Source organism: Pinus tabuliformis, chromosome X (assembly GCF_031772625.1).
Source record: "Pinus tabuliformis cultivar Carrire ecotype Pingquan chromosome X, CPIR1, whole genome shotgun sequence".
Taxonomy (NCBI): Eukaryota; Viridiplantae; Streptophyta; class Pinopsida; order Pinales; family Pinaceae; genus Pinus; species Pinus tabuliformis.
In genome coordinates, this window is record NC_142308.1 from 10958304 (window position 1) to 11246661 (window position 288358).

The 288358-nt window shown below is 39.1% G+C and overlaps 1 protein-coding gene and 1 non-coding gene across 6 annotated transcripts; both read right to left on the reverse strand.

Moving 5' to 3' along the window:
- Window positions 1–30302: 30302 nt before the first annotated feature.
- On the reverse strand, window positions 30303–238856 carry DUO3 (Homeodomain-like superfamily protein). Of its 5 annotated transcripts, none has more exons than XM_089450125.1 (10): window positions 238636–238856; window positions 236246–238149; window positions 235749–236100; window positions 209691–209775; window positions 162282–162338; window positions 107796–107855; window positions 107501–107713; window positions 105474–107417; window positions 31351–31996; window positions 30303–31016 (listed from the first exon to the last, which is right to left on the reverse strand). In XM_089450125.1, the coding sequence occupies exons 2-10, from the start codon at window positions 237996–237998 to the stop codon at window positions 30913–30915; spliced, it is 5214 nt and encodes a 1737-aa protein (XP_089306251.1). In that variant the 5' UTR covers window positions 237999–238149; window positions 238636–238856; the 3' UTR covers window positions 30303–30912. The 5 variants fall into 5 exon arrangements, with proteins under 5 accessions (XP_089306251.1, XP_089306249.1, XP_089306250.1 ...); XM_089450123.1 differs by having other exon boundaries at window positions 236246–238190; XM_089450124.1 differs by having other exon boundaries at window positions 236246–238193.
- Window positions 238857–272150: 33294 nt separating this feature from the next.
- TRNAT-UGU (transfer RNA threonine (anticodon UGU)) lies at window positions 272151–272223 on the reverse strand. The gene has a single exon. It is a non-coding gene; the product is annotated as a tRNA-Thr (tRNA).
- Between the last annotated feature and the right edge of the window lie 16135 nt (window positions 272224–288358).

A 288358-nucleotide genomic window follows, 5' to 3' on the forward strand; every position in this document is an offset into this window, starting at 1 on the left:
TGGAACCCTAAGCCAGACGGTGGAACCTTGACAGATGGAACCCTGATGCAGGAGTGGAACCCTACCTACATATTTTTCGAGAAATAATATTTTAGAGAATCTTTTGATGCAAAATGTTTGAGGAATCCAAAAGATTTCTTATGGGGCCAAATTTGCAGGTGTCAGAATAAGGCCAAGTTTATACTCATTTTGACCATAATTTCACAAGGATTGCAATGGTGCAGCCAAATTTTGCATCTGGGTAGCAAAATTCAGGGGTCATGGTAGAAACCCGCATTCATCATTAATCGTTGGGCACAAAGTTCAAGACACAAATGCACCTATCAGAAGTAGGTCATGTTTATAGTCAAAAGTCTTAGGAATATGAGACAAATATACTAATGTTGTGATTTTTGTGATTTGAGTAGTTGAATTTCATTTCACTCCTTGGAATGGAGGTATAATGATGTATTTTTCCATGTACTTGTCTTTCTTTTGATGAGATGAATGGAGCGACCTCCCCAATATTAAAGCAGGGCCCATAAACCTAGTCCACACTGGATGAACTCCATTATCAAATGTTATAAACATTGTCTTTATGGTTTCTTTCATGTTGCTTCTTCTTTAAATATTTGTAAATATGGTTTTTACATGCTCTTTCATGCAATTCTGCTAACATCAACCAAAGAAAAGATCTTGGTTAATGTTGGTAAATCAGAGATTTCAGATCAAGTTTGGTAGTAGAGCAATCTTCTTGCTGATGTGAATTGCGAGTGTGTATGCTAACCAAGGCTAAAATATAAGAAGGAATTGTGAATGTCATCATGGGAAAAGGATTGAAGCGAACAAGGCTTCAAGGGTTGGAAGAAATTAATCATTATATTCAAGTAGAGAATGTAGAGTTTAGAAGGATTTTACAAGATGCAGAGGAGGAGAAGCGGAAATTGAGGCTCATGTTAGAACATGTTGTGGAGGTACAAATGGGAGAATGTTCCACTACAAAAGGGGGACATCGACAAAATTGAAGGTAAAAGAAACTCCTTATCATGATTTTATTTCTATTGAAAGCATTGAGATACCTATTTCAGAGACCGGCATGAAACTCCTCACCAAGATGGGGTATAAAGGAGGAGGACTTGGTATTAATGGCCAAAGAATTACTCAACCATTGGAGGTTGCAATAAGGCCTCAGTTTGCAGGACTGGGGTACATTGAAGGAGAATGTTCAAAGGAAACAAAAGAAAGGGATCCCTCAAACAAAGAATCTAAGTCATTTCCAAAACCATTTAGGAAAGAGGGTAGTGCATCACTTTCCAGGAATGATGCCTCCAAAAAGAGATCCAATTGAGGAACGTAGTCCAAATCTCCTTCTCAAAATTGCAACAAGGAAAAGTATAAAAGGTATGATCCCCACATGTATTCTAGTGTTCCTTTCAATTATAAGCAAAATGGAAATGCTAGGCAAACTTTATGGCGTACAGGGCCTTGTATGTTTTGTGGGCTAAACAATAATTGTGTTGCAATATGTTGGAAAAGGCAATGTTTGGCCAGACAAATCAGGCCAAGGGGTAATTATCCTCATCATAAAGAGTGCAAAAAGAGGAACTTTTGCAACCATTACAACAAGGGCAGACATCAGAGAGCTACGTGTTGGAAGCTCCATCCAGAGTTGCATCCCAATAAGGACCATAAAGCACCTGTGAAGGAACTAGTTAGTGAAGAAGTTCAACGATAAAGTCAACTATAAGAAAGCCCAATAGGCTGGTTAGGTGAGAGATGAGTAGCCTTCTTAAGTGGTTGAACATGGCCACCATTGTAAATCACATGTTGCAAAAATGTTTGTAAAAGTGATGAATGTATAACATCACTTGTATATGCAACATGGTGATATTTTGGCCTTTTAGTTGAATAACATGGGGTATGGTTTCTGATGTCAACATGACCATGAGTTTGTTATAAACTCTTGTCAAGTATGGATTTGTTTCGGTCTTTCAAGTTCGACATGTATTAGCAGCTACAAGTTTGTAGGTATGGATATAGGTGTTGGTTCATCATTCCAAGTTTTGTAGGAATTTATAGGGCAAGTTCCTCAGACAGAACACCAAAGGACACCGCTCACAAACAGATCATAGATCAATACACCAGTATTCTTGACATGGTTAAAACCCTCAAAGAGGGAAATAGTCCACGGCCTGAACCAATGTGGCCACTTCAGGCAATTTATTAATAAAAGAATGAAAATTTACATAAGCTTCTCTCATGAACGGTTACACTACAAATGACCCTCCATGCTTTTTAAATAGAGATCATGGACCAATCGGGTGTTAAGCCATGGATCAAGTGTCGGTAACACCGAGGAGAGAATGAACCGTTGGATCACTACATATCATCACCGTCAGATTGTAAGTTACAAAAGTACATAGTAAAGAAACACAGTTTACCTAACTCTACACTAGACCAAGTTATACTTAACTATTTCCTATGTGTCGAAATATCCTAACATCCCCCCTTAAGAACAACTTGGGATAGGATTGAAGGATGTACAAATATGACACAATAGGAGAAGGAAGGAGGAATTAGAGCCTATCCCCCCTTAGTGACAACTTCTTGAACTCCAACCATAAATCAAAGTTTAGTAAACTTCGCCTCTGTGAGAGCCTTTGTATAGATGCCTGAAACTTGGTCATCTGTTGAACAATATTGCACTTCAAGAACATGGTCATGAATGAGCTTTCCGATGAAGTGCATGTGCAGTTCAATGTGTTTTCTGCACTAATGTTGGACTGGATCTTTGCATAGTTGAATGGCACTTTGATTATCACACCAAAGTGTAGTCGAATGTTGTTGCTGAAAGCCAAAATCTGACAGGATCTAACAAAGCCACAAGGCTTCCTTACTAGCTTCTACGGCACCACGATACTCTGCTTCTGCTGAAGAAAGAGAAATGGCACTTTGTTTCTTGCAAGCCCATGTAATAGGTCCTGAACCAAGTGTGAACAGATAACCTGCAGTAGACTTCTAATCATCAGGGTCACCTGCCCAATCAGAATCAGTGAAACCAACCAATAGAGGAGATGCTTCTGCACTGTAATGAATCCCAAACTGAACTGCACCTCGAACATAACGAAGTATTCTTTTGGTTGCTTTCCAATGACTTTCATGTGGGTTTTGCATAAACCGAGCAATAAGGCCAACAGCAAAGGAAAGGTCAGGACGAGTATGGGTCAGATACAAAAGTTTTCCTACAAGTTGATGGTATAAGGTAGCATCAACTTCAGGGGAAGTACAAGTGACTGAAAGTTTGGCTCTAGACTGAAAGGGAAAAAGGGTCGGCTTACAGTCTTCCATGTGAAAATGGCATAGAAGATCACATGCATACTTGGACTGGGAAAGGGAAATACCTTCCTTGGATTGCAAGACTTGAAGACCAAGAAAACAATGCAAGTGTCCTAAGTCTATATTTCAAACTTGTTTTTAAGGCTGGACTTCACATGGTTTATAAGGTTGGGATCACTACTAGTAAGGATAAGATCATCAACATAAAGAACAAGAATGATAAGAGACTTTCCCACTTTCTTGGTGCAGACAATATTATCAGAATGACACCTAGAAAATCCAGTTTCTAAAAGACAGCTATCCATTTTGGAATACCAAGCCCAAGGGGCTTGCTTGAGACCATTAAGGGATTTCTTAAGCCAACATACAAGGCTAGAGTCTGTTTGTATAAAGCCAGTAGGTTGTTCCATATAGATTTCTTCATGCAAGTCCCCATGCAAGAAGGTAGATTTAACATCCATCTGATGGACTTCCCATTTGAAAGAGGCAGCAAGGTAAAGAACAAGGTGGATATAATTCATTTTGGAAATAAGGGAGAAGGTTTTAGTATAGTCAATGCCTTCAACTTGTGAAAAACCCTTAGCAACAAGACGAGCTTTATGTTTATCAACTTTTCCATCTAGTCCATACTTGGTTCTATAAACCCATTTGCCTTTAACAAGTTTTCGTCCCTTTGGAAGGGGAACAAGATCCCATGTATCATTTTCCAATAATGAACAATATTCTTCATTCATAGCTGCATCCCAATCTGGATGGCCTGAAGCTTCTGCAAAGGTGTCAGGATCATAATTAGCTTAAGCTTGAGCCAATAAAGAAGAGGCTCTATCGAACTGAGAACGTGTACGTCGCTGATCTGTAGGATCACTGACAAGAGCACCTGTTGCATCCCGAGTAGCATGAACCCATTTTGGAAGTTGAGGAGCTGAAATAGGATCCTGAGAAGGTGGGGGAGGATTTTCATCCTCACTGTCATCATCTGAAGAAGAAATATTTTCAGAAATAGAAGGGATAGAGAGAGGTGGCACATCCACCGAACTAGGCTCGTAGGCTGATATATTTTCAGAAAAATTTACATCTCTTCTAATGATAACATTTTTGGACTTAAGTGGAATAAGTCTGTATCTTTTGACATCTTCATAATATCCAACAAGAATACATTTTTCACTCTTAGGTTCTAAATCTTTATGTTTCTCATCTGGAATACATGAAAGTGACTTACATCTGGTTTAATTGAGCTCCATGCTTCTTCTGGAGTGATATTCTTTAAAACCTTAGTAGGAGTGCGATTTATTATGTAATTTGCACAGTTAATTGCTTCTGCCCAAAAATTAAGACTAAGTCCTTTAGATTGAAGCATACAATTAGCCATTTCCTTTAAGGTGCAATTCTTCCTTTCAACTACACCATTTTATTGTGGAGTATATGGAATAGTATGTTGCATTTGAATTCCATTCTCAATGCAAAAGTTGATGAATTTGTTGTTAACATATTCTCTGCCATTATCAGATCTTAGCTTAAGAATTTGATGTCCAGATTGTTTTTCAAAAAAGGCCTTAAAGGCTAAGAACATGTTAAATACTTCACTCTTGAGTTTTAAGAAGCATACCCAAGTGCGTCTGGAGAAATCATCAATGAAAGTTAAGAAATACTTGTAGCCAGAGAATGAAACAACTGGAAGTGGACCACATAAATCACTATGCACAAGCTGTAAAGGGGCTGAGGCGTGCCAAGAGGCACATTTTTCAAAACTATCTCGATGATGTTTTCCAAGTACACATCCGGAACAAACACCATCTCTGCAAGATACCATTGGAAGACCTGTCACCATATTTTCTTTACATAGATTCTGAAGAGAGCGATAGTTTAAGTGACCAAATTGCTCATGCCAAAGTTTGCTCACTTCATCATTATGAGCAACAAATATCGAGGGAAGATTTGATGACCCAAAGTTGTTAAACTTATACAACCTTGTAGAATCATCAGCAATGCCAGTAGCTAAAATTTGTCGAGGATCTCTTAGGTCCTTAATTACAACATCGTGAGGTGAAAATTCAATGATTTTACCTTCACCTGAATGAGTTATCTGATACACAGATAGAAGGTTGCAGGATAAGGTTGGAACACATAATACATCATTAAATTGACCGTTGTCTATATGAACAGTTCCAGTCCCTACAACAGTAAGAGATCTATCATCACCAACATATATATTTTTGGTGTTACAATCATTTAAAGAAGAAAACATGGCTTTGTTTTTTGCCATGTGATAAGAAGCTCCAGAATCAATGAACCACTCATAAGAATTAGAAGAAGAAGATACATTTAGTGCATATCTAGACCGATATGTTTGACACCACATGCAGAAAGTGCTATTCCTGAAGATGAAGTTGAAGTTGAGGAGTGCTCCAAATGGATGTTATGCTTCTTCATTGCTGCTTCCAAGGCTTCCATCTTCCTAAAGCATTTGGATTCTAAGTGGCCATCTCGATTACAAAAGTGGCAATGTTTATCAGTCTTCTTCCCTTTGTTTTTATTTGCCTTATCATTTTGTTGAAATGATTTTTAATTTTGAGACTGAAATTGCTTAAGCCCCTTGTTTGGTTTAGGACCATTCCTTTTAGGATACGGCTTCTTAGGATTCTTTGAATTTTGTTGTTGCTGGGAGGCTAAGGCTTTCTTAGAAGAGTTTCCAAGATCAAGAAGACCAAGGTGTAAGAGTTTTTCTTGTTCTCTTATTAAAGAATCACAAAAGGCATCAAAGGAAGGGGACTTGTAGTCTTGTCCTTGAGAAATGAAGGCTTCTCTTGTAGAATGGAAGGTGGAAACAAACATAGAGTAGGTTGGTCCCAACTTAGTAAGAATGGAATAGATAAGGTTACCATCTTCTTTCTTAACCTTAACACCTTCCAAGAGAAGTCTAAGGGTCTTGAACTTGGACAAAAAATCTTCAATGGAAGAAAAATTATTGGGGTCCAATGTAAGCAACTAATTTTCAAGTTGATGGGCTATAAGTTCATTTTTAATTCCAAAAACTTTAGTGATCTGTTTCATTGCTTCATTAGGAGTATCAAGTTCTGCGATATGGAATCTAAGGTCTGGAGAAATAGACATCCCTATCAACCACGTGGTTGATCTTGCCTATTTTCCTATTTGGCTGCCTTATCTTCATCTTTTGGTTTAGTTTCTTGGCCTGAGGCTATTCTGTAAAGACCTTTACTTCTAAGTAAATCCACAATGTAGGACCACCATTGGAAGTAGTTGGTGTTGTCAAGAATAACTTGGCATGGACTTCCATTTTAATAGAAATTGAAGCTATATATGCTAAAACTAAGTGTTCCAATGGAAAGATCTCGAAAAAGTAGGCTGATTAAAAAAAAACAGCTCTGAAAACGGCTTCTGGATGAAGAAGTTATGGCTTTTTGAAGAAAAGTTGTTGAAGATGTTGACGAAGTGCAGGAATGTGCGGAAATGAATGATAATGTTATATTTAAAAAAAATCCGCCCCCTTTCCAAACTTAATCTAATTAGCTCAACAAAGAGAAAGACTTGAACTCAAGACTTCTATTCTCATAAAGTAACTTTGGACCAAGTGAGCTAGTTTAAAAGGTTAGAAATTTTTTGAAAAGAGGAAGGGTTTTTTTTTTTGAAGTCACCGAAGGTTTGGGGTGCATGCTTACTTGAGAAAGCTCTTTTTTGCCTACAAAAAAAAAACCACAAAACCCAAAATGGACATACAAAAAAACAAACCTTGTGGTTTGAAGTTAGCTTTACCCGGAAACTAAAAATTTTCCTCAATGTTTCTGATTTTCCGAGATCACACTAAGGCGCGGTGGAAAAGAGCATATGCATGAGAAAAATCCTTCCTTTCTATTTCTGATTTGCCCAGATCACATAGAGTCACGAGGCAAAGAGCATACGCAGAAATGAAAGGTATAGATCCAATAATAAAAAAACAGAGAGCTAAATAAACCGAATTAAACCGAGAGAAAATAACTAAAAACTGCAAATAAACATTGTATACCTCCAGATCTTAAAAATGACGTAGTTAGGGCTACCGGAAACCTTTTCGCATCAAACGAAAGGGATTCCTCACTGGAACAGATGCTCCTAACACAATAGAGCAGTCCTCTCGGCCCAAAAGTAGTCAATAACAGTAGATCCAGGAAATGACAGTTGGATGCAGTTCTACCGGCTTCAGATTTGGATCACCAATGGATGCAGCCCTCAAATAGCTCTGATACCATGTAGGAATTTACAGGGTAAGTTCCTCATACAGAACACCAAAGGACACTGCTCACAAATAGATCACAGATCAATACACCAATATTCTTGACATGGTTAAAACCCTCAAAGAGGGAAACAGTCCACAAATTGAGCCAACACTGCCACTTTAGGCAATTTATTAATAAAAGAATGAAAATTTACATAAGCTTCTCTCATGAACGGTTACACTACAAATGACCCTCCATGCTCTTTAAATAAAGATCATGGACCAATCGGGTGTTAAGCCACGGATCAAGTGTCGGTAATACCGAGGAGAGAATGAACCGTCAGATCACTACATATCGTGACCATCGGATTGTAAGTTACAAAATTACATAGTAAAGAAACACATTTTACCTAACTCTACACTAGATCAAGTTATACTTAACTATTTCCTATGTGTCGGAATATCCTAAAAAGTTACGAAGTACAAAGGTGAAGGAAAGGGAAGGTGGCTTGTCAAAGGCATCTTTTATGCAAATCGAGAATGCAGATCATGTTTATGATTTTGGAGGACCAAAAGCTCCTCAGTGGGGAGGAATGATCCAGGTGGATCCCTAAAGGCCCAAAAATAAAATTCCTTATATCTCATTTAAACCATGAATAAATCAAAGAGCTCGTTGTCCTAATTCCAATGGCACAGATGACGCCTCAATCCAACTTCGTATGTGGGAGTTATGGCCAATCAAAGTTTTGGTCAAACTTGACCCACTGGCTAAATTTAGAAGAAAACTAGACAGATTTAGAGCTTCGACAACTTTGGTAGTTTGACCAAATATGGTGGACTTCGGCTAAGTTTAGTGAGACCACCAAATAAATTTAGCAGGGACTAAATTTGGCAGAGCTACCAAATCTAGTGGTATCCACCAAAGTAGATTGAAGGGCCAGTGGTGTGGGGCCACGTGGCCCATTGAAATGGTGCCCCGTGGCACTCACTTGGCGACCAAATTGGCCCCAAACGGCCAAAATTGGCTAATAGTTATCATAAAAGTATTGGTGAATCTTGTTGATTAACGGTCAAAACTTTATTTATGGTGGTAGTCTAAAATTAAACAACGATCTACGATGGGTTCCAACGACAAATTATAATTGGTAATAATTGTAACCAAATCCCCAACGGTTTCAAAAAGTTTTGGTGACGGTTATATGGTTACGACCGATCAGAATCGAATTGACCACACGGTTGACTCGTGTTCGTGCCTATGGATAAAACTGCCAAAACCCCAACTCACCATATAACAATCCACCAATAGTTAAAACATTATTCGACGGACCAACGAATTATTAGCGGTTGGTTTAAAACCATAAATGATGGTCGATACGTATTTGGAAATGATTGGTGGCTTTTTTCCAACCAACAACCAACAATTGTAATGATGGACAACAAACTCCAACGATCACGGCGGGGAACCAGTGGTATAATCAACGATAATGATATAATGACAATTATTAAATATGGTATTGGTTAACAATGTTGAAATGAAAAATTATAATTGTTAAAATAAACAGGTTTCCATGGTCAACTTCGACGGTTAATTGTTTTGACAGGTAGAACCCACACAATGTTTTGGTGGGATCATATACACATTTGTTCTATGTTTTAAAATGGATCGGCGGGAGGCCCAAACTCGTGACCTCTTACACATCAACAACCTAATATCCACCCATCAGTGGTCGCGCCAGGCAGGCGCTTTGTAATTACCGACAAGTTCCCTTATATTTAAACATTACTTGTTCATTCGATGGGAGGTCATTGGCATGGAACGTCGAGCGCACGCAGGAAGGCATGGAGCCTAGAACAATATGGAAGCCTGAGCTTGATAGTGGAACCTTGAAAAATGGAACCTTGATATAAGAGTGGAACCATTCCTGCACATTTTTCAAGAAAGGATATTCTAGAGAATCTTTTGATGCAAAATCTCTTAGGAATATAAAATATTTCATATGGGGTGCCCAAATTTGCAGTTGTTGGAATGAGGCAAATTTTATACTCATTTTAACCAGAATTTCACAAGGATTGCAATGGTGTAGTCATATTTTGCATATGGGCAACATAATTCAAGGGTCACGGCAGAAACTTGCCTTTATCATTAATCACTGGGTGCGAAGTTTGAGACAACAATGCATTTGTCAAAAGTATGGCATGTTCACAATCAAAAGTATCAAGAGGAAGAAACTAATCTACTGGTGTTGTAAATTGTTGCGATTTGAGTAGCTGAATTTCAAGTTACTCCTAGGAATGGAGGTATAATGATGTATTTTTCCATGTACTTGCCCTTTTTGATGAGATGAATGAAGCAACCTCCCCACTATTAAAGCAAGGTCTAGAGAAGTAGCCCATACTAGACGAACTTTGTTAAAAAACAATGTGAACATTGTCTATATGGTTTCTTTTATGTTTCTTATTCTTTAAATATTTGCACATATGGTTTTTACATGCTATTTCATGCAATTTTGCTAACATCAACAGAAGAAAAGATCTTGGTTTATGTCGGTAAATCATAGATCCCATATCACATAATATAAGTGACACTAAAAAATGAGATGTGCCTTCATCTTTCACTGTTACAAGTGACAACACTAGATCCTATCCAATCATAGAAAATGGAAGCCACTAAACCATATTGCTACTTCCACTCAACCTACACTGGCGTAAAAAATGAATTTATGGATCCTATTATTATTCCAAACTCATTCATTACTCATGATAATTCAACTAAGAGAAGCCTTCCTAAACAACCCTAAAAGCATGCAAGAGAAAGTAGCTTCTTTGGTTCTTCTAGTAGAACATGAACAAATGGGTCAGTTCTCCATTTGTCCATAGTTTTTGGAGTTGCCATGTAGAAGAAAGTCAATTGATTGATTTGAGACATTTATGTAGGAACATGTTTCTTCTCGATAGTATTTGTGCCTGGGCATGTGGTTACTTCGCAAAGAAGCCACTTGACTTAAGTGATTAAATTTTTTGAAGGGAATTTCTTAATATAGACCTCCTTATCTCTCTTTGTTGTGTAAAATTTTGATAGCAAGGTTGTATGTAACATTTGTCCATTTTAAATTTGTAGAGTTCTCACTATCGGATGCTACATTCAATTAGGTAATGGATTGATGATAATATAATATAAAACAACGCTAAATATCCTAAACATATTGGGTTTCTAATGATTTTTTTGGAATAATTCAACCTTTATAACATTTTGAACTTTTACTTTTGCTTTGTTTTTTAAACATCATTATGATTTCTTCAATTCTTACTTTTCTTAATTTGAAATTTACTAAAATGAGAAACCAAAATGCCTAGCAGAAATCTTGAAAAAAATAAAAATTTAAGGATAAAAACATATGGATATTTACATGTCATGAAATTTCCATGAAGTTCTTTAGAAAGGACCATTAATGGGTGACCCAATGATTTCACTCTCCAAATTCCTTGGTGCAAAGGAGTTTTTAATTTTGGCACAATGATAAAGGACCTAGCTAAAAATTGCTAAATTATTATGCTTGTCTAGTTCTTATTTATTTTTGTCCTATTTGAAAACAAAATCCCCTTGAGAAAATGCTCACTCCATATCTTTTTTATTAAAAAAGGATTTCATCTTTTGTTGATAAATATGAATCCTTTCTTTTATTAGTTCTCTCTACTTTGAACATGAATTGATTGGTCGATTCTCATTTATATCTCATTGGGCTCTTCCTAGTTTTACCATACCAATTTCATCACAAGCACTCTCGATTGACTAGGCAAAATTACATTAGTTCCACAAACTAGCTAAAAAGGAGAAGCACCAATAGATGTTTTAGCACTTTGTAGACCCACAAAGCCTTTAGGCTAGTTTCTATGGTTGAATCCTAAAGAATATACCTTGGTATTATGATAGTTTCATTTGTTCATTCTATGAACCATGTGAGGAAAAAAATATCTGTTTCCAATCCATCCTAGAACTCCAAGGACTTGCCATTGGAATTTTCAACACAATTGAAAAAGTCATGTGAATAAAAGTAGTGGGGCAATTTGCTACAACAATATCATGCATTCAAACACAACATAACTTACAAGAAGGATCTGTTACATGTAGTGAGGCATTGCATAAAACTTAATTGTTTGATAATAATTTGATCACGATGGTACTAGATCTACGAGTTGTCATATAAAGCACACAATAACCCTAGCTCTTTTTCATGTGGTCAATGATTATGTTAATTCCCAAAGAGGATGGTATACAAAATTGTATGTGAATTATCAACTTCATAATAGAATCACCATTTAAAGCCAATATCCCCTCTTGTATGTCAACAATCTAATGGACTTCCTACTAGAGAAATTTTTTCTAGTAAGATTAATATGATGTTCGATTATCAATAAATTCATATAAGTGATAAAATACATGGAGGATTACCTTCAAATTTCCAAGGATTGTTTGAATGGTTGGTGATGTCGTTTTGTCTTATAATGTCCCTACAAATTTCATGAGAAAGCGCTAAGACCATAACTTGACTCACTTGTGATCATATATCTAGATAACATTTTTATGTTCAATAAGAGTCAAGGGAAGATCATTTGCACCTTTTTGACCAAGTCTTAACAATAGTGTGCATAGAAAATCCATTGGTAAATTAAAGTGTAGATTTGGGCAACAAGAAATTGTTCATTTTGGATTTTCCATTAACCAAGAGGGAGAGAGCATCAATTTGATGAAATTCCAATGACAATTAACTCACAATTTCCAAAAGAACATACATGAGAAACAAAATCTCAAGGGAATGATGAACTACTTGCACAAATTCCTTATGACTTTTTCCATGCCACACGTAGTGCATTGAATCACAACCATGTCCAATTTAGGTGGGAAGTTGTGCAAAGTATTTGAAGATTTTAACCTTTATGGTAAGAAAATTTGCATAGATTCTTCATAAATTAGAAAAGTAAACAATGGCATTCACATAGTACTCATAAATTTACCTTGAAAACCATTAACCAAGAAAACCAACAAATATTTAGAGCTACACCTCTAACTCTTTCTCTCTCTCTCTCGCTCCCTCTCTCTTTTCTAACTTCACCATTTACAATATATTATATTAGATTTTGTGGCATCCAAAACCATAATCCTTTAACCCATATTATATTACAATCCTAATTCCTTCACCAAAATTAGCACTTGTGATGTTATTCACTTGGTACAAAGATGATTGTGGACCATGACCATAAACCTTTCTAGTTCATTTGAACATATAGCAAGATAAAAAATGCACATCACATGAAGTGGATTATTGCAACAATTTGACACTATATCATTGAATAAAAACAAACAAACTCATATATATTGACACTCCCAACAAAAATATAATGGTGTTTCTACAATTTCAACAAAATGGATTCAATAAATTATAGGAAGCCTACTTACAATGTCCAAACAAGGATTAGGTCCACTATCATTGTGATTCCAATTAAATAGAAACTTTATTTATCTAAATGTCAACTCCAACACTTAAATCAACTAGACCTATGCCCATTGAAGCTTTGTAAACATATGTATTCAAGAAACATCCCATTTGCAATCACAAATCAAGCATGAATATTAGCACTCCCTTGACTTCGTTTCTCCCAGAGGTAAACATAATACCTCTTCTTCTATATGTAAATGGCTACAAGTGATTGGTAAAACACATGCTAGGAGATTCTCTAGATGCATATGTCTTAGTGTATAATACTTGCATTAGTTAAGCAATGGCTATTGTTATCGCTATAGCTTATTGCGGTAGCTTAAGCAAGAGAAAGCACAATGATCTGAAAGTGAGATCTAAGACAATAATAAGGTATTACAGACTTATGTGCATGGATTTGTCTATGTCATTTTATGCAATGGATCGATAAGATTGCGAAATGCACAGACAATGAAGCAGTAAACAAAAAAAACATAATAGGCAACACATGACACAACAAATTTAATGAGGAGTTCACCCAATACTCCTAGGCTACATCTCCTGGTCCAACCTTTAGTGGTAGCCTATCTTATTATGTCTTCAAGCAGAGTTCTTTTTACAACAGTGAGCTCAATTTGAGCCTCACACACAACATAATACAATAACAAGAGTTTTACTTGAACCTCTCAAGTTTCCCTGAGTACACAGACTCCCTTAATGCTCTTTGTCTCTGTCCCAACTCTATCTCGGCATTTGCCTGCAATGCTGCCTCCTTTTTTCTTCGCTCTTTGTCTATGGCTTTAAAGCCAAAGCTGCACTGCCTGTTCGTTTTAGATTCTCGTCTCTCGATCTCCCCGGTCTTTGTTCGGTTCGAATCCCTCTTCTAGAGTTATACAATCATTTCTTAATGCATAGAGAGGAGGTGGCCACCTATTCTGTAACGTAAGAGTGCCTCGGGCCTCTGCAACTCCTGAAATAGCCGCGCTCTATTAAACACAGTGAAATGTATTTTAACGGAGAAAATCCGCCAAAACTCAATGTATCGGACTTCAAACTTTCATAATTGCGCCTTATTCTCCCATCAGGTCCGCCTATTGGTCGCTGTCACTTATCACAATGGCTCTGTCCCTTTGTGTTTTGTAAATATATTAAAACTGCGAAAATGCATTAGAAATGGCTTTTCTCCAGACTTGAAACTACATATAATAGCCTTAAGGTACCCTTTCGAGTCCAGCTTATCACATCGGCGCTTTCTCCTTTGCATTTCGTTTAACAAACGAAACTACGAAAATACATTAAAAATGGTGTTTGACGGATCTCAAGATCCATACAATATGGCTTATAGTATTATCGAGCTCGGTCCATCGAGTCACATATATACATATATACATAACCCCCACTCCTTGGTATTTTGCCGATTGCGATTTGGCGATGCAACGTGGGCCGTCGATTTGCGCGCTTGATCGACAGTCCTTGTTGACCCCACCAGTCGCCAGCGCATCTCCTATGAGGTTCCCGCCGATCACTGTCGCAAGTCTTATGTGGATCCCGCCGATACCCGCCAAAGGCCACCGCCGATTGCGATCCGTTGCTCAGATCTGGATCGTTGATCGGCCAGATCTAACGGCTACTGTGCACTACTTTGTTCTGCCTCTGATACTCTATTTTTTCACTGATTTCACAGGTTTTTGCCTCCCGATAGTATTCTGAAAGGCTTCGTTATGTGATTTTATTTGGTCTTTGGCATGATTTTTTGAGTTTTTGAAGACAAATAGAGTGTTTCTTAGATCCATTTGGATCACGCCTTCCCACTGAAAATGCTTTTGGACCACCAAAAGTTGGATTTCAAGCATTGTTTAAGTGAGGATACAACTGCCTCACTTCCCTAATCTCTATCCATTTTGAACTATTGGGTTTTGAACCTTTGAGTCCAATTCTAAGGTACTCCATGTCCCCTCTGCGCGTAGTCCTCACCTTCATGTCCATAACTGTATCTTCCTGCAGCTCGTTGAGGTATTCAGGCAACAGATCATCAATGGAAGGCAATTGACTTTGCTCTTCGAGATCTTCAATTAAAGAAGGTTCAAACAGTCTTAAATTTTCTGCATTTACCACTGAATAGATGTGCATGTATGCTGGCAAATCAAGGTGGAAAACATTCTCACCAATTTTCTCAAGTACCTTAAAAGGCCCATACCTTATTGGCTTCAGCTTCTTTCCTTCACCTTGCATTATGTCCTTACTGATATACAACCAGACTTGATCACCAACTTGGAAGCTATGCTCCACCCAGTGTTTATCATGCCTTGCCTTGTATTTGGCGTAGCTCTTTTCCAGCTATTTCTGGATTGCCTGGTGAATTTCTTGGATCTGTTCAATGAATCTAGTTGCTTTGTCCACATCACTGTGTCCAACAATTGCCATGTCTTTTCCAAAGACAAAATCCAAGGGAGACCTTGGTATGAAACCAAAACAGGTCAAAATGAGATCTCTGTGTAGAAGAATGTTTAGCACGGTTGTAAGCATGTTGCACATAACATAAGTGTTCATCCCAAAGCTTGGGATGCTTGCTGCAATAACCCCTGAGCAACTGGATCACTGTCCTGTTGACTACCTCTGTTTGGCCATCTGTCTGTGGCTGAAAGGTTGTGCTTTTCTTCGGTCTAGTGTCCATCAATTCCCACAGGCTTGACCAAAACTTCCCAAAAAATTGGGAGTCTCGATCAGATACTATGGAAGTGGGTAACCCAAAATGCACCCAGACATGCTGAAAGAACAATTTCGTTGTTTGTTCAGTTGTAATATGCTTATTACAAGGTATTAAAATACACATTTTGCTGAACCTGTCCACAATAACATATAAATAGTCATGTCCCTTTTTAGATTTTGGCAATCCCCCAACAAAGTCCATGCAAACACTTTCCCAAGGACGGGAAGGAACTAGTAGTGGAGTGTACAAGCCTAGTTTTCTATTGTTGGGCTTGCTTTTAGCACACATGGTACACCCTCTTACATATCTAGAAACGGTTTCATTCATTTTTGGCCAATAGCAGTATCTTTGCAGCTGTGCAACTGTTTTACTTACACCACAATGACCTGATATCAGAGAAGTATGTTCCTCCCTAATTATGTTAATTCTCTCTATTTGTGGAATGCATAGCTTTCACAAATGATACAAGAGTCTGTCCTTAACATAGTAATCCAATTCTTCTACCTTTTTGGCATTGCTTAAAGCTGCATATACATCTTTAAAGTCTACATCTTGAGCATATTGTTCAATGTAGCTTTCATGCATTACTGAGTTATGCTTAAGTATAGTAGATGCATTTATGATTGGTCTGGACAACATATCTGCAACTTTATTGTGTATGCCCTTTTTATATCTGATGACTAAATGAAACTGTTGTAGGAAACCCATCCACTTATAGTGTCTTGATTGTTGCAATTTAGTTTGTGAGTGCAAGCACTGAAGTGGCTGATGATCAGTATGTATTATTGTTTCTTTGCCCATTAAATAATGTTTCCACTTTTTCACACTCTAGACTAATGCATACAATTCTTTATCATATGTAGGATAATTAACTACTACAAAATTAAAAGTCTCAGAATGGTAGCATATGGGTTTACCATGTTGCATCAACACTGCTCCCATGGCATAATCACTGGCATCTGTTTTGATATCAAATGGTTGTTGAAGATTTGGCAATGCTAGTACTGGTGCTGTACTGATTTTTTCTTTCAAGGTGTCGAAGGTTTTCTGCTATTTGCCTCCCCACTGAAACACCTTGTTCAATCCTATCAAAGCATGTAAGGGAGCTGCAATTAAGGAAAAGTTAGCAATAAACTTTCTCCAATATTATGTTGCCCCATGAAGCTTCTAACTTCTGTAGCAGACTTGGGTTTAGGCCAGTTTACAATGACTGCAAACTTAGAGGGATCTATCTTCAGTTCACCACCCCCTACAATATGACCCAAATAATTCAAAGATGTTTTACCAAATTCACACTTTGATAATTTAACATAGAGATTTTCTTTTTTCAAAACATCTAGAGTCTGCTTTACATGCTTCAAATGTTCTTCCCATGTTTTACTGAAAACAAGAATGTCATCCAAATATACAATCATAAAAGCATCAATAAAAGACCTGAGTACATCATTCATAACTCTCATGAAAGTCGCAAGAGCATTAGTTAAGCCAAAAGGCATAACTAGCCATTCATACAGCCCTTGCTTTGTTTTGAAAGCAGTTTTCCATGCATCTTGCTCTGCTACTTTGACCTAATGGTAACCACTACGTAGGTCCAACTTGGAAAAGTAAACAGCCTCTTTCAGCTGATCCAATAGATCATCAATGCGAGGAAGGGGATAACGATTCTTGATTGTTATTTTATTCAGTGCTTGGTAATCAATGCACATCCTCCACGAACCATCTTTCTTCCTGACCAACACGATTGGAGATCCGCATGGTGATATGCTTGGTCTTATGAACCCGTTCTCGAGCAACTCCTATACCTACTTCTTGATTTCTGCATTCTCTAAAGTGGATAACCTGTGCATTCCGATGTTAGGCAATGGAGAATCTTGTTGCAAATTAATATCATGTACAATTTCCCTTTTTGGTGGCGGACCTTTAGGTTCTTGAAATAAGATATCATATTCTGAAAAAAATCTTTCTAAATCAGCTTCTTGTTTAGCATCACAGCCCTCAAATACATTGGTTTTTTCAGGTTTCTTTTCCTTTACAACCATCAATAAAAATTGTTTGCATGAATTTACAATCCTTTTCATCTGCCCTGAGTTTATGAGAGTATAATTATTTTTGAGTTTGTGAGCTCTTACAATATATTCTATTCCATCTTTAACAAGTTGATACTTATTTTCAGCTCTATAGAAAATGGCTTTTCTATCATACAAGTAAGGACTTCCTAAAACAATTCCACATATATCCAAGGGAATTACATCTAACTCAACCTCATCTACAAATGTTGAACCAATGGCAAACCTAAGTTTACATTGTCTAGTCACTTGTAGCTTTGCTTTATCACATAACCAACCCAATGGATATGGCTTCTTGTGTGGTGTGGTTAGTAATCCCAGCTTATTTACAATTTCTTTAGAAATTAAGTTTACTTGTGAGCCACCATCAAACAAAGTATCAATCTTTTGATGCTTGGAAATAACTCTAATATGAAAAAGCTCATGTCTTCTCCTCTCATTTTCTTCACTATCAATAGTTTGGGCAAAATTACTAGTAGATGCTTCAGAATTTTTACCTTGTATACCTGTGGCTGTGATGGTTGTTTCATCACCTGAGTCTAACCCCAAATCTTTCTGAATAGCAGCAACAACCTTCTTCTTCTTGCCATCGAACTTCTTGGGTTTCAGCTCTGAATGCAAAGACCAACAATGTTCATCATCATGTCCATCCTTCTTGCAGTGAGTGCATGAAGGTTTGGCCTTTTGTAAAGCATTTGCCTTCCTCTCTTTCCATTTATGCTTCCTCTTCTCCTTGTTCTTGCTTGCAGTGGGTTTTGATGATCCCCCAATCTCTAGGTTCACATTCTTTCCTCTAGTCTCTAGATGGGTAGCTTGAATTGATACCTCATCTATGCTAGTAGGGTTAAACATGATAATGGTGTGCCTCAAATAACTATGCACACCACCTATATACTTCAACAAAGTTTCAGGTGAGTCTAAAGAAACGCCTAGAATCAAAGCTCTTTTTCTAAATTCTTGGGTGTAGCTTTGTACACTTTGCCCTTTTAATTGGCGAAGAGTTTTCCAGCTCATCATAGCTTGATGCATATAAGCTAGTGGATAGAATTGTTTTTTAACTGCAGACTCTAAACAGAAACAATTTTACCATGCTTCTTCAAGTCAGCTTGTGTCCTGCCTTCCCACCATACCAAGGCAGTTCCTCCAAGGCGTAGGTTGGCCAGCTGAATTTTACTCCTCTCTGAATCAATGCTCTGCACCCTACAATACACATCAATCTGTCTAATCCAGTTATCTAGCTTCTCTGCATTTAACCCTCCATCATATATTGGAAAATCAAATTTAACATCTAATTTAATCAAAGATGTTTTCTTCTTTTTATTTTCAGGGCTATCAGGAGGTGTGGATAGAGGAGCCTCTTTTCCTTTCCCTTTTCCTTCAGAATGGCCATCTAGAAGAGATTCTTCTATTCCCTTGTCTTGTTTGGAGGTTGAAGAATCTTTACTTCAACCCTTCTTAAATTCTCTGCATGTTTCTTCTACCATGGCTCTCATGGTCATGAAACTGTCCATGAACTAAGAGTTTGATTCCAAGGGATTTTCTTCACCCATTTTCCTCCTAGGATAGACTCTACCAATTTCTGGGTTAGTTTCAACCAGTTATCCTTCTCCTAATTTAAGCTTTGACCTAGTTATCATTCACAAACAGTCCAGCACAAGCTTGTCTAACCTTAGCAACCTAAAGCTCTGATACCACTTGATCTAAAAGTGAGATCTAAGACAATAATAAGGTATTACAGACTTATGTGCATGGATTTGTCTATGTCATTTTATGCAATGGATCAATAATATTGCGAAATGCACAGACAATGAAGCAGTAAACAAAGAAACATAATAGGCAACACATGACACAACAAATTTAATGAGGAGTTCACCCAATACTCCTGGGCTACATCTCCTGGTCCAGCCTTCAGTGGTAGCCTCTCTATTATGTCTTCAAGCAGAGTTATTTTTACAACAGTGAGCTCAATTTGAGCCTCACACACAACAGAATACAATAACAAGAGCTTTACTTGAACCTCTCAAGTTTTCTCTGAGTACACAGACTCTCTCAATGCTCTCTGTCTCTATCCCAACTCTATCTCGGCGTTTGCCTGCAATGCTGCCTCCCTTTTTCTTCGCTCTCCGTCTATGGCTTTAAAGCCAAAGTTGCGCTGCCTGTTCATTTCAAATTCTCGTCTCTCGGTCTCCCTGGCCTTTGTCCACTTCGAATCCCTCTTCCAGCGTTATACAATCATTGCTTAACACATAGAGAGGAGGTGACCACCTATTGTGTAACGTAAGAGTGCCTCGGACATCTGCAACTCCTGAAACAGCTGCGCTCTGTTAAACACAGTGAAATGTATTTTAACGGAGAAAATCCGTCAAAACTCAATGTATTAGACTTCAAACTTTCATAACTGCGCCCTATTCTCCCATCGGGTCGGCCTATTGGTCGCTATCACTTATCGCAATGGCTCTGTGCCTTTGTGTTTCGTAAATATATTAAAACTGTGAAAATGCATTAGAAATGGCTTTCCTCCGAACTTGAAACTATATATAATAGCCTTAAGGTACCCTTTTGGGTCTGGCTTATCGCATCGGCGCTTTCTCCTTCGCATTTCGTTTAACAAACGAAACTACGAAAATACATTAAAAATGGTGTTTGACAGATCTCAAGATCCATACAATATGGCTTATAGTATTATCGGGTCCGGTCCATCGGGTCACATATATACATATATACATAACCCCTGCTCCTTTGTATTTTTCCGATTGCGATTTGGCGATGCAACGTGGGCCGTCGATTTGCGCGCTTGATCGATGGTCCTTGTTGACCCCGCCAGTCGCCATCGCATCTCCTATGAGGTTCCCTCTGATTGCCATCGCAAGTCTTATGTGGATCCCGCCGATACCCGCCGAAGGCCACCGCCAATTGTGATCCGCTGCTCAAATCTGGATTGTTGATTGGCCAGATCTGACGGCTACTGTGCATTACTTTGTTCCGCCTCCGATACTCTATTTTTTCACTGATTTCACGGGTTTTTGCCTCCCGATAGTATTCTGAAAGGCTTCCTTATGCGATTTTCTTTGGTCTTTGGCATGATTTTTTGAGTTTTTGAAGATAGACAGAGTGTTTCTTGGATCCATTTGGATCACACAATTACTCTTTGATAAGGTATAAGTGCATTTTGCAATATCGTGATTAACATATTCAACCATCACAACACAAATGGTCAAATTAGGTTATTAAATCTTGGCATTGCCCAGTTGTTGAAAATCTTCAATCATCAACCTTTGCAAATTTGTGATATCAATACACCTCAAATGAAATGAAATTATAATTGAATAATGCATGGTGCAACATGCACTTCACCTAGAAGTTGAGAGAGCGGGGATCAGGGTGAATGGAACCCTAGCCACTCTGGATCCCTACTTTGTGCCTTCTCATCCATGTAGCCAGTGGTCTCTTCCTTGTTCATTGGCAGGCATCACTGGTTTTTTTGCAGGTTCTCTTCTGTGCAATGTTTTGCGGTGTTCTTTGGGCTTCTTGTTGGGGTTTGGTTGCTATCATCATCTATCCCTATGTTGCCGCTTTGTTTCGTCGGGTCCTAGAATTGTTGCCAACTACCTGCTAGGCTTTGTTACCTGTCTTTGTCGTCCAATGGTTTTGCCTACTTCCACCCTGGTTGTGGGTGCAAGTTTTGGCACCTTGGTTGGTTTTCCTTTGAGCTTTGCAACTCATTTTCATGCAGCTCGTCATTGGGCTTGGTTAATGTGTCGTCACTCTGCATTTCCACCACCAATTCTGTTTTTGAGGGCCATTGGTGATGGTTCCCTCTCGGTTGTTGTCATGGGGTTTCGTTTATGCTTCATTGTCTATTTAAATTTGTGTGGAGGCCCGGTTTTGGGCGTTTCCTGTGAAGCTCACAGGGTGGCTTGTGCCCAGTATTAGTTTTTTTGTTGGGGTTTCAACCTCCTTTGTTAGGGTTTTTGTGGTGTGGGTTTCTTGCCCTATGCATGTTTTTATGATTAGCCATGAGGCGTTAAATGCTTGAATGTGTTCAACATATGTAAAATGTAACTTTTATCCTCTTTCAGATGAATAAAATTATGGGTTTCTTTTTTGAGGGAAAAAAACATGTACTTCACCTTTTCAAGTGTCCCTTGGATTCTTGTCCCAATATCCATTAGATATTCAAGGTCATATTCCCAAGGAAACATCAACAAAGGAGGTTTTTGCACATGAGGGTGTAATCATGTTCATTGACCACATTAAGGAAACCCATGATAGAGTTTGAGAAGCTTTATAGAATAGTAAACAAAAGGGCAAAGATAAGCATGATCAACTTTGTGTAGATCATCAGTATCACATAGAATACGATATGAATTTATCTTCAAAAGGAGTGCTTCAAGGAGAAAGGGAAGAATCTTAGGTTGCTTAAATATAGACCATAAACAAATATCAAGGAAAATGGAGAAGGTTAGATTGGATCTACTAGTATGTATGAGAATTCATCTAATTTTCAAAGTGAATTCTATGAACCTCCATGAGCAACATAAGTTGGCTGGAATGAAGAGTAATACACTAAAATTTCAAAGAGCTTGTTGCCAAAGTAGACATAAAGATGAAAGAAAATATAATTTCATAGTGGTGGTCATACAAGGAACCCTTAAACTCTATTAGATCAAACAACAAAGGTAGTAGCCCTAAGCAAGCAAGTGGTACACCTTAAAGCAAATCTAGAGGAATCCCCTTCACATCATAGGGAAATTTTTGAAGATGAACTACTCCTAAACAAAAAGATTTGTTCCTAAAGGAGCTTTGAGATCGATAAACCTATGGTAATTGGGCTCAATATGAAGAAGATTATTTTGAGATCGATAAACCTATGGTAATTGGGCTCAATATGAAGAAGATTATTTATCAAGATTTTTTTCAATATCACCTCAAATATGTTGTTGTATTAGAGGCGTAGAATAAAATAGTGCATGCATCATAGACCACACATTATAATGATCACACACCTAGCATAGATTAAAGTGACAAACACTATTCCAGGAACATGCTAAATTATTGTGATGGACAACAATACTACAACCTAGTCAAAAGGAAGCATCAACAACATTTTTTTATGTGCCGAGAGGAGGTGAGATATGGCGAACGCAACAACAACCTCAATTGTTATGAGGAGAGGTCACAACTTTTTGGCTCCATCAAATATCGCTCTCCGTTGTCCAGATGATGCAGAAATACGCGTAGGCGAGTATCATTACAACATGTGGGATGATTCTCTCATACAATCGCTTTCCATGCCTTACGGGATCTCACTAGAAACGCTAGAAAGGAGCTGTGTATCTGAGAAGACAGGATTTTCTTTGCAAAGACACAACACAAGCTATACGGTGACCCTAGATGCAGAACTAATTCACCTTTTTGCAGATCTAGACTCATCAGTCGTAGATCAACATCCGCTTTGGTCAGATCTGTAGTTATCTTTGTTGATTCATGGCACCCTGCATAGATCACTCTACCAACTCCCAGATCTAGTGTTCCAAGTTGAAAATCGGCCTCCAATTTGGCAAGATCCGGATTTCTCCCTTCTGTTTTGAACGGTTCCACAACGATTAGTCTTCTCTTAGGATGAACACAATGGGGGGATTTCCTTGATGGACCATACAACAAGGGTCTCTGATAGTTGTTTCGATTTTGATCTGGATGATGACCTGCATGATTATCATGAATGGGTGATGGATCTGAGAACCAAGACAACTTTTCAAATTTTTATTAAAAACCCAGATGGAAAATCAATTATATTCTGGGTTTGCGCCGCATAGAGCGTCAATCAACTGAAGCAAAATATCCTGCATATTCTGGGAATTTCAGTGCCCCTACAAAGTCTGACCTGCGGAAGAAAGTCCATGCAAGATGAACTGAGATTACAAGAATACAACATTCTTCCATCATCCACCGTCGTATTAAATCTGAGGCTTCGAGGAGACTCACCTGGACCAAGCTATCAAAAGGGAGCAGGGGGAGTATCCGGATCTAGTCCTCCCAAAGGAACATAATGGAATCAAGGACCAATAAATAGAGGACTTTCTTTCAAAGATACCCTCAAAGGAAAATCTGGAGCATCGGCAGTACCAGATCAGACACACAATATACCCATCCCCTATATTGTGGAAAAATTGAATCAAATACCAGCCATGGCTGTAGATCTATCCTAAATAAATGATCGATGCACAACCTATGAATCTCGAGCACTTATATGAAGATTCAACAATTTTCGGCCAAAACCAGTGGAACTTTTCCACTGGATCTTCACAACTTGGACAATAAATTGCGAGATTCACCTTTGCTCCAAGGGTTTTTTCATAGTAAAGTTTGCATCATCAGAGGAACGTGAATATATATTATGAGAGGGCCCGTGGTACTGGAGATCTACGAGACTTTTTTCCACCCCATGGTTCCCAAATTTCGATGCCATTACTATGGTGGTATCAAGAATGTCGGTTTGGGTTAGATTACACAATCTCCCCATACATTTTTGGCACCATAAAGTGCTTCAAGACATTGGGAACCTCTTAGGAAGATACATAAAGACAAACACACAAAGAGTTGAAGAACACATCTACACTTTTGCCATAAAAGGTGGATCTCAGCGAAGGACTACTAGATCGTATCCTCTTGACACATAATAAAAAGTGTTGGACACAATTTTTAAATTTTGAGAACATGACTTTTAGATGTCGAATTTGCTGATAGACCGGACATCTTCAAAACTCATGTCCGATACTAAGAAAGTGCCTCGAAGAAAGAAGAAATCAGGGAAGCAACCCAAGGGATGGAAATTCCCACATCAATTATCTGAAGAAGAAGAGGATGATGAAGAATTGGAGCCCCCTACCATTGAAGAAGCTCAGAACCCGCAAGATAATGTCGAAAAGAAAGGAATTAATCATGATGTTTCAAGGACCCCAGCACACGCATCATGATGGGAGATCATCCCTAAAGAAAAGGAGCTAGGGGGCTCTAAATGTCATTATGTATCTGAAAGTTTGGATTCAGATAAGGAAAACCCAAGAGTGATATAAGGGTCCCAACTAGCACTTATCCCAACCACTCCATCACAAGGAGAATGGTGAAAGGTAGAAAAGAAGAAATGGAGAAAAGGTTGATTTTTTTTCCATTTCGAAGAAGTTTTTCTTTTTGTATATGTGAACACCTAGCACAATTCAACTTAGCTATTTAGAAAATTCATATTTTATTATTATTAAACTGATAGAAGATTATTACAATTTGTGGGAGGCCCTTAGCTTTATACTGCCTTGAGTGTCTTTTTGTGAATGGCCTAATAACTACCAATTAACTATTTTTTTATATAACATTTCCTTCCTCCCAAAAAATGCTTTGTCCTCAAAGCATACGTAATGACGAATGTTGTTGACGAAATGCTTCAGTCTCCCAAGAAGCTTCTTATTTTGGTAAGTCCTTCCACTTGATCAAGTATTCCTTGATTATACGAGATCGAAGCTTCTTTTCCCTAGTGGATATGATACCTTCTGGTTCTAAAATGACCCTTCCTTCATCATTTAAGGATGGAAGCATTGTTTGTACTGATTGATGGTCACCCAATGCCCTTTTAAGGCAGAATACATGGAAGACGTTGTGAACACGACTTTTATCAGGAAGACTTAAACTATATGCAACTTGGATGATATTTTTATTGATCTGGTATGGTCCATAGAACTTTCATGCTAATTTATTTTTTCCTTTTTTTTCAAGGACAAATGTTTGTATGGCTGGAGCTTGACAAATACCCATTCTCCAACTTCAAATTCTCTCTCGGTTCTGTTTCAGTCAACTTGTTGCTTCATTTGGTTTCTTGCATTATTTAATTATTTTTTTAGGGTTTGGACGATTTTTTGGGTTTCTTCTAGTTGGTTTTTAACAGCTGGTAGATTTGTCTAGACGGTAGCATGATCCTTCCATTTTAGAGGTTCGTACCCATACAAAGCTTGGAATGGAGTCATTTTTGCTGACGTATGATAAGTAGAATTATACCACCATTCAACGGGATGCAACCACTGAACCCACTTATTTTGTTTTTCTGTAGCGTAACAACGTAGGTAGGCTTCCAAACATTTATTGACAAACTCTGTTTGTTCATCTGTTTGACGGTGGTAAGCGGAACTCATATTTAGGTAGGTTCTTATATGGTTGAACAATTCATTCCATAAATTACCCTTAAATTTGGCATCTCTATCACTCACAATGACCTTGGTGAGTCTGTCGACTACTACAAAAATCTTATCCTTGCCATCAGATACAGGTAATCCCTCAATAAAGTCCATTGATATTTCTTCCCATTTCTAGTTTAGAACATTTAAGGGGTGAAGTAATCTAGGTGTCATAATATTTTCACTTTTATTTCTTTGACATTTGTCACATTCTGCTACATATTTCTGAATATCGCGACTCTTACTTTTTGAGATGATCCCACATTTTAAAAGGTCTTGGATTAATCTCTCAATTTCAGTCTTTTGGTGATGCGGATATCGATATGGTTTGATGTTGACAAGGTTTGATCCTACTTTGACTTCTATTGTATGCTCGATTTCCCTGATAGGTGGCATTTTCATGGGTAGGTCTTGGAATACTTCTTCGTGCTCCTTAATTAGTTCTTGTACTTCTAGTGACTCTTCGTTGATCACTTTTGCAGATAACATTTCTAATTGGTGACATTTTACTACATAGGCTAGTGCTCGTTCTCGAATCATTTTCATCATTTGGGATGACGACACGATTTGGTTTTCTGGTGCTTGGAATTCGTACTTGTACCTCCACCCTTCCCATTTAAAGCTTATAAACTTCTTTTGATGGTTGGCAGAGTAAGTGCCTAGAGTTTGTAGCCATTGGATACCTAAGACCACATCTACTCCTCCTAATGGTACAGTGTAGAACGGAGATTCTAAATTAAAGTCTTGAATCTACAATTTGACCTTATGGCATTTCCCTACCTTTTCAATCTTTTTACCATCGGCTACCATCACCTTCCTGTTGGGCATGGCAAATGTGAAAATGTTGAGTCTCTTTGCCATGGTTGAGTCTAAAAAATTATGGCTGTTACCGGTGTCGATGAGAACCATTACATTGTTCTTCTTTATATGTCCTTTTAATTTTAAAGTTTGGGGTTGTCATATACCTGTCATAGCCGATAATTACACTTGCAAAATGCTTTCGTCATCTAATTCTGGAGAGAATTCTGGGGCATCTTCTATTCCTTCTATTCCTTCTATGTTTGATTCATCATTGTTTGAATCATTAGTTGCTTCACAATTATATAGGTTCTTTGTCTCTTTTCCTTTAGCACACCAATGTTTAGGGTCCCACTTTTCGATAGAGCGTTTGCACTTGCTTTCTTTCATCCTTTGCATTTCCACGTTAGACTTTTCGCCTTCACAAAGATGTGGTGGAACATATTTCGTATTATCTGTATTCACAAAGTGAGGAATTCTTCGTCTTGAATATACTTTTTCTGGCTTTGACCACAGTATCTTTTCAAATTTCTTTTCAACAACATTTTCTTTTTGTCTTGCTACTTCTATTGACGTAATGTCATGAAGCTCAAGTTCTACTTGTAGATGAGTTTTAAGTTTGGAGATATATGATTGGATTAGACGAGATTCTGATAACCCAGGTACTTGTGTTGCTAAGGTCTCCCATTCTCGAGTGTATTCATCCACATCTCCTTTTTGTCACAATCTGATAAGTGTTGAAAAGAACTATTCTTCCTTGACACCTTGGAATCTTTTAAAGAACGCATCCTTAAATTTTCTCCAACTGATAGCGAGTGTCGTCTTCTTCCACCACATATACCAATTATATGCTTCGCCTTCCATTTTCATGGAAGCGTGCCTAATATTTTCATCATCATTGTCAATATCATAAATCTCGAAATATTCTTTTGCTTTATTGAGCCACACAACGCTGCATTTTCATTATCGTCGAACTCGGGTAGCTCGATTTTTTCTCTTTGTTGATACGTCGCTAACGGTGGAGTGAAAATAGGGTATTGATTGGTGAATGAATTCCAAACTTTCTTATTTTGAAAATTCGCGTTACTATTTTCTTGATGGTGCGTAAATGATTTTTTTGGAGACTTGCTTTTTTCATGAGAATCTATTGAATTTGTTGAATCTGATGAATTGTGTTGTTGATTACCTCCATCATCCTTGAATATTTGTTCAAGTGTAATCTTCATCATGTCACAAATAACGATCAACATTGTCATTGTCTGATTATGATTCTTTTTAGAATTGATATGGTTCTACTCGAGTTGTTGTTCTATCTGATTTGTCGTATCCTGAAGCTTCTTGATGTTGTCGAAATGTCGGGTAAAATTACTTTCAAGATCGACTATTTTTTGGTTAAAATCATTTGAATGGCTAGTAATCATATTCTCGAGATCAATCAATTTTTTGTTGAAATCAGTCATTGTCATCGACAAAATTGAACGGGTTTGTGGGGGTGTATATCTGTCTGCCAACTTAAACTTTCTTCCTCAATTTGAACACAGGGAGAGCGGAAAGGAAGGCGTTAACAGAGAGAGGGAATGATGGCAGGGACGAGGTGGCAACAGACTGGTGACAACAGCTGGTATGCGGCAATGAAGTGGTGAATCGATTGAACTGGATGTCACAGACAACCACTGAGGCAGTGTGGCACGATATAGAAGCAAGAAGGCAATGATCTACTTGCTATGATAGCAGATGGCACAATTAAACTCAGTGATTCAACAAATTCATATTTTATTATTATTAAACAGATAAAAGATGATTACAATTTGTGGAAGGCCCCCGACTTTATACTGCCTTGGGTGCCTCTTTGTGAATGGGCATGATCTTCGATCATGTCCTTTGCCTAATAATTACTAATTAACTAATTTTTTATATAACAACATTAGTTTCGACTAACATGATTGAATACATTGCAACCATCTACAACATGTAATTTTGTTTTCATTAATACAATTACGATTTTTCATGGGGAAAAAATTATTTGTTACAACCTAGTCGTGTGAAGTAATTTAATCACATTAATATTATGTCATGCAACTTGACACACTAAACTCATTAAGAATGCCACAATAAATCAATACATGATGCCTTGACACAATTGGACAACTCATTAGATTAGTATATAAAATGTTAAGAGCCACAATTAATCACATTTGATAACACCCTCCTTTTTCTTGAAAGATTGTCAATTAATCTAATATATAACATGAACAAAGGACAACTAAATCAATAATATTTCTATAACTAATTTATTAAATTTTAGATTGGCATATAGAATGTTAATAGCCACAATTAATCACATTTGATAACACACTTACCTCTTTTTCTTGAAGGATTGTAAATTAATATAATATATAATATGAAAAAAGAGAACTAAATTAATATTCTTTCCATAACTAATTTATCAAGTTTTTTTGTTATGGTAAAAAATTTAATTAGTTAATTACTTAAATTGTTTACTTGAAGCTTTATATTATTCACATTCCTTGTACAGTTTATTTAATTAATACAATTACAAGGTTAATTAATTATCTGAACATTTGTGCCCAATTTTTTGAATACATATATGATTTTATTTAAACTATCAAGGTTTATCTATCATATCATAAATTAGTACTAACATTTAAATGTTACATTACTTTTGCTAATAAAATATTAACTACTTTTATAAATATAGCATATTATACTACAGAATATTGTCAATAGAATATCAATATTTAATAAATAAAAAATATTTATTAAATCAATTTATTAAAATTTAATTATAAACTAAAATAAAATAAAAAAATAATATTATTTATTTACCTGCATCGTAAGAATAATAATATGCAAAATCCCAAAAGTAATACCAGAAATTTACTTTTTGGGGGCCAATACCACAAACATAAGCACTATTTTTGAAATTATTCATAACAAAAGTTTATGATTCTTTGTAGGTTGAGATGCACATTAAAGATATGGTGAGAAATAAATACTTACAAACTGTAACAAGGGGTAAGTTTGTATTATGCACTTTACAATGTGCTTGTCACTAGTTTGAACTTCATGGTATATTAATATTAGAACTAAAATTTGTACAGCTGCAAAATACAAATATTTATGTTATTAATATTATAATTCATATATCTGCAAAATATAAACAACTATGTTAGAAGACAATGTCTACGTTCATAGAGCACGATAAAATTCACTTTATTAAACAAGAAATTTACCCGCATTCAATTGATTTCATGAAAGATTAAATTTAGATTAAAAAAAATGACCACTCCTTTATCTCAAAATTCGAATATAAGACAATTAGACTTTTAACTCAAAATTCTAATAGGAGACAATTAGACTTTTATCTCAAAATTCTAATAGGAGACAATTAGATTTTATACATAAGAGATTTATATTTTTAATAGCAGATTAAAGTTAATCTTATATTAGAAAAAATTGAGTATGACTCAGATTCTGGAAATCGAATTTACCAAATCTGGCGAATTTATTTTAGATTTTATACAAAAGAGATTTATATTTTTAATAGCAGATTAAAGTTAATCTTACATTAGAAAACTTTGAGTATGACTCAGATTCTGGAAATCGAATTTACCAAATCTGGCGAATTTATTTCAGCGCTAGAGAATCCGCTAATATCGATTTTTTTCCAAATAAAATTCGCCCAATGTGATGACTGCATACAACTCTGTTATCCAGAAAGTTTAAATGAGAACCCTAACAAAAGTAACAGCAAATGTAATGCTCCGTGGGATCGTAGGATGCAGCCACAGTCTTGGGAATAATTTGATTTACCTCAACATGCTCAACCATACAGATACTTCTGCATACACTACAAACCTGACATTTATTTGGAAAAAGTGATAACAGATGAGCAAATTGCTACTCAAACAGAGGGTGATGTCAGGAAGTGATGAACATAAAAATATGGATGTAACATTTGCATCCATAAACATAAACAAAATTTTGTATATCATAAAACATATATAAATTGATGACATCTTTCCCCGAGGTGTTTACACGGATGTGGAATACAATATATTACAGGAAATCCGACGAGGTGGTGAAAATCCATAGTTCAGGAAGCTTGAGATTCTTTTTCCTGGTCTGTTGGACATTGATGGATTCCGCTGAGAACTTCAGCTGCTTCAAATGCAGTTTCGTCTGCCTCTGCAGAAATACCTGTTTGTGTTAGTTCAACTTTATAGTGAGCAGTATCTCTCAAATGCACTGCAAAAACAATGCCCACATACTAGAAACACCCTTACACTCGTTTACCCATAGTAAGCTAAGGAAACTGGTTTGCTTCTTTACCAATACAATGCTCAAATTTTCGACCTCTAAATTGATTTAAATAACAGCATGAGTTGTACTGTTCTGTGGCAAATTGGGGATCTGAAGTCCCTAAGGGGTGGCGAAATGGTTGTGACATGTGGCCAGCTTGCCTGGTATGTATTCATTTTCCCAAGGCAAAACAGTTAACATTGGAGGGCAGTAGTTCAAAGGAAAATAATACCTTTGGTAGACTTGAAAGTAGAATCTTTCTTGTCAAACGCTCTAGCTTCATTCTCCTGTTTACCAACCTCGGAGTGGTGTAGTCCTGAACCGTTTGCATCTGATACCAATTGGTTTTCACATGCATTGGAAACACTGCCGGCAACAGCATTAATTCGTTGTGAATTCTGTCCAAAGCATTTCACATTTCTTCCCCTCTGCAAATGCTTTGCGGGACTTCGGTGAGACGAGTCTTCAGTAGGAAATTCTACAGCATTTAAATTACATTCCTGTGCATCCGCAGAAACAGAATTTGTGTATATACCATTGGTCTCCTGTGTCTCTTTTGCTCTCCTTTTATTCCTTCTGCAACCAAACGGTACAGTTTCATGGTGACTCCTGCTAACCCTTTGATTGGACTTTTGCTTTTTTGGTTTTGACCTGTTGCCAACAGAATCATCTGCAGAAGCCTGACATTGTAATTTTTTTGACCTGTTTCTGACCAAGTTCTGTCCTTTGCTTACAAATGCTGCAGCAGATACAGATAATAGATCCTTACTAGCACCGGCAATTCCATTGGAAACAGTATTTTCCACCCTGCACTCTTCCTCAGTTTCATCACCTTCGGAAATAATTTCCTCTTCCTCAAATTCAATACAGTGCTCTTCCTGTTCAAAACGAATCAATAATCAAATGCAATTAGGTAAATAACCATTCCATAAAATATAAATAAATCTAATGCATGAAGTTTAAGGAATGCATCCACAACTTATCTTTCTTGGCCACCCTCTTTTGGATGGTCTTTGGCAAGTTAACCATAGGTTGGGGGAATCTTGTCTCTTATGGATGGAATGGAAAGTGAAAATTGTTTAATGGAAAATGTTAAGTTTCGAAGGGAAGCTACCCAACCTGATTTCTCAGTGGTTCCTAGTGGGTCTAGCTTAGTGGCACACAAATCCAAAAGTAATTATGTCCCGGATGGTTTAAAATAGTAAAAAAGTAACACCCTTACCAAGTTAAAAGTGATAAAATATCCATCTAATGCTGACATCTACACAATGTGATGGAACCTTAGCATCAATTTTAGATGACGAGGTTAAGCAATGAAACCATATCAACCAACAATTGAAGCAGCATGAGATATCTTCTAGGACATCTGAGATCAGTGGCATGGGAAGTGATGCACCACTGTGAATGACTGATGAGCACAAGAATGTAACTGATGAATGGAAAATTGCAGGTCCAGACTGGTAAGAAAATCTCATCCAGGCAGCAACAAATCACAGGATGCATTTCTCTAGGGGGTTTGCCTAAAGGACAACAGACAGCAGGGAGAATAACCTATATCTGTTTAGAGGACAGCCAGTGAAAGCCCTAGTACATTACTACATAGTAGTGACAGCCAGAGTGGAACATCTACACTAAAGGGCTCTACCATTGTTACGGGAGATGATCACTGGTTTTACAGAATTCGGTATAATGCACGATGGTGTGTCTAAGGGATGTGTGCTTGGCAAGCAAGCCAAGGCAACATTTCCTACTAATGAGACCAAGTCCAAGGGTGTGTTCAATTTGGTGCATTCTGACCCCTGTGTTCCTATGTCAGTGGGGTCTATCTTTGGGTGTAGTTATTTTGTGACATTCATAGATGACTATTTTAAGGGGACATGGATTTACTTCCTGAAGGCCAAGGATGAGGTCTTCGGTCAGTTTCAAGAGTTCAAAGCTCTTGTGGACACCACACTAGGAAAAAGATCAAGGTCCTGAGATTAGACAATGGGGGTGAGTATATCTCCAACGATTTTAAGGATTTTTGAAAGGAAACAGGAATCAAGAAAGGGCTAATAGTACCCTAAAATTTGCAGCTGAATGAAGTGGCAGAGAGGAAGATAAAGAGTATAGTTGGAGCAGACAAGGCCATTATCCTTGATGAGGATCTACCTATGTTCTTGTGGGCGGAGACATGATGTACTACAGTTGTATACTTGCATAACAAGAGACCTCGCATGGAAATGGAGGACATGACTCCTAAGGAGGCTTTTACAGGAGTGAAACCAGAGGTGAGTCATTTATGCATCTTCAATAGTCTAGTGTATGTCCACATTCCTTCAAAGAAGACTAAAATAGAGTTTTCATCAAAGAGGGGCACTTTTGTTGGATACAGTGAGACTTCAAAGGCCTACAAAGTCAACATTCCAGTATAGAGGAAGATAGTGGTCAGGAATAATGCTAAATTCGAGGAGGGTAGGCCTTTAGGAGGTCCATTGCTACAAACCCAGTTGTGGTAGAAGAACAAGAGCGAGAGGTTCCAAAGGTTGAGCAATGACTAGTAGCACTAGCAGTAAGGGCATAGCCTTCAAATTAGGAGGAGCTAGATGCTCCTTCGAGCTTTACCAGAAAGAGGCCAAGATGGGCCAAGCAGGCCCTGAGGGATGCAAAAGAGCATGTAGAGGCTCCTAGCAAGACCTTGAGGGAGAGTAGACCACCTACCATATTTCCCAGTTTGGCTTTGACGAGCAACATCAATGAGTTTGAGCCTTCTACCTTTCAGGAGGCAGTAAACCAACAGGTTTGGAGGGATGCCATGGTGGAAGAGTATAGTTCCATCATGAAGAATGATGTTTGGGAGATAGTATTGATACCTGAGGGGAAGTCAGTGGTCACTTCTCGATGAATCTATAAGATCAAACAAAGAGCAAATGGCAGCTTCGAGAAGTAGAAAGCGAGGTTTGTGGTGAGACAGTTCTCCCAGAAGAAGGGAGTAGAGTACGAGGAGACATTTGCTCCTGTCGCTAAATATGCATCTATCAAAGTAGTCATTTCTATTGCTTGGAACATGGAGTGGAGGATACATCAAATGTATGTGAAGACTGTCATCCTCAATGGGGTAATTAAGGAAGAGGTGTATATTAAACAACCTCATAGCTTTGAGGTGCATGGGAGGGGGTTCCATGTATGCATATTGAAGGCCTTATACAAACTCAAGCATGCACCTTGCGCATGGTACTCCAAGATTGATGGGTACCAACCTGGATTGGGCTTCACTAAGAGTGAGGTGGACTCCAACTTGTACTATGTATTGTTGATGGTGAGTCACTCATCTTGGTGTTATATGTTGATGATCTCTTTCTCACAGGTTCAGAAAGGCTCATAAGGATGTGTAAGGAGGACATTGATTTGGAGTTCGAGATGAAGGACACTGGTTTGATGCATTACTTCTTGGGATTAGAGGTGCGGCAACAACCAGGAGAGATTTGTTGTAATTTCTAAGTCTAACACATCAGAAATTCCTACTGCATTATCTGGTTTATTTCACCTACTTGTTTTATTCCTTAACAAGTTATTTATCCATATAAATAATGAACATAAACACAAATGCAGTCTCAACTCATATACAGATCAACTGAAATAATAGACAAACATACAAGAGACACCGTTATCTTTGGACAATCGTCCCCAAGAAAAACCCAATGCGGGAAAACCGAGGCAACAGTTCTGAGGGTTTTATTATTATGCAAATTTCTTGAGTACAACTAGGGTGCCAACTAGCTCACCCAACAAAGATTTCTACACAACAGTAATACCTCTTCTCGAAAGCAGACATTCAGCTACTCAGCACTAGTCTGCCCCACGAAAATCCTTCTGGTGCTTCTCCACGGCTTTGCGTCAGCCCTGCTAGCCTTTGCGTAGCTCTGGAACCCCCTGCATCAGCCCTCTGCCTCTCTATGTCAGCTCTCTCGCCTTCTGCATCACCCATGCAGGCCCCTCAGCCTCTGCGTAGCTCCTATTGCCTCAGCGTAGCTTCCTCAGTCACTGCGCTGGCCCTCTGGCACTATCTCTACCTCTCTGCCATGTACTCACTGCCCCTCGCTGTGACTCGAATCACTTGTTCGAATTTTCTCAGCAAATCCCGCTCTAAGAAATCGAACTGACTGATCAATCTTGGTGTATCTCCCACTGACCCTCAAGCCTCCTCTTATACTTTTCCTGTTGAGTCTTCAACGACCAAGATTAAGTCTCTAACCCAGTTTTATCTTAATACCCATTAATATTTTAATTTTCCTAAGTTTAGATATTAAAAATATTAATTATTTTAATATCTCTCTAACCGGGGGGAATTTCTCCAAACCATTTCTGGGTCTTGGAGATCTCATGTGCTTTAGCCTCTCCACTAATTTTCATGGCTAGAGCACATCTGACGCTACCACAAATCAACACTCCCTCTTAGCGAAGAATGTGCTCTAGTAATGCTCCACCACTAAACATCACACCGATCCTCTGCACCAATACCTGTGCTAATGCTGGGCCTACTACCCTACATCCACTGCACTGTTGCTTCCTATACTGTTGCCCATGGCTCTGCCACTGTCACTGCTACATCTGTACTACAGCTCCCTCTCAACATGCTGCCCATAGCACTATTACTACTAACTGTTGCACTGCAACTCAGTTACCGAGAAGTAAATAACTGATCTACCCAACTACTGACATCCTTGTCAGTCCAGAAACCTCCTAATATTGAAGTTACCTTTGTTGCTATCATGTGCTCCCTCTACTGCCTCTGTGCTGCTACAAACACCTATGTGCCTCTCGCACTGCTGCAACCATCTTTGTGCGTCTCTGCACTGTTGCAACCACCTCTGTGCCTCTTGCACTGCTACAAACCCACTACGTTGCTACAACCCCACTGCGCTGCTACAGACCTCTGCACTCTAGCACTGCATTGTTGCTTCATCACATCTTGCTTCTACCGACATCTGTCATCCTGCTACTGTCATTCGGGGCTCCTGTAGCCGAATATGATCCAAGAGTTTGGGTACCTCAAGGATCCTGCCCCTCATCTTCTGTAGTCTTCTTGACTACAACTCGATGTCACCCCACATCTTCTCTAGAGGTGCATGAGCACTCATGGCACAGTCGTCATCCGTCTCGACTTCTTTCTCCGCCTTAGCCGGAGCGCCTTGGAAACAGAAGCCTCTCCCTTATTCTTCTTCCTGGGACACTAGGTTGCATAATGAACCAACTCCCCACAATGTAAGCACTTCACCTTGGAGATGTCCTTCCTCCCCTGTTGTCCCGCAGATGCCAGAGCTGCATCCTCCTCCTCCTCTTTCTTGATTCGACCCCCTTTGCTGCTACTCCCCGCCTTGGTCAACCGTCCGATCTCTTCTTGGCGAAGAGCTGCGCACATCTCTTCCCATCCTGGAAGATTAGCTCTGCCCAAAATACTTTGGACAAATGTCTCCCAATCCTCGGAGACTGCATTCAGGGCAGTCCTCACCATGAACCCCTGATCCGGCATGGCCCCTATGGAAGTAAGTTGGTCCTGAATCTCTTGCAACCTGTTGAGGTATAGATCTATCTATTCCCCGTTTTGCATATGATATGACCACAATTGATTCTCCAATAGCATCTCCCGTTGCATGGAAGTGCCTTGATACAATGTTGTCAAAGTATCCCACATCTCCTTTGTCGTGTTCTTCTCGGCAATATGTGGTACAACATGATCCTTGACCCCATCAAGGATTATGCATTTTGCCTTCGCCATTGCATCCTCATACTTCTCATTATCAGCTAGGTCTACTGGGACAGCCATAGTTCTCAAGGTGAAGTCCCTGATGCGATGTCTATCCAGAACAAACAAGATCCTGGCCTTCCAAATGACAAAGTTGGAGGCCCTGTCCAACTTGTCCTGATCCCTCAGTCTGTTCATTGCCATCTCCGCTCCTCTTCTGGACTCCCTCTGAGTCTCGAATTCTGTCCTAGAAGTTCTCTCCTAGACTCCTTCTGAGTCTCAACTTCCCTCTTGGAAATCTTCTCACCAACTATCGGCCCGCTCCTCTCCGATCCTCTTTGCAACTACAACTCGGATTTGGATTTCTTGGCTAGAAATCCACCAAGGCAGCAACTCCCTCTACCTTGGTTCTGTCCCGTTAGGTACTATTCTGCGTCGACAACAACAGCACCCCACTAGCTTCGTAATCCACAATCTGCCCACAACTCCCTCTGCCCCAACCACTGAAGAAACTGAGCCTTCCATCTTTGCGCAATTCCAGCAAAGGCTGAATCACTCCTCTAGCCAACTGCGTCAAGCCTACCTCACTAAGTAGGGTGACATGGCTCTTCGTGAGCCTCTTCTGCCTCTACGTTGGCCCTCTCTCTGGCTCGAAATGATGATGCAAGCTCTCTGCATCACTCCTTTGCTGCTTTCTGCTTAGGAGCAGCGCTGTCTCTCAGGACAGCTACTACTACTGCAAATACTTATGATTATGCTAGTGCCTTCAGTCCTCCTGTGATTTGCAACGCTCTGATACTATTATGTAAACAATTAGTTAGTATTTAATTTTAGGTTTATTATTTAATTTTAAGTTTAATTAGACGAAAGGGCATGATCATAAGATCATGCCCTTTCCCCAAAGGGTGCCCATGGCGGTATATAAGCCAGGAACCCCCATTGTAAACATTCATCATCTATCAATTCATTTATTAATAAAATATTTATATATATATTTATGTTTATCAAGAAGTTTTCGCTTCATCTGGTATCAGAGCCAACACGAACTGGTGACACCCACAAGTTCTGTTGGCCATCAGGCCCTATGGGCTTTTTCAGAAAATAGCAGTGCGTGTGGATTATTCATGTCTGCCTGGAGTGTGTTGTTACAGGCTTGAGACAGCCGCAGAAGACTGCTACCATCATTAAGATCGAACCCTCTACGGTAACCTGCGGCAAGTTCTGCGTAACCTACGGTAAGACGCTGAACCCTGCGGTAGTTCTGCATAACCTGTAGGAGCTTGACGGTGTATCTGCTCGAAGGTCGACGGTCAAACGTGATGGTTCAGAACTGTCCATGCGTGTTAATTAAATAAATTATTACACATCATTAAAAAGATTTTGTTCTCCCACCGTCAAACGTTGTGTCCATTGGTCAAACGGTGTGACATCAATACGTGGGTCTATATATAATTGTTGGTTTGATATATATACCATAAATCAAACTAAATTAATATAATCTAATTAATTAAAATTATTTAAAAAAAATAATTAATTTTAAAATTTTAAGCTGGCAGATAAATACACGCCCCCACAAACTCGCTCAATGTCGACAATGACAATGGCGGATTTCCAAAAAAAATTGTTGGACGCGGAGCATAAGATAAATAACAACCACGACGAGGTCAATAAAAGATTAGATGGTTTCGAGATCAAGCTTAAGGGGTAGGCTAACAATATAAAAAAACTTCAAGATACGACAGATCGAATAGAAATAAAGATGGAAAATAATGGTGTCCAAACAGAAGTAGATCTCAAAGAGTCCTTAACATTGCTAAAACTTCTGCGTAAAAAGATGAATTGTACACCCGCACAACTACTACAAGAAAATGAAGAGAATCAAGAGCACAACTCATCAGATTCAACAAAGTCAACAGACTCTCATGAAAAAGCTGAATCCCCAAAAAAATCAACGACACCCCACCAAGAAATGAGTAACGCAATTCTTACAAACAAGCAACTTTGGGATACCTTTACCAATCAACACCCCTTTTTCGCTCAACCATTAGCGACATACCAGCGAAGGGCAAAAGTCGAGATGCCTAAATTCGATGGAAACGAAAAAAACAATGTTGCATGGATAAATAAAGCAGAAGAATACTTTGAGATATATGACATCAATGATGATGACGAAAAGCTCAAGCACGCATCCATGAAAATGGAAGGGGAAGCGTATAATTGGTATATGTGGTGGAAAAAGACAACACACGTCATTAGCTGGAGAAAATTTAAGGATGCATTCTTTAAAAGATTCCAAGGTGTAAAGGAAAAAGAGTTCTTTTCAAAACTCATCAAATTACGACAAAAAAGAAGTGTGGACGAATACACTCAAGAATGGGAGACCTTAGTAACACGAGTACCTGGGTTATTAGAATCTCGTCTAATTCAATCATACGTTTCGAGACTCCAAACCCATTTACAAGTAGAACTTGAGATGCATGACATTACATCAATAGAAGTACCGAAACAAAAAGCAAAAACAACCCAAAAAAAATTCGAACCAATATTTTGGTCAAAAGCGGAAAAAGCATATTCAAGACGAAGAATACCCCAGTTTGTGGACTCAAATAATACAAGATATGTTCCACCACATCGTCGTGAAGATGAAAAATCTAATGTGGAAATGCAAAGGATAAAAGAGGGTAAATGCAAACGTTGTGGTGAGAAGTGGGACCCCAAACATAGATGTGCTAAAGGAAAAGAACCAAAGAACATATATAATTGTGAAGCAACCAAAGATTCAAATAGTGAAGACTCTGACATAGAAGAAATAGAAGATGCCCCAGAATTCTCACCAGAATTAGATGAGGGAAGTATTCCGCAAGTGTCATTATCAGCTATGACAAGTATATCACAACCTCAGACCTTAAAGTTAAAAGGACATATAAAGAAGAACAACGTAGTGGTTCTCATCGACTCTGGGGAAATGCCATAAGGTCAAATTGCAGATTCAAGACTTTAATTTAGAGTATCCGTTCTTCACGATACCGTTAGGAGGAGTAGATGTAGTCTTAGGTATCCAATGGCTCGAACTTTAGGTACTTATGCCGCCAACCACCAAGTAAAATTTATAAAATTCAAATGGGGAGGTCAGAAGTACAAATTGCACGGATTCCAAGCACCAGATAATCAAATTGTATCATCATCTTAGATGATGAAGATGATTCAAAAAGGAGCACTCGCTTATGTAGTACAATGTCATCAATTAGAAATATTATCTGCAAATATGACCAGTGAAGAGTCGCTAGAGATACAAGATCTAATTCGGAAGCATGAAAAAGTATTTCAAGACCCACCTATGAAGATGCCGCCTAATAGGGAAATTGAGCATACAATAGAAGTCAAGGCAGGATCAAACCCTGTCAACATCAAGCCATACCAATATCCACATCACCAAAAAACGGAAATCGAGAGATTAATCCAAGACCTTTTAAAGTGTGGGACTTTGATCATCTTGGAATATTTGATCAAGTGGAAGGACTTACCCAAAGAAGACGCTTCTTGGGAGAATAAAGCATTTTGTCAACAACATCCGTCGTTACGTATGCTTTGAGGACAAAGCATTCTTTCGAGAGGAAGGCAATGTTATGTAAAAAATTAGTTAGTATTTAATTTTAGGTTTAATTAGACGAAAAGGCACGATCATAAGATCATGCCCTTTCCCCAAAGGGTGCCCATGGCAGTATATAAGCCAGGAACCCCCATTGTAAACATTCATCATCTGTCAATTCATTTATTAATAAAATATTTATATATATATTTTTGTTTATCAAGAAGTTTTCGCTTCAGATACCATGTTGTAATTTATAAGTCTGACACATCAGAATTCCTACTGCATTATATGGTTTATTTCACCTACTTGTTTTATTCCTTAACAAGTTATTTATCCATATAAACACTGAACATAAACACAAATGCAGTCTCAACTCATATACAGATCATCAATTGAAATAATAGACAAACACACAAGGGACACCGTTATTTTTGGACAACGAAATGCAAAAAATCCAGTGCAGCAATTCTGAGGGTTTTATTATTATGCAGATTTCTTGAGTACAACTAGGGTGTCAAGCTGGCTCATCCAACAGAGATTTCTACACGGTAGTAATACCTCTTCTCGGAAGCAGATATTCAGCGTCTCAACACTAGTCTGCCCCACGAAAATCCTTTCGGCGCTTCTCCAAGGCTCTGCGTCAGCCCTGCTAGCCTCTGCGTAGCTCTGGAACCCCCTACGTCAGTGCTCTGCCTCTCTGCGTCATCTCTCTGGCCTTCCACGTCACCCACACAGGCCCCTCAACCTCTGCGCAGTCTCTCGCTGCCTCTGCGTGGCCTCCTCAGTCACTATGTTGGCCCTCTGGCACTCTCTATACCTCTGTGCTATGTACTCACTGCCCCTCGCTACAACTCAGATCACTTGTTCGAATTTTCTCAGCAAACCCCGCTCCAGAAAATCGAACTGACTGATCAATCTTGGTGTGTCTCCAACTGACTCTCAAGCCTCCTCTTATACTTTTCTTGTTGAATCTTCAACGGCCGAGATTAAGTCTCTAATCAACGGCTAAGATTAGATTTGGCTTGATCCATGTCATTTAGAACATTCTCACCCAGTTTTATATTAATACCCATTAATATTTTAATTTTCCTAAGTTTAGACTTAGGAACCCCATTAAAAATATTAATTATTTTAATATCTCTCTAATCGGGTGGAATTTCCCCAAACCAATTCTAGGCCTTGGAGATCTCATGTGCTTTAGCCTCTCCACCAATTTTCATGGCTAGAGCACCTCCAATGCTACCACAAATCAACAAGATTTTCCTTGGGCAGGGCAAGTATGCAGTTGAGATTCTGAAACGATTCAAGATGGAGGATTGCAAGTCAATGTCTACACCTATGATCACCAACTTGATGAAGCTAAATGCTTCTAAGGGTGATTTGGTGGATTCCACCTTGTACAAACAATTGATTGAGTCCTTTATGTATCTGATCAATAATAGGCAGGATATATATTTTGTTGTGAACACACTCAACCAGTTCATGGTGGAGCCAAGGAGGGTTCATTAGATGGCAGAAAAGCATATGGTTAGTTATCTTCGTGGTACAGTGGAGTATGGACTGAGGTATGTTAGTGGAGTGGAGTTGCAGGGCTACACAAATTCAAACTAGGAAGGGAGTGCAATGGGCAGGAAGAGAAACTCAAGTTGTTGTTTCAGGTTGGGATCAACAATGATCTCATGGTATAGCAGGAAGCAACACTTAGTGGCACTCAACTCAGCATAGGCCAAGTGCATGGCAGCAAGTTTGATGAGTTGTGAGGCCATATAGCTTTGCAAGATGCTCACAAGATTATTTGGTCTTGATATGGGGCTCACAGTGATTCACTATGACAATCAGAACTACATGTCTCTCTAAGAATCTAGTGTTCCCTGATGGGTCCAAGCATATAGAGATCAAAACCCACTTCATTAGCGACAGTGTCCAGAAAGGTGTTGTGACATTGTAGTACATCTCCACAGAGGAGTAGGTAGCAAATATTCTCACAAAGCCTCTAGTGAAGAGGAAGTTTGTGTTTTATAGACACAAGCTAGGGGTGGTGGAGAATCCCTTCCTTGCTAGGTGGAAGTGTTGATTCTGTATCCTCATATGGCCTTCTACATTGGCTTGGTGTCTTAGCATGTAGAAGATATTTGATTACCTCTTTAGGTGCTTGCTCGGTTGAGTAAGTGATTTTATTGATTTCTTTCCTAAGATTAAATTGGGAAAAGTACAATAATTAATTTAATTACTTATTGTGGATTATTAGGCCAAAGTTCTAAAAATAAATGATAAAATTAGTTAAGTGACTTGGATAGAATCTCAACCATTGATCTCAAGTGAGGCTTCGGATTTAATCCTAGTCATTGATCACTTACGAGATTAAAGTTAGAGATTTTGGCTTAATAAAATTATAAAATAAACCTAAGGGAGAGGTGGAGACACATAATGTTGAGGAAGCGATTTTCTCAAGAGCGAGAGGCTCGATTAAACTAAAGAGAAGTGAGAAGAATTGCATCAGGGAATTTCGAGAGAAAAAATTCATGGAAGCCAAAGCTAGGAGAGAGAGTGGCCAAATCAATTGAAGAGGAGCATCGAAATATCCAAAGACTGAATTTCTCAAGTGCGCAAGGGTCATACGAGAGAAAAAAGGGGCAGAATTGCTGGTGAGGGCGGCTAAATTTTCCAGAGGTCAAGTTTCTTTAGTATTGCCGATTTACAGGGGCCAATTTCCTTGAAGCCAATTTGTAGGGCCAAGTTCCAAGTTCCCAGCAGTTGTATTTTTCTGTATATTCTCTGTGGGTCTAAGCCCAAATTTTTCCTGGGAAATTTAATATGAAGGAAATTTGTGTCGGGCACAAATTTGTTGTTGTAGTGTGATTGATTTCCCATTTTATTTCCACTGCATTTTATTTTCTGAGTTAATATACCAGTGTGTTTATTTTATCAGCGATTTCAGAAATATTTGAGATAAATATTTTCTGGGTTTTTAATAAATTGTTGAAGTAAAATAAATCAGATCTGGTATAAAAGAATTAACACAGAAGCTCAGCCTAAAAAGAAAAATCTCCTCTAGGAGATTCCTGTAGCAGATCTAAGCAATTCCATAGACATTAGGAAGAACAGGGATAATCAATGAGATCCAAACTATTTGAGAGTTAATTCAGATTGTTTCGCCCAGGTCACTTACCACAGGAAGCACAACAGCCTGTAATAAATTTATTTCAGACCCTTTCGGAGTGATCTATTCTAAAAAGGGGATTATTAATGACAAGTTGTGTCATGTATTAGTATAAATTATTCTTATTTGGAATTTGACGGGCCGACTTGAAAGGGTGATTTGTGTATTCCAGACTCAGAGCTGACCTGTTCAACTTGTGAACCACCTTGTCCACATGGATGTTTTGAGAAGGTTATGAAGGAAAGGGTTCAATGTGTGTTTAAGTTGATACTGAGGACCTAACCCTTATCGACGGATATGCTTCATGAATGGAGCCCATTCATCCATCAGTGGATGTCAATCTGTCACATGTGAGGGAAAACTTGGATATTGCTTGGTCAAAGAAATAAGCCCCTAGGAGAAAGTTTGAACTTCAAGGGCTCGTGTCTACTTGCATGATGGCATGGAAGCTAGAATATGGTCATTGAAGTCTATTGGCCCACAGTGAAGACTATGTTTACTGATTGTGTCCCCCTTGTCTTTCCCCTCTTGTGACTGGAGTCATAACCTCTTGTTCCTTGGCCTTCCTCTTCTACAGCCTGTGATGTATTTTATTAACATTCTTTACACAATAACAAGTCACAATTGTCCAACTTACAGCCATTCATCATGTACAAATATACATTACCGGTTTGGGGATTAAACTGGGATATCACCTTTCTAGTCAAAAAAATGAATAAAATTGATGCTTCTCCAAGTTTTACTTTCCACGAAAACAATCTTACTAGTCAACTTGAAATTCACTTAGTCGACATAAAATACACTTGGTCTATTATATAAAATCCTTCTTGTCCACACTATGAGATTTTGAAAGCTTGTTGTTTAAAAAATTCCAACTTCAACATCCTTGATGGAGCATAAAAACTTCTTGATAAACAGAAATATATATAGAAATATTTTATTAATTAATGAATTGACAGATGATGATTGATTACAATGGGGTTTCTGGCTTATATACCGCCATGGCACCCTTTGGGAAAGGGCATGATCTTATGATCGTGCCCTTTCGTCTAACTAAATCTAAAATTAACTAATTTTTTACATAACATTGCCTTCCTCTCGAAAGAATGCTTTGTCCTCAAAGCATACGCAACGACGGATGTTGTTGACAAAATGCTTCATTCTCCCAAGAAGCGTCTTCTTCGGTAAGTCCTTCCACTTGATTATATATTCCAAGATGATCAAGGTCCCACATTTTAAAAGGTCTTGGATTAATCTTGCAATTTCCGTTTTTTGGTGATGTGGATATCGATATGGCTTGATGTTGACGGGGTCTGATCTTGCCTTGACTTCTATTGTATGCTCAATTCCCTATTAGGCGGCATCTTCATAGGTAGGTCTTGAATTACTTTTTCATGATTTCGGATTAGATCTTGTATCTCTGGTGACTCTTCACTGGCCATATTTGCAGATAACATTTCTAACTGGTGACATTGTACTACATAAGCGGGTGCTCCTTTTCGACTCATCTTCATCATCTGAGATGATGATACAACTTGATTTTCTGGTGCTTGGAACCCGTGTAGTTTGTACTTCTGACCACCCCATTTGAATTTTATAAATTGTACTTGATGGTTGGCGGCATAAGTACCTAAAGTTCGTAGCCATTGGATACCTAAGACTACATCTACTCCTCCTAACGGTACTGTGAAGAACGGAGACTCTAGATTAAAGTCTTGAATCTGCAAATTGACCTTATGGCATTTCCCCACCTTTTCAATCTTCTTACCGTTAGCTACCATCACTTTCATGTTTGGTAAGGGAAATGAAAAGATATTGAGTCTCTTTGCCACGGTTGCATCTAAAAAATTGTGTGTGCTTCCAGAGTCGATGAGAACCACTACGTTGTTCTTCTTTATGTGTCCTTTTAACTTTAAGGTCTGAGGTTGTGATATACCTGTCATAGCTGATAATGACACTTGCGGAATACTTCCGTCATCTAATTCTGGTGAGAATTCTGGGGCATCTTATGTTTCTTCTATGTCATAATCTTCACTGTTTGAACCATTGGTTGCTTCACAATTATATAGGTTCTTTGGTTCTTTTCCTTTAGCACATCTATGTTTGGGGTCCCACTTCTCACCACAACGTTTACATTTACCCTCTTTTATCCTTTGCATTTCCACATTAGATTTTTCATCTTCACGACGATGTGGTGGAACATATCTTGTATTATTTGAGTCCATATACTGGGTTCGTCTTGAATATGTTTTTTCCACTTTTGACCAAAATATTGGTTCGAATTTCTTTTCAGCTGTTTTTGCTTTTTGTCTTGCTACTTCTATTGATGTAATGTCATGCATCTCAAGTTCTGCTTGTAAATGGGATTTGAGTCCCGAGATGTATGACTGAATTAGACGAGATTCTGATAACCCAGGTACTCGTGTTACCAAGGTCTCCCATTCTTGAGTGTATTCGTCCACACTTCCTTTTTGTCGTAATTTGATGAGTTTTGAAAAGAACTCTTCTTCCTTTACATCTTGGAATCTTTTAAAGAATGCATCTTTAAATTTCCTCCAACTAATGACGTGTGTTGTCTTTTTCCACCACATATACCAGTTATATGCTTCTCCTTCCATTTCATGGATGCATCCCTAAGCTTTTCGTCATCGTCATTGATGTCATATATCTCAAAGTATTCTTCTGCTTTATTTATCCATGCAACATTGTTTTTTTCGTTTCCATCGAATTTAGGCATCTCGACTTTTGCCCTTCGCTGGTATGTTGCTAATGGTTAAGCGAAAAAAGGGTGTTGATTGGTAAAGTTATCCCAGAGTTGCTTGTTTGTAAAGGCTGTGTTACTCACTTCTTGGTGGGGTGTCGCTGATTTTCTTGGGGTTTCAACTTTTTCATGAGAGTCTGTTGACTTTGTTGAATCTGATGAGATGTGTTCTTGATTCTCTTCATTTTCTTTTAGTAGTTGTTCGGGTGTACAATTCGACCTTTTACACAGAAGCTTCAGCATTGTTAAGGCATCTCTGATGTTTACTTCTGTTTGGACATGTTGATTTTCCATCTTTATTTCTATTCGATTTGTTGTATCACGAAGATTTTTGATTTCGTCAGCTTGCTCCCCAAGCTTGATCTGGAATTCATTTAATCTTTTACTGACCTCATCGTGGTTGTTATTTATCTTATGCTCCGCGTCCAACAATTTTTTTTGGAAATCCGCCATTGTCATTGTCGACATTGAGCGAGTTTGTGGAGGCGTGTATTTATCTGCCAGCTTAAATTTTTATTTTTTTTTGGTAATTAAATAAATTTAATTAATTAAATTAAATTTTATATATATATATATATATATAACTTTTAATTAATTAAATTAACTTTTTATATATATATATAATTTTTAATTAATTAAATTAATTATTATATATAATATATAATATAATATAATATATATATATATATATATATATATATATATATATATATATATGTGTATTTTATGGACAGTCCGTATTACTCGATAATTATTGTAATGATCGAATGGACAGCCACGTCCCTATGGAAATGTCAACCGTTTGACTCTTCAAACCCTTCGTTTTTTTTTGTTCGCGTTATTATCCCTGTCCCCTTCAGCGTTATCACCGCAGGGAGAAGAAAATTGACAGTTCAGCGTATCCGCAGCATAATGGAACCGCAGAACCCAGCGCAAGGGAGCCGAGAATTTCAGCGTAGGTTCATCGTATCAGCAGAGTCCACGCAATGGAACCCAGGAAAAAATGACGCAGGCGTCTTGTTGATTCAGTGTGTCACTTCCCTGGTTCTGCTGATGTTTCAGCGTGTCACTCAAGGTGAAATACGCACAGTGAGAGCAGTTCAGGCGGGACGTGCGTAGACAGGGTGTCGGCAGTGAATATGGCAGCGGACAGAATAGTGATACGTACAATGACAGCAGTGGATGGATGCATGAACCAGCACAGGCTAGAGGATTCGACCACTCTGATACCAATGGAGCATAAAAACTTCTTGATAAACAGAAATATATATAGAAATATTTTATTAATAAATGAATTGATAGATGATGATCGATTACAATGGGTTTCTGGCTTATATACCGCCATGGCACCCTTTGGGAAAGGGCATGATCTTATGATCGTGCCTTGTCGTCTAACTAAACCTAAAATTAAACAATAAACCTAAAATTAACTAATTTTTTACATAACACTTTATTTACTCAAACTGGCAACTATAAGTGAGAAACAACAAAAGTTGGGGCGGGAGAAGGTTATATTGAGAAAAAAAAGGAATGGTGAGGGTGGTTGGACCCGTTCCTTGCTTCAAAGAAAAGAAAAATACATGTCCTATTATTATTCTGCACTTTTATTAGGGCAAACCTTCATAGGGGGCATCCCACAGTACCCTCGATTACTGGGAGAATCCCATTTCTTCAAGGGACCTCTCCAATGAAGTCCCAAACTACCCAAGGCATACATGTGGTAACAATGAACATTCCCAATGAAGTGCCCAAAAACAGGGAGCACGGGTAGAGCAAGAAATACATGGAACAAGTCCCTGAGGAACATTGTGAATTTCTCCTAGTATAATAGTTCTCTAATCTATTGAACTGTGTATATGCATATTGTTGTCCATGTACAAAAGGTTGAGTCGGATGTCACACATTTGCAACAGCTTTTAGGCTACTGAGGGGTCCAACTTGCACCATGAAAAGGGAAACGTCTCCTGGAATCCTAACATCAAGATGGACGGTGTTGAGTTTTAAAGAGTTCTCCAATCTGATAATTATTTCTTATGATTCTTTCTTATTCAGATCTCATCTTACATTCATTATGCATCATAAAATAATTACACAGAGAACTTCAACAATAACAATATGTCAGGAAATCATAAAGAGACAGCCACACAAGAACACATTATTTTACCTTGGGAAAACCCACATGGGGAAAAACCCAGCAACCTTTTCAATAGATAAATCTTCAATTCAACAGAGATACATCTTAGTCAATAACTAGGTCAAACCTGGTCCATGGTCCATCCTCCTAGTCAAGTCAATCTGACCCAAGAAAATATGCTCTGTTCTTGCCTCAGAAATGCTGCTCTGCTAGCCCTCATAGATGACACTTTGTTGGCTCAGAACATGCCCTTCACTGGCCTCAAAGATGACCTTCTTTACTGCCTCAGATTAGGCCCTTCGCTGGCTGCCTCAGACCTCTGCTCTCCTCGGACTTTGCTGCCTCCGATTGCCCTTCATATGTCTCAGATAGACTCTTCGCTGGCCTCAGATGTACTTCGCATGCCTCAGAACTTTAGGCTCTCTTGCCTCAGACAGATGCGAGCTTCAATGCTGGCCTTAAAAGAGGTCGAATTGCCTCTTATTTATAGGCTCTGCTGGTCCTAATGGGTGTTTCCTTCACCTGAGCTGACTTGAACATTTGAGGGGCCAACTTGACTAGGAGGGGGCCGACTTCATCTATTTGGAACCTAAAAATTCAACTTTTTACAATTTTAAATTTCTCTCTTTTTCAATTGACATGAAGAACATGTCTTCCAATATTTTTCTTTTGTTTCTATCATGAAGAACATGCTTACAAATACATTAATGGCTCAAATATACATTATGAAGACTGACCATAGTTACAAAAATCAACAGATGGCCCCATCATGATGCCGGTCGAGCAATACACATGCTCACAAAGCACAACCATAGTTGGCCTGCCTCAGCCATGCATCATACCACCATAGTTGGCCCACCTCCGCCATGCATCAAAATAATAACTATCCCACACTTGCTCTTTCTATCTCAGAAGCAAAAAAAATTATGGTGCTTGACCATTGTCAAAAGATGGGAGACAATCTTTCCAAACCCTCCACTTGCTGCAGATGGTTGTGGACCTGATCCTACGGATTGTGATGACCCCTCACATTGTGTTGGGCTCATCTTGACTATTGACCTAAGCTATCAGCCTCATTATGTGTGCCTTTTGGCATGCAAGTTAGCTGGCTAGACTATGATTTTTCTGTTGCACTCACACATGAACTTGTATTTTTTCTTTTGTATGTCCAAGTGGCAATTTTGAGTAGATGGGGGACTTCAATAGTGAGCCTACCATGTTTTGACTTAGCTACTGGTGGCTGCATAGCATCCCACCTTCTTTGTATAAAAATGCCTGTCATGTGCATTTTTTCATTTATATTGATAGTCAAAGACAAACTGGTTTATCTCTCAACTCCTATAATGGTGTTTTACAAGGATCTAAGGAATTTATGATTTTAAAAAATATACCTGGGACAGGAAACCAGCAGACCTTGCATATTTCATGTGGTTGTCAAACATTGAGGTCACCAGTTATCCAATTAAGATACTTTGGTTAAGGATTAGTTATAGAACCCTGAGGATCAATCTATATTGCACAATTTTTCAAGGATGAATAAGACAAGGAAACTTTATTAATATCCAACAAAAAACCACAAAAGCAGGTCAAAAACGATTAAAGAGGTACATCCAATGTCAGTACAAAGTGGAAGTACCAAAGCATCTCCTAGAACAATACTAAAAGCAGAAATATAATAATCTAAGATCATAGAACTGGCTATAGAATCTGCTTGGCCTCTAGCTAAATAAAAAGAGCTAAAAGAGAGAGCATAACATAATGTGCTGAAGACTGAGGATCAGGAAATCCCAGTACCAAGCAAAAGAGAGGTCATCAAAGCTTGCTGATTGTGGGAAGAGAGGACAAGTTACAAAGATGGTAGGGGACATATATATAAGCCTAAAATAGTCAATTGGCTGTATCTAGGGTGATTGGGAGAAATGATTGTTATCCTCCTCAACCAGGTTCAATTCCCACAAATGACAAGATAAGCTTTGTTGTAATCTAAGTCACCAAGTTTGTGTTCGTGTTCGAGTTCGGCGACCTTGAAATTTGAATAAAGTTCGGCACCTGAAATTTTGTTGATAAAGTTCAGCACAAAATTCAACATATAGAAATTTGAAAAAAGAATGTATATATATATATAAAAAAATATCAATTTAAAGTCAAATTCAAAGTCCATAATGCACACTAACGAATTTCAAAACGAATTTTAATGAATTTCAAACGAATTTGAACGAATTTCAAAACGAATTTGAATGATTTTCAACGATTAAATTCACCTTGAAATTCGAATTTGTTTCAAGTTCGAGTTTGCCATTTTGTTTGGCGGACTTGAACGAATAAATTCGAATTCGTTTGAAGTTCGTCAAATTTCGAATTTTTTCGTTCAAATTCGCCGAACCCGGTGACTATGGTTGTAATGGCTTTGAAGCTTGTTGTTGAGTCCTAGCAGTCCCTTGAGGAGCGAAACATGTACATTCCTCATACAGAATATAAAGATATTTCTCATGGGAAAAAATAATAAAACCCTAAAATAATGAAAATGTTCAATATTAAATGTTTTTTGTGAACTTGTATATTTAAGCATTCCAGTTTATGTTTTTGCATTACAACAGGCATCTTCTATAGCAATTATACCACATAACCATATATATATATATATATATATATGGCAAAATCTATTTCATCTGAGCAATTTGGTTTTTTGGAAGGTAGACAAATCCATGAAGCCATTGGGCTGGCACAAGAAGGGTTGCATTATATATATAAGCCTAAAATAGTCAATTAGGTTTATCTCAGGTGGTTGGGAGGAATGATTGTTATCCTCCTCAACCAAGTTTAGTTCCCACAAATGACATGATGAGCTTTGTTTTAATGGCTTTGAGCCTTGTTGTTTATATGAGCAAGCCCTTGAGGGCCAAAATATGTGTATTCCTCATATGCAATATAAAGATATTTCTCATGGAAAAAGAAATTATAAAATCTTAGGATCAACACAAATTCAAAGCTCTTCACATTACAGGAGGTGGAGAATGGAATTAAGAAGCTAAAAACAGGAAAGGCAAAGGACTTGGTTGAACTTCAAGCAGAGTATCTAAAATGGGGAATGAACGATCTTGCACCGCACATCATGGAAATATTCAACAACATCATTCAGCAAGGATTCCCAAGAGACTGGACAACTAGCCTAGCAATACCCCTTTTTAAAAGTGGAGACATTAATAATCCATCCAACTATAGAACAATTATGATCAATCCTTTGTTTGCAAAGCTTTTCAGCAGCATGGTAGAAGATAGAACTAGTAAGTGGGTAGAAGTAAAAGAAAAGAGGGCAAGAGGACAAGCGGGTTTTAGGCCGAAACATTCTACAGTGGATCATGGCATCACGTTGAGACACATTGTTGAAAAGGTTTGGGAGGACAAAGAAGAAGTATTCCGCTGCTTTGTTGACTTCAAAAAAGCATTTGACACAGTCCCCAGGGATAAGTTGTGGCGTAGAATGGAAGAACTTGAAATTCATGTGCATTATAGAGCCGTTGTCCATAGACTTTATGAAGAAGTGAAAGTCAAAATTAGAACCTCAACAGGTATTTCAGAAATCTTTAGAAGTGACATTGGAGTCGAGCAAGGTTGCCCTCTATCCCCTACTTTTTTTGGTCTATATATTAATACATTGGAAGAGTGGCTAAATCTCCAAGGTGGAGATGGTGTTTGGTTGGGGGAGTTTGTGATAAAGCTTCTTTTATATGCTGATGATATTGTATTGATTTCTAAATCGGCCCATGGATTGCAAATGCACTTATATGCCCTTGAGCATTTTTGTAGAGCAGTGGGGATGCAAGTCAATACTAGCAAGACCAAAATAATGACTTTTTTCTAATAAAAGGAAGCAGAACCAACATACTTTCTTCTTTGAAGACAACATTCTTGAAGAAGCAAATGAGTACAAGTACCTTGGGATTGATTTCAACAACAAACTCAATTGGGAGGACTGCAGAAATAAGAGAATTTTAGGAGGGTGGAAAGCATTATATGCTCTTCAAAACAGATGTAGAGAGGCAGAGTTATGGGATTGGAAAACGATTAAAGTGCTTTTTGGACTCCTAGTTTGTCCAGTGATGCTATATGGGTGTGAATTGTGGGCTAGCAGCACTCTCATCTCAAAATGGAAACAAATTGAGAAAATCCAAAAACACTTGATCATGAGCATGTTCAAAATAAAAAGTTCAGTACCTTACGAGATAATGTTGAGTGCAACAAGAGCAACTCCCATTGAAACAATTGCTATGGTGTGGCTCATAAGATATCTAAAAAGAATTGAGCAAATGAGAGTAGGTGGACGGCCTATTGTTATCTTCAATGAAGGCATGAGTGAAAGAAAGAAAACATGGATGAAACAAAACTACACATGGATGCAAAAATGGAATATCTACCTCAATGCCCATCCCACAAATAGCAAGGATCTAAGGATTTTGTTATGGAGAAGATTCGTAAAAAGGTATGGGGAAAGAGTTGGGTAGAAAGAAGAAATATTACATTGAGGAATTCAACCCTACATGTGATCTACAACAAAAAGAGTTCATTGGAGCTAGCATTTTGTGGAGGGAAAAGGTTCTTATTGCTCAATTAATGACCAACTCACATCAACTTCGGTGTGAAACAGGACGGTGGAAAAGGCCTAAAGAAGCTTGGAAAGAACGGATGTGTGCATTTTGCACGTCTGGGGCTGTGGAATCGGAAAAACATTTCATTTTGGAATGTGATGCATTCAAAGACATCAGAGAAAGTTATGAGAACATGTTAGCAACAGTTTCTTGGCATTGTCTTTTTAGCGAGGGGATTGTTGGAAGGTTGCGTCAGCTCATCATCAATTTGAATCGGAAAATGATTGAATTGCAAAAAGCGAAAACAGGGAACTAATGGTCTCATAGACTATTTTTAGTCTCGTGGACCTTAAAATATCATTTCATTTCATTTTTTTTTTATATATGCTATTTCATCTAAGCAATTTGGTTTTCTTCAATATTAAATATTTTTTGTGAACTTGTATATTTGGGTAGTCCCACTCATGTTTTTGCACAACAGGAATCCTCTACTATTCTTATGCATTGTTGTTATCATTGCACCCTCTTATCCTCATTCTTGAGTCTAAGCCAAAAAAAATCCCTAGACGTTGATGCAGCTAAAAGAAAGATAAACGCATAAAATGGCCCAATGAAAGAAAAAGAAAGTTGAAGTGAAAAATATGGCTAGGACATTAATTAGCATGTGGGAAAAGGACTAGCATGAGTTCTACCCCCTCATTAGCCATCACTCAGTTCCTTGAGCACTTGATGCTCCATCACATAATAAAGGAATTCTTGCATATCCCAACTTTGAAGTTACTACCATTATCAAAAACACCTATGGATTGAAGTGTTGACCTAGGACATGTCACATCCACTTAGGGGATGGAAACACCTAATAAGGTTGACCATCTAGCCATCCCTAACATAAGTAGGGAACACTTTTACGAGACTTGTTCTAGTTAAATATTTGAAGGTGATCTTAGTTTGAAGTGTTATTAGGCCCTTGACAATTAAGTGTGGTCCAATATGATGCATCTATGATCATTGTCGCTAATGATTGGTGGCTTTTACTTGAGTGAGATAACGACTCGTATAGAAATATACCTAGCCACAAGAGCAAATGTCTCCTCATAGTCTATTCCCTCCTAAGAGAAACCCTTCACCACAAACCTTGCCTTGTATTTCTCAATGTTGCCATCTACACTGTGCTTGATCTTGAATATCCAATGTGATCCAACCACAACGTTATTTTTTGGTGTAGGCACAACCTCCCACACATCGTTCTACATGATTGAGGAATACTCCTCAACCATAGGATCTCGCCACACCTATTGTTGTGCGGCCTCCTAATAGCTGGAAGGCTCACTATATACTAATTCACCAACTATTTCCATGTAGCTAGTGTACCTATATGGTTGTCTCCACTGCCTATTGCCTGTCCTAGGAGTTGCCACAAACTCCTGAGCATCCCAAGTGTTTGTTGAACCTCATGGTTCCTCCTGTCAACTATAGAGGATGGAATGTCAACCTTTGCATCCTCTTCATGCATCTCTCAAATTTGCTACCTCTGTTGTTCCATACTCTGTGAACTCTCAAGAACCCCTGCACCTGAACTTGTGCTCGTACCGGTTGTTAAAATTTGGGTACCAGAGGACAAGTGGCTCCCTAAGGCTTTGATCTTTGGCCTAGGGAAAAGTGCCCAAATTTATTTTTTACTTTTCTCCTAAAGTGACTTTATAAGTGGTAAAGTTACATTCTAATTTAAAAGTGACTTCATAAGTGGTAAAGTTACATTCTCATTTAAAAGTGACTTTATTAAAGTCAATGAAGAATTAGAAAGTGCAAAAGTGACTATGGAAATAAAAACACTAAGTGGATCTTTATTTAAGTGGGTGAGTTAAAAAATAGAAAGTGAGAATTAAATGCACATTTATTCTTATCCCTAGATCTAAATGAATCTCAGCGATTAGATCTTAGGGTAACCCAAAAAGTCATTTAGAGAATAAAAGGAGAAGAGAAGAGGAAAAGATAAATTCATTCTTTCATGAACATTTGAGAGAAAGAAAAGAGAGAGCAAGGAGAAAAATTTTGAGTAGTGAAGAAGTAAAGGAGAGCAGCAAGAAGACATTTCAGCAAATCTGGACAGCAACATTTATTAGCACACATCCCAAGGCAAAATTGTACAGTAAGAGAAAGGCACAGAAATCGAGGAAGAGGGGCAACACAGAAATTGAGGAAGAGGAACAACAGCAAGGGCACGAATTTCGAGGCAGCCATACTGCTGAAATGCATATTGTCCATACAACAAATTCTAGGCACATTTTTCAAGGTAGGCATACAACATTTAATGATGTTTTATTGCTGAAAAAAAATTATTTTCGCTGTTTGTTGATTGGCATGATTTTCGAGGTGGAGTTCAAGCACGAAAATCGAGATAAGTTGTAATTTGTGGTTGCTGGAATTTGTAGTGTGTATTTCAGTTTCTTTGTAAAAGCATTTTCAGAAATAAAGAAGAGCTCTCAAACTGATTTTCCCCACAAGTTGTAGGGAATTTTTCCAGGGTCACATTGACAAAAAATCACTGTGTTATTTTCTATGTGGCTATCATAATTCTGTTGTGTTTTATTTCTGCAATTTCAACAGCTGTGAAATCTCTAAATTTGTGTTTTCAGAAAAATATTGTCATTTCCAAATTTTAGAATTTTTATCATGCTTGGATTTAAAACTAAATGCATGGAGTGATAAGGAAAACTGATAACCAGAGTGGGGGTTCAAATTTCTTCATGGTATCAAAGCTTGGTTCGTTGAAAAGTGAAGTTTGGGACAACAAAGTGAAATTACAGCACGTTGATTTTTACACAGAAAACAGAAACCTTTACCACAGATTTGAAAATTTCAATTTGGTAGGACAATGAAACATGTCTTTGGTTTTGAGAGTTGAAGACAGGTTGGATGGGCAGAACAACTACAGTGCACAGAAGGAGAGAATCCAAAGTATCATTGAGGAAGCAGAAGTCTGGCGCATTATGGTAAATACCACACAGAACTCAATAGCAGTTCCTGCTGACCCTGTACAGTTGGCAGAGTTTAACAAAAAGAATGCTAAGGCAAAAAGATTGATTCTATAAGGAATCAAAGATCATGTCATTCCTCATGTGAGAGGAAAGACTTATGCACATGAGATGTGGACAGCCTTGACCAGTCTTTACCAGAGTTCAAATGAAAACAGAAAAATGGTCCTAAAGGAGAAACTAAAGGCCATTATAAAATGGCTAAGACTGATAGTGCTACAACATACCTCACAAAGATCACTTCAGTGAGAGATGAGTTGGCAGTCGTAGGTGAGATCATTGCACCCGCTGAGTTGGTGAGAATTGCTTTGAATGGTCTTCCCAAGACTTGGGAGAATTTTGTGGATAGCTTTGTTGCATGGGAAAACCTTCCCAATTGGGAGAGGTTGTGGGATGATTGCATTTAGAATGAGATCAGAAAGAACCATCTTGGGGTAGCCAAACAGGCGGAGGAGGATGACAATGTGGCATATTGTTAGCAAGAGGCAAGAAGGGCAGAGCGAAGAAGCAAACTTCCAACAGTGGAGGCAAAAGCAAAGGTAAAGGCAAGCAACAGAACAAGGAGAAGGACTATTCCAAAGTCAAATGTTGGAATTGTCAAAAGTTGGGACACTATGCTGTTGTGTGTCTGGAGAAGAAAAACAAGAAAGGGAAAGACAAACCCATGACAGCTTCTGCAAAGATAGGGAGCTTCTCAGAGAGATTTGATCGGGAGCTTGGGTTCATAACTTGTGAGGCCACTAGTGCAGGATCACCTACCATACAGGTTTAGAGGGAGTGTGCATTCCTCGCTACTAGCAGAGCATCTTCTAGCATTTGGTATGTTGACAGTGGCGCTTCCCACCACATGACAGGAGTCAGAGAGTACTTCTCAGAGCTTTCAGAGGGTGACACTAATATGGACATAGTACTTGGTAATGATAGCATTGTTAGAGCAGTCGGTGTGGGGACATTGACATTTGATAGAGGACCCAAACCTCCCTTGAAAGTGTCAAATGTTCTATATGTGCCTGGAATGAAGAAGAACCTGATATCCATCTCAGCACTTGAGGATAGAGGGTATGATGTGTTGTTCAGGAGAGGGCATGTGCTTATTTATCCTAGGGGAACTCCAGCTTCTTCAGCTAGAGAGATTGGTGTGCGCCATGCCAAGGTGTACAAGTTCTCATTCCAACCCCTGATGGCATTGAGTAGCAGCACCCGAGACAGGACCGACAACAGATCTAGCAGTTCAAAGTTGTGTGAGATTTGGCACCGCAAGATGGAGCACATGTATCATGGGGCCTTGAGTACATTGCGGGAGATCACCACTGGTGTGCCAGATTTCAGTTATGATCACCTTGATGTATGCAAAGGATGTGCCATGGGGAAGTTTGCCAGATCCCCTTTTCCTAGCAGTGACAACAGAGCAACTCGGATCCTTGACTTGATACATACCAATGTGAGTGTTCAGATGTCTCATGTATCATTGAGTGGCTATGAGTACTATGTTTTATTCATTGATGACCACTCCAGGAAGGCCTGGATTTATTTCTTGAAGACCAAGAGTGAGGTCTTCAAGCGATTTCAAGAGTTCAAAGCTCTTGTGGAGACCTAGACAGGTAGGACGATCAAGGTCCTCAGGTCGGACAATGGAGGGGAGTATACCCTTGGTGAGTTTGTTGATTTTTGTGCTAAGGCAGGCATTAGAAGGGAGTTCATAGTTCCTTACAACCCCCACAGAATGGGGTTGCAGAGAGGAAGAACAGATCCATTGCAGGGGCTGCCAAAGCCATGCTTCATGATCAGGGTTACCTTTATTTTTGTGGGCAGAGGCCTACAACACTGTTGTGTACTTGCAGAACAGGAGTCCACATCATACCTTGGGGAATGTGACTCCGGAGGAGGCTTTTTCTGGGAAGAAGCCTGATGTTAGGCACTTTTGTATCTTTGGGTGCCTTACATATTCCTATGTCCCCAAGGAGAACAGGACCAAGCTAGAGCCCACTACAGACAAGGGCATCTTTGTGGGTTATAGCGAGACCTCAAAAGATTATTGGATTTATATTCCTGCACAGAGGAAAGTGGTTGTCAGGAGGGATGTGAAGTTCGAGGAGGAGAGAGCTTTCAGGAGGTCACGAGAGTTAGAGTATCCAGAGTCACCAGACCCTCAAGAGCATTTGAGTCAGTCACAGGGATCCAGTGGTCAGGGATCAGGAGGTACATCGATTACAGCGTCAGGTCCATCAGTGAGTAGTGGCTCTTAGAGTCAGGTGGGTGGTTCTTTGGGCATCATGCAGGGCAATCCACAGAGCAGTTCACAGGGTAGTCCACTAATGGACAGTTCGCACGGTACTTCAGCGTCTACAGGCATAGATTCAGGCATGAGGTCAGTTGGCAGGCCTTCAAGAGTTCAGGCTTCTGATGATGATGAGGATTCTTTCACTCCGGTGGGAGAAGTATGCTCAGGGAAGAGGAAGCCCAAGTGGCTTCAAGATACCTTGTGCGAGGCCACATCAGTTGCTAGGCCAAAGAGACAGGTTAGAGAGAGTAAACCACCTGAGCGGTTCTGTAGTTACATGGCATTGGTAACAAGCATTGTTGACTCTGAGCCTTTTAGTTATGAGGAGGCAGCTAGCCGGCAGGTCTGGAGAGAGGCCATGATGGAGGAGTATTCTTCTATTATGAAGAACAATGTTTGGGAGGTAGTGCCGAGGCCTGAAGGTAAATCAATTCTTACTCCTAGATGGCTCTACAAGATAAAGCATACTGCAGATGGCAGCATCGAGAAGTTCAAGGCTCGATTTGTGGCAAGAGAGTTCTCACAGGTAGAGGGAGTTGACTATGAGGAGACCTTCGCTCCCGTAGCTCGGTATACATCTATTTGCTCCATTATATCGATTGCAGCAAAGATGGGTTGTAAGATCCACCAAATGAATGTGAAGACCGCATTTCTCAATGGCTTCATTCAGGAGGAGGTTTATATTGACCAACCACAGGGCTTTGAGGTGCATAGGAAGGAGTCCCATGTATGCAAATTGAGAAAGGCACTCTATGGCCTGAAGAAAGCTCCTAGAGTTTGGTACTCGAGGATTGATACATACTTGCAGCAGCTGGGTTTCAAAAAGAGTGAGGCTAATCCGAACCTATACTTCATTGTGGTGGGTGAGGAGCCTCTCATTCTGGTGTTGTATGTTAATGACTTGATCATAACTGGTGCAGAGAGACTCATTGAGGGCTGCAAGAGAGATCTTGCTTTAGAGTTTGAGATGAAGGATATCGGCTTGATGCATTATTTTCTGGGATTGGAGGTGTGGCAGGGGGAGGGGCATTTCTTCTTGGGACAAGGGAAGTACATTGTGGATATTCTTAGCAGATTTCACATGGAGGACTGCAAACCCATGTCTACACCTATGATCACTAACTGGAAGAAGCTTCACACTTCTGATTTCGAGTTGGTGGATCCTACTCTATATAGACAACTGATTGGTCGTTTGATGTATTTGGTCAACACTCGACCAGATATATGTTTTGCAGATAACACTATGAGTCAGTTCATGTGTGAGCCTAGGAGAATCCACTGGGTGGCAGCAAAACACATTCTTCGTTACTTGCAAGGGGCTGTGGATTTTGGTCTGGATTATAGACAAGGTGATGGAGTAAGACTGGCAGGGTACACGGATTCAAATTGGGCAGATTGTGCTTCAGATAGGAAGAGTACTTCCTGGTGGTGTTTTGGGTTGGGTTCAGCAGTTGTGTTGTGGATCAGCCGGAAACAACTGTCAGTTGCATTGAGATCAGCTGAGGCAAAGTATATGGCTGCTAATTTGGCTAGTTGTGAGGCCATATGGCTTTGCAAGATGTTGTTTGGTCTATTTGGTTAGTCATTGAGACCTTCAGTAATTTACTGTGATAATCAGAGTTGCATAAAACTCACGGAGAATCCAGTTTTTCATGACATGTCAAAGCATATTGAGATCAAGTATCACTTCATTAGAGACTATGTCCAAAAGGGAGTTGTCAAGCTTGAATACATTTCCACAAATGAGCAGGTAGCAGACATTTTCACCAAAGCCTTACCACGGCGCAACCATGTCTACTTCAGAGGCAAGATGGGGGTGGTGAGGAACACTTTCCTCGGTAAGAGAGAGTGTTAAAATTTGGGTACCAGAGGACAAGTGGTTCCCTAAGGCTTTGATCTTTTGCCTAGGGAAAAGTGTCCAAATTTATTTTTTACTTTTCTCCTAAAGTGACTTTATAAGTGGTAAAGTCAATTTAATTTAAAAGAGACTTTATAAGTGGCAAAGTTACATTCTAATTTAAAAGTGACTTTATAAGTGGTAAAGTTACATTCTAATTTAAAGATGACTTTATTAAAGTCAATGAAGAATTAGAAAGTGAAAAAGTGACTATAGAAATAAAAAGGCTAAGTGGGTCTTTATTTAAGTGGGTGAGTTAAAAAATAGAAAGTGAGAATTAAATGCACATTTATTCTCATCCCTAGATCTAAATGAATCTCAGCCATTAGATCTTAAGGTAACCCAAAAGGTCATTTAGAGAATAAAAGGAGAAGAGGAGGAAAAGATAAATTTATTCTTTCATGAGCATTTGAGAGAGAAAAGAGAGAGCACGGAGAAAAATTTTGACTAGTGAGGAAGTGAAGGAAAGCAGCAAGAAGACATTTCAGCAAATCTGGACAGCAGCGTTTATTGGCACACATCCCAAGGCAAAACCGTACAGTAGGAGAAAGGCACAGAAATCAAGAAAGAGGGACAGCACAAAAATTGAGGAAGAGGAACAACAGCAAGGGCACGAATTTCGAGGCAGTCATACTGCTAAAATCTGTATTGTCTGTACAACTTCTGGGCACATTTTTTGAGGTAGGCATACAGCATTTAATGCTATTATATTGCTATAAAAAATTTTGTTTTGGTTGTTTGCTGATTGGCACGATTTTCGAGGTGGAGTTCAAGCACGAAAATCGAGATAAGTTGTAATTTATGGTTGCTGGAATTTTTAGTGTATATTTCAGTTTCTCTGTAAAAGCATTTTCAAAAATAAAGAAGAGCTCTCAAACTGATTTTCTCCAAGAGTTGTAGGGGTTTTTCCAAGGTCACATTGACCAAAAATCACAGTGTTATTTTATGTGTGTGGCTATCATAATTTTGTTGTGTTTTATTTCTGCAATTTCAACAGTTGTGAAATCTCTAAATTTGTGTTTTCAGAAAATAGTCATTTCCAGATTTTAGAATTTTTATCATGCTTGGATTTAACACTAAATGCATGGAGTGACAAGGAAAACTGATAACTGGAGTGGGGGTTGAAATTTCTTCACCGGTAACTGTACTCGTACTTTGTTGCCCCTAATCCTGTTGCTCAACTCTCAAAGCTTTTATCTGCTACTCCTTGATCATCTGTTGTTGGCAAATCTCTAGACCTCTTGTATGCCTTGTCCTCCATGAATCGGACATCTCTCCAAGCAATAATCTCCCCAAACCCTAGAATGAATATCCAATATGCCTTTGAGGGCTCATTGTACCCCACAAAGTACCCCCTTTCTGCAGTTTGATCTAACTTGGAACGCGTCTCACCTGGAATGTGATAATACACTACGCTGCCAAATACCCTGAAGTGGATGACATTTGGCTTCTTCCCTGTGAATGCCTCCTCTAGTGTCAACTTTCCTAATGCTCTATGTGGAACCCTGTTCTGAATGTAGATTGTCGTATTGCATGCCTCTGCCCATAATTAACGTGGCATATCCTGGTCATACAGCATATTCCTCGTTGCCTCCGATATAGAAATATTCTTCCTCCTAGCAACCCCATTCTGTTGCAAGTTGTAAGGATCCATCCATTCTCTCTTGATTCCTGCCTTGGTACAAAACTCCCAGAACTCCTTTCCTATGTACTCACCTCCATTGTCGGACCGAAGAATCTTCACCTTCCTACCTATCGCATTCTCCACTAGAGTTTTAAACTCCTGAAAGTGACTGAAGACCTCATCCTTGGTCTTTAAGAAGTATATTCAAGTCTTCCTAGAGAAATCATCCTTAAAAATAACGAAGTACTCGTATCCCTTAAGAGACTTCATCAACGTTGGTCCACATATATTTGAATGCACTAGATCAAGAACACCATTAGATCTAGTGTCACTCCTTTGAAAAGTTGCTTTCACAAACTTCCCCAACACACAACCCATGCATACAGCATCATGCTGTGTGCTCACCTTCGGAACACCTGTCACTGTCTCACAAAGCAATCTAAGTGCTCCATGATGTATATGGCCCATCCTCCTATGCCATAGCTTCCCTTGATCTCTAGGATTATTGTTGCTCACCAGTGCCTTAGGAGTATTCATCTACAACCTATAAAGTCATTTGCACCTAACTTTAATCGCTATGGGTGATTTCCAATCCTTGTGCCTAATCAACACCTGTGCCCCTCTAAAGAGTACATCGTACCCCTTATCCTGAAGGATAGATACAGAAATCAAATTCATGCCCAAGCCTGGCACATGTAACACATCTTGAATAGGAATTGGCTTGACATTCTCCTTCTGAAATAGAACAGTCTCTCTTGCAATTGGATTGCACTTGGATGTTGATTTGGGGTAGCATCGGATGTGCTCTATCCATGAAATTTGGTGGAGAGGCTGGGGCACATGAGATCTCCAATACCCAGAAAGGGTTTGAGCAGATTCTAAACAATTCAGAAGATATAATATTTTAATGGAGTCCCTAAGTTTAAACTTAAGGAAAATAAAATACTAATGTGGATTAATATGAAACTGTGTTAGAATGGTCCAAAAGACATGGATCAAGCAAGATCTAATCTTAGCCGTTGACTAGTGACTTAATCTCGGCCGTTGATATGTCAACAGGAAAAGTATAAGAGGAGGCTTGAGGGTCACTTGGAGAATACACCAGAGTGATCAGTCATTTTATTCTCTAGAGCGGGGTTTGCTAAGAGAGATAGAATTAGTGATCGGGAGTTGCCGCTGAGGGGCATTGAGTACAGAGAGACAGAGAGGCAGAGATCGTGCTGGAAGAGTAGCAAGTAGCCAGAGAGAGTGACGCAGTAGCCGCCAGGGCTCACGCGTTACACAGAGGCAGCCAGGAGTTGCACCGAGCCTCAGAGAGGCTAGCGTTGCTGACGCAGAGGGCCAGAAGGCTGATGCAGGGCCTCCTAAGGCTGACGCAAACCCATTCAGGGTGATGCAGGGCCAGCGCTAAGCAAAGAGGGGCTGATGCAGTCCAAAAAGGGCAAACGCTGGGGTTTCTGGGGCAAATTGTAGCTGAGGAGCTGCCGGAAGGATTATCCGGGGTTTCAGCCAGGAAATTTATCATAAACTGAGAGGTATTACTGCCAAGGAAATTCTTTGTTGGGTAGGCCAATTTCGGCACCCAGATTGTACTTTGATATTGCTTAATAAGAAAACCCTCAGATAGCTGCATCGGTTTTCCCACATTGAGTTTTTCCGGGGACATTGGTCCAAAAATAACGATGTCATTTGGTGTGATTGTTTCTGTTTCTTTCAGTTATTGCTCTGTAATATGTTGAGCATGCACTCGTGTTTCTTTTCAGTATTTACATTGTAAATAACTTGTTAATGGAACAAGTAGGTAGGAATAAAACAGATAAAGTGCATGGAAGGTTTCTAACTAAGTAGACTTAGAAACTTCAACATGGTATCAGAACGTGATTGCAGATCACAGGAAGACTGAGGACATTAGCTGAGCAAAGCAATAGCAGCAGAAAACAGTTTTCCCGAGGTGACAAAAGTTGTTTCTAGCAGAGCAGCAACAAGAGAAGGGTGACGCAGTGCCTGCGTCATCAAGGGTGAGTCGGGAAGAGGCAGCGCAGAGGCTAAGGAAGGCATAGGGTGACTCACGCAAAGCCACACAGAAGCTGGGAGAGCTGACGCAATTGGCTGAGGAGGTCGGGTTGCTGGTGTCGAGATTGCGCAGAGCCTAGAAGCTCTCACCTTCAGGTTGCTGGGGTTTAGAAGGTTGTGGGAATATTGCAGAGCGGAGCTGGTGAGGTACTGTAGTCAGAACAGTACCTGACAGAGCAAGGCCAAGAGGAGGGAGTTGCTACCGAGGGCTTCTAGCTGAGGAACCCGGATTAGTGGTGCAGTTGCACAAGGAAATCAGAGCAGGGGGCATCTCGACAGCAGCAGAATGATTTCCAGGAGGGAAATCAAGACTCAGAGGGAGTCCAGAAGAGAGCTTCCAGACGGGAAGTAGAGACTCGGAGGAGTCGAACAGAGAACTTCCAGGAGGGAAGTAGAACAGCATCATGGCACTACACGGAGTAAGAGACCAGGATAGACTGGACAGAGCGTCGAACTTCGCAGTCTGGAAAGCCAAAATCTTATCTGTACTTGACAGAAATTGTGTCAAGAACTTCACCTTGAAGGTTATAGCTATCCAGGCAATGGCGAGGGCCAAGAGCATCATCCTTGACAAGGTCAAGGACCATGTAGTACCACACATTGCCGAGAAGGAAATGGCATATGAGATGTTGTAGGCCCTCAAGAAATTGTACCAGCATACTTCTATGCAGAGAAGAATGTTACTTGAGAATCAGTTGAGGTTCGTATCAGATGAAGAAGGGAGAGCCGATTGACACCTTCCTCAGAGGACTAAATGAGATCCGAGATCAGTTGACTGCTATAGAAGCCACGCTGGATCAGGAATTGATGGTGAGGACAGCCCTGAATGCAGTGTCAGAAGACTGGGAGGTATTTGTCCAGAGTATACTGGGCAGAGGGACACTTCCACCATGGGATGAGATGTGGGTTGCTCTTCGCCAAGAAGAGATCAAACAACAGTCAAAGACTAGTAGCAGCAGCAAGGGGATCAAAGTCAAGCAAGAGGAGGAAGATGTTGCTCTAGCATCTGAGGGAAAGCAGGAAGAGCGGAAGAAGAAGGATCTCTCCAAGATCAAGTGCTTCCACTATGGGGAGTTGGGTCATTATGCGACCCAGTGTCCAACGAAGAAGAGTAAGGGAGAGTCTTTCGAGACCAAGGAAGCACCAGCAAGGGCAGAGAAGGAAGTTTTGATAAACGATGACTGTGCCATGAGTGCACATGCGCCACTTGAGCGGAAGTGGGGAGACATCGAGCTGTAGTCAAGTGGACTACAAACGATGAGGGGCGGGATCCTTGAGGTACCCAGCCTCTTGGATTAGACATTGCTGCAGGAGCCCCAAAGAGGAGTAGCAGGACTGGCTGATGTGGGTAGAGACGGATGCGGATGGAGCGGTAGAGAGAGCTACAGTGCAGGAGTCCCAAGACAGCATGAGTCTAGCAGGCTGCAGCAGTGCGAGAGGCACAGGAGTGTTGCACCAGTGCAGGATGGCACAGAGAGGTGTACAACGGTGCAAGATGCAAGGAGTTGTTACAACAGCACAGAGGTTAGAGAGGGAGCACTTGTCAGCAGCAGAGGGAGCTTCAGCATCGGTGGGTGTCTCTAGCCCAACAGGGAGATCAGATTGGGAGATCAGTTACTTACTTCTCAGTAACTGAGTTACGGTGCACTAGTGGGCAACACGATGCAGCATGATGAGAGGAGGTGCAGTGCGGATGCAGTGCTGGGAGAAAGGACCAGCAACAGCACAGATGCAGAGGAAGTTGTCGTACATATGCAACAGTGGTAGTGGTAGAACCATGGGCAGCAGTACAGGATGCAGCAGTGCAGAGGATGTTGGGCAGGAAGGCCTAGCATCAGCACAGGTACCGATGCCAGATGATCAAAGTAATACTCAGTGAGGAGTATTGCTAGAGCACAATCCTCGCTAAGAGGGAGTGTTGATTTGGGGTAGCATTGGATGTGCTCTAGCCACGAAATTTGGTGGAGAGGTTGGGGCACATGAGATCTCGAATACCCAGAAAGGGTTTGGGCATATTCTAAATAGTTCAGGAGATATTAAAATAATTAATATTTTAATGGAGTCCCCAAGTCTTTTTAAACACACACATGGTAGCGAGATAATCTGAAGGATAAAACATGAGAGTACATTTTTATTAACAAGAGATATACATTTATAGTACATAGTTTGACCGTTGGGTTCCACATCCCAAGGTCTCTTGGACTCCTTTTGTCTATTTGGCTTCCACACTAACCCATTGAGAATTAGGTGTCCAACATTCCCCCCTTAATCCGAAGGGTTATGTATGAGTCCAATAAGAGAGCTATAATACAAAATGTGCAAAAATGCATGGCAGCACTAGGCTAAATGTGCTCTCTGAAATGTTGGTATAAAGGGCGGTGGTTTAGGGATGACCACCAACACTAGAACCTATGTTGCAGGAAACGTAGGGCAAGGGGGCGTTTTCGTACGGAAACGAGTACGAAACGCTGAAATGCGTGTGGTACGGCCCTGAAATGCGTTTCAGGCTGTACGACTCACGTTTCAGCTTTTTACTTGTGTTCTTTAATTTGTTTTCTAATTTATGTTTAGGTTATCCTAGTGACTTCTAGTTGCTTCTAGATGCCTGTCTAAAGTTATAAAAGTGAACTTTTGCCCTAGTGTTGATATGTAGTTCATCAGGAAGTTTGAGGCATATGCAATTCATGGTAATGTTAAATTCTTAAAGTAAAAGTGATCATTTTAATTAAATTTTTAACATTACCATGAAATGACTCAGGATGTTTGAGAGTGGTTTCGCCCTCATTGGATTTCATATGGAGAAAGTAGAATTTTAGATCTCACTCAAAATCCAGTAGACTTATCTGTTTTTCAGGATTCAGGATTTGGGGATTGCAATGTTTCCATTGGATTTTATCATGTACTAGGGTATGGAACTTGTATTTAATCAAGAGAACCAAGCCCTCTATGCAGGGGAGACTCCCAATAATGAAGAGCATGTAGGGTACTAGGGTATGAAACTTGTATTTAATCAAGAGCACTAAGGTCATTCGACTATGTAGGAGGAGACTCCTAATCAAGCACGAGACAAGAAATTAGAAATTTCTCGTGGCTGATTTTGGATATTTCTATTTTCATTATGTGATCATTCATGAGTAAATGTGATGTAAATTTAGAGACTTATAGTTTATGCATTGACAATTGACAATTTTATCATAATGTAATAAATTAGAATGTATCATATATGCTTTATGATTGCACATATTTCTTAAATGTCCATATATATATATATATATATATATATATATATGTATTCGTGTTTCCCCGTTTCCAAAATTTGGGGAGGTCGTGTTTCGTATCGCTTCCCGTTTCAGAAACTCGTACCCGTTTCCCCGTTTCGTGCAACCTAGACTGGAACGCTTAGTGCAGTTCCCGGAACTCTTCCAAAACTGGCAAGAAGCTGAAGTCTTCTGCGAGAGGAAGTGCTCATATTGTTTTGAAGAGGGAAACCTTCAACCATGAAAGTGAGGTCTCACCCCGCATAAAAGGGAGAACTTCAACCTGGAAAGGGAAGTCTCAACCTGTGATGGTTTAAGGATGACCAACAACTCTGGAATGCTTAATGCAATTCCTGGAACTCTTCCAAAACTGGCAAGAAGATGAAGTCTTCTGCTAGAGGAAGTGTCCCAGATTACCAACTGAAGGCATGCTCAGGGGCATCTTTGTTTCTGGCTACAACTCTGAAACTAGTGTGGCAGGTTGTGGCTCAGGCTCGCTTGATGTGACTTTGAAGCTTGTAGATGACCATCATTCCCCCCCTATCAGGTACAAGGTGAGATGATGGAGAAAACTCAACTGCAAGACTGTTCAATATTCTGGAACAAGTTTTGACATGTGATTGGAATATCTTCTTGGTTGTTGATGCCCGTTGCCAAGAAGCGATCCATCCAAGATTAATCTTTGTTCTTGCAGGACGTTTATTTCTAAAGCATCTGTGTGAAGAATGGATGGTTTTATGACAATGCTTACATGGATGAAGATCAAAACAGTGATCTTTCAAATGGCCAACTCAGTCACAGTGTTGGCATTTCACAATCTGTTGTTGTTGTTGTTGTGGAAGAGGGGCAGAATCTGGAACAGCTGGAGGTGAACTGTCATGAAGGAATCCAGCACTCTGAAACTGAATGGGCTTTGAGTAGTCTGGAATATGAAAGGACAAGTCCTTCTCATATCCAAGACCAGTTATGTGCTTGTTGTGGACAAGTTGTTCCCAAGGTCTGATGATGGGCTTGGGAAGTGCAGACTAAGTTTCTGCATTTGCATGTACAACTGCTACTTTATGGGAGTCTATTTCAATCTTCTGAATAGAAACAAGTTCAGAATGACTCCTCTATTTTAATTCTTCTTCTTGTAGCTGAGATTCGAGCTGCAAAAAATCAATTTTCTCTTGTGCATTTTGTAGACAGACCAGAATGTCTGTGAGAGAAACTTTGCTGATTTTTAATGTATCATGAGTGATAGACAATATCAGAGTTTTGAGGAAGTCTAATACTTCATTGATTCTGGCCATTTTCTTTCTTCAATGTCAGAATTACACCTTAAAAACTGATCACAACTACTACTCAATGCAAAAAAGTAATACCCACTAGCAATATCCTTTATAAATGTGCAGCAAATGATCAGTGTGCAACTAGCAAGCACCAATTACAATCCATATAAAAATAAGATGATGAAGCTACGTTACTGTTGAAGACCTTAAATTTGATGTTATGATGATATCACTGAAATTGTGTATTTGATAATGATCAATACAATATATGAGTTTTTGATATCACTGCACTTGAATGCTAAAACATTGTATCAAAGGTGAAGTGATTGTTCCAGCTACAGAGTTATAGTGTATTGCTACAAGAACACTATGACAAGGCTATGCTCAAATGCAACTGTGAAACCTTACTTACGGTACCAATACAACCTGATTATTCCTTAATTACTGTAACTAGACATCATCAATATATATGTGGCATCTCTGTTCTTGAGAAACCCTTGCCTTTTCATGGCATCAATACACAAAACCTTCACCAATCTGTCCTCAATCCTCTTGTCTTATTTAAGGAGAAGGGAATTAAATCTTTGAAAACAAAAACTACTACAAAACATACCTTGTTAGATTTAAGAGCATTTGATTTGACCAACTTCCATACAATATTGTTCTTTATACTGTCACTGTAATGAGTCAATTTTTGACTACTGCTTTAATGACAGTAAAGTTGGCCTCAACCAAGGTTGGCTTCATTTTGTTAGGCACTGTAACAAGTATATATATAGATCTTCTGAAACCTCCACTGTAACAATCTAGGTCTCAACAAACTCCGCACATTTCATAAATGAAGACATTCAAGTCTGCTAGATATTAGAGACTTTCAAGGCCGCAAGCCGCAGAGGTATTTTAACTTCAGTGGTAGGATATTCTTGAAGCGGCATATTCTTAAATGCAACATTAGATTTTCTGCAAGGGAAAAGCGACCCTCAATCCATCTAGATATGGCCGAAAGTGGATGACGAGACTTGCCTTCAGATAATAATTTTAAATTTCAAACTTCTTCAATCAAATCTTCGCTGGTCCAGGCTGCGCTGAATTCAAATTGTCATACTAGGCTTTACACTATTCTTCATTGGTCCTTCATCACAAGAATATGAGTGCAATAGTTCTATAACAAGAAGGCGTAAGAGTTCAAACCCTTTCAATAAGCTGGAAATTCATAGAAAATACAAGGTTTAGAGCTCCAAAAGACTTCATTCTTTTTCTACAGCAAGCACAAGAGATCTTGTAGTCTTGTAACAAGATTATGGTCCCACCAATATTCATCCATAGATGTTATCAATATTCAATGCACTAAATATAATAATATGCCCAACACATATATATACCACCGCTCCTTTGCAACGTTCAATGCATTTTTAACACTTCAACACTAGCATAACATATATATACCAGGACCGTCATATATTTTGTTGACCAAGCCACCGCCTTATACCATGTGAAAAGACACATCAAAGGAAGCAGGGTTTTCAACGACCATGGTATCCATGTTCCTATTTCAACATCCACTGAATTTGAGGCAATGGCAGAGTCTAGTTATGCAGCGTGTTGCAAAATCGCTCCCTGAGTTCTGGAGTATCCTTGGGCGTTCTGAGGGTATTGACAAGCCTTTGAAACATCGAACATAATCTGGTCCAAATCAAGTCAAAATAATACAAGCGCAGAGTCTCACGACAAATACAAGCGCAATGGTAAAAAAGTACCAGAACTTGGTTATGTCAGACAGATCTTCACAGCATCGAATCTCTTGCAAATCCAAGAAGATTTTTCAGCGGGCATTTATTTGTCTAGCATATTCCCAATCGACACTGAAATTTTCCATTACTTAGAACAAACGACGCATGAAATCTATACCTCTCGCAGACAGAGAAGATTGCAGCCTGTTGAGGCAAAATCAGTGGCTCGTGTTCCAAGAAAGTAGCAAACGTCGTGTTCCACTTGTTCCAAGAAAGCAGAAAGTCGTGCCGTGCCAAACCCATGAAGGAGACTTCCAAGCCAGCGGAAAATTACATAAACCGGCGCGTCAGACTTAAGTTTGTGCAAATGGTCCATTCATAAGGAAATATCGCAACTTTGAGGGACAAGCCAGATAAATTCGAAATTCCATGCTTGGAACAGATGAATACAAATCTTGATTTTGTCCGGACAGTCAATGTCGATATGGAAGGCCTAGCCCAGATTTGATTTGTCGACTTTCACATTCCACCCAGTTACAATTGAGCCAACAATCGATTTTCATCTTAGCATTGAGGCCAGCAACGATACATACCTTAGGACTGCGTGTGTTTTCTGCAGCATCAACCATATGAAGCTGGTGATCTCCACCATTCAATTGTGGGCTCACCCTCTTCTTCTCTACTGGCCCGCTATCAATGTCTAGCCTGTGAAAGGCACTCTAGCCTATGATAGTGTACACGCGTGGAATATACAACGAAGCAAAGGAGCAGCGCTCTGATTTATGCGGGGGATTATGAGTAGAAACGGTCATAGAAGAGCAGAGGAGCAACGCTCTGATTTATGCAGGTGATTATGAGTAAAAACGATCAAAGAAGAGCAGAGGAGCAATGCTCTGATTATATGCGGGTGATTATGAATAAGGGAATCTTTGGTTCGTATCCGGCAGGTCGGAATATATGGAATATGGCAGACAATGGTTATGCAGAGAGCGCAGAAAGGAAAATTATGCACAGCCCGGGTGAGCAGAGGGCGCAGAGAGAAAATATGGCAGAAAGACTGATATAAGGAGTTACAAAGGCAGGAATTCTAAAAATAGGACCTGCTCATAAAGACCATAAAACAAATGGCTCAAAGAAATTATGCAGGGCAGGAATACGCCTGCTCTAATACCATGTTAAACACACACATGGCAGCAAGAGAATCTGAAGGATAAAACATGAGAGTACATTTTTATTAACAAGAGATATACATTTATAGTGTTGACCTAGGTTGTCATTGATGTCAATATGGCAATATTCTGGATAGTAAAGGATGACATGAAGCCAAGGGGAAGCAAAATAGATTCATGAAGAGACAGAGCAAGAGAGGCATTCATATATGCAAGGAGGTCTTTGAAAGACACTGCCAAGCCAGAGGAGCCACATTGGACTGAGAGGAGCTGCAGGAGGAACCATATAGTAAGGAGGCATATCAGAGTCATCAGGAGCCATCGGAGGAGCAATGGATGCGTTTAACAGCAAACAAAGGATGCAGAGAGCCACATTGGACTGAGAGGAGCTGCAGGAGGAACCATATAGCAAGAAGGCATATCAGAGTCATCAAGAGCCATCGAAGGAGCAATGGATGCGTTTAACAGCAAACAAAGGACGCAGAGAGCCATCAGAGCAAACAGGAGCAGACAGAGCCACCAAAGGAGCAGATGGAGACGAGAGGAGCTAACAGAGCATGAAGCACCACCATCGAAGCCATAGAGGAAGCAGAAAGAGTTAGAGGAGCCAAGAGGAGCACACAAGAGGAGGCAAGAGGAGCCAAGTGAAAAAGGCAAAGTTTATATTGTATGAGCAGAATACATTATCGGAGGAGAAAACCCATATACATATGCTTTAACACTATCGGTGAACACTGTTGAAAAAGTTGGAGAAAAGTTGCTGAAACACCGATACTTGTCAAAAAATTGTTGATACACTAGTTTCGGCGTTGCTGAAACACCAATTTCGGCGTTGCTGAAACACCAATTTCGGCATTGCTGAAACACCTCCGCGACAACATTATATTTCGGCATTGTTGAAACACCTCCGCGACGACATTATATTTTCGTGACAACACATTAATCGAAGGTAAACATGAGGAAGATAAAGCAAATGGAGGAGGGAAGCCGGAAGGTCAAGCGAGTGTTGAGGAAGCCGAAGCTCAAGCGAGCGAGGAGGAAGCCAAAGAGTCATTGAGTAAGCAGAAACGAATAGACAAAGTCATGAGAATGTATAAAACAGTAAAAACAGAGTGTTGTTGCTGCTACTGTTATTGTTGTTGCTGCTGTTGTTGCTGCTGCTGTTATTGATGTTGCTGCTGTTGTTGCTGCTGTTGTTATTGCTGTTGCTGCTGTTGTTGCTGCTGCTGTTATTGCTGTTGCTGTTGTTGTTGCTGCTGCTGTTATTGCTGTTGCTGCTATTGCTGTTGCTGCTATTGTTGTTGTAGCTATTGTTGTTGTAGTTGTGGGTGTGGCAAAGAACCAGAATATGAGGTAGCAGAAGCAGCAGAGGTCGTTAAGAATTGTATGAAGTTGCTGGTGAACGTTGGTGAAGGCTGTTGCAGCTGCTGAAAGTTGCTGAAATACGCTGGAGGAAATAGAGGCCATGTGAGGGTCCAACAAAACAAAAAGAGGGTGCAGCAGAATAGAAAGAGGAATGAACGACCAACAAAACAGTAGGCAGTCGAAGGGGAGAAATAGCCAGCAGAGAAACAGTCATGCTGAAGCATTCACTGTGACAATGAGAACATAAGCTTGAACAGAAAATTGTTCTTTATACAGAGTTTAGTGCAGCTAACAGTAGACTGACTAAAGCTGTGAAAGACATTATCAGAGAGCAAAATGGCTATTGGAGACTATGTGTGGGCAGTGTGCAGAGTTGTAAAGACTCATTCATAAGAAGATTGGTTGTCAGTGATGTTGTAGCATGGAGACTACAATGAAGCTGTAAACAAACAAAACTCAGTAGAGAAGAGTTCTAAGAGCAGAATATTATTACCAAAAGTGTCTTGACAAGATTGGATTGGAGTCCTTGGGGCTGGTGCCTCAGAAGTGAGATTGGATTGGAGTCCTTGGGGCTGGTGCCTCAGAAGTGAGAAGGATTGGAGTTCTTGGGCTGGTGCCTCAGAAGTAAGTAGGATTGGAGTCCTTGGGGTTGATGCCTCAGAAATAGAAAGGATTGAAGTCCTTGGAAGTTAAGTCCAAGATTGGTGTCTTGGCAAAATAGAGTTGGTGCTCTGGAGGTTGCAGCCTCACCAAAGTCCAAGTTGGAGCTTGGCAACTGATTGTAACCATCTATATATTGTATCTATTTTGCTGCACAGTTTACATTAATAAAATCATTTATTCTTGTTGTTCATCTTGTGTTCTGAATATATATATTTTAACTGGTAAAACAATAGTGGGAAAAAGAAATACTGATTCACCCCCCCTCTCAGTGTTTCCAACATATAGTACATAGTTTGACCGTTGGATTCCACATCCCAAGGTCTCTTGGACTCCTTTTGTCTATTCGGCTTCCACACTAACCCATTGAGGATTAGGTGTCCAACAAGTCTAAACTTAGGGAAAATAAAATATTAATGTGGAATAATATGAAACTGTGTTAGAATAGTCCAAAAAACATGGATCAAGCCAGATCTAATCTTAGCCGTTGATTAGGGACTTAATCTCGACCATTGATATGTCAATAGGAAAAGTATAAGAGGAGGCTTGAGGGTCACTTGGAGAACACACCAGAGTGATCAATCATTCTATTCTCTAGAGCGGGGTTTGCTAAGAGAGATAGAATTAGTGATCGGGAGTTGCAGCTGAGGGGCATTGAGTACAGAGAGACAGAGAGGCAGAGATAGTGTCGGGAGAGTAGCAAGTAGCCAGAGAGAGTGACGTAGTAACCGCCAGGGCTCATGCAGGGCCACGCAGAGGCAGTCGGGAGCTGCGCAGAGCCTTAGAGAGGCCAGCGTTGTTGATGCAAAGGGCCAGAAGGTTGACGCAGGGCCTCCTAAGGCTGACGCAAATCCATTCAGGGTGACGAGGGGCCAGCGTTGAGAAGAGAGGGGCTGACGCAGTCCAGAAAGGGCAGACGCTTGGGTTTCTGGGGCAGATTGTAGCTGAGGAGCTACCGGAAGGATTATCTGGGGTTTTAGCCAAGAAATTTGTCAGAAACTGAGAGGTATTACTGCCAAGGAAATTCTTTGTTGGGTAGGCCAGTTTCGACACCCAGATTGTACTTTGATATTTCTTAATAAGAAAACCCTCAGATAGCTGCACCGGTTTTCCCACACTGGGTTTTTCCGAGGACATTGGTCCAAAAATAACGGTGTCATTTGGTGTGATTGTTTCTGTTTCATTCAGTTATTGGTCTGTAATATGTTGAGCATGCACTAGTGTTTATTTTCAGTATTTACATTGTAAATAACTTGTTAAGTAATGAAACAAGTAGGTAGGAATAAATCAGATAAAGTGCATGGTGGGTTTCTAGCTAAGTAGACTTAGAAACTTCAACATTGGATTGGTTCCCCATCTGAATCTGGAATCTAATGTCCTCCTTGTAACTAGAGTACTCCCTAACTCCTGCCATGTGAAATGATGCCCCACTATCTATATACCAAACACCTTGTCAGGTTGAGCAAGATAGGCAAGCAATACGTGCGAAATCCCTCTTCCATTCTGCTAGAGAGCTCATCTACAGTTGTTGAATTTGTCATCTGCTTCTTTCCCTTCTTTTCGCTTTTCTTCCTTTGCTAGCAATTGCTGACATAGTCGCCAAACTCATGGCAGTTGTAGCATTTGACCTTTGAAATGTCCTCCTCACCTTTTGGCTTAGGTCCTTTGCTAGAACCCTTCTTCGCTTTCCCTTTTCCTACAAGGGCCAAGTTCTCTTGTTGCTCCTCACTTTTCTGACTTTTATTGCTACTCCCACTGACAAGACTTAGCCTAAGCTCCTCCTAAGTGAAATCGCTTCACAGTCGATCCCAACTTGGTATACTGTCTTGTCCATTGATAACTTGAACACATGCATCCCATTGCTTAGAAATCCCATTCAAGGCTACTTGCACTAACTCATGATCATCCGGTTTATCTGCAACTACAGCCAACTTGTCCTTGACAAGTTGAGGTCTAGTGTGTTAGTTTCTATAGCATCGGAGGTGTTCTAGTCTCGAAACTTTGTGGATAGGCTAAAACACAGGAGTTCTCCATAACCCAGAAATTGTTTCTGGAAATTCCACCTAGAAGTGTCTCAATTAGATTAATAACCTATTTTTAAATATTTCCTAAGTCTAAACTAAGGAAAAGGGGTTATTTAATCAAAATTAATTGAGATAAGGTGTGAATCATCTAGAAACTCACACGAATCGACAAGGAAATACTCTTAGCCATCTCTTAAGATTTAATCTTGGTTGTTGAATGCCCAACAGAAGATTATAATAAGTTGATGGGTAGATCGAGAACATACACACAAAGATCGATTTCCTTGGAGAGTTCAATTTTCCAGAGGCAGTAGCTGGAAGAGTTTGAGCCAGAGAAGGAAGCAGAGACAAAGACGGGCAAAGAGTGTGAGGCCAGAGGAAAATTTTCCAGATCGGGCAAGTACATTACAGAGAGGCAGAGATAGCCACAGAGAGGTTGCTCAAGGGCTACGCAGAAGCCTCTAAGAGGCAATTCGACCCTACTGGGGAGAAGCAAAGTTTTAGTTGCAGAGGTTGGAAAGATGTTCTAGAGGCCACGAGAGACATTTTCCTAGTCAACAACAGACTAGAAGGCTTGAGGAGCAACTGATTCAGGCAGAGCGCAAAAGGGACTGCGTCAGGGTGACGCAAGCCTGCACAGAGGCTGTTTGGACGGCTCACTTGGAGTTGCAGTCAAAACCTGGATTGCTTGTGGGGGTGAGGAAAATTCCTCACTAGATTTTTGCCAGTATTTTTCTCTGTAGGATAGTTGGTATTTGGCATCCAGATTGTACTCAGATTATTTCACTGCTGCTTAATAATATAAAACCCTCAGTTACTACACCACTTTTCCCAAGTTGGATTTTTCCAAGGACTTTAGTCCAAGAATAAGTGTGTCAAACTTTGTGTGTGTGTGTGCTGCATATTTCTCAGTTTCTAGCGCTATTATTTTCCGCAGCTTTGTTTGTGAAGGTTGCAGTGTGATTTATACGATATTTGTCAAAGCAAATAAATTGTTAATTAATTAACAATTAGAAGAATTAATTCGAGTTGTTGCAATAGGATTTCATACTAGAGATCTTCACATGGTATCAAAGTGTGATTGATTAGACGGGGGAGCTCAGAAGTAGAGACAGAAGAATTCGTTGTTCAAAAGGAGCAGCGTGACAATTTTTTTGGGGATTGCGCAGAGCCTAAGCCAGGCAGATCGAATTGCTTGGGGAAGTTCGATTTTTCAATGCACGTTGACAGAAAAATTTGGCTTGCCAATTGAGTGATTATGGCAGGCAAAGGGAGCAATTGCAACTTAGATTTTCACTGGGCAGATTCCTTGTATGGGCACAGAGGGTTTTGTAGCAGTTTGCAGTGGCAGAATCAGCACCAAGTGGAAGAGAAATAGCACACACAGAGGGAAAATTTCTCTCAAGGGATCTCGAGTTTTAGAGATTAATTTTTCCAATTGCAGATTGGAAGTAGCTATGAGCAAATTTCCTCACTCTAGAAAGGATTGCGTGTAGCGGATCCAGCAACCGAGTAGAGGGAAAGAGGGGGATTTTCGACTAGATCTAGATATGGCCACAACTGGGCATAGAGACCAAGATAGGTTGGAGGGAGCCTCCAACCATGTCATCTAGAAGGCTAGGATGTCCTTCTTGGTAGATGAATATGGCCTAAAAGCCTATGTGGACAATGTGGTAGCGATACCCCAAGATGTCGATCAGCTCAAGGAGTACAGGAAGGAAATGGCGAAAGCGAAGGCGAAGAGGACGATTTTGGATGGAGTCCGAGATCATTTAATCTTAAATGTGGCAGACAAAGGTACGACCAAGGAGATGTGGGATGCTCTCTCTGAGCTATTTCAGAGTTCTTTCGAGCAACGAAAGATGTTTCTCTAGAAGTTGAGGAGCATCAGGATACAAAGGGCGAGAGCATCGATGGCTTCCTAACTAGGATTCAAGAAGTCCGAGATCAACTAGCAGTCGTTGGGGAGGCACCCCAAGCCACAAAGCTTGTACAATTGGCACTAAATAGTGTATCAGATGACTGGCAGGTGTTTGTCCAAAGTATCTTGGCTAGAGGCACGTTGCCTATGTGGGACAGGATGTCGTATAAGCTACAGTGGTATAATCTACAATAGGAAGAGTTGAGGCAGGCTCTAGTAAAAGAGTACCATCAGCGGCAGCAGCAGCAAGAGCGTGAAGGGTGAGAAGGAAGAGGAAAATGTGGCCCTATCATCTAAGGGTCCCAATCAGGAGCAAGGGGAAAAGAAGAAGAAGGACCTGTCAAACGTCAAGTGCTTCAGATGTGGTGAGTTAGGCCACTATAGTACGCAGTGTCCTCTTAGGAAGAAGGACAAGCAAGATCAGGCACTAGGGTTTGCTGAGATTGATAAGTTGTCCTCCAGGCTGGAGGAAGATTTCGAGATGTTTGCAGCTATACCTCCAAGAGAGAGGTGGGGCGATCTTGAGCTTTAGTCCCAAAGCAGCACAGACATGGGCAGGGTCCATTGAGGTGTCCTCCTCATGGATCATTTACGAGGGCCCAAAATATTTAGTAACAGGATGGATCAATGTTAGTGATGTAGTCAGATTCTCGAGTGACAGTTGTAGACTGGTGGCAGTGAGTTGCTGAGGAGCGCAGTGTAGTGTTGGCAGCAGAGCAAGTGGTTCGGTAGCAGAGTCAGCAGTAGCGCAGATTCTTCAGTGGACAATGTTGTGGCTAATAGCAGTCAGGACTCAGGAGGCAGATGCAACAAACACAGTTCATTCAGTATTTAGGATGCTTCTCAATTGCATTTGTTGCAATTGCAACAGAAACAGATGAGAGGGAGTTGTAGTGCAGATGCAAAGTTGACAGCAATATGGCAGTGTCAGCAGCAGCACATATGCAGCATCAAAGTTGCGCAATGGTTGGTGTGCAGTAGCCAGACATCAGTAGCGTGACAAAGGGTGATACAGAGAAAGGGTGTTGTAGCAGTGGTGCAGCACTAGAACACCTTCCTCGCTAAGAGGGAGTGTTAGTTTTTGTAACATCGGAGATGCTCTAGTCTCGAAACTATGGCGAGGCTAAAACACAGGAGTTCTACATAACCCAAAAATCGTTTCTGGAAATTCCACCTAGAAGTGTCTCAATTAGATTATTAGCCTATTTTTAAATATTTCCTAAGTCCAAACTTAGGAAAAGGGGTTAATTAATCATAATTAATTGAGATAAGGCGTGAATCATCTAGAAACTCAAACGGATTGACAGGGAAATAATCTTAGCCATCAATTAAGATTTAATCTTAGTCGTTGGAGGCCCAACAAAAGATTATGAGAAGACAATGGGTAGATGGAGAACACACACACAAATATCAATTTCCTTGGAGAATTTGATTTTCCCGAGCCAGTAGCCGAAAGAGTTCGAGCCAAAGAAGGAAGCAGAGACAGAGAGGGGCAGAGAGAGTGTGGTTGGAGGAAATTTTTCCAGATCCAGCAAGTACATTGTAGAGAGGCAAAGATAGCCACAGAGAGGTTGTGCAAGGGTTGTGCAGAAGCCTCTAAGAGGCAATTCGATCCTACTGGCGAGAAGCAGAGTTTCAATTCCAGAGGCCAGAAAGACGTTCCAGAGGTTACGAGAGACAATCCCAATCAGCAGCAGACTAGATGGTTTGAGGAGCAGCTGCTTCAGGTAGAGCGCAGAAAGGACTGCGCAGGGTGACGCAGGCCTATGCAAAGGATGTTTGGACAACTCACTTGGAGTTGCAGTCAAAGCTCGGATTGCTTGTGGGGGTGAGGTAACTTGTAACATCTTCACCCTTGTTCATCTTGGTATTTCTAAGCTTCTCTCTGATAATCATCTTCCTATTAGTAGTACAATCCCAGAACAGCTTCAAAATGGCATCCCACATCTTCTTTGTTATATCCAAATCTGTGATATGTGGAACTATGTGATCCTTAACATCGTCAAGGATTATCCTCCTCACTTTGGCATCTTCCTTCTTGTATGTTGTGAGTTGTACTAGATCTATCGGTACGACAATCACATTGGTCACATACTCCTTGAGACCATTTTCTTCCAATAATAAAGGAGTTCTAACTTTCTAGAAACCAAAATTTGAGGCTCCATCCAATTTGTCCTAATCTCTCAATCTTGTTGAGGCCATTTCTGAAAACACTCAAAAAAATAGTGAAACCCAAATAAATTTGAAGAATTTGAATCTAGGTTCTGTAAACACTTGCTTTTCTCTTCTTGTGCCTACGTAGACCTGCTTTTTCCCTCAAATATGCTCTAATACCATGTGAAATTTTTACTACTATTGCAATTACTGGTTATTATTCACCTATCTGAAATAGATTTTTCTTCTACAAATTATATGTGGCAAATATTGAATAAAACACTACTGCAACTTCACAAAAATTAAATCACAGGAATTGAGAAAATATTGCACACACAAAATAAAAGACACCAATATTTTTGGACAAATGTCCCCGGGAAAACCTTAGTGTGGGGAAAACTAGTTTTGTTGATGAGGATTTATATTATTAATTCTTCAACGCTTAAGGATTACATCAACTGCTTGTCAAACACTGGCAAAGCTTCGACAATTATTTTCTTTCACTTCTACTAGCAAAATCGAACTGGAAATCAATGATTTCCTTCTGCAAAGCAACTCGACTCACTTTGTGTAATTCACACCTCCTCCAGCAATTCACACTGGTAAACTAGAAAAGACACTTACACTTCCTCGACAATTGGAAATCAATTTGTAGCTTCAGCAACTCGCACTAGGTAAACTGGCAATTCACACTAGTTGAATAGGCCTCACTCGTACAAAATAATTCAGCCTCCTTCCTTCTCTCGAAAAACTGGAATCTCTGTGAAAAAATTCTCCGGAAATTCTCTCCTCAATTCTCCTGTTGAAACCTTGTTGCTAGTGCCCCCCACACTATCACTGTGCCCATGCTATCACTACAAGTTTCTCACACAAATGTGTTATGCAAATGCCCATCATTTTCCTCTTATAACCTCTCATTGAGCAATCAACGACCATGATCTAATCGATGGCTAAGATCACCTTGACTCCATCAAATGACTTTTCTAGAAGTCACTAGAGGAAAATTGATTTGCCTCAATTAATCCCAATTAATTAACCCTTTTTCCTAAGTTAAACTTGTGAAAATCTGGAGACCCAAATCCCTACTGCAACAATTTGATGTTATTTCTCCTACTTACTAATTCTCTTACAAGTTATTTACATTATTACACAGTAAACATCGAAATAAATACAATTGCAGCCTTCACAAATTGAATAATATGCGAAAACAAGAACTGAGCAAGAAAGAAATAGCACACACAAGTGACACCATTGTTTTGGGACAAATGTCCCCAGAAAACCCAATACGGGAAAACCAGTGTAGTAGTTGAGGGTTTGTATTATTATGCAATAGTTTCTGAATACAATCTTTGGATTCCTTACTGGTTATCTAATACAGAGAATCTGACTGGCAGAGAAATTAGTGAGAAATACCTCACACTGTCACTGGAGATTCGACATTGATCCAGCCACTGAATGGCTAGCCCCAAGCTGACTATGCGCTACACTGCGTCACACCTTCTGGGGACTGCATCACTCCTTTTGGTTGATCGATCTGTTGGCTGGATGCTCTATCCTCTGGCCCTCCTGTCCCACACCCCGGATCCTGGCACTGTATCTGATTTGCTCCTCAGCAAAAACGCGAATCTCCTCAAGGGCTCTGCGTTGCCTCACGACGGCTTTATGCTGCCCCTTCTGGATCTCTCTTTGCCTGCTCTGTAATGTATCCCCGGATCAAGAAACTCTCCAACCGGAAAACTATCCCTGCCCCTCACTGCAAGAAATCTCTTCGATGACCTCTCCAGCAACTGTTGTGTTGCTCTCTTGAGAAAATCGATCTTTGATCTCTCACTCGATGTATCTTCCAAATGGCCATCAAGCCTCTTCTTATAATCCTCTCGTTGATCAATCAACGGCCCAAATTACATTCTAATCAATGGCTCAGATCATTTTGGCTTGATCCTCGTCTTCTTCTAGAAGTTTCACCCCCAGCTTAATTAATACCATTTAATTATTTTAATTTCCTAAGTCTAGATTTAGGCATCCATTAAAAATAATTAATTATTTTAATAGAACTTTCTCCAGGTGGAAATTCCCAAAACAATTTCTGGATATTTTGGAATACACATGTCCTAGCCTCCATGTAATTTTTGAGGCTTAGAGCACATCTGATGCTACCAGAAATCAACATTCCATCTTAGCGATGAATGTGCTCTAGTAATGCAACCTGCTGAAGCATCACCCTGACTCTGTAACATCTTCCTCTGTGCTATTGATGTCTGACATTACAGCCCACCAACTACTGCGCAAACGCTGCATCTGTGCTGCTGCTGACTCTGCATGCTACTGCCAACTGCATCTGCACTACAACTCTGCTCCAACTACTGTTGTTTGCCTTCAGCAACAACTGCAATGGAAAAACATCCAAAATATTGAACCAAGGGTGTTCAGCATGATGCATCTGTTGCTGGAGTTATGACTATTGCTTGTCTCTGGGCTGTCACTGAAGTTTCTACGTTGTTGCTGACTCTACAATGTGCCAACTGCACTGCTGCCAACACTAGCTCTATGTTGCTTATCTGATTACTACTAACCACTGCATATGTCACTCTGGCACTCCTCTACACCAACTGACACTGGTCCATCCTGCTACTTCTAATATGGGCTCTCATAGCAAGGTATTGATCCAAGAGGTGGACTCCTCAAGGATCCTACCCATCTATAGTTCTTTCGAACTACAGTACTAGATCGCCCCACCTCTCTCCTAGAGGTATCTCAGCAATCATGGCAAACTCCTCCTCCTCGATCTTTGCAGTTGCAGCGTGTGGATCACGTTTCTCATCCTTGTCCTTCTTCTTGAGAGGACACGGTGTAGCGTAGTGATAAAATTCACCACACTGGAAACATTTGATCTTTGAGACATCCTTCTTCTGCCTCCGCTGCCCCTTTGATGCAAGGGTTGCATTCTGCTCCTCCTCCTTGGGCTTCGTCCCATTACTGCTACTGTGATCAAGTTTGCACTTGACTAAGTCTCGCCTCATCTCTTCCTACTAAAGAGCGGCCCACATTCCTTCCTAATCCGGCAATCTCTCTTTGCCCAAGATACTCTGGACAAACACTTTACATTCTTCTAAGACTGAATTCAGGGCCAACCTCACAATCTCGACAGGTTGAGGCGTTGATCGTACAGCTGCCAACAAGTCTCAGACCTCTTAAAGCTTTGATAGCAACGGATCAATGTGTTCCCCTTTCTGCATCCTCGTGGATCTCATTTTCTCCTCCAAGTACATCTTCCATTGCTCGGAAAATCCCTAATACAACGTAGCCAACGCATCCCACATCTCCTTGGCAGTCCCTTTGCTAGCAATGTGACATACAACATGATCCTTCACTCCATCGAGGATCAACTGCTTGGCCTTTTCCATTTCAACCTTATACTTCATGAGTGGATCCGCATCTGCATGTTCAGCTACCACAGTATCAACATAGGCTTTGAGATTATGCTCATCCAGAGAGCAGGAGATCCTAGCCTTCCAGATCACACAGTTGGATTCTTCATCCAATCGATCTTGATCTCTCAGCCCATTAGCTGCCATCTCTGCCAACAAAATGTCAAACTACCTCCTCTCTCTTGCTACTCAACAATTTAAAAATCGAATTCCCTGGCTAGGAATTCTCTGAGGAAGAAATTCCCTCAAAAGGTGTCTCCTTCTTTCTTCTGACGTTTTCCTACCCCAGCAACTGCTATCGAAAAACTGCCTCACACTTGAACACTGCTCAGCGTTGGATTTGTTTTTGCGCTGCTCCCTTTTCCACTGACAAATCACGAACTGCAAATCTTACCTCTCTGTCAACTCACTCATAGAGATATTTTCCTCTAGAATCTTGCCCTCCTAGCTTGGACTGCGCAACCCATCTGGGGATTTGATCTGTTGCCTATGTAGCACTTTGATCTCCCTCCTCTTCAACGCTAGGCTCTTCCGGTTTGCTCTCTTGATTCACTTGCACTCTGATACCATGTGAAAATCTAGAGACCCAAATCCCTACTGTAGCAATCTAATGTTATTTCTCCTACTTGCCAATTCTCTTACAAGTTACTTACAGTATTACACAGTAAACGTCGAAATAAATACAACTACAGCCTTCACAACTTAAATAATATGCGGAAACAAGAATTGAGCAAGAAAGAAATAACACACACAAGTGACACTGTTGTTTTTGGACAACTGTCCCCGGAAAATCCCAATCCTCGAAATACGGTGCAGCAGTTGAGGGTTTGTATTATCATGTAGTAGTTGTTGAATACAATATTTGGAATCTGGATGCCTTACTAGCTATCTGATCTGGAATTTATCCAGGACAAAGAATTAAAGGTATTACAGACTCATGTGCATGGATGTGCCTATGTTACTTTATGTAATGGATTGATAAAATTGCGAAATACATAGACACTGAGGCAGTTAGATAAAACATAACAGTCAAACATGTAAACAAACAAGTTTAATAAGGAGTTCACCCAATGACCCTGGGCTACGTCCCCTGGTTCAGCCTTTCAGTGGTGGCCTCTCTATTATGTTTTCAAGCAGAGTTTTTACAACAGTGAGCTCAATTCGAGACTCACTAAACAGAATGAAGTCAGTAAGAATGGAGTGCACAGACTCTCCTTACTGAAACTCGACCTCTGAGAGTCACAGTAATATGACAGGCTTACAAATTGGGGGGTGACCGTTCAACAGAGCAATTCAAAATTGGGGGGTGATCGTTCAACAGAGCAATTCAAAATTGGGGGGTGACCGTTCAACAGAGCAATTCAACAGAAAATAAACAAGATGAAGCTGGTATACAGAACTTACTTCTTAAAATCTCGCAGCTTTCTGGAAATAAAGCCTACTGGGCTTCGATATTAATTTGGAGATAAAACTGAGATGGTGATTAATGCCTTTTGATTAATTGCTGAAATTTTTACAATACTCCCCCCAACTTTTAAAGAAATATTGTCTACATAGTGTGTGAGCTGGACAGATCCTCCAATTGTTTCTGAAACTAGTATATTCTTTAATGGTTTCCAGAGAGGTTTGAACAAAGATGGTCTAGCTAGATTATTTGATCCTCCAGTGTCTACAAATGCATCTACTGAAATTAAGAAGTAAGTTCTGTATACTAGCTTCATCTTGTTTATTTTCTGTTGAATTGCTCTGTTATACAGTCACCCCCCAATTTGGTATCAGAGCCTTGAAACGACCCTGTATAATTCTATAGACAAAACCTGAGACGAGCTAGGCAGCCTTTGAAAAGCATCTCTGTTATACATTGTGTTGAGTAGATAAAAGCTCTATCAGTCAATTTCTGGAATAGAATTATACCACTCTGTTATGGCTAAATTTTTAAGATCTTTCTCTACCATTGATAAAAGGTCAATATCCGAAGTAGAAAATAGATCTGTTGAGTCAGATATAAATGAACATGAACAAGTTGAAGATCCAGAAAGCTGGAACCCCCCTGCCTTAGATACTAAAGAAGTCTATCCGGTTCCAATGATGTTTAAGCTTTCAAAGAAATATTACTTCAAAGAAGTTGAAGTTAAGATCAGAATTAAAGGTCCACATGTACAGATAATAGGGTTAAATATATTTTCAGAAGATGAAATAAAAAAGTTTAGAAAATATGCTAAGGAAGGAAGATTTCATTATTTACATTTTGGAGCTATAAGGATTGGTTTGGCTCCTTTATTTAGACATGGTTTAAATACTCCCTGCATAGCAGAATTGTTTGATTCAAGGCACAATGAATATGATCATGCCAGAATAGGAACAATACTGGGAAATCTGATGTCTGGGTGTCAGTATGGAACAATTTATCTTGATTATGCTATCAGTCTGACAGATATTCATCTTAAAGAATGTTGGAAAGCTTTGATAGGAGTACAAGGACTGTCTATGGCAGATGAGAGTGAATTCTTGTCTGTAATTGTTCAAACTTCCTTTCAGTTAACAAATACAGTACATCCTAAACTAAAACAGCCGGTGTTGAAAGACTGTGTGACAGTTGGGATAGGAAATGCACAGATTGAAGGTGTGCATTATGATAAGGAAACACTACCCGATCACTGGTACATCCAATATAAGTCTTTGGCTTCAGATAATGCCAGCAGCAAAATTAAAAGATTGGCTCTTGAAGATGGAGGGGTAAAAATTATTCCTAATCAGTCTATTTACCCAAGGATTCCTAAGCCAATAGTTTTGCCAGAGAAACATGTATTACCAGTAGAAAGTCCAGTCCAAAGTGGAAGAAAGTCCTTTTACAGACAGTTATCCATACCAGAAGAACAGCCGTCTACTTCCACAAGTACACCCCGGTCTGAAAAACAACTGTATATACCTGAAGAAAAACCATTTTTAGCTGTAAATAAAATGTTTAGAACTCATGTACAAACTTTTCCACCTATGGAAGAATATAGGTATGCTAACAAAAGATTTGTTAGAGGAGGAAAATGGCCACCAAAAACAAAATTCTGTGTCTCTTCATCATTGTCCAAACAGCCCGCTACAAGAGCAGACTGTGCACCCTTGCTAGAACATGATTCTCAAGAGCCCAATGACTTAGAGCAGGTCTATCAAGTAGGAAATTATTTGACTACTTGGTGTTCTCATGCTGAAGATGTTCTAGATAGTTTAGGACAACAAGCAGAATTGATAAATGCAAATCTAAAACTGTTGTATGAAGAGCAACAGGAAGAAAAAAGAGAAAGAGAGGAGAGAAGAAAAAGAAAAAGGCCAAGAAAATCCCTAAATTTCATGTAGATATGACAGCCCCAAATTACTGGGATTTAGAAGAAGAAGCACCAGAAACAAGTGATGGAGAAGGGACTTCCAGAGACACTGGAAAATTAACCAGTGGATCTTCTAGAACGTTCAAGGCAGAAAAACCTTTTGAATCTAAGAAGGAAGTCATGACTTTAGAACAAGCTGCAATAAAGTTTCCATCCTTTATTATGCCATCAATAAAAAATCAAAATAAAGCTCACATCCTGAAAGAAGCTGTTAAGTATCCTAGAATCGAAGAAGATCTATTTGCTACAAATTCTAGTGGTTACATTCTAGATCTAGATAACTCATCCAATCCGGGCGAGTCTATTAGAATCTGGATAGGAGCCTTATATCAAATGCAGGTCACAACAAGATTAGACAATGTATCTATTATGATTCTAGCAGAAAAGAGGATGGCAGGAATTGTGTTTGATTGGTGGATGGGAGGAACAGAAGCAGAAAGAATAACAGTCATGGAAGCAGGTTTAGCTACATTAGAAATGTTGCTGAAAACTCAGTTTATGCCAGAACCAAAAGATGAAAAGAAACAGCTATTGACTGACCTTAGTCGTATGGAACTAAAAGATCTAAAATATTTAGATCAATTCAGTAAAGATTTTATGGCTAGAGTCTTTAAAGCTAATCTGTTCAATGACATTGCTCAAAAAGTTTCTTATTTAGGAGATCTGATAATGAAAGATCTTGAGGTTCAAATGAATAGCTTAGAACAAGTTTATTGGGTTGATCTTCTGTTTAGAGTCTCAGAAAAAGTCAAATATTTATGTTGGCAGAAGAAAGCACATGACATCACCCCAAGCTCAGATGTCTGCAAAACTGTACTACCATGGACGCCTTTTAAATCAAAGAAGAAGAAATATGAAAGGTATGGTAGATACAAACCCAAAAGAGTATCGAACCCGAAGAGACCTTTCAAAAAATTCAGATATTTAAAAAAGAGAACTGCTCCAAGGAACAACAAGTGTTGTTTCATTTGTAAAAAGGAAGGACATTTTGCCAGAAAGTGTCCCCAGAAATCATCCAGTAAACTCAAAGCTTGTATAGATATTGAAGAATTTCAGGATGATTGGTCTGTAGTAGAATCAGATGAAGAGATTTCTGATGTATATATTCTGACAGAAGTTTCAGATAATGAAGATGAAGAGCCTGTACAGAAAATGAATATTTGTTTGAATTGTTCTGATGATGGTTTTTCTAGTGAACAACACTATAGTGAAATTGAAAGTTCTTCAACTGTTGAGCCATCAAGTGAGACAGAAGATGATTCAGAGGAAGAATCCAGTTCAGAAGAAGAATCAGAAGAAGCAGAAACATCAGAAAAACCAAACAAAGGTAAACAAATTGCATTACCTTTGCCTCAATTAAATTCTTTATGTCCATTCGAAAAGAAAATTGCACCATCAACTAGTATACCTCTGCCAGAGATTACAAGAAATGAACAAAACACATTGCTGAAAAAGATTGTCAAAACAGAAAGCTTGATTTATATCCCAGTGGAAGTACAAGTCAGAAATGAATGGATTTCAGTAGATGCATTTGTAGACACTGGAGGATCAAATAATCTAGCTAGACCATCTTTGTTCAAACCTCTCTGGAAACCATTAAAGAATATACTAGTTTCAGAAACAATTGGAGGATCGTCTACAGAACAGAGAGATATCTACCAGAGACTTCTAAAAAGCTGTTCGGACAACCCACAGCAGTTTTGGGAAACTGAGAGTCCGATGCAGGAAATAGTCACCTTACATGACAATGGAGTAAAAGGAAAAGTGATTCCTTGCACACCAGCTGATGAACAAGAAATGAGGAATCAAATTCAAGAATTACTAAAGATGCAGCTTATAGAATCTAGTGAATCTCACTATGCATGTTCTGCATTTTTAGTTAGAAATCATTCTAAGATAGTAAGAGGTAAACCACGGATGGTTATAAACTATAAACCTCTTAATGCCATTACTCAAAATTTTAATTATCCATTGCCAAGACCAGAAGTGATTATGCAGAAAATTCAGCATAGTAAGGTGTTCAGTAAATTTGATATGAAGTCAGGTTACTATCAGATACAGATTCAACCAGAGGACAGACATAAAACAGCTTTCATATGTCCAGCAGGATTCTATCAGTGGAAAGTTGTTCCATTCGGTTTGAAGAACGCTCCAGCCTTTTTCCAAAGAAGGATGGATTATATTTTTGCTAAATATGATTTCATAGTTACATATATAGATGATATTTTGATTCATAGTCCAGATGTACATACTCATTTGAAACATCTAGAGATTTTTCTTGAAGAAGTTAAAAATCATGGCATTGTTTTGTCAAGAACTAAGATGTCCTTATTTCAGGATAGCATTGATTTTTTGGGGATAAATGTTGCAAATGGTGCTATTCAAATGCAGCCCCATGTGTTAACAAAATTGACACAGTTTCCTGATGAATTGAAGGACAAAAAGGCAATTCAAAGATTTATTGGAGTTCTAAATTACTTGCACAAATACATCCCAAATCTCTCAGAAAAGACAGCTCCTATAAGAAGACACAGCAATGGAGGATGGTCAGATGAAGCTACTGAAGCAGTGAAGAAAGTCAAAGAAGAATGTCAGCATCTACCAAAACTTCAACCACCAGGTGAATGTTTATTAATTTTACAAACTGATGCTTCACTTTATTTTTGGTCAGCTGTACTTCTAGAGCAAAGAAGAAATTGAAGAAAACTTGTGTGGATACGCTTCTGGGGAGTTTACAGCAAGTCAGAAAAACTACTTTATCGCTGAAAAGGAGACATTAGCTATCTTCAATGGGATTCAGAGGTTTGAGGTATATCTAACCCCGGTTAAATTTTTAATAAGAACAGACTCCAAAAATTTTAAATATTTTCTGTCAGCAAAAATTTCAAGACAACTGGCAAAAGGAAGAATTTTGGCTTGGCAAATCTGGTTTCAGCAATTTGAGTTTGAAGTTGAGTGGATACCAGGCAACTCAAATTTCTTGACAGACGTTCTAACCAAAGACATGAGTAAAATGTTCATAACCTGTAAATATTCAGTTTTTGAGATTCCAGGTAAAAGTCCTACAGATGATAGTTTTGCCACTTTTGTAGATAGATTTAGAATCTTAGAAAATTATGCAAGTTCTGTGACAGATGAAATCAAGAAAGTGGTCGGTTTCAGACTAAGGAGAAATTGGTGGATCAGAAGATGCCAAGCATGGCAGTCAAAGAATTTGGGCATATCTTTAGGCCTTGATGAAAATTTGGTAAAAGTCTTTTCTTTACCAAATATGAAGGTTAAGCTTTTCTTCAGAAGCTTATCTGATTTATGGTCTAGTGTCTACACACAAGAAATGATCTGGACACTCAGAATTTTGAACTATTATCAGATCATAGGAAGTGTTGATTTTGCCCTAAGTCTTTTCACAGGTGCCAAGATTTTGGATCTAGAAGAAATTCCCATAAAAGAGGAAATGATAAAATATCTGCTTTCTTTAAGAATTCCAGATATATTTGAAGAACTAGAATCTTCTTTCCTTCAAAGAATTGATGAGAATTATGCAAATACTGATACTTTCCCTCAGTATGAAATATTTGAGAATTTTGCAGATTGGAGAATCCAAGAAGGAAAATGCAGAAAAATCCAAGTTACCAAAGTGTCTCAGTGCATACAAAGATCCTTACAGTATTTGAAGACATATGTTTATCAGTGGGATTTTCATAGTTTAAGAATTAGAGACAGCATAGAACCAAATCCTTTTTCTCAAGTATTCAATCATGAAAGGATTGGTAATTCTGAAACTGGTAACAATCAAGAGTTAATCAAACAGCATGCTGAATGGTTCCACGAGTTCGGGAATTTAAGACTGGTAGAGAAAATTCAAATCCTTAACAAAATGGATAGTCTGCAAGGACAGCCAAAAGCTTTAAAATTTGCAATTAATCAAAAGGCATTAATCACCATCTCAGTTTTATCTCCAAATTGGAACAATAATGTCATCCACATTATTAGTTTGATGATATCAAAAAGGATATGCACGTCAATGATTTTTGAGTTAGGATGGCAGCATAGAGACTGTTTGAGTGAAAACTGCAGGTTATGGATTCAACACGCTATCGAAAGCTCCACCAATATGTTTCAGATATTCAAATGGGAATCATTAGATGGTGTAGAATTGGCAGTACAAAGATCACCGGCAACACGCAATGCTTTTAAAGATTCTTTTCTGGATATTGAAATAAGTGCTCTTCCTTTTTTGAACAAGTGGGAAAAACAAGAATTGATGCATACACCACAACAGCCAGGACTTCACAGAATCAAAACAAATATCATAAAGGGAGAATCGTCATCTGCAGCATCTCGCCATATGACAAGATCGCCAAAAGAAAAAGAAGAAATGATAGATGCACAAGATCCAAATGAAGGAATCGAAGAACAGTATGACCGACTCATGAATAGATCCCATCAACAGCTCATCGATGAATACGAACCATCTGCCGGATCGTCCGAAGAAGATTTATGGGAATCTAGGAGTCCGATGGGACCCTGGTAAAGAATCTCTTGTCAGCAATGTGACACTGTTGGTCACATGTTGTGACAGGAATCTTTGCACAAAAGAAAGATTGAGTAGACACCGTCGGTCGAAAAAGATACCGACAGGACCCTCAATTATTTCTACTTTATGTCATGTCTTAGCTAAGTTTAGATTCGTTTTAGGTTTATTTAAGAATGATTTCTCATGAGTTCAAGACATCGTTCGATGGAGAGCATGTATGTTGTAATGAACTCTGAGACGCTTCTGTTGTAATAAGCTTTGTATTCTGTTCTTGCTTTTTATTAATATCGAAGCCTACTGGGCCGTCTGTCTGAGGACAGTTCTGCACGTCTGAGGATAGTTTCTGAAATCCGAAAGAGGTTGAACTGTAAGGCGCTGGAGTAAAGACCCGTGGAGAGAGGTTGTTTAAGACTCGTGCATGTTCCCTGAGGAGAAGAACTAGAGAATCAGACTTTTATTTCCAGAAAGCTGCGAGATTTTAAGAAGTAAGTTCTGTATACCAGCTTCATCTTGTTTATTTTCTGTTGAATTGCTCTGTTGAACGGTCACCCCACTATGCCGAGGAGTTTGCTTGAACCTCTCAAGCCTTCAATGGAGTACACAGACTCTCTGACTCTCTCTGGCTCTGTCTGGCTCGATGCTTCTGGTTTCCTTAACTTTGTCCATTTGAATTCCTCTGCTCTGCGTCATCATCACTGGGTAATGCCTCGCAGTGAGGTGGCCACCTGTTTCCCAACAAACTGGGTGTCAGATTCCTTGAATTATTTTCGAATGGCTGTTAATTCCGTTTGCTTCAAGATCGCTTGCGAATCATGAATCGTTTGCCAACTCATCATTCACTTTAGACTTCAAATCCCCTGTCATCTTGCTTTTTGACTTGTGAAATCCAGTCAGTCATCGGGACACATCTCCGTCATTGATCTGGGCCCCCCAGATCCTACGGTCGTCCTTCATATCGGGAAGACAAGTTGCACGATCTTTACCCGTTTGATGCGGGCGATTTTCTCTCTCATCCGCCGGATGCATGTCGCTCGATGTGTGGCATCGAGCGGGACTCAGTCAAAACTGCTTACCGCCTCGAGGCCTTCCGATATCCTGCCGGTTTGTGGAATCCCGTGCTACGGAACCAAATGCATTACTTTTCCGAATTTTATAGCGATTTCGGGTCCAGGCGCTTCAGGGCTTTCCTTCATTGAGGGGGACGCCCTGCGATATGCGATTAGCGCTATCAGAAACCACCCCCGTTTCTTGATTTGGCCTCCAGTTTTGCCAGTTTGCGCCAGTGCGCGTTACCATGGGCCAACAATCTGCGCGCTCGACTGAGGGTCCTCATTGCTCCGCTCTGGCCACAACTGCAACTGTTACGAGGATTCCTTCTGATAGCTTTGATTTTTCTAGGACTTGAATCTTTTAGCATAATTTGAAACAGTCATGAAAACTTAGAGAGTGTTCTAGGATCCAATTCGGATCACGGCCTTCCCACTGAAAAAGCTTTTGGACCACCAAAAGTTGGTTTTCTTTTAAGCATCAATCAAGTGAGGGTATTGCTTCCTCGCTTGCTCAATTTCTATCCATTTCGCACTGCTTGGTTTTGAACCTTTGAGTCCAATCCTAAGGTATTCAACATCCCCTCTGCACATAGTTCTTACCTTCATATCCAGAATTGTATCTTCCTGCAATTCATTAAGATATTCAGGCAACAGATCATCAATAGAAGGCAATTGACTCTGCTCTTCGGGATCTTCGATTAATGAAGGTTCAAATAGTCTCAAGCTGTCTGCATTAACAACTGAGTAGATGTGCATGTAAGCTGGTAGATCAAGGCGAAAAGCATTCTCACCAATTTTCTCAAGTATCTTGAAAGGTCCATACCTTATTGGCTTTAGCTTCTTACCTTCACCTTGCATTTTGTCTTTGCTGATATACAGCCAGACTTGATCACCAACTTGGAAACTATGCTCCATTCGATGCTTGATGTGCATGTAAGCTGGTAGATCAAGGCGAAAAGCATTCTCACCAATTTTCTCAAGTATCTTGAAAGGTCCATACCTTATTGGCTTTAGCTTCTTACCTTCACCTTGCATTTTGTCTTTGCTGATATACAGCCAGACTTGATCACCAACTTGGAAACTATGCTCCATCCAATGCTTGTCATGCCTTGCCTTGTACTTGGCTTGTATTGCTTGGTGAATCTCTTGGATTTGTTCAATGAACTTGGTTGCCTTGTCCACATCACTATGTCCATCAACCGCTATGTCTTTACCAAAGACAAAATCCAAGGAAAACCTCGGTGTGAAACCAAAACAAATCTCAAAAGGAGATCTCTGTGTAGAAGAATGTTTAGCTCGGTTGTAAGCATGTTGCACATAACATAAATGTTCATCCCATAGTTTGGGATGCTTGCTGCAATAGCCTCTGAGCAACTGGATCACTGTCCTGTTGACCACTTCAATTTGGCCATCTGTTTGCGGATGAAAAGTTGTGCTCTTCTTCAGCTTGGTGTCCATCAATTCCCACAAACTTGACCAAAATTTCCCAACAAATCGGGTATCTCGATCTAATATTATGGAAGTGGGTGATCCAAAATGGACCCATACATGTTGGAAGAAGAACTTTGCAGTTTGTTCAGCTGTAATCTGTTTACAAGGTATTAAAATACACATTTTGTTGAACCTATCCACAACAACATATAAATAGTCATGACCTTTCCTATATTTAGGCAGTCCTCCAACAAAGTCCATGGAAACACTTTCCCAAGGATGAGAAGGAACTGGTAGTGGAGTGTACAAGCCTAGGTTTCTATTGCTGGGCTTGCTTTTAGCACACATGGTACACCCTCTCACATATCTAGAAATCGTCTCATTCATTTTTGGCCAATAACAAAATCTTTGCAGCTATGCAACGGTTTTACTTACACCAAAGTGACCCAATATTAGAGAAGTGTGTGCTTCTCGAATTATCTTTACTCTTTCAGTTTGTGGAATGCATAGCTTCCCAAAATGATACAAGAGTTGGTCCTTAACATGATAATCCAATTCTTCTACCCGTTTGCCTTGACTTAAAGTTGCATATACATCTTTAAAATCTATATCTTGAGCATATTGTTCAATGTAGCTCTCATGCAATACTGAATTATGCTTAAGTATAGTAGATGCATTTATAATTGGTCTGGACAACATATCTGCAACTTTATTGTGTATGCCCTTTTTATATCTGATGACTAAATGAAACTGTTGTAGAAAACCCATCCATCTATAGTGTCTTGATTGCTACAACTTAGTTTGGGAGTGTAGATATTGAAGTGGTTGATGATCAGTATGTATAATTGTCTCTTTGCCCATTAAGTAATGTTTCCACTTTTTCACACTATGTGCTAATGCATACAATTCTTTATCATATGTGGGATAGTTAACTACTGCAGAATTAAATGTCTCAGAATGATAACATAAGGGTTTACCGTGTTGCATCAACACTGCCTCCATGGTATAGTCATTGGCATCTATTTCAATCTCAAATGGTCTTTGAAGATCGGGCAATGCTAGTACTGGTGCTGTACTAATCTTTTCTTTCAAGGTGTTGAAGGCTTTCTGCTATTTGCCTCCCCACTGAAACACCTTGTTCAATCTTATTAAAGCATGTAAGGGAGCTGCAATTAAGGAAAAGTTAGAAATAAACTTTCTCCAATATTGTGCTGCTCCTAAGAAGCTTCTAACTTCTGTAGTAGATTTGGGTTTAGGCCAGTTTACAATGACTGCAACCTTACAAGAATCTATCTTCAATTCACCACCCCCTACTATATGTCCCAAATAATTCAAAGATGTTTTTCCAAATTCACATTTTGAGAGTTTAACATAAATATTTTCTCTTTTCAAAACATCTAGAGTCTGCTTAACATGCTTTAAATGTTCTTCCCGCGTTTTGCTAAATATAAGAATGTCATCCAGATATACAATAACAAAATCATCAAGAAAAGGTCTGAGTACATCACTCATTACTCTCATGAAAGTAGCAGGGGCATTATCTAAGCCAAAAGGCATAACCAGCCACTCATACAGTACCTGCTTTGTTTTGAAAGTAGTCTTCCATGCATCTTTCTCTGCAACTCTGACCTGATGATAGCCACTATGCAAGTCCAACTTGGAAAAATAAACAGCTTCCTTTAATTGATCCAATAGATCATCTATGCGAGGAAGGGGGTAACGATTTTTTATCGTTATCTTATTCAGTGCTCGGTAATCAATGCACATTCTCCATGAGCCATCTTTCTTTCTCACCAAGACAGTTGGAGACCCACATGGTGATGTGCTAGGTCTGATGAACTCTTTCTCGAGCAGCTCATGTACCTGCTTCTTGATTTCTGCATTCTCTAAAGCGGACAACCTGTACATTCCGATGTTAGGCAATGGAGCATCTTGCCGCAAATTAATATCATGCACTATTTCCTTTTTGGGCTGCAGACCTTTAGGTTCTTGAAACAATATATCATATTCTAAAACAACTTTTTCAAAATCAGCTTGCTGTTTAGCATCACAGCCCTGAAATACATTGGTTTTGTCAAGTTTCTTTTCCTTTACAACCATCAGTGAAAATTGTTTGCATGAATTTACAATTCGTTTCATCTGCCCTGAGTTTATGAGAGTATAATTATTCTTGAGCTTATGACCTCTTACAATATATTCGATTCTATCTTTAACGAGTAGATACTTGTTCTCAGCTTTATAGAAAATAGATTTTCTATCATACAAGTAAGGACTTCCTAAAACAATTCCACATATATCCAAAGAAACTATATCTAACTCAACCTCACCTACAAATGCTGACCCAAAAGAAAACTTAAGTTTACATTGTCTAGTCACTTGTAGCTTTGCTTTATCACATAACCAACCTAATGGATATGGTTTCTTGTGAGGTGTGGTTAGTAATCCCAACTTTACAATTGCTTCAGAGATTAAATTTACTTGTGAGCCACTATCAAACAAAGTATCAATCTATTGATGATTGGAAATAACTCAAATATGAAAAAGCTAATGTATTTTTCTCTCATTTTCTTCATTATCAGTAGATTGTGCAGAATTACTAGTAGATGCTTCAGAATTTTTACCTTTTATACCTGTGGCTGTGATTGTTGCTTCATCTCCTAAGTTTGACCCCAAATCCTTTTGAATAGTTGCAGCAGTGTTCTTCTTCTTGCCCTCGAACTTCTTAGGTTTCAGCTCCAGATGCAGAATCCAGCAATGCTCATCATCATGCCCATCCTTCTTACAGTGAGTGCATGAAGACTTGCTTTTCTGTACAGTGTTTGTCTTCCTCTCTTTCCATTTTTATTTTCTTTTCTCCTTATTTTTGCTTGCAGTGGGTTTCGATGATCCCCCGACTTCTAGATTCCCATTCTTACCTCTAGCTTCTAGATGCGTAGCCTGAACGAATACCTCATCTATGCTAGTGGGATTAAATATGAGGATAGTGTGCCTCATGTAGCTATGTAGACCACCTATATACTTCAACAAAGTCTCAGGTGAGTCTAAAGAAATTCCTAGAATCAAAGCTCTTTTCCTAAATTCTTGGGTGTAACCTTGTACACTTTGCCCTTTTAGTTGTCAAAGAGTTTGCCAGCTCATCATGGCTTGCTGCATGTAGGCTAGTGGATAGAATTGCTTTTTAATTACAGAAACAAATTCACTCCAGACAGAAAGAATCTTACCATGTTTCTTCATGTCAGCTTGTGTCCTGCCTTCCCACCATACCAAGGCAGTGCCTCCAAGGCGTAGGCTGGCCAACTGAATTTTACTTTTGTCTGAGTCAATGCTCTGCACTTTGCAATAAACATCAATCTGTCTGATCCAATTATCCAGCTTCTCTACATTCAACTCTCCATCATATATTGGTAAATCAAATTTAACATCTCTAATTTAATCAAAGATGTCTTCATTTTATTTTCAGAGCTATTAGGAGGCGTGAGAAATTTTTCTTCTTTCCCTTTGCCTTTAGAGTGGTCATGGAGGAGGGATTCGTCTACTCCTTTGTCTTGTTTGGAGTTTGATGAATCTTCATCTCTATTTTTCTTAAATTCCCTATACATTTCCTCCACCATGGATCTCATGGTCATAACACTATCCATGAACTGGGGGTCTGATTCCAAGGGATTTTCCTCTGACATTTTCCTCTTAGAATAGACTCTTCCAATTTCCAGGTTAGTTTCAGCCAACTCTCCTTTCCTAATTTAAGCTTTGATCTAGTTAGCATTCAACAACAAGATCCAGCACAAGCTTGTCTAACCTTAGTAACCTAGAGATCTGATACCACTTGATCTAGAATTTATCCAGGACAAAGAATTAAAGGTATTACAGACTCATGTGCATGGATATGCCTATGTTACTTTATGAAATGGATTGATAAGATTGCGAAATACAGACACTGAGGCAGTTAGAGAAAACATAATAGTCAAACATCTAAACAAACAAGTTTAATAAGGAGTTCACCCAATGCCCTTGGGCTACGTCTCCTGGTCTAGCCTTTCAGTGGTGGCCTCTCTATTATGTTTTCAAGCAGAGTTTTTACAACAGTGAGCTCGATTCGAGACTCACTAAACAGAATGAAGTCAGTAGGAATGGAGTGCACAGACTCTCCTTACTGAAACTCGACCTCTGAGGGTCACAATAGTATGACAGGCCTATGTCGAGGAGTTTGCTTGAACCTCTCAAGCCTTCAATGGAGTACACAGACTCTCTGACTCTCTCTAGCTCTGTCTGGCTCGATGTTGCCTTCAGGTCAGCTCGACTTCTACTCTCTGTTCTCTGCTATTAGCTTCCTACATCTAGCTAACTCTTGTCTGCCTCTCTGTCTGTTTTTCTGCTTCTGTCAAGTCATGGCTTTAAAGCCAGTCTGCTCTTTTGATTGTTCGTTTCCGCTTCCCGGCCTTCTAGTTTCCTTATCTCTGTCCGTTCGAATTCCTCTGCTCTGCGTCATCATCACTGGGTAACGCCTCGCAGGGAGGTGGCCACCTATTTCCCAATGAACTGGGTGTCAGATTCCTTGAATCATTTTTGAATGGTCATTAATTCCGTTTGCTTCAAGATCGTCTACGAATTATGAATCATTTGCCAACTCATCATCCACATCGGACTTCAATTCCCTTGTCATCTTGCTTTTTGACTCATGAAATCTAGTCAGTCATCGGGACGCATCTCCGTCGTTGATCTGGGCCCCCCAGATCCTACGATCGTCCTTCATATCGTGCGGACAAGTTGCACAATGTTTACCTGTCCGATGCACACAGTTTTCTCTCTCATCCGCCAGACGTGTGTCGGTCGATGTGTGGCATCGGGCGGGACTCAGTCAAAACTACTTACCACCTCGAGGCCTTCTGATATCCTGCCGATTTGTGGAATCCCGCGCTACGGAACCGAATGCGTTACTTTTCCGAATTTTATAGCAATTTCGGGTCCGGGTGCTTCGAGGCTTTCCTTCACTGAGGGGGATGCCCTGCGATATGCCGCTAATCGTGTATCAGAAACCACCCCCGTTTCTTGATTTGGCCTCCGGTTTTGCCAGTTTGCGCCAGTGCACATTACCATGGGCCAATGGTCTGCGCGCTCGACCGAGGGTCCTCGTTGCTCCGCTCTGGCCACAACTGCAACTGTTACGAGGATTCCTTCTGATAGCTTTGATTTTTCTAGGACTTGAATCTTTTAGCATAATTTGAAACAGTCATGAAAACTTAGAGAGTGTTCTAGGATCCAATTCGGATCACTATCCAATACAAAGAATCTCACTGGCAGAGAAATTAATGAGAAATACCTCACACTATCACTAGAGATTTGACAATGATCCAACCATTGAATGGCTAGGCCCAAGCTATCTCTATGCAGTCACTGCGCTGCTCTACGTCACACCTTCTGGGGATTGTGTCACTCCTTCTGGCTGATTGATCTGCTGGCTGGATGCTCTATGCTCTGGCCCTCCGGTCTCACACCCTGAATCCTAGCACTGGATCTGATCTACTCCTCTGCAAAATCATGAATCTCCTCAAGGGCTCTGCGCTGCCTCAGCGTGTCTTTACGCTGCCCACCATGGCTCTATGCTACGCCTTATGGATCTCTCTCTGCCTCCCCTCTACAATGTATTCCTGGATCAAGAAACTCTCCAACCGGAAAACTATCCTTGCCCCTCACTGCAAGAAATCTCTTTAATGACCTCTCCGGCAACTGCTGCACTGCTCTCTTGAGAAAATCAACCTTTGATTTCTCTCACTCGATGTATCTTCCAAATGGCCATCAAGCCTCTTCTTATAATCCTCTCGTTGATCAATCAACAGCCCAGATTAGATTCTAATCAATGGCTCAGATCATTTTGGCTTGATCCTCATCTTCTTCTAGAAGTTTCACCCTCAGTTTAATTAATACCCTTTAATTATTTTAATTTCCTAAGTTTAGACTTAGGCATCAATTAAAAATAGTTAATTATTTTAATAAATCCATCTCTGGGTTGAATTTCCTAAAACGATTTCTGGGTATTCTAAAATACATGTCTCCTAGCCTCCTTGCAAATTTTGAGGCTTAGAGCACATCCAATGCTACCATAAATCAACAAAACTTAGGAAAATAATTAAACCAACTAATTAATTCTAATTAAGAAATTTTCCTTAGAAACATTTTCTGGGTATTGGAGAAAATTAATCCATTGTGTTCCTTAGTCTCATAAACACCACCTAAGACTAGAACATATATCTAACCTACACAAACTAACAATTTCCATATGTTCCATGACTAAAGGCCTATTGTTTATTGGAAATCTTGGTAAAACTTTGCATGTTAATATATTCTTCCTTAAAAAACATAGAAGAACTCCTAGTGTGCATATTATATTTAATTTGTCCCCTCACAAAAAAGATAGAGTTTTACAAGAGGAAAACATATTTGCCCCCCATTTACTCCAACCAAATTTCCTTTTAATTGAAAATTTGTTCTAAAACTCCATCTACCCAAGTAGGATTAGGGATTGGCTAAAGTTCTCTTCTTTTATATCTCCTAGGCTTTTTAAGGCAAGCCGCTAGGGCATTTCTATGGCCGATTTGCTTCTAAAATCATTCTTGGATGAATGTTTGCGGATGAAAATTTCGGGTTTACCTACTTATACCTTTTAAATGCAAAATCTAGCTTTTGCTGTCGTAAATCCTCCCCTAATTGGGCTGACATTATCCTTCCTAATCTATTTTATGCCCAGGAAACCCTAAACCCTAGCATAGCTTCAACTTGAAGCCTATTTGAGGGTTTATCTTCTTCATTTGTTAATCCAATCATTAAATAAGCCCTTTCTGTAACTTCTACATGTGTAGGTATTCCTTTAACATTGCATATCAATAAGCCTTTGCTTGTAGTAGTGTTTAGCTAGCCTAGGGTTATGATACATTGCTCCTTTGTAAAGAAGAATTGACCCTTGTCCAATTTAAGGTGTCTTTCCCTAGTCTATTCACATCACCTAGTCTATTTAGTCTATTTCTTTATAGGAGAATATAGGGAAGCCTACCTTGTGGTGAAACTCGACTAAATAACAAGGCGGAAGATTGTTGAGATGACAATGGCAATTCTTCCTCATTGTTGCTACAGGGTCTGGCCCTTGCCTTCTAAGTTCCCTCACAAGCACTGCTAGATTTTTCAGCAACATGGCCCTTCTATGGCCAAAAAAGATTTAATCTACCACTAAAATTTATCTGTAATCATTCCACAAACTAATTTATCTCTTATCTATCCACACTCTAGTTTTGCTTAAAAAGCACCCTGTTCCATTATTGTTAATGAGGATGAGGATAAAGGTTATTAGGTTATGTATTTGTACTTGTCATTAGACATCTTTTATTTCATTTTCAACACATACAGTCATGTATAAAAGCTGATTTTGGAATCTCGGTTGTGCAACCTTGTCTATAAAGGATAATTTTAGATTTTGCATGATGTAATCATCTATGAGAGTGAATATAGAGTGGGTATTCCTTTTAAAATGTCATTTATGTGTCTCGTTCCTTTTTTCAGCAAGATTATGTGTTATTAACTTATTTGTAAAAATATTGTGTATAGACATACATGCATATATATATATGATGTTTTGCCCGACATTTCCATTTTGTGGGGGTCATGTTTCCAGCTGTTCCTGATTCAAAACTTCCATATGTTTCCACATTTAGTGCAACTTAGGTTCTAATCCAATTTGTGAGCAATTGTCTGTACTAATTTTCAATTGGTTTGAGTTGGCCATGTTGATTGTCAATTCTTTCCATTCATCCAAATAGCAGAGAGTATCAAATTTGTTAATTCCACACTGTCCTATATATTATATTTATATGACTAAACAATTGTACAGTAGGATAGAATTTGGATTTTAGAATATTTTCGTTCTTTCATAAGACTGGCACCTAACATGCACTGGTTTTAACAGGGCTATCCCCAGGATTTTAGGAACATCCCCCAAATGTCCCTGTTTTCCTATAAAGCATCACATGGATGTCCCCTACATACTCTGGGACGTCCCACTGCAAAAGGGAACGTCCCCTGCCATTCCCCTGTTATGTGCGGATAAGGAAATGGTAGGGATGCATCCCCAATACAACTAAAGGATCGATTAGTGTTGAGTTAACACAGATCAGAAATTAGAACAGAAGCTGACTAAAGGCAACCAGTTAGAAAAAGTTTGGAAACAATTTTTTTGGTTGTAGCCCCACTGATGATTCTGAAAGAAATGCAAGGACAAAAAGCACGGTTAGATGCACAGGAGAGGTAACATGTGGATGTCAAGTTAGGATGACAACCTCTTGGGATCATATTTCCAGCAAATGACTGTTATATACTCTGGACACAGAAACTTTTGTTTTCCATCCATGGTCAAAATTGAACACAAAAGCTGTTATGAGTAAATATATAGGAAATAATGTAAATGACAATAATCATAAATAATTATTAGTTAATTAGTAATTAGGTTGAAGAGGCATGTCTAAATGAGACATGACTCTCCATGAAGAGACACCTGCTTGGTATATAAGCAAACCACTCATTCTCATTGTAACATCATTCTTATTCAGACATTTTAATATATAATATTTGTATCTGCATGGATATCTTTACATTCCAAGTCTTTTGGAGTAATTAATCCGTAGAAGGAACTTTGTTCCCTTCATTTGGTATCAGAGCAGCTCGATCCTATGACTGCTTCACCGCTGCACACAGCGACGCTCTCCGGTCCAGGGCCTTGGCCATCAAGGTTTCCTCAACATTGTTGCCATCAAGTGAAGCGTTTCGCTACAAAAAAGTTGGAGTTTCTCCATATCGCCAATCAGGCCTTTGGCCATTGAAAAAAAAATTACAAAAAAGAAAAGAAAAATAATTATATAATAAAAAAAAAACAACAACAAAACAAATATTTAAAAGAAAAAAAAAAGAGAAGTAAAATAAAGAGTATATATAGAAAATTATAAATTAAAAAAAATTAAAATTAAAAAATAAAATTATTGAAAAAATAACCTTCAAAAAAAAACAAATAAAATAAAGTATATTAAAATAATTAAAAAAAACAATTATAATTAAAGATGAATTTATATATATAGTTAAAAAAAAAGGTACAGTATCTGTCGCTCAACAAAATCACCACCACAGGACCCAGGCCTTGCACCGCCGCACGACTTCTAAATTGTCACCGGAGTCACACCATTGCTACTTCTCTAGCCGTCGTCCGACATTCTATAGCCGCCACCATTTGCAGTGACAACCACCACACACAGCTTCTGCAACCGCCCCACCGCATAAGCACTGCCATTCGAGTTGTGAGCCGTTGTTTGGCCAGTCAACCAACTGACAGCCACCAGCCACCGCAGACTACCCTTTGAAGTCGTTGCTGCAACCGTGTAATTCGAAGTTGCAATCCTCTTCTTAACAAAAAAAAAACAAAAACCATTGCAGTTTCGTGTTGTCCGGTTGTACTGTTTCATATGGGCATGACCATCAATTGTAACCAATCAAATTCCCAAGTCCATAATTCTGGGGTCAAAGAAAGGACGCGAGGACACAACCAAAATTCAAACAGTGCAACTTTTGATCAATTATGTCATCCATCATTTAATGATTAAATCAAAGTGACATAAGATTGAAGTTTTAGGTTTGGAGTTATCTTAATCAAAGAAATTAAAGTTCTTCATCAGCCCAAAAGGAATTAAGAGGTGACGTGAAACAATAAAAAGGAAAAAATAAATATTAATTAAAAAATAAAATATAAGTAAAATTAAGAGTGGTTTAAGATAAATCAAAGGAGATTATATAAAGAGACTTTTTAAAAAGAGTATTGGTTTTTTAAAGAGAATTAAATTACTTCATAAAGTTTAAATTGAAGTATAAAAATTACATCTTAGAGGAGAAAAATTCAAACAAGTATTTTTTAAAGAGGAGATTCAATGAAAGTACCTTTATATATTTTATGAGGGACCAAAAGAATACAAGAGAAAAAAATCAAATTAAATTACTCTAATTAAAATATATATATATTATTAAAATTAAAAAGGGTTATCATTAAACCCTGAGCTCATCGACGAACACAAAATGGAGTTTAAATCAAAGATAAAAGAAGGAAGATTTCCAGAAACCTTAATCGGTTATGCTAAAATACTATTTAAAATTAAAGGAACTATCGCAGGAAAAGATGTCACTATTGCTATCTCTCCCGCCGAAGATAAAAATTATATAACGCCTAAAATCGCAAACCAATTAGTAGTTTCGGAGTCAAATATAATCGAAAAATTAGACTGTTTAAAAAAAACAATACGAAATAACTGATTTACAGTTAAACATTGGCGATTATACATTTATATCGCAATTCTCGGTTCAATCCCTATGGACTGACCCAAGTGACATTATTCTGGGATCCCCATGGATGGAAACCCTAGGTTCCTTCATCCTGAATATGAAAAAGAAGTTTTTGACATTTTCATACAAAAAGAAAAAAATAACATTTCAAGATGTTACATTGAAGCCAAATTCAGTAACGCCAGATGACATACAAGATATTTCAAAAGTAATTTTTCAAGAAGGTAAAAAAGTTCTACAAAATATGCAAGGAGAAGTTGACAAGATCACTGCTGACAAAAATGAAGAAGTTTCTCGGCTTAAAAACCATAGTGAAAAATTACTGACGCAAATTAAGAAACTTAAGAAGGATAAGAAGTCATTAGAAAACAAGGTACAACAACTTATCGAGAAGGAAGCATCAAATGTAGGAATTCAAGTTGACGAAAAAACAACAGATACCGATCCAGTGAATGTCACAACTCAGGAAGAAGACAAGCAAGTTGAAGAAAATACAAACTTAGATGTTGCAGTTCAAACAATGAACATCCCAAGTGAATGTTCCGTAACCAACTCAACAACATCTTCGCCAGAAGAAAATCAAAAAATTGCCACACGCCCAATAAGGGAAAGTCAAACCAAAAAAGTTCCATATCGACATCCGAATCACGAGAGTAGACAACTCAATCAAGCTACGTATATGTACCATTCAGAACAGAAACAACACGCTGATGTTTTGAAGAATATTGAAATAACCTCAGTCCAGTCCTACGATGACAATTCGTTACAAAATACCAGTGATCAGAATATTCCACAGAAGATTAATCTAGGATGGTCTGATCCCTTCTTAGTACGACAGTTTTGTTTGTCACTTAGAAGATCATATCAACTTGTATCGATGAAGATGACTATTCTTAGACAAAAAAACATTCGAAACCAAAAAAGAGATCAAGCCTTTTCATCGACAAGCTTTGAGGAAAAAGCTTTTTGAGGAGGAAAGCAATGTTATGAATAAATATATAAGAAATAATGTAAATGACAATAATCATAAAAAATTATTAGCTAATTAGTAATTAGGTTGAAGAGGCATGTTTAAATGAGACATGACTCTCCATGAAAAGACACCTGCTTGGTATATAAGCAAGCCTCTCATTCTCATTGTAACATCATTCTTATTCAGACATTTTAATATATAATATTTGTATCCTCATGGATATCTTTACATTCCAAGTCTTTTGGAGTAATTAGTCTGTAGAAGGAACTTTGTTCGCATCAAAAGCACATGCTATGGATAACTCAAATGAATTGCTTATAGTATCTTACATGTTGAGGCATGCGAAACAAGCACAAATTCAATACAATAGTATCACCCTTTAATTTAAAGTGAAGAATATGCAAAACTCATTAACTTTTACAGATACAAGACAGAAAAGCACCATACAGGGAAAAATTTCTGAAGAGGATGGTGCTAAAGTAATTAAATCATATGTACTACTTTTAGAGGGACCGCCCCCATCTTGTATAGGCTTTTCACCAGCATTCAAAATTGGATCTCCTCAAATTACAAATTTTCAATTAGAAATACCGAGTCAAGAAAATCAAAGTTCTAGCGAGCCTACTTTACACAAGTTAAAATGGAGAGACAATATGTTGCAAAATATGAAACACCAAAAGGAAATGTATATTCAAGAAATAGGGGGAACAAGCATTATAAAGTACCAACATTTGTAAATTTAGGAGTCTTGACAGCATAGATAAATCCTGGCATACCTTATCAAGCATATTAGACTGCTGTTCAAAAACAGAGGATTCTCCATCAGAATCACCCATTTCTTCACATTCAAACTGCACACTTTCTCCAATCTCATCTTCAGAATCACTCAGCTCTTCCTGCTCCATCACTATCTCTGGTAGAGAGTCCTCCTTCAGATATACAGCATTTGCTTTCTCTTTATCCTTGTTTGATTGCCTTAAAGTTGTAAATTCATAAGATGATCTAGTGTTATCCTTTTCCATGAATATTACAGGGCCACTTTCAGTCACACTTTCAACTTCATGAAAATAAGGAGCTTCCTCATCTAAAATTGTTTGACATCCCTGAATATTTGAAGCTGTCTCATTCCTGACTCTTCTCTCAGCACTAAAGATGCTCTTTCTTGAAGCACCTCTGTCTCTTGCCTGTTTTCTACAGACAGCAGTCTTCTTTCTCTCTAAACGCTTACTATCACCACCTTGTATAACTTTTGGTTCCTTACTTCTTCCTCCTTCTACAGGCAATCTTGTGTCATAAGTGATATTTACATGCTTGTCATTCACAACACTTGCAGGTGATGAACTTGTGAAATTCCCCTGATGCAACTGGTTTGGATGCTGGGTTCCAGTAGGACCTGCTTCTGATCTTGGAATGCACATCCGAGGATCAACTTGTGTGGAATTTATTCCACTTGTTCCTGAATCATATGAATGGTTCAACCTTGCATTAGTAACACTAGAAGAACTTGCATGCACTTCTGGATTCTTCTGTAACAAGGGATGAAAATCACCAGCAAAAGAAGATGGGACTGTTGCTTTCTGTAATGGAGCTGGAATGTGAGCAGCCTGGTGTTTCAGTGTGCCATTTCTTTGAAGGTTAGTAAAGAGTGGATGAAAGTCTGCGTGTTGTGCATTTCTTGCAAAAATGTTAAAAGGGATCTGAGCACCGGTGCCATAATTATTATGCTGATAATGAAAAGAATCTTCAGAGGAATTCTGCAGCAACAGAGGATGCATATGGATATCGGTGTCATTTGTCACATGATTTCCTTCCTCCATCTGTGACACTTTCCTTCTGTCAGGAGACGGTGCTGGCTCCTGATTCTGTGTTGATGGTGACTTTTGTCCTGCCAAACCGTCCTCTTTTCCATAATGATGACTTCCAAAATGCATATTTGCTTCATTTGATGGACTTCTATCTGGGGCAGCAACAGAGGTTGACATCACTGTAGTAGTTGCAACAGTTGATGAATCAGACTTAACAATTCTTTCCTCTCTGCCATCTCTGGAAGTTTGTAAATGGCATTGAGGATCTGCCATGACTGCCGCATGAGACTGTGAGTTTGACCTTTTATTTTGTATAAAAGTAAGCCTGTCAGAAGAGGCATGCTGATGGCTTGCTAACATAGATTGAGGGATCACACGAACAGATGGAGGTAGGTTCAATGTAGGCAAATCAGGAGCTAGTTTAACTGTCTGAATTACATTCTTTTTACGTGTTCGATATCGCCGAAAGTTCAGCTGGGCTCTAACATGTCTTTTAGCATAATCAAAAGTAGCTAGCTGAGTAGACCTCATGGAAGCAGTCATGCAAGATGAACCCTGAGAAGTATATGGTGTTTGTGATATCCTTTCAAAATAAGAACTCGGGCGGCCTGTAGTCTGATGCAAGGATTGGCTTTGTAACAGAGATAGATTGACACTTTGTGCTTGCAGTTCACCCATTCCTTGATTGTAACTTGCTCCCCTTTGTGCCCCTAAATTAGCTTGAGTAAAATAGTTTCCATTACCATCTAACACCTGCTGAGCAGGTACTGGAGTGGCCATGAATCCAGTAGTAGAAGGCTTCCAATCCGCTAAAAATGCCTCATGGACATAAGCCTCTTCTGCATCCTCTGCATTGTCATCTGCACTATTATCCTCTCCATCGTCATTTTCAATTTGCTGCCCCTGTGCTTCCAGCTAAAAAAATGTGAGTCTCAAGCAGTTGCCAATCACAAGAAAATCACAAAAGAAAAGACAACTTATTGTTTGGAACTATTTACCACTTCGATGTCCACAGCAGCACCACCTTCTTTCTTCAATCTCCGCCTCCTAGCTTCATATAACCGACGCCTTTCTTTTGTGGCATCATCTGTTTTATATGACTTTTGTATCCCCTGTGCGATTCGCCATTGTCGGGGCAACAAAGCAGGATCTCGATATGGAACACAGTATTGCCATACTTTAATCCAATCAGATTTTAGGACTCTCAGGCCCTGCATAAGGCATAATATCACAAGCTTAATTTAAGACAGATGATGTTTATCAGAAGTCTGTTTACCATATTAAGTTACTCACCTCATGAATACAAGCTTTTTCTTCTGGTGTCAAAGGAGATGCCTTCATTCGCCTCACAGCCTGCATTTCTCAATATGTTAAAACATAAAGCCTTTTCCTTTTCTCTGAAAATAATATTCATTTAACGGTTAGCACCACTTTGTGTGGTTAGAACAATTCAGCTACACATGAGTAGCTGATAAGAGTAGCAACAAAATTAAATGCTTAGACAACAATTTACAGTTATGTAATAATGCATTCTTGTGCACATCATGTCTTCAAATGAGATTATATTGTTCTCCACTAATGACCAAAGTACGTCAATGGTACTCAAAAATACAGCAAGCAATATTAGCAAAATAGAGTGGTCAGGACATTTCTGCCTAGAAGAAAAAGCAAATAACGTAGTAAAGAATAAAAATGAGGTTAAAGCCAGAACGGGTGAACCCTCAACAGTGAATTGAAGTAAATCCCTGAGTAAGACAAATGAAATGAAATTATGTTAATGCCCGCTGATGACAAAATTAGACCAAAGGGACTGTTAATAACAACATATCAAACGGAAATAAGGGGAGTGGAAAAGTCATCTCCTAAAAGTACAAAAGAAAACTCAAAGCTAAGAGAACAAGATATAATAGGATAGAATAATTTTATTAAGGTTCATGAATGACCAAAAAAGTGTTTGAAAATGTAACTAGTTTCGATCTTCATAATTGTCATTTTACTCTGTCATTATGTATATCTTATGTAACAAGCAAAAGAAGAAAGAAAATTTATTATTTTCAAGCATGGATTTCATGCTTCTTTTGATTGGCCATCTAGATTAAGCATGTTCTTCATGCTTCTTTTGATTGGCCATCTAGATTAAGCATGTTCTTCATGCTTCTAGGGTTTTTCATGTCAAAAGAATAATTGTCATGAGTCATGAGAGTCAATGGTATGTATATAAGACCCTTTTGTGCAAGTTGTATCATGTAAAAGAAATTATTTTGAGTCTTAAAAAGTCAAAACAAGCCTCCAAGCACGAGTTGGCCCTAACTGTTAGAAGTCGACCTAGAGAGGGCTATTCGACCACGTGAAAAGCATAGGAAGGCTATTTATATAGAAGGAGATTCGACTCATTTGAAGACACTTCTGCAATTCAATATCTAGCAAGAGAAGGAAGACAAAAAGAGCGAAAGAACTAGAAGGCGAGGAGAAAAGACCAAGTGAAGGAAGGAGAACTGAATTCTACCTATTTCTGTCCATACGTGCGAAAATTTTAGGGTTTTTGCAGCTATTGCAGGGCCAAGAGATTCAGGTTGAAATTCCAGGTCTGAAGTAAGGGTCGAAGCTGTGATTGGGAGCAGGTTGAGGAAGGGTTGACTCTTGTTGACTTTGAAGACTTTGACTTGCTTAAGGACCGATTCCTTAGACGGCTGACTTGGTGCTTGAAGGAAGTCTTCGTCTAGAGTTTTGGGTCTTGGATGTCTCATTTAAATTGATTCTATAAGAAGAGAAGAAGTTCTTTTGGGTTGTCCCCTTGGACGGACTTTGCCCTAGCTTGAAGCCTATATTTGAGTCCATTATCTTAATGTTTATGCACTTGATAATTGTTTGATGAATAGAATCTAACAAAAGAACAATAAGAAGATAACATGAGTTCACAAGCTTTTATCAAGGATAAGGAGAATTGTTTGATTAGCTGCCCTACTAGATTCTCCAACATGGTTTCAGAGCCAAGGAGAAGAAGAGAAGGCAGCTTGGAGATCATCTTGTTAAGAGAAGGTTTTTTGTCGAAAAATGATCATTTGCTAAGGGCACAAGGAAGGGCATAAGGAAGAAGAACTCATCATCTTAAGAAGGATCAAGCTCTCTTAAAGGCTCTCTGCTTTTCAAGGAACATATTGAAGGAAGATTGCTCTATCTTGAGAAAGAATATTGATTTCTCTCTCTTAGAAGGCTAGTTGGAAGACATCTTTGAAGGAAAGGAAGCATCAAAGAATCCTGGGAACATCATCCACTCTTTGAAGCTGTTTGAAAACACTATTGTTGAAGGAATCCTAGAAGTCATTATTCTAGGGCATCTTTGAAGTCTCTCTAAAGGTATTGAAAGCATCAAGATAGTTGGAGACATCTTCAAGAAGGAGGACTTTTGGTTGACAAGTATCATGTTGTCTTCTATGTCTCAATCTACTAATCAAATGGCTACATTTTGCAAGGAAAGCAACAAGCTCGTTGGGTCAGCAAACTTCCTAGCATGGAAGAAGAGGAATGACTTGATACTCACAGAAAATGAGGTAATGGAATATGTTCTTGGTGAAGTTACTCAACCAGACAAAGAGAAGACTTGAGAGTTAGCAAAATACAAGAAGGGAGAAGTGAGGGCACAAAGGATTCTTATTGAATCCATAAAGCATCATCTTGTTCCCTTTGTTGTTGATTTGAAGACATGCAAAGTTATGCATGATAAGTTAGTGAAATTGTACTCTATAAGTACACTAGGCCAAAAGATATCCCTGAGGAATCAATTATATAGGATAAGGAAGTCAAAGGATGAAGACATGGCCACCTATCTTATGAAGATCTCACAAATAATGGACCAGTTGCAAGGGCTTGGAGAATTTGTTTTTGATTCGGAAATGACTACTTGTGTATTGAATGCTTTGCCACCGGATTGGAGCAGTTTCGCAACTAGTGTCTACTCAAGAAAGGATACTACTCCTTTTGATGAATTATGGGCTCAATGTATCTTGGAAGAAACTAGGATAACGGCAAAGGATGACACCGAATAAAAGGAGAAGTCTCAAGCCTATATTCTAAAATTTAAGAAGAAGAAGAAAGGGAAGTTTGGAAAGTCCAAAGGAAAACCAGATATGTTCAAGATTCAATGCTTTGGATGCAATGAGTATGGACATTTTAAGAGGGGGTGTCCAAACAAGAAAAACAACAAAAGGAGGGAAAGGCGTGAAGCTCACATAGCTAAAGAAAAGGGAGAACTTGAGAAGAAGCCGAAAGGAGAAGATCCCAAGGATCTTTACTATTGAAGGAAGATCCATCTATATCAAGTTCATTTGCAATTTTTTTTCATTTATTAGAAAGTAGAAGTTAGAGTAAGCATGCATAGTTGCATTCTCTAGAAGAAGTCTTTATTTTTATGAAGCATGGCATCATAGAAGGAAGCATATGATGGTAGAAGAGTTAGAATCTACATAATCAGATTGCTTTGGAGGGAATCATCTAGCTTACAAGAATGAGGAGATTGGGACCATATTGCACATTAATAATTATAGTTCATCCAAGCATTTTCTCACATAATGTTAGAGGTAGTCATCTTGCAAAGAAGGATCATCAAGATCCTCCAATAAGAACCATCATTTAGGAAGGTTCTTGAAAGAATCATTATGACTGGTATATATTCCTTCTAGTATGGAAACAAGTCTTCTAGGATGAAGGTATGCAGATGGTCGAGTTGTAGTTTGAGAGGAAGAATTAAAAGTCTTTCTCCTCTTAAAGGAAATCTTATCTTCAATAAGGTTGGAAGCAAGCTCATTCAAAGAAAGTATGGCTAGATGGTTGTATGGAAGCAAAGGTATGCATGTTTTTAAGTAACTCTTCTCTAAGGTAGGGTTCATATCTACAAGAATCTTGCAAAAAGAGTTGGTTATAAAAATGTGCTCAGTAAGTCTTCCATATGGTTACTCGATGCTTGGAAGAAGAAGTTTGGCATACTTTGGAATGGTTAAGGATCAAGACTCTTCCACAAGATGACATGACTTAGACATGATGATATTGATCAACATTGAATATGGTTTCCTAAAGAAAGAAAGAGAGTTGATAATGACAACTCCAAGGAAGAAGAAATTACAGCTTGTTGGTCAATTTGTTCCATGGGCACTTTGATTACAAGTGATTAGCATGGAGAAGGATCTTTGGTAAAAGATGAAGATAAACCATGCGAAAGGATGTTGATCTCATAAGTGCGCAAAATACGAAGAGGCCATCATATTGAGGTAATTTTGATATTGTTGTCTTGGTTTTGCTTATCTGCTCAATATATGTTTTGCTACCTCGAAGGAAATTGCAGAAAAGCATAATGGCAGTTGAGGCAAGTATATCTACAACTGTTGGTTTTGAACTCAATTCAATGAACATATGGATTGAATGGATGGTTTTGGTAATCCTTGAAGGATTGTGTGGTCAAGATGTTTACATCATCTTGGGATTAAGAGATAGCAGTACAAAGAGATAACTCAATGTTCATGAAAATCACTTTCATGTTTAAAGGGAGCTATGACTAAGCTCTACTTTGATTGGCTAAATATAATGCCTTTGTTGATGATGACTAGAAGAAAGTGATATGAAAGGTTGATGGCCCAAATCCTGTCACAAAGATGAAAGCTCAATTTCATGAAGATACGAAGTAGAGGAGGAGCCATGTAGCTACTTGAAGATCTCCATGAAGGACTAGTAGTTGATATATTGATGAAAACACACTAGAGAGCTTCTCAATTGAAAGGAAGTAAAAGAATCTCCTCTATGCTTTAGAGGGAGTAAGAAGTCTCCTCAAATATTTGAGAAGCAAGGATCTATTTCCCAATCAAGAGGAAATGAGGATCTCTTCTCTAGATTGAGAGGGAATGATGTTAAAAGACATCATATTCTCCATGTGTCATGCACTAGACTAGGACTAACAATTGTAAGTCTTAGTGAAGGCACTAGGAAGGAGAATGGAGGATTGGATAAGCATCTAAGATTAATATTCCTTGAGGATATAGAATCCAAGATAGGAAGTAGTCTTGTTGACCGACACTCTTTGAGGATTGGATAGGTATCCAAGACAAGAGTGGTTGAAGAGGACTGATATTCTTTGAGGATTGGGAATCCAAGATAAGAATAGTCCTAGAAGGACATACCTAGTGAACATCCGGATGGGGTATGTACCTTGAGAGGTAGTGTAGTGTCTCAAATAAAGCCTCCCGAGTTCGAGCATTATACCCTAATATAAACACAGATTGTCAAGTTAAGGCCTTACTATGTTGACAATGTTGGTTATGATGTTGATGCTTAAATATGGCTTACCAATCCGACTCTTCTTATGAGAACTCTTCAGTTTGAGAATATCCTTGTACTAGTTGTACAATTATGAATACCCTTGTACTAGTTGTACAATTAGAATACCTCCCTAGTTAAGTGGGAGTGTTGGAAATTGTAACTAGTTTCGGTCTTCATAATTGTCATTGTACTCATGTCTTTATGTATATCTTATGTAACAAGCAAAAAAAGAAAGAAAAATTATTATTTTTAAGCATGGGTTTCGTGCTTCTTTTGATTGGTCATATAGGTTAAGCATGTTCTTCATGCTTCTAGGGTTTGTCATGTCATAAGAATAATTGTCATGAGTCACGAGAGTCAATGTCATGTATAGGACCCTTTTGGGCAAGTTATATCATGTAAAAAAATTTATTTGGAGTCTAAAAAAGGTCGAAATAAGCCTCCACGCACAAGTTAGCCCTCACTGTGAGAGGTCAGCCTAGAGAGGGTTATTCGACCACTTGAAAAGCATATCTATATATATATATATATATATATATATATATATATATAACGAGATTCGACTCATTTTAAGCACCGTTTTAAGAATCGGTCAGCTCAGAACCGAGTCGGCCGAGTTGGTCCGAGTCAAGGCCTCACCGGGTCGACTCAGCCGAGTCCGAGCCTACTCGGCCGACTCGTTGACAACGGCCAGAAAACTCAAAAAACAACGATTTTTTTTTTTTTGCTTTTTGGGGACCCCAACTAGATTTGTAATTTGCCTATAAGTTATTTGGGGTCCATTCCCCTCTCCTAAACCCTATAACACCCACCCAACCCCTCTCATTTCCTCACAGCCATCTCATTGTATTTGAGTGAGAGTTTGTGAGGAGTTGTGGAGTTTGTTTTTGGAGCAGCAACGAGGAGTCTTGAGCAAGCATTGTAGCAGGAGTGAGGAGCTTATTGGGCAGCCATTTGGAGCAACATTGAGGAGTTGGTTTGTTGGAGCAACCTTGAGGAGGCAGTTTGTGCCTAGAGGTATTTTTTTCACTTGTAAAACTCTGTTTTTGCTTATTAATTTTTATGAGCAAATCTAGAAATTGAAAAGAGTGTTTTTTGTGAAAGAAATTAACATTCAGGCAATGCTATCTTTTTTGTTTTCATTTTCAGATTTTTTGCTTTCATTTCCAAATCAGAAAATGGAACCTAGAGTGAGAGATGTTGCTTGGGCATATGTTGAAATGGTTCATAGTCAAATGCATTGCAAAATTTGCCATAGAAAAATTAAGGAAGGTCCTGGGGACATTAATAGGCTGAAACAACACTTGGTAGGGATTAGAGGCCAAATTACTCCATGTGAATCAGATGAAATTGGGAGATTAGGCAAGAATTGTTAGCCAACTTTGAGAAGTTTAAAGAAGAAAAGGCTAGGTAAAAAGAGTTAAAGAGGCTGAAATTGGGAGGAAGAGGAATATACAAAAAACACTAGTTACCGACCCCCATTTTGATTTTGAGGGTTCTTCCTCTATCCCTTGTATTGATGCATACAACCCCTTCCGATATGTTCCTCCCTCTTTAGAGTCTATTCAAGAAAAGGGTAAGGGTAAAATGAAAAAGAAGGGTGATATGAATATCAAAAGTTATTTCACTGTCACACTCTGCTCTCCATCAGATGCACATGGTCCTCAAGCTAGTAGAACTTTGCAGCCCACTTTAGATGACGATTGGAAGAAAGAATTGAGGGAGACTGCTTGTGATTACATATGTAGATGGTGCTATGATGCTGATATCCCCTTCAATACTTCCCGTTCACCATATTATGAGGCTATGTTTGATGCCATACATGCTGCTGGAAAAGGCTTCAAAGGCCCTACTATGCATGAGATAAGGGGGTATCGTTTGCAGAAGGAAATTGCCTCCATTAATGAGTATTTGAAATATTTCAAAAACTCATGGGCAAGAACAAGATATACCATCATGTCAGATGGATGGACTGATCAAAGAAATCATACCATCATAAGCTTTCTTGTCTTCAGCCCACAGGGAACCATGTTTCTAAAATCAATTGATGCATCTGATAAGGTAAAAGATGGACAATTGTTGTTTCAGCTATTGGATGAGGTTGTTGAGGAGGTGGGGGTGGCTAATGTTGTTCAAGTCATCACAAATAATGCCTCTAACTATGTTCTTGCTGGTAAATTGTTAGAGGAAAAACACAGAACCATCTTTTGGACCCCATGTGTTGCACATCGCATAGACCTCATGCTTGAGGATATTGGCAAATTAGATTGGGTCAAAAACATTGTAGATCATGCCAAAAGCATGACAAAATTTACCTACAATCATTCATGGATTTTGAGCCTGATGAGGAAACACACAGGGGGCAAGGATATTATGTTGATTTGAGGTAGCATAGGATGTGCTCTAGCCACGAAATTTGGTGGAGAGGTTGGGGCACATGAGATCTCCAATACCTGGAAAGGGTTTGGGCAGATTCTAAACAGATCAGGAGATATTAAAATAATTAATATTTTTAATGGAGTCCCTAAGTCTAAACTTAGAGAAAATAAAATATTAATGTGTATTAATATGAATCTGTGTTAGAATGGTCCAGAAGACATGGATCAAGCTAGATCTCATCATAGTCGTTGATTACGGACTTAATCTCGACCGTTGATATGTCAACAGAAAAAGTATAAGAGGAGGCCTGAGGGTCACTTGGAGAAGACACCAGAGTGATCAGTCATTCTATTCTCTAAAGCGGGGTTTGCTAAGAGAGATAGAATCAGTGATCGGCAGATGCAGCTGAGGGGCATTTGAGTACAGAGAGGCAAAGACAGTGCCGGGAGAGCAGCGCAGTAGCCAAGGAGAGTGACGCAGAGCCAGCCAAGGCTCACGCAGGGCCACACAGAGGTAGCTGGGAGCTGCACATAGCCTCAAAGAGGCCAACATTGCTGATGCAGAGGGCCAGAGGGCTAACGCAGGGCCTCCCAGGGCTGATGCAGACCCATCCGTGGTGACACAGGGCCAGCGTGAGGCAGAGGGGTTGACGCAGTCCAGAGAGACGCTGACGTTGGGGTTTCTGGGGCAGATTGGTGTTGAGTAGCTGCTGGAAGGATTATCCAGGGTTTCATCCAGGAGATTTGTAAGAAACTGAGAGGTATTACTACCAAGGAAATTTTCTGTTGGGTAGGCCAGTTTCGGCACCCAGATTGTACTCTGATATTGCTTAATAAGAAAACCCTAAGATAGATGCACCGGTTTTCCCACATTGGGTTTTTCTGGGGACATTAGTCCAAAAATAATGGTGTCATATGGTGTGTTTGTTTCCATTTCTTTTAGTTGTTGATCTGTAATATGTTGAGCATGCACTAGTGTTTATTTTCAGTATTTACATTGTAAAATAACTTGTTAAGGAAAATAACAAGTAGGTAGGAATAACTCAGATAAAGTGCATGGAGGGTTTCTAACTAAGTAAACTTAGAAACTTCAACATATTATTAGGCCTGCCATCAATAGATTTGCTACTCATTTTTTGATATTGCAATCTATGCTTTCATAACATAGAAACTTGCAAAAGATATTTCCCAGTGAAGAATGGAATCAAAGCCAGTGGTCTCACAAACAGGAAGGCAAAGAATTGAAAAAGAAAGTTAATGAAGAAATATTTTGGAGAAAGGCAGCAGAGATTGTGAAGCTTGCTGAGCCACTAGTTAAGGTGTTGCAATTGGTGGATGGGGAAAGATTGGCTATGGGCTTCATTTATGAGGCTATGGATCAAGCAAAGGAGCAAATAAAGAGGGCATACAAGGATAAAGTGGCTAAGTATGGGCCCATTTGGACAATCATTGATGAAAGATGGAACAATCAACTCCATCGCCCTATACATGCAGCTGGGTATTTTTTGAACCCACAATATCATTATAAAGCTAAGGAGACAGGAGCTTTGAAGGGGGAGGTTAGAGATGGATTGATTGACTGCATTGATTGCATGATACCATCGGAGTGTGATCAGCTGGAGATACACCGACAGGCCACAACCTTCAGCAATGCCTCAGGTACCTTGGGAAGAACCTAGCAAAGATTGCAAGGGAAGCAGATGATCCAAGTAAACAAAAATTTCAATTTTCAAATTCTTAATACTTATTTTGTTAGATCATTTATAATTTGAAAGTTGGATATAATTTGTAATTTTGTTGAGCTAACTCATAGTCATTACACTCCTATGTTTTTTGCAGCACAATGGTGGGAGGCTTTTGGTAGCCATTGTCCTGAATTGCAGAAGTTTGCAATTCGTATTTTGAGTCAAACTTGCACTGCTACTGGGTGTGAGCGCAATTGGTCTGTCTTTGAGAGGATTCACACGAAGAAGAGAAACCGTTTGGATCAAAAATGGTTAAATGATCTAGTCTATGTCCAATACAACCTCTGACTTAGATGCAACCAATTGCTGAAAAAAAGACCTGATTCAGATCACATTGTGTTGGAAGACATTGATCCAACATCAGACTGGGTAGTGGAGAGTCATCCAGCAGAGTTTGATTTTGATGAGGATCTTGATTTGGATTTACAGGTGGAGGCATCACTCAAACATAATGTTCAGTTGAATGCAGATCTTGATCCACTTGTACCAGCCTCAGCCTCAGGGCCAGCAAGTCCTCCAGTTGCAAGCGCTTCCTCTGCTCAGCCACGATAGAAGTGCATATCTCATCTATCTCAGCTTGCAGCTGCTACACAACCTGCTAGTGCTACCACTTCTACAGTTGCAGTGGGAGATAATGATGAGGAGGAGCCATGGGGCCCCCTGTTTGACTCTGATCCAGAGGTTGATCCAGATGATGTTGGCTCCTCTAGCAGTAGCCAATAGTACTGGTCACAGTTTACTTTTGTTATAGAGGTCATTTCTAGCCTCCTTAGTTATGTGTTTTTGTTTTGATCTCTATATCATCATCATGTATGTATTGGACAGTGCACTGAGTGCCATTTTGATATAATGGATATATCCATGAGCCTACTTTGATCATATGTTGTCTTCTATCTATATTCTAATGCTATGTGTTCGGAAACATGAATGAAAATCTTTAAAATTATGTTTTTTTATAAAATAAAAAAAATAAAAAAATATTTAATGTATTTTTTACAACGACCGAGTCATTGAAATCAAGTCGGCCGAGTTGGAGTCGGAGTTTTAAAACATTGATTTTAAGACACACTTCTGCAATTCGATATCTAGCAAGAGAAGCAAGATAAAAAGAGCGAAAGAATTAGAAGGCAACGAGAAAAGACCAAGCGAAGGAAGGAGAACTGAATTCTACCTATTTTTTGTCCACACGTGTGAAAATTTTAGGGTCTCTGCAACTATCGCAAGGCCGAGAGTTGCAAGTCAAGATTGTAGGTCTGAATTAAGGGTTGAAGTTGTGATTGGGAGCAGGTTGAAGAAGAGTTGACTCTTGTTGACTTTGAAGACTTTGACTTGCTTAAGGAACGATTCCTTGAAGGGTTGACTTGGTGCTTGGAGGAAGCCTTTGTCTTGAGTTTTAGGTCTTGGATGTCTCATTTGAATTAATTCTAAAACAAGAGAAGAAGTTCTTTTCGATTTTCCCCTTGGAGCGGTTTTTCCCGAGCTTGAAGCCTATATTTGTGTCCATTGTCTTTATGGTTTATGCTCTTGACAATTGTTTGATGAAAATAATCTAACAAAAGAACAATAAGTTTTGAATTTCCACAATCTTGGGTCTAGGTTAGAATTTTAAAATCTCTGACACTACCAAACCAAGAATTTCAACAAGAACTACTTTACAAATTGGAAAATATAAAGCAGTAAATCACATATGCACAAGTATACACATTTTTTAACAAATATTGTACAATAATGTACAACCCAATCTTCGTTATATTAAACCAATCCGAATAATACAACAATCTATGGAATACAAGATACAATGACAAACTTCATTGCAGCTTTTATGTCGTATCTTGTCTTATCAGTCCTTCGCTCCCGTACTGTTCACTAGTTGCTCCTTAGTCCTTCAAAGGACAACACATTGAGACTCCAGGAGGGCTACCACCTAACACTGCTGCAAGTCACTTCTGCTGCATGTACATGGGTTGATCCAATCTGCTCTCTAGGCTGGCCAATTCCCAAGCTCCAATCTGCCAAGCTAGCAGTCACTTTGATCCATCAAAGCGCTGCACTTTAGGCACCAAACTTCACCCAACCTTCAGCTCTTCTTTGTCACTTCAAGATAGCTTGTCTAGGGCTACTTTGGGTAGCCAACACACTTCCCTCCACCAGACCAATGGCACCCAATCCAATCACTGCAAGGTCTGCTCCTATAAAGGCTCTCGATCACCTAATCAAGCCTCCAACTTGGCTCCCACGAACTGCTACAATAATCGATCCAAAACCAATCCTAAAACACAAATCCAACACAAGACAAAACTGCTCCAAGTCTGATATATCACTGTTGTTATTATTGTACCTGGTTAGGGCACCAAGCATGTTGCAACAACCCTCACAAAATACTCAAACAGTCCCTTGATATGTTGTGGCTTCCCTTCACAAGCTTACTCTGCTTATGTTGAAGTTCCGGGCACTAAATAGCCCCCAAACAACCCTTTACATGCCTTGTCATGAGGTGTTAAGGCTTCCGGCCTACCTCATCAGTCTCCAAGGGTTTGCGGTCTACACAAATAGAGATGCTTGTCCCTTAAACGCACCCAAACAAACCTAGAACACAACTCCTTTGCCTCGGCCCTCTAGCAAGGATCCTCGGCCTTCCTCCCAACAATTCGGTCACCCTAACATAGCCCTGAAACAATCCCTTGTTGTTGTGTTGTCATGCCCTCCTTTGCTACAGCCCAAAACAGAGAATGTCCTCTACAACGAGTTGTTATCTTGTGTTTGAGTTTCACAAATGGATGACGAAATGTCCTCCATCTCATCTCCTATATATATACATAAGGAAGGCTCCTTAAAACATCATCCATGGGCTTTGACAGCTGTCACATGCCTTCTTAAGTCCAAGCTAACTTAGACATACATGTGCAAAACCCAATTATTAACTTCGAAAATTCATATCTCCATTTCTACAACTCGAAATCGGATGATTCTCGTTGCGTTAGATTCGTCTCACCGAGAGTTAACATCCTCATCCATCACATGTCGAAATGTGCTCATAGTTTTGGCCCAAATTCTTATGGGTGTAAAACCCCTACCTTGGGTTCCAAGCCCACAAGTGACTCTTGTGGCGCTTTGTCCTCCAATCTCAGAACCCTAGGGCTTGCAGTACCTCCCAAGCTACTTAAAAATCAACAATAAGTAGATAACATAAGTCCACAAGCTTTTATCACAGATAAGGAGAATTGTTTGATTAGCTGCCCTACTAGAGTCTCCAAAAAAAAGCAGGTCAATGGGACTTGTTATCTCTTGGATTCTCCCTGGAATAAAAGTCCTAACCTCATCAAGGGGAAAACCTGAGGAAACTATTAGGCAAGCTACCCATTGTCACCTCAACAGCCTTGCCCCTCACTTCTAGTTCTAGGAAATGGTCTCCTAACCCAAGGGGGGTTTCCTATACATAATCTTAAAACTATTATTTAGTATGGCTGAGAATATGGCTAGCATTAGACTTTAACTTACTCTGAAGAAAGTTGGTCTAATGTTGATTAGAAATTTTTTGAATGATTAATGGTGCAAGTTCGTGGCGTGTCTAGAAAAGATTAGCAACATGATTTTAAATTGTGAATGTGCAGCAAATGAAAGATTAATCTATTAAACATTAATTCCAGCAATAAAAATACAAATGTTGGTTAAAAAACACAGATAAATTAGCAAATTTATGGGCTTGAAATGGCTCATAGACCAAGATTTTTCCCTATGCTACACGTATCTAATATATCGACGGGCTGAAACAGTTCTACTCGGTCCAATATCTCAAAGCTCCAACTAAGGAGTATCGACTATACCTATAACCATACTACCAAATTACCAAGGTATGCGAGAGTATCTTCCCAAATGTTATTCTTAGTGTCACTGTAGCAATCAGGAAACTAAAGTCCCACCTTATGCCCATCTAATTTTGAGTGTATCATTTTTTCGGCTCATAACCAAACACAAGGGAAGCTCCATGAGATTGATGAACTCCTTAGGTGGTTTGATGCAGGAGCATTAGAGCTTCCAAGTCATCAATCTTTTTGGAGACAAAACTCCAAACTGGGTTTCAACATGGAAAAGGAATTTTATTTTCTGAATTCAGGGTTTGGTGATCCATATTGAATTAAGAAATATATATATATATATATATATATATTTTCAGTAGAAATCACATCGGAGAACTTTTAGTCGACGCGTTTCGAACCATCCAGTGTGGTTCATCATCAGGACAAGATGAAGAAGCAGATCATGGCACCAGCTTAAATAGAGACCAATGCAATTTTATTTTTTTATTGTAAATAATTTTAATTTTTTTATTTCTAAAACAACTATGGATAGAGATAAGGCAAAATAGACAAGATTTTAGCATGAGAATCTACCTTGAAAAGCATGAGACATTCTAGGGATAGATTGAGTGACATTTAAAATTTAGAAAATATAATTTATGGAGTGATTTTAAGATTTAGGAAAATCATATTTACAGAGTGATTTCTGGGTGATTTATTGAGTGCTTTTAGGATTTAGAAATCAGGCTCATAGAGAGAAACAAATGTTTTTGAGTATTTTTGTATGTACAGGTTTTGTTAATGAAATGAAGTTTCATATCTTCTGTGTATGAAGTGTCTATGTGCATGATCATTGAAGAATTCTTAAAATTTGGAATTGGTAGAATTAAGTGCCTATGTGTGTGAATTGGGTAGAGAAATCTTATTGAAGATTTAGTGAAATTAAATTTACTGCATGTGTTAAATGGTGGAGAGTGGTATTATTTTATGAAGAATAATTATTCAATGTGCTTAATGGAAAGAAAGATAATGGGTGCTCATGAATTATATTTTTATATTGAGTGTGCATGGTGAATGCTTCAAGAAATGTTGTGAAATGAATGTAAATGCACAGATGTGTATGGAGTGGATTCATGAAATTGGTGTCAAGACAAATTTGGTGCCATCAAGTGTTATCAGAGCACGGAATATTTGTTTGCAATGAAGGAAAAATTAGAACGAGATTAAGACAGTGTTGGGAAAAATACTAAGAGGAGGGGCGAATCAGTATTTTAAAAACTCACTTAAACTTTTATTTTCTTATTCATATTTTGTAGGCAACTTTAATGAAGTAAACATGCGTATCTACGCTATTGTTATACAGACAACTAGCGTATATCTAGTTAACTAACTTTTCAGTTAATTCATCATTTGTTTAACTTGAACCAGTGTATCAGTAATTAATTAGGCATTGATTAAACAATAACCATATGCAGTAAGAACAGAATAAACCATCACGCATAAGACACACATCAATACACATGAACACCGGGATTTTTAGGTGGAAACCCAATGTGCGAGAAAAACATTGTTGTTGTCATCTTTGTCTTCATCTTTTATTATAATGAAAAAACATCTTACAATCTTGTATTGGCACAAACTCATACTAGCACGCAAGCACCCACCTGCAGAAGGCTACAACCTTCTCTTGTTCTCCAGCACCCACTGGAAGGGAACTCCAACCCCCTGATCTCGTTTACCGGCACCCACCGTAAGGGAGCTCCTACTCCTGATCTAATTTACCAGCTACCACTAGAAGGAAGCTTTGACTTCCTCACTAAAGGCTCCAACCCTCAACACTTCTGTGAACCACGTTTCATAATTTTCATCCTAGATCCACCTGAACCAAAACATCAAATCTGTAGGCCACGTTTCATCAAATTTTCAAACTGGACCCTACCATCATTTAAGCCCAATATCAAATAACAAACTAAAACCAATGATTTTATCAAATCACTGAATCAACTTAATCATCAAATCATTGAATAAACCAATTACCAAATCTCAAACAGCCAAAGCAGCTAAATCATCTCAATTCTCTGTATACTCTTTATCAGAATGTCAGACCGCTTACTGTTCATCACAAAAACCAGATCCGGTCACTGCAAACCCTAGTCAATCTTATGTCAGAATATATGCATTACTATTATGAGATATACCCGCGTATATATGCACTTTTCTCTTCATATAACAACGCATACAGATCTCAAAACACTGAACCCAGAAACTGAATCACTGCACTGTTTAAATCAATCACTGAAACACATACTAACCTTGTCACAGATCTTTGAACCAGATACAAATCATCTCATAGTAGCATCATTAATATTCAACATTTCATAACATAATCAGTTCAACTTCAACCTGTGAAAATTTGGAAGACCCTAGTTTCTATTGCAACGACTGATTAAGTTTCTACTGTTTGTTAAATAACTGAACAAATTATTTACTGTGTTCTACGGTAAATATCGAAACCAATACACTGCAGCATCCACTAATTAAATTATATGTGGAAACAAGAAACTGAGCAAGAAAGAAATACACAAGACATAACACCGTTATTTTTAGACAAATGTCCCCGGAAAAATCCAATGCGAGAAAATCGGTGCAGCAACTGAGGGTTTGTATTATTAAGCAATAGTTTTTTGAACACAATCTTTGGATGCCTTGTTGGCTATCCAATATAGAGAATCTGACTGGCAGAAGATTAGTGAGAAATACCTCACACTATCACTAGAGATCCGACACTAATCCAGGCCCTAGATGGTTGGCCCTACACTAGCTCTGCACAGTCACTGCGTCAGCGTACGCAGTTCTGCGTCATCCTTCTTCCACATGAAGAAGATCCAGCACTTCCTTGAGAAGTCATCAATAAAAATGAAAAAATAGTTATGTCTGGCAGTGGAGGCTGTCGAGAAAGGTCCACAGACATTAGAGTGGACTCTTTCTAGGACTGCATGTTCTTTGTTGTCCCAATCATGGAATGTGGATTTTGCATACTTCCCCAAAGTAAAACTTTTGTAGACATCTTGCTCCTCAAGTGCTCCTTTAGGGAGGCCAATGGTTATTTGTCGCACAATCTTCAAAGCGCAATGATTCAAATAGCCAAGTCTTTTGTGCCAAAGTTCACCGACATTGCGGCTCTGCAATTTTTTTGCCTTACTACTTAACGCAGGACAATCTTCCACATCTAGCTTATACAAGTTCTTCACACGAACCCCAGTCTACGTCACCTGTCCCATGGTTGTGTGTCTTAGGAATGCCTTCCCTTTGCTGAAGATCACATAATAACCACAGTCTTCAAGAACTGCTACAGAAATGTGATTTTTCTTTACGCGAGGAACGAACAGGACATCCTTAAGTTAAAGAGGGGATCAGGACTACCTCTGAAAGGTGACTGTACCAATCTCAGTGCCGTTGTATCTTCCGTCGCCTTGCAGCTCAGCTCAATGTGCATCTGGAGATCTTTCTCCTCCAAGTCACTGAAAAACTCTCTACACCCTATCATGTGGAATAATGCACATGAGTCCAAGTACCACACGCTCCCCATCACTGTGTTGGCCATGCATGCGATAAGGGTGAAGTCTAGCTCAATCTGTGAAGCCAAGGCTACCCTTGCTGCTCCTTCTGAGATCTTCTTGATCAATTTTTTTTGTGGACACTTCGTGGCATAGTACCCGAATTCATGACAATTGAAGCATTTTATTTTGGACAAGTCTTTCTTCTTGCCCCCTTTGCTGGATTTTGGTTTGGTTTGAGATTTCTTCCCTTTGCCCTTCTTTCCCTTTCCAACCAATGCAAAGTTTTCTTCATCCTCGACCTTCGATGAAGTTCCATCTCTGGTATTCCACCTTATCTCCTCCTATACCAAATCGGACCATAAGCATTCCCAATTCGGTAATTTCTTCCTCTCGTTCGTCAAGTCTTGGTAGCTATGTCAACTTTTGGGAAGGCCTGAAAGAGCTAGGCTTACCAAGTCATCTTCTACAACATTAACACCAACCCCACCAAGTTCATCACAAACTTGTGTAAATCTACTCAGCTACTGCGCGATAGTGTCATTCTTCTACATCTTGATATTTTGAAATTTATCCTTGAGCGCTAGTTTCATGTGGTCACTTCTATTCTCGAACAATTCTGCCAGTGCTTTCCACATTGCAAAAGGAGTTTCATTCTCGTGGAGATTTGAGACAATGTGGTCTCGCACTCCCTCTAAGATTTTTCTCCTCTCTTTGGCTACATCTTTCTTCCATTGGGCTAGGTTTTGTGCATCAGATGCATGTTGTTTTACAATATTTGTCTTGACATATTCTAGCAATCCATTATCATCCAGCACCACCTCCATGCGATCCTTCCACGCAATGAAATTTGAGTTGTCTTCCAAGGCATACTCTAATCTCAACCCGTTGAAGGTCATTTTCCCTACTCTGAAGAGATCTTGCTACACTGAAGCTGCAAATTCAAACCTCCTAAGGAACAACTTTGAAATTCTTGTTCTAATGTGAATCCTGCTCTGATACCATGTAGAATTATGATGTAGAATTGCAACAGCTCAAGAAATTTTAATCTAAATCAAGAGACACAATTCTACTCTATTGTTCTGCAAACATTAACTCACAATTTGGAACAATAATCTCATACATGCAATAAGAAATATCACACATGCACAGTATTTTCTAGGGGAAAGCTACTGCTAAAAAACCCCTTAAGCTTGATTGCATTAAATCAGATGAATAGAGATGTATTACAATTGCTAGCTCTTCTTGAGCTTAACCTACAAGTGAATAACCTATCTCTTTGCTCAATGAGAAGCTCTGGCCTAGCCTTAGTCAATTTTTACCTCAGCTTGATCCCCTATTTACTTGCGCAATTCCAAAGGAAATTAGGCTCCTATTATTTAGGAATTTCCTCCAAAATACTTGCGTAATTCCCAAGGTTGATCATCTAACTGCATGCAACACTTGTACACTCAAGAGTAGTCTACAACTGATGTTACACTCCCTTGGAATCTCCACCACAACTAGGGAACTCGAATTCTCTACATGCACTAGCTATTTTGGGTTGACTGATCAGTTAATTTGATGATCACTCAGTTGCATTGTTGCCCCACTGTGTTGAATTTCCACGATCTTGGATCTAGGTTAGAATCTTAGAATCTCTGACGCTACCAAACCAAGAATCTCAACAAAAACTACTTTGCACAGCGGAAAATATAAAGCAGTAAATCACATGTACACAAGTATACACAATTTTTAACAATTATTATACAATAATGTACAACCCAATCTTCGTTATATTAAACCAAATCTTAATAATACAACATTTTATGGTATACAAGATACAATGAAAAAATTCGTTGCAGCGTCTATGTCGTATCTTGTCTTGTCGGTCCTTCGCTCCTGTATTTCTCACTAGCTACCCCTTAGTCCTTCAAAGGACAACACATAGAGACTCCACGAGGGTTGCCACCTTACACTGTTGCAAGTCACTCTTGCTACATGTACACGAGCTCATCATTCTGCTCTCTAGGTTGGCCACTTCCCGAGCTCCAATCTGCCAAGCTAGCAGTCACTCTAGTCCATCAAAGTGTTGCACTTCGACACCAATCTTCACCCAACCTTCAGCTCTTTTTTGTCACGTCAAGATAGCTTGTCTAAGGCTACTTTGGGTAGCCAACACACTGCCCTCCACCAAGTCAATGGCACCCAATACTACATTCCAAGATCTGTTCCAATGGAGGCCCTTGATCACCGAATCACACCTCCAAATTGGCTCCCACAAGGTTTTATACAATCTAATCCAAAACTAGTCAACGCTTTGACCCAACATGCAACACAAATGCTCCTCTAAGTCTGTTGTCTTTCTATTGTTCCTAACTGTGACTGGTTAGGGCACCCACATGCTGCAACAGTTGTTAAACAGGTCACCAAACAACCCTCCAATAATTGCGGCCTCTCCTAGTATGAACCTTCTCCCTTCACACTGAAGGTTAGGGCACAAAACAGCCCCAAAAATTGCCCACACTATCACTTGTTGTGGTGGTATGGCTTGCGGCCTACCAAACGGTCTTGTTGTAGCTTACGACACCCACCAAACAGAGTTTCCAGCCCATACAATAAGCCCCAATAGACCTGAAACATAGGTCTCCTAACTCAACCTTCTTCCAGCGACTTGGTCACCTTATTGGCCCTGTAAACAATCCTTAACTTCCTCGTTTCCCTAGCCTTCTCTTGTTGTGGCTCCCACAAAGATTTATCTCTCCTCCACGAGCTTATCTTCAAGTGTGTGTTGCACAAATGGATGAGGAAATGACTCCTCCATCACCTTCTATTTATACACCAAAAGAAGGGCTCCTCCAATGTCATTCTAGGGCTTGACAAGTTGTCACAAGCCTAAATAACATTAAGCCGACCTTGACACTTCTTGTGCAAACCCACACTTTGACTTCAAAAATTCATATCTCCATTTCTACAACTCGGAATCAGATGATTCTCGTTGCGTTAGCTTCGTCTCGCCGAGAACTATCATCCTCATCCATCACATGTCAAAATGTGCTCACGGTTTTGGCCCAAATCCCAATGGGTGCAAAACCCCTGCCTTGGTTTCAAAGCCCACAAGTGACTCTTATGGCACTTTGTCCTCCAATCCCCAAACCTTAGGGCTTGAAGTACCTCCCAAGCTACTCATTAATCAACACACTGCACAACTAACCTTCCAATGTTTAGAACTAATTTAACTGAACTCAACTAGATATAGCTGGACTGAATTACTAAAATTTAACAATCACACATGCTTAACTAAACTTCAAGCCCTTTAACTCGAATTTATTGAGCTAACTAAGTGACAAGAGCCATGTCACACAAGTTAACTGCATCCAAGTTGTCAGATGATGTGGAAATTTGAATTTTCTCAATTTGACCGAGGCAAAATCAAATTGAGACTTTCTTGCTGCACTTTTCAACACCATCCATTCCCATCAATACTAGTTGCAGGTGACATCTATAACTCTCTTTCGGTAGCCCTGTTTAAACCCAACTAGATAATATTCAAGTTTTAAAAATCAAATCAGAGTTACCTTTTATGATGGACTTTCATCATGACATTTGTTTGCTTGGAACATCAACATCTTGCACATTCATAAGCACATCTCCAAGACATTCAATGTCAAGGGTCTCCTTCCTTTACAGACTTTATCAGAGTCTTCATACCTTTTCCATGGAAGATGTCTTAGCCAATTCTCTTAGTCATTGGATGTTGATCACTTATCTTATCTTATGTGACCATAGTTGCATTTATCACGCACCGATCTTCCCTTCTTCACATATTGTTTCCAGGAACTTCTATACATAGTTTCTTCATCTTTGTCAACCACCTCATATTCCATATGAGGACATATAATGTTGATTTCATATTGTAAATATGTGAACTAGTTCAAAATATATGCCTTCATGCATCTTTCCAAAGGAAGAGATCCTTCTTCTTCGATCATGCTCATGAGTTAGAGTACTCACACATGCTATCTACAACTATATGATGACATAACTTAATCTATCAAATATATACATACGTTTTCTCCTTTTGGTCATCTAGACTTCCTTTGCAACTTCCTTTCCTTGATTGAAAGTACTTCAACCATCTTAAAATGTTGCACTCCTTTGTCACCATACCGTCATCCTTCTAAACGATGGATCCCACACAAGGTGAAATGATTAGCGAGACAATTGCTTCCTCCAAGTAGAGGTGAACCTTCTAATGAAAATTCCAACTGATCATCTTGAATATCTTCATCCTACAAATGCTCCTTTCTAATGATGATGATGTATGATGAGTTTTTTCTAGATTTTTTCATGTTAGATGACTTTCTTCATATTTACTATTTTTGCTTTCAATGAGGTCACCAAGAGCTACTTCCTTTCAATGATGACTGCTACATCTATGTAGACTTCTACTTTAGCTATCCTTTCAAGTTGCTTTAATGATGCCATGAGCGTTGTTTCAATTGTCTGCTTCCAATACGATGTCATCTCCTAATATGATGCATCTTATCATACTTACAATGCTTTCTACCAAGATAATTATCTTTCACAAACACTGAAAAGAACCAAGTGAAGGAGATTATCTCAGCCATAATAGAGATATTTCACTTCCTCCCTCTTTGACTTCTTCTTTTCAGGTTCTTCCACTTCTTCAGTGACATAGGCTTCATTCCTTTCTTTCCTTTTGTTGTCCTTCTTGAGTTTCGGACAATCTCTCTTGAAATGCCCATATTCCTGACAGCCATAGCATTGGATCTCTGACATATTGATCTTCTTCTTTTTCTAAGGACCAAACTTCCCAAACTTTCCTTTTCTCCTAGCCATGGAAAAAAATGCTTGAACCTGTTCACTTGGTCCTACATCGCCTTTTGCCTTTAACCTGGTTTCTTCAATCTTACAAAATGACCAGAGTTCACTAAATAGGGTGGCTTCCTTCTTTCTATAGATGCTTGATACAAAGCTACCCCATTCATCAAGTAGTGCGTTGAGCACCACCGTGGTCATCTCTTTGTCAGACATTATTTCCCCCAAATCTTGCAGTTAGTCTCGTATTTTTGACAACCTCATAAGCTATGAGGCTATCCCTTTGGCTATCCCTTCTTCCTTTGATACCTTCATCTTATATAGCTCGGTTCTCAAAGATATTACTTCTCCTGTAGTGCTGATGGAGAATAATTCTACCATCTTGACATAAATGTCTTTTGACTTCTCCAATTTTGCTACATAAGGGATGAGAGAACCCTTGATTGATTCTATAAGAATTCTTTGAGCCCTTATCTCCCCCTTCATTTTCTATGAGGATCAAATCTATCCTCTTCTTCCATGCAAGGAAATTTGATTAACCAACCAATTTATTGCTCTCCTTGCATATTGAAGTCATTTTGATAGTAGATCCAGTGATAGATATAAGGATACTTGTCAAGTGAAGATGCTCCTTTGATGGTGATATCTTCAACTTGTTGCCCTCTTGATTTTGGTGATGATGTTTGCTTCCATGAAGATGGCAATACTTCTTCTAGAGATGTCCTTCTTCAAATATGCTTGTGACGAGATTCTTGATTCAAATAGAGGGAGAACACCTTGATTCCTTTCACGCTTCTTCTTTGATGTAGAGACTTCAAGATGCTTCAATGTGTAGACCTTCTTTCTTTGAGTGGAGCTGGGGTCCTTGAGGTCTTCTTCTTATTGTTGCTTCTAGATGTTGTGATCCTTGAAATGGGTAGTCCCTCTTGATGATTAGATTGCTCAGCCCTTATGTATCTCTTCTTGATGATTCGATGTCCTCTTTGATGCCTTGACTTTTCTTAATACTCCTTTTGATGGTCCTTTTTCAAGTTGCCTTTCCTTGTCTTGTCACCTTAGCTCTGATACCATGTTGAGAAATCTAGGGGCGACAAATTAAGTGATTTCTCTTCTTTGATAACTGCTTGTGATGTACTTTTTTCTTAACTTAATTAGTTTCTTCTTTCACTTGATTATTATTAGTGTTCTCTATCATCAAACAACTATCAAACAATAAAATCAATGAGACAGTAGGACACAAGATGTAGGCTATCAGCCAAGGCCAAAACCTCTCCTCTCCAAAAAAACCCACAAGAACTCCTCTTCTTATAGAACTTCAATTGACGAACTCCAAGACCTATGACCCTTGACCAATACCCCTCCAAGGCCAAGTCAAAACCTCTCCTTGATGATCATCTCTTCCTCCAAGTCAACGTTGGTCAAACTTGCTTCACAACTTCAAATTTCAACCCTTCTTCAGAATTTCAGCTTGTTATTGCAACACTGCAATTTCAGCCTCTTCTGCAGAAACCCTAGTTCACACGTGTGGCTAGAATATGGATCAATTTGCCTCTTTTCTCCTTCGCTTGACTTGTCTTCTCTTCCTTGTCAATTTGGCTTGCAAATTAGACTTCTTGTCACTGAAATCTTGGCTCCTGCAACTCTGTCTTTACTATAGCAAAGTGATGCCCTAAACCTTGCATGTGTGGAGGAATATAGACCAAAACAAACCCAAAAATTTCGATTTTCTTCTACTTGTTTCCTCTTCTCTTTTTTGCTCTTCTTTAGGATTCTTTCTTGCCTTAGTCGAACTTCTTGTGTGTTTCTTGAATGCTTCCTTGAATGAGGTTGAGTACTCCTTTATATAGGCTTTCTTGAGTCCCTTAATAGGCCGACATGTCCTTTTAGATAGGCCAACTTGTCATTTTTGAAGGCCGACTTGTTGTAGCACCATGACGAGGTCTTGGAGAGTCTTTTGACTCTACTTTGACTCAAATAAATTTTCCTTTACAATATGTAACATGTCCAAAAGGGTCTTTCATACATGACCATGACTCAATTGACTTGTAAACTAAATGACAAGCCCTAGAAACACCCAATGGGTGCTTGACCTAAAAATACTTTTCCCTTGAGCATGAAACCCATGCCTCAAGAATAACAATAATAAATTTATTTTTCTCTTTACATCAAATACATAAAATCATGATTACATATGTCATTGTGAAGACTAAGCCTAGTTACATATTTCAACACTCCCTCTTAACTAGGGAGGTATTCATAATCCATACAAGGTACCTGGACATTCTCAAATTGAAGAATTCTCATAAGAAGAGTCGGATTGGTAAGCCATATCATAAGCTACTTCCTTAGCTTATGCAAGAACATCGTATCATACCAACTAGCATTGTTACATAGCAAGGCCTTGACAAACAGCTCTATCTCTCCACAAGATTAGAGCACAATGTTGGCGAGACCAATGATTGATAGATACCATCATCATTGTCTCTTAAGGCACATACCCCACCCTGGTGTTCACAGGGTATGTCCTTTTAGGACAATTCTATCTTGGAATAAGACATCCTCAAGCAATTTCCTCTTTGACTACTCTTATCTTGGATGCCCTACCTCATCCTCAAAGAGTAACGGAATAAGTCATAGATGCTTTACCCAATCCTCCATTCTTTCTTCAAAATATGAAGACAAGAATGATGTGACTATCTCTCCCTCTCAACTAAGGAAGATATACTCATTCCTATAAAGGAATATACCCAAGCTCCCTCTTAACCAGGGACTTGATTCCAACAGCAGCTCGACTTAGCCTACTATACTTCTCTACTTGAGGAGATGTGATCTAATTGTGAATTTTAGGGCTAGATAGTTCTCTGTTGTAGATAAGTGCATTTTAAACATTTTTTAACAATTTTCACATTACATTCACCCCATATCATCATAAGCAATTATATAAAGAGAACATTCACATTAATAATGCAGTGGAATATAAAGGAAAATTAGAAAAAAAACATACACAATAATGACACCAAGATTTGTTCAGAGACCAGGGCAAAACCCCACCAAGGGGAAAACCCATAATCAAATCTTCTTCTTCTTAGATATTCATCAAATGTTCAAATAAGATACAACGTACAATAACAATAAGGCACAAGTCTTTCAACATAAATCACATTGGGCCTACTAGGGCCTGTTGTCACTCAAAATGTACAAGCACGGTGCAACAACGATCAGGGCAGGCGCTGTCACTCTGATCACTACCCTCTTTGTTCTAGTTGTCTCCCAACAGCAAGCTTGGGGCATAGTCCCTATGGAATGTGATAATGCGATATTTGTTGGCAACCAACAAATCTGGAAGACACAACTGAATGGCCTAGCCACTTGGTTGATTTAGCAACTTTTAGAGATTAGATTAGATTATTGCGTGAGACCAGTGCCTTACGGAGTAAAATACTTGCTTTATATCAATTATATGCCAAATGACCAAATGAACAGTTGTTGCTTGGAGATGCTTTACTAACATATATGTTATGCAAGTCCTACAACCTAGGTGAGATGCAAAGTCTTGGTTTATTTTAGTTAAATGCCTAACTAGGTGTATCCCTTAATCCTTAGTTGTTTTGAGGCTATTCTCTAAAGTAAGTTGCAGAGAGAAGTCAAGGCGAAGCAAGCAATGTTTTGGTTAACGATACCTCTTCTTGAAATCTAACTATCTAATGTCTGTGGCACTGCAGACGCTGCGGCTCTAACGACTGCAAGGTCACCGTGTAACCACTAGAGAGAGTCTATCCCAATGTTGCACGAAGCAGGGACGAAACAGGGACGTTTTTTGGAAGTGGGGATGCGGAAGCATCATTTTCCAAAAATCTAGGAAGCGAAGCATCTCGGAAGCATCTACTATTACTATATATATATATATATATATATATATATATATTTATACTTTTTTGCATTTATAATAAAAAAACATCCAAAATACCAAATTAGTTGTAGAAGACATGAAAACATGCATATTTTTACATAAATCAAGATAGAGATGGCATCCATTGTACATCAATGATTAATTATTCCAGCGTCAACCATCTACAATCTAGATTCCTCTTCTCTTGTCTAGCCTTTGCCTCTACGTCAATTCTATAGGGATTTTAGTCAACATTGCCTAATTTTGATCAAACAGCTTAATCCAAGCCTTATAATATGGTAGAGAAAGCTTAACATGCCTCGTCAATGATTTTGACTTGAGTGAAGGGTACATAATTGCTAAGGCCATGACAAAGGAGTTCAACAATCAATAACACCAACACTGGGGGGGGTACATATAGGGCTTGTTGCTCTTGATTAAATGCCAATCACATGCCCTCATATACATGATATAATCTAATGAAACGCCACAATCCCATTGATCCTGAAAACTGTTAAGTCTGCTGAATTTTGAATGTGATATGAAATTCTATTTTCTCCATATGAAGTCTGATGAGGTTGGAACCACTATCAAACATCCTGAGTCATTTCATGGTAATGTTAAAAATTCAAGTAAAGGATAGAAATGAAAGATAAAGGAGAATGTCACTTTTACTTTAAGAATTTAACATTACCATTAGGGAGCACCTTGGGAGTATTCGGAAAGTGTACATCCTCACAAAACAGTTCAAAATTTCGAAAAACAAAGAAAGCCCCATAGAACCATCCACCTTCTATCAGATCTGCTCGCAATCCGCAGTGGATACACGCCCAAACCTCCACAGATCCGCACCCGATCCTTTCGGGATCCACGGATCGGGAAATAGGAACAGCGGATCAGGCAGTAGGAGCCGTGGATTGGGGCCCCACGAATCCAATTTTGCAAGAACCGCCAAAAAAGGACGATCCACGGATCCGATTTTCCGATCCGCGGTTTCGCCTAAGGATCGGTGGCGGATCCGTAAGGAACACAGATCTGCCTTTGGAACCTTGGGGGTGTTGGTTCCTGCAACACTGGTCTATCCTTCGCAAGCTGCAAGAAGAAGGGTGGCCCTATCTTTCTCTCAACCAAGCTTATGCTTGGAGGTTAATTAATTAATGCAGGACTAGGCCTACGATGTAAATGCAAGATGGTGAGTGCTCTTCAGGTGAGGTTACTTGATGTTCCTTAAGTAGTTAGTTACAATTTATCTTCAGCTATGACAACAGAGTACTTAACAGTAAAAGAATGATAATCTCAACCACAAGAGAAAGTGCTTAAACTCAATGGTGCCAGAAAATGTAACCAATAGACAAATTGCTCAAATGATAAACAAGATAAGATCAATGCTTCTTCAAGGTTGTAACCAACACATTACCAATATGCCAAAGATAAAATTAGATATCTTATCATCCACAATAGATATTCAATTCAACCACGAACAATGGATCCAATGACAATAATGGCAACAAGAAATATTAGAGCACTTATCTTCAATGTCACTTAGAACAATTAGCCAAGGCACTCAATAGACAATTTCTCAAGAGATAAACGATTTAAATGATCAATGCTCTTTTAATACCATTAGCAATGCCAATTAGATACTATGTATATCAATTAGATCTCCAATGCTAATGTAAAGGAACAAGTTATTGTGAAATAACAATAAATGTAAAGATGCCCAAATCCAATGTTCCTTCTAAATAACCAATTTAGATCAATCATTCAAAGAAGATATTCAACTCTTGAGATTACTTAGATTATTCAAGATGGAACTCAAGTGCTTTTAGGAGTGAACTACACAATTGCAAGATTATGGTTCTTTTAGATTTATGAAGCTCACAAGAGACAATAGGTTAGATCTCTTATTAAGAAGCAATGTAAACACTAAACCAATAGTCAATTTTCCTTAACAATCAAACGTTACCAACACCAACAATCCTTTCTACAATAGAGCATTAATCAATTTTTAGGAACCCTTATGCAATTTATGCTCAAATAACATTAGAGAAACAAACTTTATGACAGCAGTGAGTTAGTCTTATGACAAATATGTCAAATCAGTCCAACACTTATCTCTTTATCTTGGTTAAATGAGAGCACTTAAGATGAAAAATGCAAACAGTGAGATGCTTATGAATGCAAGAGGATAATGTATGCAAGAATGCAAATGAGGCAGCCAAGGAAGAACTAGATAGGCAGCCTAATTAAACCACTTTGCCAACACAAGACTATAAACAATGATGCAAGGGAAATCAAGAGATGAATGCTCAATGAGTTTAGGACCTTTTCATATGCCACTGTGATATATGATCAGACTTTATGATGCTTTTAAACCAATGTGACAGTCATCAAAAACTTGAAATATATGCCAAACAGTGATTACTCAATAGATGTAAATGACTTGTCAATGTGTTATGGTGACTTATTAATTAGTTTGATGCCACTTTCATGTATTTTTTACCACTGTAAACAAAATGATCAGAGGCTGCAAGTAAAACAGTGATGAAAATATAGGGCTCGAGGAAGCAAACCAATGGGCTTTTAGGCCTTGAGAATGGCTAGTTTGCTTGCCCAAAATTCTTCCAATGAGTTGACCTCCTGCAACCACAATTGTTAGCTCAAAAATCTCTTGAATATCTCTGCAACCACAAACTATTAGTGACAAAAATCCAATATTCACCAAATCAGAGATAGAGGTGAGGCAAAATGGGGCTAGAAGAGGGAATGCTAGGGCTAGAAGGAGACCTAGGGGCTTAGGAAAGGGCAACGGCTTGAGGAAGAGGCCTTGTAGGCCTACGCTAGGGCAGAAAAGGGACTGCAGCACCCAAGAAAAGGCCCCAAGGGCCTAGCGGTTAAAGGAAAGAGGCCTCTAGGGCCTGTCGCAAGCCCTCCAAGGGTTGCGGCCTAGGGGAAACAGCCCCTTAGGGGTTGTGGCTCATTGAAATGAGGCTGTGGGGCCCATGACCAGCCTTGAAAAGGCTGCAGCCAGGCTAGGGAAGGGAGGTCGAGGCCTCCAAGAGGCTGTACGGCTCCCTTGGAGGGAGGTTGAGGCCTCTAAGAGGGCCAAAAGGCAGACAGCTAGGGCTGAGGAGGAGACGGCTAGGGCTGGATGGCCTTAAACAAATTATGGTACCCTGCAAAAAAAAATCTCTCCACAAAATCGTCACGAAAAAGTTGAATGTTGAGCCTGCAAACTTAATGGAAACTAGATCTTACCCTCAAGGGCCTAGATCTAGCTCAAAACCCCAACAAAATTTTTCGCAATTGCCTTGAAGCTCAACTACACAAATGAATCAAAGAATTCCCAAAACCCAAAATATATGCAAAAAATAAAAACCCCAATAGTTGCAAAACAAAATTTAGAGATAATTTACAAATTATTTATAAAATATATACAAATATACAATGTTTTGCAAATTAAAATTCTGGAGAAATATCTTGAATAATAGCAATGGATAAATGTATTTTCTGAAAAAATAGAATATTGGCCACAAACCGTTCTGCAAAATTAAAATACCATGTAGAAATCCTAGAGCCCAAACGTAATGGCTCTTCCCCAAAGTCTGTGAGCTTGAAGCCCAAGGGATAGTGTACCTGCAAATCTCTATAATTTTTCTCGAGTAGAACCGTTGGATCATATGGTGAATCAAATCACCTAAGATAAAAATAAAATTTTACCAATAGAATGCTCTTATCACCAACAAATGAAATAACAATTCGTTAAAAATTTTAGCACAATATAGGAAAGCACATAACTAGCACATACCACAGATCAATGGAAGATGAACACCATGAACTAAACCCCAAAGTCTTTCTATTATGATATAGAAACATTCCTAGCAGAGCAACGGCTCAATACCAGCATTACAAAAATTACATTATCCAGAGATATCCGAACATACTAAATAGAAGTAAAATGACTTCTATTTATAGAGAAATCCCTCCAAGTGGAAAATAACAGCTAGTTGGCTTGATTCCTGTCAAATTAATCACAACTATTGATAATAACTTGATCATTTTTTAATCTCCAACATCAAATTTTTTATTTTGAGGAAAATTTTGATTTTTTTTTTAAACTAATTTTTAATTAATCCAAAAATTGATATTTTGGATTAATTTCCTCAATTTTTTTACTTTTACTTAACCACCAAGATCCAAGGGCATAATTTTTCTTAAAATATCCATTTTTTCCTTGGTGGGGGACCTCCAAAAATTGACTTCTTTTTGACCCACGAATTTTTTTATTATTTTCCACTTGGAGAAATATTAATTTCTGTGTAATTATTTCACTCAAAATTAATTAATTTTCTAGCTTAGGATTTAATTTTATTTTAGCCAAAAAATTAATTAATTCACATTAGAGGTGATTAATAATTTTTCCACTCTCAAATATTTTAGCCATGGTGTTTAAGTATGAGGGACCATGCACTAAAAATATTTTTTACATCAGATATTACAATTAATTCAACCTTCAAAGGGGGAATACACCTTTACAGATAGACCCTCATGACATTACCCAATTCTGTGACACAATATGATCTAGTATAGACCAAGTGGTTTGTAATAAAATAGTTTAGCTAAAGAGCTTAAAATATTCTCAAACCACTTTTACAAAGAGTCAATATAACACTAACACTCACCTAAGACCTTGCCAATGAATTCCACCCTAGCTTTGGGGTTTCACCTGGAGGAAAAACTCTGTCGATTATCTGTGTTTAGAAACACGCATAATTCGGTGAGGTTAAAAAACCTCCTATGATGAAATTTGTCACCAAAATCAAAGGCTTACCTAGGTGTTGTTACAAAATTAAATGGTCATAGTAGCATCATTCACATTATAACTTGTAGAAATTGGGTTTACAATGACAAAACATGTGGTAGCTAATGACTTTGAACTTTGAAAAAATTTCCTCATGTCTTCGCATTCTACTTCCTTGGGATGTTGACAAAAATGTGTTCCCAAGCCAACCCTAGATCATACTAGATCCTCATAAGATGGCAGCAGTCATATTTGACAAGGAGGCATCCGCAAGCCCTCCACAAGACGTCTAATAGGTTTCCTAGTGATCAATAGATGAAACCAAGAGAGATGCCTCCATATCACTGTCACAAGTAGCATTTGTCTCACGTAGCATGCATATTACAGTCATAGGAGCACGTCTCATAGTCTTATCAATCACTGTCATAAGGACAAGTATCACTGCCATATATCACTGTCAAGAGTAACAAGTATCACTACCATACATCACTGTCAAGAGTAACAAGTATGACTGTTATCCAAAATCGCCCACTTAAGATCAGACTACCCATCAAACTGAGCAGTCATACCTCTTTTCACTTAGGGTCTCGGCCTCCATTCTTAAGCTATTTCAACACTAAATTTAGGACTGGCCCTTAGGGTCAACGCACCATTGAAGGAGCCTTAAACTAGGGCATACAATCCATTGTTGTTGAACCTTGAACAACCCTCTACATTACTTAGCATACATCAACTTGAAAGACAACATACCTTTGTTTAAGGGTGTCATTATCAACCTCAATACTCGGCCCTATGCAAGCTTTAGTTCTGAGTACTCCGGCCCCTAGTTAGGGCACCTAACAACTCACGTCTTGGCCTCAAAGCCTCATTAAACCCTGTGTTGTTCCTTTGCTACAAGACCTTTCCTCCTGTGTTGTCCTTCAAGTGTAACTTGGCCTTGTTTTACTACTGTTCTAGACCTCAGATCAACTTCTGTTTAGGGCTCGGCTTTCTCAGTTCGGATGGCACAAGACTCGTCATAATATGGCCTCTCATTAAAGAAATTTTGAGGTTTAAAATGGGCCTCCTAAGGAATATTATAAAATAATAGTGGAAATAATAAAATAAGATTAGAGTACCTCACCAAGTTTTGGAGGGGATTAAAAAAGAAAAACTACTTTTCAACTCTTATTTTCAACTTATCTCCCTACAATTTTACTCAAATTTTAAGCGGGAGCACTCGTTGGATGCAGAATTTAATTTTACATCCAAGGAGTACCCATGTTGCATACTTTTGATGGACCCTACTACATGAAAAATATGAAATACATGAAAAAACATGATTGGCTATGATTTTACTCAAATTTTGAGCTGGAGCACTCATTGGATGTGGAATTTAATTTTGCATGAAAGGAGTACCCATGGTGCATACTTTCGATGGACCCTACTACACGAAAAATGTGAAATACATGATTGCAATCACGTTTTTCATGTATTTCACATTTTTCGTGTAATATGGTCCATCGAAAGTATGCAACATGGGTACTCCTTGGAAGAAAAACTAAATTTCGCATTCAACGAGTGCTCTCCCTCGAAATTTGAGTAAAATCGTACGGATATAAGTAGAAAATACGAGTTGAAAAAATAGTTTTATTATTTTATTATTTTTTTTATCTTTTTACCTTTTTACTCCAAAAATGGTGAATCATCCGCCATGGTTGACATAATCATATTAAATCCTATTGGTTCTTATAAAGTTGATTTTTGTTGTACATTTTTCTTTTGAGGCCCATATTTGACCTCAAAATTTCTTTAATGTCTTGTTGTACAAAACCTCAACTCTCACCCAGCATCTCACACAGGCTTGTCTGACCTCTTTCCAGTCACTTAAGATTCTCGGCCCCTCCTGCAATTCCACAAATATTTCGGCCCAATCACAAAGGTTTGTTGCAGCTCTCCCACTCAGAAGATTCTCGACCTAATTTCACGGAGTTCTCCAAATTCGCATGCCCGAAACAATCACATGCTGGATCACAGAGATATAAACCAACTCGCTTCCCATAATTGCCATGCACAAAACCTTCTCTAGACCACCTTTGCTAGCTGACCAAAACTCACGAAGACAAGCTCATTTACAAAAGGAACTCGGTGAGCTCAGTTCAAACTTTCCATAAGAGAATTGTACTTGTGATGATGTTTCAAATGAGCCACATGTCTTCTAATTTATACCAATTGATAGAGGAGCCAAGGGGAGGCAATGTGACCCTTCATTTTGTGAGACCGACTTGATGAAGACCCATTTATGATTTATTTTTGTTGCTTAGAAGAGAGGTTGATTTAATGAACATGATTGCTTGCCCAACATTGATTTGAGTCACATTATTTAATAACATGAATACCAAGTTGATTTGAACACATCAATAATAATAATTTTCCTTTATCCAATTTAAATTCTCTTTTGGTGAAAGATGGTTTCTCCTTGAGGTAATTAGGCTTTTCCTTGGGGTAATTTGATTTCTCTTCTGGAAATTCATCCCAAAGTTGCCCAAATTTTAACACTTATGTGGGTTTTTGCTACTAAAGGCTTGTTCTTGGAAAACTTGCTAGTAATTATTGCATATCTTTGATGGTTTTACATGTAATAAAATATTGCTAGGGTTTCTACTTGTTCCTTGTCTAAATGCAAACTTTTATTGGAAATTCTCGATAAATTGTTGCATGTTTATTCAATTTAACTTGAACTCCCTAAAAAACCTCCTAGTGAGCATTTTTCTACTTAATTTCTCCACTCATAAAAAATAGCTAGGGTTAGAAAGTGAAAACTAACGCTTTCCCTTTACTCCATGCAAAATTTGATATCCCATGGTTTAAAATTTAAATCCCTAAGACTCCATCACCCAAGTAAGGAAATGGCACTGGGATCCCTTAGATGATCAAACTCTTGAAAAAAATCTATCCTTTTCCTCTCTCTTACTTTTTTTGCTCTTCAAGGCAAGTCACTAGAGCTAGGGCAAGGCCCAAATTCAACTAGGGCTTGAATCCATGGAAAATGGGAGCTGATTTGGAATTCTATCACCTTGTTTGACCTCACAAACTCAAAATATAACATATTGCATGGAAAGAAAGAAATTATTTTAACATCCACAAGGCTAAAGATAGCATATGGGACAGATTGCTTCTTCATCTGCTTGATGTATTCGGCCCTTTTCTGTGAAGCTTCAAAATAAATGCTCCTAGCTTCTCAACAAACCCCTCGCTAAATAGATTATCCCAAGAGCTAGCTGCCAACATATCTGCATAACTTCCGTTGTTGTCTTTAAAGGCCTCACATTCTAAAATGAGATGTTTTTTTGTTTCCACTTTCCCGGAAGAACAAAAAATGCATACTCTTTCCTCCCACTCTTCCTTTGGCCTTTTCCAGCGCCCTGTTTCACAACAAAGTTGATGAGAATTAGTCCTTAACTAAGCAATAATAATTTTGGCTCTCCAAGAGATATTGGCCTCTATGTATGCTTTTGGCTAATGACTATGAGTGGGACTAAACACTTCAATATATTAATTTTTCTTTCTTCCTAGCTCCTTATCCCAAGTACGTTTGTGGAACTTTTCCATAACGAAAGTTTTTATCTCTTTGTTGTTTATGGGACATGTGTTCAAGCAAATACCCCATTTACTAAACCATTTGTTATTTTGTTGCATCCAAATTTTTTGCTCTTGCACAATCTATCATTAAAGACAACCTTAGGCCATCTACCCTCTTCCATTTGCTCAATTATTTTTAAATACCTTATGACTCGCACCATAGCAATTGCTTCAATAGGAGCAATCCCTGTTTCACTTAACAAGATATCATAAGGAACTTCACTTTTAATCTTAAATTTGCTTGTAATCAAACGCTTCTGAATTTTCTCAATTTATCTCCACTGCATGTCGGATGTACTGCTGGCCCATAGTTCACAAACATAGAGAATCACTGGAATCACTAGAAGCCCAAAAAGAGTTTGAGTGGTTTCCAGTCCCATAACTCTGCCTCTCTACACCTATTTTGAAAAGCATAAAATGCTTTCCAATCCCCCAAAGTTCTTTTCTTTCTGCAACCATTCCAGCTTATATTTTTGTTGAAGTCAATTCCAAGGTATTTGTAATCTGCAACTTCTTCGAGAATCTTGCCTTCAAAGTAGAACTTATGTTGGTTATGTTTTATTTTCTTAGAGAAGACCACTACTTTCATTTTGCTGATATTGACTTGCATCCCCACACTTCTACAAAAATGCTTAAGGGATAGTAAGTGCTCTTGCAAACCAAGAGTCGTTTTAGCAATCAGAATAAGGTCATTTGCATACAAAAGAAGCCTTATAACAAACTTGCCCAAATAGATACCATCAACCCCTTGTGAATTTAACCACTCCTCAAGCTTGTCGATATATAAACCAAAAAGGGTAGGAGACAGTAGGCAACCTTGCTTGACCTCGATATCGCTTCTAAAACTTTCAGAAATGCCTGCTGAAGTTCTAATTTTGACTTTCACCTCTTCATACAGCCTATGCACAGCTGCTCTCAAATGTTTAGGAACCCCAAGTTCCTCCATTCTGTGCCAAAGCTTATCCCTAGGAACCGAGTCAAACGCTTTTCTGAAATCAACAAAGCAACAAAAGATTTCTTCCTTTTTCTCCCAAACTTTTTCAATGACGTGTCCTAAAGTTATACAATGATCAACTGTGGAATGTTTAGGTCTAAAACCTGCTTGCCCTTTAGCACGCTTATCTCTTTCTTCTGCCCACTTGCTAATTTTGTTTTCTAGCATGCTTCCAAATAGCTTTGCAAACAAAGGGTTTATCATGATGGTCTTATAATTGGAGGGATTATTGACGTCACCGCTCTTGAAAAGAGGTATTGCCAGACTAGTTGTCCAATCTGTGGGGAGCCCTTGTTGTATGATGTTGTTGAAGATTTTTGTAATGTGAGGTGCAAGAATCTTTGAGCCCCACTTTAGATATTCTACTTGGAGTTCAGCTAAGTCTTTTGCTTTTCCAACACCCAACTTCTTGATACCCATCTCTACCTCTTGTACCATGAAGAGTTCAGTATCAGTGTTGACCAAGGGGGGGGGTCAACCTTGGGAACCTGCTCATAGAGTTGTCTTGCGTAGTCAAACCATTTAAAAGTTGTAATATTATTTCCAAATTGTATCTTTTTCGGTTGGAGCTCCTTCCAAAATAATTTGGAATTATTTTTCCCAAGGAAGATTAGTTCTTCCCTCCTTGAAACCATGAAATCACCCTTTTTCTTGCTTAATAACTGCTTGTAAGCTTTGAGCTTGATGTTATCCTTGTTTAACTCTTTCCACATTCTCCTTGCCTTTTTCCATTCCTCATCAAACAAAGCATTAACCGGAAACTAATTTGTTTCAAACTTCTTAATTTTTGCTCTTTTGCACTTTGCAAGTGCGCATTGAATTAAATGTGTTAATTCATGACTATGAAGGCTATGAATTGTAATTTTCTCCTTCTTGAAGAGCCTCTCTAGCGTCATTTTGAAGGTATTACAATTTTCTGGGGTCAAAAGAATTTTGCCCCGTGGAAGATTTTGTTGGACACGCTGAATTTTTTACTCTAATTGTTTCTTTCCAATCCAAGAGAAACATAAATAAATTAGCTTGTGATCTGATTTCAAGTCCCACAGCTAATCTCCAATCAAAACTTCCTCCATTTTCTCACACAAACCATGCGAGCAAATTACATAATCTACCACACTTGCTCCATTGTAAGTATTGCAAGTGAAATTACCGAACTTTGCCCATCTAGTCAAGCCATTACAAATAACTAAATCAAAGGCCCCACATAGAGTAAGCAATTGTTCACCAAAGAAATTGCAGCCCTTGTCCTCTGAAATTCTTTCCCACTAATGATTACTTTCTTTTGTAAGCCAAATAGGGTCACAATCATCTTTACAACAAAGAATGCTAGCTTGCTCACTTACAGTCCTATCATTGAAATCACCCACTATAAGGACTTCACCTAGCTGTGAATATGTTGCAATATCCGCTTTTAAGGTTCAAATGGATCTTTGTGGTAAAGCCCTCTACCTTTGTAGATTTTTGAAACCTGTGGCGCAAAATAGCATGTTGCAATTCTGATGTGGTTTCCATTTTCTGATATTTTAAACCAAATGAATTGCTTATTTGAGTCTCCTTTTTCTAACTGAATGAGACGGCCTTCTTTCTCCCTTACTAAAAACATGATACCCCTGTGCCCTTTGCCATTTCCTGTTGCCTTGTTCCACACTACCATCTTCCAGTATCCTTCAAACAGAGGTGTCTTGCACCCTTCATGCTCATGTGTTTCTATGAGGTAAATTATGTCTCTATCTTCCGCAATAGGCCCTAACCCAGGTCCTCGTCTCCATGGGTAACCTCTGCAGTTCCAAAAAACTAATCTTAAGGAAACCTGGGTATGACTTGATTGTTATTTATTTTGACATGCAAGACTCACATTTGAGTCTTTGTCCCTACTTTCCCATACTGACCTTGCTTTCTGATTTCCTGTTGAAGAGTTTGTTGCCTCTTCTTTATTACCATCTTGCTGCTATGTTTTGGAAGGAGGTCCAAATCGCGCTATCACAGCTTTGCCTTTATAAATCCATGCTCTCTTGCCTTCATCTCTTGTTTCCCTAACCTTTAAAATTTCCTCCCTTCTTTCCTCCTGTTGTTTTACAGTTAAATCTTCTTCTAGAAAAAAACGAGAACCCCTCAAGAGATGTTTCTTGCTTAGAATGATATATTTATCACAAGCTAGGCATAATGACTTTTATGGGCCTGACTCTCTCCCCGTTAAATTTACCCACCCTCCATGCTTGGCATATTTGTCTTTGTCGTAGCAACTTGTCTTTCAAGAAGTCTCTTGCAAGGTCAAGAGTACATTCATTTTTCCCATTGTCTTTCACCCCTTTAATAATTATCTTTGTTGCCCTATTTTATCTTTCCTTGCCTTCACTATCTTGCATGTTGTTAGCCTGCATATTCGTTCCTCCTTATTAGCAAAATTGCTAATAACTTGAGCCCAAGTTTTGGAAACTTTGATGGAATCTCCTTTCGTTTCTTCTCTTGCGTTCTCTTCATGGTTGTTTATTTGGGCAATCATTTTCCCTTTATCCTGGGATGATTTCACATTCACCACCTTTGTACTTTCCACTACAAATTTCTTTATGTTTTGCACATCCGTCTTCATGCATTGCCATTCTGTCTTCCCTATCATTAGGGCTGACATCATCAACCCTAGGCAATTTAGGGCCTCATAAAACCCTATTTCTACACAAGGCTTCAACTTAGGGCTTGTTGAAGACTTACCATTCCCTATTGTTGATCTTACCTTTGAAGTAAACCTTTTCCTTATGCATGTATGCCTAGAATCCCTCTTATTAAATCACACCTTGAAATGGTAGGCCTCAAGTGTTCTTTTTAAGGCTTATTTTATGGTACATGATTCCCTAACATAAAGAATTGTACCCTAATCCAAATAAGAAGTACCCTAATTAAGTCTTTCACTTGCATCACCTTGAACCTATTCACTTAGAATAGCTTTTTGACGATATATACTAGAAAGCCTCCCATGTAGTGAAATTCCACTAAAGAGCAAGAGATGGAGTGTTAAGGTGATAGTGGCAACCACCTCATTATTGTATCTTAGTCTAGTCCTTGACTTGTGAGGCTTCTCACAAGGCCTACTACATTTGAGACAACAATGGCCATAATCTAAATTGAGTCTCTCTTAGAATCTCCAAATCTTACCTACCATTGCCACATCATCACTTGCCTTGCCATGTCTTTGCCACATGTGCAAATCCCATAACACCTTAAGGAATCTTCATAATCTGACAAATGGGTATTATTCCTATCATTATGTTTATCACTTTTGCATGTATCGTTCTGCCCAACTACCATTGCTCTGCCACCTAGAAACTTGTTTGACTTATTGACCAAGTTGTAACTAGTCACTGCGACCTCTATAATTAGAAAACTAGAATGTGGCATTGACTCCTGTCATTAATCTAAACAATCTAAGATCAGGTTGACTATTTGACCACCAATACCACTTTGCATTGGGAACTGTGTATTACCTTGGGAAACGTGAAAGTTGATAATGAGTGTATTATGCATGGGAACTATCTAAGGAGGATTGCACCAATGCCAAGGCCACCTACAAACTCTATAGCCAATAACCATGTGGTAAAGAGTCAATACATAGGTCCACCTTGACGTGGGTTGGACTGCCATACACCAGAGATCACCCCTCCAAAAGCAAGCTCCTATAAAACCATTAATCCTCAAGCAAGATCACCTAATCCTTTCCAATCCTATACAAGACAAGAGACGCCCAAAGTGAAATACAAGGGACCAACCATGGTCTGACCAAGACAACAAGATACGGACTCAAGAACAAGATACAAGCCTAGAATACCTAATAAAAAACCTCACATGGTTGTTACAATGCTTTGACTTGTGGCATAGGACCTATAATGGTGGCGATAAAATGCTACAAAATTTTTTATGTATCCTTGCTGACATGCAGGGTAACACCCCAAAATAAGTATACATGTTGTTGTCGCTTTTTCTAGCACCTATAGCATAAGTGCTTCAGGAGATATAGAAAGCTTCCTAGATACAAACTCTGGGTTGATTGTAGACAAATGCCTAGGACATCTTAAATAGAGGAGTGCATTTGAGATTATCTGTGAGGGGTTTCTACAGCACTCCAATTGTCGCGAAGTTTGAAGAAGAGAACAAAAGGGGCTTGGTTCAATAGCCCTTCATCAAGGTAGACTCTTGCCAATACATGGATCCAAATGTTTAGGGGGTAAATCGAGCCAACCTCAAAGAGAAATCTCTGGTTCTGGTGGCCGACACACAACAACAGGCAGCTTAATATTGACGTTGCAGTAAATTGACGATGAGGAAAGTGAGGAGGGAATTCGGTGCGTAGGGCTGACTGCAATACAAAATCCTAAGCAACGATGTTCAAGCAAAAATATGGAAGAGGGAGGAGATGAAAGAGTGGAAAGAGTGGAGCGTGAATTAAGGTTTCATGCCATATACCTCATGGGTACCTTTATCACCAAACGGCATGAGTAAATCTATCTTGTACATAGGTACTATAGGTTATAGACTAACATAAGTAAATTTGTCTTATACACAGGTATTGTTCGCTATTTAGCAGCCTAGGTAAATCCATGAATCAGAGAGAAATCGACAGCTTCATCACACTATTTCAGAGAAAGATAAACATATATGAAATGAGGTTTACAGAGGAGAAAACATATTGCGCATTGCCATGATTGGAATCACCAAAGAGCTTCATTAATCTTTGAAATGAGTCCCATTCACCAGTCCATTTACATTCAGCAATCTATAGCTCATGTCCCTCATGAACAAGCTTCACAGAACCAAAGTGGAACCACAGAATTTGGACCACTGCTGGTGCAGAATTCCAGAACCTATATTAAGTGTTTCTTCCTCCCTTTTATAAGGAGAGGAAGAGCTTGGAAATTAATTACAAAAATATCTCAGCCTGAGCATCTAGTTGTCTGCTTGACTAGTTGTCTCGGCGTGCAAGGCTATGTCGCTCCAAAATGATTTTATTCGGATTTGATTTCGTTCTTGGAAATATAGAAATTACAGAAAAATAGAAACAAAGGAAACTAAATGATGATGGAGGAAAATATCGTTCTGCGGTTCCTGTGAAGGCCTCTGATTAGGTGTAGTATACCTAAGGGGATAGTATGGGGTACAGAAAGAGGTACCCAAGGGAATAATGTAATAATGGGATGGGCCATAGTTAAAAAATAAAGTGGTTAACCCGCATTATGTAAGGGACCACAAGTAGTTAGCAATAATGTAATAAGCCCATTGTATTAGATATATGGTATTGAGAGACCCATGGTATTGTATGTATGAAGCCTATATAGAGGCTAGAGACTCCCCATTGATAGATGTGAAGAAATATTGTATAGACAAGTATATGGCTTGTGGAGTGTTTTCCTTCCTTAAGGAGTGATTGTATGGCGTTACCCTACCTTAAGGGTTTTGATCAATGAAGAAGCATTTCTATATTTTGCGTTTGTTTACAGTTATTTGCTATATTGGCATCATTTCATATATTGCATGTCAAATCTATTCCAAGATATATGGTACTGAGAGACCCATGGTAATGACGCATGGTATTGTATGTATGAAGCCTATATAGAGGCTAGAGACTCTCCATTGATAGATGTGAAGAAATATTGTATGGACAAGCATATGGCTTGTGGAGTGCTCTCCTTCCTTAAGGAGTGATTGTATAGTGTTACCCTACCTTAAGGGTTTTGATCAATAAAGAAGCATTTCTATATTTTGTGTTTGTTTACAGTTATTGCCTATATTGGCATCATTTCATATATTGCAAGTCAAATCTATTAAGGGGGGTGGAATGTAGTATACCTAGGGGGGATAGTTTGGGGTACAAAGGGAGGTACCCAAGGGAATAATGTAATAATGGGATGGGCCATAGTTAATAAACAAAGTGGTTAACCGGCATCATGTAAGAGACCATAAGTTGTTAGCAATAATGTAATAAGCCCATTGTATTAGATATATGGTATTGAGAAAACCATGGTAATGACTCGTGGTGTTCTAAGTATGAGGCCTATATAGAGGCTAGAGACTCCCCATGGAAAGATGTCAAGGAATATTATATGGACAAGCATATGTCTTGTGGAGTGTTCTCCTTCCTTAAGGAGTGATTGTATGGTGTTGCCCTATCTTAAGGGTTTTGATATTAATAAAGATCTGAAGTTCATCTATTTCTCTCTTGTTATTTCTGGGTATATTTGCTATTTTCATATATTTTCAAGTCAAATCTATCACATCAGGCCACGTCTCTGCCACAATGTGTCCCTCCAGCTGCTCAGTTGGTTCCTATTGCTTTCGCCTTAACTGTCTAGCTTCACCACTCTCTGAAGTTGGTAGCGATCAACTGTGTTTGCTTGTCACAGAGCAGAAGCAGAGTTTGTCATGGCAGTGCTTCGTTGTGTATCTGAGTGGAGCTCCATGCTGAGCCATTAATTCTTCTTGAGTCCCATACCTCCATTTACTCTCCAAAGACATGCGGCGAAGCAGTCGAATTCATTTTTGCGGCCCATGTAGTCCTTGGTTTCATGTTGCAGGGGCTTCTACATGATTAGCCCATATCGATTTGCAGCTGCTTCATACCTCTATTCAATGTCTCAGCTGCCGACCCATCCGCCCTTAAAGCTCTGTACCACGCTATTGGAACATTACTGCATCGGGACTTTTATTCTAGAGGACGTTACAAACAGCGAGTTTTGATGCTCCTTGGCCCCCTTTGGTTTAGCCCCTTTAAGTATTTCTTCATCATAGGACCGAGGGCTGTGGCCAGGGGCTAAGCCTCAAGGCATTAGGGCCTTTAGACCCCTGCCGGGGGCGATTTTCCTATTCTAAAGCGCTTTTTGCCCCTTTCTTTTAAGTTCCTCTAGCGACTGCGCACTTAGCCAAATATCGGAGCTCCTCTACATCGAAGGTTTTCAGTGGAGGTTCTTATATTGGAGCCACAACATGTTTGCGATCTCCAATTGCGATAGCCCTTTAGTGCTCGGCCTTTGGTTTTTTATGTCTTTGTGACCGCAGACCAACCCCCCACATTGGAGCCCCTTTATCGCACTTTCCCATGTGTGCACTGCGTTACAAAGTGTCGATAAGCCTCAACCTCCGATTTGCGATTGCCGATGTGATGTCATCACTGCCACGTGGCACTTCCTGAGTGGTGACACATGTCACCCAGATATGCCCTCTTTGGACCCTTGAAAATGTCAAATCTGCATGCCACGTGTCCTCCGTACTGCCACGTTATGAGGATGTCAGACGCCACGTGGATTTATCGGGACCAATAGTATTCTGCCACTTGGATTTATCGAGACCAATGGTATTCTGCAATGTGGCCTTCTGAAGGAGAGAGAAAAGGCCCATCTGCCATTGGCTTTTCGCTAATTTCCTTTGTAAATCGCTTTCGGCCTTTCCCGATGATTTGTAATATCAGCATATTCTCCCCACGATTTCGTATGAGTGGTCAATTGAATATCGTTGCTTGTTGATTTGCGACATATTTGTATTGTTGCGATCAATGATCGTTGATTCACCCCGCTGATATACCTAATCGCTAGTCGCTAATCGGCAAAATGCTTCTGCTATTTGCACTGTACTTTGAAACACCCGATTGTCGATTTGCGATATCGGCGATCCTTGATTGTTGATTTCACCCCAAACCTTTGATTGCCTCATCCCTGCCTTGGCCCACTAATCTATGATATCGGCGATCGTTGATCACTGGTATACTCTATCATGTCATGATGCCTGAACCTGCGATTTGCGATTTGCGAGATGCTCCCGGACCTCCGATATCCTCTTCTCCTTCATTTCGAAGGAAACAAAACCACTAAACTTCAACAAGGCATATCTTCTGATCTAGTAGTCCATCTTTGGGCCTCCACGTACCGTTGGAAAGCTTATTCCGAGCACTATCCAATGGAGAGGGTTCGATTTAGCTTTGAGAGCTTCTGTGGCTTGGACGATGGCTTCATACTTCACTTCTCTTTTGCACTTTGGGCAACTGAAAACCCATTTTGCAGTGAGTGACAACATTGGCTCCAACTAGGGACAGTGCCTTGCTAGCAAGGTGCTGAGAACCTACAAACCAGTAGCCTTCACCGTTGGGCATGGAGTTAAAAATATAATGAACTTATATAACTAGAAAATCTCCATGAAACTTTATTCGCAGAGAGTCCTTTCCTCATCAAACTGAAATGCAGAAAAATAAATTCTACCAACTGGAAAGTAAATGCTCAGCTAGTGAGCTTATTTATATACAACTCCTACTTACGTACAAGGCTCAATTCACCTAAGTGAGTTCAACCCTCCAATGGAGCCAGGCCAACATTTGGGTACTGGACCTCATGCCTCCCTGTTGCTGAAATTTAAAAATTAAAATAAGCATGCACCATGAAAAATCTTCAGACAAAGAACTTGATGCATACTCCAGAAATAACCTCTGTTGCTGACCTAAGAATGTGGTCATGTAATCAGCTACAAGGTCATAGAACTGACAAGGAAAATTTGCAGCTGCCTTATTTTCATGAACAGTCTGCTGACCAATATCTTCTTGGTCAGGGAAGCTACAAACACTGTTCAACTCCTCAACTTTAGATTTTTCGAGAAAAACTTGTTGCTGATCTTTTGCTACCCATTTGTCAACGGGCCAACCCTCTTGGAAATCTGCAATAGATTCTTCATTGTCTAAACTATAAGAGTCATGGATTGGAGAATCTACTGAGAATTCCTGGCAGGAATCTTTCTGTAACCGGCAATCGTAGACTCTGCTTGGTCTTTCAACTTTGGGCTCTTCTTGAAAAATTTGTTGTTGAGAGCTTTCTCCCCACTTTCCTATAAGCAGATCCCTTTGACGATCCACGATCATCTCATCCCCCTCTGAATAATATGAATCATAAATCGGAGGAGGTTCTTGATCTTATTCTTCAGGTGAAGGATGTGCATTGTAAACTAGAGCCTCTTTATTAACCTCCTGGTGGGCCTCCTCTTCTTGTGCAGCTTCCCATGACTGGGAGCGTTGTGGCTTTGCATCACTTGACTCTCCATCAAAGTCATATACATCATAAGAAGGAGAAACATCAAATTCGACCGAATAAGATCTCTGAGGGTTTATTTGCAGCTTGATGATGTTTCCTTCTTCTCTTTCTTGATCATTGGGTGATGCTTCTTGATGCGAGTAGATGTTTTCTTGGAGCGGAGCTCCACAAACATCTTCAGCAGGATCATTAACCTCGGGAATATTTTCAACATTAAAATGCACACAGCAATCTTCAAACAGAGCATTCGATGGATATAATCTTTTGCAATAATGATTGAATGCTATGTGAAAGCTCTTTAAGGAAGATATGCTACCATGAGGTATTGTCCTATACCAAACTCTAGCATCCTCGTCTAAAGAATACATGAACAATTTCATTTGTACATCTTCAAGAAAAATACCCTGTTGTTCCATGCATTCATGAAAATCTTTGAGGTGTTGGTCAAGCCTTCTATCTGTCTCCACTGAATCTAGGCAAATAGGTATTCCATTCATGAACTGAAGGGACATTATTGGGATAACCAGCAATAGAAGAAAAATCCAGTGGGGCAAATTTGTTGGTCAAGAATTCAGGAACGACCATTTTGAAAACCTTTCTAGGTAAATGATTTCAAGTTCAAAGGCAGGGAAAGTTTTCGGCTTCTTTAGCATCAGAGTGAGTATGAGGCTACTTGAAAGCCAGGATGATCAAATAGAGATATGGACAGTGGAGTCGCCAGGATGTTTACCATAAAATTGAAACAATGGAGTCACCAAGGTGAGAGATCTTCAACCCACACTTCCCTTGCTCACCTAACAGAGGGAATGTAAAAATTTGTCATACCCAAGGAAAAATATTCTAATTCGTTCCTCGGCAACGGTGCCAGAAAGATGTTGTCGCTTTTTCTAGCACCTGTAGCACAAGTGCTTCAGGAGACATAGAAAGCTTCCTAGAGACAACCTCTGGGTTGATTGTAGACTAGTGCCTAGGACATCTTAGATAGAGGAGTGCATTTGAGATTATCTGTGAGGGGTTTCTACAACACTCCAATTGTCATGAAGTTTGAAGAAGACAATAAAGGGGCTTGTTCAATAGCCCTTCATCAAGGTAAACTCAAGCCAATACATGGATCCAAATGTTCAAGGGGTAAATCGGGCCAACCTCAAAGAGAAATGTTTGGTTCTGGTGGCCGACACACAACAACAAGCAGCTTAATATTGACGTTGCAATAAAGTGAAGAGGAGGAAAGGGAGGAGGGGATTTGGTGTAGGGCTGATTGCAATACAGAATCCTAAGCAACAATGTTCCAGCAGAAACATGGAAGAGGAGATGAAAAAGTGGAAAGAGTGGAGCGCGAATTAAGGCTTCATGCCATATACCTCATGGGTACCTTTATCGCCAAACGGCATGAGTGAATCTGTGCTCATACAAGTACTGCAGGTTAATCGCATAACACAAGTAAATCTGTCTTGTACAAAGGTATTGTAGGTTATAAACTAACATAAGTAAATCTATCTTATACACAGGTATTTAATATTTTTCACTATTTAGCATCCTAGGTAAATCCATGAATCAGAGAGAAACTGTTAAAATTGGCAACTAGGGCCAAACTCCATGTGGATCACCTTATTTGTGGCTTCTGATATTTTTCCTAGTTTCCTCTCATCGAGAGGTGTACCATTGATCTAAAGATCATCCGATTCCAATAAGTATTTATGGAGATATGAATTTATTTTGATTATGGACAAATTGTCAAGGTCGGCCAGCAAACTTTTGTAGGCTCAAAAGCCCAACAGTCATGTCTGTTCAACCTCAACATTTGCATATAAATACAAGGAGCATTCTCCTCATTTAGACAATTCAATTCACTCATCTTCTCTCTCTCTCTCCTACGCATAAAAGGAGCCTCTCTCTCTCTCACACGTGTGGCTAAAAGGAAGACGTCCTAGGGCAAGGAAGACGCAGAAAGAAGGACGCTAGGGCAGCAGGTCATCTCTTTGACCAGCGTTGACCAAGCATTGACCTTCCTGAAGTGTGGATGGGGTGTGGTTGCCTCTCCTAGGCAGGCCGCAATTTTTGGCACAAAAATCGAGGTGATCTGACCTCTGGTTTGACCAGTGTTGATTGCCCTAGTTTAGGGCTGCAAGTTGACTTCAAAAATCTGCAAATTAACTGAACTTTTGGCGCTGTTTCTTTAGGTTGTTCGAGAACAAGTTGACCGGAAATTGACCAAGTATTTTAGAGGTCAATTTCAGCTAGTTTGACCAAGTTTGACTTTGTTGATCTAGGGTTTGCCACTGCTGATATAAAATTACAGAATTCAGATTTTGTACTATCTCTCTGCTGAACTATTGAAGATAAAAGAAAATTTGATCAAAGGGTTTCCGCGCATTGGGGTTTGTCCCAGGCTAGCCACCACATCTTGTGTCTCTTGTCTTGGCTTGTTTTCTGTTGATCATTTAATGTTCTATCTGCACTTTACTTAATGTATATGTGATTGCTAATCTGTGGCTAATAAGAAGAAAAATAAGTAAACTGCTCTAAGCATAGAACATACCATAATTTAACAAAAACCAACAGCTTCATCACACTATTTCAGAGAAAGATAAACATATATGAAATGAGATTTACAGAGGGGAAAACATACTGCGCATTGCCATGATTGGAATCACCAAAGAGTTAAATTAATCTTCAAAATGAGTCCCATTCACCAGTCCATTTACATTCAGCAATCTATAGCTCACGTCCCTCATAAACAAGCTTCATAGAACCAAAGTGGAACCACAAAATTTGGACCACTGCGGGTGCAGAATTCTGGAACCTATATTAAGTGTTTCTTCCTCCCTTTTACAAGGAGAGGGAGAACTTGGAAATTAATTACAAAAATATCTCAGCCTAAGCATCCAGCTGTCTACTAGACTAGCTGTCTCGTCGTGCAAGGCTTTGTCGCACCAAAATGATTTCATTCGGATTTGATTCTGTTCTTGGAAATATAGAAATTACAGAAAAATAGAAACAAAGGAAACTGAATGATGATGGAGCAAAATATCGTTCTGCGATTCCTGTGAAGGCCCCTGATCAGGCCACGTCTCTACCACAATGTGTCCCTCTCACTGCTCAGCCAGTCCCTGTCATTTTCACCTTAACTGTCTAGCTTTACCACCCTCTGGAGTTAGTAGCGATCGACTATGTTTTCTTGTCACATAGCAGAAGCAGAGTTTGTCCTCACAGTGCTTCGTTGTGTATCTGAATGGAGCTCCATGCTAAGCCATTAAGTCTTCCTGAGTCCCACACCTCCATTTACTCTCCGAAGACGTGCGACGAAGCAATCAAATTCATTTATGCGGCCCATGTAGTCCTTGGTTTATTGTTGCAGGGGCTTCTACAGGATTAGCCCATGTCGATTTGCAACTGCTCCATGCCTTTATTTAATGACTCAGTTGTCGACCCATCTGCCTTTAAAGCTCTGTACCATGCTATTGGAACATTACTGCATCGAGACTTTTATTCTAGAGGACGTTACAAACAGCAAGTTCTGATGCCCCTTGCCCCCTTTGGTTTAGCCCCTTTCAGTATTTCTTCATCATAGAATCAAGGGTTGTGGCCTAGAGCTCAGCCTCAAGGTGCTAGGACCTTTAGACTCCTGTCGAGGGCCGTTTTCCTTTTATAAAGCGCTTTTTGCCCCTTTCCTTTAAGTTCCTCTAGCAATCGCGCGCTTAGCCAAATATCGAAGCTACTCTACATCGGAGGTTTCTAGTCGGGGTTCTTATATTGGAGCCGCAACATGTTTGCGATCTCCAATTGCGATAGGCCTTTAGTGCTCGACCTTTGGTTTTTTATGCCTTTGTGACGGCAAACCAGCCCCCCACATTGGTGCCTCTTTATCGCACTTCCCCATGTGTGCACTACGTTACAAAGTGCCGATAAGCCTCAACCTCCGATTTGCGATTACCGAAGTGACGTCATCACTGCCACGTGGCACTTCCCGAGTGGTGACACATGTCACCCAAATATTCCCCTTTGGACCCTTGAAAATGCCAAATCTACATGCCACGTGTCCTCCGTACTGCCACGTCATGAGGACGTCAAACACCAAGTGGATTTATCTGGACCAATACTATTCTGCCACGTGGCCTTCTAGAGGAGAGAAAAAGGCCCATCCGCCCTTGGTTTTTCGCTAATTCCCTTTGTAAATCGCTTTCGGCCTTTCCCGATGATTTGTAATATCGACATATTCTCCCCGCGATTTCTTAAGAGTGGTCGGTTGAATATCACCGATCACTGATTTGCGACATATTTGTGTTGTTGCCATCGTCGATCGTCGATTCACCCCGCAGATAACCCTGATCGCTAATCGCTAATGGCGAAATGCTTCTGCTATTTGCACTGTACTTTGAAACCCCCGATAGCCGATTTGCGATATCAACGATCGTTGATCGCTGATTTCAACCCAAACCTCTGATTGCCTCATCACTACCTTGGACCACTGATCTCTGATATCAACAATCGTTGATCGTTGGTATACTCTATCATGCCATGCTGCCTGATCCTCCGATTTGCAATTTGTGGGATGCTCCCGAACCTTCGATATGCTCTTCTCCTTCATTTCAAACATAACAAAACCCCTAAACTTCAAGAGGCCATATATTCTGATCCAGAAGTCCATTTTTGGGCCTCCACATACCATTGGAAAGCTTATTCTGAGCATTATCCAATGGAGAGGGTCCGATTTAGCTTTGAGAGCTTCTCTGGCTTGGAAGATGGCTTCATACTTCACTGCTCTTTTGCACTTTGGGCCTCTATTTTAAAAATCAGCCGTTTCGAAACCGACTCGGTCGAGTTGGTCCGAGTCATTGGGTTACCAGGTCAACTCGGCCTTTGAACCAGACCGACCGGCCGAGTTGTTACCGAGCCAGCCAAGTTGGCTAACAACTCAATTGGCTCAGTAATCACCCACCGACTCGGTAACAGCGGCTAGTCAAGTCACTTCAGCGCAATTTTTTTTGAAATTTTCTTTTTGGGGACCCCAAAGCCCAATGTAATCTACCATTGGGTTCTTTGGGGTCCATTCCCCTCTCCTAAACCCTATAAAACCCACCCAACGACTCTCATTTCCTCACATCCATCTCATTGCATTTGAGTGAAAATTTGAGTGAGAGTTTGTGAGGAGTTGTTGAGTTTGTTTTTGGAACAGCAGTGAGGAGTCTTGGGCAAGCATTGTAGCAGGAGTCATGGGCAGCCATTGGAGCAACACTCGGGAGTTGGTTTGTTGGAGCAACCTTGAGGAGTTGGTTTGTTGGAGCAACCTTAAGGAGGCAGTTTGTGGCTAGAGGTATTTTTTTCACTTGTAAAAATCTGTTTTTGCTTATTTAATTTTTTGTGTAAATCTGGAAATTGAAAAGAATGTTTTTTGTGAAAGAAATAACCATTGAAGCAATGTTATTTTTTTGTTTTCATTTTCATATTTTTTTCCTTTCATTTCCAAGTAAAAAAATGGCACCTAGAGTGAAAGATGCTGCTTGGGCATATGTTGAAATGGTTAATAGTCAAATGTATTGCAAATTTTGCCATAGAAAAATTAAGGAAGGTCCTGGGGGCATTAATAGGCTGAAACAACACTTAGCAGGGATTAGAGGCCAAATTACTCCATGTGAATCACCAGAAATTGGGGAGATTAGGGAGGATTTGTTAGCCAACTTTGAGAAGTTTAAAGAAGAAAAGGCTAGGCAAAAAGAATTAGAGGTTGAAACTGGGAGGAAGAGGAGTATACAAAAAATGATGGCTACCAAACCCCATTTTGATTTTGAGGGTTCTTCTTCTATCCCTTGTATTGATGCATCCAACCCCTTCTAATATGTCCCTCTTTGGAGTCTATTCAAGAAAAGGGTAAGGGTAAAATGAAAAAGAAGGGTGATATGAATATCAAAAGTTATTTCACTGTTACACCCTCCTCTCCATCAGATGCACATGGTCCTCAAGCTAGCAGAACTTTGCAACCCACTTTAGATGACCATTGGAAGAAAGAATTGAGGGACACTTCTTGTGATTACATATGTAGATGGTGGTATGATGCTGATATCCCCTTCAATGCTTCCCGTTCACCATATTATGAGCCTATGTTTGATGCCATACATGCTACTGGAAAAGGCTTCAAAGGCCCTACTATGCATGAGATAAGGGGGTATCGTTTGCAGAAAGAAATTGCCTCCATTAATGAGTATTTGAAAGATTTCAAGGACTCATGGGCAAGAACAGGATGTACCATCATGTCAGATGGATGGACTGATCAAAGGAACCGTACCATCATAAACTTTCTTATCTTCTGCCCACAGGGAACCATGTTTCTAAAATCAGTTGATGCATCTGATAAGGTAAAAGATGGACAATTGTTGTTTCAGCTATTGGATGAGGTTGTTGAGGAGGTGGGGGTGGCTAATGTTGTTCAAGTCATCACAGATAATGCCTCTAACTATGTTCTTGCTGGTAAACTGTTAGAGGAAAAACACAAAACCATCTTTTGGACCCCATGTGCTGCACATTGCATAGACCTCATGCTTGAGGATATTGGCAAATTAGAATGGGTCAAAAAAACTATAGGTCATGCCAAAAGCATAACAAAATTTATCTACAATCATTCATGGATTTTGAGCCTTATGAGGAGACACACAGGAAGCAGGGATATTATTAGGCCTGCCATCACTAGATTTGCTACTCATTTTTTGACATTACAATCTATGCTTTCACAACATAGAAACTTGCAAAAGATATTTTCCAGTGATGAATGGAATCAAAGCCAGTGGTCTCACAAACAAGATGGTAGAGAATTGAAAAAGAAAGTTAATGAAGAAATATTTTGGAGAAAGGCAACAGAGATTGTGAAGGTTGTTGAGCCACTGGTTAAGGTGTTGCGGTTGGTGGATGGGGAAAGATTGGCTATGGGCATCATTTATGAGGCTATGGATCAAGCAAAGGAGCAAATAAAGAGGGCATACAAGGATAAAGTGGCTAAGTATGGGCCCATTTGGGCAATCATTGATGAAAGATTGAACAATCAACTCCATCGCCCTAGACATGCAGCTGGGTATTTTTTGAACCCACAGTATCATTATAAAGCTCTGGCGGCAGGAGTTTTGAAGGGGGAGGTTAGAGATGGATTGATTGACAGCATTGATTGCATGATCCCATTGGAGTGTGATCAACTGGAGATACACCGACAAGTCACAACCTTCAGCAAAGCCACAAGTACCTTTGGGAAGAACCTAGCAAAGATTGCAAGGGAAGCAGATGAGCCAGATAAACAAAAATTTCAATTTTCAAATTCTTAATACTTATTTTGTTAAATCGTTTATAGTTTGAAAGTTGGATATAATTTGTAATTTTGTTGAGCTAACTCATGACACTCCTATGTTTTTTACAGCGCAATGGTGGGAGGCTTTTGGTAGCCATTGTCTTGAATTGCAGAAGTTTGCAATTCGTATTTTGAGTCAAACTTGCAGTGCTACTGGGTGTGAGCACAATTGGTCTGTCTTTGAGAGGATTCACACGAAGAAGAGAAATCGTTTGGATCAAAAACGATTAGATGATCTAGTCTATGTCCAATACAACCTCCGGCTCAGACGCAACCAATTGTTGAACAAAAGACTTGATTCAAGTCCCATTGTGTTGGAAGACATTGATCCAACATTAGATTGGGTAGTGGAGAGTCATCAAGCAGAGCTTGATTCTGATGAGGATCTTGATTTGGATTTACAAGTGGAAGCATCACTCGAACATAATGTTCAGTTGAATGGAGATCCACTTGTACCAGCCTCAGGGCCAGCCCCAAGTCCTCCAGTTGCAGGCGCTTCCTCTACTCAACCATGACAGAAGCGCATATCTCGTCTATCTCAGCTTGCAACTGCAGCACAGCCTGTTAGTGCTACCACTTCTACAGTTGCAGTTGGAGATGATGATGAAGAGGAGCCATGGGCTTCCTTGTCTGACTCTGGTCCAGTGGTTGATCCAGATGATGTTGGCTCATCTAGCAGTAGCCAGTGGTACTGGTCACAGTTTACTTTTGTTGTAGAGGCAATTTCTAGCCTCCTTGGTTATGTGTTTTTGTTTTGATCTCTATATTATCATCATGTATGTATTGGACAGTGCACTAGGTGCCATTTTGATATAATGGATATATCCATGAGCCTACTTTGATCATATGTTGTATTCTATCTATATTCTAATGCCGCGTGTTTGGAAACATGAATGAAAATCTTTAAAATTATGTTTTTTTATAATAATAAAAAATATTTAATGTATTTTTTACAACGACTGAGTCATTGAAATCGAGTCGGCCGAGTCGGAGTCGGAGTCGGAGTCTAAGTTTTAAAACATTTCTTTGGGCAACTGAAAACCCATTTTGCAATGAGTGACAACACATGCCAACAGTCTGAATCTAATGTCCTATGAAGAAGTAGTGATCAAAAAGGATCTTCTTGACCTATTGAAGATCATGACAATCATCACAAGTTGACCATCAATTAACAAAGGTCACAATAGAGGGTGAAGGCATCAAGTTGTCTCTACAACCCTTTGGGGGTTGAGGCTAACAGGATTATCTCTTCCACAAAAAGCAAGATAGAAATCAAGACCTAATCGAAAAGGCACCATGTTGATCCAAGATGTGCTCATGCAAGGAATCTAGCTCATCAATGTAGATCGCAAACAATGCGGTGAGTAGGGAGCAACTTTGTTTGACCCCAACAGTACTCCTGAAAAAAATATGATAACCCATGTGTTGTGCGTGGATGACCTAGGGCTAACTCGTATAAGCACATGATAGTAGTTAGTGAGGTCTTTGAGATACAAATGTCGAGGAATGAAACTTAAAGCTTTCTAGAAGTCCACAAAGCAATAGTAAACTTTTAAACAGCGATGTCAACCCTCCTCAATGATATCCCAAAGTGTAAGGATGTGATCAATGCTTTGGTGCACAGGACAGAATCCAACCTATCCTATAGCTCTAAGCTCCCTAGAGAGCTTCAAATGGAGGATAGTAACACAAAGTTTGGAAAAAGTATGGCCTATCATGATCATCCTATAGTTGTTGAGATCCATACTAGGGCTCGATTTATGAATGGGTGAATAACGTGACTTGACCAAGACTGTGGAAAGCTAATGCAGGCCACTTGGTTGAACAAGTCAGCCTAGTGATTTTCTAGAGCGTGAGACCCTACTTGAGGTGCTCTACCTGGAACCCCTCCTCGTTTGTTGTTTTGCTAGTGTTCATCATTTAAAGTTCAAATGGGCTCTCAAATGTCCCAATATGAGAATGAGTGGCAGGAAAGAAGGGCAGAGGTAATCTAGACTAGGAGTTGCCTAAGGACATCGTAAAGGGAAAAGGTATATGTGAACATTGATTCTGGATCTGGAGGAAGAGTAGAGTGGTGAAGGAAAAAAGTTCACCAGAAGTTTCTAAGAGAATGAGAAAGGGAAGCACTCAACTCACCTCTCCTTTGGGAAATGAAGAAGCATTTGTTATGGAAAAGAAGGTAGTAGTAGGAAACCTTGGGTAGGAAGGGTTGTTGATTTTGTAGGGTCAAAAGGTCTTCTGCATAGGCTAGTGTCTTGCACGCAGGAGAAGAAGTCCTATTTAGGAGGTTGTTTTAGAAGAACAACTAATATAATATATTTCCTAAGTCTAGCTTAGGAAAACCACATTAATTAATTTAATTGATTAATCTTAGCTAATTGAGCAAATTTATAAGGATAAATATTTAATTATCCTGGTTGGTGCGCATCCACAGTCCTTTCTGTTCATAGATCTAGAATTCGCTATTTTTTAATCTCAAATATTTGTCTGGACTTGTAAATCAAGCTAGTGTTTGTGTGATGTTTTAGTCATATGCCTGGTCTACTCACTGCTCGTTGGCAAGTGCCCTGCTCTAGTAAAAGACAGTCGGCAATATTTTATATTTTCAGTAACCAAAAAAGATACATTTTTTCCTGCAGAAAATGAAATAAAATAAGGCCCTACTTTATTCTTTTAACACCTTCAAAACAATATTCCATCAAGGATGAATGTGGAACTATTGTAAAGGTAATCAGGAGCGTGTGTTGTGTACTTAGCAACCGTTGCAATATAGCACTCCAATAAAATAAAATAAGGTCCTACTTTTTTCTTTTAACACCTCCAAAACAATAGAGGATGAACGTAGAACTATTATAAAGGTAATCTGGAGGAGTGTTGTGAACTCAGCAACTTTTGGATTATAGTGCTCCAATATGACCTAATGTAATGAAATATTATAAAGGCGCATTATCTAAATGGCATTAATGTTTATTAATGATAGGCATTAAGTTTAATAGATGTCATTAAGAAAAGGCAGTTGGGTAATGCAACTACCTATGAAGGAAATAAAAGAGGATAGATGTTAATTCACTTGGAGTCTCCACCACTGACAAAATATTCGCTTCATATACTTTTGTTTCTCTCACGAGATGTATAATCAGATTCACAACAAAAATCTACTCAAGTGTTTTGTTGAGAGACAAAGTTTCCAAACAATAAAGCAAAGTTCTAAAAATTCCCATTTCAATATTAAATCACCACTAATTCAATCAAAACCATAATTTTCCACCATGAACTAATTCCAAAAGACTATCGCAAACAAACAGCAATCTACATTTCAACTAACTTCCTTTTTCTTTAGATGGAATACAAGTTGACCTTCTAAATCTTTCTCCTTTAAAGAGAAATGGTGAAAAGCTTGGAGGTGTTCATCAAACAAAACTACATAACAATACAAATGCATAAAGTTTTGTCCAAGACAGAAAAGGTGCAGGATCACAAGCATTACCTTTATAGAGTTTTCTGGTGCACGTGAAGAGCTACGATTCTTTTGCCTGACAAATATCTGGAATATAAAAAAACAGTTATTAAGAAAATATTTAATTTTCATGGTATATGAAATTAGTATCCGCTACATAAAGTACTAGAATGCTCCACACAAACTCATGTTAATGAGTCCATGCAACCTCCTTAGCTCTATTCAACTATTCAACACGTCTTTATAAGCCTGAATATTTTCAGATTTAGCATGCAACCAAATATTAGATGCATGTAGGAAACAAGCTTAATCCAAGTCAGTGATTTACCGCACTTACTAGAACAACTCCAAGCTAAAATATATTGTTTATAAAAATCATCAACACCCACATAAATAACATAGAAGAAGAAATGATGCCTAAATGAATGAAGGATATGATAAAATAATTGCGGTCTGACAAGTATAACTTCCGTTAAAGGTGCAAGTCAAAAGTTCAAAACACCAACATTGAAGGCTTTTCAATTCACTGAAAATTAGGCTAGACATAACATTAAAGGCATTTCATTGCACTGAGAATCAGTGTAATAAACAATAATTAACAATTAATGAAGAGACTCCTGATGAAAGGACATGTCTCGATCAAAAGACACAAGTATTAATGAAAGGGCACTCCCACTTAGATATTTATATGGGGCCCTCATTGCACTACTATGTTGCATGAAACTACTAGGAACCCGATGTTTCAGGCCATACCTGTACCCGAAACTCTGAAACTCAGCTGAAACTCAACCATCATGTAATCATCTATGAGAGTTAATATAGACTTGGTTTTCCTTCTAAATTGTCATCTATGGGTCTTATTCCCTTTTTCCTGCAAGATAATGTGTTATTCACTTATTTATATATTTATCCACACACACACACACACATGTATGACGTTTCAGCTGAGGTTTCCATTTTTGAGAGGTTATGTTTCTAAATGTACCCGTTCCGGAAACTCCAAAATGTTCCCGCGCTTCGTGCAACTTAGTTGCACTATCATATCATGTAATTTTCTCATACATTTATTCAATATATATTATTTTATCCTAAATGAACAGAAGAAGAATGAGGACAAACCCTAAATTTCTTCGCTCCAAGTGATAAACTTATCCCTCAATGGATCAAGCTTGCAAGGCTTTTAAAGAGCTTGAACTTGCCACCATTAATCTTCATGCATCAAAATAAAACCAATTAGGAAAAGCTCCAATAATTTAGAACATCCATCCACAAAGAAAGAACCCGCAACACCATAAATGATCCAACAAAGATATATCGATTAGGCTCCAAAAAGAGAGATCTCCCAAGCATCCAACCATGAGTTCAAATGAGGAAGTGCATCTCTTTATATAGATGATGCTGAACTTCCTTTAGAATAAAATAATAATATCTCATATGCTTCCTTAGATCTAGTATTATGCACAATATAATAATAAATATAAGCTAAGTAATAATAAAAGAAAACAATAATGTAATAACCAAATAATTATGAAAAGACATTAACTAATTAAAAATCACAACATTTCAAAAGAGGCAACCCCATGTATATTTAATGGGACCCTCCTTGTAAACATTTTCATCATTCATTCATCCATTCATATATTTTATTATATTTTTATGCCATTGAGAAAAACCAAATATTTTTGCCGCATCATCTAGTATCAAAGCAAAACAATCCAGCCAAGTTGCAACACAATCAGCCACATAACAGCATAGGCCACCAATCTGTATGGTTCCATATAGTCCATACTATAGTACAGATCGAAACATTCCATGCAATCTTACGTACAAGTCATACAGTTACGTACATCCATATAGTCTGTATGGATTCCATATAGGTCATACAATTCCATATAGGACATACAACCATACAGTCATACGAAATTTAGTACATCTGCTTAAAGGAAGTTTGAGAAAAAAAAAATATATATATATATATAAAGGCACTGAATATGCAGGGAAAAAATGTAGTAATCAAATTTGGTCAAAATTGTTTGAAAAACCTTTGCCCCTCTCTGTCTCTGCTTCCCTTCTGAAGCTCAAACGCTTTCGACAACAACTGCTCTCTAGAAAATAAACTCTCCAAGGAAAACAATCTTTGTGGATCTGTGTGAGTTTCTAGATGATTCGCACCTTATCTCAATTAATATTGATTAATTAACCCCTTTTTCCTAAGTTTAGACTTAGGGAATATTTAAAAATAGGCTAATAATCTAACTAAGACACTTCTAGGTGGAATTTCCATAAATGATTTCTGGGTTATGGAGAACTCTTGTGTTTTAGCCTCTCCACAAAGTTTCAAGACTAGAACACCTCTGATGCTACAAAAACTAACAGTCACCTCATAGCACTAGGCCAACCTTGATAATTTGTCAAATCTCCATAAAATCACATGACAAAAATTATTTTCATCCAACCAATGCTACCATATCGATGTCTTTGGCGCCCCTTATTCCTCCAAGGGTGTCTCGCACGCTCTCCATGGTCAAATCATCCAAAATCATGCTTGGTTTCGTGCCCACAACTTTGGGTGCAAAACCCACTACTTGGGTACTTTGCCCACAAAGTGCTTTTGTGGTGCCAACTCACACAAACCCAGTACCTAAGGTTGTGGAGTACCTCCCAAGCTACAAAAAACAACACCCTACAAGGCTATTACTAAACCAAGTGACAATAATGGGGTAATTGCCCACTGTCACCATAGCCAAAACCCCGTGCTCTTTATGGACTTTCACCAATGGGAGGAGTCCCGGTATAAGGTCACCGATAAGAGATATTCTAGGAATAAATGTATTAGGATGTCCAAGAGGCTTCTAAAGGAAAGGCTCAGCTTAAGTACAAGGCTCCAATCAATCATTGAAGGTGATTCCCTTTCCTTAGACCAAGTGACAATAATGGGGTAATGGCCCACTGTCACCATAGCCAAAACCCCATGCTCTTTATGGACTTTCACCAATGGGAGGAGTCCGGGTATAAGGTCGCCTATAAGTGATATTATAGGTATAAATGTATTAGGATGACCAACAGGCTTCTAAAGGAAAGGCTCAACTTAAGTACAAAGCTCCAATCAATCACTGAAGGCAATTCACTTTCCTTAGAGATGCCTAATTTTTACAACACAAGACCAAGGGCTTCATTAGTAGGTCGAGAGTTAGGATGGCCAAAGGTCAAGCTATAAAGAAAGTGTATCCCACAATGTATCTCCCCAAGGACATGGCACATGAAACCCTCAATAAGCACCCAAGTTGAAGCTAGAACCAAACTAGGGTTTTACCCTAGGGCAAACAACTAGGCGAGGAAATTTATGGGCTAAATTGGAATCAATGCCTACCAAAGTAAGTGATCAATGCCTACCAAAGTAAGTGATTCTCTGGCAACTACCCTACCTTTGATATTAAGACTTTCCCAGAGCCAAAATTCACCTTCTTAACCAATTTGCACTAGGCCCTACGTGATCGATTAAGCTTAAGAGTGTCGAATAAGGTTGAGAAAAAGAAAAAGAAAGAAAAAATTGTATTTCATCCATACTTTTAAAAACCAGAACCGGTGACTGAACCGATCCACCTAATAAACCGGGTTTCAAACCGGAACTGGCCAAACCTAGATTCTTCAGGTCTAAATGAACCAGTCTTTAAAAAATACATGAAATAATTAGTTTTTAATAAATAAAAAAAACTATTTTTAAGATTTAAAACCATGATTCCAAACCATTAGACACCAAATATGCAAGGTTTGCTCATCTATGTACCATGTAAAGGTGAACATATCAAAATGGCATTGAGTGCAATACATATCCGCAACAAAATACATAATCAATGAGGCTTTAAATGGCCTCTAGAGTCCGAAAACAATGCTCTAAGCTATGGGGTCATTGACCTACTACAAGTCTACATATCAATGATCAATAACATGATCACTCCTCATCATGATCAAACTCATCACCACTACTAGACAAGAGATCATCAACATGAGCTACATAAATAATATGGCTCAAAGTTTGAGGACTCCTAAAACTCCTCTACAACTTTAGTAGTAGTAGCAAAAATAGACATCAAAACTACAAATCACTGATCAACATGCTCACTCATGAAACTCATCATTGATTCAACGCTACTAGAAATACATAAATGTCATCAACAAGAGATACATAAACAACATCTAGCTCAAACTCTTCACACTTGGATTGCTCAACCTTATAACATGATAGAAATTGAAAAGGTTTAACATGCCTAACCAATGATTTTGGTTTGAGTGAAGGGCTCATCTCCTCAACCTTATAATGTGGTAGAAAAAGTTTAGCATGCCTAACCAGTTGTTTTCCTTTGAGTGAAGTGTGCATTCTTGTTAAGGCCATGGTAGAGGAGTTCAAGAATCAATACCACCAACATCAACAAAGTTCAACAATCAATGCCACCAACATCAAGGTTCTTAAAGCACTTCATGCTCTTGATCAAATGCCAATATCATACCCTCACGCATGATAGAATCAAATGGAAACATTGCAAACCCCCAAACCATGAAATCCTGAAAACCATTAAGTCTGCTGAATTTTGAGTCAAATCTAAAATTCTAGTTTCTCCATATGAAACCCAATGAGGTCAAAACCACTCTCAAACATCCTGAGTCATTTCATGGTAATGTTATAAATTTAAGTAAAAGGATGAAAATGTCCCTTTTACTTTAAGAATTTAACATTACCATTAATTGCCAACATTGCTAGGCTTGAGATGTGTAAGGAAAATCAGAGGGTAGGCATGTTTTTCTTGGAGGGACTATCTTTTTAATAAAACAACCTCAAATTTCCCTCAAAACAGATTCAAAACTCACGAAGATGCATTTTGTGGGGTTTATAGCATGAAAATTCTATCACTGCAGCAACTGATTTACTTTTCCTACTTATTTCATCATAAGTTATTCATGAAATTACTTCAACAAACATTAAAATAAATATTACTGCAGATATCACACCGTAATACAGAAACAAACATATGCACACATTGACACAATTATTTTGGACTAATGTCCCCAGAAAAACCCAATGTGGGAAAACCAGCAAGGGAGGATTTTATTATTCAGCAATTTTCTTGTACAACAAGGTGCCAAATTGGCTTACCCACAGACAGACAAACTTCCAACACTTTTCTAAACCCGACTTAGGCCCTTCTAACCTCTACTACAACCTGAAACCCTCTGCGTCAGCCTACTGAAGCTCTGCGCAGCGTCTCTGGGCTTCTACGTCACTCCTGCAGCCTCTGCGTGGATGACGCAGACCCTTCTGGCTCTGCGCAGTCTCTATTGCCTCTGCGTGGCTTCCTCTAGCTTTGTGTCTGATCCACTGAACTTCCTGCCCAATCTGCATCAGTAAATCCACTCAACCTGATATCCTTCCCCTTGTTGTACAAGAGCCCATAATCAATTGTTCCCTGTAAATACCTGAGAACGTGCTTGGTTGCTGCCTAGTGAGCCCTCTTTGGTTCCACCATGAACTGATTGAGGGTGTTGACAATGTAGCAAATATCTGGCCTGGTATTGACTAGATACATCAGCGACCCTATGAGCTGTCGATATAGAGTGGGATCGACATCCTTGTCTTCTGATGCATCAATCTTCTTCCAGTTAGTGATCATTGGCGTAGCCATAGGTCTACAGTCTCCCATCCCAAACCTTTTAAGGATTTCTGTAGCATACCTTCCTTGCACAAGATTTCTCCTTTCTGTGCCAAACTTCCAACCCTAGAAAATAGTGCATTCGTCCCAGATCCTTCATATCGAACTCTGTGGCTAGATTCTTCTTGCAGTTTTCAATGAGTTTGGATGACCCTGTCAGGAAGAGATCATCCACATATAATATTAAGATAAGTGGCTCGGTCTCTACGACCAGATAGTAGAGATTCCGATCCGTGACACTCTTGACAAACCGCATCTTCTGCAAGTAGCCATCTATTCGACCATACCACGCTCTTGGTGCCTGCTTCAGCCCATACAAGGCTTTCTTCAGTCCACATACATGAGACTTCTTCTCATGAGTTTCAAAGCCCTCTGGTTGTTCAATAATCAGTGAAGTCCTTATCGACATATTCTCCACCATTATCTAAGCGCAAGACTTTTATTTTCTTACCTGTCAAATTCTCCACTAGAGCCTTGAACTCCTTGAATCGACAAAAAATCTCATCCTTGGTTTTCAGAAAATAGATCCAAGTTTTCCTTGAGTGGTCATCAATGAAGGTAAAGAAATACTTGGCACCGCTGAGAGCTTTGACTGACATAGGTCCGCAGATATCTGAGTGTATCAATCCTAGTACACTCTTGGCCCTGTGGTTGCTCCTAGAAAATGTTGCCTTGGCATACTTTCCTAGAGCACATCCCCTGCATACATCATCTCGTTCTGTACTCAGGTCTGGAACTCCTGTTACAGTGCTCCTGAGAATTCTCAGAGCTCCATGGTGCAAGTGACCCATCCTCCTGTGCCATAATTCATTCAAGTCTTTGTTCCCATGACTGCCTATTAGTGCCATTGGAGATTCTAGTTGTAATCTGTACAACCGATTACTTTTGATCCCGATTTGCACTTTTTTTTTCCAGCTCGGGTGTTTGACGTATACCTTTTCCTTGATGAAGTAGACGTCATAGCCCTTGCCTTGTAGTTGTGACACGGAAAGTAAGTTCATCCCCAATCCTAGCACATGCAACACATTTGTGGCACGAAACCGCTCTCCCGATTCTGTCTGAAAAACTATGGTACCCTTTCCTACTGGAGTACATTTTGCCTTATTCCCCATGGTGATCTGAAAGTTCATCTTCTCTTCTCGATATTCTGAAAAACACTCCCTGGTTCTCGTCATATGCCACGAGGCTCCATTGTGTATATACCATACTTTTGATGATGCAGCACTAGTCATGCACGCCACTTCTTCTTCCAACCTAGAAGCCAACATAGAGAAATCGAAATCTCTCTCTCTTGTGCAATCTTCTGAAAATCTGCGTGAGTCCCCTGAGGTGGATGCCTCTGCATCGTGCTCTCGACCCATAACTGATTTTCCCTTTCTGTCTCTGATTACTTGCTCTTATACCATCTAAAAATTCTATCACTGCAGCAACTGATTTACTTTTCCTACTTATTTTATCATAAGTTATTCATGAAATTACTTCAACAAACATTAAAATAAATACTGCTACAGATATCACACCGTAATATAGAAACAAACATAGCACACATTGACACAGTTATTTTCGACCAATGTCCCCGGAAAAAACCAATGTGGGAAAACCGGTGCAGCAAGGGAGGATTTTATTATTCAGCAATTTTCTTGTAAAACAGGGTGCCAAACTGGCTTACCCACAGATAGACACACTTCCAACACTTTTCTAAACCCAGCGTAGGCCCTACTGACCTCTGCTACAGCCTGAAACCCTCTGTGTTAGTCTAAAACCCTTTGCGTCAGCCTACTGAGGCTATGCACAACCTTTCTGGGCCTCTGCGTCACTCCTGCAACCTCTGCGTGGATGACGCAGGCCCTTCTGGCTCTGCACAGTCTCTGCTGCCTCTGTGTGGCTTCCTCTGGCTCTATGTCTACCTCTTTTGTGCTAATCTCCCGTCTCTTTGTTCTGTACTTGCTACCTCCTCACTGCTCTCCAGACCACTGGTTCAATTTCTCAGCAAACCCCGCTCCAGAAATTGAACTGACTAATCTCCCTCAGTGTGTTCTCCAAGTGCCCCTCAAGCCTCCTCTTATACTTTTTCTATTGACATCTCAACGGCCGAGATTAAGTCCCTAATCAACGACTAAGATTAGATCTGGCTTGATCCATGTCTTTTGGACCATTCTAACACAGATTCATATTAACACACATTAATATTTTATTTTCCCTAAGTTTATACTTAGGGACTCCATTAAAAATATTAATTATTTTAATATCCCCTGATCTGTTTAGAATCTGCCCAAACCCTTTCTGGGTATTGGAGATCTTATGTGCCCCAACCTCTCCACCAAATTTCGTGGCTAGAGCACATCCGATGCTACCCCAAATCAACAGTGGGTTTTCATCCAAACTACCAAACGACTGACCACACATTTACACTCCGAGCAATCATTGAAGAGACCCGTCATCGTTCTTCGAGTCTACAGCTGCTTCGTCAACTTCCAGAATTCGTTCAACACAATGCTAAGGGTCGCACTTTTTTAGAGACTGTGACATTGGGATTTCTGAAACTCTCTTGGTATCCATCTTGAGATTGTGTGACTTTGTTATTGGACGCCTGAAGTTAACTCACGATCTTTCAGATTTCATTCAGAGTACCATTGGTGTAAAGCAGGGTTGCCCTCTCTCACCTACCGTTTTCAAGTTTTATATTGATGAGTGTTGATTTGGGGTAGCATCGAATGTGCTCTAGGAGACCCAAAAATCGTTTTGCAAAATTCCATCCTGATGAAGAGTTATTAAAATAATTAATATTTTTAATGAGTTCCTAAGTCTAAACTTACGAAAAATAAAAATATTAATGGGTATTAATAAAGATAAGGATGAGAAGCTTCTAAGAGACGAAGATAAAGTCTATTTTAATCTTAGTCGTTGATTAGGGACTTAATCTCGGTCGTTGATTCATCAATAGGAAAAGTATAAGAGAATGCTTGAGAGTCAATTGGAGGTATACTGAGGAAGACCAGTCAGTTCGATTTCTGGAGTGGGGCTTGCTGAGAAATTCGGACTAGAAGACTGGACTGCAGCAAGAGGTAGCGAGTACATAACAGAGGCAGGGACAGTGCCGGAAGAAACACGCAGAGATCAGAGAGGCAGACGCAGAGCCACTCAGGAAGACGCAGAGGCAGCTAGACTGCGTAATGACTTGAGGGCCTGCATGGGTGACGCAGAGACGCCAAGTGTTGACGCAATGAGGCAGAGTGCTGACACAGAGGGTCTGCGAGCTGCGCAGAGGCTCGCTGGACTGACGTTGAGGCTAGGGAAAGTGCCAGAGGATTTATCTCTGTTGGGTGAGCCAATTTGGCACCCTAGATGTACTCGAGAAAAGCTGATTAATAAAATCCTCCTTTGTTGCACCAGTTTTCCCGCATTGGGTTTTTCCAGGGACAATTGGCCAAAAATAATTGTATTGATGTGTTTGATTCTTGTGCATGTATTTGTTTCTGTATAATGGTGTAATATCTGCAATAGAATTTATTTTAATATTTACTGAAGGGATTTCGTAAATAATTTATTGGAAAATAAATAGGTAAAATAAATTAGTGGCTGCAGTAATAGAATTTTCACATGGTATTAGAGCAAAGAATCAGAGACAGGAAGGGAAAATCAATTATGGGTCGAGATCATGATGCAGAGGCATCTACGTTAAGAGACTCGTGCATATTTTCAGAAAATTGCACAAAAGATAGTAATTCAATTTCTCTATGTTGGCTTCCAGATTGGAAGAAGATGTTGCTTGTGTAACAAGCTCTACATCATCAGAGGTATAGTATATAGACAATGGAGCCTCCTGGCATATGACAGGAATCCGCGAATGTTTCCCAGATTATCAAGAGGAAAGGATGAATTTTCAGATCACCATGGGGAATAAGGCAAAGTGTTTTCCAGTAAGGAAGGGTACCATAGTTTTTCAAACAAAAACAGGGGAGCGGTTCCAAGTTACCAATGTGTTGCATGTGCTAGGACTGGGGATGAACTTACTTTTCGTATCACAACTTCAAAGCAAGGGCTATGACGTTTTCTTCATTAAGGAGAAAGTATACATCAAACACCCGAGTTGGAAAAAGAAAGTGCAGATTGGAATCAGAAGTAACAGGTTGTACAGGTTACAGCTAGAATCACCAATGGCACTGATAGGCAGTAATGGAGACAAGGATTTGAATGAACTATGGCACAAAAGAATGGGACATTTGCACCATGGGGCTCTGAGAATTCTCAAAAAAACTGTAACAGGAGTTCCAGATCTTAGTACAAAATGAGATGATGTATGCAAAGGATGTGCTCTAGGCAAGTATGCCAAAGCAGCGTTTCCTAGAAGTAAAAACAGGGCCAAGAGTGTACTAGGATTGATACACTCAGATATCTGCGGACCAATGTCCACTAAAGCTCTTAGTGGTGTCGAATACTTCGTCACCTTCATTGATGACCACTCCAAGAAAACTTGGATTTATTTTCTGAAAACCAAGGACGAGGTGTTCTGTCGATTCAAAGAGTTCAAGGCTCTGGTGGAGAATTTGACAGGGAAGAAAATAAAAGTTTTGCGCTCAGACAATGGTGGAGAATATGTCGATAAGGACTTCACCGATTTTTGCGCTAGGGAGGGCATCAGAAGAGAGTGGACAGCTCCTTACAATCCGAAGCAGAATGGAGTAGCAAAAAGAAAGAACAGGACTATCGTGGAAGCAGCTAGAGCCATGATGTATGATCAAGATATGCCAAAATTCCTGTGGGCAGAGGCATGCAGCACGGCAGTCTATGTCCAAAATAGAACTCCTCATAAGGCATTGGGCAAAATTACTCCAGAGAAAGTCTTCACCGGGAAGACACCTGAAGTCAGCGATTTCAGGGTATTTGGGAGTTTAACATATTGCTGTATACTCGAGGAGAAGAGGAAGAAGTTAGATCAAACTGCAAAGAAATGATATCTAGTGGGATATAGCAAGAATGCTAAGGCATATAGAATCTATCTTCCAAGGAGAAGGAAGGTAGTAGTTCGACAAGATGTGAAGTTCATGGAAGATAGGGCCTTCAGAAAATCTCGAGAAATGTCTTCCGAAGAGCAGCTAAAAGATGAGTCGTTGGTCAAACCACTTCAACCAGCAGAAGCCAAGAATTCTCCTTCAGAACAGGAAGAATCACAAGAAGAGGAGCTAACAGATGCACCTGCTACCAGAGGAATAACGAGTTGGGAACTCCGACCGATTCTGCAAGATGCAGAAGATTTCATTGGAGCACCGAGAAACAATAAAAGTGAGCGAAGACAGCCAAATAGGTATCAGGCCTTAGTAGCTCAGGATGGGAAGCCTTCCAGTTTTCATGAAGTCGCTCAACATCAAGTTTGGATGGATGCGATGGTGGAGGAGTACAGCTCTATAATGGTGAACGATGTCTGGGAAGTAGTGCCTAGGGCTCAGGACAGATCAGTGGTAGGTTCGAAATGGATCTACAAGATTAAATACGGTGGAGATGGCAGTGTGGAAAAATACAAAGCCAAGTTCGTGGCTAAGGGGTATGCTCAGAAGGAAGGAATAGACTATGAAGAGACCTTCGCCCCAGTAGCTAGGTATACATCTAGTAGAACTATGATATCTCTTGCGACACAAATGGGATGGGATATTCATCAGATGGATGTCAAAACGACATTCTTGAACAAGGTGATAGAAGAGGACGTATACATTGAACAGCCAGAAGGCTTTGAGACACATGAGAAGAAGTCTCGTATGCAGATTGAAGAAAGCCTTGTATGGGCTCAAGCAGGCACCTAGAGCATGGTATGGTCAAATTGATGGCTACTTGCAGAAGATGGGGTTCATCAAGAGTGATGCAGATCCCAATCTCTACTATCTGGTTGTAGAGAATGAGCCTCTAGTACTAGTATTATATGTGGATGATCTATTCCTGACAGGAACATCCAGGCTCATCGAGGACTGCAAAAAGAATCTTGCCACAGAGTTTGACGTGAAGGATTTGGGACAGATGCATTATTTCTTGGGGTTGGAAGTTTGGCAGCAGAAGGGTAAAATCTTCCTTGGACAAGGGAGACATGCTACAGAGATCCTGAAGAGATTTAGGATGCAGGACTGTAGGTCGATGGCTACTCCAATGATCACCAACTGGAAGAAAATCGATGCATCAGGAGACAAAGATGTTGATCCCACTTTATACAGGCAGCTCATAGGGTCCCTAATGTTTCTGGTCAATACCAGACCAGACATTTGTTATGCTGTCAACACCCTCAGTCAATTCATGGTGGAACCTAAGAGGGCTCATTAGGCAACAGCCAAACATGTTCCCAGATATATACAGGGAAGAGTTACTGATGCAGATTGGGCTGGAAGTTCTGTGGATCGGAAAAGTACCTCTAGGTGTTGTTTCAACATTGGATCGGGGATGACCTCCTGGTGCAGTAGGAAACAGAAATCCGTAGCTCTAAGCTCAGCTGAAGCAAAATATATGGCCGCTAGCACAGCTTCATGCAAAGCCATATGGCTTAGAAAATTGCTTGTGAACCTATTCAAAAGAAGGATGGAAGCGACCAGGATCATATATCATAATCAAAGTTTCATCAAGCTCTCTGAGAATCCAGTATTTCATGATCGGTCAAAGCACATTGATATTCGGTGTCACTTTGTCAGAGACTGTGTCCAACAAGGAGTTGTACAGTTGAACTACACTCCTATAGGAGAAATGCTGGCAGACATCCTTACCAAGGCCCTTGAAAGAACTAAGTTTGCTTATTTCAGGGAGAAGATGGGGATGATAAAGAATCCATTTCAATAGCAGAAATGGGTATGGTGTTGCAGTGCAGATGCGATGTTGGGAGGAAGGACCAACAGCAGAATGGATGCAGAGGGAGCTGCAGTACAGATGTACCAGTGGCAGTGGTGGAAGCCATGGGCAGCAGTACAGGAGGCAGCAGTGCAAAGGATGTTGGGCAGCAAGCCAAACATCAGCACAGGTACCGGTGCCGGATGATCAAAGTAATGTTCAGTTGTGGAGCATTACTAGAGCACATTCCTCGCCAAGAGGGAGTGTTGATTTGGGGTAGCATCAGATGTGCTCTAACCATGAAAATTGGTGGAGAGGCTAAAGCACATGAGATCTCCAAGACCCAGAAATCGTTTTGGAAAATTCCATCCGAATGAAGAGTTATTAAAATAATTAATATTTTTAATGAGTTCCTAAGTCTAAACTTAGGAAAATAAAAATATTAATGGGTATTAATAAAGATAAGGATGAGAAGCTTCTAAGAGACGGAGATCAAGTTTATTTTAATCTTAGTCGTTGATTAGGGACTTAATCTCGGTCGTTGATTCATCAACAGGAAAAGTATGAGAGAAGGCTTGAGGTTCAATTGGAGATATACTAAGGGAGACCAATCAATTCAATTTCTGGAGCGAGGCTTGCTGAGAAATTCGAACTAGAAGACTGGACTACAACAAGAGGTAGCGAGTACATAATAGAGAGGTAGGGACAATGTCGGAAGACACGCGCAAAGATCAGAGAGGCAGACACAAAGCCACTCAAGAAGACACAGAGGCAGCTGGACTGCGCAGTGACTTGAGGGCCTGCATGGGTGACGCAGAGAGGCCAAGGGCTGACGCAGTGAGGCAGAGTCCTAACACAGAGGGTCTGCAAGCTGCGCAGAGGCTAGCTAGACTGACGATGAGCCTAGGGGATGTGCCGTAGGATTTATCTCTGTTGGGTGAGCCAATTTGGTACCCTAGTTGTACTCAAGAAAAGTTGATTAATAAAATCCTCCTCTGTTACACCGGTTTTCCCGCAATAGGTTTTTCCGGGGACAATTGTCAAAAAATAACTGTGTTGATGTGTTTGATTCTTGTGCATGTATTTGTTTCTGTATAATGGTGTGATATCTGCAGTAGAAATTATTTTAATATTTACTGAAGGGATTTCGTAAATAACTTATTGGAAAATAAGTAGGTAAAATAAATCAATTGTTGCAGTGATAGAATTTTCACAATGAGTTGAAGTCTTTCCTCCAGGCGCACATTCAGGAGTGGGCCAACTGACTTCTCCATCAGGTGTTAATCTCCAATCCTTTTTGTTGGCGACTTGGTTTTATTTGTCTCTACCCTAAAGGACTTGCAGAAACCACTGTATGCCCTACCCAATTTTTGTGACCTTCGACAATTGAAGGTCAACCTGGGTAAAACCAAGGTTATGATCTTCAACGCATTAAAGAGATCCCTTACAGAATTGCATTTTTATTTTTAGGGAGAAGATATTGAGATCATCGTTACCACTCAAACCGGCAGGGGACCTAAAAGGGGTTCCTAAGAGGGCAAGTGCTAGGTTAAGGGCAGCGGTGGAGGCTTAGCCCACTGTCACCACAGCTAAGTCTCCTTGCTCTTTACAGACTTTAACTGATGGGAGGAGTCTCGGTAGTGTAGGGATCACTTGTAAAATATATGTCAATGGATAGGTGGAAAGTAACCCTCGAAACCCTTTCCCAACGATGGAGCAAAGAATGGAACTTGCTTGCTCCTTAAGCAAGGGACTTGGTCCTCCAAGGGTGAGGATTAGAGGGTTGAGGGAGAAGGAATAGCCTTATAGACGAGGTTCTCAATCCCTATAATCCTTGGGAAACTTGGATCCCCAAATGGTCCTTGACAAAGAATCTTTATCGAGAACTGGGACCACACGGGGCCAAGTGGACCCAGTCTAGGTTCAAGGATGGAATGTAGCAACCAATGATGTTCCTATCTTGGACAAGGTGAAAGGAAAGGACCAAACAAGAATATTTACTTCAAAAGGTTGAATTGATCCTGTTGAGGTCTAGCCTTGGGGATGCCTAGGCAAAATTCGATCCTAGACCTAGGGCTTGGGATTCCTAGAGACTCCACCGTTAGAATTGCCTCAAATTTCAAGGAGAGGAAGGGGACCCACCAGCGCAGTAGCCTGTAGGAGATCAAAGTTTTTCCTTGGGTCAATTCCCAGGAAATTGATGCCCTAGGTGACCTTTGAGGGCATGACCTGGGAAAAAGTGATAAAAGATGAAAAATCTGAAGGGGATGACCACCCTTTTTAGGGATCAGTGCCTAATTCACTTGGGGATATGGAGTCAAGCATGATGATGAGTAAGAACTTGGTCTCCTGATCAAGGAGGCCCAGAAAGTTAGTTTCATCCAATATTGAGAGAAATGAAATAAAAGTGATCTTCAAGCATTTATACTTCAAAGAAAACGATGCAAACTTATAGAAACAAATAATTCTCTAGAACATTTCATTCATATAACATTGGCCCATACATTAAATTAGCTAAAACATGCTCAATTCCACATTTCAATCATGCAGCAACTAGCCCTAGTTTTAGCGGTATGCAGCGACTAGCCCAGGTTTTAGCAGTATGCAGCAACAAGAATAATAACATCAAAATTTACTTACAACATTATAGAGTATATCCAACCAGCATTTCGTTTACAAGACAAAGCTCCAAGACAAGATAACTAGCCCAAATCCATACGTTAAAATTCATCCATCCCCAAAAAATATCCTCCAAGGAAAAAATGTGAAGTTCTCTATATTAAAGAGATCCCAAGTCATGTGATGATACAAAAGGAGCTCGAATTAGCCTATGGGCAAACATTAGCCCCTAATGATAAAATAATGTGCAAATAAAACCCCTATTGGTGTCAAGCCCATCAAACTAGCTCACATGTGTAAAATTATGGCTCACAAGGGACCAAATAATAATATGTAAGTGTTGTGAGGCTCTCCAAAGGCCTAATAATGTCCTGAAGTGTCATATTGAGGAATAAATTCCTCTGAATATGATGGACAAGGGGGTGGCCCCTTGTTCCTCAAGTAGTAGACCTGTGGTTCTCCTAGTGGGTCTGAGGGCACACTAATGACCCCATGGGTTTCCATATGAATCGGAAATGCTTGTAGATCCTCTGCAAGGGTTTGAGTGGTGGAACGAATGTTGCCATGACATCGTACAAGTCCTAGGACACCTGCCAAGTGCGTGGGGCTCCTGTGGGGGCCTACTCGGCATAATGTATCAAGCATATTACCATCATCACAAAAGTGGATAGCTAGTAGTCTCTAAGCATCGATGAAGATCCATGGAGTGTTGTCTGTTGCTATGGAGGCCAATGGCTCTCGATGCACACCCTATATGTGCCAATGTAGACCTCTAGGGTTAGGATCTCGTATAGGGAAACCAAACCCAAATGGAAACCACCTGTAATCCTGCATAAGATCCAATGTGTCCCCTAGGCTTCCCGTACAGCAAGTCATTAAGATAATCGGGTAAAAGAGTTTACAAACCATGGATAACAAAGTGGGCACTTCATAATGCATGCCCTCCCATAGTGGGCTTGTGAAAATTTCTTAACTTAACACATCAAAAATCCCTACTGTTATTTCTAGTTTATTATCTCCTACTTGTTTTTTACATTAACAAGTTATTTAATCATATAAATATCGAAATAAACACAATAACAGCCTTCACAAATATACGGATTAGCAACTGAAATAAACTGAGACAACACAAGGGACATCATTATTTTTTGGACAATCATCCCCGAAAAAACCCAATGTAGGAAAACGGGTGCAGCAGATATGAGGATTTTATTATTATGCGGATTTCTAAATACAACTAGGGTGCCAGAAATGGCTCACCCTTCAGAGATTATCCTCGGTAGAAGTACCATTCTTCGAAGACAGATATTTCGGCTAATCAGCAACTGGATGATTGGTCCCACAGCAACTTCGATTGTTCCTTAGCTGGACAGTGAAAGTTGCTCCAAGCTATCCTCTGGAACTGCGTCACCCTCTACGGCACTGCATCTGCCTCTTAGCTCTCAGTCTGCCCCACAGAAACACTGCACTGCAGCTCCTTCAGCCCATCGTCAGCTCTGCTAGCCTCTGCGTCATCTTCTCGTCCTCTGCGCTTGCACTCTAAACCTTTGCATCAGCTCTGGCTGCCTCTGCGTCAACCCAAGCTACGTCTGCACTGGCTCTCCGACACTTTCTCTACCTCTCTGATATGTATTCTCGGCCTCCTGCCGAACTGACCCTCACTACAACAGATCACTAACTCGATTTCTCAACAAACCCTGCCCCAGAAAATCGAATTGACTGATCAACTTGGTGTGTCTCCAACTAACCCTCAAGCCTCCTATTATACTTTTCCTATTGACGATTCAATGGTCGAGATTAAGTCCCTAATCAGCGGCTGAGATTAGATATGGCTTGATCCTCGTTATTTAGAACTTTCTCACCCATATTATATTAATACACATTAATATTTTAATTTTCCTAAGTTTAGACTTAGGAACCCCGTTAAAAATATTAATTATTTTAATATCTCTTCATCCGGGTGAAATTTCTCCAAATGATTTCTAGGTCTTGGAAATCTCATGTGCCTTAGCCTCTCCACCAATTTTCATGGCTAGAGCACATCCGATGCTACCAAAAATCAACAGGGCTTTCGCATGTGCTAGTGTCTCCAAGCTCCAAAGGGGGTTAACCAAGTACCTTATTATGTGGTTTCAGCCCTTAAAGGGGATAGTATGTCCAAGGTACATCCCTCTAACGGGGGTGGAAAGTGATAAATAAGTGGAATGGAGTAGGAAATGAGAGGGGCAATCCTGAGCCACATATTGGGGCATAAGGGTAGCTAGATAAGGGGAAGCCCCCACTTGGGTATGCAATGTGTAGGAGGGAGCAATCGTGGTACATGAGATGCCCCGGCCTTGATTTTTCCACCCTTCTTTATATGCCTTTTGCCTTTTATGAATTTTCTTTAATTAACTGCTTGAGGCTCGAAAGACGAAGGCATGATGTGTAAGATATAGTAGTGACTACCCCTTTTAGGTAGGGTGGTTCATTGCCCTCCAGGAGTTGGGACAATCATGGGTTCCTGAATGATAAAGGAGGTTCATCTAGGGCCTATGGAACTAGGGTGATGACCATGGAGTGGGGTAGAGCTCATGTATTGGCTTTTGCCCAAGTGTTAATTATTTTGTCTTGACCATCTTTTGAATTTTGTGGTACAATTTCCTGTTAAATGTGGCCAATTATGCTTTTTTCTTTTTCTTTTAACTACTTCAACCTCTGGGGCATCATTCCAGACCTGACACAAGATGGGGGCAAGGGGATAGGGAGGTTGGCCCTATGTGGACCCAGAATGGAAATGTGGACCCAGGTGGGAGAAATGATGAATGGGGCCCATGGGGCTTTGAATTGACGGTGCATTGTTAAGGCACTCCGTGTGATAGGTCACTGGTTCAAATCCCCATGGGTCTTACCTACCAAAAAAAATATGAATGGGGTATAGTGAGTGGAAAGGGAGTAATATATGCAAGTAAAGGAGTGGGACCACGCACCCAAAGTCGGGGTTTCCCAAGTAGTACCACCCTAAAACCAAATAGTTAATAAAGAAGATCCCACGGGACTAAGATCCAAGGGCAACAACCAAAAGAGATCAAGGGGACAAGAGCACAAACTAAGCCCACCCTTTCTGCCAAATCCCCCCATCAATCCATACCCAGAAGTATCCATGATAAGTAAACCCAATACTCAATTACCAATTGATAAGACATAGCTTTAGACTTGGGAGGCCCACCTTCAAACATACGATCAATACACATGGGTGAGGGACGACATGGCTAGCTCAAGTGGCAGAGAAATGACACAACAAGCTAGTAGGAGGCTGCAAGGGGCTGCTGGCTGCCGACTAAGGCTCCTCATGGCGAAAATTCTATCTTAGGGATATCACCCACGAAATGGTGGGCAACAATCACCACATCTTACATTTACCTGAGAGTGTAGTTCACAACAATGTTTTAAAAATCAATCGACTTGAACCGAAAATCAGTCGACTTGAACCAAAAACCAGTCAAACCGGCCAGTTCATTAGCCAACCGAGTCAACCCAGCAGAAAAGCTGGATTTAACCCACCTCCTCACCCAAAAATCACATAAACCGGTGCTAACCAACTGGTTTAGGACGAAACCAACCTGTTTATGGTCAAATCAGTCGGTTCCGTCCTAAACCAATCAGTTCACTGCCAAGGCCGCAAAGGACTCACATAGCGTACTTTAGGAAGGTTCCAGGGTGTTTTGGAGGGAAAATAAGGGTTGTTTCCCTCAAAAAAAACCCTCTCCAAGCCTTTAATAGGAGCTTTACCCTCTCATTTGTCTCACACATCTCATTTCGAGCTTTTGTGAGTTTGATTGAGATCTTGGAGAGTGTTGAGTTTTTGTTGGAGTAATGGAACAACAAAGAGTTTGAGCTAAGTAGTAGTCATCATGCCTCCAAAAGCCAAGAATATTGCATGGGCTCATTGTGATATGATTGATGGCAAAATGATCTGCAAATATTGCCAAAAATCTACTGAAGGAGGAGGTATTAACAGGTTTAAGCAACACTTCGTTGGGATATGAGGCCATGTAAAGCCATGTGGAGCACCAAATGAAGTAATAGGGCATATTAGGTCAGAATACCTTCAGAAGTTTGAGACTCAAGTCACTGAAACAATAGAGAAGCTTGTGACTCAAGCAGTTGCAATTTTGGGAGTCGAGACTCACCCAACTAATTTTGATCATGATGACTCATGGGAAATTTCAAGTGATAATGCCAATGGCTCCATAGTTTGTAGGCTTTGTTTTTGCACTCTAGAGGCCATTTAGAGCCTTATTGATTATATATTTTGTTGTTGATATGTATTGCACTTGGTGCCATTTTGAGGAACTTACCCTGTATATTTCTACAATATATTCACCTTTACATAGTATATATATGAGCAAACTTTGCATATTTTGTGTTTATTGGTTTGGAATCATGGTCTTAAATCTTAAAAATAGTTTTTTCATTAAAAATTAATTATTTCATGTGTTGTTTTAAAACCAGTTCATTGAGATCTAACCAATCCCAGTTTGATCGGTTTCGGTTTGAAATCCAGATTATTAGTTGGACCGATCCGGTCACCAGTTCCGGTTTTTAAAACTGTGGTTCACAGGGCCTCATTTTGGCATGAGACAAGCCCTCCAGCACCAACTCAACAAAGGGTATGGCTCTCTTGCCCTCATCCATAGATGGTGCTTCCAAAGTTAGTTTCAAGACGCCTCGTCCAAACACCACCTCATGGATATGATTATTTGACCTACGATTCTTTATGACTCTAAGTGCTAGTTTTTGGTAGCATCGGATGTGCTCTAGCCATGAAAATTAGTGGAGAGGCTAAGGCACATGAGTTCTAAAGAACCCAGAAACTGTTTGGTGAAATTCCACTCGGATTGTATTTTATTAAAATAATTAATATTTTTAATGGGCATACTAAGTCTAAACTTAGGAAAATTAAAGTATTAATGGATATTAATCAAAATACGGGTGAGAATGATTTAGAAGGCAGACCAAGTCAAGTTTTAATCTTAGTCGTTGAATAGAGACTTAAGCACGGCTATTGAAATCTCAACGAGAAAAGTATAAGAAAGAGGCTTGGGGTTCATTTAGAAACACACACACACAGATTGAGAAAATCAATTTTCTGAGGTGAGAAGTTCTCAGGAGGAAAATCGATTAGGGAAATCTTGCAGTAGAGAGGCAGTGATATTCCAGGAGAAGGACTTTCCGGAGAATACAAGGCAGAGAGAGGACAGAAAGACGTCCAAAGGAGGGCTTACGTTGGCCTACGCAGTGCTGATGCAAAGGCAACGCAGTCAGTGAGGGGAAGTCAAGTTTTTGCAGAGGGACTTCGAAGTTCAAGTGTCGAAAGCTAGGGTGTGAGACTGGAGGCAAGAAAGTCGAATTCTCAGTTAGCAGAAGATCCAGAGTAGAGAGGCAACGTAATACCCAAAAGGGGTGACGCAAAAGCTGCCCACGGTGACGCAGTTTGACGCAGAGGCCATCAGAAGGTGACGCAAAGCCTCCCAGAGCTGAGGATCAGTCATTGATTCTCCAGTGACAGGGTGAGATTATTTCACCAATCTTTTGTCCAGTATTTTCTCTGTAAAGGATTGCTAGTTGAAGCATCCTAGATTTGTATTCAGAATTTTCTCCTGCATAATAATAAACACTCAGAGTTGCTACACCGGTTTTCCCACATTGGGTTTTTTTGGGGACTATTTTGTCCAAAAATAACTGTGTCCTATGTATCTTGTTCTTTGCTTAGTCTTTAGTTTCATGTATTCAAATATTAAAGAAGTATAGGCTGCAGAAGTAATTTGCTTTAGTATTCAGAGAATAACTTGATAATGTATATTAAAATCAAGTAGGTGAAGTAGATTCAGATTTGTTGTAGTAGGGGTTCCTTGAGGATTAGGAATTTTCACACTAAGGTCTAGGGGCCAAGCTTGGTACAAACGGATTAGCTCAGATGGAGAGAGTCTAGACCTTACTTCTCATACACATCGTAAGATGCAAACATACAGTTCCACAATCTATTATCCAGGTAGAGTTTAGTGCCCATCCATTATGCCTCGAGGTCATCTTTCGTCTAGTCTCTTTCCTCCACAGAGTTGGATCTCTCTGAGACTCAGCAGCAGGGAGAGAGCGTTACCCCTACCTAGCACTTTGCTCCTCGAAGGCCCTCACTTCAGACCAATCTACAGGTCACGCTTATGGGTGGTTCTTAGAGGCATCCCGACTCCTCCAGTTTATGGCCATTTGCCCAAAGCGCCTCCCCCCATTAAGGTTCTTTCTTGATGGGTTGAGTCATCTTTTGCTGACTAAATTGGTATTGCAAAAGCCCATCAGAGAGGATATCTATCTGCTATACACTCAAGTCACATGGATTTAGTCTGAAGATGTCTTTCTTTTTGGAGCATTTCTTAGAGTTGCAGGATGGCCTCATCATCTAGCCTCCCTACTTGCGCCAACATTGGATGTGTTGCACTCAAATTATCAAAGTTCCAAGGAAACGAAAGTACCAATTTTTTCAACAAGGATTGGATCACATATCAGCGGTCCATGTGTCATAGTCATCCCATTCTGAAAGTCATATATTGAAAATGATATTCATAAAACCGTGAGTCTATGTAACAACCTAGGTAAGCATATAATTTGATGACGAATTCCATCCTGGGAGGTTTTTTAACCGCACTGATTACCTGTGTTTTTCGACACGGCTAATCAAAAGAGTTTTTTCCCTCCATCTTAAACTCCTAAAGCTAAGGTGAAATTTATTGTCGAATTATTAGGTGAGTCATAGTGGTTTAGTCGAGTATGATGTAAAAGTGGTTTGGGAATAATTTAAGCTAATTGGTTAAATTATTTTATTACAAATCACTTGGTTTATTAGATCATATTGAGTCGTGGATGGGTTATGTGGCTTGAGGGTCTAAGACGAAAATGAGTCTTTAAATGAAAAATCATATGTATTAGAGAGTTGGAAACATAATTAATCCCCTCATGTGTAAATTAATTTTTCTGGCAAAATAAAATTAAATTCTAAGCCAAAAAATTAATTAATTTGAGTCAAAATTAAATTGTCTAGGAAAATAAATTCTCCAAATGGAAAAAATTATGGGTCTTGAAAGAATCAATTTTTAAAAGTCCTCCACCAAGGGAATATTGTCTTATACACAAAAAATTCGAACCCTTGGACCTTGGTGGTTAAGTCAAAGTCAATTTTTTGAGAAAATTAGCTCTAAATAATTAATTTTGAACTAATTAAAATGGAATTAAATGATAAACTCAAAAATTCCTCAAAAATAAGAAATCAAGGGCCAATATTGAAAGATCTTGAAGTATTTATCAACGACCAAGATTATTTTGACAAGCATCAAAGAAACTAGCCATTATTTTTTCATTTGGAGAATTTATCTATAAATTAGAGAGTCATTTGAGTCTCTAGTCATCTTGATCTCTGGCTAGAATTGTTGTTGAAGCAGATTGTAAAACTATTGTCTTGTTTGGAACTATTTTTTCTACCATAATAAAAGGCTTTAGGGTGCAACTCGAGGTGTTCTTGTTTCATTGATCTGTGGTATGTATTGACTATGGACTTCCTATGTGGTGCTTTATGATTATTATTTTGAGATAATACATAGTGTTTGCAGGTACTCAGTCTTTGGTCTCCAAGTTCACTGACTATGGACAAGGGTTACTTTTCTTGGATCTCTAGTTTTATATGGTGGATTTAATCTTCATTTGGGCTATAGTGTTCATTAATCTTTCTAAAGCGTTTTAGCCATTCTTTCAAGTAAAAAATATTATAAAAAATATTTTCTCAAAATCCATTTGAAAACCCATTTATATTTTGTAAATATATTTGTAAATTATTTTTCTGACTTGGGTCAGGTAAATATTTGTAAATTATTTTGTAAATATTTGTAAATTATTTTTCTTATTTGTAAATTTTTTTAGATTCATTTTGTATATATTTGGGGTTTGGGTGTTTTTATTTTCATTTTTACAGGTTCGATCAAGGAGTTAGGTGAAAAAAGAGCTAAATCTAGGCCCTTATGGGTAAGATCTAGGCTCTTGGAAATTTTTTGAAGGATTCCCATGAAAGAATTTTCATAAAATCAAAGAGATGAAGCATAAAAAAATTGGAGCAAGGGTTTAAAACTTTTAGGGGTCCTAGCCCCGGTTCTGCCCTCCAAGCCCTCAGCGTCCCTCCTTTTGCCCTCTGCATCTTGGTTTTTAGGCCTCCCAGGGCTAGCTATGACCCTTAGGGGCTACAGCTTCCCTTCTCCTAGTTGCAGGCCCTACAGGCCTTGTGGCTCCCTTTTCGGCCTTCCATCCTCCTCCATGTGGCCTCCTTGACCCTTCGTCCCCTCCTCAACCCTTCATCCAACCTTCTCCTCCTCCTCTCCCTCTCCTTTCTCCCCTCAGCCCTCTCTTCTCTTGCCCTAAGCCGCATCCCTAAGCCCCTAAGCCCTCTCTTTCCCAAACACTATCCTCACTGGGCAAACAATTGACCCTCCTTATCCTTTTTCAACCTCCTTGTGCCCCGATCTATCATACTAGCCCATTTATTCCCGCAAATTCGCTTCCCTTAGCCTTATTCTCCAATTTTTCGCCTCTTTTGCCCCAAAATTGACCTGAAACCCTAATCTGAAGATTTAAGGCTAAATACTTTACAGTTTTGCAGGATTAAGGTCTCAAAATTCATATATCACAAGTGGCAACGTAATCCCAAAGTTTCAACGATTTTCAACAGTGGGATCTTCAAGTGCTTAGGCCTAGGGTTTGACCTCCAAACCCTCATTTTGCTTCAGTTTTATTACAGCAGTCAAATTACTAATATCTAAGCCCTTAAATCACACTTTAATTGATCAAAATTGATTAGAATTGCAAAATCTAAATTTTCACAAGTTTTGGCTACTTGTGCATCTATAATTTGACTTAAGATCTAACATTTTAGCTTGCTGGAATTTACTGCATAACTATGAAATTCAAGTCTAAAATATCTCTTAAACATATACTTGATAAGGGCCAAAAAAATTGAATTTTCAATTTCTAGCAAAGTTTCACTGTTTTTGGAAATATTAGGGTTTGTCTTAAGTATTTCTAGCTTGCTGATTTGTCACTGTTTCACTGCTGTAATAAACATATAAATTTTAAAATTTCTGAATCGCATCCTCTAAAATTTAAATAGCTTCAAAAATTGATTTTTTCAAGTTCAGCAAAATTTCACTATTTTTGGACATCATGGGCATTGTTTTGGGCCTCATAAGCTTGTTGATCTATGATTTATTTACTGTTGTTATAAATATTTCAGATCTGCAAATTTCGCTGAAAACATAAATTAAGAAGCCTAATATATCTGAATTTTCAGTGAGATAAATTTATTTGATAATTGGGCATATTTTTGTGATATTAGGCAAGCATATGCACTGTTAATTTAGCATTTCCATACTGTTGTCATAAATTGTTTACTGCTGTCATAAACTGTTTACTGTTGTCACATTAGTCACTTATTGCTCATAAAAAGGATCATTGGAACATAAAGTGCCTAAGTGTTTTCATATCTTGTTACTTGTTCCTAGCGTTTACATTGTTGAAGTGACTAAACATCTCTTGGGCATTAAGCACTATAATCTTATTTTACATCTTCCGTATCTGTGATTGGCATCTTGATTAAGTTAATTCATTGGTTACTTGGCATCTCGTGGAATATTGTTGAAGTTCACACTTGTATCTCTTAGCACTTATCTTGGTTAAGATTGTATCACAACATTGTTAATTACTCTTGCATTAAGACAAATTTCATATAAGTACTTAAATAACTTAAGCAATCTTAACTCAAGATAATCTCACCCATAATCTCTTGCATAAGCATACTAGATTTAGATTGCATTAATAATTTACCCTCCTAGCATAAGCTAGGTCAATAAAACATAAGACAACCCTTCTCACTTAGCTTGAGGAGCCTCAACAACTCGTCGGTGGTTAAAACGGTGACCTTGCAGTCGTCAGAGCCACAGTCTCTGCAGCGCCGGGGGCATCAGGTGATAGAAACCTAACAGAAGGTATCATTAATCAGGTCCTAGCCTGCTTCCTATTAGCCTCCTTCCCACAACCTACCTTGGAGCCCAACTTCAAAATAGTTAAAAAAAGGTTACACTTAGACTAGGCATTTAACTAAAATTTACCAAAATCACTGCATCTCACATAGGTCCTAGGATTTGCACATCATATAGGTTAGTCAATCATTCAAGCAGCGGGTGTCCATCTGGTCATTTGGTTTCAATTCATAAGAAGCAAGAATTTGTGACTCCATTAAGGCACTGGTCTCATAATAGAAAAATCTAATTTAATCAATAATCTTGCTTAAATTCAACCAAGTGGCTAGGCCACTCATTCGTGTCTCCCAAGTAAGTTGATTCTCAACTTGCTTTCCTTCACTTCATTCCATAGGGACTACCCACCATAGCCTGTTGTTGGGAGACAGCTAGAACAAAATGGGCAGTGATTAGAGTGACAGCCCCCGTCTTGAGCGTTGTCGTGGTGCCTGTACAATCTGGGCGACAACAGGATGGACTCCCTCAGGATACCCCAAGGGTAACTTCGTGTTTGCTCGCATCGTCTTAGAGTCAAGTGACCATCATATTCCTTGGTCGGATAGAATTTGCTAGGTGTGCAGTCCTCTAGAGCCGGAGACTGAGTTGCACCTCATCTTCAAGTGCCCCAGTTACTATGACATCAAAGGATGTTTCCATTGTCTCTACAAGGATTTTACGGGCTCCCTCTCTACTTTTTTCCAGTACCAGGGCCAAAGATGCATAGCCCTTTTTATCAGGGAGATCTTTACATACAGATCTCAACTCTTGCACACTTCAACTTACCCTGGGGTTTCTAGAACTATTACCTCTTAATTCCAGGTTGTTTTGTCTGGTCAAAACAACAAGTGATAGGAAGAGTCTTAGTTTACAACAGATGGGAGAATGGTGAGACTTTGAGGTTTTCTGCACCCCTCACCCCCCGATCCGAAATAGACTAAGTACATTCCAAACCATCCTGCAGATGCAACACCATGCTTTAATCGACCTACCCTTAGAGAGTCAGAGGGAATGGCTCAATGCGGAGACAGCGCAAGGCGTCTCTCTCCCTATCGGACCTCCTGTTGAAATTTGGTACCGGAGGACAGGTGGTTCCCTTAGGCTTTGATCTTTGGCCTAGGGAAAAGTGTCCAAAAGAATTTAATTTTTCTCCTAAAGTGACTTTATAATTTTTATAAAGTCAAATCTAATTTAAAAGTGACTTTAAGTGATAAAGTTACTAAAGTCTAATTTTAAAGTGACTTTATTAAAGTCAATGTAAAATTAGAAAGGAAAAGTGACTTTGGAAATAAATGACTAAGTGGGTCTTTGTTAAAGTGGGGTGAATTAAAAAATAGAAAGTGAGATTTAAATGAGCATTTAATCTCAGCCCTAGATCTCAATCTATTTCAACCATTGGATTTAGGGATCACCCAAAAGTCACTTAGGGTTAGATTAAAAGAGGAAAATGAGGAAAAGGTCATTCATTCTTTCATGAGCAGATTGAGAGGAGGAGAGCAAGAGAGCAAGGGAGATTTCTGGACAGGGAGGAGAAGGAAACAGCAGCTTGGCACACATTCCAAGGCAGCAGTTTAGCAAATCCGTACAGCTGAGTTAGCACACAGTGAAAGGCAGATTTTGGCACGATTTTCTAGAAATCCGTACAGCTGTTTGCACAGAAATCGAGGAGAAGTTTGCACAGAAATCGAGGAGCAGTTTGCTGGCACATTTTCCAAGGAAATCCGTACAGCGTATTGCTGTTTTTCTGCACGCAAATCGAGGTCCGTACAGCGCATTTATTGCAGGCCGTACAACAGCATTTAAGGCTGAAAGTGGGCACGAAAATCAAGGAGGCCATACAGCATTTATTGCTGTCCTGTTTTGCTATTTGCTAGTATTTTCCAGTTGGCTGTGAGGCACGGAAAACGAGATAAGTTGTAAAATTTGCTTGCTGATTTTTTGCTAAATATTTTTCACTGTAAAAGCATTTTTCAAAAATAAGAAAGAGCTCTCGAACTGGTTTTCCCCAAGAGTTGTAGGGGTTTTTCCAGGGTCACATTGACCAAAAATCACTGTGTTCAAATGTGTTAAATGGCTGTTTGTACCTGCTGATTTTTTATTTCTGCATTTTCCAGCATTCTGTAAAATTTCCAGAATTTGTGTTTTCAGCAAAATTTATTTTTCCAGCTTGTTAAATGTATGGATATGGGAAAGGGCATTTAACTATATGGGAGAAATAAGGTGAAACTGAAAACCGGGGTGGGAAATGAGAAATTTTTACATCTCCTCCCAGACACAACACTATAGACAAAGAATGATCAACGGCTACTTCCTTTCGAGCTCGGATGTTAGGAGTAGCACTCGCTCACCTACTCCCCCTAGGATCATGCAGTTGGATTCTCTGACATTTCTGGAGGACCTAGACAGGGAGAGATCGCCTTCCTCACCTCCCTCACCATCAGCCATCAAATTCTGGAGATACTGACCACATTGGCTTCATCTTCAACTCCCCTCTCGCTTCTTTGCAGTCACACAGTCCAGCAGCAGACATACTTCACATTTCTCATTTTTGGTCATCTCATATGACTTCATACATTCTCTATTTGTACTTTTATTTCATGTTAGCCCTATTTTAGTCTTATTAGCTTTGAAGTTACAATGGAGTTGCATTTGCACTCCCATGTGTCTTGTATTTACACTAGATGTATCCTATAGTCCCATTGATCTACTTTTGTGGACACTTGATGACAATAATAAAATTATATTATCTTATATGTACATACTCTAATTAACATGTCCTGATGATGAATCTTGTTTTCAATTCGAAACATCAATCATAACAAGCTAGACATTGTAGGTTATTCTTTCGTTCTGCAATCAAACACCAATCCTAACGATAGAAATCTACAAACAACGAAATAAACATCATTCATTGTTTTATATATATATATATATATATATACACATATCTGTGTCCAATGTGCATGTGTCCACATTACTAGATTTATGTATGTTCTACTACTTCCAATTTTATTCTCCTCGTTTTATGTTAAATTGTGCAATTCAGGAATTAATTAATCTCAAAATTACCCAAATCATATTATATGTTATTTAAGCAATCACCTTACATATTATAAGATAAGATAAGGATGTCCAATAAATGACCAAAAATAGATCTTCGGAACTGCTCTGTAGAACAATGTGACTATTATTTCCAAAATGCAAGATTTATGTTCTATTCTATCGATCTTATGTGTGAACCAATGTAATAGTAAAGTTCAACTCCATTACTTCAAAGAACTACGTTTGGCAATGGCAAGGTGTGATAGAGAAATTTATTAATGTCCAACAAATGACCAAAGTAGGTCAACAGGACTACACAGTACATAAGCGATGACACACAGTAGGATTATAAAAAGGCCACTCCCATAGAAGCATGATCAATTATGAGCTAAACCATACAATTAGAAACAATGCACAACTAAAGTGGAAACAAAACTGATAGAAATTGTGTTATCAATGTTAAGAGTGACAATAATCAAATTAAGTTGAGAGAAAAAATGGCTTGCATCTGTGCTAGGGTTTGGTTACTCTGTTCCCCTGAGGATCGCACCGTCAACGAGTCTATACCTCAAGATAGATTCCTTGGTACCTTTGGACGAGAGGAGACTGGCTTTAGCAGTGCCAATATCCAAAGTCAGGGACTGGTTTTGTTAATTCGCGTGAAGTTTCAAAACTGTGGCGTATTGCATCCTTGGAGCTCTTTGATATAGGGAGACTCGGCCCCGTGGATGCCTCTTTCTTTGGGGATTATTAATCGCTTACACTCAATGTTGATGTTTTGAGACCAGAAATAATCGATGGAGGCGCTCACAACTCACTAATGAGGATGAGTTTGGCCTTGCAACCCAAATGTCTAAGGTTTTTTTCTGTCCTCTGTTTTCATATATGCGATAAATTTTATATTCTGGTACCCTTTATTTTGTGTTTTTCGACAAATTGTGTCTGTTCTTTTGCCACGATTGTTGTATAAATGTGGGTTCATTGGCATTGAGTTTAGGGTGTTGCTCCGGCTTCATATTATTGGGAAAGCCCCAACTGACCATCGTTCCTCAGATATGCGCTTCATGCGACGGCTCTATCCATGAGCCTTTGGTTTCAGGGGGACACAAAAAGGAATATCTTCCCTTGTTTTTTGTGTTGGCACGAAACAAACCCTTTCAAATTTTTATTAAAAACCTTAATGGGGTTTCAGCCCCCTTCTGGATCAAGGGCTCAAAAACGGTGGTCACATTAAAAAAGAAAATTAAACAAGTTTGGGATTGCCAGTATCCATTCAGTGGTTACAATTTGCAAGTAAAATCCTTCAAGATTTAAACTTGTTTCAAGAAATACAAAGTCCCAGAAAACTCATCAATTAGTCTCTGCACTAAGTCGCGAGTGAGTACACCTGGTGCAAGATATTCAACTAGTCCATCTGGCTCTTTCAAGGATGCAGTTCGGGGTAAGGTACGGAACCCGACATAAACAAACCAATAACATCCCAGGGCCATACATTGTGGATCAAATGGAGCAAGCCCCATCCATTGAGGTCAACATCCCTCACGTATCCTCCCTGTTCACAACTCCATAGTCGAAAGCCATTATTTGCATATTTAATGGCTTCTAGCCAAAACTAGAAGCATTACATCAGTGGGTGTTCTCTTCATGGTTTTCTAATTGTGACATTTACCTCTGCTCAAAGGGATTCTTTGTGGTCCAATTTGATAGACAAAAAGAACTGGACATTGTTCTAAATGATGGGCCATGGTTCTACGGCTGTGTTGGATTATCTATTGTTGATTTTGGGTAGCATCGGATGTGCTCTAGCTCCGAAATTTTGTGGAGGGGCTAGAACACATGAGATTTCCAAGATCTAGAAATTGTTTGGAGAAATTCCACCCAAATGAAGAGTTATTAAAAAAATTAATATTTTTAATGGGATTCTAAGTCTAAACTTAGGAAAATAAAAATATTAATGGGTATTAATGAAGATATGGGTAAGAAGCTTCTAAGAGACGAGAATTGAGTCTGTTTTAATCTTAGTCGTTGATTAGAGACTTAATCTCGATCGTTGATTCATCAACAGGAAAAGTATAAGGGAAGACTTGAGAGTCATTTGGAGAAACACTGGACAAATACTCTGTAACTCGAGGGAAATCGATTCTCAGAGAGAAGGAATTCGATTTCAGAGGGAGAGTTGCAGGGTGAAGGAAGAGGAGGGCATCAGCAGCAGTCAGAGACTGAGCAGGAGGTGATGCAAGGCATTCGAGGGGCAGCGCAGAGGGAAGAGCAAGGAGACAACACCATTGGAGACGCAGTCCTCACGCAGGCTAACGCAGAAGTGATGCAGAAGTGGGTGAAGGGAAGAGCAAGGAGACAACACCATTGGAGACGCAGTCCTCACGCAGGCTAACGCAGAAGTGGGTGAAGGGTCTCCAGGGTGTCAGAACTTCTCTAGGAGGTGGAGAAACTTTGTCTCAGGTGTTTCTCTCAGAAGTGTCTCAGTTTTTCTGTAGAATTATTCCTTGTAAAGCAATTGTTGTTGAAGATTAATAAATAAACCCTCATCTGTTGCACCGGTTTTCCCACATTGGGTTTTTCCAAGGAAAATTGTCCAAAAACAACTGTGTTGATGTGATTGATTCTTGTGCTTGTATATCACTGTTATTTTCTCTATGTAATTATGTGATAACTGCAGTAGAGTTTATTTTAATGTTTACTGAAGGGTTTCGTAAATAACTTATTGTGGGAAATAAGTAGGAGAAATAAATCAGTTATTGCAATAGAATTTTGTATTGGAAATTTACACATGGTATCATAGCAGAGATAAGGCAACGGGATTAAAGAATCTGCTATGAGTCAGGAGCATGATGTCGGGGCATCAACTTAGAGGGACTCACGCAGATCTCCAGAGGAAGAAGTGAGCACAAGAAACATGGATCATGATTATTCTATGTTAGCTTCCAGACTAGAAGAAGAAGTCGCTTGCCTATTAAGTTCTTCCTCCTCTGAGGTTTGGTATATAGATAATGGAGCTTCCTGGCATATGACAGGAATACGAAAATGTTTTTCGAATTATCAGGAAGAAAGGATGAACTTCTAGATCACCATGGGAAATAAGTCTAAATGTACCCCCGTAGGAAGAGGTACTGTAGTCTTTCAAATAGAAGCAGTGGATCAGCTTCGAGCAACCAATGCTCATCCAGGCTCATCAAAGATTGCAAGGAGAACCTAGCCACAGAATTCGACATGAAGGATTTGGGATGGATGCATTATTCCCTGGGGTTGGAAGTTTGGCAGCAAAAAGGTGAAATTTACCTTGGGCAAGGGAGATACGCTACAAAGATTTTGAAAAGGTTCAGAATGCAGGACTATATACCTATGGCTACTCCAATGATCACCAACTGGAAGAATATTGATGCATCCGAAGATAAAGAAGTCAATCCCACCTTGTACAGGCGGCTCATAGGGTCCCTGATGTATCTAGTCAATACCAAGCCGAACATCTGTTATGCTGTCAACACCCTCGGTCAGTTCATGGTGGTACCAAAGAGGGTGCACTGGGCAGCAGCCAAGCATGATCTCAGATATATACGAGGAACAGTCGAGCATGGACTAATGTACACCCAAGGCAATGACATCAGGTTGAGTGGGTTCATGATGCAGATTAGGCTGGAAGTTCAGTAGATCGTAAAAATACCACTGGGTACTGTTTCAACATTAGATCAGGAATGACCTCCTGGTGTAGTAGGAAACAGAAATCTGTGGATCTGAGCTCAATTGAAGCTGAATATATGGCAGCTAGAAAAGCTTCGTGCGAAGCCATATGGCTTAGGAAATTGCTTGTGAATCTATTAAGGAGAAAAATGGAAGCGACCAGTATTTTGTGTGATAATCAGAGTTGCATCAAGCTCTCTGAGAATCTAGTCTTTCATGATCGGTCGAAGCACAATGATATCAGGGGTCACTTTATCAGAGACTGTGTCCAACAAGGGGCAGTACAGTTGAGGTACACCCCAACAAGAGAACATGTGGCAGACATTCTCACCAAGGCTCTAGGAAGAACAAAGTTTGTTTACTTCAGGGAGAATATGGGCATGGTGAAGAATTTGTTTCCGTAGAAGAAGCGGATAGTATAAGGAGTTGCAGTGGCAGTGCTGTGGGAAGCATGATGCAGCATATTCAGAAGGAGCTGTAGTACAGATGTAGCAGTGACAATTGCAGTGTCATGGGCAGCAATACAGGTTGCAACAGCGCAGTGGATGAGGGGCAGTAGGCCGAGCATCAACAGCGCAGAGGAGCGACGTCGTGGATCAGTGTGATGCTTCTATTGGGAGGTATTGCTAGAGCACATTCCTCGCTAAGAAGGAGTGTTGATTTTGGGTAGCATCGGATGTGCTCTAGCTCCGAAATTTTGTGGTGGGGCTAGAACACATGAGATCTCCAAGACCCAGAAATTGTTTGGAGAAATTCCACCCAAATGAAGAGTTATTATAACAATAAAATTCTTTAATGGGTTACTAAGTCCAAACTTAGGAAAATAAAAATATTAATGGGTATTAATGAAGATATGGGTGAGAAACTTCTAAAAGACGAGGATTAAGTCTGTTTTAATCTTAGTCGTTGATTAGAGACTTAATCTCGGTCGTTGATTCATCAACAGGAAAAGTATAAAAGACGACTTGAGATTCATTTGGAGACACACCAGGCAAATACTCAATAACCCGAGGGAAATCGATTCTCAGAGAGGAGGAGTTCAATTTCAGAGGGAGAGTTGCAGGGTGAAGGAGGAGAAGGGCATTAGCAGCAGTCAAATACTGAGGAGGAGGTGACACGGGGCATTCAAGGGACAGCACAGAGGGAAGTGCAGGGAGACAACACCATTGGAGACGCATTCCTCACGCAGAGTGACGCAGAAGTGACGTAGAAGTGGGTGAAGGGTCTCCAGGGTGTCAGAACTTCTCCAGGACGAGGAGAAACTTTGTCTCGGGTGTTTCTCTTAGAAGTGTCTCAATTTTGTTGTAGAGTTATTCCTTGTAAAGCAATTTTTGCTGAAGATTAATAAATAAATCCTCATCTACTGCACCGGTTTTCTCACATTGGGTTTTTCCGGGACAATTGTCCAAAAACAATTGTGTTGATGTGATTGATTCTTGTGCTTGTATATCATTGTTATTTTCTCTATGTAATTATGTGATAACTGCAATAGAGTTTATTTTAATGTTTACTGAAGGGTTTCGTAAATAACTTATTGTGGAAAATAAGTAGGAGAAATAAATCAATTACTACAGTAGAATTTCATATTGGAAATTTAAACATCTATTACTCCGTCATTCCTTGGGTTTGATGCGTGTTGAAATTTCTAAGTCTAACCCGTTAGAAATTCTTCCTACACTATCTGGTTTATTTCACCTACTTGTTTAATTTCTTAACAAGTTATTTAACCATATAAATACTGAAAATAAACACAAATGTAGTCTCAACCATCTACAGCGCATCAACTGAAAGAATAGACAAACACACAAGGGACACCGTTATTTTTGGACAATCGTCCCCAGAAAAATCCAACTTGGGAAAACCGGTGCAACAATTCTGAGGGTTTTATTACTAAGCAACTTTCTTGAGTACAACTTGGTGCCAAACTGGCTCACCTGACAGAGAAATCAATCTAGCAATAATACTCTCTTCGAAAGCAAATATTCGGCAAGTCTGCTCCACGAAAAACTCTCCAACGCCTCTCTGAGGCTCTGCGTCAGCCCTCCTGGCCTCTACATCAACCTGGAACCCTCTGCGTCAGCTTTCTGATGCTCTGCGCAGACTCTCTGGCCCTCTCCGTCACTCACGCAGGCCTTGGTAGCCTCTGCGCAATCCTTCTGGCCCTCTGCGTGGCTCCTGCTAGCTCTGAGTAGCCTCCTCTGCCTCTGCGTTGGTCCTTCGGCACTATCTCTACCTCTCTACTATGCACTCACTGCCCCTCATTGCAACTCAGATCACTTGTTCGATTTCTCTCAGCAAACCCTGCTCCATAAAATCAAACTAACTGATCAATCATGGCGTGTCTCCAACTGACCCTCAAGCCTCCTCTTATACTTTTTCAGTTGAGTCTTCAACAACCGAGATTAAATCTCTAATCAACGGCTAAGATAAGATTTGGCTTGATCCATGTCATTTAGAACCTTCTCACCCAGTTTTATATTAATACCCATTAATATTTTTATTTTCCTAAGTTTAGACTTAGGAACCCATTAACAATATTAATTATTTTAATATCTTTCTAACCGGGCGGAATTTCACCAAACCATTTTTGGGTCTTGGATATCTCCTGTGCTTTAGCCTCTCCGCCAATTTTTATGGCTAGAGCACATCCGATGCAACCCCAAATCAACACTCCCTCTTACCGAGGAATTTGCTCTAGTAATGCTCCACCACTAAACATCACCCTGATCATCCGGCACCAGTACCTGTGCTGATGCTTAGCCTACTACCCAACATCCTCTGCACTGTTGCCTCCTGTACTATTGCCCATGGCTCTTCCACTGCCACTGCTACATCTGTACTGCAGTTCCCTCTACATACGTGTTGTTGTTGGTCCTTCCTCCCACCAATAAGAATTAAGCAACCCTGCTTTCCGACCGACCTTATCATCCTCCTCATTATAGTCCTCTTGGAATCAATAGCATATTGTTGAATAAGAAGAAGATCAGAAACACCATCATTGAGGCAGACAATGCACTGCAACTCTCTCTCATCATGCTACATTGTGCTGCCCATAGCACTACCACTGCTACTGCTACATTGCAACTCGGTTACTGACAAATAAGTAACTGATCTACCCAACTACTGACATCCTTGTCAAGCTAGAAGCCCTCCTGATGCTGAAGCTCCCTCTGCTGCTATCCTGTGCTCCCTCTGCTGCCTCTACGTTGTTGCAACAACTTCATGCCTCTCGCACTGCTGCAAACACCTCTGTGCCTATCTGCACTGCTGCAACCTCCTCTGTGCCTCTCGCACTGTTGCAACCCTCACTGAATTGTTATAGATCCTTGCACGCTAGCACTATTCTGTCGCCCCATCCGCATCTTGCTTCTACCAACATCTATCATCCTACTACTGTCACTCAGGGCTCCCATATCCGGATATGATCCAAGAGTTTGGGTACCTCAAGGATCCTGCCCCTACATCTTCTGCAGTCCTCCTGACTACAGCTCGATGTCTCCCCACCTCTTTTCTAGAGGTGCATGAGCACTAATGGCACAATCGTCATCAATCTCTACTTCCTTCTCCGCCTTAGACGACGTTGCCTTAAAGTCAGAAGCTTCTCCCTTATTCTTCTTCCTAGGACACTGGGTTGCAAAAAGACACAGCTCCCCACAATGAAAGCACTTTATCTCACAGATGTCCTTATTCTTCCTCTTCCCTTGTTGTCTCACAATTGCCAGGGCCACATCCTCTTCCTCCTCTTTCCTGATTCGACCTCCCTTGCTGCTACCTCCCATCTTGGTCAGTCGTCTGATCTCTTCTTGGCGAAGAGCTGCCCACATCTCTTCCCAACCTGGAAGATTCGCTCTGCCCAAAATGCTTTGGACGAATGTCTCCCACTCCTCGGAGACTGCGTTTAGGGCGGTCCTCACCATGAACTCCTGATGCGGTGTGGCCCCTATGGAAGTAAGTTGGTCCCGAATCTCCTACAACCTGCTAAGGAAAAGATATATTTGCTCCCCCTTTTGCATCTGATATGACCGCTGCTAATTCTCCAATAGCATCTTCCTCTGCACGAAACTGTCTTGATACAATGTCATCAAGGTATCCCACATTTCCTTTGCCGTATTCTTCTCGGCAATATGTTGAACTACATGATCCTTGACCCCATCAAGGATTATGCACTTTGCCTTGGCCATTGGAACCTCATACCTTTCGTTATTAGTTGGGTCGATTAAGATAGGCATGGTTCTCAAGGCGAAGGCCTTGATGCGATGTCTATCTAGAACAGACACGATCTTAGCCTTCCAGATGACAAAATTGGATGCTCCATCCAAACTGTCCCGATACCTCATTCCGTTCGTTGCCATCTCTGCTCTTCTCTTCGACTCCCTCTGAGTCTCTACTTCCTTCCTGGAAGTTCTCTCTTAGACTCCCTCTGAGTCTCGATTTCCCTCCTGGAAATCCTCTCCTCGACTCCTTCTGAGTCTCGATTTCCCTCTGGAAATCCTCCTGCCAACTGTTGAACCACTCCTCTCTAATCCCCTACAACATTGATCTGGATTCCTTGGCTAGAAATCCACCTAGGTAGCGACTCCCTCTGCCTTGGTTCTGTCTCGTTAGGTACTGTTCTACTTCAACAACAACAGCACCCCACCAGCTTCACAATCCACAATCTACCCACAGCTCCTAGGCCCTAGCAACTGAAGAAACTAAGCCACTTAGCTTTGCGCAATCCCGACAAGGTTGAATTGCTCCTCTGGTCAACTGCATCACTCCTACCTGGCTGAGCAGGATGACGTGGCTCTTCGTGAGCTTCTTCTACCTCTCACGGCTTCTGCGTTGGCCCTCTCTCTAGCTCGAACTGATGACACATGCCCTTTGCGTCACTCCTTCTCTACTGCTTTCTGTTTAGGAACAGCTTCTGTCTCTCGGGACAGTTGTTTTTGCTGCAAATTTTCTGATTTAGCTGGTGCCATTCATCTCTCCTGTGATCTGCAACGCTCTGATACCATGTTGAAATTTCTAACCCGTTAGAAATTCTTCCTGCACTATCTGGTTTATTTCACCTACTTGTTCAATTTTTTAACAAGTTATTTAACCATATAAATACTGAAAATAAACACAAAAGCAATCTCAACCATCTACAGATCATCAACTGAAAGAATAGACAAACACACAAGGGACACCATTATTTTTGGACAAACGTCCCCAGAAAAACTCAACTTGGGAAAACCGGTGTAGCAATTCTGAGGGTTTTATTATTAACCAGCTTTCTTGAGTACAATTAGGTGCCAAACTGGATCACCCGACAGAGAAATCAATCTTGCAGTGATACCTCTCTTTGGAAGCAGATATTCGACAAGTATGCTCCACGAAAAACTCTCCAACGCCTCTCTGAGGCTCTGCGTCAACCCTCCTGGCCTCTACATCAGCTTGGAACCCTCTGCGTCAGCCTTCTGATGCTCTACGCAGGTCTCTGGCCCTCTGCGTCAGCCTTCTGATGCTCTGTGCAGGTCTCTGGCCCTCTGCGTCACTCACGAAGGCCCTAGTAGCCTTTGCGCAATCCCTCTAGCCCTTTGCGTGGCTCCTGCTGGCTCTGCGTAGCCTCCTCTGCCTCTGTGTGTTGGTCCTTCGGCACTATCTCTGCCCCTCTGCTATGCACTCATTGCCCCTTGCCGCAACTCAGATCACTTATTTGATTTCTCTCAGCAAACCCCACTCCAGAAAATCGAACTGACTGATCAATCATGGCATGTCTCCAAATGACCCTCAAGCCTCCTCTTATACTTTTTCTGTTGAGTCTTCAACGGACGAGATTAAATCTCTAATCAACGGCTAAGATTAGATTTGGCTTGATCCATGTCATTTAGAACCTTTTCACCCAGTTTTATATTAATACCCATTAATATTTTTATTTTCCTAAGTTTAGACTTAGGAACCCATTAAAAATATTAATTATTTTAATATATTTATAACCGGTCCGATTTTTCCCAAACCATTTCTGGGTCTTGGAGATCTCATGTGCTTTAGCCTCTCCACCAATTTTCATGGATAGAGCACATCCAATGCTACCCAAAATAAACAATGCGACCTCCATGGTGGTCACTGTTGGAAAAAATAGATTAGGGAAGCAATTTTCACTTGATATTTACCTCACATGACATTTACTTGTGGTTTTAGGATCTTCTTATCATTATTATGTTTATGTTCTTACTTCTTTATCATTAAATAACTACCAAAACAATAGAGATCACATGAGCACAAGATATAGGCTACACGCCAAGGCAAAACCCCTCCAAAGGAGAAAACCCACAAGAGCTTCTCTTCATATCAACTTCAAAGGAGACTTCCAAGACCAAAATTTAGACCAGGGCTCCACAAAGACTAAGTAGACCAGCCTGCAACTTTAGACCCTTCATCTCCAACTTCGCTATTCTGCTTAATAGTCATACTTCTGCAATTTCGCCCTTGTTCTTATGACCACAGATCAGATGTGATACCATGCATAAAGGAGGTCGAAGTACCTCTCTATATATAGCCTTTTTAAGAGGCTCTTTAAGATGAGCAGGGTTGGTTGACTTATCTTTGGGAGCCTTCTAGACATATTTAAATACATAAATAAATATTTTATTTCTACGATCCAAGAGCCCAAAAGGGTCTTTTACATGAAGGCAATGACACTTGACATAAGACAATCCTATAGGCATGCAATGGATGCCTTGACCTATTGACCAATGACTCAAGCATGAAACCCATGCTTCATAAATATTTCATTTTTCATTTATCTTTCCTTTTCTTAATACATAAGAATGACATGCGACAAATGACAATTATGAACACCAAAACTAGTTATGTTGTTGAATTTCCACGACCTTGGGTCTAGGTTAGAGTCTTAAAATCACTAATGCTACCAAACCAAGAATCTCAACTATAAACTACTTTGCACAGTGGAATAAAATAGCAGTAAATCACACATGCACTGAATATAGACAACTTTTTTATTTTTCAACCCAACTTCGTTATATTAATCCAACTGATATAATACAACAGTCTAGGGCTCCCGTACCGGGGATAATGGCCCTCAATCATCCACTAGTACATGATCCAAAACTGGGACTTGATGTCAGCCCATCAACATCCAATCTGTCCTCAACAAGATACACTGACCATCTGGCTGTAGCATGCTCTCTCAGCTCCTATCGGTCGTACCCTGTACCTGCTCTGTCCTTCGGCTCCCTATTTGCAACTCCTGCCTCTATTAATGCTCCAAGTCCATCTGGCCACTAAATCTCTGCTATCCAATCTGCTCTCTAGTTGTGCCTTCGTCCATCAAGGCCACAACACATCGAGACTCCTGTCGAGTTGTTCATAGATCCACTTGTGAACAACTCTCGATCTGCCCACTGCTGCTCCTCAACTACTCAGGGACTTCAGCCCACTATGGTCTTCCTGCGTTGCACCGATGAAGACCAACATAGGGCATGGAGGGTTGCCACCTATCACTGCAAGATGTCCATCTCCCACAATGAACACAGGCTAGGAGGACTGTCCATCATCTGCTGTAGATGTCCTTCTCTACACACAAGTCTTGGGCTCTACAACTTACTCCATTGGTTAGTCAACCATTGAGCTCAACAACTGCCTCTCTCGCAACTACCTTTGTCCATCAAGGTGTTGCTCACCAGGCTCCAACTTGGACACTATCATGTTGTCCTCCAGCAGACCATAAGTGCCCAATCACATCCACACTTGGTCTTCTCTCACACTGCCCTCCAACAGTCCATGAGAGACCAAGTCCATGTTGTAGCATCTGCACCTAGTTAGGGCATCCCCACACTTAGGAGACCCTTACACATGGTTGCCCACAGACTCCACCAATCTACCCTTTGCTCTGCAATAGAGGAGCTATTGCACAAATCTGGGCACCAACAACTTGTCCTCTCCTAGGACACCATCAACTCATCAACCAAGGGAACATCTGCAACACTCCTTGCTGTTGTCCTCTTGCCTTCCAATCTGATGTGCCTGTTGTCACCTTGGTTGCTTGGTAGGCCTCCCAACAATCCATGTGGGCTCCTCCAAACAACTCCTAAGGCCTCCTCAAGTTGCCCATCAATTGATCCACGCTCTAGTCAAACTCTTTGACCCAACACACATCAAACTTTCACTCCAAGTTTGTGGAAACTGTCACTGCATTAGGGCATCTAAGTTTCTAACCATGAGGTTTGCCCCTCCTCTTTGACTTCCACAAGCTGCCCTATAAATGATCCAAGACTGATCCTCAAACTAGGATCCAACACACATCACACTATTGTTTCAAGTCTACAATACTTTTGTTGTGACTGTGACTAGTTAGGGCATCATGAGCTGCTGCAACAGCCCCTAAATAGTCACCCAAACAGCCCTCCTTGACTGCGGCCCACCCTTGGAGAGGTCTTCACTTGGTTTGTTATTGTTATGGGCATGAACATCCTTCAATATGCCCTACGCTACCCTCAAACAGTGAGGTAGGGCCTGCGGCCTACCCACAGCCACCTTCGATGCCTCTCTCAAGGCTTCTCCACCCAAGAACCACCTCAAACAGCCCTTAAAACAGTCTTCCTCTGCCTCGGCCTTCTAGGGAGGTACCTCGACCTCCCTTACAACAAACTCGACCCTTCTAACAGCTCCTCAGCCCTCTGAAATGACCCAAAGACAGTCTCCTTGCCTCGTTGTTCTTGACCTCCACTTGTTGCGGCTACAACAGAAATAATCCTCCCTCCAACGAGCTCTTGTTGGCTATGTGTGTTGCACAATGGATGAGAATAACTCCTCACACTCGCCCGCTATCTAGGGGCTTCCATAACTAGTTAAGTCAACTTAGCACCAACCCGACCTTAACACGTGTGAAAACGCCATCATATAACTTCAAAAATTCGTAACTCCTAAATGACAACTCGGAATCGGATGATTCTCATTGCATTAGAATTGTCTCACGGAGAGCTATCATCCTCATCCATCACATATCGAAGACTCGTCACAGTCTTGGCCCAAACATCTATGGGTGCAAAACCCCGGGCTTGGGTTCTAAGCCCACAAGCCTACTTGTGGCACTTTGACCTCCAACCCTCGAACACTAGGGCTTGGAGTACCTCCCAAGCTACATAAATCAACACTCCCTCTTAGCGAGGGAGGTACTTCCAAAACTAGCAAGTAACCATCATCATCCGGCACCACTAGCCCTTCTGGCATCCATCACTGCAGCATACCATGTAGAATGACTCCAATAATCTCAATAGTGCCTCTGCCTTATCACATCCAAACCTGCAGATCCCGAACCTCCATAAGGTTGCTCCCTCTGAGGCTAGACTCCCTCTAAGCCTACACGATCTCCACTGGCTCAGTCCTGCAAGCACTCATCCTCCTGGATCAAATAACACTCATGCAAATCCCTCCAATCTCGGATATGGAACATCACGATCCGATGAAGACTCTAGCCTACCAATCTATAGTCCATCACATGAAGCCATCTCGATCAACCTGATCTCGTCCATCCATGCCAAAGAAACCCTCGAGTTGTCCCAACCATAGTTGCAGGAAGTGTCCCCCCCCCCCCCCCGCCGCCGGTTCCAAGGCCCAAAGCGCGTCCCGTGCGGATGCGTCCAGGAAGCGTCCCCGGAAGCGCGCTTCCGCCTGTTTTGGATGCTTCCTAGACACTTTTTGGACGCTTCCGCCTGTTTGGGATGTTTGTTTTAAGTATAAATGCAAAAAATATTAAAATATATATATATATATAGCAGACGCTTCGCTTCCTAGATTTTTGGAAAATGACGCTTCCGCGTCCCCACTTCCAAAAAACGTCCCCGCTTCGTGCAACATTGGTCCCAACCATCCATGACAAGACATAGGAAGTCCATGATCTACAAACTGCCACACAACATACTGAAGTGCACCAAGTCCACCACCGATCCACCAGAACTCCTAGCCCATCTCATCATGTAGTCTATGTCTTCTGTTGAACCCTCTGCTCCATGACCTAGACACCCAAAAGTCCCTCTGAGTTTGCTTCGTTGTGCACACTTTGATTCACTATCCCTCAAAGTAGCTCAGACACACTCTGGTACCATGTTGAATTTCCACAACCCTAGGTCTAGGTTAGAGTCTTAAAATCACTAACGCTACCAAACCAAGAATCTCAACCAAAAACTACTTTGCATAGCAGAATAAAATAGCAGTAAATCACACATGCACTGAATATTTTTCAACCCAACTTCGTTATATTAATCCAACTAATATAATACAATAGTCTAGGGCTCTCGTACCAGGGATAATGGCCCTCAATCATCCACTAGTGCATGATACAAAATTGGGACTTGATGTCAGTCCATCGACATCCAATCTGTCCTCAACAAGATACTCTGACCATCTGGCTATAGCGCGTTCTCTCAGCTCCTCTTAGTCGTACCCTGTACCTGCTTGGTCCTTCGGCTCCCGATCTGTAGCTCCTGCCTCTATCAATGCTCCAAGTCCATCTGGCCACTGAATCTCGGCTATCCAATCTGCTCTCTAGTTGTGCCTTCGTCCATCAAGGCCACAACACATCGAGACTCCTGTCGAGTTGTTCACAGCTCCACTTGTGAACAACTCTCAATCTGCCCACTGCTACTCCTAAGCTACTCAGGGACTTCAGCCCACTATGGTCTCCCTGCATTGCACTGATGAAAACTAACATAGAGCATGGAGGGTTGCCACCTATCACTACAAGATGTCCATCTCCCACAATGAACATGGGCTAGAAAGACTGTCCATCATCTGTTGTAGAATCCTTCTCTACACACAAGTCTTGGGCTCCACAATTGCTCTGCTGGTTCGTCAACCCTTGAGCTCAACAACTACCTCTCTCGCAACTACCTTTGTCTATCAAGATGTTGCTCACTAGGCTCCAACTTGGACACTATCACGTTGTCCTCTAGCAGACCATAAGTGCCCAATCACATCCACACTTGGTCTTCTCTCACGCTGCCCTCCAACAGTCCACGAGAGACCAAGTCCACGTTGTAGCATTTGCACCTAGTTAGGGCATCCCCACACTTAGGAGACCCTTACACATGGCTGCCCACAGACTCCACCAATCTGCCCTTTGCTCTGCAATAGAGGAGCTATTGCACAAATTTGGGCACCAACAACTTGTCCTCTCCTAGGACACCATCAACTCATCAACCAAAGGAACATCTGCAACACACCTTGTTGTTGTCCTCTTGCCTTCCAATCTGATGTGCCTACTGTCACCTTGTCTGCTTGGTAGGCCTCCCAACAATCCACGTGGGCTCCTCCAAACAACTCCTAAGGCCTCCTCAAGCTGCCCATCAACTGATCCATGCTCTGATCAAACTCTTTGACCCAACAAACATCACAATTTCACTCCAAGTTTGTTGCCCAATCACTGTGGAAATTGTCACTGGTTTAGGGCATCTAACCATGATGTCTGCCCCTCCTCTTTGACTTCCACAGGCTGCCCTATAAATGATCCAAGATTTATCCTCAAACTAGGATCCAACACACATCACACCATTGTTTCAAGTCTGCAATACTACTGTTGTGACTGACTGGTTAGGGCATCATGGGTAGCTGCAACAGCCCCTAAACAGTCACCCAAACAGCCCTCCTGGACTGCAGCCCACCCTCGGAGAGGTCTTCACTTGGTTTGTTGTTGTTATGGGCATGAACAGCCTTCAATATACCCTACGCTGTCCTCAAACAGTGAGGTACGGCCTGCAGCCTACCCACAACTACCTTCGTTGCCTCTCCCAAGGCTTCTCCACCCAAGAACCACCTCAAACAGCCCTTAAAATAGTCTTCCTCTGCCTCGGCCTTCTAGGGAGGTACCTTGGCCTCCCTTACAGCAAACTCGGCCCCTTTAACAGCTTCTCGGCCCTCTGAAATGACCCAAGACAGTCTCCTTGCTTTGTTGTTCTTGACCTCCACTTGCTGTAGCTAAAACAGAAATTATCCTCCCTCCAACGAGCTCTTGTTGGCTATGTGTGTTGCACAATGAATGAGAATAACTCCTCACACTCACCATCTATATATACTAATAAGAGGGGCTTCATAACATCACAATCTAGGGGCTTGCATAACTAGTTAAGTCAACTTAACACCAAGCCGACCTTAACACGTGTGAAAACTCTGACATATAACTTCAACAATTCATAACTCCTCATCGACAATGCGGAATCGGATGATTCTTGTTGCGTTAAAATCGCCTCGCTGAGAGCTATCATCCTCATCCATCACATGTTGAAGACTCCTCACGGTTTTGGCCCAAACATCTATGGGTTCAAAACCCCAAGCTTGGGTTCTAAGCCCACAAGCCTACTTGTGGCACTTTGACCTCCAACCCTCGAACACTAGGGCTTGGAGTACCTCCCAAGCTACACAAATCAACATACATTTCCCAACAGTCACTACTATGCCAATTTGGGTTAGGCTCCTAAATCTTCCCCTTCCATTCTGGCACCATCAAGTCATTGAAGATATTGGGAGCAAGCTTGGAAAATTTTAAAAAATTATCTAGAAAGAACAGAAAAGGGAATATTTACTTTTGCTAGGATCTGTGCGGAGATAGATCTCAGCAAAGGATTACCAGATCACATCATTTTGAAGCATAAGAGTTTTCAGTGGTCTCAAATTCTAGACTATGAGAACATGGCCTTCAGATGTCATGTTTGCTTCCAGTGGTCTCAAATTCTAGACTATGAGAACATAGCCTTCAGATGTCCTATGGAGAAAAATTCCCCACAAAGAAGAAAGAAGTAGACAAATAGATCCAGAGATACAACCAGAATAAATTGAAGAGCTTGGGGAGGGGGAGAATGCGGTCCAAGTTGATTCTGCTGTTCCCCCACAGTCGGGTCCAGATCTTGAAGAACAACAGCCCTTGACTGGTACGGGTGGCACCAAACGAGCTCATTCCTCTGAGGGTTCATTTGGAGGCGAGCAATGATCTAGCCTTGGTTTTGGCTGACCCAGATCCTCATGGGTGGCAACAGGTACAAAGAAGGAAGGGCAAAAAAGAAAAATTCAGCTCAAAATGATCATCTTAATATTCCTTTTTTATATCTTTTATATTTTCTTGCCTGTGCACAAATGTACATGCTCATATCAGCTTTCGTCACGCACTGTACAGCTCACAAATGTATTGACATGCTCCCAACTTTACTCTCACAGCATACACAACCATGTGTGTCTACAAAATGTAAAAAAAAAAATTATTAATGAAAATTACGGTTTTTTTCTTGTGGAAAAAAAGAGTCACAATGCTCATATTGAGGTAATATTATATAAATGTGTTTTAGGGTCTAAGGGATATTGTATGGATATTAGTCACACATAAGACAAAAGTAGGGAGTAACATAGGTTTGAGGTGGCAAGTAGATTAGGATATGTACAATTGCCGAAATACATAGGCTCTTTTTTTTTTTGAATGTGGCTCTTTTTAAAAAAAAATGTGGCAATATACCTACCTAGTACAGTATAGTATATCAAGTCTTCCTCATATTAACTTTATTACTCATTCTTTTCCATTGTGTACACTTTATGTTTTGCTCCATTATTACATTTCTTGTGTTCTTTTGAAATAATAATGAGCCAGTGAACGGTGGATTTAGGAATTTAATGCATTTTGTTGCCAACGGACATGGTAACAGGAGATCTCTGTTCTACCAAAGACAATTTCAAAGGTCGATAAAACGAGCATTAGATGTGTATCGTAATGGAAAAAAGGTGAAAGAATGCAGAGAAGTCAACAACCACAAGAATTTGAGAAAGGTTACCTGCTTAAAGAAAATGAAGAGGCAGATTTATACCTACCAAATGGTGCAAGACATGGAGATATTAGGGTTGGATAAAGAGCTTGACTAGGAACCAATTTCATGGGCAATATTGTCACGGAGAACAAAATGATTTGTCCTTTCTACACATATCACTCCATACACCAAGCGCAAGCAGTTAGGTCAACTGGTTGTCACCAATGTTGCTTGGAATTTAGCTAGTTCTGTGCACACTAGTCCAGACTCCATGCCAATGGGTTCACTATAGATGCCATCTACAAATGTAGCAAAGCATCCCTTAGGTCTCCCTGTGAGGTTTTCCTTGGGGAAAAATCATATATATCATTCTACACACCACTAGAGGAAGCTTCATATGAGGATTCAGGGAGAAGGCAAATAAAGGAGATCAAGGACTAGATAGAAAGAACATGAATTGAAGACCCCCTAGTGAAGGAAGTGACAAACAACAACAAAATAGCAATGAAGATGATACACCAATTTTGTTTTAAGGAGAAAACAATGCAACAAAATAAATTGAGAAACAAAAAAATGATGTTTTCAAATATGATCTTAGGTATCATTAATGAGAAAACTATCCTAGTGACTACAAGGGAACAGTATCAGGGACCAATGTGACCATGGCCCTCCCCAACAATTATGAACAGATTATTGCCAATTGTCCATTCAACTCGAAAACTCTAGAACTGGTGAGACAACAAGGAAAACTCACACATCATGCAAAAGAACACTCAAATCTAGCAATGGAATGAGTTTGTCGCTGTTTCAGGATTCTATGACCTACACTGAGTGAGCTGCACAAGAAAGCAGCGGGAAATCTGAAACCCCAAAAAGAGAACAACAAAGCTTATGGCAAATACTGCGGGATTAACAACTTTCATACAACCCTTTAGAATTACACAAGCAGAATATAGCAATTTACGAAGCAGAAATCAGCAACAACAGAGTATATGTAAGGACAGCTTAAAAATTATTGAATGGTGCTATATGCTCCAGATATGAGATATATAGAATCAAGTTCTAGTGATGCAGCACCATGAATTCACAGTTGAAATTCCAATGAAGGATAACCATGATTCTGATACCAGTTGTGGTAAGCCGAAGTCAAAACAGATAATGATTTCATATTATCCAATAAAAACATAATAATGATACTCAGGATTTACACTATCCTGATGCTTCTATAAATTGACACAACCATACACTATGCAACAGTACACTTCTTATATATTACTATAGTCCAATTTTATGTAGTGAATATTAGCACCCTACTTGGATGATTATTTCAAATTCAAACTAGTGCTCTTGCTCAATAATTAGAAGATATATATAGTTTTTACAGTTCTAATATACACAGGTGCGTAAGGTAGTTAGCAATCACATAAGCAGTTAAGTCCTATGATTCCCCTTGTATCATTAGTAAACAATTCAACAACCATCACATCTTCCTAACTTTTAATTTAATTTCAATAAGAGAAATTTGAAAGGTAACTTACTTTCACTTCAGAAAACAAAACCAGTTCTAAATTTATTAGAACATGCTGATGCCACTTTAAAGTTTAAAGTGTAAGCCGTTTTTGAACTGGCTTAAAGTCTTTTCATAAGTCATCAACCATATATCCAATAATACACAAACACTGCCAGTAAAACAAAAGAACAATTCTAAATGCCCACCTGATGCATGGATTTACATGGAAGAAACCTTTGTTGAATTGCCTTCCAATCATTGTTATAGGCCATCAGGCCCATTGCCAATAATCTGCAGAAATGATACCAATAAAAATCAGTACCTGAAACTAACATACGTGTATTCAAGAGTAGAAAATCAATTACTGCTACCGGATATTGTCTTTGACCATTTACTGCTGTACAATTCTTAATGTATGCTATATGTACTTTTCAAAGGGATATGTTTAGAATTCTATTTTTTCCAAATAATTATTGCAAAATCTATTTTTCATGCCATTTGTAGAAAGAACACAATTTGCATTAATATTTATGGCTCGTGACATGGGGAAGGGGGACAGTGGTCTGACAAGAGAAAGACAGTTGAACAGCTCATGGATTCCAAATTGTTTAAAATTGATATGTGCATGACTAACAGGTTGGGGAGGAAGAACTGGGACTCTTACGAGAAAAAGAGTTGGCCAGTTGGATTTTGGATCTAGAATTAATCAGTAACAGAAAGGGGCTGAGCAGAAGTAGTAGGAGAAAAGTGATAAGAAAATAGCAATTAAATCTAGCAGTCATTTATAAAACAACATTAGAAATCTTACAAGGTGGTGAAGCCCATGAAGCGACAGGTACATGGTGGATATTGAAGACCTAAGTAGAGCCTCAAATCAAGGACAAATTATGAAACCTTATAGAATTAGATTAGACAGAACCAAGAGTCCATAATGATATTGAGAACAGACATCAACATCAAATCTGCAAAATGAGAGCAACTCATTCGATACAATAATTATCCACATAGGTAGCCAAATGCAAAGTGCCACTGGAGATAAATGGAGGAGAAAAAGGTTGACTGCAAGGATGAAAATGAATGCTCCATGAGTTCTAAAAATTATAATCAGCCTCATTTCCATGAATCATATACAGCAGGAAAACTGCAGCCACAACCGGCACAACCTATTCTTGCTTTTCCCAAAAATTATCTATTTGAATTAATGGGGCCCCGGGCTGCTAGGAAATCACTCGTAACTCTAATGATATCTCTCATGTTTTGGCAACCGAACAAGGCTAGTGAAGAAATTCCCCTGCACTCCAAAAAGAAATTCTGAACATTAAAAAATTACAGTTAGAGATGAAATCAGAGCATGCCATTTTCAAACACGAGACAGAAATACAACAGAAAACAATTAATTCTTGGTTTGAAGTGGTCCAGAAAAGGGAGCAACCTCTGCCGTTTACCATGGTCAAATGGGTGGTACTGGAAAAGCTGAACGAGGAACACCTCGACCGAACCTGAAAGCTCAATTTGAGAGTAATGGGCTACTCATTCCCATGACCCCTTTGGGTCCCTAACAGCTAAGCACCTCTTTCCTTTATGACACTGTACTTCTAAAGGACCTCACCCTCGAGCACACATGGATGGGCCCCAACTCCATGCTCTTCCTTCGTTTCCGACACTTGAAGACCAACTCAAAGCACTTTGGTTTAAGAGAAGATTGATTTCTCTCCCACCAACATAAAAGATCTTTCTTGATCCTAGCCCCACCAAATCACAATAGGCGAATTCAAATGATCTAGGGATCATGTGCATGAAACAAGGGAAGAGAGCAGTCATTCCTGATCTCAAGGCTGTTATCCATGATTCAGCCCCTTCAGATACTCTCGCCTTTGGGCCAATCATGGTCTCGTTCAGTTGGGGGTATGTTAGGGGGAGCAGGCCCACCTTCTACATTGGCTGCTAGGACTCTAATAGTGCATTTTGGTCTTCAACAAGAACACTTTGTGATGCAACTGGATCCCATAACCCCCCTTTCTTCACAGAGAGACTTGCAAACCCTATGCAAACACCACGCCCAATCCATGGGTACCATTGGGCATGGTCCTATCTATGAAATTTCCAATACCCAAAAGGTGCTATACTCCTATCTATGTTTTTGTAGCATTAGATGTGTTCTAGCCACGAAATTTTGTGGAGAGGCAAGAACACATGAGATATCCAAAACTCAAAAATCGTTTCTGGAAATTCCACCTAGAAGTGTCTCAATTAGATTATTAACCAATTTTTAAATATTTCCTAAGTCTAAACTTAGGGAATATTGTTAATTAATAAGTATTAATTGAAATAAAGCGAGAATCATCTAGAAACTCACACGGATAGACCCAAAAATTATCCTAACCATTGATTGAGTTTTAATCTTGGTCGTTGGGGCTCCAACAGTGGATTATAAAAGAAAGTCGATGTGGTGGTAGAGATCATCCAGTGCAGATACTCAGTTGCCCAAGCAGTTCGATTTTCTCAATAGCAGCGGCTCAGCAGAAAAGATAGAGCCACAGGGGGAGTAGCAGGAGGAAGAGGAAAGCAGTAGCATTCTTGGAGGAAGTTTTCAGTTCCCGAAAGGGTCGAAGGAAGGAAGGTCGAAATTTTCAAAGGGCCAGCGTAGGGACTGCGCAGAGGCTGACGCAGGCATTTCAGCGCAAAGGTCAGGGAAGCTATTTCGGAGGCAAAAAATAGCTGTGGGGTGAGAAAAAATCTCACAATATTTTTTCTCGTGTTTTCTTCAAATTAGATTGCCAGCTAGACATCTAAATTATTGTACTCAAAATTGTTGCCGAACATTAAAAATAAAACCCTCATCTATTGCACCGGTATTCCCAAGTTGGGTTTTTCCGGGGACAATTGTCCAAAAATAATTGTGTCAATTTTTATTTTGTGTGTGTTAGAATTTCTCTGTCCAGTATTTTATTTTCCGCAGTATTTTTAGGGTGAAAATTGCAGCTGTGATTTTATTCGTTATTTGTCGTAAAAAAATAAACTACAGAATTATTTTTTTGAGTTAGAAGAATAATTTCCCTGTAGTTGCAATAGATAAAATTTTCACAAGCACCATCATTGATGATCCTTTTTCCGCTCCTAGGTATGATATTCGGGAGGAACCATCCATTAGTTGTATCCCTCCTCCCCCCTCATACCCTCAAGATTTTGAATATGATCATCATGAGCAACCTGCTTGTTGTGTCCCCCCTTGTCATCAGTCTCCCTTTCCTCCCAGTCATGACCCTATGGTGGTCATAAAGCATGACATTAATGATCGAGACCATAATGGGGATGATATGCCTGAGGTTGCTATCCATCGGAGGTTTATGAGCTTAATTGTTGATATCTCTATATTTTGGTTGGAAGAAAGGATCTTGTGGGAAATATTGCATCCTTGGCTCCCTCTTTCCCCATGATACTCCATGCGTGCTCACTTCATTTTCTCGCCTCCTGCCCTTGTGACCTTCCATGTTGTCATTCCTACCCCTGCCTTTGGATCTATTGCATGAGTGAGCATAAGGGTAGTTGCTTTCATATTGACTAGATGATATGTTGGTTACATTGGGTCTATGATTACACTTAGTATTTGGGTGATATAACATGCATGTTAGGGTAGGATGCATTGCATGCTCATTTTCCCCATTAGAACTAACATCATATGATATTATCATGCTAGATTAGCTGCATTTAGATTAAGATTGCATTTGAAATTTTATTTAAAATTTATTTACTAGTTGATTTTTAGTGGCCTAATACTAAGCATGGGTGATCATAAGACACCACAAAAACATGTTGCCTATGTGCTTGGTCTTTGATATGTGCAAGTAATAGGTCTATGGTACCAAGAGATTGTTAGTGTCTTCATGACCTCCCATTTGAGTAGCCTCATGCACCTCTCTGAGATCTCATGTCCCAGTTGGAGCCAGATATTACCCACCACCTGTGGGTAGTGTATAAAGGAGAAAAAATTACTCCTAGATGGTCCTCAACCGGTAGCCAGTAGCCCCTTGCAGCCACCAGATAGCTCAATGTGCCATTTTCACCACCACCTAAGCCAGCCATGCGATCCTTCAACCACTTATCATGATTGTATGTTTGAAGGTGGGCCTCCTGACCCCCAAGGTATGACTTTTCATTGTTATAGTTGAGTAATTTTTTCTTATTTTGGGGCATGGATTGGTGGGGGGATTCGACGGAAAGAGTGGTTTAGGTTTGTATTCTTGTCTCCACTATCCAATTTCGTGGTTACCCTTGTATCCTAGTCTCATGTGATCTTCTTTACTAGCCATTAGCTTTAGGGTTGGCACTACATGGGAAATCCTAATTTTGGTTGTGTGGTCCCGCTTTCGGATACCCACCTACATCACTCCCCTTCCATTCATTTTAGCCCCATTCATCTATTTCCCATCCAGGTCCACATGTGTCTATTGGGTCCACATAGGGTTAGCCTCCCTTTCCCCTTGTCCACACCTTGGATCGGACCTGGAACAATGCCCCGGAAGTTGATGCAACCAAAAAGAAAATAAAACGCATAATTTAGCCACTCTCAACAAGAAATGTACCACAAAATGCAAAAGATGATCGGGACATACAAATTTAGCACGTCCGCAAGAACCAAACATGAGCTCTACCCCTTACCCATGGCCATCACCCTAGTTCCTATGGGCCCTAAATGAGCACCCTCCATCATTAAGGAACCCATGATTGTCCCAACCCCTAGTGGGCAATGATTTGCCCCACCTTAATGGGGTATCCACTGCTACATATTACACATCATGCTCTCATCCCCTGGAGCCCCGAGCAATTATGAAGAAAAATCAGTCAAAGGCAAAAGGCATATGAAGAAGGGTGGAAAAATAAAGGTCGAGGTAACTCATGTACCACGATTTTCTCCCTCCTACACTCATATACCCAGGTGTGGGCTTCCCTTATCACAGCTACCCTTGTACCATGACATGTGGTCTAGATGATTCCTCTGATCCCCACTTTGCTCCATTATTATATCATTTGCCACCTACCATTTGAGGGATGTACCATGGACATGTCACCCCCTTTGGAGGTTGAAACCACCTAATAACGTCCTTGATTAGCCCCCTATTGAGCTTGGAGACACTTGTAAATGCCAAAGCCCACTATGGAAGGGCATGCCACCATGAAGTGCCCCATTGACTCCATCACTTGTAAGCTCTTTTACTTAATTATTTTGATGACTAGTTGTATTGGAGGGCAAGGGGATGCATTAGATCTTATGCAGGATTATAGGTGGGCTCCATTGGGGGCTATAGGGCACTAGCCCTCCAGAGGGCCACATTAGCACTTGTAGGGTGAGCATTGAGAGCCATGGACCTCCATCATAGCATAAATTACTTCATGGATCCCCAACAGTGCTCATCAATTGCTCGTGTTCCACCTTTGGGATGAGGATGATGCACCTCGTTCACCATGCCCAGTCAGCTCCATAGTTGCACCATACACTTGGCAGATGTTCTAGGGTCCAGAGGATTGTCTCCCGCTGCAAAGGGAGGGCTTATGTCATCATTCCATCCCTTACAGAGGGTCTACAGGCATATTCGATCCATTTGGAGACACATGAGGATGTCCTTGTGACCCCACATCCACTTGGGAGTACCACAGGTTCTTGCTTGGAAAACAAGGGGCCAACCCCTTGTCCACTTTGTTTGGAGTCCATTTCTACATCATGGTACCCCTTGGACTTCTTAGGCTTCCTCAAAGGCCCAACAACTTACTTTATGGATCATTCGAGCCTCTAGAGAGGCATACAGTGCCTAATCTCAGGAATAATAAGCACTAAAAGCAATCATAAGAAGCATAATAAGTATTTAAGCTCTTGTTCCTTTCTCTCTTGGTGACTAACCTTGTTAATTATGGAATGATACACACTCAATTAGCTCAATTTGATTAAATGCTAGTTCCAGACCCTCATACTTGATAGAATCCAATGGAAACATTGTGATCCCCCTAATACTGAATCCTGAAAACTATTAAGTCTACTGAAGTCTAATGAGGTTGGAACCACTCTCAAACATCCTGAGTCATTTCATGGTAATGTTAAAAATTTAAATAAAAGGATGAAAATGAAAGAGGAGAATGTCACTTTTACTCAGAATTGAACATTACCATTAATTACATAACATTAGTAGGGCCCTAGGGTTGAATATTAAGCTTCCTCACTCATAAATTATTGTTTTCAAGCAAAATTAAGGGGGAATGCCCAGAAGCACCCTCTTTGGAGAGTCGCGGCCCCCCACACTGGGAAAACGCCCCCCCCCCTACATCTCCCCAAAAGGGGGATGTGGGGAAACGTTTCCCCAGACATCCCCCCGTCCTAGGTGCGTGAGTTGTGAGGGGTGTGTGCATCCAACCCTAGGGGACGTGCCCCTGTGGAACTCTAAAGATAAAAGCCTATGTAGCCATACGGAAAGAAAATTTTGAAAAAGGAAAAGTGGTTGAGACAAAATGTAAGAGCATGGACAAAAACCTAACTTAAGCTCAACCCCCCCCCCCTCCGGCAATTAGCCCTCACCTAGTTCCCAACATCTTATGATCTACCTAAATAAAAGGAACTTTTGGATGTCCCAACCCTAATGAGCAATGAAATGTTGCATCTTGCAGGGTTATTTGATGCATCTATGAAATCCTGTAACAAAAGCTATGTGTGCAAAGAAAAATAACTATGTTGCACAGGTTCCCGAACCCGGGGGTGGGGTTCTCGAACCCGTCTCAGGTTCTCGTCCCCAAGTACCGGATTCGGGTTTAGGTGCTTCTGAGAAGAACCCATAAGAACCAGGTTCTTTTATGAAGAACCGGGTTCTTCATTAAAAAATTTGGGTTCTTTTGTCTTGACGTGTATGGAGAACCCTGCTGATGGGTACTTGGAACCCCAAAATCGGGTTCTTTGGGGTTCAATTTAGTTTTTAATTAATTTAATGGGCTTCCCCTAATATTCTAGGTAGCTAGTTCTTCATCTTGCGAGAGGAATTGGAGTACTTATGCCTTTATCCATTTAATAAAGAGAAATATGTTGGGCTCAAAGAAGGCAGAGAACTTAGTTTACGTTCATAGCACACTTCGTATCATATCTCGAAAAGGCACTGGATACAAGGAGGGTCCTTTCAAGAGATGGGACCAATACACAAACGATGTTATGTGTGTGGACGAGGAGATACAACCAGATGGCCTTATTGAGCTACCTTCAATTACTATGGATGAGCAAGTGCCTCAAGATGAGAGTGATTTCTACCTGGAGAGCATGCTAATTGAAGATCTGAGTGATGCTGATGACATGGCTTGAGGAAGCCATTGTTCACTATTAGCTATTTTTATTTTAGTATTTTAAAATTTCCTAGTTCTTGTTTGGAGATGTCTTAAGACAAATTTTGAATGTAGTATGACAATGGACATATATCATGATTCTTATTAATATGTAAACTCCAATTTGCACTTGATATCAAACTAGAAATTTTCAAATTTCTTTGTGCATGTTGAATGTTCAATGATGTGCATGTTTAAATATTTAAAGTTTAAATCATAAATATTTTAGTTTTCTTGTTTAAAGTTGAAAAATATACAAATTCATATATATTATAATTTTACAATATAATATTTATATATATTATATATATAAATTATAATATACCCCCGACGAACCCACGCACCCTGTTTCAAAAAATGACGTACCCGTCCCCGTCCTCGCACCCATACCAGTCCCCGAACCCACGTTTCCTGGCAACATAGAAAAATAATATTGAAGAAAAAGGTGCACTCAAGCGCTAGTAAAAATAGGCAAAGTAAAGAGGTAACTCAAATCCCACAATTGCTCCCTCTTTACATCATATTACTCAAGGACATTGGTTGCATAGATGTTACACCATAGTGGCATCTTCCATGAAGTCAAACTCCAAAACCATTTCACTCTTTCACTTACACCTTATGATTGATGGGTCGGCCTAGGAATTGTTCCCCCCCTTGAGGTTGGAAGCACCTAATTCAGCTTGGCGATAGCCCAACCTAATAGGGCTTGGCAATAACCCTCCCATACCTAAGTAAGTAGCTTGCTTAGAAGTCTTAAGCTAGAAAGACATTTGAAGATGAGACTTGTGTAAAGTACTTTAATGCCTTATTCCATTAAATATGGCCCACTCTGATGCATTTATGGTTTCAGGTATCTTAATGATGATCTCACTTGATTCCATGAGTTGTGCTAGGTTCTTGCTCCAGGTTTCACTAGCCATCCCTTGAAGTATCTCAACGTGCTTCTTTCGTACTTCAGAGAGATCATCCAAACCACGTGTTGACTCCACTAGAGCAATTACAAGCAACTCATTGAACACTTTGAGAGACATTGGGCCATGTGATGATTCAATGGCACAAATAATGTCACCCCCTTCCCTTAGCACCTTGGATGCTAAGCATTAGAGTTGGGACGTTGCCTCAGAATTGAACATTACCATTAATTACATAACATTAGTAGGGCCCTAGGGTTGAATATTAAGCTTCCTCACTCATAAATTATTGTTTTCAAGCAAAATTAAGGGGGAATGCCCAGAAGCACCCTCTTTGGAGAGTCGCGACCCCCCACACTGGGAAAACGCCCCCCCCCCTACATCTCCCCAAAAGGGGGATGTGGGGAAACGTTTCCCTAGACATCCCCCCGTCCTAGGTGTGTGAGGTGTGAGGGATGTGTGCACCCAACCCTAAGGGACACACCCTTATGGAACTCTAAAGATAAAAGCCTATGTAGCCATACTGAAAGAAAAAATTGAAAAAGGAAAAGGTGGTTGAGACAAAATGTAGGAGCATGGACAAAAGCCTAACTTAAGCTCACCCCCCCCAGCAATTAGCCCTCACCCAGTTCCCAACATATTATGATCTACCTAAATAAAAGGAATTTTTGGATGTCCCAACCCTAATGAGCAATGAAATGTTGCATCTTGCGGGGTTATTTGATGCATCTATGAAAGCCTGTAACAAAAGCTATGTATGCAAAGAAAAATAATATTGAAGAAAAAGGTGCACTCAAGGGCTAGTAAAAATAGGCGAAGTAAAGAGGTAACTCAAATCCCACAATTGCTCCCTCTTTACATTATATTACTCAAGGACATTGGTTGCATAGATGTTACACCATAGTGGCATCTTCCATGAAGTCAAACTCCAAAAGACAAGAAAGAAAATCATGGGAAAGTTTACCTTCCATTCACCAAGGGATTACAGATAAGATTGCAAAAATTTTAAGGAAGAATAACATAAACACTCAATTTACAACATGTGGAACTATAAGGCAAATGATGAGGTCGGTTAAGGATAACATTGATCGTCAACAACTCAAGGGTGTGTACAAAATCGATTGCTCATGTGGCAAGAGTTATATTGGGGAAACAGGTCGGTCTCTGAAAATAAGACTAAAAGAGCATGCGGCTGACATAAAGAATGAGAGATCCCGTACATCAGCCCTCGTCCAAAACCAAACATCATGTGTGTTTGGAAGACGCCAAAGTAATTGCAAGAGAGGACAACTATCATACAAGGAAAATCAGAGAGGCCATTGAAATTATGAAATTTCCTCAGAACCTCAACAGGGACAATGGGAGTGAAATCAGTGGAAATTGGCTTCCCCTGATCAGACAAATAAACCCCTCCGGACCTTTGGAAGCATAAGATCAAAAAAGGGGCTTTTCATTTCAAAAATTTAATTAATTAGATGAGTTAAAACAAATTAATTAATTTAATTTAATTTAATTTAATTGATTATATTAATTCAATTAAATTAAATTAATTTTATTTAATTCTAAATTAAAAAAAAAGAAATTAAACAAAATTACTCAAATAATTAATAATAACCAAGAAAAATAACTTTGATTATTAAATTAAATTAATTTAATTAATAGAAATAGGAATTAAATAAGATCACTCAAATAAATATTAATCAAATAAAAAAATTTAAAATTAAATAAAATAAAAGCATTATGAATTAATTTCTTAATGGATTTGAATTAAATTTAATTAAGATTATTTAAATCAAAATTAATTAATTAAAATGAATTAATTTAATTTAATTTAATTAATTAATTATATTAGAAGAAAGAGAAAAATAAAAATTAAATATTAATCAAATAAAAAATTTTAAATTAAATAAAGATTAAAGCATGAGAGAATTATAAATTAATCTCTTAACTGATTTTAATTAGATTTTAATTAAATTTAATGGAGATTAATTAATTAATTAAAAACAAATTAATTTAATTATTTAATTTAGTTTTAATTAATTCTAAATAAAAAATGGAAATTAAATAAAACTAGTCAATTTATTAAACAAATAATAAATAACCAAAAACTAACATTTAATTTATAAATAAATAAAGATTAGAAATTAATTAATTAGATAAATTAATTAATAAATTAGTTAATTAATTAATTAATTGAAAATTGATTAATTAAAAGTAAGGTTAAAATAATTAAGATTAAACTAATTAATCAAATAAAAATTTAAATTTAAATTAATTAATTAAATAAAAATAAAAATAATTAATCAATTAAAACTAAAATAATTAATAAAAGAAGTACAAAATAAATAAATTAAACTTATTTGTTCAGGGTTAAAACAATGGTAATAATTAAACCTGAATTAATAATAATTAAATAATTAAAATAAAGATAAGAAATCATGTGTCGGTTTCTTTATAAAATTAGGGTTCTTGGTTTATTTATATCCAGGTCGCAAGGCTCTCTTCTCTCAATAAACTTTCATTCATATTCTATCTGATTTAGTCTTGATGATGGACCCCCTTTGGGGTTTGAAACGTCGACAGAATGAACAAGAAACTGTGGATAATCCGGATCATGACACTACCATTTCACTCTTTCACTTACACCTTATGATTGATGGGTTGGCCTAGGAATTGTTCCTCCCCTTAAGGTTGGAAGCACCTAATTGGGCTTGGCGATAACCCTACCTAATAGGGCTTGGCAATAACCCTCCCATACCTAAGTAAGTAGCTTGCTTAGAAGTCTTAAGCTAGAAAGACATTTGAAGATGAGACTTGTGTAATGTACTTTAATGCCTTATTCCATTAAATATGGCCCACTCTGATGCATTTACAGTTTCAGGTATCTTAATGATGATCTCATTTGATTCCATGAGTTGTGTTAGGTTCTTGCTCTAGGTTTCACTAGCCATCCCTTGAAGTATCTCAACGTGCTTCTTCAGTACTTCAGAGAGATCATCCAACCCACGAGTTGACTCCACTAGAGCAATTACAAGCAACTCATTGCACACTTTGAGAGACATTGGGCCATGTGATGATTCAGTGGCACAAATAATGTCACCCCCTTCCCTTAGCACCTTGGACGCTAAGCATTAGAGTTGGGACGTTGCCTCCAAAGATGTACCCCATGACCCCACAGGACACCCCCAAGACGCCTTTGTACCCTTATTGATGGACGTTGCCCCATGGATGATATTCTAATGATGATGACTCAATGGAACCCCTTTGGAGGGGCATACACACCTTTTGGATTGATGATGTTGCCTCCTTGAGCCATGATGCCACCATACTTGAGCTTGGACATGAGACGTGCATCCAATAGCATGAGGTCATGAAGATGATGGAACATTTGATGTTCTTGATGGTTTCTTAATGATGGAGCACATTCCTTGGACAATGGAGATGACTTGTGGATGATGAGTACCTTTAGAAGTGCCTCTTACACCTCTTCACGAGAGAGAGGCTCATTGGGAGCATGACATCATGATGAGGATGGGCAACTTGTTGCTATGGATGGTTTCTTGATCATGAAGCACCTTCCTTTCACCATGGAGATGGCTTGTTGATGTAGATCACCTTTGCAGGTGCCCCTTGCACCTTTTGATGACAAAGACGCTCCTCAAGAGGACCTAGTATCTAGAGGTATTTTGATCCGTTTCGTCTCGATTCCGATAAGATTAGTGTAGGAGAAGTCTCAAAAAATCAAGATTCTTGAAGACTTGGCCATGTCTAAGTCACAATGGAATGCTCTGGAAAAACTCTAGGACACGACTACTCGACCTTCATCTTCATCTAAGGAAGGATTACATGCCTTCTACCTCAGGTCAAAATTTAGGTAGTGGTGTTGCTTTTCCATCTTTTGTTTCCCATTTGACTCCATGCCCCTTGAATTCCTTTGTCAATGTATGAAAAGGTTTGACACCAATCCCTAGAATCAGGGCATTGGTTAGCATATCTTTATCGGACAACACCCCCCCCCCCCACAACCATTCAAGTCCCTTGCCCTTTTGACTCTTCTACTTCTATTATTTGGGAAGCCTTACCTCCTCAAATCTAGACACTCTGCTCAACACTCTAGCAAGTTAGGTAAGGACTTGTTATTGGGTAGGGGGCCCAAAAAGGCAAGTCAAAAGTTACACATTGGCATTGCAGAAGAAATGGCATCAAAAGAGATACATAGGGGTAGACAGAATCTCATCTCAGCGATACTTAGAGCCAAGAAGTACCCCTCAAATCGTTCCCCCATGAAATTCCTATCTATGCACGCGAGGGTGTTGGGAGGGAAACCCTTAAGAAATTGTCAAAAGTTGATGTTCTAGATGTGTTTTTACTTCAATAGACCATGGGTTGAGCTTATGGCATTATTAAATCACTTAAAAATCATGTCAATGGTTGGCAGTTCATTGGCATTGACTCTTTTGGGTCATCAAGTGGACTAATTATAAGCTTTCGGGAAACTCTAATGTGGTGTTTTTCCTTTGTAATTCCATCAGGGTTGGTACTTGTAGTCTACAGCTGAGAGTTAGACCTAGACTTTCATATTTTGAATCTTTACAGTCCATATAATGAAAAGGAGCACGTCTTGGGACCTGTTATTCTCACCTGATTGTTTGAAGATTGATAACCTTATTATTAATGAATATCTCAATTTTGCAGTTGGCAGTGGTGAAATATGGGGCTCCCGTGCCAAGGAGGATACATTGGCACACTATTTTGTAGATTCTCTAGAATGATCTAGATGGGTAGACTTGAAACCTGTTGAGGTTATTCCCACTTGGTCAAACAATATAATAGGGGATGCATCAGTTTCTAAGAGATTAGACAAATTCCTTGCCCGTCAAGATCTTATTCCGAAAATTGGACAATACCGAACATGGGTTGGAAAGGATCGCATTTTAGATCATCTACCCATCTATTTGGAAGTGGGTAATAGCATAGTGACGCTAATTGGATAGATTTGATTATAGTGAGACTATTTCAATTGAACAAATGTCCCATCTTAGTCACCTAGTTCAAATTCAATTCACCAAAAAATCAACAGTGAAAATTATTGTAATAAAATTTGACATTAAATTCAACATACTACAAAATTTTAAAAATATAAACATATATGTAATAAATGGCACAAGCTTACAAGTTATGGACTGCCTTAGTTCCTTTTCTAGGATAAATGACAATCCACGAGGTTCGATTCTAGGGTGTTGCAAGAAAACCCTTCTTAGAACATTTGCAGAGCTCCTACTTGTAATGTTCAATATGGATTAATTGTTGGAAAATCAGGAGGCCTGTAGTTTAATTTAGATTTTCCTTTCATAGTAATTGCTTGTGAAATTTGTTAGCTTCTTTAATTAATCTTTATTTTGTTTCTTTCATCAAACAATTACCATAACATGAACATGAAGATCACTTAAACAAAAGACTAAAAAATATAGGCTCCAAGCCAGGGCAAAACCCCTCCAAGCGGAAAACCCAGAAAATTCTCTTCTTATAGAATCAAATCAAATGAGATGTCCAATATCCATGACCACAGAAAACTTCCACCTCTAGATGCCAAGTTAAACCTTCCTTCTTTCCAATGGATCCATCAACAAGAGACCAGCACAAGAGATGGACGAAGACATATCTTCCACAAACTCTAGCTCAAGAAGATATCCTTTCTTTCAGACTTCGGCCCTTCACTTCTTCTCTGCCCTTTCTGCAATATTTCAGACCACAATCCTCCAAGTGTGTGTGTCCAAATGAGCTCCATCTTTCCTCTAACTATACAATCCAAAGGGGTGCAAATAGACATATCCATTGGGACAGGGCCGACTTGACATGTAGGCCGACTTAACATCTAGAGGGGTTTTTGACCCAAGGTTTTTGACCCAAAACCACATATTTGAAAAGTCTTTTTCTTTTTCTTTTACAATAGGTCCAAAATAGGACTTTGACTCTTTGACTCAAAAACCTAGAACAACGAAGAACATGCTTGTCTAGAAAAATAACAATAATTTTTATTTTTCCTTTTCTTTTCCTTTCTACATAGAATACATAATGGTACAAATTATGAAGACCGAACTTAGTTACATTCTCCAACACTCCCTCTTAACTAGGGAGGTATTCATAATTGTACACCCAATACATGGATACTCTCAAACTGAAATATTCTCATAAGAAGAGTTGGATTGATAAGCCATCTTTAAGCATCAACATCATAACCAGCATTGTCAACATAGCAAGGCCTTGACTAACAAGCTCTATATTTCCACAAGATCAAAGCACAATGTTGGTAGGTTTTACGTGAGACACCACACTACCTCTTAAGGCACATACCCCATCCGGATGTTCACTAGATATGTCCTTTTAGGACTATTCTTATCTTGGATTCCCAATCCTCGAAAAATATCAGTCCTCTTCGAACACTCCTGTCTTGGATAGTTGTCTAATCCTCAAAGAGTGTCGGTCCACAAGACTACTTCCTATCTTGGATTCCCAATCCTCAAGGAGTACAAGTCTTAGATGCTTACCCAATCCTCTAGACCCCATTCTCCCTCCATGGCCTTCACTAGACGTACGGTTGTTAGCCCTGGCCTAGTGCATGACTCCTGAAGGTGAAAATATAATGTCCATCGTCACTCCCTCTCAACTAGGGAGGAGATCTTCATTCCCTCTCAATCAGGGAATAAATCCTTGTTCCTTAAACGTTTAAGGAGACTTCTTACTCCCTCTCAATCATAGAAAAGATTACTTACTTCCTTTCAATTGGGAAGTCATAACCACAAGCTCTTTAGCTTGTCTTCATCAATACAACAGCTACTAGTTCTTCATGGAGATATTCAAGTAGCTGCGTGGCTCCTCCTTTTCCTTTATGTCTCATCATATAGAGCTTTTATCTTTCTGGAGCCAATTTGCTATAGGGTTTACGCCATCAATCTTTCACATCACTTTCCTCTGGTCATCATCAGCGGAGGCATTATATTGCGCTAATTGAAGTAGTGCTAATGATGGATCCCTCTAATCATGAAAGTGATCTTCATTGTCATCGAAACATAAACATCATGTTATCCTTTTGAAATTGCTACCTCTCAATCCCAAGATGATGTAGACATCTTGACCACATAATCTTCCAAGGATTATCAAAGCCATTCACTCAATCCATGTATTCAATGAATTGAGTTCAAAATAAATACTTGTCTCAATTGTCATTATGCATTTCCGCAACATTCTTTTAGGTAGTAAAACCATATACCAACCAGATAACCAATACCAAAACATCAATATCATAGTTACCTCAACATGATGGCCTTATGTCAAGATATCAGATTCTGCTTACTTGATTCCTTTGTGATCAACATCCTTCCGCATATTATACAAAAATCCTTCTCCATGCTTTTCATTCTACAATCAAAGTGCCAATGGAATGATCTAATCAACAAGATACAATATCTTCTTCCTTGGAGTTGTCATTTTCAACTCTCTCTCTCTTTCTTCAAGAGACCATATTTGATGTTGATCAATATCATCAAACGAACTCTTCTTCCAGCCTCTTCACATGCTTTTGCAATATGTCCTACCAGGGAGCCAAGTCATATCCCAAGTAGATCATCAATATCAGAGTTGTTAAATTATAATAGCCTCTTAGATAAGGTGTCAAATTCTGCTATTTGCTCTCTCTGAAATCAACACTCTTTTGCATGTTCTATCTTCGTATTGCAACAAGATTATATTTCATCTTTCAATCATCAATGTGCTTTTGGAATGAAACCATTAGCTGAAAGCTTCAACATCATGTCCATAAAGGTCCTTACAATTCCCTCTTTCCATCATGCTCATTATTTTCAAGGAGTCATCAACAAGCACGAGTGTTGCTTTGCTTTGTTCTTCCATTCTTCTCATCTTGCTTCCATAATTCTATGCTTGTGGTTCCAACAAGTACAACCAAGCAAAACAGACAAATACAAAAGCATGATGTCAATTCTGTCAATCTAGGGTTTCCATGGTTTCTTAGAGGATATACGTCTAGGGTTCTAGTTATAAATCCTATATTTCTTGATCTAACCCTTGATAAGGTTTTTACTTTAAGGGGAAACGTCAGCTCTAGGGATTTGATTTCAAATCCTAGGTTTTACCCAATTCAACCCTTGCTAGGGTTTTACCATATACCCTAGATTATCCTTTCAAAATTTTGAATTTGCAAACCCTAGATGTTATTTCCAAAGAGTTGGGGCTTCTTTGAAGGGAATAACTAGTTAGGGTTAGGGTTTTCATTTCTAGGGTTAATTCAATCTAGGGTTTAGAAAGCCTAAATACCAACCTACAAACCCTAGACTGCAAAACCCTAAAGACTTTACAGACCCTCTATAATGAGTATAATCACAATCTTATAACATGGAATGCACATAAAAATGAAACATACCTCTTACCATGTCTTCCAAAGATTCGGTCCTTCAATTCTTCAACACAAGTGCCCCAAATTTTTGCCCTTCTTGCAAGGATACAATCCATATAGATATTTTGCAATCTATATAGGCTAATTAGGTTGTCATTCTGTCAACTTAAGCCATAGAGTACGATAGTTATCCTTCCAACATTCAAGTTGGAGCCACAGGGAGACATTGCGTCCCTTTCAGCAACTATGATCCAATCCTAAACATTTTCAAGTTGGTCTTGTATACATAATGGTCATCATATTATTTGTTGTCCATCAACCATTATTTATAATTGTCGAGCCATATAGTACTATCATCAAATTCTTACAATCATAGTTGCATTGTCATCTCAACTCATTTCTCAGGGTCACTGTTATAAGGTTTTTTGCCTTTACTATAATGTCAGTCATTCAAAAACTGTTACTGACATTTCATTACCATTGTTCACAAGTCTTGGTCAAGGTAATACACTCCAGAATTCCTTCGAATCCAAATCTAAGGTCAAGTTCCTAGTTGGAGTATGTCCTTCTATGTATATAACATTGTTATTGTTATTTTAAACACTGTAACATTCATTGAAATTTCATGGTCAATATGCTTCATAAACCATTATGTGCCAATGGTCATGCTAAGCAAAGTCACATAGCTTTAAGTCACTATGTAACATGACCACATTTATTGTTGATGCCACAAACCTTCAAAATATAGAGCGAAATCACTGTATAGAACCATTCATGTAGCAAACCATGATTCAGATCTAATGCGGGCCATTGTAAAGCAACCTTAGTAAACAAGCCATTGCATGAGACAAAATCATTGATTAGTAGCAAAAGCGAGCCCAGAACTAGCATATTGAGCTGTTGAACATCGTGCGAGACACCATAGGTGTGAACGACTCGCCACTGAATTTTGTTAACAAACCATAAAGGCATAGCACGATCGAAATGTGAATGCGAGCCTTTCAATAGAATGTTTGTCATTCACTGTGTATGTAATGTCGTTTTCAGACCATCTGCAAACCATTGTAATCATAGTTGACACAAATATAATCCTAAGCCTTTTCATATTCGAGCCATTAACAATGACCACAGGTCACAGTATGACCGATGCCATCGTGTCACAGAGATATAGGAACCATCATCATAGTTGAGACAGATCCAATGCATCACGAACATATAGCATGTCCATGCCACTGCCCACAGCGAATTCATGCCACAATGAGGATGCTGCAAAGTTATGCTAGCCCTAGATTATAAAAAACGAGCCTTCAATCATAACTTATCCATATTATATATAGTGCAGACCACATAAAAATATCATAGATGTGATGTCACAGTTTTTGGAATAGATGCGATGATACTATATATAATTATATGTAATGTCTCTGTCAGGTCATGGAGTAGTGCGAACAATTACAGGTATGAATAGTGAGCCATAGTTCATTGTAATGTTCTCGAGTATGCAGCATTAAATCCATAAATAGAACAACCCACAGTGAACTATAAGAGTGATACGAGTCACTGTTTACCCAGAAGAACAATCGAGTCACAAAAGTAAACTTTCGCATCAAAATTGAGATTAGGGTTTATTTATATGCCCATAATCTTGATCCACTCGTCACAGAAATCGATACCAAGAAAAGACTTCGATCCAAAGCCAAACTTAGTGTGATCTTCAAGCTTCCTTGTACAAACCTCAGCTTTGAAACCATGTTGGAAAATCGGGAGGACTATAGTTTAGTTTAGATTTTTTTTTGGTAATCACTTGTGAAATTTGTTAGCTTCTTTAATTAATCTTTATTTGATTCTTTCATCAAACAATTACCATAACATGAACATGAAGATCACCGAAATAAAAGAACACAAGATATAGGCTCCAAGCCAGGGGAAAACCCAGAAAAATCTCTTATTATAAAATCAAATCAAATCAAATATCCGAGACCCATGACCACAGAAAACTTCCACCGCTAGATGCCAAGTCAAACCTTCCTTCTTTCCAGTAGATCCATCAGCAAGAGACCAACAATAAGAGATATACCAATACAAATCTTCCACAAACTCTAGCTCAAGAAGATATCCTTTCTTTTAGACTTCGGCCCTTCACTTCTTTTCTGCCCTTTCCACGATATTTCAGACCACAATCCTCCAAGTGTGTGTGTCCAAATGAGCTCCATCTTTCCTCCATTTATACAGTCCAGAGGAGTGTGAATCGACATGTCCATTGAGGCAAGGCCAACTTGACACCTAGAGCGGTTTTTGACCCAAAATAAAATATTTGAAATTTCTTTTTCTTTTTCTTTTACAATAGGTCCAAAATAGGACTTTGACTCTTTTACTCAAAAACCTAGAAGCACAAAGAACATGCTTGTCTAGAAAAATAATAATAATTTTCTTTTCCTTTTCTTTTGCTTTTTACATAAAATACATTATGGTACAAATTATGAAGTCCGAGCTTAGTTACATTCTCCAACATTAATTGCCCAAGGAAAGACGGATTAGCCTATCCAACTCTGTAGGCTATAGTCATTAATAATGGGGGAAACACATTATCCAATACTTTGGGGCAACATTGGATAAATTTTGGGGTAGTTAGAGCAAAAAAGCCCAAATTGGGGGCTTCACTTGTAACCCCTCACATTAATTTAAGGATGAGAACCCCCACAAGGAAATCTACAAATTAAGGAGAGTTGGAATCATTTTATCATCATCGAATTGGATTAAATTGTCTCTGTTTTCTTTGAGCTTGAGACTCTAAGGGTTTTAAAACCCCCCCTTCTTGATTAGTTGCGATGGAGGTGATCCCACCCTAGCTAATCCTCTGTCTAGTTTCAGTGGAGGTGATCTCAACCTAGCTAGACACCTCCTTTTTCTTTGTTTTGGTACCGAGAAGCTCAGATTTGTCGGCATTGCAAGGAAGAAGGATTTGGTGGTTATCATCCTATTGATTCAAGAATAGTGAAGGGCATTTCTAGGTTACGTCTGGCCTCTTGAAATTCGACTTAAACTATGGGAATACCTTTCTGAGGCACCAAAGTTTGAGTTTGGACAGTCGCAGGCCACAGGGCCATAGAGCCACGGCCGCAAGGTCGTAGGGCCACAGACCGCAAGACAGCAAGATTCCTTGAAGACATTATTCCAGTCATAGTCACAACACTCTTAGTCTTTGGGTTCCGCTTGGCCATAAAGGAACTTGAGGTTACACAACGTGTCTTTGGGTTACGCTTGGCCACAAAGACCTAAGGTTACACAACGTGAGCCAAGGTAGCAAGGCCCTCAAGAAAGAAAGAAAGAAAGAAATTATTTTTAACGTCCATGAGGCTAAAGATAGCCTATGGGACAAATTGTTGCGCCCTATGATTCTTGTATTCAGCCCTTTTCTAATAAAGCCTCAGGATGAGCACTCGCCGAATAAATTATCCCAAGAGCTAGCTGCCACAATATCTGCATAATTGTCCTTGCTGTCTTTGAAGGCCTCACATTCTAAAATGAAATGTTTTTTCTGTTTCCACTTTTCCGAAAAAGAAAAAGTATACATACTTTTTTCCCAAACTTCTTTTGGCCTTTTCCAGTGCCCTATTTCACAACAGAGTTGATGAGAATTAGTCATTAACTGAGCAATAAGAATTTTGGCTCTCCAAGAAATATTGGCCCCTATGTACGCTTTTTGATGATGATTATGAATGGAATTAAACTCTTCAATATAGTACTTTCTCTTTCTCCCTAGCTCTTGATCCCAAGTACGCTTTTGAAACATATCCATAACAAAAGCCTTTATCTCTTTATTGTTTGTGGGAAACATGTTCAAGTAAATACAACATTTACTAAAACATTTGTTATTTTGCCGCATCCAAGTACTAATGTAAGAAACGAAGGATTCACAGTGGAAGATCATATTAGATTCGTGAGTTCAATAGAGTACAAAGTCTAATTTATTTCTAAGAACAGTGGTAAGTGGATATTAGAAATAGCGGGTTACTGTTGCAACTACATGTAGTGGCCCCAAATAAATGGTTGATATTTTGTAAATGAATTGCAATTGTTGTGGATCAGTACTCATGATATACTGTGGAATACAGACATTATAATTGGGAACTATTCTTGCTGATCTTTGGACAGTTAATCTATAGTTAATCTATAGTAGTCTACAGAGGAATTTATGATTGTTGTTCATCTTTTACATCATTGAGGATACCTACTGTTTTATGGGCAAGTGAATATGTAGTGCTGTTGTGGCATATAACCTTCTTCATAAATTGTTGAAACCCTAGTCAAAATAGAACCCAATGGGCAAGAATTCCCATGGGATATTACACTACTTGTGTACTCATTCATACAGTTCGAACACTAGCTGCATGGACAATGGACGTTGAAGGACAGAAATTGGAAAGAACGATGAAGACCATGGGTGTGGCAGTAAACACAAGGAAGAGCCAAAATCCATGCAGCATAGCTTAGGGTTTGTTTTCCTTGAGTTCAACGAATCGAAGTTGAATTAGTTCGGTTTGGCTTTAGATTCAATTAATTTTGAATTTCAACCCTGAAATTCACTGAATGTGATGACACAAGCAACAAATTAAGTTCCTATTAGATGAGGCAAGGGAGTGGAGATTGAAAAGTAAGACCTTGTGGCTTGAGGCTAGAGATCAAAATACTAAGTACTTTCAAAACTACACCAACAACAGGAATAATTTTAATACTATCTGGAGTTGGTAGATGAGGAGGGTCGTTCAGCAAAAGGATTTGCAGATTTAGCGAATTTGGAGATCAACCATTTTAGCCAATTGTTCAAAGCTCCTATCCATGAGGATATAGGATCCATGCTAAAGGTCCTAGAGGCATTTCTCACATTTGTGGAGGAGGCAAACAAAGTATTATTTCAACCAATGACTTCCAAAGAGCTGTTGGTTATCATAAAATCATTTCAAAAAGGCAAAATTCCGAGGCCCAATGGGTGGACTACGGAGTTTTTTGAAGATTTTTATGACATGGTGGGTGCTGATTTACTAAGAGTGATAGAACAAGTTCGACTTTTAGATAGGATGCCAAGCTGCTACAGTTCTACCTTTATATCACTTATCCCTAAGATAGACTATCCAAAGAAGTTTGGGGATTTCTGGCCCATATCACTGTAATAGTATTTACAATATTATGGCTAAGATTACTGTTGTTCGAGTGAAGCCAATGCTTTTGAAGGTGATTTCTACAGAAAAATTTGTATTTCTAAGACATGGCTGATCCCTGAAGCAATTGAGTCTGCACAAGAAGGGTTTCATTCGATCAAAACTGAGGAAAGACACATTGTTGTGCTGAAATTGGATCTATATTACTGTTGTTCGAGTGAAGCCACTTCTTTCGAAGGTGATTTCTACAGAAAAAATTGTATTTCTAAGATATAGCTGATCCCTGAGGCAATTGAGTCTGCACAAGAAGGGTTTCATTCGATCAAAACTGAGGAAAGACACATTGTTGTGCTGAAATTGGATCTTTTTAAAGCCTGTGATTGAGTATCCTAGACTTTCTTAAAATTTCTGCTTTTACATATTGGGTTTAATCTTCAGATGGTAGATTGGATAATGGGGTGCATTATGTCTTCTTAATTCGCAGTACTAGTCAATGGTGCTAGTTTGAAGTTCTTTGGGCTTTCCAGAGGCCTTATGCAGGGATGTCCCCTTTCGCCTTATTTATTTTTTCTTGTTGCTGAGGGTCTTAGAAAACTTGTAATCAAGGCCAGACACTCTCGTCAGGGGATCTTGATGGGACAAGCCATCTCTCTTACTCATTTACTATTTGTGGATGATGTGCCTTTTTTCTGCTACTGTAACATCTCTGAAGGAGAATGCCTTAATGGAATTATAAAAAAAAACCCATAGTGTCGTTGTAATGTTAGTGATTTTGGAGAACTCTGCTATCTATATTCCGGATTTTGTTGATGGGAACAGTAGATGACTCGTGGAAATACTTGGGTTTCAAACACATTCATTAAACAAAGGGTTCAAATATCTGGGCTACAACATCAAGCCAAACAAATATGGCATTGCGGACTGGAAATGGTTACAGACAAGTGTGGAGGGGAGGAGGCTATCCTGATTTACTGGCATCTTATGGCACTTATATCAAAACATATTCTGAACAGGATTCGGAAGATAGCACTCGATTATTTATGGAAGGGCTCAACAGAATATATGGGGTCCCATCTAGTTAGTTTGGTCTCGCTTAGCACTCCCTAAGGAGCAAGGTGGGTGGGGACTTAAAAATATCTTCAATTTTGGGAAGGCACTGGCAGGCAAATCTTTGTTGGTGTTTATGACAAGAAATAGCTTATGGAGAGAAATTACAATACCCAAATACATATCTCCAAGGTCTATATGGGATTGGATTAGATCCCGGCATAAGATGACTCCTAATTCATCAAATCAATGGAGGGTGATCTCTCGGGCATTTTCAGTGGTAGTGTCATATCTTGCTTGCCAGGTCAGATCTGTTCATAAGGTACATATTGATAAAGATGCTATAGTTCAATGCAATCAGGACATTTTTCTTTGGTCATGTCTCTTTAGGAGTGTGGGATTTGTATATTAAATAGAATAGTGGGGGAGGACCCCATCACAATCTGGTAGCAAGGTTGGGTTACTGCGGATGATTTGTGACTTAATGTGATATGACGTGATCATTGGAAACGTTATATTATTCAAGTAAGCATCGTGCACATCAGGATCAGAGCTAGTAATGATGAGCTGGTGAAGTAAACATTGTGCACATCAGGATCAGAGCCAGTAATGATGAGCTGGTGAAGTAAACATTGTGCACATCACGATCACAGTTAGTAATGATGAGCTGGTGTTGGTCTACAGCCCCTCCGGAGGAATTTATACTGCAAAATTGGGGTATCAATCCTTGAAAGAAAATGAACTGATCGAGGTGAATTGGTGGTTCAAAAAGCTATGGAAGTCTAAAGCACCATTAAAATGCATCTTGATATTTTGGGTGATACTTCAAAACCGGGTACTTACTTGGTCGAGGACGATTCATAGGGGTTTCAAAGGTCCAGGGATATGTATATTTTGCCATGAAGCAGATCAAGGCACTACACATTTATTTGTAAATTGCCCCTTCACAAGAAAACTCTGGCATCAGGTGCAGGCACAGATAACTCAACAAATTTGTGGGATCAATCAATAGTTGAAGCTTGTTACAAATCTTTCATGGAGTGGCCTACTATGAAAAAGTTTTGGGCAGTCCTGTTGGTGGTGGTTTGGTGCATATGATGGCACGCAATAGAAGTGTTTTCGAGGGCAAGTATACAGTTTCTTATATGGTGGCCATACATGCATTATCATGGCTCAATCCCCATAAGGGCAGTGCTTTTCATTCAGATGGGTACAACTCTGAAGGTCCAGTCATCAACCATTCTCGTCCTTGGGGCTTCTATGACAGAGCCAGCCAGGAGGGGGGTCATCACTGTGAGATTGGATTTAAATTATGTTTCTCTGACAATTATAGTAAAACAAATATTGGGGAAGAATGAAATAACAAGGCTGAATCCAATGCTTTATTTTCTTTACTCAAGACTGCACATACAAAAAATATCTGAAGCCTTCAGTTTTTTGGAAACTCAGCCATGTTTATTCATTGGATGCCGGTACAGCACAGGTACTGAGCTTGGGCCTAGAGGCCTTAGCAAATCAACTTAAGGAGATCATAAATGTTTTTCAAGATATCTCATTTACTCATGTTTATAGTTCCTGTGAATTCTGTTGTGTTGGAAGAATTCCAGGAAGATTCCCTTGCTGCTTAGCAGTCCAGTTATTTCATTACGTTTCTGCACTACATGATTCTGGAGGAAGTTTGAATCTAGTCTTGTTAAGAAAAAAAAAAATGTTTTGTATCTGATACACCTTGGAAAGCACAAACTAGAAAGTATATGGAGTAGAAAGGTTGGAAAATGAGGAGGAAAACTTTTTAAAATTTTGATGCGGTTTCACCGCCTACTGAATGTACTTTGAAATTTTGCTGAAATAGAAAGTATGATTTTTTTCCTAGGAAAAAAAAAATGCAACTCTTCAAAATGTAGTCAACCTACTGTTTTAATAGCAAATTATAATTTTGGCCACACGAGGTGAGTTGAGTCATTGAAAGTAAGGCACAGTTACACCCATCAGGGTTCGAAGCCTCTTACATCATGTGGATGTTTGCCAAAAAAGTGGGTCTGTGAACCCCCACAAGGAGGTTGTTGTTCAATGAAAGCCATCATGGTCATTAATTCTGGTCAGGTGGTCAGGGACTCAAATCAGATTTGAACCTGCAACCTATGGCCTCCCCATTGGCAACATGCCTTGGGTGGATGTCTCAACCTAAAGAGGTAAGATCCTTGAAGGTAGACTGTCATTTGGGGAATGCATCACACAACATCACAAAGCCCTGATTTGAAGGCTTCCATCCTGCATTTTTGGAGCTGCCAACCATTCCAATCTCAGGAAAACTACCAAACTTGTCCCTGCATTTTTGGGTACAAAATTCTTTCAAAGCCATGGGAAATGTTATTAGCCAGTTTATTTCAATTTCATGAGAGAGAGAGTTTCATTCTCTTAGTGAAACTTACATCGAACTGGTTTGCAGAAAGGTCTTCCTCAAACAATCATGCTTGAGTATGAACACATTTACTGGAAATGACCTCTGGATTATGAAAGCATCATTTTCAGGTCTAGACACTGTCACATCCATGGTGATTAAGATGCTTCCCACACAAAAAGTAGTTGTCAATGTAATGAATTTATTGCAATAGAAGCCAAGCCATGTCTAGAAAGTAAATAGGAGAAGTACAGCTAGGATGGAAGGTTTAGCCAGGCCATCAGAAAGCTGCTCCAGTAGTCAAAATTATTCCAGAGAAAAACCAGGCTGACATGCCATCCTCAGCAATAGACGAATTTTTATCACTTTCAGAAATCTCAAGATGTTTTAGACTCTACACCCGAGCAAGGAAGAAAATCAGAGATGTTGAAGGAAAAAAAACAAAAATCTAAAAAAGAAAATGGTAACAATAATGAAAAAAAGGCATCCCCTTCAAAAGGGATGCAGGCATCCAAGAAAGTGGAAAGGGAGGGGATCCCAGATAGTCTCTGCTGTAATTATTCAACTTGCCCCCTAGCAAGTTTGAAGAAATTTCTCTGTAACAGTTAAAATTGGGATAACGATCACAACTCCTCTGGTTTGCAAAGAAGCAGTACCACCTTCCCGGTTGCTTTCACTTCCAAAACAAAACCAAGAGAGGAGTTTTTTCCTTCAATTTGAAAAACCTGATTTTGATCTGGAAGCATAAGTTAAGAATAAAAAGACAGATTTTGTCTCAAAGATCCACACAGGCATAAGTGAAAATGCCCATACAAACAGATACGTACATGCCTGTATACACATATTAGAAATATTACTTTAGCCAAAAGCATGCATCAATAGAATTTGTAAAATTGGACGTACAACATTTTATAGGCAAAGATAAAGAAAATGATGGAAATGAACTAAGTTATACCCATGGCAATGAAAAGCTGGCAACTTACTCATCTTCTGCATCAGTGAAGAGTACCCGATTGGCAGTAGCTGTAGGTGGTGGCTTGTGAGGAAATAAGGCAGTGTTAAATAGTGGATTAAACCTTTGCACAACTTTTACAATGTCCTTCGGAACAAGAGCCACAGTTTGCTTTTTTGTACTCTCCACCAATGCAGCAGCCATTGTTTTTTTCTGTTGTGGTTGAGAGGATGAAACCACACTTGTTCCAGATGAAGCCACACCCCTAGCTAACTTCTGAGCTTGTAAACCTGGATCAACTGGAAGAGAAAAGAGTGGCTCCCGTTCACATTGGTTATGGTACTCTCCAAATTCCACATGCCGCTTCCTGTAATCCTGTACAACTGACCAAAGCACTAAAGAGTTTAAGGCACTGTTCAGATTAAGAAAAAAAAATCATGGTATGATAAATATCCATAACAAAGGACTGTATTTATATGGTATTTTTCTAGTAGTTGCAAAAGAAGAGATTGAGTTTGATGCAAATACCAGTTGCAACATCAGTTAAGAAATCTTTGACAAGGCCAACTGGAGCTGCATCTAGTACTGACCATATTGGCCCAGAAATCATAGGAACCCATCCTGACTCCATAACATTTATAACGGAATCTCCTCCAGCTGTGCCAGGATTTTCAGAGCAATTTCCAGGAGTAATCCCTCTATAGGAAGATGGGAAGCTGACATCATTCGCAAGAGATGAAGCAGTTACTATGTTGCTTGGACGAGAGGATTTTGTATTCTGACATGTATTTTGAGCTTCAGAAGTTTCCAGAGGATGAATTCTCTTAATAAAAGGATCTGACAACATTGGCATCGGATGCAATTGGACATTCTCTGATACAGAGGGATGAACATATGGACGACGAAAACAAAAATCTGGAAATGGAGTTTTCTTCCATGACAATACTTCGTCACGTTTATCAACAAACTCAATCAGCATCTTTCGAGCCTCCTGAGCAATCTGCTGCCGAGGAGGATCCAAAATACAGAGAGAAAAGACTTGAATAAGGAGTTGAACATGCTCATAGATCAAACAGTGTAGTTGCCCAATCTGATGGGCCGTAAATCCATTTATAAGATTTGTTTTCTCAATGTGAAACCCATCATGGGATGTTTGGTCAGACATGATAATTTTGCCTTCTGCATAACAAGATCGTGTCTGTGAATTTGTTGTCGAAGGAAGCAAAGGACGAAGTGGTGCCTTTGCAAGCCCGAGAAGCCTATCTTTAGTTTGGAAGGAAGTTCTTTGAGGACTCTTTTTTCTCGTCTCTGGCCTGCGAAAAGTCTCCCAGTGCTTTCTTTTCCTGCCCTTTCCCAAACCTGTTTCATCATCACTTTCCAATGCCTCCTCAATTTCAATCTCAAAGTCTGCATCATTATCCTCATCGTCATCATCCTCATCTTCCTTATTGTGTGCCACTTTATCATTTCCCTCTGAATTTCCCGTCACAGCAGCTAAGAATTTCCTGTATTCTTCCTCATCATCAACATTTTGAAAATAGTCATCTTCATCTGATTCCTGAAGAAATGTCTCCAGTTCATCAAGTGACAAATCAGCCAAAGAGTACCGTGCCCGAGTTCGCTTAAATATTGCATCTTCAACATCTTCATCATCAGTTTGGCATCTCTGTCTTTCGATAATAGACTTCCTTGGACTCTTCAGATCCGGTAAAGCATCCATAGTCTGACCTAGCAACTCTTCTTCTGCTCTATCAGCTAATTTCTTTGCACTTTCATCCGATCCAGAGCCGTCACAGCCATTACTGTCAATACCTTCCCCAATTTCACACTCATGTGCAGGTACCTCACCCTGAGGAGAGCATGTGTCCAATGCATTATTATCCACATCCTCTCTATCCAATCCAGCTGTCGGTCCCTGTTGATTTTCCTCAGGCTGATCACCAGCTTCTTCATTGTTATCTTCCACATTTTCATCTTCATCAATGTCTTCGTCCTCATCCGCAAACTCATCCTCTTCCACATCACTGCCCAATTCCAACCACGCAGTCCCATTTTCCTCACCTTCAAACTGATCATTTGCATCCTCATCCAATCCTTCTTCGTTCTCCGAACTCAAGCTTGACGATGCTTCAGGCGATGGACTGTGCTGCAAAAAAGGATTGAAGTCAAAATCCTCATCCTCGTCTTCATCATCGAGCTCCACTTCTTCCCCCGCAGCTTTTGAAACATTTTGTTCAGGAACAACACCTTCACCACCTTCCTCCATAGTAGAATATGACATAACTTATCTCAGTTATCCCCCTTCAAAATTCTCTTCTCAGCAGTTGTTTGCAACAGAGGAGATGCCTCCATTGCATTCAAGATAGCAGAATTTACATTTCAGAAACCCGGATGGCAATCAAACTTCATCCTTCTTTAACACAACTCCCCGCCTTAATGTATCCAAAAAAGAAGAAGAATAGGAATTGGGCTCCTGCTTTAGGATAGGGAAAACTTAAAATTTAATTTATAAAACTAAACATTATCAAAAACTGCATTCAACCCTATACTATATCTCAAAAAATGGCTCCCATGTTGCGTCCAACAATGAAGAAAACGGAGCTAAAATACTCAAGTCCTGCTTCAGGCTAGGCAAAAGTTTAAATTTCAATTGACAGAAAATATTAAACCCTACACAATGCTAGTAAGAAAATATATACAACAGTAAAACCCAGAGCATGGTCTGAACTGAACAAGAAAAACTCCCACCCTTATCAAGCTCGGGATGCCATTTAAAGACTACTCTGCATTTTAAAACCCGGAAATTTCAATGAGAAGAAATATTTCATTAACAAATTTACTGTTCCAGTCTCCATTGTAATTGAAAAGTGCATTGTACTGTAAATTTTCATTCAGTTAATCAATTAAATAAAACTCACCTGGAAAATGAAACCCTAGATCATATAGAATGAAGGGCGGGAGCTGAAAATGCTTGCGGGAAGCTATTGTGTGCAGAGGTTGTAAGAGCAGCAGGGCAATTGTGAAGGACCTGCGGATCGATCTGGTACAATTCAACGTCCTTCAGCCTAACATTCGTTCGCTCCTCCTCAAAGCAAAGGTGTCTTTATACGTTCATTATTTCCTCCGCTAAATTGAATTCAATTTCTCCTCCGCTTTCGCCCAGGCTTGCTGGAGTTGCGTGTTCCACCACGTGTCAAAATACCACGTAGGACATTAACTATTGGCAAGCGTGCATACAAATGGACACGTCAAGATTTTGTACATTAAGCCATCTAATATTATTATTAAACGTTAAAGATAGATCGCTCAGAACCTTTCCTTCATTTCTTCTACGTGCAGTAACATACCATGATTTTGGATTTTTTTACCTATATTACTAAAAAATAATTGAGATGATGAAACCTTGATATTTTAAAATTCGATGTCTAAATTTAAATATATAACCATGAATAAATACAATTTTATGCATAAAGATCTCAAATATATATAATATAAATATTAATAATAAAAAAATCGATTTATTTTATTATATATATTAAAATAATAATAATTTATATTCATGATACTTTGCAAATTCATATATTAAATAAATATATATATAAATATATATATATATATATATATATATTATAATACATGTTAGAGAAAAATGTATTAGACTTTAGACTTTTGTAATCCAAATTGATTTTGATAAAAATGTGAAACAAATATGTATCTAATTCTTGATTTTAGACTTTTGTGATCTATACTAATTTTGATAATGTCTTTTGAATTAATCACATCATACGGTCAACGTTTCAAACCATCTAAGGAAGGTGAAAAAATAAATCAATCAGAATGTTTAAATAGCAGAGATGCATCTCGTCCCAGAGCTAGTCGTTAGAAAATAGCTGTTAGGAATTAGCCGTTAAAAATTAGTTGAATAAATTTATATATTTATTATCATTTTATTTTGTTTTATTTTACTTTTTATTTTCAATTAAAATAATATTGAATTCAAATTAGTTAAATTAAATTGAATAAGAAATGAATATTTGTAAATATATAATCATAATTAAGTTTAATCTATTTTTATCAAATAGTTTTTAACTAAAATAAATGGTATTCAACAATTAGATTCAAATGTTATTATATTAAAATATTAGAGAATATTTTAATAGTAAGTCGAAGGGGATATATATATAACCATATAAAATAAAAATAATTAATTAAAAATATATATATATAATTGTGAAGAGAGAGCTTCTACTTAACTTCCAGCCATCGTCCCTATTAAGATTAATAGCACGCTTTTCAATCTCAATGGCCTCCCTAAGCTTCCTATGATGGAAGTGATCAACCCTAGCAATGACCCGAGAATCCTTAATGCAGACATGGTTTTTGGATTTCATCGCATGCTCAGCTAAAGCTGAGGAACGGGAACAGTTGTGCTTAATATTTGTTGCATGTTCTTGGATTCTTTGGTTAATGGAGCAACTAGTTTCCCCAATGTAGGGAATCCCACATGAACATGGGATGGAGTAGACTCATTTCATGTCTTTAGGGTTTACGGGGTCTTTGACAGATCTAAGAGAATTTCTGATGGTATTAAGGGGTTTGAAGGTAGCAAAAACTTTGTTCTTTTTTAGAATATGAGAAATCTTATCAGTGGTCCCCTCGATAAAGGGAAGTTGAACACTAGACATTATATCATCACGAGAAGGTTTAACAATGTGAAAATTATATAATATAAATATTATTATTAATAATGAGTATAGATTTATTTTACATTGGAATTTAATAAACATTGAGAAGAATCAAATATTTTGGGAGGTACAGATTTTATATTAAGAAAAAGATTTGCATCTTAAAATATCTCATCGTTTTTACTTTTAATAGATTCAATATTAAAACAAATGTATATTAATATAGTATAAATGAGCTTTGCAAGGAACCTTACAATGAGGGTTTTTATGGCAGATGTTCTACGGCGAAAGGTTTTGTTTATGCACTGAGGTTAATAGAACATTGTCAGGTAAATCTTGAAGCCCTATTATCCCTACTGCTAGCAGTTTTCTCTGTCAGCATCGGATGCATGGAGGAATTAGTGGATTTTCCGCTAGTGTCAGACGACTATTTTCCCTGTTGGGTAGATATTCCACCTCGGACACAAGCAGACATGGACGGGAGGACAACTAGCATTTTGATTCCAAGAGATAGCATGTCACCTCACTCATGGGAGCCTGGTATGCTTATCGTCTCTTTCGCTCCCTTTCATATTAGCTCTAGTGAATTTTTTGGGGTTTCGACCACCCCTCCTGTGATCTTTTCTCCGAGAGGTCTTAGTGAACTGGGCTATGTGCTGAATAGTTATATTCAACTAGGATTCTCTCAGGGCAATGATTTTAGTGTGCCCTCGGGAGGGCTTCAAAGAGGGGGTCTTTTCCCAAATGAGGGGGTTTATGATGAACTAGGGTTTTCTCACTCATGGGGTTTGGTTGTAAATTGTCTTTCGAGAGTCTTTGATTATGCTGTTGTTTATAAAGCAGCTTTGGGTCAAATTTATTTCGCAGGTTTTAAAGGAATTTTATGTGGTCAGCCAAAACCCCCTCTCGCGATATATGCAACTAATGGTGATAAGCTAGACAACAAAAGGGACGAACAAGTTCTGACACGGGAAACCCTAAATAGGAAAATCTCAGAAGGAAACCATTCTACAAGGAAATGGAGGGAAAAAAATGTGCCAAACTAAAGACTAAGGATACAAACATGGTGCTCGAAGAGGATGTGCAGATGGGGAAAGTTATGGAAATCTCGAATAAAGTCATTGTGGGCAGGGCCAAAGGAAGGTATTTTGCAATTGAATTCCTTCAGGATTGGATGGAGAAAGAATGGGGTAAAGAGTTGTCTAAAACCCCTAAGGTTTGCACTCTAACTCTCAGATTGTTCATGATGAAGTTCAATATGGCAGAAGCAACAAATTGGGCGATTATCAAACCCTGGTGCATTAACTCAACATTGGTTCTATTAAAAAAATGGACCCTTCTCTTCAATGCCAGCAAGGAGAAGCTTGGAAACACGTTAGATTGGTTAAGACTTCATGGCTTACCTCCACATGGACATATTCAGGCATATTGGGAACAAACTAGGTGTTGAAAAGTGTGCAACAAGAAATGCTTGTTGAGAGTGCAACAAGATGATGGAGCTTAGTGAAAAGAGTCGCCTTCACTAAGTGGGCCCGCAGGCTATTTTTGGCGCAAGTCTATGTCTATTTTTAGACATATGGATCATGTCTATGGATTGCAGGTTGATGTTTATGGATGATTGGTCAAGTTGGGAAAAATAGATGGACTTCTATTTTTGATGAAAGTGTGAGTGATCACAGTGTGAGTGATCAAAGTATATTTTTAGACTGGCTGTCAAAAATAGAAAAGTCAAATATTATTGTCTCATAATAATATTTGGACTATAAACTTGATCTTATTCTCTTGGAGCACTTCAGTTTGAGCTACAGAGGTGGCACATGCAGGTGTCAGAAGGAAATACGCTTTTCTTATGAGTCAGTTGAGTTGTTGCATGCATGACTTCAGTTAGAACTCAAGTGAGTTGAGTTTAGTGGACTGGAGGTACAGTTGATGGAGTTGTGTTCAGTTTAGCTTTGTTAAACTAGTTGTATTTAGTCTAACTAATCAATAGACTAGAGATGAGTTGGGTGAATTAGTTATTAATTAATTCACAAGTTATTAACTCATAATGCAACTATAGAATACATCAGTTAACTCAGTTGCATGTCAATGCATGTTCAGTTCAGCAGGGACAGGTGTTAGAGAATCAGATTGCTATCAGTTGTGACTATAGTTGTGCACCAGATCTTGTACAATCAAGGGATTGAGTATGCCAATGAGTTTGCTCACGTATTTGCCCAGTATTGTAGCCTTTGCTCACGTCCAACAAAGTGTGAGTGATTATTCTGAGGTGAAATACGAGTTTGGTGAGCCATTCTCATCAGTTCTTGAGCAGGTATTGAGCAGTGGAGGCAGGCAAGCAGTGGCATAGATTTGGAGATCAGATCTGAGCTGTATTGTGTGTAACAGGTGGAGCTGGTACTGGATTGCTTGTGATAAGCATTGTACTTTGTAATGTTACATGATTCAATCAATATAATATACAGATAGTGTGGGGTTTTTAGCGAGATGCTTTCCCCGGGATACATACTATGTTTATGAGTTTGATTGATGCTTCTATGTGTGCCTGTGAATGTTTCTGCTTCTGTAAATTGATGATCAACGTAGAGGAGATTATGTATTATACATGTTCCGCTTATAATTGTATGATCAGGATAATCTCTGTGAATATGTGTTAAATTATTCAAAATTTCTACACTAGGTACCTTTATGGATGTGGACAAATCGTTTGAATCTTGTGGAAGAATGGTTATTGCAAGGGTTCTGGTTAATCTTGATGCACGCAAGGGTTTACTCCCGAAACTAAATTTCATTCATCGAGGTGTATCCTACATACAGTCATTGGACTACGAGGGTATTCCTTTTCGTTGTCAATAGTGCCACAAACACGGACATGTATTGGACGATTACCCATTACCTTACACGAGGAAAAAAAAATCTCTATGTTTGCACCAAGGGATGATAATGAGAAGTGGGGAAGAAATAACAACACAGCCAAGGGTTTAGATTCATCTTCATCTGGGCCTTAACAAGTAGAGCTTGAGCATATGTACATGAATAAAGTTGTTAATGTGGTGAATGACCTGGTCACATCTGCAAGACATTTCGAGTCTATAATGGATGTACCTTCTTCATCTAGAGCTCCTATGTTGGGTTTAGTTCCTCTCTTTTCCTTATCTCTAATCTTATTAATTCTTTTTGCTCACTTGTTGTGGGCTCCTGTATGGCATCTATGTCACTGCCCCTATTTTCTAGGGCCATTTTTCTCCCTCATCATGATCAAGTAACTTATCTGATCCCCCTTGCCCCCTCATCTATCTCATCATCTATCTTGTCCCCTTCTAGGTCTGAGGCTTCAACCACCTCATCTCTCTTCAAATATTACATCAAATCTCATGTGAACTCTATTTGTGTCTTGGGTATAAGGGGCATGGGTCCTTCTTCTCCTCTAAAGTTTGGGAGTTGTGGGAGAGGTAGGAAATATTATAATTCGAGAACAAACAAAAGGCCTACATGGATGTTGCGACAAGGAGACAAAATTCTATCATCGCGGTGCTTAAAACAGGCCCCATGTGTACACCCTCAATGATCTTTCTATCATTCAATTGTATGGGTCTAGTTAGTCCCTCCAAAAAACTAGCCCTAAAAAGATTGGTTCTTTCAGTGCCAATTGATATTATTTTTTCTGCGATAAACTTTAGGAATTGAGGATGTGATTGTTATGGCCCTCTAATCCCTCCTTCTAGGTTGGGGTTTTGTGGCCTTGGATGCCAAGGGTGATCAGGAAGTTTGGCAGTGGTTTTTAACCACGAAACTGTCAAATGATTGGAGCCTGGGGGTCAAATCAGGTTCTAAGAGCTGATATTTTTTCATCAAAGTTGGGGATGGAGTTGAAGGTGATCAATATATATGGCCCATGTCAAGATAGGGTGGTCTTTTGGGACTTGTTATTGAATCGATCGTTTATAAATGTGGTGAACCTTATAGTCGGGGGGGGGGAGACTTAAATTTTTCTATTGGGGCTTTCGAAACTTGGGGTCCTCATTCCCATCCTGATCCCTTATCTGAATACTTTGAACACAAGTTAACAGAGCACCATATATGTGATGTGAACCTAATCATAAACAAGGTTACTAGCGTAATAGAAGGATCGGCGGTGCAAGAGTTGTTAGGAGAATCGATCACTTCCTAATGGTTGAGTATTTACTAGATAGGACTCCCTTGTTTCATCAATGGGTTGGGTTGGTGGTGAATCTAACCACCACCCTATTTTTTGGGAAATGAGGGGGGACCAAAGAAAACCAAGAGGCCTTTTAATTTTAACTCGTCCTAGTTAAAAGATGAATCATTTTGCAATCTGGTTGCAAAAAACTGGTCTCCTTTCAACCCGAATAGAGGGGGATCAGTAGAGCTCAATTTGCTATGAATATGAGGAAGGTGAAACATGAAATGATTACATGGTCTACCCTAAAAAAATAAAGAGAGCAGGAAGCCCTAAAGGCTATTGTACTGGAATTGGAGAATCTCAAAGCTCCAAAGGGGGGAGGATACCAATCGGAAGAAACTAAACAAAGGATTATTTATTTGGAAGCCACAAAAAGAAGAATTCTGGAGGAAAAGGAGGAGATGTGACATCAAAAAATTCATGCTATATGGTTGAAGAGTGGTGATAAGAACGTGAAGTTCTTTCAATAGTATGCAAAAGAAAGACATATTCAAAACACTATTTGGGGATTGGATACCCCAGAGAGTGGAAGAGTTGCATCCTTTGATGAACTTGCAATCTTGGGCAAAAGCCATTTTGGTAATTTGTACAAAGTTCCTCCTGGGGTAACTATTGCAGAGGTTTTATCTCTAGCAAGAGCCTTTCCCAGGTTTGTTAGGAACGAAGAAAATGAAAGTCTTATGGAACCTATATTTGAGGAAGAATTACAAAAAGTTCTCCATAGTTTTCAGAGGGACAAGAATTTGGGCCCTGATGGTTGGTCTATGGAATTCTTTGCAGACCTATATGACATCATTGGAAATTATATCCAAGGACTAGTAGAGGAATCGAGGAAATATGATAGCATTCATGAATCCTTCAACTCAACCTTAGTTTCTCTCCTCCCTAGATCATATTCTCCCCTTTCATTTGATGGCTTCAGACCCATTTCTTTATGCAACTGCATTTATAGGGTAATTGCAAAAATAATAGAAAATAGACTGAAGCAAGTCCTTTCATCAAACCTCTCAAAGGAGAAATTTTATTTTCTGGAAGTCAAGCAAATCCACGAGGTCATTGGAGTTACTTAGGACGGATTTCACAGCTTAAAAACAAAAAATACAAAAGTTATAGTGATTAAAATTGATCTCTCAAAAGCATATGATAGATTCACTTGGATCTACAACAGACTCCTTTCGACACACTTGGGATTCGAAGTTTTGTTTATAAGATGGGTAATGAGTTGCATCATCTATGTCTCGTTTGTTGTACTTGTCAATGGATCGGCCACTGCCTTCTTTCACACCCAAATGTTGACTAAGACAGGGTTATCCTTTATTGTCGCTTTTATTGCTACTGGTAACTGAGGTCCTTAGTAGACAAGTAACCGAGGCCAAGAGAAGGGGAGATCTGAAGGGAGTTGTTATGGCGAAGGACCTTTACATGACTCACCTTCTTTTTGTGGATGATATCTTATTGTTTTGTGACGGATCATGTTGGGATCTTGCTACCATAAAAGCTTTGTTATCTCTATTTGAAAAAACTACTAGTATGCATGTAAATCATTTAAAATCCTCTATCTCCCCACATGGATTATCATTGGATTAATTCATCAATGCACAAAATATCATGCCTTTTCACTCTAACTAGTTTTATGAAGGTCTAAAATAATTGAGTTTTCACTTAAAACACAATGACTACCAAAAAGTTGATTAGCATTGACTCGTAGCAAAGATTGAAAAAAAGACTACAAGTCTGGAGATTTAGATGGTTGTCCAGAGCCGGTAGGTTGATTCTCATCAAATCTATCCTAGAGACAATCTTGATGTTTTGGATGTCATTATCATGGATCCCTAAAGGCATCTTGAACTTTGTCCACAAAATTTGTTGCAGGTTTTAATGGCCTCAGAAAAAAATGGGAAGAGTTTTCCTATGGGTAAAATGGGAAAAAATTACCCTTCCAAAGGAGTGCTTACCCTTCCAAAGGAGTGGGGTGGGTAGGGGCTTAAAACTCTTCGCTTTTTTACAAAGGCGCTAGTTACAAAGGTCAGGTGGAGGTTGATATCCACAGACAATCTATGGGAAGAAGTGGTGCTTGGAAAATACATCCATCCCTTAACACTTGAAGAATGGATTTGCTCCCCAAATAAGCGAAGACCAAATATTCTGGTGATATGGAAGGATGTTATAGCCTCTATACATGTGATTGAGGAAGGGTTGTCTTGGAAAGTAGGAAAGAGGGAGAAAGTCAGGATAGGGATTGACCCCTAGGTTAGATGTGGGGCCACCTTTTGTCTTCCACGGGATTTGGTTGATTATTTACACTCTATTGGAAAGTTCACATTGAACTAGATATCTAATAATGATTAGACTACCATTTGGGCATAGGGGTTGTTGGATGCAATCCAATTAAATATTCTCATTTATTTTTCAAATTTGTGGCATCATTTCACATCTACTCTCAATATGTTTCATGTGTGCCTCATAGACAAAGAAGACTCTCTTGTTTGGGCACATGCACGATCGGGTGAATACTTTCTAAAAGTGGGTTATGGTTATATCATTGAACATTGTAGATCTGGGATCATAGCCTTGTGGTGGAAGAAAATATGGAAGTTAAATTGTCTAGCAAAGGCTCGTCTATTTTTATTGTGTATTATGCAAAACAAAGCCTCGACTAGTAACAATTTAAAAAAGAGAGGTATAGTAGGGCCTTGTTGGTATGCCCTACATAAAAATTTTGAGGAATTTGTGAAACATCTCTTTCTATCCTATACCTTCATATTGAAAGTTTGGGTTTCTGTCAAATCAACTTTTGGATTTTATACAAGTTGGTAGGGAGCATCATATCAGGAGTCTTGGGAGACTTGGTGGAATAATTCAAGCCCAAAAGAGATCTACACCCTGCCCTCCCAGTCTGCTAGGGTATATGGTTCTAAAAAATTTCATAAATATTTTAGAATTGAACAAATACTCCACATGAGGTAGTTACACATGCTATTATTATTTATTCTCTTATTTCTTCAGAAGAATCTATCCACCAGCCACGTATCATATCTCAAGAAAACATAGATAGGTCATATCCTTAGTATTTTTTTGGTGGATCCTCCGTAGTAGGAGGTGAAAGTTGTGTTGGGGGGGGGGGGGGGTGTCCTATAACTTTGGCAAGAACATGTTTTCAAAATACAAAGTGGTTTGGGACGTGGCATTAATAATTATTCTAAATTGATGAGCCTACACCTTCTATTTTTTTTGCTATTGAGAAAGGTGTACATGTGCTTCATATTTTCAAAGACTCAACGATTGTTATAAACTGGTTCAATGAAATCTCAAGATGCCACATGCACACCTTATGTCCTATACTTGAAGAGATCTTCCATTTGAAGCAAATTTTTGACCAAATTTCATGTGTTCATAGTTACAAGGAGAGAAACATTATTGCATATTCCCTATCTAAAGAAGACACTTCACAAAATCTAGGCATTTAGAAAATATCTGAGTAGATAAATGGATAGGTCTTCAAGTATTGTTATTGGCCATTTAGAGAGGACAAACAATCTCATGCTCAATCATACACACCCAATTTATACTCTTCACCATATCTTATATTATCTCTTGTATATCTTTATTTTGGATCTTGATGACTGACACAAACATGATATATATGGCTCCTCATTATAGTCATTTTAAGGACAATTTGGTTTTGTAATTTATCTTGAACATTATAGAGCTTATTAGTCTTAGATTTTCTATGACAGTTTATTGTCAGCTAATGGTAAAATTTTTGGAGTGCATTGTTGTGTGCACAAAAAATGCAATTTTCATATTTTTAATGAAATTATGATTTTTTCCTCAAAACAAATATAATATAAATGCAATATAAGCATTGAGGGTTATCTCAATTGTTGAAGTTCCTGTCATTAAATCACCTTTGCTATTAAGAGGTCATGGGTTCAATTCTCTCGACACTCTCGGGGTTAGGCTCCATGGTTGATTCGACAGGAAGTGATACCTCCAGGTGGATCTACCTAGTACAATATTACGTGGATGTAGCAGTCACCAATCTCCAAGGACCATGAACCACATAGAGTGTGTGTGTGTGTGTGTGTGTGTGTGTGTGTATATAAGGGCTATTCATTTTTATCATCAAAATATAAATTCAAAAATGAAAAAATTGCATTTGAGTGATAATTAGTATCTTTCTATCTATGGGCCTGGAGTATGCTCTAAAACTGCGTTTGCTTGGCCAAGAGCTCGTCTTCCTCGAATGTAAGGAAACATGTTAACAACCCAAGACCTAGAGGCATTTGGCAGGAGTGAAACCCTGCCCCCTTACAAGCCACCAATGGTTAATTCCAGGTGGTGTGGTTTTCCTTGAATAACAATGATGAGTCAATTTGCATTCATAAATACTAGCCAATAATGATTGCCGCTATTGTGGATTTGACAAATAAACTATGATAGGTTTCCCGAATATTAAAATAAAATAAAAATTATATATGTGATTCAAACATTTTCATGTTTAAAAACTAAAGCATATTCATAAATGAAGATTTTAGTTCTCAAATGAAGATTTTAGTTCTCTTTATATATTATGTAGACTTTTTAAATAAATATATTCCATTTTTGTTATAAGTAAATATTTTTGATAAGTTTAATGGTGAGGACCGTTGTCATTGGTGAATGTAAAATTAATTTATTATCACTTTCATGTTTAAAGAACACAACATATATAAAAAGTAAGATTTTTGTTCTCTTTATATATTATGTAGAATTTTTAAATAGATATATTGTATTTTTGTTATAAATAATTTTATTTGATGAGTTGTGAAGATAGTTGTCATTTGCTAATGGAAAATTGATTCATCATTATTATTTTTTTAAGTCATTTAGAATAATTTATTAGAAAAGTTTAAGTGAACATATTTTTAGTGTTGTTATATAAAATTTGAATATTACATCATTATCATGTTGTTTATTATTTATAATATATATGGGAAAATACACTGATCATAAAGCATATCTATACTTGAATTTATCTTATGATTTTATTTCTTAAAATTAGATGTGTTTTAAATTCACTTATAATGTTATATCACAAAATAAAAAATATGAATGAAGATCATATGAGAAGTTGTTTATTGTTTATAACATGTATGGTAAACAGATAAACAAGGGGGACTACAGAGTAACAAGTCTTTGCTTGTAAAGTATATAATGAACATTGTTGCACACTTTTGGCTACAACATAAGCCACATCATTCAAGAACATTTACACTTAAGCTAGTAAACCCACCAAACCATGGTCATCATCATTCTTGCACCGGCCATCCATTAGCATTTCTTGAGAGCTTAATACAATGATAATTTCAAGGTTACAATAATTTAATTATAGATAAAGCTCCACATATGGCACAAAGAAATAAATTTAGACATACAAATTTCAAACTAGCAGACTTGCATTGCACCAAAATATATGGCGCATACATTCCAAAATCAAAGTAGTTATTGACACTATCAATGATGAATGCAATTATATTGGGAAAGCTTCAATGATCCATGTCACTAAGCTAAATGTAGCAAGAAATTCTTAGCGCAATTTACAAATAGAATCAAGTTAAAGAGGTTTAGATTTGTTTGTTGTGCACAACACAATGTGACAACCACCTTAGCAAACCTTTCAAATCGAGTCGTTTATCTATTAGGGACTATAGTGCACCTCCAACAAGTATGTTCTAACATTGCTACCAAGGTCTGTTTCCATATTTCCAAGTTGGACATACTGAAAATCATAGGGGAGATGAACCTACACAAAAAGAAATGGCTTATTGTTACTCTGTCAATTCAAAGAATGCATGCAATGGAGATAGAAAGAATGAAGGAGCTAGGGTGCCTAGAGAGAACAAAGTTCAAGATTTGTGTAGCCTTGCATGGGAAGCTTAGTTACAAAAAGGATAATGGTTGGTGTTGGAGACAGGGACATGTGTCTTTCCATCTATTATCACTCCTCCGGATCTCCAAGGCTGAGGAAGAGTTTGGCTGAGGTAACCACATACTAATCTTTTAGCTTGGTAGCTAGCCCTACCAATCCGGAGAGGGTTCTCCCCAAAGGATCACATCCAGGAGGGTTGGATAGATTAGGTTTTTAGGCTAGATGTAAAGTGCAAGGGGTTGTTTGATTTGATTTTTGGTTGGGTAGCCACAAGGATGTGTGTTTTTAGGTCAGAGGGACTAGGTCAGGGCGAATGACATATGATTGCAGAGATTCAAAGGGGCAAGGTAGGTATGAAGCTTAACACTTAAAGGGTGATTTGATGAGATGGTTTAAGACTGATGAGGAGTTAGGAAGAGCATAAGAAATGTATTCTTCCTAAACTGAGGAAAAATGGACAAAGTATGATAAATTACCCAAAACAGAGCATAAGCAAACACGTATTCTGCCTATCAACTTGTAAATTACCATATAACATACATGGAATGGTTTATGAACTGATAAAACATTCATAAAATGATCACAAAGAAGAAACAATGCTAAAAATTCATACCACATGTATCCCAGAAAAATAGCTGCAACTCATCCATTGAAAATTGCCAAAATCTGATACAATAGTCTTTGATCACTAGTATAGCATCCCTATTGAACACAACCTATAAAATGACTGAGAAAATACATAATATAGGCCAACAACCAACTCATCCTAGGCTCAGGGGTCGAATCCATGAGTGGAGGAGCAGTTGTAAGAAAGGCTGAACTGATAGTTGGAGTGTAGGGTGGTCAAAGTGACTCATCCTTCACTCTAGCAAACTGATTCATTACATGCCACATAGACCATCTAACTGATGTATCTACCCTAGGTAAGTAAAAACATGATAATTACATCATCTAGATCAATTACATAGGTAAAACTTGAATTTCCCATAGATAAAAGTCAACCTGGAATGAAACAGTGAAAATTATGGAAAATTGTCAAACGCGCAGTGTCCTCTTCAAGCTGACTTTTGACTGCCTTCTCGATGTCCAAATCTAGCCCAGGATAGCTCATTGGAAAGCTTATCCTGTCTAGTTTCCAAAAATGCCCTTGGTTTTCAAAATGGGCTTCATTTACCCCTCAAAAATTGTAATCTCCCAAGAATTCTCAAACGTGTAGTGACCAGGCCAGAAAAGAGGTAGAAAGGTGATTTTTTGGTAGTTTTTGACCCTTTTGGCTGACCAATTTTGCTCCAAATTCTTAGAAAAAGTACAAGGTGCATGTACTCATCATTCTAAATCCAAAAATGCTGACCATTTTCTCATTGGATGCTCCAAAAAAAAGCTCAACATCCTAGGTGTTGCGCGTTTGACCATGCTCTGCCAAAATTTCTTCACAAAACACAGCAAAACATATCTTACCAAAATTGTTCAAAAATGGCCAAAATTGGTGGGCTGACAACTGGCTATATGTTTGAGGCATGGAGTGATGCCTCGGCAAGGATATCCAACCTCTTTTTCTCCTCTTGCCTAGTCAAAGCCTCAATTTTTGCATGAGCTCTTTTGAGCTTGGCTCTTGGAATTTTGTCTCTCATAGCATAGTGCTTCGCCATCCTTCTTTGAATATCATTGTCCTTCTTGGACTTTTCTAGGAGGTTCTCAAGATGATCATTTACCTTCTCAAGCCAATATTCTCGGTTTTCATTTACCATCTTGGCAAATTGCTCATTCAAGGTGAGCTGATTGGCCAGTTCTTCCTCCCTTTTCCTTTCCTGCTCCAAGGCTCTTTTTAGGCCTCTAGTCCTTGGCCTTATTCTTGGCACTTGTTCATCAAGTGGCTCACCATACTACCCATATGCCTCATCAAGTAAGGCCTTTGCCTTTTTAGCCTCTCTCTTTGCCTTTCTGAGCTGAATCTCCATGAGCTCATTTTTTACCTCAAACTGCCTATTTTCCTGCTCATAGTAGGAAATGATCCATTTGGCCCTTTGCAAGTTGACCTCGAGCTCTCCTATGAGTGCATTCTTCTCCTTGATGACAATAATTGTGCTTTTACTGTCATCATGTTCATTTGATTCAACTAACTGAAAATCATGCTTTATCTCATCGAGGTCTTCCTCCTGCTGCTCTGCATTTGATGATCATGATCTTTCCTTCAGGTAATGTATGACATCTTGTCGATATCTCGGTAAAGATAGTAGGGCAGATTGAGCATTCTGACTCTTGTAAAATGCATGAGTAACTGAATATGATAGGAATATAGCCTAGAAAACCCGCCCTCATATGTGAAGTACTTCATGATGATTTTCATCATAGGAACATATCTGTCTAGGAGGTAAGGGAAAGGAAAAATCCTCCTTCTTTCATTCTTATGGTTGGGTTTAGTATATGGCTCATAATAGCAATAATCCAAATCTTCCTGTTTAAACCACTTTTCCCCAACATCTGGGATCCCATTAGTAGCTGGTATGATAGTAGAAGATATGGTAAAGGTGACACCGATAAAGGTTGTTTGATTGTCATGGAGGTTGATAATGAACTATCTGGTCAACTCAGAATGATGATGTGTCCTTTCCACCTTCACACAAAACTCAAAACAACCCATATGTTTAAATCTTGTGATAGTGATGGCAGATGCCATGAGCTCTCTAGTGTTGGTTGGTTCATATCTAATGATTTTCCCTCCTTTTTTATATTTCCTCCTCTGTTGTTTTTCTCCATCACTCTGACTTGTGTGTTCTTCTTCTGCCATGATTTGTTTCTTTTAAAACCCTAGGGGAATGATAGAATGGACTGTGGGTATTGGAAATGTGGAATGATGTGAGGAGAGATGATGAGGAGGAGATGGGGATATGTGGAATGAGGGAGATGATAGGGAATAGTTGTTAAGTGAGGGAGGAATAGTGATGAAAACTAGGAAATGTGATTTTGAGATGGTGGGAATGTATGGCTAGGGTTTGCTCTTAGGAAAAACAACAAACAATTTAAACCCTATGTAGGCAAACAAAGGAGGGAAGGTGTTATGCTCTTAACCTACAAGACGATACCAGAATACCAAGTATGCCAAGAAATATACCCAGTACATAGAACAATGAGAAATAACAACAAGTATTTTATTATTCAGAAAGCAATGTTCACTTGCCTCTTCGAGGGGGCAACCTCCAATAGAGCTGAGCTCAATACAAAATAAGACACGATGCTCCTCGAGGGGAGTCTTTATCCTTTATATAGGATTCATACATGCAATACCATGGGGCAATACCATGGTTCTTATTAATACCATCTATCTAATACATTGGCCCATTTGCAACTAATTACAGTCCCTTCATTAAATGTGGGTTAACCACTTACAATTATTAATATGGGTTTTATTGACTCTTTACTTAACTATAACTATGATTCAATCCCATTACATAAATAAGGGGGTTAGGGTGGGACCCTAACATTCCCTCCCCATAAGAATAGCCTTGTCCTCAAGACTGAAGCTGCGGAAACTGCTGAAGAATAGTGGCTGGTTCCCAGGTTGCATCTTCCGGAGAGGTGTCTTTCCACTTGACGAGGACTTCCTTGATCATGCGGCCACGCAGGTGTCGTTCTCATGTGTCCAGAACCTGTTCAGGTTGGAGCCAGATTCCAGTTCAGGTAGACTGCTTTGAATTCTGCAATTGTTCCCAATCACTTTCTTGAGGCATGAGACATGGAAAACTGGATGGATTTTTGCAGTGGGTGGCAAAGCTAACTTGTAGGCAACTTCTCCAATGCGCTGAAGTACTTGATACGGTGCATAGAATTTTGGAGATAGTTTTCTGACAACCCTTGTCTTTGAGTGATGTTTGCTTATATGGTTGCAGCCTCAAAAATACCTGATCCCCTTATTGAAATTGGTGTTTTGAGCGATGTTGATCTACCTATTGCTTCATGCAGTTTTGAGCTTGATGAAGATTCTCTCTAAGATGAGCCAGCATGGTTGTGCGGTTCTGTAGGAGTTGATGCACTGCTTGTACCTTCGAGCATCCCTTGATATAAGAAGTAGGGGAAGGAGGGAGTTGACCATAAACTGTTTCATATGGAGTCATTTTGGTGGTGGCATGATAGTTGGTGTTATACCACCATTTGGCTAGAGGTAACCACTGTACCTAAAGATGTTGCTTTTCTGAAGTGAAACACCTAAGGTAGGTTTCTAGACATTTGTTGACTGCTTCAGTTTGACCATCAGTTTGTGGATGATAGGAAGTATTGAGTTGTAGTTGGGTACCTTGTAGCTGGAAGAGTTCCTGCCAAAAGTTACTGGTGAAGACCGGGTCATGATCAGACACAATGGAAGTGGGCATGCCACGCAATTTGAAGATCTGTTCCATGAAAGATTGAGTGACCAAAGTCAGTGTAAAAGGGTGGGGTAGGGCACAAAAATGAGCATACTTAGAAATTCTGTCCACAACCACCATGATGACTGACTTGTTTCCTGACTTTGGAAGACCCGTAATGAAATCCATAGAAACCTCCGTCTAGATTGAGGCCGGGATGGGCAATGGCTGTAATGTGCTTGGGGATTTGACTGTTTCTCCTTTATGGCGCTGACAGACATCGCATTCAGCTACAAAAGTAAGAATGTCCTTTTTCATGCCTGTCCAAAAAAATGATCTTTGAGTGTGAGCATACGTCTTCTGAAAGTCTAAATGTCCTGCAGTGGGAGATGAGTGCAACTCCACCAAAATGCGGCTTTTGAAGGTGGATGTTGGTGATATTACGACTCTATCCTTGTAGTGAAGAATCTCATCCTGCCACGAGTAGCCCGCTGTGGAATTTGGATCCGCTTGCAATTGATTAATGAGTTGGGAGAGCCAGGGATGTGAAAACCATTCCTTGCGAGCCTCTTCAAACCATTCTAGAATGGGAAGGGAAATTGTGAGCGGGGTACTTTCCTCCTCAAATTGGCGGGATAATGCATATGCTACAATATTTTCGCGCCCTTTCTTGTAAATTATCTCATAATCATATCCCAACATTTTGGAAAGCCATTTATTTTGTTGTGGTGAGGATAGGCGTTGCTCCAAAAAATATTTAAGGCTTTGATGGTCTGTGCGGATTTGGAAACGTCGCCCCAATAAGTATGGTCGCCAGGTATCTACTGCATGTAAGATGGCCATCATCTCCTTCTCATAGATAGATTGTCCCAGATTCTTCCCACTTAGTTGTTGGCTTGTGAAGGCCAAGGGTCGACCTTCCTGCATTAAGACCGCCCCAATACCCGTACTCGAAGCATCACATTCAATCACAAAAGATTTGATGAAGTCGGGTAGTTCTAAGACTGGAGTGGAACACATGGCATGTTTGAGAGCTGTAAAGGCCTATTGTGCTTCATCATTCCAGAGGAATGATTTTTTCTTGAGGAGTTGAGTGAGGGGCTTAAAAATGCGACCATAGTTGCGGAAAAATTTGCGATAGTAGCCTGTGAGACCCAAAAATCCTCTCAGGATCTTCAAGGTCTTAGGTTGAGGCCAATCTTGCATTTCCTGGATCTTTTTAGGGTCCACACTGATACCTTCACACCCCACAATGTGGCCCAAATACTCAACTTCTTCCATGCCAAAAGAACACTTGGACATCTTGACAAATAATTTATGCTTGTGGAGTAGTGGCAAGAGCAGATCTACATGCTGAAGATGTGCGACCCAGGTGCGACTGGAGATGAGGATGTTATCAAAGAAAACAAGGACAAATTTTCTGAGATATGGTTTGAGCAGGTGATTCATAAGGCTTTGAAAAGTGGATGGGGCATTACAAAAACCAAATGGCATGACCAGGAACTCATAATGGCCTTCATGAGTTCGGAAAGCAATCTTTGGAATGTCTACTTCTTTCATGTGAATTTGGTGGTAGCCTGAGCGAAGATCAAGCTTAGTAAAGAATTGAGCCCCATTTAGTTCATCCAATGAATCATCAACAACCAGGATGGGAAATTTATCTTTGTCTGTCAACTTATTAAGGGCCCTGAAGTCTGGACACATACGCCATTCCCCATCTTTCTTGAGTACCATGACCACCTGCAATGAATAAGGACTAATGCTGGGACGAATGACGCCTGCTTCCAAGAGTTCCTTGATTATTTTTTCTATTTCAATCTTTTGGGCGAACGAAGATCTATATAGGCGCACGTTTGGTGGTTGGGCCCCTAGGACCAAAGTAATGCTATGATCATGTTCCCCTCTCGAGTGTGGAAGCTCATGAGGCTTGTCAAAGATTGGCAGATGGTTGTTTAAAATCTATTGCATCTCAGGATGAATATGAAGAGAATTGGGTTCGAAGGCCTGGATGGCATTATGTTGAGATATAACTCCATGGTGGCCCTTTGTTAACAATTTTTCCATCTGATGTGAGCTGATGACAGAGGTAGCTCCCGCCTGGAGTCCGCGGAGGGTATGTGTGTGGTTGTTCTGCTTAAAGCTCATATATAACTCCTGGAAATCCATTGTGATTGGGCCAAGTGTGCAAAGCCATTCAGCAACGAGGATAATGTCGCACCCTCCCATGTGTATGGAAAACATGTGGGTCTTTAACTGATAATCCCCCATTTGAAGTTTGACATTTTCACAGTGGCCTTCACATTTCATTGTTCCCCCATGAGCAATTTGGACCTGGAAGTTAGAAACTGCTCGGAAAAAACAACGCACTGCTTCCGCGACTTTTTGATGGATAAAATTATGTGTACTTCCACTATCAATCAAGACTACTACTGGGCAATGCTTAATAAAACCTTTGATTTTGAGAGTTTGAGGCAAAGAAATCCCTGCCGAAGCATGCAACGAGATACCTGGTTCTTCAAGTACATTTTTCTACTGGTTATCCTCTTCTTCCTCCTCTGGTTCCTCAGGTGGTGGGGCTTCCTCCGATGAACTGTGATTAGTAGCATCAATTTGAAAGAATTTGGGCTCCTTGCATTTATGCCCGAGGGAGTATTTCTCATCACAGTAGTAACATAATCCTTGCTTTCTTCTTTCCGCCATTTCTGCTGGTGACACCTTTTGAACCTTGAGTGTTTGGGTAGTGCTTTGAGCCTGTGGGGGGCGACCCTTGGCGATGAAATTTGGGCGATTGGACTAGGCCGCTAATGCACGTTCGACTTCACGAGCTATCCTGCAAGCATGCAGCCATGAGCTAGGGTGGTGCAGTCGGACGTGGGCTTGTATGGCTTCTTTGAGACCACTGACAAAACATTCCACATAGAACTCATCGTGTAGTCCTCTAGTGCGGAAAGCTAAGACTTCAAAGGCTGCAGTATATTCATTCATTGTTCTTATCTGTTGGAGCTTAGTGAGACGACCCAAAAAGTTAGATTCATGGTCAAAGCGATCCATAAGAGTTTTTTTGAATGTTTTCCAACTCAAGGGCCTTCCATAGCAACGTTGATGCCATTGCCACCATTGCCATCTTTCATTGTCCAAGTACATGATACCCACACTAAGTTGAGTCGCATTATCCAGGATGTAATTCAAAGTGAAATATTGCTCCATTTGTGCTATCCATGTGGCTGGGTGAGAGCCATCAAATTTATACATGTCCAGCTTGGGTGGTCGCGGATGGGATTGTTGGTGGGTGCCAAAGAGGTGAAGAGACTGGCTAGACTCACCCTCACTATTTTCATTGCCAATATATGCCTCCACGCGTTCCTCCATCTTGCCCTTTGAGAGTGTTTCATTTATGTTCTTCAGCGACAACAGTACCTCGTTCAATGTTGATTCAAGTTTGTCGATCCTCTCATTGGCCATAGCTTGAGCTCTAGTTTGTACCATGCACCGATCCGATGCACTTGAAATTTGGGACTGCCCGATTTTTTTTGCACTAACAATTGAATGGTACCACTTTGATCAGCTCGTTGTCTTGATTCTGTCACCAATAAGCGCCCTGGGGGGTCTCAGACCTCCTTATTTATTATTATTATTTATTTATTTTGTTACTCGAAATGGAGTTTTACTCCTTGCTTAGGAATACTACAGTAGTCAAATCCCAGAAATGTCAATGTTGCTAAAAGTCCTGCGAAAATCACGCCCAGGTATAGGAACCCACACAACTACTCAGATCTGGATGGCGGATCTGAGAGATCTGAATGGTTGTTCTGATAGATCTGAACGGCAGAACTGATTGCTGCTTTTGCGACAAAACCCCACTTGCAAAGATTATGCGTGATCCAGAGATAGAGAAGGGAACTATGGTCTCCAGGAGTGTAGGAGTGTCAGGTTCTACAAATTGCAATATACATAAGGGTCTGACAGTAGTACTCGGCCCAATTTTTCAGGGCACTAACCAAGGAGGATCAACCGTACCCTTAGCCATACAACCCGACTACCCTATTGTACGCGCGAGTAATCTCTCCGAGTGTTGTTCTCGGTGTATTGTAGCAGCAAGATGGCCGACGGTTTATCTATGGCGAGGTTTCAAGGGAGCTAGGGGGCTTCCGATATACCCAGAGGGTACTTGGAAGACAGTCCGTGCGCGGTTCTGTCTAATGCGCTACTACTCGAAGGGGTACCCACAGGGGTTACAAGGGAGTCCAACAAGCATGACCACCTCTTGTATTTCCTGCATGCATGCCTCCCCAAATCCGCAGGTTTATGCGCTCAATGACATATCTCATGGTTTAAAGACGCCGAAACATGTCTCTAGCCAAAAAAAAATTTGCTAAAAATTGGAGATCCCACCGGCCCTGGAAAGCGCTCTGATACCACTTGTTATGCTCTTAACCTGCAAGACGATACCAGAATACCAAATATGCGAAGAAATATACCTAGAACATAGAACAATGAGAAATAACAACAAGTATTTTATTATTCAAAAAGCAATGTTCACTTGCCTCTTCAAGGGGGCAACCTCCAATAGAGCTGAGCTCAATACAAAATAAGACACGATGCTCCTCGAGGGGAGTCTCTATCCTTTATATAGGATTCATACATGCAATACCATGAGGCAATACCATGGTTCTTATTAATACCATCTATCTAATACCATGGCCCATTTGCAACTAACTGTGGTCCCTTCATTAAATGCGGGTTAACCACTTACAAATATTAATATGGGCTTTATTGACTCTTTACTTAGCTATAACTATGACTCGATCCTATTACATAAATAAGGGGGTTAGGGTGGGACCCTAACGGAAGGAGTGAGTAATTCTTCCACCAACCTGATTTGCTAGAGTGAATGATGATTAACTTGGAAACTTGGTGGCGATGGAGGGTTTTTAGAATGTTTGGCTCCTTCCAGGTGAACGCGCAACGACTTGGTTAAACACGCAACGACCTGGTCAAACGTGCAACGACCTCTACAGGAGTGCAACGCAGTTATAAATTACACTGTAAACTTTGGCAAATGCGCAACGACTAGGCTAAACACGCAACGACCCTGCTGAACGCGTACTCTTGCTCTGTTTTACCCAATTTCACCTTAAAATTGCCAATTTGCTTTTGCTAAGGAGTTGTGAGAGTGCTAGAGTGCAAATGAGGTTTTCATGAGTGTCTTGAGAGGCTTTATACTTGAATTGACTTTTATTTATGAGTTTGCATACCCACTTTCTAATGTTCTTTGTCATTTCCAAATTCTCATATTAATGCCTTTTTGACTTTCTGACCTTTTTGGCTCTTGACAGGTGGATGATGCTTTGGCAATCCCGATTTTGACTTTCTGCTTGGGATGCTTTTGGCAATGGCCTTGAGTATATTTGCATGAGACTATTGTTTTTTTCACTTTGTATATTTGCATGAGACTATTCTAATGTGCACTTCATATTAGTTGAGTCTTTCATATTATTGCAAGGCTAAACTGCATCCTTTCAAGCTCACCCAATAGTTATTGAATCGGGGCTTCCTATAACTCTTCTACTAGAGTTTCTAGTAAGTGGAACCATATTAACTTAAAATGATCAGTATAAATTGGTCACTTTTTCTCAATTGATCCCAACAACCCTAATCACATGCTCAACTACTTATGCTATGTAATGGCAAGCATTTGAGAAAATTGTCCATGAGATATTGCAAAACCACTAAAGTTGTGAATTTGTGGTTCATGTACAAACATTGTAAAACCACTTAACTTGCCTCTTTATAACTAAAGCCTTGACCTAAATTAAGATGAGAATTCAACTAAAATATACAATTTTTTAACAAGTAAGAATCTATACCAATAAATATTTAAATTCAATAACTCAAATATGACATAAATTTAAGCTACGTGTTCTCGTCTCTATGTGTAGCGTGTGTTTGCTTTAATCTAAAGGATTATGTCAATAAAGTAAATTGTCATTCTTGCCATTGGATTATAAGTAACTACTAGACAAATATTGTCATAGACAAGCAACCAAAGGCAATTGTCCTTTCTCAATTTTGATACATGACACCCTTCATTGAACTGATATGAGATGTCTTGTGACATAGATCATTATACCCTCCTTTTGAATGGGGATGAACATTGAGTTAACCCCATCCACTTTGGTATCTTCTTGTAACATTTCTAGTTGAACCCATTGTTTGTTGGTTGGTATAGGCCTCTCAGTCCCACCTTTGCACTTGACTTTTATGGAATTTTGAAAATGTTGAAGGAAATTGCAATATGTGAATAATGAGATTAGGTGATAAAGTCCAATTAAGTTTGTATTTGGGTTTACTAATCCTTGCATCGAGTTAGCAAAATTTCAACCCAAGTGTTATATAAACTGTCGAAAAATGATATCATTTAATCAATAAAACAATGACATTAAGCAACTTACATTTTCAAAGTAATATCATACACTTAGTGTAATAAGTAAAAGAAAATAATACATCATTACAACGAAGATTAAATTTATTAGTCAATTATATTTAATTTAGAATTTACATAGTTCATTTAAAACTTATTTTTCTAACATAAAGTTTATAGAAAACTATATGAAAAACAAAGAATGTCATAAAAAAATCATACAATGATATATAAATGGTAAAAATTACAATCATTAAAATTATTTCAATACTTTCAATCATTGATATATGGCTTTTATTCTTTTTCTATTGGGAAGCAACATGTTAAAAGCTAAATCCAAAATTGCCTACACATATTACAAGATAAGCAATATGTGGCTTGCCCCATCAATGTATTACATTGGAATCTTTTTAATTGTTTGAAGTTAAAACAAGCTCACTTATATTGGTAATTATGAAGTAAAGGTAATTTTCAAATTGTTCGTGTTGCAAAATTAGTAATAAAAACTTGCATACATGTGTATTGTTATCATTAATTTAATATTTCATCCCATATCTTGTGTAAATATGTTTATACAAACATATATGTTATACCATGTATGGAATTATAATTACGTTAAATGCTGCTCACTTTTAATCCTATCATGTGGGTCTACCTTATAGGCAATCTACTCTCTCCACGCCATGGCCCAATCGAGATTGAAGCAACCAATTCATTGCATATGTAGGTAGGTAGATCGATCAATTCTTTTGTAAGTGTAATATTGACAGATGGCAACATTGGGTGGTAGGTGCATTATGATTGGAACTTAGAAAGTTGGAAATTACATATCCCATTTGTCAACACAATTTGTTAGTGGATCTGCTTTCCAAAGTAAATATGCCTTTTGTATTGCATGTAAATTTTTAATGTAGGTTTGAAAACGTGATTTAAAATTAGATTGATACATGCGTTGTACCCACGTTGGTCATCCCTCCCCTTGCCCCAAGTCTCCATTTAGTCATGTCTATAGCGCAAGCAGAAGAGGACTATGACTTGGATATTGTGCTAATGATAGTGGAATTGGGTTTGGTAAAGACAAGCAAACTCCACCTAGCACATCATCCTATGCCTAGATTCGACACTATGCAGGTGAAAGGAAAACATTGTTCACTTTGAATAATTAGTGATTGAATACTCTTAAGGGCAAGCAAATCCAATTACAGAACTAAATCCAATACCGTATCCAACAGATCTAGTTTTGGGCATAGATATAAAACCTCTTATATATTGTTCAAAGCTAGTAGTTGTAGTTCTAGTTCCAAGTCCAATAACACGAGCTAAAGGTCTACTTCTAGGTCCAATAGCATGAACTAAAGGTCCACAATCCATAGCAAAGTTCAAAGTCTCCTAGGAAATAAAGAGATAAAATATGTATCTTTCATGTACACCTTAAATCTTTCTTGTAGGACTGAAACAAAGGTAGCTAAAGCACCATAGGTATAAGTATACACTCATAATTACTTACACAACTCTACTTATAAACATTGTAGCACTATTACAAGAACTCTTATGGCATCTATCAAACTATGAATAAGCTCGTGACATTTATAGACAACATTATGACAACAATGCTTATCAATTGGGTTTGTAGCAACTCATAGACAACATCCAAGGTTTATAATATTGAACAACCTTATACATAGTACATGGATTCTCTTGTATTTAAATCTAACTTTTCTCAATAATAAGCACATAGCCTTATACAAACTTAACACATAGGTTTCTAATAGCCTTATGACCATGATGCTTATAGCTTGGACTTGTAGCAATCACTTAGGGTATCATAAGCGGACTTATAGAAACTATAAAATATAAATGTTAGCCATACCATAAACATACCCAACAACCTCATGTAACCTGTGAATTTCACAACATGCACAGAATATATAATTGAAACATAGTTATCAAGCAAATTAGGTTAGATAAAGAGGGAGCAAGAAGGGAAGCACGAACCTTGCTTATTTTTTAGGGAACAATAATGGAAAAAGGTCCACGTAGCCCTCCCACTCAAATTAATGGACATTCATTCAAAAGGTTAGGCCTAACCAAAATTGAAGACTCTAGCAACAAAGTACAATTCCAACTAAAAAAGAATAGAAATTATGAGTAAACTAAAGTGCAACAAAATCTAAGATCTTTCCCTTGAAATCATAGCTCAAATGAGACTATGGTTTTATGCGAGATGGATATTGATTTTTTTAGGATATCACTATCTTGCCCAAAATATATCTCCTAGGGACGATCGACCCTGCCTCGATTCTTCAAATAAGCAATTATATGTGGTGCACCCATAAGGAAGATATCATAAAAGCCATTAACAAATGCACCTAGTAGTCTGCATTTTGCATAACTTTAGATGATCTAACAATCAAATTCAATCACAAAACTAGCAAGTACTCCAACTATTGAAAAATGAAAATATTATGGCTCTAAATAACAATGAGTAAAATTATGAACACCATAATTAGTCTATAGCTAACCATGATTTTTGATAATTTATAAAGTTGAGGTGTAATTCAAAAAATATTTTGGTTTTGTTGTTGTGAAATGCTTGTATAGAGATAACCTTGAGTCAGTTTTAGGAAGCTAATTAGGCAATTGCATTAGTAGCAACAACTTTGATTTTCTTGCTTGCTTATAACACTAGAGTAATCCCTTTAGTTCGTCTTCTACTTTGCTCGTTGGTTGCACCAACTTGTGTCATGGATATCCTACAATTTATCGGGTGAGTTGTAATTAACAAAAGCAAATAAAGACAATATTAATATGTTATTTAAACTCTAGGTTGTCCATGTTAAGGTAATGTTATTGATTCAATTCTTACATCTGCTTTAACAAAGCACAAAAACTCTAGCTTGTCGTTGGTAAGATAATGCTTTTGATTTGATTCTTAAATGACACAATGATTATGAGATGAATATATTTGTTTGATTAACCTTTTCCCTTCTCTTTTAAGATTCATACACATACCTTCTTAAATTATGACATCCTTAGATAACATATTTAACTATGGCATCTATAAATAATTTCTATTGTTATAACATATTTATTTACATTACTTTGAAATAACATCTCAATCTCTTCTTACTTTTGCAAATTCTTCATGGATGGCATGCCCATAAGAGAAATTCTAAAAACAAAAGCCATGGGCACACCAGAAAAGCCTATGTCTATATATGTCACCGTATGGGATGGTTCCAACTGAGCCGCTAAAGGAGGCAATGTAGAGTTAATTACAAGTATTTCCCTTTTGTTATCATGCTATCAAATCTTATCTTGTAAGGATGTGTTGTTGATCCCTTGGAGCAATTTCCCACAGTATCTTGCACATCTGCTACAACCTCGTCGATTTCCCTTTAAAAAAAAATTAAGCTCTCTAAATACCATAAGGCATTACTTCAAAGTTCAAAGTGAAGGAGTGACATCAAGGCATTTCATGCAAAGGCCAACACATCAAATTAAGCATGTGTTTACCGAGGGTGTCATCTAAACAACAACATATTGTCATGAAAATGCATTCTAACATAAAATGTTTAATAACTAATGCTAGCATTAGTTCATTGAATCTTTAAAATATTTCGACTACTTCAAAATTATCCTAAGTTCTCCCTCAATATGAAGCCAAATAAGACCTCAAACTTAAACTTTGGATAAAAAGGGAAACGTGAGTGGAGAAATCATATAAATTTACTAAACCATTATCTTAAAATCATAAAAAGTGGTTGATTTGTGTGCAAATTTAATACTAAGAAGTAGAATCAATTCTTATAGTCCCGGCAAAGACTGATGACGTGAACTAATAACATTCATTAAACTTTCATTTCAAGTTATTAATCAAATATGGTTCAAAATAAAAATATTCAAAAAATTCTAATTTTTGCAAAGAAAAATTCTAATTTGTTTTCAATAAAAAATATTGGTACGTATCATAGTAGGGTCTCATCAAAACGAGCTTAATAAATATGTAAAAAGTTTGAATCAAATTAGAACTTAATTTCTTTTATTTTTTCTTAATTCTTATGAGACAAACACAAGTATGAAGGAACTAAAACATGCATGTATATTACACAACTACACTCATTCTCATATTAGTTTTGCCTTTAAGGTTTGACCTTCACATGAACACGTATTTTATTTTAGAAAGGGTTCAAGAAAAGGCGATCTATGGATTGATTGAACCCATTTAGATGTTTTATCAAACCATGGATAATTATCAAATAAAATTCTACAAGGAGCTCCTTAAGCACTAGCAAGAAACTCTAATATGTTCTGTGCCAACATGTAAGGACTACTAATCAAGGATATGATATTCAATATTCATGTTTATGTTTTCATTCATCATTTGTGTTTTTACCACCATATTTTGAAGGTGGTTGTCTCTTCCATTTGTTATATGTAGCTTATGTGGGTGTCCATTTTTTCACACTCGAATATTAATGTAATTTTCAAAGTCATTGCAGTAATTATAATGTTTTATTGTATTGTTTATGTGCATTAAAGTGTATATGCATGTTTTTTACACGATTCCATGTCTCTTTTTGACATTTGGTGGGGGTGATAATCAATTCCATCTCCTTTTTATGCAATTTTTCTTCCTTGTCAATATATATATATATATATAGATATATCTATTCAGTTCTAAACACAATATGTTTAGGCATTTCACATAATAATTGGTTACATATATTCATAGCGATGATGCTAAATCTTGTCCTTGATAGGTGCCAGCTAGGACCACCACCCAACACTTGTTGTTGTGGCACCCTCTTTGCCCCACCTTGATGATCAGGTGATCAAATTTTAGCTTAAAAATGAAAGTGCCCAGAAAGTCTTGAAATTGGCGTCAAGTTGAAGTGCTCATCATTATGAATCCAATGACGTTCGTTTCCCTCAATCTGACACTGTATGCTCAAGTTATCGCGTTCTGATTGTTTGGCCCAACAGCTAAAAGATGATGAGGTGGCTGACTTGGCAACTGACTGGGATTTCGTACTGTTGACATCACCCAGGGTGACTGTGCAAGTATAGACCAACCGGGTTCTAACACTTGGCATCTCTTGGTTTGTCAGTTTGGTTGTCAAATTTGATTGGTTCATGATTGATCGATGTGGACTAATGGCAGGGTGCCACGTAGCCTAATCATGGGTTGCCATGTGGCACCCCAAGGGTATAAAACATTTTGGTATGGTTGGCCAGAGGCTTGGGTGGATCGAACCCCTGACCTCTTGTTTAGCAGTGTAATGCCCTACCACTAGGCTCAAGGTGGTTCTTATAATACATAACACATAACCCATGTATAAAGTTTACAATGGCGCTCATTTGGGAAAAGGGGTCGGGTTGCCAGCTCCAACCCCCGGTCAAAGTGAAAATATATGACCATAGTGTAGAAGGTATGGGGCCTGGGAACCAACCCTGACCCTTGGTCACCATACTTGCCATAAGACCTCGGTGGAAGGCATAGTGGAGAGGGGGCTAGGGTATAGCCCAGCCCATGGCCACGTTGCTCCCATGAGACCATATACACACACCAGAGCGATGTTCAATAGAGAAGGGCTTAGGGTGGCCCTAGCCCACGACCATGTGAGCTTGCATGCAACCATGGCTAGGCGCTCGACAAAGGCTGCTTACGGAGGGGGCTAGCCCCTAGTTCTGAAATACAATGTGACCACGACGCGTTTATGATAGGGGACGGGTGGAAAGGGCAGGCCATTGGCTTGGCCCTTGGCCCTATGGGTGCTACATGACCATGACCTTGACAGATAAGGTGCTAAGCCAGTGGGGGCGAGCGTTAAGGCACAACCCGCGACCAAATGGCCAATGTAGCCTGGTTTTCGTGCATAGGGGTTATTGGGCAATTTAATTGTCCAACAAATTGCATCGTCGGAGGGTAAAATTATCACCTCCGTAGTGGAAAATAGGGCAAATTTGTAGGATAGTTAGTCTGTTAGTCCGATTTGTAGGACGGATAAAAGAAAAACTACATGGAGAGCTTGTGGAGCAATATCTTTGTGAGTTTTTAGTGTTTTGGAGCTCAAGAAGAGTCTGCCTAGGGGTTTTGGACATTTTGCATACAATGGTGACCTTTATTTGCTGATTTAAGCACATTTAAAGGAACTTTTTGCAAGTTCAAGTTCATGTGTGTATGGATCAATCAGTTTTGGAGTAATTCTTGAAGGTGTTTGAGTCTCGATAAGGCCTTGTAGGGGTTTTCTTACGTTCAGATGTTTACTGCAACAGTGTTTACTTACAGGGTTAAGTTCTTCTATACTTTTCTCGCTATGTTTTGTTGAGGGAAGTTTTTTTATTTCTTCTTCAATGTGGAATTGAAGTGCTTATATGCTCATGTATGCTCATTTTCAGTGGGAGTGTAGGGTCTTTGTAGGAGATACCTTGTGTTGTTGATGTTTTCATGACGACTGTAGGTTGTCATGTTGTTTTATGTGAGATTTTTTTACAGGAGAACATTTCCTCGAAGGGGAAATAGCCACATGTTTATCAGAAAACTTTTATGTACTCCTTTTCCACTGAATATAACGAGCAGTCTAGCTATGTTGGTAGGCTCAGAGATGTAGCCCAGGAGGGGTGAACTCCGTCACCAAATATTTTGTTGTGCTCTTCATGTATGTCTGTCTGAGTTCTTGATGTTGTGTTGCTTATGCTTAAGTTTTCATGTGAAAACTAACTCATAACTTGAAGAGACCTTTTGGGAAACCTGTTTTGTGTTAAGATCAATTTTTCCTTGCAAAGCGTCGGAGAACGGTCCTTGTTGTCTGGAGAAGAAGAAATTGACCACCTCCTCCATTTTCAGATCAATTGAGGACTTAGGTAGGGATGCAAACAAGCAAATAATCTCCAATGTTGATGGATTTTGTAAGTGAGTGTGAATGGGCTCTGGGTGGTACCATTGAAGAGGTACAATAGTTCAATTCCTTGTAAAACACTACACTTAAGTGAATGCAGGCAAGTAATGGCATTAAATCTCCTTTGTAATAGAAATAATAGAATTATAAGTTTTGAACAAAGGTGCAATGGTGGGAGAATGTCATTGTAGGGAATTGCCTGGTGAGTATATTGATTAATTATTCTCTACTCCACATTTGTGTTCTATGTAGCTAAACTAGAATTTACTTATTTAACTAATTCAAGCTCATTGTATTTCAACTTTGCTTAAATTATGTGCAAGTGAGTGTAATTCAACTTCATTTTATGATGTGAAATTCAAGTTGTCTAACCATGTGTATTTTGCTATGCTTATTTTTCTACATTTTTCTTTTGTGCATATTTGGACTCTTAATTTTGGCTCTACGTAGTGAAACGATGTTATGCATCTAGAATAGACTTTACTTGTTTAACCATGAATAGGCCTTGCATTTTGGCTATGTGTAGTGAAATAGTGTTATGTATGTGTAATAGGTTGTACTTGCAACATCAATCATGGTGGGCCGACCATTTGAATTAACACCCAAAAACTCGTTGGGATGATGCCAAAAGTAACTACATGACGAATCCTTTAATTCCATAGACTTAATATGGGAGTTATTCTAGTGCAAGAACATTTAGATTGAAATTCTTGTTATTTGATGTCTTAATGATTTTGAAATAAGAGAATTGAGTTGTCCATGCCACAACATGGAGTTATTCAATGTGAGAAAGAAAAAAAGGATTGACTGTGTTAGAGTCGGTCTGGTCATCCCTCCGTCAGAGATCAAAACTCTTTTTTGCATTTCATGTTTAGGTGTCCCATCATTGTCGATCAGTTGCATTTCGTTAGAAGCATGCCATAAATCTGATGGAAGGGCTTGTGTCACTCATTCCCCTCATGCTTGGCACTGCTGGCTCAGGTCTGTTCATAAAAATCAAGTCTTGAAAAGTCATTTGCAGTCCTGTTTCAATTTCTAGGTCATAACAATTATTTTAGTCATTAGGTCTAGGGTTAGTCAATTTGGTCTTTGACAAAGTCTAATAAAGCCAGCAGGCCAGAGGGAGGTCCTTGATAAGTTGTTATCTCAAAGATTTTTATCGTCATATGGATAGATTATGACTTCTCTTCAAAACTCTGTTTTGAAGATAAGTCGACATTTCGTTTTTGTAATAATTTTTCAAAAATTTCAGTTCTTGAATTGTCCAGGCGCAGCCCTGGTCTCCTTTGCCAGATCATATCTCAGCTATCCCTGCAAAAAATTGTTAAAGAAATTCATTATTTCAACCGAATTTAAGGAGGAAATGAAAAGGTCAAAATTCTATTAATCTTGAAAAAGTGTTAATTGCAAAACATAACAAATTGGGTTATTGAAGAGGCAAAAATCAAATTGGTGTCTATATAAGGATTTTTCAATGAATATTCAAGCCATTGTACATGCCAAGGGTGGAGAAAGTCGTTTCAAGTTGAATTTGTGCGTTTTGGAGGAGATTGGCTCACAGTTCACCTGTGCGGCGCATATAATAGACTGCGCGGCGCACACAGGACTTCCGGCCAGTGTAAAATTGAACCAGCGCGGCGCATATAGTGTGCGCGGCGCACTGGGTAATGAGCGCGACACTTATAGATTTGAGCCCGAAATTTGTTTGCAAACTCATCAAATCGCCCAAACTTTGCATCAATTTTCCAGGTAGGCTCACATCCACTGCTTTTGCTTTGTATTTGATGGTGAATGTGATTGGTTCATGGATAATGGCCGTTGAAATAAGACTTTGAAAACCTCCCTTTGCAAATAAGGAAAATTGCTGTAGGTTTTGAACACTGTTTTGTCACCAAGGTTTTTTCCTTTCCCCATTTCCCTTTGTTCCTCATTTCCAAATCCCCTCATCAATCCTACACTACAATCCTTAAACTCCTAATCCCTTACCCCTATAAAAAACTCCTTAACCCTATTCAATATCCCAAACCCTAAAACCCTATTCCCATATATACATTTCCCCTCCCCTCCCTAATTACATTTTATTTCAAAATTCCCTAATTCCCTGATATTTTCCCCTTCCTAATATTCCCTTGTTACATTTGTTTTCCCCTTGGTCACAACATTGTTTAGATCAAAAAGAGCAATCCACATTTAGTTGTATACAATAGTTTCACATATCAGCATTCATTCAAGGCAGTTTGCATATCAGCAGTGATGTCATCTGGTCACTCATCTGAATATGAGGCAGAAACCCAAAGTGATTCTCCCTTGGGTGAACAGGAACCCCGGAGGCCTCGTAAAAGTGGCAAACATGTCAGGGAAGAACCAATCAACCTTATAGAATTGCATGCCTGTCCTCTTGCTATGCAGTGTTTTGAGCATCAGTCATGCTATGAGTTTTTTCAAAAGGTGGCTGAGGTCCAATTTCATCATGAATTGGCTCGTCTTTTTGTCTTGCACTTGCACGGAGACCAAGCTATCTTGGCTGGTGTCACCTTTACACTTACACTAGAAACTGTTTCATTAGCAACAGGTATATTGAATATTGGTGAACTATGGCACAAAAAACAACAGATTGATCGGCAGCATTATGAGCCATACATCAAAACCAATTTCTTGAGGCAGCTCAAAAGAGTGTTCCCGTTCCGATACCTGAAAGATGAATATGCTCCACTCATGAGACTGATCATGAAATATTTCAGCTGTGAGGGACGGTTCTCTCGTCTTTATGCTTATCACATCAGGTTACTCATGCATTTCACCAGGGTGCGGATGATGAACATTCTGTATTTCATTTGCCGGAATATAGAGAGGATGACCACCTTTATACAACATAGAACCCCTCAGCAGCAACTTAACAGTGTCTATCATTTTGCTCTTATAAAGATTTTGGTGGTTCATCAGCTTGGATTGCAGGGCATCACTTGGGATGACTTCATCTCTCGTGATTTCTTCAGAGCTTCACGAAGAGTATCAGAGGTGAAACATGAGGGTGAACCTTCTCAGCAGTATGAGCGTCATGAGACCAGGCCTATTTTCATTACATATCAGAGAGGCTATCCGAAAGGCACCAGACCTTTGTTTGCAGCAGCAAAGCGAGTGTTATCTCCACCTGGCGTGGAAGGGGCCTCGCTTCCGACATCAGCACCACAGGCACAGGTACAGGACAAGGGCAAGAAGCCCAAGTGTGAGAAGGGGCCTTCAGGTGAGCCATCAGGTTTCGTTCTCATTCCTGATGATGAGACAGCTACAGATTCAGAGAAGTCCAAATATAGAAGGATTATCGAGGAGCAAGAAACAGACATTCAAGCCTTGGAAATCCAGTTGGAGATGGCCAAATGGAACATCAGGTATCTGGAGCAGAGAAATAAGCAGCTTGAAGACCAGCATGCGATCATGGAGCTGCAGAACATCCGTGAGAATCGCCAAGCTGCCCGACATAGGAGGATTGAGTTCACTTCTCTAGAGCGACAGATCAATGAGGATCGAGAGTCTAATCTCGAGAGGGTCAACATTTACTTGGAGAAGCGGCTGAACAAGGCCAATAGAGATAATGCATTGTTGAGACACATGGCCGTCCACTACAGGGCATAGAACCAAGTTTGCAAGGCTCGGATAAGGAATCTAAAGGCGAATTTGAAGAAGGCAATCAAGAAGCAAAGGGAGCTCGATCATCTTCAGATTTTGTCCGAGGCCTCTTTAGCCCATCATCACACTTGATAAGGAAACTCCAGCCCAAATTTCAAGAGATTTGGGGCATTTTTGGTCATTGTGGAAATTTTTGTGTAAAAAACAGGCTTTTTCCCTATTCCTAGTTGGGAGTAAATGATCATGGCATGACGGACCCGACGAACGATCGTAAGAGTATTCTCCATTCCATATTGGTCCTAACAAAACTTTGTGGATTATGGAAATGAGAGGAACGGAAAAGAGCCAGCTATCGGGATCGAACCGATGACCATCGCATTACAAGTGCGATGCTCTAACCTCTGAGCTAAGCAGGCTCGATGGAATATCACTCCCGCGCGACGCTTAGGATTGGGAGCTCCAAATTACAAATGGCTTGCAGTTTTGGATTTGTCATGAGAAATAATGAATTTTGGTACTTGGACAAGAACCTTGGGCAAATTCTGGGTCCCCAAAAGGTAAAAAAAACATGCAAAAAATGACCTCACTGCCCCTATTTTGACACACAGGAAGCAGTCTTGGGAGAATGCACTTTTGGAGGGGCAAATGGACACCAAATTGGAAAATTTCACTTGGGTTGGAAAGTAGACAGGCAGGGCTTTCCAACAAGCCAACCTGAGCTCAATCTGGACTTCAGCAAGTTCCTCAAAATCAGTAGCAAAGTAGCGTAACACATATAGAAATCAGCGCGGCGCATATAGATTCTTTGCCCAATTTTTCATTTTTCAGCTCAGGAATTCGGCCAGTTTGACTAGTTTTGCTTTGTGATGTAATTTTTGACTTCTCTTGATGTAATTGATTGAACATGATGTAATTTTGACACTTAGTTACTTGTTCTAGAAGATTCATTCACCAAAGAGTGAAAATTTAATGAATGAATCAATTTCCTACCTTATAGAGGCAAGTTGTTTTGACTGCCTAGATTGTAGTGCTTTGTTTAGAATTGGTTGAAACAGCTCCTAGAATGATGAGCTCAACCCCTAGAGGCAAGGGAATAGTTTGGCTTGCCTATATTATGTAATTTCTAAGTCATTTTCAGGGTTGGACTCTTGGGAAAAGCTTGACACTCTATTGTACATTCACTTCTGCATTTTTGGCAGAGGAAAGACCAGGGTTTTGTAGCACTGTTTGGGATCCTTGTGGCTTTATGTGTTGATGGTGTGATTCTTTTAGTAATTGTAAGTTGTTATGTGTATCATTTTCCTTCTCTCATCTTCTGCAATTGAACAAATGAAGTGTTAAGGTAGAATTCATAGATTGTTATGCTCTGCCTTTAAGTTTGTTTGATTTTCCATGTTTTCGTCTGTTTAAGGAGAATCCTTGAAAGCTTCTTGCTCTCCTTAGCTTCTCAGCAGTCAGATCTACCCATTCATTCTCTTTAAAAGCATCAAGATGATTGCCTACCTTGCCCCAAATAGACCTCTGCAAAAACTGTGTCTCATCCCTGCACCCAAAATTGCCTTTCCCTTTGATTCAACAAAAACCTCAAAAATCAACCTCAAACTCCTTATACTTCATACCTAGCCTAAGATTAATTGCAAATATAGTCATGTCGAGCCTCATCGATTACCTTTTGCCGAGATTGACCCGGAGAGAGCCCTCTCCTGTCCTCGTTGGGCTAGCTACGAGGCTGAGCGTGGTTTGATGTGGACCTAGAACCTTGTCTTTTCAGCCTGAGACAAATCTAGGCTCTAACAGACTAAAATGTCACATAAATCCAATGAACTCAGGGAATGTGCAAAACCTACATTTATGTAATGTTCCCATAGAGGATAATATAGGGTACCTATGGAGTTACCTAATGGGCCTTTCAATTACCTTTCTAATTGTGCAGAAAGACAACCAAAAGTCTGTTCATTTAATTGTCAATCTGAGGTTCGTATGGAACTTTAAAACTGACGTGCACCATCTATGTTAGTACAATATAAAGTTGTAGTAACCTAAATGAGTGTCACAGAAAAAGATAATTGGATGCCTTCACAAGTCACCAAGGAAAATCTACTTTCAATTCAATCCATACTTGCAGGAAAGTAAATCACACTTGCAAGAAGTAAATCGCACAGGCATCTAAGGTGACTTGCTCCAATTGTTAAGATGATCTTGGTTACTATAAGAGAAATGTATTTTCACATGTACTATGATGAAAATTATTCTCAAACCATCAACCCACACTTTCTCAAGAAGGAAATAAGATTATAATTCAAAATATTGTTACATAACTCAATCAGAAACAAAGTAATTTAAATTATGGAAAACAAACAAAGTATTATAGTGTTTGTGTTGAGTTGCAACAATGAGTTGCAATCTGTTATGGAAATCCAATGATTAGTAAGTTACAACAATTAATATTCAAAGTTGTAGCAAAGAAAATATTAGATTTACAAAAACCAATCTTCAGAGTTGCCGCAAAGGAAATATTATAGTCACAATTAATTACTGATTAAAGGAATTGTTTGAAATAAAAGAAATATGTAAAATATATTATAACTACTCTATAAAGTATAGACAATGCCTAGTTAAGGAGGGGGCCCGACCTCCTCAGACGAGGCACTGATTATGAAAGCGATGAGGTGCTAGATACTCAACACACCATCGATTGAACAAGAATGAAAAAAGGAATTTATATGGTAGCAAACTAGAATTACAATAAAAGATTCGATTATGATCAATCAACTACTCATTGTTAACTTTCTCCCATAGTTTAAAGACAACAACGATTTTATACATAAGGTGTTCTATCTAAATTAATCAAAGAAGTAGATGGATAGCCATGAGGATCAGGTTGTTCCATATTGTTACATTGACTTTCCAATAAATAGCAAGAATTGGGCACATACTGACTTAATTAGTTGTATAACATGTGGTGGTTGAGTCATTCATTCCTTCCTAAGTGCCTATTTGCCTTTGTCATTTTTTGCATGAGGAGATTGGTTGCTTAACTATGTGGCTTGTCACATATGGCAACTATTTGTTTGAATTGTGGTATTGTTACAATTGGCATGGAGTTACAACACTCTTCCTCCGAGTTACATCAACAATATTGAGTGAGTTGAGGCAACAACCATGTGGTGGAAGCTGGAGAAATGGGGAAAGTTACAACAAGCGAGAGTTGCAACAATAAAGAGGTTTTTGTCACAACAACATCGAGTTGAGAGTCACAACGATGGTGAAGTTGCAGCACAAGTAGTAGTAACTCAGTGTTGCAGCACAAGTAGCAACAACTTAGAGTTTCAGCGCCTGCGTGTGGGAGGTACCTATGTAACTTTGTTCCTGTATACTATTGTTAGCACAAAAAAGCAGTAATATCCTAAAAATGCATAAGAATAAGTACTAAAATGACATATTAAGGGAATCATTATACCTTGACAACAAATGCACCATTATAGATGAAAAGGGTATCATAATGAGATGGAAAAGGGAAATATGTATTGTTTTGGATGGGTGCTAAAAATATGTCAATTTGAGAACCTATCAATATCCAAGGTGAGAAATCATGACAAATTGACATATGATGACCCTTATATGGCTCAACTTGTTTAGCGTGTGAAGAATTGCAATGCCTTGGATAAACTATGCTCTTCTTCACTTTGCCTACAATATCATAAAATATGGAAATAAGCAATAAGCAGGGGTCCCACTTAATATGGGAGTTATTCAATGTGAGAAAGAAAGAAACAAAGGTTGAGTACAATATCACATAAATTGAAAGAACACGGGGAATGTGCAACCCCTACATTTGTGTAATTTACCCATGGAGGATAATATGATATCCCTAGGGAGGTATCTAATGGGCCTTTCAATTACCTTTCTAATTGTGCGGAAAGACAACCAAAAATCTCCTCATTTAATTGTCAAATTGAGGTTCAAATGCAACTTTAAATTGTCATGCACCATCTATGCTAATACAATCTTAAGTTGTAGTAACCTAAATGAGTGTCATGGAACAAGGTACCAAGATGCTTTCACAAGTCACCAAGGGAAATCTACTTTCAATTCAATCCACACTTGTAGGAAAGTAAATCACACTTACAAGAAGTAAATTACACAAGCATCTAAGGTGACTTGTTCCAATTGTTAAGATGATCTTGGCTACTATAACAAAAATGTAGTTGCACATGTAATATGATGCAAATTATTCTCAAACCATTAACCCACACTTTCTCATAAAGGAAATAAGACTATAATTTAAAATATTGTAGCATAACTCAATAAAAAACATAGTAATTTAAATTTTGGAAAATAAACAAAGTATTCTAATGTCAGTGTTGAGTTGCAATAATGAGTCACAATTTGCTATGGAAACCCAATTATTAGCCCACAATTAATGTTAATGCTAATGAGAAACCATAGCAATAATTCCACACTACATATTTGCACTAGTACACATTATTAGAGTTGCAAGAATAAGCTTGCGTTATCGAATTACAATAGTGTAATTTATCAAAGTTGCAACAACACTAAATGTTAAAGTTACAATAATAAATATTCAAAATTGTAGAAAAATAAATATTAGAGTTACAAAAATCAATATTTAGAGTTGCCACAAAGGAAATATCAGAGTCACAACTAATTATTGATTAAAGGAATTGTTGGAAATAAAAGAAATATGTAAAATATATTACAACTACTCTATAAAGTATGAACAATACCTAGTTAAGGAGGGAGTCCCACCTCGTTAGGCGAGGCACTAATTACAAAAGAAGTGGGGCACTAAGTACTCAACACGCCATTGATTAAACATGAATGAAAAACGAATTTATACTATAGAAAACTATAATTACAATAAAAGGCTCAGATATGATCGATCAACTACACGTCTGTTAACTTTCTCCTCTAGCTCAAAGACAACATTGATTTTATACATAAGGTGTTCTATCTAAATTAATCAAAGTAGATGGATAATTGTGAGGATCATGTTTTTCCATCTTGTTACATTAATTTTCTAATAAATAGTAAGAATCAGGCACTTGTTGACTTAGTTAGTTGTATGATAGGTGGCGGCTAAGTCATTTGTTCCTTCCTAAGTGCCTATTAGCCTTTGTCATTTTCTTGCATGAGGTGATTGGTTGATTGACTGCGCGGATGGTCACAAATGACAACTATTTTTTTGAATGTAGTATTGTTACAACTTGCATGGAGTTACAACACTCTTCCTCAGAGTTGCATCAACAATATTGAGTGAGTTGCAACAACAACCATGTGGTGCAAGTTACAACAACGAGGAAAGTTACAACAAGCAAGAGTTGTAACGTTAAAGAGGTGGTATTCGCAACAATAGGGAGTTGAAAGTCACAACTATGGTGAGCTATGACACAAGTAGTAACAACTCAACATTGTAGCACAAGTAGCAACAACTATACTCAAGTAAAAAGTTGCAGTAGCTCGTACTTGGGAGACGCAACAGTTATGTTTCGCGGAGAGTTGCAACACCTGCGCTTGGGAGGTACCTATGTAACTTTGTTCATGTATACCATTGTTAGCACAAAAAGTCAATAATATCCTAAAAGTTCATAAGAATAAGTATCAAAATTACATTTTAAGGGGATAATTATACCTTGATGAAAAATTCACCATTATGGATGAAAAAGGTATCATAATGAGATGGAAAAGGGAAAAAGGTATGCCAAAAGTTATTTGATGGGTGCTAAAAATATATCAATCTCAGCACCCATCAATATCCAAGGTGGGAAATGATGAAAAATTGACATATGTTGACCCTTATATGGCTCAACTTGTTTGGCGTGTGAAGAATTGCAATGCCTTGGATAAACTATGCTCTTCTTCACTTTGCCTACAATATCATAAATATGAAAAATAAGCAATAAGAAGGGGTCCAACAAGGGCGTATTATAAACAATTGAGTTATATAATTTGGTTAATAACATAAATTACTTATGATATTATTGATTTTAATGAGAGCACAAGTGAAAAAATCAATAAGTGTTATAAAATGAGGACATAGCTATATGCATGTCCAAATAAAATATGGACTTGAGGGTGCATATATTATTTATTTACTTGGTTAATTATTGATCTACATTTGTTGTTGAGAGAATTACATCTATGATAACATTTGATGGCCAATAGAAAATTTGAGGAATGCAAATATGAACTTTGAAAAAGAGGATGTATGCAAGGTGGTGAAACAAGCAACAATATTGAACATTTATTACGATGTGATTGAGAGAGAGAAAGAATGATAAAAATTAAGCTAGGGAAAATTAGGGTTCATAAGTGAATTTCTTTTCAAGATTGTGGAGGTTCTAGAGGCAAGATTGAGTTTGTGAGCACCAAATCTCTAGTTGAAAGTGTTTTTGTGGCTTTTAAAGAGCTTGACATGCTATAGCTCATCACTTGTAAGAAACCACAACAATGAAGAGGTATGTAATCATTCTTCATTGCATTATTTTAAAGAACATTAATATTTATTGTTTGTATATTGTAAAGTTTTTTCTCTGCTTTAGAAATCATTGCCTATTTTTTTTCCTATGTGCATTGTAAAATCAAACGCATTCCTCTAATCTTTGCTATGGATAAATTACAAGCTCACTACAATATCTTTTGGCATCTAAATTACTCACATTCACGTGTTGGGCTTAACCTCCACAAAAAAAATTGTTCGCTACCATTCCTTCATGCATGCCAAAAATCCCAACACATAGAGGATAAAAAAAGGCTGAAAATTGAGTATGTAAGCTTTAATACAACTCAAAATTTTCGTGGGTTAAAAACTAATTTTCATACCATTCCAACCAACTTTGTTATCTTGCAAATAATAATGGTTAATTTGCATACAAAAGAGTTTTACCTTCCTCAATTACGACTAGTAAAAAATGAAAAATTTCCATTGAAACCATTACCATATAATGTTGTACAAGCTTTAATTGTTTACTTTCATCAATACTCATTTTGTGTGAAAGAAAAATATGGTGAGAATGCTCTCAGAAAATGATATAAGTTTGGTTTATAAATTGAGTTTATGGGCATAAATGGAATGCTTTTTCACATGGTTCGATTACTTGTGAATCCATTCATTATACTAACACATAATTGGCTCTTTGACTAGAGCTTTGTAAATTACAATGATATGCAGTTAATTATAGTTTTGTCTCTCTTTATTTTGCATGTAAAGATAATTTTCAAGTGTCGTGGTTGAGATATGGAAATGACGAGTTGGCTTACATGTAGGCATGAATTTTTTCTCCTAAGGATCAAGAGGTTCCCAAAGAGGAAAAGGGTGAAGACTAAATGTAATATGGAAGGAAAGGAGAAACAAAGGAAGAAATTTCTCATATTGACATGTTTCTTGAGATATCACTATACTATTCTTTACTTTGTTATGTTTGAAGGGACATATTTGTAGATCATCTATTTTTTACTATTACTTTTTGATTTCGACACTCTATATGCTTTTAAAGACTAATATTATGATTTTGTTTGTCATATGGGAAACCAAAGAGTTTTGTTGACATTTTTGAAAAAATTATCTTTATGAATGCATATATTTATGGTTTCATGATACTACATTTTAATGATTAATTATCAAAGTAGAAGTTACAAGGAAAATGCATTTCTTATTTGGAGTTATAAGTAGTTTTATGGCTAAAACTAGTGTGACACCTACTTATTTTGATGAAAGAGTTTACCTTTTATTTATATAAAATTATTCTAATGATTCCATTCCCCTACCTATTTTCATACCCATTAAGTGGTTGAAAATGCTAATAATTAAAAAATACTAAAGGAGAGCAATATAGAAAGGAAGGAAGAATATCATTGGGACAAGAGGGAAATATTTTCACACAAGGTATGTTGAAGTTTTGAGAGTTGTTGCTATTGATTTCTTTATTCATGCTTTATATTTCTATGTGTTGATAACTTTGTGGATAACAAGGTGTATTCTAGTGAATGACACAAAAGGCAAATTGAGATTAGCTTTTTGGTTCATTTAAGGTGTTTATTATGTGTATTTTTGTTTGCACTAATTATAAGCTTTGAGTGTATTCATTGCTAATTTTTATATATTTTTAAGAAAAACAACTATGCATTACATTATCCTTGAAGTGGTGAAAGTAGACTTTTGAAATCTTCATTTTCTTTTATGGCATTCAATGAATTTTCTATGGATCTATGGCATCTAAAGTTGTTTGAAAATTCCCTAGTTCAAGTGCTGGCAAGGATTTGTCGATCCAACCTATCTAAGGTATGAGACTAAATATTGACAATAGAAAACATCACAAGTACATAAAAGAAATAATCTAGAGGAAAAAATAATATGAAAAGATCTTAATTATTTTTATTAAATGGCGAAAAGTGTCATAGGACTACATATTAAGAAACTTCATGGCTTTCACAATGATGACGGACCATATTTATATTATTTAAGGTGCCTTTTCACCTAGAATCATACACTTTTGTTATATTTTTAATACCATGGGCTACCAGAAAACACCAATCAATACCATAAATCACTATGGTGAAAATTAATGAATGGTCCTATATGGTAAAAGCCAATTGTGTGATTAGGTTCTTATTTTGTATTCTTCCACCTTTCAAATACCATGGGTGGATACTATGGTTCACCCAAATGATGGGATTGTAAAACACCAATAGTAGAAAAAAATTATTGACCATGGTGATTCACCCATATCCACTTGGATCAATCCTCCCCCCTTTAGAGGCAATGGTGACCATTACATCAAGTTTCCTCATCATATGGGGAGACTTCTTCTGAATTTGGCTCCTGGCAAGCCACTTGCCTTAGTGAAGAAGTGGCTCCGCTTTGATAAGTTAATAAAGTTGTATGTTATGATGACAAGTATCCTTCATCTTGGTGTCTATAATTTAATCATTTTTAGCATGTTTAATATAGTTGAGATTGAGTTCTATAGGGGCCAATTGCTCGACTGCCTCTAATTTGTCCAACAAAGGTGGAAAATATGGTCGAAGCAGCTCTATATTAAACATTGACTACAAACCAACAAAAGGGGGAATACTCAATTCAAAAGAATTTTCACCTATAGCCTTTGTTTCTATGTAATTCCCATAGCGGAGTAGTATGAGCTTCCTATGGGACCATATGAGGTGCTTTTTTAGAAATGCAACCACACCTTATCACAAACCTAAAACTTGTATGGAACTCGATGTTGGTCATGTTGTTGCTTGTACTTGGAACTATCTTTCTATAAAACATGATGAACTTGTTATTATAGGTGTTGGAATTGTTTCACAAACTTGGTTGCTCTATCTACCTCGGCTTGAGCACGAGAGGACTTTTCCAGTGAAGATGAAATGGGAAGTGTTACATCAATCACGGCCAATGATTGAAACCCTAAGCACACTCAAAAAGTGTTTTGTTATAGTTGTGCTAAACACATAGAAAGATTTTGTCCCATGTATGCAGATGCTTAAAGTTACACATGCACAAGATATCCATAATCATCATGTTGACCACTTCTATTTGTCAACATGTTTGGGGATGATAGGCTATTGATTTCGCCATTTTTGTATCTATCAAAGACCATAAGTTGGAAAAAAAGGCATTGAGGAACTTGTTATCTCTATTTGAAATAATGGTCTAAGGTAACCCAAAATGAACCCAAACATACTCAAAGAAGAGTTTAGCAGTGGCTTCAGTTGTGATACTCTTCTTGCATGGTGCTAGAATATCCATCTTAGAGAATTGATCAACAACCACAAGCAAACGATCATTACCATGCCTAGTGGAGTGTAAACTTGACATGTAATCCATTGAAATTAACTCCCAAGGCTTTTCTAGGGTAGGTAGAGGAGTGCATAACTCTTGCATTTTTAAGGTTAGTTTAGGAATGACATAGGTAGTGCACGATATGATATACCGCTAAACATCTTATCAAATATTTGGACAATAAATATACTTTTGGAGTACTATTATCATGTTCTCCACACCAAAATTCCTTGCCACCTAATCGTAATGTGTCTTTGAAATTAACTTGACATGCTTGCTAGAAGGAACACAAAGGTTGCCAACTAGCACAAGAGTGCATCCTAAAGGTGGAAGTTTGGAACTTGTTTACCTACTACCAACATTTGGTATGAAGTAGCAAAGTTGGATTCACTATTGTATAACTATGGCCGCTTATAGGTCTCATGCCCACAATATTTAAGAACTATGGTTAGCACCACAAATAGGGGGTCGATTGAGGCAATCTGCAATGTGGTAGGTGATTCCCTTCTTGTACTTAATGTTTAAGTAGAATTGTTGTAGGTATGTGGAAAATTTAGGATGGCAGTCATTCTGTAACTTTCCTTGTATGTGCATGAATTACAAAGACATGTGATCAATGTGGATGATCATCTCCTTCCCCAAAATATAATGTTCCCATTTTTGGCATGCATGCATAATGCAGTACATATTCTTGTCATAGGTAGGGCATCTATAGATAGTATTAGAGAGTGTTTCACTATAATAGGCCACCGAATGCTCTATTATGTGAGGACTGCACAAATAGCTGGTCTCAATCTCAAACCACTGTCACATGTTTCACAGTGTGAGGATTAATGTAGAATGGAGTAGGGGTTTCAGATCCTTGAATGTTTTATGTTTTGATTCAAACCAAGAAAACTTTGTTTTAGCTCCACCCTTGGTCACTTGATTTATGGCCCAAGTGATATGAGAGAACCCCAACATGAATCTTTGGTAGAAGTTAGCAAGACCCAAGATTTGTGAATCTCTTTTAGGGTCGTCGAGGCTAGCCAATACTGAATGACTTGAATCTTGTATGGGTCCACATGAACCCCATGTTCGTCTAGATTGTACCCCAAATACTAAATTTTCTACATGCCAAATGAGCAATTTGTGATATTGACATACAACTTGTGTTGTTAGAGGGTGCTCAAGACCTAATGAATGTGTTCCAAATATTCTTCTGAGGTTCTGCTAAGGATGAGGATGTCTTCCAAATACACGACCGCAAAAGAGTATGTGAAAGGTCACAAAGCATCATCCATATTCCTCATGAACATTGTTGGAGCATTATTCAAGACAAAGGGCATGACTAACCACTGAAAAAGGCCTTCTTTAGATTTGAATGTTGTTTTCCACACATCATTGATCCAGAAGGATGTTGTTAGATCAGTTACACAAATTCAGTTTTGTCATCAGCATTCAGTGTTCAGTATCTTCAGTTTTGACAGTGATGTTTATGGTTCAGATTGTCTGGTGATGTCAATGGTTTTCATGGTGATCGAAGGCTAGGGTTTTGTACATGGTTGTCGACATGTGGTTGTCGTCAGTTCCGTCAGGATTTGGTCGTCGACATGGGGTTGTCGTTCATCTTGCAGGGTTTGGTTGTCATCATCATGTGAAGTTTGTCGCAAATGTCACTTTGTGACAATTGGTTGTAAATGGGTTTTTTTTATGTAAAGGCTAAAACCTATGACTAAAACCTAGCCCTAAAAAGCTATGGTAAAAAACATGTAATTCAACACCTAAACCTATGCTAAACCCTAACCTATACCTAAACCATACATTACAAATAAAAAAAGGCATTAACCCTGATCTATAAACCTCTCGTACCATTGTATGAACATTACAAAGACATTACAATACATTAACCCTAAGTTGAAAACCCTCTCGGGCTATTGCATAAAAAATACATTGAAAATTATATAAAACAGTCCATAACCGCAGGTTTAAACCGCGTACTATGTGAATAGATAGTCAATCGGCGGAGGTTACATAAAACAGTTCCACAGCAGTTAGCCGCATCGGAACCTGGCATGTGAACGCAATGTAATTCACCGCGCAGTTTAGGTGGACAATCACGGTTAGGCAAGGTTAACAGTGGCATGTGAAGCACCAGATTAACTGTCAACCGTTAACAAGCAACAAAACCACCGACGCACTAACCGCGGATTGAATCAACTGTTCACATGAGTTGTCACCTTCCTCTGCGCGGTTAGAAAATAGCTAATGGTTTTTGATCTTATTATATGGTTGAATGTGGGTTTGCATTCATATTTTGGTGCTAGGTTAATGGGATAACCATACAAGTCATCATTAGGTGGCTTTGAGCCACTGGACCGAACCCTAAAATCAGTGTTCATGCCAATCTTGGCCAGGGAGACCTCGAATGTACCTTAAACCCTATAAATTCACCTCTTTGTTCACAAAGAGGACATTAGAGTGGTTTTTTGAGTTTTGTATGCAGATTCTGGAGGATATAGGTTGTTTTTGTTTTCAGTGTAACAGGAGCATCCAAAGTCAGAATTGGGAACCATAACAGGCGTTGGAAAGTTGATTCAGAGAGATTTCTTATGACAGTGACTAGAAGTGCTTGCGCACACATTCAGTTTGGTCTATTTTCTATGTGAATCGACCTCCTCGAAATTCAATCCTAATAAAATGGCCGCCCATCTTGAAAGCGGACCTGAAGACGTAGTTCATCAGGGACGAACTCTGTAATCAATCTTGTTGTCTGGTATTGTTGTGTATTTGTTGTTTTCACTTATGTTTTGCATCTTGCTTATGTTATTCATTTGTCGTAAAGTCTTTCTTCTCAAGCATGTCTCATGGTTTAAACACTTTAAGTTAACATTTAGTTCACTGTTGGCATAATCAATTCTACTTCAGTTTAACATATGATCATTTCAGATCATATAATTTGGTATCAGAGTAGGTTGTGTTTGTAGAATTTGTCAGTGAATGTTAACCAGGTCAAAGTCACAACGCGGAGAAGGAATCCTCGAGGAGATTGATCCAGAGATTGGAAAGCGAAGAGTTGTTCATAAGCCGACCACGACAAGATCTGATGTAGGTGAAATTCCAGAAACTAAGATGAGTGATGAACAGTTTCAGCAAGAATTCTTGAGCATGCAACATATGTTGGGAGAACTCTACGAAGATAAGAAGGCAAGAGATGCAGCTTCTTCTTCAAAGACATTGAAGAAGGATAAAGGTAAAGGCAAGGCTGATAAACCTCCTTCACCTACATCGTATCCATAATCATCATCTTCTTCTTCTTCTTCGAGTGCATAATCTAAAACATAAATGAAACCTAAGAAAACATATCTTTTGAAACTTGATGTAAAATTTGAGTTACCTATTTATGATGGCGAAATGAATCCTAAAAAGTTAGATAACTGGATTAAGCAGTTAGAAGTGTATTGTCGTATTCAGAACATTTTTGATGATAAAACAAAAATTTAGTTAGCTACACTTAGAATGGGGGGAACAACTTTAATCTGGTGGGAAAGTAAAACTCAAATAGATGTAAAGCGGAAAGGAAAAGTCATCTCTTCATGGTCTAAGTTTTTAAAATCTCTTAGGAAACAATTCTATCCTTTAGGATACATGCAGCAAGTTGTTATTGATTGGTAGCATTTGAGGCAAGGTAAAGGGCAGAGTGTTTAGGAGTTTACTCAGGAGTTCAGAAAGAAAGCATTAGCGCTTGGTATTTCATTGGATACACGTGAAACTTTATTAAAATACATCAACAATTTACATTCATATTTGCAGCATACATTATTGATGTTTAATCCTGATGATTTTGATGAAGTGTGTGTTCAAGCCATACATATTGAATCAGGTGGCAGACCATTCAAGTTTTCACTGCAATCATCCAAAGAGTTGGAAATCAAAGATTCCAATGACAGTAAAGGGAAGAACAATTTGAAGAGAAAGAAATCAGCGACAACTCAGAAGGAAAGACCTACTTGTTCTCATTGCCAGAGAATCATCATGATGAATCTAGGTGTTGGAAACTTCATCCAGAACTTAAGCCCAAAAAGTTCCTTAAAGAGAAGGATGAAAAGAAAGCAATTACAGCAGTCCAGCAAGATCCAGGTGATGAAAGGAGGATAACTGCCATAATTTCGACAGGTAAAATTTCTGACACTGGTTCAAGTTCGAATAATATTGCATCTTCATCAAACATAAATCCTTCAAATGAGGATAAAAGAGTTGAATTATTTAACATAAGGATAACTTCTAAGCACACAAAGATAGATATAATGTTTGACAATGGATCATAGGCAAATTTAAGATCTGAATATTTAGTTAAGAACTTGGGTTTGGAGACACGGAATCATCCAAGACCTTACCCATTAGGATGGTTAAATAAATCAACTCATATAAAAAGTCACAAAACAGTGTCAATTAAGATTTGCCATTACGGCTAATTACATTGATGAAGTGGAATTAGATGTGGTTCCAGTAGACATATGTGGAGTTGTCTTAGGAAGTCCTTATATTTATGATCGTGATGCAGTGTTTTACAGGAGAGAGTATAAATATCACCTTAAGAAAGATGGGTTGAATTTATTGTCAGGGCACATCAAAGTAAAAATCACTTGAATTTAGTTGTTGCTAATTAGATGAAGTGATTAATAAGTTCAAATAAGATATTTGTAATCATGTGTGTAAAGGAACAACATAAGAATCAACATGATGTTTGTTCAAGTTATGAGTCTCAGCTTAAAGATAGTTTGATCAAAGAGGTAGAAACTTTTCAAGTTCTATTTAAAGAAACCAAACATATTACTCATAAGCAGGGAACACAACATGAGTTACAATTGATGCCTAAAGCTCCTCTTCCTAATGTCAGAATGATTCAATTCAGTCCAAGTTTGGAAGTTAACAGATACAGGGATGCAGATTAGTATTGGGGAGAGTCAGTGTTAAATTTAACTTGTATTGTGTCACCATTTCATGTGTCAAATAGTTTGGAAGCCTCTTTTCAAGCGGAGAGGAAGCCTATTTGTTTTCATATCAAATCCTTTTCTAAAGCAGTGTAAAAGTATCCAATACATCTAAGGGAAACTTATGCACCAGGGGAAAGTTCTAATCAATGGAAACATCATTTAATGAATAAGGAAACAAAGATTCAAACAAATCAACAACTATTTCAATACTTTCAAAATCAAACTAAGTTGCAACAGTTTTCACCTTACAGTTTGATGACTTTATTGCAGCAAGTTCACTTAGTAATCACGAATCACGAAAGTATCTCAAGTCAAGTAGCTAATATGATGTCAAGAAAATCTTTGAATGTCTCTGTCATTCCGCAAGATAGATTGTTAATACATGTCAATAGTATTGAACATTATCATGTAGAAACTGTTTTCAAAATTGTGTGTGAATCACTAATTTATGGTACTTCGTGGAAAGAAGTCAATTGCCATGTTCATAATAGGTTGTTTAACCATCTTCGCAAGTTGTTCATACTACAGATGGACGGAACAGTTCACCGATTCAAAATGTGCCATGATCAGTGTTGTAACATGCATTTTTTGTTACCTTTAATATTCATGTTTCCTTCAAGAATCACTTGAAAATATCTTTAAAAAGATAAGGCAAGAGGGAAATGTAATAAATTACATATTAGAATCAAAACACAAAAGAAACAAGTATAAAAGAATTGGCCCATGCGATTAAGTTAAATCACAATATAAATAGTTATATGAAGCCAAAATCAATATATATACATACATACATACATACATACATACATACATATATATACATACATATATATATATATATATATATATATATATATACATACATACATACATATATATATATATATATATATATATATATATATATATATATATATATCATATATATATATATATATATATATATATATATATATATACATACTATATATATATATATATCATATATATATATATATATATATATATATATATATATATACATACATATATATATACATATATATATATATATATATATATATATATATATATATATATATATATATATATATATATATACATACATACATACATATATATATATATATATATATATATATATATATATATATATATATATATATATATATATGTTAGCGATGCGATTAAATCACAATCACAAAACACAGCGGGCATTCATGTGAAGTACTACCACGGGAATCACCGATGGCCGATTGCGTTGAGCAATTAATGAAGGTTGAACAGGCGGATCTGAAACATATATATGTTACATTGTAAAGTTCCGGTGGGTCCGCTGTATTGCAAAGCCCCTCATATTCATGCGTATGAGTTCCACCGATCACGATTTGCGATAGCATCCGGACCCGAAAAACGATATATTGTGTTTTATAATGCCGGCGGGTCCATAAAGCACCAAACACATATGTCTTGGTTCTTTTGCTGATTGTGATCCGCGATAATGATTCCGGACCCGATGAATTATTAAATTAAGATTTATGACAAATCGAGTCCATAAGGGTATTAAGGCGTATTAAAAAGGCAAAAGGGCGGACGCGATAAGTTTTTGAAGCATTATTGATTCATTTTCAGTTCCATGAGTCTCATCATTATTTAAAAGGCATTTGAGTTTAAAAGGCGTGATCAAGCAGTAAAAGCGATGTGATCAAATTGCAATCGCAAATTGCAGTGGGAGCATTTATACGGGGTAATACCCTTCCGTCGATTGCG

What these genes read in the sequence shown, in the direction of transcription:
- DUO3 (XM_089450125.1), bottom strand. Translation starts at nt 237,998, where the DNA reads ATGTCATATTCTACTATGGAGGAAGGTGGTGAAGGTGTTGTTCCTGAA. An exon ending in CTTAACTGATGTTGCAACTG is followed by an intron (nt 236,101 to 236,245) that starts GTATTTGCATCA and finishes TGCTTTGGTCAG; the next exon opens with TTGTACAGGATTACAGGAAG. An exon ending in CTGCTGTGGACATCGAAGTG is followed by an intron (nt 107,418 to 107,500) that starts GTAAATAGTTCC and finishes ACATTTTTTTAG; the next exon opens with CTGGAAGCACAGGGGCAGCA.